At 38.4% G+C, this 288358-nt stretch overlaps 8 protein-coding genes and 1 long non-coding RNA gene across 14 annotated transcripts; 4 read left to right on the forward strand and 5 right to left on the reverse strand.

The window, feature by feature from the left end:
• Positions 1–1026: 1026 nt before the first annotated feature.
• On the reverse strand, positions 1027–27822 carry IGSF5 (immunoglobulin superfamily member 5). 4 transcript variants are annotated; one of them, XM_063305339.1, is made up of 9 exons: positions 27604–27822; positions 26227–26306; positions 22970–23293; positions 21697–22005; positions 15416–15541; positions 14204–14228; positions 5057–5151; positions 3288–3364; positions 1027–1963 (listed from the first exon to the last, which is right to left on the reverse strand). In XM_063305339.1, exons 2-9 carry the CDS (start codon positions 26282–26284, stop codon positions 1868–1870), a joined length of 1110 nt encoding a protein of 369 aa, XP_063161409.1. In that variant the 5' UTR covers positions 26285–26306; positions 27604–27822; the 3' UTR covers positions 1027–1867. The 4 variants fall into 4 exon arrangements, with proteins under 4 accessions (XP_063161409.1, XP_063161410.1, XP_063161412.1 ...); XM_063305340.1 differs by lacking the exon at positions 27604–27822 and adding an exon at positions 26914–26997; XM_063305342.1 differs by lacking the exon at positions 21697–22005.
• A 4504-nt stretch (positions 27823–32326) lies between these two features.
• LOC134498329 (beta-1,3-galactosyltransferase 5-like) lies at positions 32327–36840 on the reverse strand. The gene is made up of 2 exons (XM_063304406.1): positions 36756–36840; positions 32327–34154 (listed from the first exon to the last, which is right to left on the reverse strand). The coding sequence occupies exons 1-2, from the start codon at positions 36798–36800 to the stop codon at positions 33225–33227; spliced, it is 975 nt and encodes a 324-aa protein (XP_063160476.1). The 5' UTR covers positions 36801–36840; the 3' UTR covers positions 32327–33224.
• Positions 36841–52981: 16141 nt separating this feature from the next.
• LOC134498330 (beta-1,3-galactosyltransferase 5-like) lies at positions 52982–55718 on the reverse strand. Its single transcript, XM_063304407.1, has 2 exons — positions 55529–55718; positions 52982–55151 (listed from the first exon to the last, which is right to left on the reverse strand). The coding sequence occupies exon 2, from the start codon at positions 55149–55151 to the stop codon at positions 54195–54197; it is 957 nt and encodes a 318-aa protein (XP_063160477.1). The 5' UTR covers positions 55529–55718; the 3' UTR covers positions 52982–54194.
• A 31652-nt stretch (positions 55719–87370) lies between these two features.
• Positions 87371–114133, reverse strand: SH3BGR (SH3 domain binding glutamate rich protein). Of its 3 annotated transcripts, XM_063305346.1 has the most exons (8): positions 113831–114133; positions 101060–101245; positions 98030–98110; positions 95415–95489; positions 94406–94492; positions 92169–92198; positions 90433–90541; positions 87371–89688 (listed from the first exon to the last, which is right to left on the reverse strand). In XM_063305346.1, the coding sequence occupies exons 1-7, from the start codon at positions 113873–113875 to the stop codon at positions 90473–90475; spliced, it is 573 nt and encodes a 190-aa protein (XP_063161416.1). In that variant the 5' UTR covers positions 113876–114133; the 3' UTR covers positions 87371–89688; positions 90433–90472. The 3 variants fall into 3 exon arrangements, with proteins under 3 accessions (XP_063161416.1, XP_063161414.1, XP_063161415.1); XM_063305344.1 differs by lacking the exon at positions 95415–95489; XM_063305345.1 differs by lacking the exons at positions 92169–92198; positions 95415–95489 and having other exon boundaries at positions 113831–114130.
• A 6938-nt stretch (positions 114134–121071) lies between these two features.
• On the forward strand, positions 121072–131894 carry LCA5L (lebercilin LCA5 like). Its single transcript, XM_063304408.1, is given in 7 exon segments — positions 121072–121495; positions 122717–123261; positions 124890–125027; positions 127150–127243; positions 129147–129241; positions 130686–130806; positions 131111–131894. Coding segments are annotated over 7 exon segments (2187 nt in total). The 3' UTR covers positions 131881–131894.
• Positions 131895–134723: 2829 nt separating this feature from the next.
• On the reverse strand, positions 134724–141873 carry GET1 (guided entry of tail-anchored proteins factor 1). Its single transcript, XM_063305343.1, has 5 exons — positions 141509–141873; positions 137719–137884; positions 136909–136976; positions 136201–136315; positions 134724–135403 (listed from the first exon to the last, which is right to left on the reverse strand). Exons 1-5 carry the CDS (start codon positions 141629–141631, stop codon positions 135330–135332), a joined length of 546 nt encoding a protein of 181 aa, XP_063161413.1. The 5' UTR covers positions 141632–141873; the 3' UTR covers positions 134724–135329.
• A 200-nt stretch (positions 141874–142073) lies between these two features.
• On the forward strand, positions 142074–148339 carry HMGN1 (high mobility group nucleosome binding domain 1). Its single transcript, XM_063305348.1, has 6 exons — positions 142074–142314; positions 142812–142832; positions 142949–142978; positions 143062–143112; positions 146271–146402; positions 147332–148339. Exons 1-6 carry the CDS (start codon positions 142300–142302, stop codon positions 147377–147379), a joined length of 297 nt encoding a protein of 98 aa, XP_063161418.1. The 5' UTR covers positions 142074–142299; the 3' UTR covers positions 147380–148339.
• A 328-nt stretch (positions 148340–148667) lies between these two features.
• Positions 148668–149635, forward strand: LOC134498932 (uncharacterized). The gene is made up of 2 exons (XR_010068075.1): positions 148668–148999; positions 149330–149635. It is a non-coding gene; the product is annotated as an uncharacterized LOC134498932 (long non-coding RNA).
• Positions 149636–151854: 2219 nt separating this feature from the next.
• On the forward strand, positions 151855–229068 carry BRWD1 (bromodomain and WD repeat domain containing 1). Its single transcript, XM_063305349.1, has 42 exons — positions 151855–152171; positions 152398–152456; positions 152581–152610; positions 152793–152852; positions 157869–158019; positions 163823–163921; positions 164651–164811; positions 167022–167243; positions 168617–168717; positions 169008–169078; positions 172222–172322; positions 173916–173956; positions 175012–175110; positions 175844–175994; positions 176762–176896; positions 177964–178092; positions 178923–179148; positions 183955–184140; positions 185943–186126; positions 186562–186655; positions 187063–187203; positions 192187–192272; positions 192994–193183; positions 194496–194594; positions 195107–195214; positions 197933–198057; positions 198144–198226; positions 198878–198989; positions 199943–200004; positions 201793–201948; positions 202161–202281; positions 204532–204657; positions 208615–208687; positions 208883–208918; positions 209063–209209; positions 210508–210660; positions 212818–212990; positions 214137–214369; positions 218647–218814; positions 220914–221813; positions 222967–223830; positions 226372–229068. Exons 1-42 carry the CDS (start codon positions 152018–152020, stop codon positions 227397–227399), a joined length of 7638 nt encoding a protein of 2545 aa, XP_063161419.1. The 5' UTR covers positions 151855–152017; the 3' UTR covers positions 227400–229068.
• The last annotated feature ends 59290 nt before the right edge of the window (positions 229069–288358 follow it).

Below are 288358 nucleotides of genomic sequence, written 5' to 3' on the forward strand. Positions count from 1 at the left end.
CATAATTTCTGGTTATTTGACAAAAAACGAAAGCTAAGAATTTTACAAAGTTTAAGCAGGGGGCTCTATAGAAATTACTTTTATGAAAAAAGTAAATATTTGGCTCTTCATATTTATAGACTGAAAGAAGAACGAGATTTCAATGAGCAAAACAAAGAAGTTTGCTAAGCATAAAATAGCCAATTACATTATTCTAGCAGAGTAACTATTTTAATCCCTTGCAGAAGAAACAATTTTGTGTATGCTCAAAGAGCAGGAAAGTTATTGTTGTCTTAAAATAGATCAAATGGCTAAGCATAGTCAGATCTATTTAGTACTCAGATGGTATACTATCATGAAATAGAAAAGTTGTAGATTAGACTGGGAAACTTTTGAAAAAAAGATTTGAAAAAAACAATTTTGAACAAAATGATACAAGAAGAAAAAAGTGATTTGAGACACTCAACTTATTGAAGGAGACAAGCTTAATAAATTTTAATAACTCCTACTTCCAACCATGATCTTAAATGACAGGTGTATAACACAGAGAAAACCAGCATTACTGTATGTAAACTAAATAATAAAAATATATACTCAAATGGACAATATACCTCAGAGAAATGGTAAGTGAAACCTGAGAGAGTTAAGTTGCTTGGCACAGTAATACCTGAAATATTAATTAATTAATTAATTTTATCCCGCCTTTATTATCTTTATAAATAACTCAAGGCAGCGAACATGCCTAACGCTCCTTCCTCCTCCTATTTTCCCCACAACAACAACCCTGTGAGGTGAGTTGGGCTGAGAGAGAGGGACTGGCCCAAGGTCACCCAGCTGGCCTTCATGCCTCAGGTGGGACTAGAATTCACAGTCTCCTGGTTTCTAGCCCAGCATCTTAACCACTAGACCAGACTGGCTCTAATAGCAAACATTTAAGTTGACAATTTATCATTTTCCTTTTGTAGAAATGTAAGTTATTTAAAAATCATAAACTCTTGAGTTCCTAATTATACTACCTGTCTACCAGTCTGATTATTATTGCAAATGTTCAGTTCAATATTAAAGTTTTATTTTACTACCCACATTAAGAGAAGATTCCAGAGTTTCAATGGATGTTTAACAAAATAGTCATTAAGCACATCTGTTCTGATTTGTCACTTACAATTTTACTTAACATGCAGCTTCTATATGCAATTTGCCCTAATAAATATAGTTTATAGTTTATATGTGTAACAAAGCTTTCCCAAAATATATTGGAAATATATATATTTTCCTGCATAAGCATTTTAATTTAATTTTTTAGATGTAATCTCTTTTAAAAATTACCCAAATAGATAACCCTTTAAAATGCAAATTTCAGATATTTACACTATTTTACATACGTATTTTACAAACAAATGGTGCAGTGCGTGTACTTTTTGACTGTAGAAAGATCAATACTATTAAAACTATTCAGTGCCATGTCACCATGGATTCCATTTTATTTAAGCTTTCATACCTGCTCCCATAGAAATGCATGTTGGATTTATTTTAAATCTGAATTGTACATATCCTTGCATGTGTTCCTATTGCCATGTCGGCACTATCTGATGTGTGCAACCAGAAATACAGTATATTTGCTTCATTAATATAAAACAATATTATTAATCTTGGATCATAAGTGCTTGCATTTTAAAAATAAAGTTTTTAAGTTTTACAGTAGTCAGAAAATAAATATACAAAGAGAAATTCATTTTGTTTTTATTCTAAATTGCCTTTGTGGAGAGGGGGTGGGAAGCAGTGGCTTCTTCACTAAAGTTCCTCAGAAATTATTACTTACTGATCCTGATTCTCAGATAAAACAAATGAAGAAATTGTAAGAAACGATATTGGTGTTGTGAGTGCTTTTCTATATTAGTGTCACATTTCTGATTTTGTGTGGATTAACTGGGTAAACAGTAGTTCTTGAAGGAAATTCTCCAGTTTGAAGTCCATTGTTAGATACCTAGTAGATTAAATAGATCACAATGTATTAACAAGGTATTTCTAAATATTGTCTATTCACTGTAAATGGCAGTTTTAAAAATCAGAAGCTTGAGCAGGTAAATTTATACAAACCTTGGCTAAGAATGTAATAGCTTGGTCCATAAAATACTTGTTTTTGGCTTAATTTGAAGTTTGAACCCATATATTTTAGCTTAATATTGCGTATGAGCCAGGCCAATAAATCTAACAAATTCAGAGGAATTACCCCCAGAATCTACACACTTAGGTCTCACTGCACTTAAGTCTTATTGGAAGCTAAACAAAAAGTCTTTGGTGACTAACATAGCCATGACTAATTGTACCAAGTCCAATAAATTAAGTGACCAAATGTCTTTCTGTCAGAAATATGACTCCTGAAAGGCGGTAATAGAGTTATTATTCTTCAATTGATTTGTTTGCCACATAAAATGATTGTTCTATATTCATGAGCTGGCATTTAACATGGGATCAAGTATTTATCTCTTGTCAAATAAGTTTCAAAAGTAGGTACTATATGTTCAGTAATAATAAGGGGTTCATGTCAGAGAGAAGTGCACTCTTTTGCATGCAGAATTTTAGGGTTCTATGTTATTGCTACTAGAAAAAGTATTAAATAAACTACCAATGGAAATTAAGATCAGTGCTTGGAAAATGACCAAAAATCACAGTTGAAAGTTTAGTAAGAACGGTATTTTCTGTCATCCTATCTTGAAACTATTTCTGCATCACTCTAATTTCTTCATATACATTATATTAATCAGCTGATAGTGGATTTGATTCATTGCATTGTGGTGCAACATTTTTATTTAATACATTTATATTCCATCTGTATATGAATCCACATGCTTCCTAAATGGATTCACATTTTGGTGATCTGAAAATTTTCTCAAGAAGCCCCTCGTAGTTGTCTATTTTGGTATGCTTTGCTATATACTTAATACACAACATGATTTATTAACAAAAAACACATATGCTCTCTATATTTGACCTCTTTTCACCAACACACAGCAGAGGCCAGGATGCAAGACACTGGGACAACTGAGGCAGTTGGTGAGCTATCAGGAAGATCAGCAGGAAGATAAGGGAAAGCAGCTTCTAGAAGGCAGTATGACACTTTAGGCTGAGATTGTAGGAAATATCTTGAGAGGTTATAGCCTTTTTTGCATGTAGTTATCTGGCTTCTAAGGTAAATAGGTATGAAATGCCAATTTATTCTTTTACTTGCAAGTCTCAGAATTTTGGCCAAGAAGAAAAAGTCATCTCTATGAACTATGTTACAATCTCAAAAACATTATTCCAGTTACCTCTGATGGAGAGTTCACGTTCAGATCTTGCTCTGAATTATAAAAGTCTTGTTTAACTGGGAAGGAAGTGTGATCTCCTGCAAAACAGAAGATAACATACAAAATAATGGGGCTACTGAGTATCCAAAATGGCAGGAACTATACATTGTTCAGAAGGCAAAAAACATGAGAATTTCCTGAAAAAGAGCAGATAGCTTGTCATGAAACAAAATAATCTATACATAGATTCAGCTGATATTTTCTAAAAATGCTAGGAAGAAACTGAAAAAAAATGTTTAAATGACTCATGCCTGTCAATATCAAAATGCTTTCTGTGAATCAATAAAGGTGACAACATTTTGTATTTTATTATGCTTAGGGAAGAAAAGATTAAAAAGTGGTTAACCTATCTGGAAGCCACAATTCATCTGTTTTCTGTGCAGGAAGCAACTGGGCGTAAAGAGATCACTATTATTGGAGAAAATTAGAAGCTGTGGAAAAAGCAGTTCAGCTTAAGGAATAGTATATTTTTCAGCTACTCTTCTCTTTCATCTCCATGGAATGACAAAATGCCTACGTAGAACCCCAAACCAAACAAGAATAAGACAAGATTCCAAATTTAGACATAAATCACAGTTAAAAAATAACTCAGGATTCATATACTAAATTCTAGTTAAAGTTTCAAATGGCGGTTTCTTGCTTCAGTGATTTTTTCCATTCAAATAGTTCAGCTGTTAAAACAAATCTGGCAAAACGAATCTTGGCTTGGTGTTATGTGACAGAAGAAACTGCTAGAACTAAGCAATTAAAACTACTCAGCTTGCATCCAACTCCCATTGCATATACAGCAAAATATATAAAATGAAACCTGTATAGGTATGTCTGCAGACTTTTTGATCATACAACCCAGCATCCACTCCTTTTTCAAGATACTAGCATGTACTATGGGTTCATCAGTCCAGATTATAGTCTAGATTGGGAAGCAGATAGAAACTTGAAGCTGGCTTCTGTGCTTCTCTCTGCATAAAACTTGGATCCTTGGGCCATGTGCTGATTGATATACATTCTCAATTAGTTTCCTCTGCACAAATTTGGCTGGAAATATCCTTTTAAAGAGAACATTACAGTAATTGTCAGTTATAACCAGTCCAGATCATGCCTTTAAATGAAATTTCTTCGGGAAGTAATTCAGCTAGCTCACCGTTTTGCTACTCATTAAAATATACTGTAAAAACAGGACCCATATCTTCATTTTATTTTAACTGCTGAAGTCATTCAATTAAATATTTTACCATTCCAGGGCTATTATCTCTGCGCTGTAAAAATCCACACTCGCTAGATGGCAGGAAGTACATATATCAAAATGGCAGACACAGCTGAGCAATTGAAGCTTCAGCCCTTTCTATGTGTGGTGAGATGAGGCTACAATTGCCTGCATGCCTGCAATCTTGACATCATTTGCGCATGTGTGCGCGCAAAGACACGGACACCCCTGATGGCAGCAAAGCTAGCAGCTGTCTCTTTTTTTGCAACCCAGGTTTTTTAGCCTATATTAACCAAGCTCATTTCTACTTGGCTTCCAAGCCCAGGTAAAATAGACCAGGTGCTGTATCTCTTTGCTACCATCTAATGGTTGTCAGAATTTTTTCAGGCCAGAAATGGTAAACCAGTACTATTTTAAGGAAAGCTAATATTTGGCTACTTTCTGGCCATTAAAGGGCTGAATTTAAAATGCATATATGAAGTAAGTGCTATATAGAACATTTTTTTTCCATTTAAAGGTTACTTACGTGTCATTTGCTCTGCACTGTAGCCATAGTTTTCCTTTCCACTGTGACTCACAGTCTCCAAATCTCTATCTTTTTCTTTCCTCCCTGAAATCTTTCTAGAAAATAAAAATGGCTGACATTGGCATCCAAATCATTTAAGACACATGTATGAATAGAAGATACTCTCCTCAGGCTTGAACCTCACTGCTTATAGAAAATTTTATCAGATACACGGTTAAGCCAACCAACACCACTGCTTGGTTGCTGTTCCCAGTAATCGGGTGGGTGTGCACTATCTTTAGCCAGTGAATGACCACATGGGTGCTGGGTACTTAAAGGACCATTGTCACGTTCACTGATTCAATGTAGTTTATACATCGTAACGTTTCACATGCCATGGCACTGACGCACGTTTCTGTTTGGGAGGGAGCTGCTGTGAGACCTTGTACCAAGCTCTGTATGTGAAATCAGTACAATGGAATGTGTTTGGGTTATTTTCTCTGCTCAAGGACTTTTCCCGCAGACCATCAGAAACCTTTAGGAGCACCTGGGATTGTGGACTTGATAAGATTCTACGGGGGGGAGGGATTTCATTTGCATCGAGGGTTTTTACTTTGAATTTGGTGCGCTTTCATCATTCTCAGATTTCTCTGTGATCCTGCATATTGTTCTTTAATAAATCAGATATCTTTGAATTCCTACTCATGAGTCTGATGGTGTTTTAGAATAGGCAACCATTACAACCATCTTCTCCATCCATCCTACCGGTATGTGTACACCCAGCAGAACCTTTTCATGATCTCCTGGTCTTGTGCAGGGAGCAGGGACTCATGGACAGGGTGGCCCCTGTGCTTTTCCACCGCCTCTTCCTAGAAATCAGGATAGCTTCCTCCAGAAAAGAATTGTTCCAGCAGGCATCTGGGGATTCAGGAGTGTCTGCCATCTATCTTTCTATGTCATTTTAGTTCTTTTTTGTATTTTAATGTTTTATTTATTTATTTATTTATTTATCAAATTTGTCACCGCCCATCTCCTCCGACCGGAGGGACTCTGGGCGGTTTACAACACAGAATAAATATACAATAAAAACTCAAATAAATACACGGTAAAATTCCAATAAAATCCCATTAAAACCAAAACAATTTCTTAACTTAATGTTATATATGGGTGTTAGACTTTATTTGGTTTGAATATATTTTATAAGTTTAAATTTGATGGGTGTAAACTGCCAGGAGTCCATGCAGATTTCTGTAGTGTACAAATACAGCAAACAAACAAACAAACAAGTCATGAGGGACAAAGTGCCATTTATAATCCTCCCACACAGTGGTATCCATGGGAACTTGACACTTCTGTGAGATTGATGTAAACCCTTTTGGAGCATGTGTGTGATATTATGACACACATGGAAAAAGGGCAACACTTGTGTAGCAATGCTGCAATATTGCTGACATCTTTCTGATTACCCCCCACCCTTGCCCCTGCCCACAGATGCCATTACTCCCATAATTCCTTCCACCCTTTTCTTACCACACGAAATCCATTAGGAATGGAAAGATGGAAGATTTGTGCAATGTCTTTTGATTGGTGGTCTATCTGGAACCACCTGAATACCTCCATTTGGTCTGAGCTGATTGTTAGCTTAATTTCCCATCTACTTCCCTGAAATCTCTGAGTTAATCTGCTTTCAGTTTGAGTCTAACTTGTAAAAGTAATTTATCAGGATCTTTTGGCAACGTTTATTTGCAGCACCAGACTTTTCAGCAAAAACTTATTAATAAGCTAAGGAACAGTCTGATCCATCACTCTTACACTAATGTATTAGGATTAAAGCTGCTTTGCAGGAACACTTCATAGATCAGCTACTATAGCAAAAGCATTATCAGGAGTCTAGCAAGCAGAAGTTAATTGTTGCACCTCCTCTCCTGAATATTTACTGTGAGAAAAGGCATTCTGAGCCGTCGGATGTCTTTATTCTGCTGTAACAGAGAACTGTTTGAAATTCTTCCCTCCCAGGAAAAAACACAGCAATGTATTTGTCCTAATAACCAGTCACAGGTGCTTCTGTGAAACAAACCATCTACTTCAGATGCCAGCATTATCGGAGGTAAAAAGAATGGTTGGTTCTACAGTAAGGACTACCCCCTGCCAATTTCTGGAATGCTCAACTAAAGCCTTTAGACTTAAGCAATTGTTTAAATTTGGAAGAAAACCCTTCTGATTTAATGATTCTCTGTTCTTGAGGTTTAGGTTTGAACAAAGCAAATATTGGGCAATATCAGACCTGCCACACAGATCTAGCTTTGTTAAATAAAAGGTAGCAAAACCTTTTTTTTTTCCTTTTCTGGAAAAGACTAGCTTTATTGAAGCCTAAGGAAACAACCAGTGAATCTGCTAGAATGGGAGATGTATCTCTTTGTCAGAATGTGTATCACGAAAGAAGTTGGCAGAGATTTAAGGAAAGGCTTAGCTGAATTTGAGTTGTATAACTTTAGGGAGGTCACTGTGTCCCTATGTCTATAAATCTGGTGGAGAATCAATTCACTCTGAAACATTGGTTGAAGTTACTACTGTGAACTTCCACCTAATTTTAATTGTATAACTTTAGGGAGGTTACTGTGTCCTTCCTCTAGAAATATGATGGGGAGTTTGACACATTGGTTAGATTTATTACTATGAACTTTTACCTAATGTCCAATGTTCATATTTGTAAATAAATGCAAATGTTACAAATAAGAACCACAAGTACATGCTGGAATCTCAGAAATCCTGCCATCTGGAAAACTATGGTGCATATCATAACATTTGTATTTTGCCAGAACTATAAATAAGGCACTTAAATAGTATCCACATCCAGCGCCTGCAGCCAATCAACTGCTGTTTTTGCTAGAGTAGAAAAATCTTTGCAAAACTAGATCTAGCCCAATGGTACCAGTATTTAGCAACTGATGATGCTACAGCAAATGTCCAGACTGTCATCACCCATTATAGGTATTCTGAACTGAGTGTCTCCAGTTTGGATTTGCTGTAACCCCAGTAATATCCCAATACTTCATAAAGACTCTACTTTCTGGAATCCTGGGTAATCTGCCACATTCTGATGATGCCCTGATTATGGGATCAACAGTGCAAGAAGTTTAGTTGCTACTAAACTTCAGGAGTTTCTGCACCATTTTGACAAATCTGGTTTTAAAACCAATCAAGAGACATTCTTCAGATTGAGTTGTCAGCCAGAATCATCCTTTTCAAATGTAGCCTGCTACGTTTACTGAAGAATTACTAGAGCTAATTGGAGATGACACTGATCATTGTTCTTGGCCTTGAATGTCTACCAGTTCAAACTAAAAGCCATTCCATGGAAGGGTTACCCCTAACCAGATGGACTAAGGGAGGAGGGATGTTATGTATACTAGGTGCAGGTTAGGCTTACTGCAACTCATCTAGTTATGAAAAAGCTTTAGATGTTAGATAGGGTTTTATCAGCAGTCTTAGCAGTTCATCCATGAAGTATAGTTGTGTTGGGGTCTGTGTGTGTTACTTAACTTCTTCCATTACAATACTTTATAAACTCACAGGGGTTTGGATTTTTTTTCTTTGTTAGTTTTTTAAAATTTTGTATTTTCAAGTTTTTTTTTCAGTAAAAAAACTAATGAAAAAGAAAGAAATTGTACCATAATCCTGAGCTAAGCTTTCTTCTTTCCTTTGAGAAAAAAAGAAAGGTTTCAATGCACATGCCTTTAAAAGTGAACAAAACCCGAAGCCCTTGGGAATCTTCCACAAAGATGTGCTAAACATTCAGGATTCTTAATTGTAGTATCTTAATTAATAACAGTGAAAATCTCTTTCATTTTTAAATTTGGAAAGCCCAGAGTATTCTAATATAACATTTCACTTGCATCTCTGCAAGTGATTAAAGCTCATTTTGCTAATTTGGAAAGAATTTGTTATGAAGCATTGCCTTTCAAGAGGTTGCTTTCAAAGTTCTTAGAACAGCAGAGGATGTAACCTAATTTGCTTGGCAGGTGCACTCAGTGAACCACCTCAACCTGTCTCAGTTACAGATCTCTTTCTGTAGCAGATATTCTATATTAAAAGCCTGTGGAACAGAAGCACCAGTGCAGTGAGCTATTTTGGTGCACAGTGACCTCCTGTGGTATATGTTTCAAGTACTAAATATGAAGGCTTTAAAAAGAAAGGTTGGCTACAAAACAGGTATTTTCTGAAGCCCTGCACTGAAATTTTCATTTGGAGCATTTCTGGCCTGACCATTATGTTCCTTTTCACCTTTTTTGAAGAGTGCAAAGCCTTGTCTAAACTCAGATTATGTAAGAAACCTTAGCTATCATCAAAAGTTTTATAATCAGCCAAATGAGGAGTGGCAATCTTTCAGTGATCAGAGGTATTTATATTTTGGGTTGGGGATGCGAACTGCAAGATGCATACCATTTTGTGAATTGTCTCATTAAAAGAGCTACCTGCTTCATGGGGTCCCTGAAACCATTTTAGGTGGTCTCAGCATCTGCTCTGAGGTTGGAAACACATAGAAATTGTAATACAAGACTCCATCATCATACAAAATAGTAGAATAAAACAGAATGGTTTGGAGATTTGGGAATGAAGAAAATGACTCTTGTAGAACCAAGAATCTGTATTTAGTTCAACCAGGAAAAATAGGAGGAGTAGGCGGCAAACCCACAAATTAGTTTATAGTGTGTGCCAACATTACCCAAAACCATATAAAACTCCTGTTTAAAAATTGTTTGATATCTGTTACTGATTTAAACATGGTACCTGGATTAAAGATTAGCCTTTTTTTTCCCATGTACCTCTCTTCTACCATTTCTCCTTTTTTCTCCTTTATTCCCCATCCTCTTTGCCTATGATGAATTCTTAAGAACTCAAAAGCTTACTCACTACTGAGTAACTTTTAACTGGACTAATAATACTGCCCTAACGTGGCTTATGGAATCTTTCTTCTAGTCAACATGATTTCCCTTGCTCTGCTTGTTAGCCATATTTCCTGTTCAGTAAGAACCTATGTCTGACAAAGCCTTGAACATTCTAACCTGGAACCATTTTGGGCTGAAGTGACTACACAAAAGACTTTGCTTACAATACAACTGGTACGATAGTGTTATTTGCAGCTAAGGAAACCACCCAGTTCTGCTCTGTTTTCCTATCAGCTCTGTCCCACATACTATGTTGTTTGCCAGCTTGAGTGTATTTCTTTTGGGGGCAGCTTCTGTAACTCTTGGTGTACCCAGTACAGGAGGTTGTAGACAAATTTGTTCCCCTCTTAATTCCTTCCTTATCCTGAACCAAAAAAAAAAAAGTCCTTACATCACATAGCATCTGAACTGCTATATACCCAAATGCCAGTAAAACTGTGCTGGTAGTACTGTATATTTTTTTACTTACAAGTCAAAAGATCCTGGGAAAAGGGGCACATGTGCATTGACATGATAGCCTTGCATCCAGTCAGAAAGATACTCTGCAGCATGGCATAACATTAGATAATTGTTTTTTTCACAAGAAGCATAAAGTACAGTAGCTCTTTTTTCTGTTGGAGGTCCAAATCCAGTGGTACTAACTCTTCAACTGCTCATGGCCTGCTGACTACCGGGGGCAGTGGGGTATACTGTAGCTAGAGAGTTAAGAATTTATTTTGTGTCCCCTTTTTGTCTATCACTCTGCTTTTTATCAAAGAGAGTACTAATCTGAGGTCACTTCTTTCTGCCTCTTTTTCCTAGGCACACATGCACAGAACACATGCTTTTTCGATCTCTTCCTTGTAGGATGTAGCCAAGTAGGTGCTAGGTTTTGCCTATCCTCATAACGTACTTCCTGCAAATCAATTTCCTTTCTGTTACAGTTACAAAACCTGCTTCACTAATCTTTGCTCAGGTCAGATTCCTACTTTCAGAAACACTTATGTGCACATACAAAAAGCTTCAACCCCAACAGTTTCAATAATGTGCAGATGATGATCTAAGAATGTAATCTGACACTGGCCATGGTGCTCATTATCAGAAACACACACCATATCTTAACATTGGTCATGCATAAGAGATTCAAGGGTAATTTAAGCTTCAATCATAAAAGTGCCCCATCTTATCAACCTTGCTGTTAGGAATCATAAAAATGCTCACTAAATAGGTTGTACTATTTCTATGACTGAATCGTATATCATTCAATGTTATTTCCTTTGGGATTAAGCAGCATTCTGCAAAGCAGAATATTATATGATAATGAATGTATTTATTAATTTAAAAACACTGTCCTTAATCCTTAATTCTAAACTCAATAGTGTTATGCAAGTGTACCATTTCAAGCAATGAGAAGTTTCAGGGCTCTAGCAGCTACCCTGAGTTTTGTTTCCTTGGAAGAGCATTTCCAGACACTATAGGTAGTCTTTACTTAATGACCACAGTTGAGCCCAGAGTTTCAGTTGTAAGTCATAACAGTTGTTAAGTAAGTCCAGACTCGATTTTATGACCGTTTTTTACTGCTGTTGTTAAGTGAGTCACAGCGGTCATTAAGTGATTCAAGATTGGGGCTTGTGGTTTCCTTCAGTTGTTAAGTGAACAGCGCAGTTGTTAAGTGAACCAGGAGTTACTTTGCAGTACTGTGGGGGGCGGAGTGTGATAGTCATATGTTTTCCACCAAAACATGACTATGGAAATGCCTATGTGGCTACAGTAGTATTATTTTAAGTTAATATTACTGTTATTTTCAACTAATAGTATTGGGTGATTGTTAAAAACTTTCACTGTAAGGTCTTCATTGGAATCTTTGTTCTACAGTACGGTACTGAACAGGTTTAAAGGTACTGTACTGCACTGTAACTTTTTTTCCTGCTGTAGTAAATTTTGCAGCTTTTGTTACTGTACAGTACTGTATATAAAACAGCTGTTTTAAAAACAGTAAACAAGCATTCAGTATTGTTAAATATAATTAAAAATTAAACAGGCAGAGAATGGAACATGCATGCCACCATACAAATCTCTACTTAAGTTAAACGAAAACTGGGAAAAAATTAAAGGCAAGCATACAGTATCTATTACTATTCTAATTTGCTTAGAACACCTGCACATCTATAGTTTTATAGAATAAATAAGAAGTGGGAGTACTTTGTTTTATAAATAATATAAAACTTTTTTTTCTAAAAGGGAGGAGGGAGCTGATGGATACTTCTGATAATAGAGAATTCTAATATTTGTGAATATTTTTAAATGGGTTATTAAGAAAAATGGGCAGGTTGTGAAATCAAATTCATAATATCAGTTCATAAATATAGGATTAGGTAAAGTTCCTTATTTGGGCAGAAGTTGTGTGTTTTTAAAAATACAAGTTTTATAGCTAATTCCAGGAATCATCTCATTCTTAAAGGAAGCAGAATGACTTTTAAATAAATTATATATTTAATCTAAAATGAAAAACAAAGTAACTTTAAGAGCCAGTTTAAGAGCCAGTTTGGTCTAGTGGTTAAGGTGCTGGGCTAGACACCAGGAGACTGATTTCTAGTCCCGCCTTAGGCATGAAAGCCGGCTGGGTGACCTTGGGTCAGTCCCTCTCTCTCAGCCCAGCTCACCCCACAGGGTTGCTGTTGTGGGGAAAACAGGAGGAGGAAGGAGTATTAGGTATGTTCACCGCCTTGAGTTATTTATAAAAATAATAAAGACAGGATAGAAAATAAATAAATAAATAAATAAAATACAGTACTGTATGGGAAAAGTACTTATTTTTCCTGTACAGTAATGAAGGCTCCCTCTTCTGGCTGCTAAATCATAGGAAGTAGTGCGACCACGTGACCGGGCCTGCTGCCTCAGAAATCCAGTGTCATAAGCCTGGAGGACTTCCTGGTACCAAAGGGTGGTCATGTGACCCAAAACAGCCTCTGCTTCAGGGATGGCCAATTCTGGGTCACATGATCATGGAGGCTTTGCGAGGGTCGTAATTTCGGGCTCCAGTCGGAAATCTACTTTTGGGGTACCATCGTAACTTCAAACAGTCTTTAAGCAGCCAGTCGTTAATGAAGACTACCTGTAGCTGCCTTTTTTTAATTATTTATATACACAAACTAAGCATAAGATTCATAGCATTAAATTCCTGAGTCCCATCTGGTTTCTTGAAATTTTATGGAAAGCCTTCCTTTCTCATCTCCAAAACAATGATTATGTTTACTCCAACCATTTATATTATAACATGCTGAGTGATTCCACTCCATGCTATTACTTTATTAGATAAACCATGATTTGGTTAACAAAGTCAAGGTGGGTCTGATCTGTGTCTCTTTGAATGGCTGCTTAACTCCTCAGTACTACGCATGCGTTTTCCCCCCTGGATAGGGGCCCCCTCCTGCTCACCATCAGTACTCATGACATCGATAGTGTACAGGACATGCTAAAGATAGAGATTTCTCTACCTCCCATCAAACATCATGAGCTGGTGGAAAATATCCACCAACCGTTTCCCTTAACACAGGCTGGGACTGAGCCTGCTCAGCTGTATTTGGCTCACCATGCACCAGCCAGGGATTGGCTCAGCACCTGATCTCCAAGCTCAATTTGAAATAACTGCATTAACCTGCTACCCAGACCAGAATGGCTGAAGAGTGGTGCCCGGAAACTGGAGGGGAGGCTGCATCAGCCTAAAGAGGCTGACAGAAGCTGGTCTATTCTCAGCCTTACTCAGCCTAGACTCAGCGTTAGGAGTCACCTGACTACATCAGCAATAGAACGATCACTGAAGTATGCAAGCTTATATACATGGCAAAATTTGTGCCAGGATAAAAGGCAAAACACTATTTTAAAACTGGAACAGCTAAGGACAACTTAAGTCTGTCTCAGTCTGGATGGCAGTCAGATGAAGGCACATCATGAGAACATGAAAACAGAACAGAAAGCTTGAAAAGGGTTGCTGGGGCATGTTTGTGCTGTGGTGGGAAAAGGTTCACAGACTCTAAAGATGGAGGGCCATATGAGAGATCATACAGATTTCATCACATTACAATTTGTTTTAGATTGTTTTTAGATTTTTTTAAATCCTGGCATCACTTTTCTATGTTTGCCTTTTTTGTTTGTTTGTATTAATGTCACTTGTGATCTTAAGCAAATACAATATATGTTTTAGCATCAATAAAGAAACTAAAAGTGATAATCACCTTACCTTAGCTCATTGTGATAGTTGGACTCTGGAAAAAGTAAAAGGACAGATTTTAGAATATAGCAAAAAAGCATGGCAACTTACTAGCAAATAATTTTTTATAATGCTGATCTGTTTTAAAAGAGAAGGTTGATCTAGCATCCAATGAAACGTTCTGCAGGCACAAGCATTCTTAATCATTTGCACAGAAATAGGTGGGGGGGGGGTTGTGACCTACACCCTCACTGAAATTGAACTGTGTTACTGTGAGGAACCTAGAATTTTCTATTCATAAATCATGCATCTAGCACCAAATTATGTATTATGTGCATTATTGACGAAAAATCTCCTCTCTAATGAATTACAAACATGAGCTGCAATCTGATTCCCTCTGCACATGGAGTGCCAGATTTGGAGGACTCAGTACCCTACTATCTCTACTTCCTCCCATATACCTACTCCAATTATTGCTGTGGATGCCAGACTGTGGCACAAGCTGACTCTTGACTTCAAGTCCAGCGCCTCAACTTTGGCTTTCTGGAAGCTCACTCTTCCTTGCTGGCAAGCCTTAATGATGCCCTTAGCAGAATTAGGAGAGCCACAAAGTATGAGAATGTGTGAAAGGACAGATCCCTAACAACCTCACATTCATCACTGAAGGAGAACCTCTGCTTCAAATGAATACAGTGGCCACATTGCAGGATACTTAATATTGGGGGGAGGGGGGGTTCTTCATATTTTATTCCTACGTCAGTGCAATATACTGGCTAGAAGCTGCACTAGGACTGAGAAGAAGATTTAGTTTCCTTTCTATCTTCAGTTCTGGAAGCTTCGTATCTCTTAACCCATTTCACAGGGATGTTACTTTAAAGAAAAATTGAAGGAGAGAATATTATTGAGATTGCATTGAACTGCTAGAGGAATGGTAGGCTTTATATCAAATGAACAAGCAAAGAAATAACGAATCTGAAATAACTAATTCCAAATTATTGAAGGTTTGACATGTAAACAATTACAGTGCACTTTAAAGAGGCAAAGTATATTGTTTTGTGAATGCTAGTGTCTTTTTTTTCCTTACAAGTTATTCATAGCCAAATTTTATCCTGCAGAGAAACAATGTTTAATAAATACAAGCTGGGAAACTGTTTCTGGCACAAAACTAACAGATTTAGATTTGTCTACTATATTTAAAATTAAGGTTTAAGATGCAAAGCCACTTCCTGAAGGCCCACATACCTTTCCTTCTTTTGCAGCAACATATAATAAGGATAATAATAAGGATCAGAAGGAGGAACAGAACAACTGACAACACAACCGCTAAAATTATAGTTCGGATTCGCCAATCTTCATTAGCACATCCTACTAAATAAAAATTAATAAATGTTAAACAGTACAATTAATTAGCATGAACATTTTAAAATGTTCCTAAGGGTTTTGATGAGTTCCTATAAACTAATTCTTATTTATAATCAATTTTAATTAGTAATGTTTCCTAGTGGAGATTTCTGGAAATCCCAGATTATTCACCGATTTATTTTCTCTTTTATTACTCTTATTTTTCTTGTACCAGTATCCAATTATGATTTGTAGTGAACAAATTAATCATGAATAATTTCTAGTTTGAACATCCTGAGAAACTGAACTGCATAATGTAACAAAGGTCAATGGGGCTGGAGGAAGCACATGGATGCACTCTGATTTTACAGTGTGTGTTTGCAGCTTGTCCTTATGCCTGATTTCTCAGACTTACAGTAAGTACCACTGAATTCACTGAGGCTTCCCCCTTGAAAATGCCTGCAAGATGGCTACTGAATCATTAAATCCACCCTTACCCAAACTGCATAAAAGAACTGCAAAATACAATGTAACACAATATACAAGATCCATAAAAGAATCCATTGGCACTATTGGACATAATACACTGTAAATGTTTACACAGCAAATCCTCAACTTTTCCAGGCTTCTTCCTCCTTCCCCTACTTTTATTTGAAGGGAGAGAAGTGATCTAGACTTTATTCCATTTCTGCCATGGTTTAAATTATATATATGGCCTCAAATATTTTATTTTTATTTGAAATACTTATACAAACTCTTTCAAGCAATGCATATCCAGTTTGTACCTGCATATCCAGAATATTTAATTCCAGGTAAAAGTAAAGCTGCTGTTCATGTAGTATTTATTTATTTTCTATCCCACCTTTATTATTTTTATAAATAACTCAAGGCGGCGAACTGCCTATTACTCCTTCCTCCTCCTATTTTCCCCACAACAACAACCCTGTGAGGTGAGTTGGGCTGAGAGAGAGGGACTGGCCCAAGATCACCCAGCTGGCTTTCACGCCTAAGGTGGGACTGGAACTCACAGACTCCTGGTTTCTAGCCCATTGTCTTAATCACTAGACCAAACTGGCTCTTTATTGTTATTTTTTATAATAATATATTATTATAATATTAATAATACATTATTTATTATTATTTATTATTAATATTATTTAGGACAATTGGTCATATTTTTAAGCTAATGATCTATGGGAAATGCTTTTGAACATTTCTCAAAAATTCAGTTGTTTGTACTGATTAAGTTCTTAGTGGATTGTGCAGGCTTCAGGGTTTGATATGCAACTTCAGATTCAGTTTTCAGTAAATAGATGTAAATAGACTAAGGACTAAGTTCTAGAGTCAGATCCAAAGGGATATATTCAAGACTGAAAGCAATAACATGGATCTGAACTTTTCTTCCTCGAGTCCTGTTTATGGAAAAGCTGGCAAATCTGCTGGCAAAAATGAAGCTAAGACACTTTCATCCATTTCTTATCTTCTCCTTCTGAACTGTCATCACTACAGAGCTGATGTGGGGTCAGGGATATGGTGCTTTCAAGTCAGTGTTGACTCCAAGCAACTGCCTGGACAAGTCCCTGCAGTTTTCTTGGCAAGATTTTTAGAAGTCGTTTGCTACTGCCTCCTTCCTAGGGATGAGAGACTGTGACGGTCCCAAGGTCATCCAGCTGGCTTGATGCCTAAGGCAGGACTAGAACTCACAGTCTCCCAAGTTCTAGCCTAGCACCTTAACCACTACACTACACTGGCTTTCCTTCTTTCCGTCTCCTTTCCTTCAGGGAAGCTGGAGTTGAAGAAGGTAGAAAGAACAAAGACACTTCCATTCTTCCATTTGTGGTGATATTCCATGAGTGTTATTGTACTTAGAAGAACCTCCATTAACAATGAAAAATTCTGCAGTCTATTTCAATCAGCTTAGGCAGGACATTTGAAAGTAAGATTCATAGAAGATGCAGAAGTTGAAAGCAATTACAGATCGTTCTCTGTCTTGCCAGTCTACTATAAATCCTGGGGTTGTCTATTTGCAATTTAACCCAAACATTCTGAAATCATGGCCTGGATCCAGGAATGAATCTAGTACAAACATTACATACCCCACAAGCCAACACATGATTATACTTCTTGGGATTTTGATTTATCAGAGCCAAGTTCAACATTTTGGAAAAAATGGAGATGCAAAGGATGCTTACTTGGTGTCTACTCCAGTGTAATTTTAGCAGCAGGTCGATGACTATCTTTCCATTTTCTAAGATATTTAAAGCAATTATGTGTTTTAATTTAAATCTGAACTATCTCCATTAAGTGATGCTATGTTGCTGATACCTTTTATTGCTGTTTTATTATTTCAACAGTGTTAACTGCCTCGGAAGTATATGGAAATGTGGGATCAAGGTAGATTTGATAAACATATAATTTTGCAAAATGTAGATTGCAGAAGCAAACAAAGAAAGAAGGCAAATTATAATAACAAATACTTTTTAACTGCTTTTATTTCCTTCCCCTATCATTTTTTTTCAGGGGCTTCTAAGCTGTGGATCTTGCCTTTCTTAAAACAAAAATCCCTTTCTTCCTGAATAAAATTAAGTTAGACTAATATGGGCCAATTCCACTCACTAATGGATGTATTGACCAAGCTCAAGTAGGCAAAGTGGTAGTCCCTTATGTCAGGCTGCCTGCTTCCACCTCAATTTTTTTTAGATATTCATATTTTTTATAAATCAAATGGAAGACTGACATGCTACAATTCATGGGTGTTGGCAGATGGGTGGCGGGGGAAGCAAGTGACAAAACTTATTTTGCAATATTGTGTGGCAAACTCCACCCTTTTGTTCTTGCAACACAACATTGCATGTAAATATATAAGAGGCAATGTTTTTGTTGTGACATCACAATTCATGTAATTTGGGCATCACTGTAACTAGCTGCAGATAACTCTTCTTGATTTACTCAGTTTTGGCTTAATGTGATTTGAAAACTTACGTATTATTAACTAGTTTATGTATACATCAGAACATCATACATTTTGAGCAATCTCTGGTTTTGAAAATGTTGGCTTAAAAATGTATATTTACAGTCATTAGCAAGGTTTGAATATATCCTATCTCTTGGAACTGACTACATTTTATACTATCCATTGTGGTATCCTTCTGCATAAGTTTTCTGAGCTAGGTGCTTGGTGATTATTCTACTTAGACTTTGAAGGACAATTAAAATTTTGCTTGTTGCTTGACCCTACGGCAACTGTGCTTTGGCTCTCACAATATTCTATTCTTATCTGTTTAAAACATGTCTATACCATTTCCCAGTTTTTTATCTTTTTATGCTATTCCATGATCATGGCAGGTTTAAAGCACTGGTCTTAACCAATACAGCTCTAAGTGTGATATCAGGTTGTGTCATAGATTGCAACTTTTTTTTTTTTTAAGGAAACTGTAAGATCTTATTTGAAGGGCCTGTTCTATGTAAATAAGATAAGCTGGGTGGTTACCATCTGATGGTCTGTTAATGGTAACCTATGGAACGGCCTGCCTATAATGTTTGTTTGAAATCTTTTTATGTTTTTTACAGTGGTAACTTTTTATCATGCATAAAAAGTTATGTCTAAACTTTGGGCTTTTGTCCTTCTTAATACCCATTGTTTTCATGTGAACTAATTTATCTTTATTTAAAAAAATATGCTGCATCTACATTGTTTCTGGGTTTACTTACTGTACATGATTGTTTCAGTGTTTTATTTGCTTTGCTTGGGCTAGGCAAATCACCCAGAAAATATGTTGATAGCAGCCATATCAATTTGATAAATAAATACTGACAGCACATGAATTTTCTACATTGGAGCTGACATGCTTCCATTTCAGCTTAATCATTAGAAAGACTGTATATTCTCCAGCCCTCACTCTATATGTGTCTTTGGAACAAAATTGGGCTGTCATTGAAAAATGAATGATCTTTCTCCATGATCAGTTAAGAACGCCATTATTACGCTTAATGGCATTTGCTTTTCTTCCGTTCTGAGCTGAAGGATCCAAAGTGTGGAGTCAAAAAAGTCAGGATGGCAGCTGCAGCTCCACAGTCAAAGCCCTGTACCTTATTTTACATGTGTCATGCATGTTGTTTGGTATATTGTTTTCTGCTACAGATTAAGGTTACTGTGGTAACAAATGATTTTGGCCAGGTGAGGAGGCTGAATTTAATTCTTAATTTCTTTTCAGGTGTTAATAGTTGTTAATAGCCTGAAGCAAGGGCAGTTAGCTTGGTTTTCAGTGTTCCTTCTCTCTTAGGCATGTAGAGAGTAAGCAGCTCTCTGAGAGCCTGTGAGAATGCAGAAGCCTGTAAATATGTTTTTGTGCTTTCTGTAAATAAATTTATTTTTATAGAAATGCCTGGTGTGTGACTTTTCTGATCTCTCCTGGGCCAAATGCGTTCTAGCACTCTGCCAACGCATGCGACTTGTGTAAAAAAGGGGTGGAGCTTCAGTTGTATTAACCATCTTGACTTTTTGGCACGTGTGCTCACACACACACACACACATCTAGTGGTCACTTCTGATTCTGAGTTGTGTCATGTAACTATGGCAAATTGAAAAATATACTTATGTAAGATAATATATTAATCCCCACAAAACCACTAATAATGATAAATATGGTTTATTTAGTAAACATGTCACTTTATTTTTTAAATCACATGTGAGGGAAAAATAATATTCTACCTGTTCCTTATGGTTTCTGAAGTGTATATTAAACAGGGCAGAGAAACTGAAACAGCTTGATGACTATGGAGCGGAAGGAGACAGATTACAGAAACCAGATTGTTGCCTTTTCCCTGGTAGGAAAAAGAGATCCTATATGGGTACCATAAAGGACTTTGTTTATGTTAAATGGTGCTAGTATCAGTAGAAGTGGTAGAAGTAGAAGTAGAAGTGCAACTAAGTTTGTGTCAACAGCTATACCAAATCAGTACAAATAGCTGGAGAAGAAGTTGAAGTACTACTAGAATTAATTTTCATCAGTTTAAACATTCATGGGAATGGTAATCCTAATCATGAAACAGAGAGATTTCTGCTACTTGGGAGAAAAGACTGCCAGATTCAAACAAAATATTAATGCGTAGAGACAACATCACATCAACAAAGGTATATTTTGTATAGATAACGTTATCAAGAACATGGTTTTCCCAGCTGTAACATGACTGTGAAAGCTGGACAATCAGAAAAGCTGAATGAAGAAAAATTGATGCCTATGAATTTTAGGCCTGGAAAAAATTGCTGAGAATGCTGTGGACTATGAGAAGAATTAATTATTTGAGGAAATAAAACCAGACTGCTCAATGGAAACACTAATAATGAAGCTAAAGCTTGGACATGTAATGCAAGGGCAAAAGTCCTGAGAAGAGACCACATTGCTTAGAAAAAAGGAAGGCAGTCGGAAAAGAGTCTGAAAGAAAACAAGTCATGAGATGCTGTCACTAATGACAAGCATGAAGAACGCAATGAAGCAAATAATCCTAGCAAATGGCAGATAATCCTGGCAAAGTGTTGTCTGCCGGACCATGAAGAATCAGAATTTATTGAATGGTAGCAACAATAACCGCATATCTCTGTATAATATGGCACTGCAAGCCCATTTTCCCTCAGATAGCTCCTTGAATGATATAACAAAAGTTGCCTAAAACAATTACTTTTCATGAGAACATTTCCCCATGACAGATAAAAATGAGTTAGTTCTACTTCCAGTTAGAATAGTGTAAGAATCTTTCCTATACCTCATTCAAAGGATGCCCCTGCACTGTGAGCAAAGATGAAGATGGAGGCTGCCACAGACAACCCCATGCAAATAGTTTTCTGTCCCCTTATCCTTTTTACTATTAAACTTTCCTTTGTATGATGGCATTTTATTACTTTGATCCAAACCTGTTATAAGTATATATTGCCAAAATGGTAATGGGAGCATCTTCAAGAACAGTCTTTATTGAATTGGAATCCACCAACCTGACAGCACTGAGTAAACCAAATTCTGTATCTTTTATTGGTACATATACCAATAGAATATATTGGTATATGTACCAATATACATATTGTATATGTACATATACAATGCATTAAAAATGCATTGTATTTTTGAGTGCATTAAAAAAAAATAAGTTCAACAAACATGAACTACACTGATAAGATGTTCACTTACTTGGGGAAGGTTCATACACAGTCACAGTTATAGTTGCAGACTGAGGTTTAGAAAGTGCATCTATGGTAGCTAAGCAAGTCACTGTGCTAGTGGTCAGTGGGGTCAGAGTTAAGATGCTCTCTTCATTGTATAAGCCATTAGATATTTGACTGTAGTTGGAAACATACATGGAATGATCTAATAGATGATTATTTTTCATCCAGGAAATGCGTGGAGCAGGAGACCATCCAAAGGCTTCACAGACTATTTCAATTGTCTGGTTCTTTTTCACTATGAAGTTGGTATCTTTGATATTCAAAAATCCATTAACTGTTCAGGGAAAAGAATGATTTTGTTCTTTACCATTTTATGGTCCCAGATTTAAGATAAGAAAAAGCATTTTTTTAAAAAAAAAAAAGTAGTTTAATTTAATTCAATATTGGAAAAAGTAACCATAGACTATCATTGCTTTCTGATGCTTTAAGATGAAGATGCTATTTCCCATACTATTGTAATGATAATTATTGACAATTTCTTGTCTTACAGATACATCCTTCCAGTCTATAGAACTAAGAAGTACAGGATAAGGATTTTCTTTTTTTAGCAGTTTTAAATAATTACCTTTTAAATTTATCAAAAATCTTATTAAGATGGAAACATATTTTCTTTGGGGTGAATAGATGAGGTTTTCATATCTGAGATGCATTCCCTAATTATGGATGGACAACTTGAAACCCATAGTGACTTTTCAAAGTCCCTTGTGAGTTAACCACATATATCCCCTATTTCTCCTCCACACTGCTTCATCATTCCGAGCAGCCTACCAATCGGCTCCTTGTCTAGCAGGATACCAGTCTTTTGTTTTTCCCTCATATGATTTTGAACAGCAAATAATTTACATATACTGTATATGCTAAAAAGAGAATATATGTTACAAATATGTGCTTCCATCCATTAGCCCTCCTATAGTAACAAGTCTCAGTTTTCCTAGACTTCATGACATTTTGGCTCCCTGTTTTGATTTTTTTTTCTTTCTATATCTATGTGTGTATTATATGTGCTAACTGTGAACAAGATTCTATATCCACCAGAGTCAGTGTAGTTCACAGAAGCTTATGCCACCTCCCAAAGTGTTGCAGTTAAAAATGCCCCCAAATCTTTACAGTTTTTACAGAAGCAAATACCGAAAAAATAGAAAATGTCCAGTGTGAAATGATTAATGAACAATTTTTGCAGTAAGCCTAATTTTTTAAAACAAAAAGCTTTACGAATAATCAGGGAAATGCATACTTACTTTGTACAGAAAGAAATGCATATGCATTGTCATCATTATTCTGGAGGCTACATCTGATTTGTCCAGAATCTTTCAGCTGAACATTATGGATCATCAGCTCTGAAGTAAACCTGTTATCACTTTGGTTATAACCTTTCTGAGTGTATCGGTAATCTGTTTCAATAGTTCCTCCAGAGCTCAGTACAGACAGCTTAGGATTTCCATTGAAAAGCCATATCAAAATTTTCCACCCATCTGATGCTGTGCAGTTAAATCGGGCCACCGAACCCACAACAACTGTTAAATTTTGGGGGCCTTCTATGATGGCATAGCCAAAGCCAGGATCTGTAAAGCAAACCAAACAGGAATTAAAACTATACAAACACCAATATCAGTAAAAGTGTCTCTAGCTTATATTGCATATAGGACTCGATAACAGTTATGAAATCAAGGTATAATAGACTAAAGTGTGTATGAAATCTGAAGCATAGTTACAGTTCTGTATGAACAAAGAAGATGAAAGAGCCATTGACTTGGTAATACATTGGTGATACAAACTGAAGCTGGATAATGTACATGAAATCTGAAGGGCTTTCTTGTCCATGTTAGTAACAAAAACAAGCAATCATTTTGCATTATATGTTTGCCCTGTGCTCCAAGATAATAAAAATCTTGTTGCAGTATGATTAACTAAGGCTGAACATTTATAGGGCAAAGTACATATTGCATAGTAAAATGAACTATAGTGCCCTGATGTCACTTGCATAAAAAAGGCAAAGTTATTTTGGTTTTAAAACTCTGGTGTTATTTCTTTACACACACACAAACATATATATATACTTTTGGAACAGTTTAACTTTAAGGAAAAGTATTATTGGTAAAGTGTTTGTTTGTTTATTTATTCAAATTTTGCTACCGCCCATCTCCCCCAAAAGGGGGACTCTGGGTGGTTTACAATAAAATTAAAACTATAATAATAACAATTAAAATCTATAAAAACAATTACAAATATAAAATGCAATATAAAGAAGTATACAATCCAAGAGGCATACTTCAAAGTGTGCTGTTTTATCTGCTAAGATTTTCGCATCTTGAAAGCATTTTGCTGGCTGCTGCCAGGATATTTAGTTTTATGTCTTCATATTCTTAATTTATTAAATACAAGGTTGGATGCTCCCTACCCATTTTCTTGTTTGGTCCCATCTACAAACTGAGTTGCAATGACCTTGATCCTCCCTGCTGGCTATCAGCAGGAGAAGGTAGCAGGGTCATACACGTCCCCTCTGCTTTCATTCTTATGTGGCTGGGATGAAATCAGATTTTCTTCTGCTTTTAGATGCATCAAAGCTGCTTCTTAATTCCAGGGAACTCATTTGTTTATTAATGGATTATAAACAAGCCACAATTATCTCTGAATACTCATTCAATAAAAACATTATCAAAGCAAACATGGGATGGTACCACTTTGTAGTTAAATAAGTTAGAAGCCTCCAAAGGAGGGAACTCCTCTAAAGGGTCACTGTAGGGTAGTCATGCCATGTCCATAAGTAGTTAAGTAATTTAACACTAAGGATCCATGTTTGTTCCCCTACGTTGCTCAGGTTGATTCTGAGATGGAACATAAAACCAGGGAGACATCTATAGGAGAAAGTATTTTAATAATAAGTACTGTAAATACTTTCAATCGACTGGAGAAATGTGTGCCTTATAAAGAGATAAAAATAGATATGACCACATATTAGCATGGTGCTAACTGAGGGTACTTCCACACCATCTTTCTACTCCCCAATCTCTCTCAAAATACACTGAAGCCACTCGGTGATCATCTTAGCTTTAGGTGACTTCAAACCACTGAGAACACCCAGTGAACTCTGGAGCCAGTCAGTGCTGACCCTCCAGCTAAAGAACGTCATCCAGTCAGTGGCCTAATCTGATATAAGCTACTGAAGACTCTGGAACAATGAAAATTCATTGTTCCAGAATGAAAGAAAAATTAAATAAATTCCTAGTATTCCCTCACACACTTCCCCCAATGTTTAAAGCTCTTGTTTATCTTTACAGAAGCCAAGGTACCATAATATGAAAGGCTTCTCTTGAACAAAATCAAGATCCTCTTTCAAGTCAGTGATCAGTTACCATAAAACATAACTGCTAATGTGAGTTTCTGAATGAAGAGTTGACAAATAAGAGATCTGCATGTGTTATCATAACCTGTGAACATGAGATAATGATCCACCATTGGCTCAAATTCAACATTTTAAAAAATGCTTAATTATTTGAATGTTTAAAATTGTATATTTAAATTTTAAAATGTATATTTTAAATTTTCCTATTTACTTTTGGTGTCTATGACATCACACAAAATCACCCAGTAGTTGTCAGCCCTTCAAGGCAGACCAGACAAGGAAACCAATACCATGTAGGTCAGTACTACTTTTATTGTAAAGCTATATAACAAAGTCTTGCAAGTCTGGGTGCGCTTCCCTACTCCCTCCCTTTCTCTTTGTGTGAATTAGGGAGGGGCTTGTCTGAGATATTTACTCACATTACTTTCTTTTATCTAACTCTTCCTCCTTTTGTTCAAGGCCATTCCCTCAGCCCTCTACAGTAATGTCCATTGTCCACTATTTGAAGGGGTTTTTGATCCATGCCAGTTTTAACAATATCTTAATCATTCTTCTCACTTTGAACGTTTGGAGGGCATGGAGGAAGCTGAACTGTTATTTGAAACTCAAGGCACATCATAAAATTGTACCTTTAATGTGTCTCTTAGCATCTGTCATGCTGGTATTTCAATGTGCTGTGGAATTACAGCAAATAATCAGGCCCAAATCAAAGATGTATTATGACAGGTATTGTGAGAGGCCTTATTTTTTCAGCCAATCAGGAGAGACATACTCTGGGTCATGTTTGCTAAGGAGTGTCAGCTGATGGGGCCCAGGAGGAGAGCCTTTTCTGCCGTGGCACCCTCCCTCTGGAATATCATCCCTCTAGAGATTAGATTGGCCCATCCCTGTTGGCCTTCCATAAGGCCTTGAAGACTTGGCTCTGTGCTTGAGATGCCAAGTATCTGATAGAGCCCGTTTCTGGGTTGTATTGAGTGATTGACTGATGTTTTCATAATTTTTACCAGCTGCTACATGTTTTATGTTTTGTGTGTGTGTGTGTGTGTGTGTGTGTGTGTGTTTATCATTTTTAATATTGTTAGCTGCCCAGAGTCATGTATTTGAGATGGGCAGCCATATAAATCTAATAAATAAATACACAAAGGATCATACCTGTTAGGTAGACCATAAGACTGATAATCAGCCCAATCCATCCCTGAAGTCTATCCATTGAGCAAGCTGTTCCCCTGAATCTGAAAAATGACAGCCATACAACACTATATATTATAAATTATATTTTAGTAATCCCTTGAAGCTAACACATTAAAAAGCAAAAGAAACAAAACAATGACCCTTCAAACATTCTAAACAAGAAAGTGATGCATATTAGTAGAAAAATAATAAGCACAGTATAAAGCAAATTACAGTAATTAGATGATGTACTTCATTTCTCTCCAGAATAACATGAGAAACTGAGGAAAAAAATTGCATGCCTGGTCTCCTGTGTGAGATCAGTCCAAATGCCTAAGAGGTCCTGTGGCTTTCTACATTCACAGAGGAAAATTATAAATAGGACATGAGCTTAATCATATCCGCACATGACACAATAAAGGACAGAATTGCTGTGTCAGTCTGTTCAGGAGAATCAACCCATAAAGTCTTTGATATTGTTGATAAATTAGAGAATCTGGATTTTTTCAGAGGTTATAGGAGTCATTATAAAAATGACAGCTCTTCTTGTTAAAAAAATTAATCAGACAGCTATTTGCGATATGGGTTTTTTGAAGTCTTAAATTTCATAAAATATTTTAAAGGATTGGATATCTGTACAAGAAGCAGACAATATAATCTATTACATACCTGTTTATCTGGAAGTCTCTTTAGTTCTATCAGAAATACCCATCACCTTAATGCTGTTTTCAGGCTGTAATTCTAAACAGCTGTTACAGCCTGAAAATGGCATTCAGATTATTAGTATTTTTTACAATTTTGTAAAGAGATGAATAGCAAAACAGTTGAGTGTGGTGCTTGGAAGATCTCCTAAGATCTTTAAACCCTACTTAGATAACAACTGGCAACCAATAATCATGTACAGGTGTATACACAACTGCATATGAGAAACAGTGTTCTGGTCTACTCTATGTCTGGTACTTCTGTGTATAGAAATACTATTTTCTTTGTCCCTTTCCAAGCAAACTAGGAAAACCTGTTGTAGGTGAACAACTTGTCAGAGTGTGTATTTACAGAACTATTCTATGGGCCAACAGAATAATCCTAGTACAATTACTCTAAATAATTTTGTTCATTAAATTAGGAGTCAATAGAGTCAACCCGACAGAATACAAAGAGATTTTCTTGGAGCAAGCATGCATAAAATTGTGGTGTGCAGATGGCTTGCAAAAAAAAATGAACATAATAGCACTAGATTTCTTGCTTTTTAAAAATTTTTGATAGTTTAATTTCTATGGACTGAATGTATAATTGGTAATCGTATATCTTTTCCCCAGGAAATACATTTTGAGGCTGTATCACTACAAAGAATTATCTTACCTTTTTTAGTTGAAGATCATTGTTTAGTTGAAGATCATTGTTTAGAAATGTCTCTATAGGAAAAAGAACACCATGTTTGAAATCCTTTCCATAGAAACAGCTGCTCCAGCAGACACAGAATCAATCATTCTCAACAACTCCCAGTTTCTCTCCGTAGTTTAACAGGAGGTTCCTGCCAAAATATGTCAGCTTCTGGTTCCTGGTTGTGTCCTGTGTGACTGCTACAGTCACTTTTTATCTCATTGTAAGGTAAGGCCTAGACCTGCAACCAATGTGTGTCTCTTGGTTTGTAATGATTAACAAGTATTGCCAAAGCTAAAATGCAGCAATGAAACTATTTGTATTGAGATCTCTCAAGCAGTTAAAGCAACAATAACACCTGTTGTCATAACTAAGTAATATTCTGCTCCTGTTAGTAAGTAAAAGACTGAAACAGAATGATTGAGCTTCACTGTCTGGCATTTTCATGATTGCCATAAGATGTAGAACATTTCTTTTATAGTATTTCTACTTAAAAATATGCTCCAACTGCTGAATTATTGGGTACTCTAGAGAATAGAAGAATCCCTGGTAGGAACAAGGAAGCAGCAATTTTAGTGGAAGACTGCAGCTTTCTTCAGTTTTGCTTTCCACAGCTTTGGAATCCTTCTATATTATATGATGCAAATGAGCAACAATTTAGTATAAGTCTAAAATTATATTTGTGCACTCAAGGGCCCCCAGCTCTGAGTCTCTAAAATCCAGGTGATCACAAGGTGGCAGGAAAACGTTTCATTTTTCGATCTCTCTTTGCTGCCACCCAGTGGTCATCAGGAGTTTTGCAGCATAACTCTAGGAGCCGTAATATATTTAAAACATTTACCATCAAATGATTCAGTAATATATTCTAGGATGGGTTTAAGTCTTCTTTTGCTTCATGCTTCCTATACTCTTAGGGTTATTTTACAATAATATGTTCTCCTTGACTCCTTGTAGGCATACTTTAGGCCAATCTCATTGCTTAGCCCTATTCTGCCTTAGCAACAAGGACGAACACTGGTATAGTCCTCACAGATTTAACACAGGCAACTTCATTATAGCAATTCGTCGATTCTTCTGTACCATATACGGGTGAGAAAACTATCACCAATTAATCTCCCAAAGACAGGAGGCAGGTTTTCACAAATGGCCAGAACAGCTGTCAAAACCGTTCCTGAGCAGGAAATCCCTGTCTGTCTGTCTGTCTGTCTGTCTGTCTGTCTATCATCTTTTTGTGCATTTTCCAAAATCCATCTGCCAGTCCCAAAAGAGAAAGAAAAAATCTAGTTTTTAATAAACAAATGAGGATATAAATGTATTGGCTATTTGTTGTTAACTGTACAGCTCCCTTTTCATAAATGAAACTCTGGTGGACCATACCTTACAGATTCTATTTCTATCTTGTCTTTTTCAATACTGCATGCAGAAGGAGCCCCCATGCCCTTAACACTCTTCCTTGCAGAATTGGTTCAGGTGGGCTTGTGTTGTGTCCTTTTCAGTTGCATATTTCCCTGCATCTTGCCTCAGGCTATGGCAGTTGCCAGCATCACAATAAAAGATGGACTTAAAATTGTCAGTAGGTCTGGCACCTACATGGTCCAACCTTCCCCGTTGGTAGCTTCAGCATGCAAATTTCACACTGGTACTGCGGTTGGTAACACATTGGCTTGGTATGAATTTTGCAAGTGTAACTGAATATGTAAACTCCAAAGGATTATCCTCTGTGACAGGTTATAAATCTTGTGGTTTTTAAAAAATATGTTCTACTGTAATCTGCTTGTCTGGAGTATCAGCTCTTTTTTTTCTCACAGAAATTACTACTTAAGACACATTTTTTATTTTCCTCTTGATAAACTGTTTTTCTTCCTACAATAGCATTAAGATCTTTAATGGGAACTAGCTAGCCATAATGAAGTCTCAAAGTTTAGATGATGCATACAGGATTAACAGTGCAGTTCAGTGTGCAGCTGAAAACAAACGGCAATGCATGTTTGCATTAAGAGGAAAATAGTATTCTATAGTGCATATACAGTGCAAATTTAATGGTATTTAAATATTTTAATCCCTGCTTTGGGATTGTTTTTCATGGTAAAGAAGGATAGACATTTTATAAATAAACTAATCATTGCATTGTAAAATTAATGCATTATTCAATTTCTAAAATAAGCAAAGCACTGCAGGTGATGATCATTCATCTGTGGCCTAATCCTACTGTAGAATTTTTTTATGCTATTAATTGGCTGATCTTGAAAAGCTAAACAAGATGGATCTGGTTAGCATTTGGATGGGAGACCAGCAAAAAAATACCACAGTTGTATGCAAGACTGGGAAGTTGAAAAAAACATCCCAGAAGAAGACAGTGGCAAACCACTTCCATATTGTTGTCAAGAAAACAGTACTGGCATATCTGTAATATCACTAGGAGCTGATTTTTACTCAAAAAAGATTTTGGTTTTTGAACATGTCCTCTGTGTATGTTTATATGTGCACATTTACATATAGAATCACCATACTTATTTAATATGCAGCTTGTGAGTTCAACAAACACATAACTAAATAAACAGGATAAGCCTGCCTATACCTGGAAGGGAAAGTGTGAGTAAATTAGACAACTTTAAAGACAGATTATAGAGAAATTCTTCTGGAATGACATTCATTAGAAGTTAAGACATATTAAAATGCTTAAGTTAATAATATGCTGGTAGGTAAAGATCTAGAAGAAAAGTTAACAGTCTGACATTTGGACAGCATCACACAGCATAAATGAAGATGTGCATCCTATTAAGGGGAGCTTTGTTGGGTTTGGGGGGAGAGAAATTTTGGGAAAACTGATTTGGTTTTGGCATTCCTGAGGATGCAGACTATGTATTGATTGTTAATTGACTGAAAAAAAAAGGAACCATCACATACAACTTTTTTGGGGTGAGGGAGCTGTTCATTTATTTTTCTCCCATATCATACAGGAAGCAGTAGTATCAAATGAATCTGGGTAGGAACTTGGGAGTAGTAGTTGTGGGAGGTTATGCACAGCAGGTGAATTCAGGCTTACATTCCTTAAATTCTTTTGCTAGATAATACCCCTGTTCTTGCTATGCTACAAAGCTCTACTTGACCAATGAAGCCACGTCAAAAGCACAAACCTTTCTTTTGTCTCAGAAGCATAAGGACCCACATTCCATTTGCCCTGTTCCCATATCTTTCAGATTTTGCAGCTGAGCTGATACAAAATGCTGAAGAAGTTAATATAAGATGCTGATGCATATGAAGAAGTTGGGAAAAGAGGACAAGGTCATCCCATTTACAGAAAAGTAAAGAATCAATGGGAGGGATGAGCCAGTAGGCTGTTGGAGAAAGCAGATCCTGCACTCACCTAGGTCAGGCTATCCTGGTGCTTTCTGCTTTCCTCAGCACCCTTCTTTTACCTGATGAAGTATTAAAGAATTCTACAATGGATGGTATGACAAGCTTAAATACAATTGAAAGATTTTAAAAAGACTTCCTTCCCTTCCCCTTTCCCCTTTTTCCCATTTCCCCTTCTCCTTTCCTTAGATTGTAATAGCTTGTCAAACCTTTGATGTTTAACCCTCCAATCTCTTATCAGACTTTATACTTCAGTTCCGTAAACAATTCTAAGCCACAAGAACAAGAAACAAGATCTGATTTTGTTTGTTTTACAAATCATCCTCCAACATTATAGTACTATAAACAGCAAACCTTGTTTTTCCTTCATGCCATAGGATGCAGTGACAAATGCTTACCATGCCTAACATCCCACAGGATTAAAAAGGACCAGGTCAACAGCTTGCAGAATTTAGAGGAGCGCCGCTTGAATGTTGTGGCTTGGCCATGTCAAATTGAGTGAAGTATATGGATATGAAAGAGATGGTTTTAAGATACCTTGGGGCAAAATTTTAGTAAAGGTAGTCTGGGAATCTTTGGGGGTGAATAAAGATAATTCTGTTAAAGTCAATTTAGGTATCTTGAAGTAAAATCTGGTAGAGAGATTTCTATGACACCTTGGAGCTGGATTTGATAGAGATATTCTGAATTAGTTAAACAAATACTAATTTGTTATACTAGCTAAAATACTAACAAATACTGGAGGAGTTTCTGGGATGCTTGGGAGCCATACCTGATAGAGATATTCTTAAGATACTTTAGGTCAAAGTCCTAATCATATCTTAGGTTTGCTGGAGACATCACTGAAGGGTGGGCCAGCTGATAGGCTTAGGCTGTCAAAAGCAGGAAACTCAGAAGAGTGTTCCTGGGTGCTGGGTTAATTGCTAGACCTCACAAAGTGAGGACACAAAGTGAGGTCTGTGAGAGAAAAAGGAAGTGTGCTGACACACCCCTTGCTTGAGCAAACACTCTTATGGCTTAAGTGTTAATATCAGTATAGAACTGTTTTCTCCCAAAGGGCATAAGGAAACTATATGCAAAAGCTTTACTCACAGTGAATGGAAGGTAAAGGTTTGTTTTTTAACATATTAATGTTTTTTTCTTGCAGAACAGGAGACCTCAATCTAGTGAACATCTGCTACCCAAGACCTCTAATTTTGACAAACAAATAAATGAACAGCTGTTAATTTTAATTTTGAAGGAAGGTAAGTTAGTAGCTCCAAAAATAAAGAGCACAACCATATCATATGAAAAAAGCGACACATTTTGATATACAAAGCAAATATTTACTTATAAGTTCTGCAGGAGCATATTTTAATAAAACAAAAATGTAACTTTTAAAATTTATTTTACACAAAAATGTAGATCTTGACAAATATGTGACAGCAATGCTTCTACGAAATCCTGCTTATGATCTTTCGAGCAACATTTCTTGGCCACTGCTAAGCCAAAATTCTGGAATAGATGGTGGTTTGATGCAAAATACTAATTTTCGTTTTCTGGATCACCTTCTGCATCAATTTGCTTTGCGCTAAAATTTGGTAACCTCTACATTTGCTGATCCACTCGAATGAACAATACCTATCATATTGACATTTTTCTTCAAAAGCTTCGATAAAAACAAACTTTAAAGTATCTTTTCACTGGAAAATTTCAAAATACTTAAAGAAAACTTTTATGTATACACATGATAGTGCTATTTAAATAAATAAATAATGCAGTTTATAATCGTTGTAGTAAATGAAACTATGTAACATGCAGAAAAATTGCAAAACTATAGACATTTAAGCAGGTGGAGGTCCAAATGAACTCAGTGGGATTGATTTCTAAACAAACACCAACAGAACTGTGTTGCAAGTCAATTACAGTATGCTTCTAATCAAGTTTGCCCAAGTTTACCTGCCAATGTAGCCCCATATTCTACTCAGAAATCGGTTCCACTAAGTTCAATAGAGCTAATACATAAATAAGTGGGCACAGGTCTGCAACAGTAGATTCATGAATTCTCTAATAATGATGGTTAGAATGTTTGTAGCTGAGTATTTTTAGGACAGACACTTTAGAAAGTTAAGGTTTTTTAAAAAAATAAGGTAACTTTCAAAAACATGTATATATTGTGCTTTTCTCTCATTGTATCTATATTTTAATTTCATTGCTTGAATAAATGCTGAGAAATTTACCGTTTACAATAATATAAGTTTGGTCTAAATTTGTAAACCTTTTTGATCATTTGGACATTTTTCATCCATAAATCTTTCCAGTGCATTCCAATAAATAAGGATTTGGTTAGGAGTCGTAAAATGGCTTGTAACAATTTTCCTGTAGTTGCAAGGAGAAAAAAGAACTTTGCTTGGAAAAAAGACAGGTTCTGAATGAAGTTTTTCAGGCTGGATTTTGAGTTTTGCAACACAGATACCTACGAACACATCTTCCAGCTTAAAAATAGTGATCTGTTTTGAAACTATATAAACTTGACTAGCAACACCGGAGGAGAGAACATAACCAGTTCCTGAACAAAAGGGAGGGTAAAATTTCTCTGGATATTCATCTTCACTTATGTACCATTTTAGGTCCGGATCCCTTATTGGTTTTTCATCCAGTTTTACAAAACCTGTATATAACCCAGTAGTTTTCTTTCGTTTCCAGAGAAGTTCTGTCAGATAATAGACATTCACAAACATATCAGAATCAGTTTTCATCACAAAAGTAGCTTGTGGACAGAATTTATGTATCCATTCAAAGCCCATTAAAGTCTTTAAAGTTAAATTATTGTATGAATCCATAAAGTTCTTTTGGATGATATCTTTATAATGTAAGCTTTCCATAGTCACATTAAATTGTTTATATGGCCAGAAATGATTTCCCAAAAGAAAAAATGTCACAATGAGTTTGTCAGCTATTACTCTTTCCTTTCCCCACGTTTTACGAATTATCATCCGGGTCTTTCTTTCATTAAGTTCTGATGATACCAATATTACTAGGAATGGAGGATTCTTATGGCAATCTATATCAGGCAATTCCAAAAAACTTTTCCCCATAATACGTGTAACAACACAATCCAAGAGGATCATTGTGATCAAACAAGTCAGGACCAATAAAAGAAGATAAATAAGGAACTGTCTCTTGAAAGAAATCTGAAAAAGAAGAAAATTAATACACACACACACATGCACATATTCTGGTCTGATGTTATTAATTAAAACCATTTTAATTGTCACTCTTCAAAACCATTTCCCTAGGCTGGCTTATAGCACTAAAACCACAGTTAAATTTTAAAAATATGAAATGGTGAATAAAATGCAAATATAAACAATAAAAACATGGACTGTCGATACAGTTTGGTTAAAAACCTCTATTGCAATATGGAAATTTGAATTATAAACATAGCAATATATTAGCAGGATTATGAGAATAAAAATATTTATTTATTTATCAAATTTGTCACCGCTCATCTCCCCCCACCAGAGGAACTAGTGGGCAAAAAAAAATGTGACAAAATATGATGCTAGACACACGTTACTGGAGAAATTTAAGAGAATAGAATGGGGCGGGGATGGGGGACAGAGAAAGCCCACTCCTGGGTAGCATGGGAAAGTACCTGGAAAAGGGCTTCTATTAACAATTTTAGGGTACAGGGTACATATGTGAAAATATAAAGTCTTACATGTGGAAGATGTTAGAATGCATATATGAAAGATACTGAGGTGCTTTTACATTTGTACCACAAATATAATGTGATAGGCTGGCTTTCAAAAAATTTAGGGAAAAAAAATAATCAAAGCGAACATTTGTAGCTCAGGGTTGAACTGTGGAGTCCTTGGTGCTCTCTGAGCCTTTTTTCTTACAGATATTTCATTGCCAGATTAGGCAACATCTTCATAGTCTGGCAATGAACCATCTGCAAGAAAACAACAAGGCTCAGAGAGCACCATGGACTCCAAAGAAAAAATAAGAACCGAGAGGCTCAGAAATGCAATGAATGAGAATGAGAAGAAATGGGAGAACGGAAGAGGTAACAGAATTGGTGGCTGATTTTTAAAAAATTGTTTAACAAAAATAATAAATAGAAAGCTGCTGGCATTCTACAAAAGAAAAGGCCGTATTTCACACAAGCATGATATTTTGCAGCAATGACTCTGGACCACCCAGACTATAAAAGTATCCAAGGCCATCTGGAAGCTTTAACGGGTCCAGAATACAGCTGATCATATAGTGATGGGAGTTCCAAAGTTCTACTTCAAGAACTACACTAGTTATTACTCAGCTTCCAAGTGCAATTCAAGGTGCTGGGTGTCATCTTTAAACCCCTATATGGTTCAGGACCTAGAGATCTTTGGGATCATCCAGTCCCGGTAGCTTCTGCCCATCATATAAAATCAAACAGAATAGGCTCACTCCAGGTCCCTTCCCTTAGAACAGGGTTTCTCAACCAGGGTTCCGTGGAATCCTGGGGTTCCATGAGAGATCACTAGGGGTTCCCTGGAAGATCACAATTTATTTTAAAAAGTATTTCAAATTCTGGCAACTTCACACAAAAAGGTAAGTTTCTTTATTTTTAGTTTAAAAACACTGTTAATGCATATATGCAGGCCTACACATGAAATAAATATAATTTTGTAACCTCTGCCCTATATTTGAGCCTGAATGTGCAAGGTTTCCCAAACACCTGAAAAATATTTCAAGGGTTCCTCCAGGGTCAAAAGGTTGAGAAAGGCTGCCTTAGAGACTGCCATCTACAGGGCCCAAGGAATGGAACCTTTTCTATTGCAGCCCTTCTTTGGAATCCACCTTGCTGTGTTTTAGGAGACTTGTTAAAACCTGGCTTTTTAAGAAAGCCCTAAAAGGTGTTCTAATATAATCCAGGTTGTGCTTGAATGCTTTTGTTCTCAATGGCATTAGTTTTTTTCTTATCGGTGTTTATTGTTTTTACTTTGTACCACAGTTTGTTATTTTATTATACCATGTTTGTATTTTAACATTCTTACTGTAAGAAGGAAATGTAAGCTAGTCTTGAGTCCTCCTAGATTCAAGCATCACATAAGTGTAATAAATAAATCAATACATTCCATATGTTTCATTGACCTCAAAAAGTTGCTTATTCCAATAGTCAGAGACTTGATTCCTGTCAAGTTTAGAATAAGCTAATTGAAATGAAAGGGCTTTTAAGCTGGGACTGTATATAAATATGTGTACTCTGGTTATGTTTATATACAACTGTATGACCTGAGATTATCTACTCACAGCTATTATCACATTTAGAGGAAGAATATTTTTCTTACCTACTTAACTACAAGAGAGGAAAACACATAACTACAAGAATCCCTATTAATGTCACCCTTCCCACCCTGAAACTTTCTGCATATTTAAAACTTGCACCTTAAATGCAAATATGAATTTCTCATCAACCTCTTTAATGAGTAACTCTAAAAATGCACTGAAGAAACTGAAGGTTCAGTTATAGTACAGTTTTCAGTTGTATCTTTATCTGTATCTGGTAGGCAAAGTACAAAGCCCTCCTGCCTTCGCTTGTGGTTGTCTGCAGAGAAATCCCAAGTGAAATTCTCCAAGGAGATCAGCTCCATAAGAAATCTCTTCCATCAGGCCTAGTTACAGCAGGCCCCACCTCTGACACCCACCAAGCCCTTTACCTCCATCCCTGGCCCACCCTTCCTTCTCACAACCCGTCCTACATTTTAATGCTTTGCTTGCTGCCTTTCAAACAGTGAAAGACCCACTTGCTCCATAGCCGCTTGACGCCTCCTCAGGGCAGGGGCAGCCATCTTCCTTCTCACCCAGGAAGAGCCTCCCAATGGGAAACTTGGGCCCGGCAGCCTAAAGGGGGTGGTAGAAGCTTGTGTCAGTACAAAACTGTAACAATTTCCCCAAAGTCAGCATAGTAATATTCTTGTTTTTTTTAAGAGTGTTAACAGAATAAGAAGGAAAAAAGGGGGTCAAATATCGTGAGTGGGCAAAAATGTTCTTATTGGATGGCAAAGAAAAATAAATCTTTATACAGTATCTCAGCTGTTCATAGATCTGTTTAAAATATGGCCAACTTATACTATGTAGGCCTTGCAGAGCACCTAATTTCAGACAATGTTAACAAACCCTTTGGCTTATAGTAATACAAAAATATTTAGGAGTTAAAAGAGTGCTGAATACTTAAAAATAAAAAACACTTTTGGACCACATTAAATTAATATCTTCTCTAACCTACTACCTACAATCCTAGCCAGCGGTTACAGGCTTTTCCACTATTATTTCCCCAAAAGTGACAGTTTACACCAGAATATTATACACATTTACTCAAAAATAAATGCTGTATGTTTCAGAGAGGCTTACTTTCAGATAACTGTGAACAGGATTGGAAGGGGATCAAAAAAAGTCAAGATTGAACCCTGACTGCACAATCAAAGCCCCTCCTGTTTTTTTGTATGTGTCACATGGAGCACATGTAAAAAAAGGGCTCAGCTTCCAGCACAAAGTCATGGCTGACATCTTGAATTTTTTCATCCCCCCTCCCTCATGGAAGCCCCTAAATAGGTTTATAGCCTGAATATCATAATAAGGTTCATAGACACGAACACTTTATATTTGATCCATTAACATACAGTAAAGACTCCCTTGACCTGAACTCAGTTTCTGATTAACTTCATGGATACATACATGTAGGTTTTTGGGGATTTTTTGTAATAGTAGTTTGCCATTGTCTTCTAAGATGTTTCTTCAATTTCCCTAATCTACTGATCTGGTAATTTTGTGGTATTCTCCCCTTCAGGTAATTTCCAAGTCTGATCCTGCTGAATATCACCTTACAGGTAGTCCTCTGTTAACAATAGTATTTGGGACCAGAATTTCCATCGCTAAGTGATGCTGTTGTAAAGCACAACATTACGTAACCACATCACTTAGTGACAGCAGTCCCAGCAGTCCCCATTGCCATTATTAAGCAAGAATCGTGGGTTGTTAAGTGAGGACCTCCTTGCAACTTCCTGCTGGCTTCCAACAAGCAAAGTCAGCGGGGAAGCCAGCAGGAAGTTGCAAGTCCCAGGTGGCTCACAACCAGGCCGGCAGGCAGGTAAGTGGCTCCTGCTGGGTGGGGGAGGGTGCACGAGAGTGTGCGGGTGGCTGGTGAAGTGCAGGGCGAGTGCAGTGGGGCTGGGGGAGAGTGCGTAAGCGTGTGTGGGTGGCTGGTGAGATGCGACGCAAGTGCAGCAGGGCTGTTCAGTGCTTCACCAAGAGTTCCTATTTTCTATGTTTATCCCCCCAAAATTTGCAGAATACCTGAGTAGATCAATTGTTTCAGATTTAGAACCATTATGCAAGTACGTATTTTTTAAAATTAGTTGTTCTACAAATTTCATCCTGTACTAGAGATGCACAGATTTTATTAACAAACTTGGAAAAATAGATTCCATGGTACACAATGCTAACAATCGAAGCGAATATTTGTAGCTCAGGGTTGAACTGTGGAGTCCTTGGTGCTCTCTGAGCCTTGCTGCTTTCTTGTAGACGTCTGCAAGAAAACAACAAGGTTCAGAGAGCTCCAAGGACTCCACATAATGCTAACTTAACTATTATATCTTTATATACTAACATTTGTTTAGCTAAGCCCGTAGTTTTATAGAGAATATCTTAAACTTTGGAAGGTCTACAGTCTTCCTATTCATTTCATTCTAGACTCAGCAGAAATTGCTTTATTTTTTTTATTAAGGATAAAATACATATGTTATTTCTGGTAGCTCTTAATAGACTTTTGCTAATTAGGATTGTATAATGATTTTTTTAATTTGATTATTGAGAAGGGATTAGATATGGGAAGAAGAGATCAAGTTTTTTTCCTTTTTTATACTAGAGAAGGTGTTAAGTTACTGAAATCGTTTATATTGTTCAGAGGGAGGGGGGTCATCTTTTATATATCTTCCTTTTCTTTTCTTTTTTTCTATCTCTTTGTACTTCTTTTTCTTTACTCTTTATATTTTATTTAGTTTGTGTTAGTCTTTTATCTTTGTATTTGTAAACTCTAATAACATTATTTAAAAAAGATCTTTTTCCTTGAAACACAATAGAATGGAGATTAGTAATAAAACATAATTACTTTCTTTTAATTAAAAAAAATTGAAAAATAAAATTAGATTGAGGGATGTGCTGTCACTCCCTGCCCTCAGCACAATATTTAGGACCCAGATGCATCATTAGCAGTTTTCAAGAATTTTATAATGAGGCTGTGAAAGCTATAAAATAATAGCACTAATACAAATGGTTGGATGTCAAAAGGAATGTGAAATGCAAAGCATTAACTGAATGCTCAAGGAAAAAAAAATAGCAGTCCAAAGCAACAGTAGAAAAACGCATTTTATTTAATATAATAAGTAATGTAGTAATAATAATGGTTATTTGGTCAATGACAAGCAACATGAAATTAATAAAGATAGCAAATAAAATCAAAATAAGTCAAATGAGTACAATTATAAATTTAATATAATATTTAAACATTATAGCTTCTATTTTTATATAATGGAATGAATGTTTCTCATAAACAATGTGATACAGGCTTCTGATATGAATATTTGCAAACGATGTTTTTACATTTATATATACATTACAAATATAGCCTTTCTACTCAAATTGTTTGTTAATTCATTAATTAACTTTATTTATTTATTTATCTAATTTATCCCCACCCATCTCCTCCCATCGGAGGACTCTGGGCGTTTACAACGATCTATTAAAACCATCACAATAATACAAAAAGTAAAATACAGTAAAAAAAATAATAGAAATAAAAATAAAAATCTAAGTGGTGAAGCATCTAAAACAGTCCAAGTGTAGGAGGAGTGGTCTATAACAACCATCCCATGTAGCTCAATTCAATTCAATTGATTTTATTACGGTCACTGACCAGTACAAGATACAATTCTATAAAAATATGCACATTAGCCATTAGCCATAAAATATGAGCCATCTAAATTAAAATAATTTTAAATATGAGTTTACAAGTTCCAATTAGGTGTTAAAATACGTTTGGATCACAATGTAAGTGAGCCCCTTAATCAAGTTTAAAAACAATCTTATTAATTTGCATTATCATGACTAATATTCTATCAAGTATAAGTGTCTATAAAATATATATAAAATATTAAAAGGAGTGATAAAAAGAGTAAAATATCATGTATAAAATGTGTTATATAGACCACAAAGTTATTACAAGGGATACATTACTACATTTTTCCAATCAAAATCTGACGTATCTTCATAGCAGCTGCGCAGAATCTGGCTACTTGCGCCGTGACAGTTGGATATTCATCTATAAGTAACATTTGCATACAATCTATATCTTTCCATCTAGGGCATTTACTAATCAAAGGTAATATTAGTTTACTCCTGAGCTCTTTATAAAAAGGACAACGGAGAAGCACATGGTCTGTAGTTTCTATCTCTCCATTGTTACAAGGGCACTGCCTTGCAGCTATTGGGATTTTTTTGTATCTGCCTTCCAAGACTGCAGAAGGGAGTGCATGGCTTCGAGCTAGGGAGAAAGCTTTCCGCTGGCTAGGAATTCAAGTTGAGAAAGGTAATTAGCGGTATTGACAATATATTTATTATGCTCTGAAGATAGGAAATGAGGGGCCTTCTGTAAGTCCATTTGTCTCTCTATATCCTTTATCCTTTGCTTCAGGGTCAATTTTGCCTGTTCGTAATCCATCCTAAGAATTGAATCTGTAGAAAATCCTAGCTTTGTGAGGCTAAATTCAATGTCCTTTAACCAAGAGGATTGGAAGTAATCTTGAAAAATGAGTGGTGCTAAACCTTGGGGATAATGCTTGAGTTTTAGCCAAAGGTTCAGGGAGGCTAGACGCACTCTTGCCTCGACTTTTATCATGCCGACTTCCAATCGAAGTTGAGCATTTGTCACACACTTGGGCATTTGGAGTACTGCTCTAATAAATTTGGACTGCACTCTTTCCAGAGGTGTAATGCTTGAAGTCAGAGCACCAACGCAGGACCCGTAAGGAGCTGGGCTAATGACTTCACCTGGAAGAGCTTAACAGCTGCTGGAATATAGTGCCCGTCTTTGCTTCAGAAAAACTTTAGAATGGCATTGGCTGATTTTTGTCCAGAATCAGCTGCATACTCAAAGTGAGGTTTCCTAGATCCAGTGGCATGCACAACTACCCCTAGGTATTTGAAGCTCGTCACTTGCTCTATTCGGTGCCCATTTATATGCCAGGAGCGAAGTTTCGGCCTTTTAGCGAAGGTCATTATCTTTGTTTTCTGATAATTTATTTCTAACTGATTCTTAATACAATATTGGGCCAAGGATGTCAAAGCTCTCTTGAGACCTATAGGAGTCCTGGAGAGTATGACCACATTGTCTGCATACAGCAGCAGGGCAATACTTCGGTCCCCTAATTTAGGAGGATGAAAGTCTGGGTGACTTAGGCATCTTACCATATCATTAATGTAAAAGTTAAAAAGAAGGGGAGCCAAAATGCAACCGTTTCACCCCCTTTTGTACTTTAATCGGCTTGGACAGTGACCCAGATCTATTGCACCCGACCTTCAAGGCCGTATCTGAGTGTAGGGCAGGTATTAGGTAGAGAAGCCTGCTATCTATTGAGGCGGCTTCCATCTTCTTCCACAGCTTAGGCCTAGATATAGAATCAAAAGCTGCCTTTAAGTCTATGTAAGCAGCATACAATGATGTTATCTTGTTGGAACAATATTTTTCAATCAAGTGTTGAAGAATCAGGCATTGTTCAATAGTTCCTCTGCCCTCTCTAAAGCCAGCCTGTTCGTCCACTATAAGATTTCTCTGGTCCAGCCAGTCTTTGAGTTTTCCTTGCAAATGTCTAGCATATAACTTACTAATTATATTCAGTAGACTAATAGGTCAGTAATTAGCAGGATCATTTGTCTTCCCTTTTGTAAAAATCGGGACTATAATAGCCAGGCCCCAATCCTCTGGGATTCTCCCCGAATTATCAATATAGGTAAAAAGTGATGCTAAAATTGGGGACCACCATTCAACATTATTCTTTAATACTTCCGCTGAAATAAAATCCATTCCCAGAGCCTTCCCTTTTCTAAGTTGTCCAATAAGAAATTTGATTTCAGCCACCGAGACTGGGGGCCACTCGGTTAGACCTTTGTTCATTTGTGTCAACATCGTATTGTTAGGATCCTCATACATTTTCTGGAAATGGTATTCCCACACCTCTGGTGAAATGTGAGAGTCTAGAATAGTAGATGATCTGACAGTCTGATTGGATAATAGTTGCCAAAAAAGAGAGGTGTTCTTCAGTTTGGCAGCTTCAATAAGACGTGTCCACATGGTTTTCATATCCTGCTTCTTCTTATCAGCCACCAATCTCTTATACTGTTTTTTTGCTAGCAAGGAGGTATTCAAGAGATTTTATATTTGCGTTGTTAATAGACTCTGTCTCAGATTTATATAAGTGATAAGCTGCAGTGAGGGCTTTCTTAGCTTCAACACATTCTTTGTCGAACCATGTCTTAGAGAAAGTCACAACCCTTTTGCTGTCAGGGTTAGTAATGTGAGTCAATACCGGTTGTAATTTTTGTATTAAATTTTTATACAAAATCAATGGGTCTTGTACTGGGAGACATAAACGATGATCGAATTGTTTGTAAATCATCCTCTGCCAATGTCTTCCTCACCCTTTGATCAAGCTGTAAGGTCCATCTGGCACGACAACTTACTTGTCCTGCTGGTACAATGACAGGGGTAAAATATGTCTCCGGCCGCAGCTGACTAGTAGGTATCTTCAAATGTAGACATAAGGGAAGATGGCCATTTTCTAGATGCGGAAGCACCTTAAAGGACTCCACTGAATGTAATGAATTAATAAAGACTAGCATATAATCAATAGTACTTTTCCTCATTCCAGCCATAAATGTATATTCTCCTGGGTGATCACTTTTCATGGAGCCAATTAGTATATGTAGATTAAACTTGTTTGCAAACTTGGCCAGACAAATCCCAGCATAGTTAGATCTTTTATCTTTGAAGAGGCGTACAAGAGCGGCATCAGGTAAATTAGGAGCATGGGTTGGCGGGTACTGTTGAAACTTGGAGAACAGTGTTTGGTCATCAGGACCTAGCCTGGCGTTGAAATCCCCCCCGAGTAGTACCGAGGCACTAGGATATTCCAAAAGGAGGTTATCCATGTACTGCTCTAGATCTGACCACATTGCCTCTATTTCAGCTCTTCTTTGTATTGCCGGGAGATACACATTAATAATTAATAAGGAAATATTTCCCAGATCGAAGAGTACAGCCATAGTTATTTGATTAAGTGGCTGAATGGATTTATGGCCTACTCTCAGAGTGGTAGAAATAAGAATTCCCAGCCCACCTTCCATCCGCCCTGGCCCTCTGCCAGCGGTTGCCTCCAACTTGTACGAATAATAGCCATTGAATACAAGATCATCGGCTGTCCAAGTTTCCTGAAGCAAAAGAATATCCGTATCTAACAAATGATCTAAATGGTTAAGGCCTTTGTTACGATACCATCCGGCTATATTCCATGAAATAATTTTCAGGGGATTTATCTTACACTGGTCTGCGTACCGTCAGGCCATATGCGTTAATATCCTTGATCTAGACAAACCCTCTTTGTGATCCAAATGGGTCCCATCCATATCCCCATCTTCTAAAGAGCCAAGGTCGGAAATTTCTAAGGGTTGCTCGTGAACTTGGGCCATTGTAACAATTTTTGCTTTAGTTGTTTCCACTTGCTTCTGTGTGATGTTAATACTTGTAGTGAGAGCAAAAGTCTCCTCTATCTCAGATATTACATCTGGATTTTGTAGATCATGGTTCTCATTGACAGCTTTCTGAGTACAGCTAGTTTGCTCTCTCTTTTCAGTGCATTCATATTGTTGCCCCAAGTGAGGATTTTCTTCTTGCATTGTTTGAGGTGTTAAATTTAATAGAGGGTTTGCTGTGTGGCAAGTTGCCATTAAAGCTCCTTTTAAGTCATTTAATTTCTTGAGTGGAGCACTGGATAAGTTAATTAAGTTCCATTCTAAAGGAACAGGAGGCAACTGAGTTGTTATCGGTGGAGAGAATGTTTACTATTATTGTTCCTTGGCATAGTCTCCATTAATGAGGTGTTCTTGGATTTATCTGCAGGAGTATTTCTACTATGAGTTAAATTTCTAACACTCTCTTGACTATGCTGAATTATAAGGGGACTAACTTCCTCTGAATGAAGAACTTGAATTGGGAATATTGAGAAAGTATTCAAAAAAGTTTTCATTTTTAGAAGCATACTTGGTATCACAGAAAGACCGAAAGTCAAGAGAATCCGTCAAAAGCTGCCTCTGGCTGGTAGCCAGTCTATCTTTTGTAAATCCACAAATCATTTCTCACATCGTAGTAACTGACTTAATGATTCCAGTATAGCTCTTTTTGACTCCCATTTGCCTCCATTAATTCTATTAGTTTGTATTTGAAGGGCTATCTTATTGGGTTGTAAGTAACATTTACCTAATACAGGTTTTTTACCCTTTTCATCCCTTTCTATACAGATGTTTGTCATTTTCTTATCTTCCCTTTTAGCTCCTAATATAGGGTTAACTTCAGAGGCTGAAACTTCCTTTCCTCCGCAGCCTGACTGAGAGGAGTGGTGCAGGTGCAAGCTCTTAGCTTTATCAGAGGCCTCAGTTTGATTTGCAAGACTCATGCCAAATTCAACCAGGGAGTCTCTTAAAGAATCAACTTGAGTTTTCATCGTAGTCAGTAAATCAAAGATTGAGAGAACTGTCTGTGCTGTCAATAGACTGTGTCTGGTTATAAATTCCAATGAGTTCTGGACTTCCAAGCTTTTATGATCAAGGAGTCCTTCCTTATTTAATTGTTCAGCAGCTGTGCAGACAGCAACAGCCTCTGGGGAAGAAGCATTTTCTATCAATGATGAAGAAAACTCCAACAATTGCTGACTTCTATCTCAGCCTGTAAGTCCACTCCAAAGAATCCTTTCTATTCAATAAATAAGTTGGGGAATCATAATTTACTAATGAGGTTCGCTTACTTGTAACAAATCTGTCCACCTTCTGTTATTTCAGCGGTTTAGAAGAGGGTTGGGTTGCCGAGGGAGTCCTTTGTCTCTTCCTCCTTTTCCCCATATCAAGAGATAGGTGGTATAAGTCAAATATAAATAAGCAAGGGAGGCTCCGTAGTAGGATAAAAAAACTATCTGAAGTTGGATGGTGAGTTTAAAATGTGAAAAAATAGAAATAAAAGGAACTTGTTAGAGGAGCTCATTACAAGACGTTGCAAGTGGGCCCCCCATGTATCTCTATTCCCCTCTCCACCCCAAGCGAGGCGGCGGGAGCTACTGTGGAGAAGGCCCGCTTCCTGGACCCTGCCAGATGAAATTCTCTTACAGACGGGGTCCGTAGCATGCCCTCTCTGCACGATCAGGTGGGATGTAATGGGGAAGAGGCGGTCCCTCAGGTAACCTGGCCCCATGACATGTAGGGCTTTAAAGGTGATAACCAACACCTTGAATTGGACCCGGAAGCAAACTGGTACCCAATGCAGCTCACGCAGCAGTGGTATTACATCTGCCCTTCTGGGGGCACCAAAAACAGCTCGCGCAGCTGCATTCTGGACCAGCTGAAGCTTCCGGATACTTTTCAAGGGTAGCCCCATGTAGAGCGCATTGCAATAGTCTATCTGAGAGATAACAAGGGCATGAGTGACTGTTTGAAGGGCCTCATGGTCCAGGAAGGGGCGTAACTGGTGCATAGCACGTAGCTGCACAAAGGCTCTCCTGGCCACGGCTGCCACCTGCTCTTTGAGCAGGAGCCGTGAGTCCAGAAGGACCCCCAAGTTACGCACAGGGTCTGTCCTAGGCAGTGCAACCCCATCCAGAACCAGAGATGTTAATGTCCCGGATACAGAAGAACCATTAACCCACAGCCACTTGGTCTTACCAGGGTTCAGTTGAAGCCTGTTGTTCCCCATCCAGGCCCCCACAGCCCCCAGACACTCAGAGAGGGTGGTCACGGCATCACTTACTTCACCCAGGATGGAGATATACAATTGAGTATCATCAGCATACTGATGATACCTCATCCCATGGTGACAGATGATCTCACCGAGCGGTTTCATGTAGATGTTAAAAAGGAGAGGGGAGAATACTGATCCCTGTGGCACCCCACAAAGAAGGGGCCGCGAGGCCGATCTCTCCTCCCGTATCAACACCGACTGGGATCGGCCCTGGAGGAAGGAGGTGAACCAGCGTAAGACTACACTGCCCACCCCCAACTCCCTGAGCCACCCCAAAAGGATACCATGGTCGATGGTATCAAAGGCTGCTGAGAGATCAAGGAAAGCAAGGATGGATGCACTGCCTCCATCCTGCTCCCGCCAGAGATCATCCATAAGTGCGACCAATGCCGTTTCCATCCCATAACCAGACCTGAAACCTGACTGAAAGGGGTCTAGATAATCCGTTTCCTCCAGGACCCTCTGGAGCTGCAAAGCCACCACTTTCTCAACCACCTTCCCCAGAAAGGGAAGGTGGGAGACTGGATGAAAATTGTCCAGAACAGTAGGGTCCAGCGATGGCTTCTTGAGGAGATGGTGTACCAATGCCTCTTTAAAGGCCGCCTGAAACACCCCCTCTCTCAAGGATGTATTAACCATTGCATGGACCCAACCACATGTGACCTCCTGGCCTGCTTTTACTAGCCAGGAGGGACATGGGTCTAGATGGCATGTGGTGGCATTTACTGTCTGTAGGATCCTGTCCACTTCCTCAGGTCCAACAGGATCAAACTGCTCCCAGATAACCAGGTAAGCCTGTTCCCCTGGTATCTCTCCAGACCATGCCTCACGCCTGGAGTCCAACTTGGAGTGAGGGATTTTGTCCTGCAGATGCTCAGCAAATTCCTCTGCACGGCCCTGTAGGTGGGTCACTGAACCCACCTTCCCCAAAAGGGATCAAGTGATCTTAAACAGGGCCGTCGGGTGGCATTCTGCAGACGCAATAAGAGCGGAGAAATATTGACGTTTCGCCGCTTTTATCGCCACAAGGTAGGCCTCAATGGCTGCTTTTATCTGTGTTTGGTCGAATTCAGTCTTTGTCTTCCTCCAGCAGTGCTCTAGGCATCTCTTAACCCTCTTCAGAACCCTCAGCTCCTCCGTAAACCATGGGGAGTGCCGGGTTCGATGAGACAAGAGAGGCCGCACAGGCGCAATCCTGTCCAAGGCCCCGGCCACCTCCCTATTCCAGGCTGCAGCTAGGACCTCCACTGGACCATGCAGCAGATCACTGGGTATAACCCCCAGCTCCCTCTGAAACCCTACCGGGTCCATCAGTCACCGGGGGTGGACCAATCGAATGGGTCCTACTTCCCTGTGGAGGGGGGTAGCATAAGAGAATCTCAGGGCCACCAGGATATGGTTGGACCATGACAATGGGGACAGATCTAATTCTCCCCTCAGATCACATTGCCACTGCTCTGACAAGAAAACCAAGTCTGGGGTGTGACCACTGTCTCGAGTTGGGTCCAGAATTATCTGGAACAGGCCCATGGCTGCCATGGTAGCCGTGAACTCCTGAGCTGCCTCTAAGGCACGCCCCAGGGATGGCAGGTTGAAGTCCCCCAGAACCATGAGCCTGGGGAACTCCACCGCCAGCCCCGAGTCGGCCTCAAGCAGCTCAGGCAGGGAGGTTGCCACGCAGCAGGGAGGTTGGTACAGCAGCAACACTCCCAACTGTTCTCGGGAACCCAACTTGAAGAACAGGGTCTCACAGCCAGCCACTTGTGGAGCAGGGCCCCTGAAGGTCACAAGAGACTCTTGGATGACAACAGCCACCCCTCCTCCCCTGCCCTGGGATCTCAGCTGGTGCCATACTGTAAACCCAGCTGGGCACATTTGCGAAAGGGGCACCGCCCTTCAGCGCCCAGCCAGGTCTCGGTAATACATGCCGGGTCTGCCCCCTCCTCAGTGATCAAGTCACATATGAGGGGGGCCTTGTTATTAACTGAACTGGCATTAAAAAGCAGCAGCCAGAAACCAGGGCCCCTATGGATCTGCTGACCAGAGCCTGGGTCTGAGCGCAGAGGGCCAGAACGCACCACCGGTAACAAACACCAGGGGCGTCTTCCCCAGAGATGGCCCGCCCTCCGGCTCCCGCCATAATGTCCCCTACCCATCACCACCTCAATAATGAGCTCCTGGACCTCGGGAGTCTCTGGTTCTAAGTAGGGCTCCCTCCATCCATTCATACATCCTTATTTACAATCAATCTCCCACAGGGTGAAGGTAGGCCCTCTGGCGCATTTTTTATGGCTAGTCAATCCTTGTGCTCTTAGAATATAGTTACTTATTGTTAAAATTAAAATTTCTTCTTCATGAGTTCTTAGAAATATGACCTACATGCCTGCAAATAGGCATGGTCGAGAACCACATTAAACCTTTTAAAATTTAAAGGTTTAAAGGTTTAAAATTAATATATACAGGTAGTCCTCAACTTACGACCACAATAAGGCATGGGAAATTCATTGTTAAGCAGTACAGTCATTAAGTAAGGCATCATGTGACCACACCCAATTTTACAACATTTTTGCAGTGGTCACTAAGGAATTATGCGGTTCCCCATTGATTTTGCTTGTCAGAAGCTGGCTGGGAAGGTCATAAATGGCAATCACATGACCCTGGGATGCTGCAACTATTGTAAATACATGCTGGTTGCCAAGCACCTGAATTTTGATCACATGACTGTGGGGATGCAGCAAAGGTCAGATGTGCAAGGACTGGTCATAAATCACTTTTTTCAGTGCTGTCATAACTTTCAACGGTCACTAAATAAATGGTCATAAGTTGAGGACTACCTGTAGCTACTTGCTTCCAGGTGAAGTGTTATGATCAGTTAAACATTTCTGCGAGTGGCTTTGCAAGCAGAGATAGCACAGTGGTAGAATCGCCATCCAGGAGACAGTTCTGGCTGACTCAAAAATTTCTCCAGAGGAAGGAGAAATCGGGGGATGTGACTTTAACTTTTAAAAGGAAAAATGAATATTTAGGTGGAGATTGAATGAGATGTTATTACAAAAATAAATGGTGGAGGATTGTAAAAAGAAGTCAAAGGAATATTTTGAGAATAATCTTAATAAAAGCACAGAAGTAAGGATGGTTTGGGATGCAAGTAAAGCTTTTGTAATAGGATATTTTATACAATGCAATATTGAATTTAAAAAGAGAAGGAAAGAGAAAATACAAATGATTTTGGATGAGATTAAAAAAAAAGGAAGATGAATTAAAACAAATCTCCAGGAATGACAACTATTACTCAACAAATAAAGCTTTTTACAGAGGCAATTATCTATGTTAACAGTGAGAGGGATGGAAATAAAGATGAACTATGCAAAACAAAGAAATTTTGAATTTGCAAATAAACCAGGGAGAAGGTTGGCATACAAGCTGCAAAAAGGAAAAGGAAAAGAAAGTGATATTGAGTTATAAGAAGAAAATATTGTAATAACAGGTAATGTAAATACACAAAAAGTGTTTTATCAGTATTACACTACTTTATACAAAGGTCAAGAAATTTCCTTGGAAAACATGGATGAATACTTGCACAAACAGAATTTACCAAAGATTACAGACAATCATAGACAAATTTTGAATGGATCTATAACAATAACGGAGCTGTGTGAAGCTGTTAAAAAGACTAAAACAGGAAAGGTACCTGGTCCAGATGGGTTTCTGGCCTCTTACTATAAATGTTTTGAAGATGAGCTTTTACAACCTTTATAACAAATGATGAATAGTATTCTACAGAATGGAAAGATTCCTGATAGTAGAAAAGAGGCTAATCTAATATTAATACCTAAAAAGGGACAAGATTTGACTTTAACAAGAAGCTATCAAATATCAACCGATATATTGAACAATGATTTTGGCCGAAAGGCTGGAAATAATTTTAGAGGATTTTATTCATGAAGATTAATGCAGATTTTTTACCTAAAAGACAGCTACAAGGTAATAATAGAAATGTTTTGAATATTCTGGAATACTTGGAGCAACATAATGAAAAACAAGCTGCATTGATATCCTTAGATGCAGAGGCAGCCTTTGACAATTTGGATTGGATTTCTTTTATTTCTAGTTCTGGAACATATGAACCTTGGAGATAATTTTATTAAATGGGTAAGATCAATTTATACTCTTCAGAAAGCACAAATAATTGTTAATGCAGAATTAACAAAACCTTGTGAGATTCAAAAAGGTACAAGACAAGATTGTCCACTGTCTCCACTTTTGTCCATTTTGATGTATTGAACAGAGACACAAAACAGGATCAGAGAATTATGAGAGTTAAGATTAAAAAAGAAACTTATAAATTAAGGGCATTTGCAGATGATTTGTTAATTTTAGAAGATCCACTAGAGGGAATAGAAGTATTAATGGGAAAATCAAAGGACTTTGGTATATTAGCAGTTTTCAGGATTAATAATCAGAAAACAAAGATGTTAACAAAAATATAAGGTTAGATGATCAAATAGAATTGATGGAGAAAACTGGTTTTAAAATTGAGAAAAAAGTGAAATACTTGGGTGTTACTATGACAAATATGAGCTGTATGTTATTTCAAAATAATTATGTTAAGACATGGACTGAAATTAAATGGATGTTAAGATGGGAGAAATTAAAATTCTCACTGTTGGGGAGAATTTCTTTGATAAAAATGAATGTTTTGCCAAGAACGATGTTTTGTTTCAGACAATACCTTTTTGACAACGGATGTACCATTTAAACAATGGCAAAAAGATATATCTAAATTTATATAGCAAGGGAAAAAACTATCAGTTAAATATAAAGTGTTACAAGATACAAAGCAAAGAAGAAGATTGTGTTTACCAGATTTGAAACTGTATTTTGCTGCTTGTTGTTTGGTCTGGATGAAGGAATGGATGTTACTGAGAAACAAGAGACTTTTACAGTTAAAAGATCACAATCTGAAGTTTGGATGGCATGGGTATTTATGGTACAATAAACCTAAAATTAATGTGGACTTTAAAAATCATTTTATTAGATGTTCCATATTGAGAATATAGAATAGATATAAACCCAGGTTATGCCTGAAAATGCCTTTATGGATCTCAGCTCAAGAAGCATATTTTAGAAGAGAACTGGCAGACAAAGATAAATGGTTGATGTGCCGTGATTTATTGGAAAACTATCAAGGGGAATTTAAAATTAAATCAAGAGAGCAATTAATAGCAGAGGGATATAGTTGTCCCATTTACAGTTATCTGAAAGATTTAAAATGGATAAAAAGACTTATGGTATGGAGCAAAGAAAGACAGAATTTGAAATACAGATGTGTACAGATGATGAACATGTAATTGCTAAAATGTATAAATCTTTGTTGAAATTTGGAACTGAAGGCTAAGAATTTTGGTTATAATATACAGATGGATCAATGGGAAAATAGTGTATGTGGTTAAAAGGGTTAAATTTATATTGTGTGATCTCAAAGAGAATTTTTATAAAAATGATGTATCATTGGTACATAATGCCAGAGAAATTATCTAGAATGTATAAAGGCAGTTCAAACGTATGTTGGAAATGTGAACAACATGACGGCACATTTTATCATGCTTGGTGGACATGTAAAAAAGCTGAAAAATGTTGGATTCAAATACATACTTTGATACAGAGGATTTTAAAGATCAATATTCAATTGAAACCAGAACTTTTCATTTTAGAATTAATGGATAAACAGTTAGAAAAGAACATGGAAAATTATTTCAATATATGATTACTGCAGTGAGATTACTATATGCACAGAGATAGAAAGATTCAACACTACCCACTATGGAGCAATGGTTGGTGAAATTCACAGATTTTGCTGAAATGGATAAATTGACTTCTTTGATTAGAGAAAAGACATCTGCATTTATTGATGACTGGAAGCCTCTTATGGACTTTTTGCATAAAAATTTAAAAAATGAACTTCTAACTTATGGTTTTGATGATTAGATAGGATAGATTATAGAAAGAAGAGTAATAATGATGTAACTTGGAGACAGAGGTTAAAATATATTTGTACCTATAACTTCTGTGAACAATATCCAGAACCACTTCTTTATATCTATTTTCTTTTTTTTTATTTTTCTTCAACTTTTTTCTTTTCTTGCATTTTTGTTTTTTTGTTTTTTTATTTTTCCCTCCTTACTTTATATTAGTTTGTATTAGTATTTATCTTCTTGTTTAAAAGTTTCAATAAAAATATATAAAAATATTAAATATATAGCTTCTTAAAATATTTATTACATTTTCCGACAGCATGGAGGCTTTGGACTTTAGTTCCTGTAAATCAGTATTGACTCCGGATGGCACCAGACTGGGGAAAGCTTTGTTACTGCCTTGGACATTTCAACTCAAATCAGCTTGAAAGCCAATGTTGAAACATGTTAATAGCAACTACTTACATGTTTGAGAATGTCCAAGGACAGAGATTTTCCTGTTCCACATAAACTTCCTTCTTTGTTTCAGTAAACAGACTTGCCAATTTAAACAAAGAAATATTTTGTACATCGGATTTCTTTGCAGATATATGCACATCTAATTCTCTCCAAGGGCCAGCTTGGAAGTAAGTTTGGTGGAAATTACAAGAATTTAATTTTCATCCATGTGTTTTGTTTTGTTTTAACAAAATAGACATTACAGTACTTCATTGGATGAAAATTGAAAAGAAATTGAATGTTTGCCAGTTAACGATGTAATTTATTTAGTATCTCATTGGAATCAACAAAATCATTTAATTATGTGCAATGATTAAAGAACTTTAGCATCTGAATTCTAAATGCACTGCTTCAATTGTCCCAGGTGTCAGCAGGAAAAACCTCCCAAAAGAATTCCAATCCACAAGGTTCGATGATTCAGAGAAAAGGATTTATTTACGCGTTTGCAAAGGCGGGTTCCTCCGTGCAAGAAGGAACCCTGAACGAAGTTAACACAAAACTTTTATACCCTATCTATCCTCCCCCTCTCCGGGGGCTCAGCTCACAATTTTTCTATCTATTCCAAAACATTTTATGACCTAATTGCCATATTCATATGTTAGCAGGATGTTCCTGCAACTCTTATCACCTACTTGTTTCAGGGTCTCATCCTACTCAAGCATATCTTTGCTGGCGCCAGCTATTTTACACCATTAATGATTAATTCTTAACCTAAATAACTTTATCTGACACCCATATCCTCCACCCCACGAGTTCAGGGTCCAGTGGCATATTTCCCTTTTTCATGAGTTTGAGGCACATACAGGGGTTTTTCTTTACCTTGCCCCTCTGTTTTAGGCACATTACCTTGCCCCATCACCAATTTTACAATAGATAAGCTGTCACTTCCTTGTTCCCTTTTGATGCATATGCAAAATGTTTTAAAGGTCAAATTTTTCATCCTTGTTCCTCATGAAATCGAGACACTTTTTATTTTACTTTTAACCCCCAGCTCACACAGGTGACTGGGACATTTTTAAAAAAAATTAAAATTCTTTTTGCTTTTACCTGTGTTTCTACATATTCATTTATTTATTCAAAAGATTTATATGGTCATCCATCTCATGAAATACAGCTTTGGGTGACTCACAATAACAATAATAATAATTTTTAAAAAACAGTGAAACCAAAAAGTTTGTTCTCTAGTGCTTCATAAAAACAACAACCAAATGACAAAGGATAATGTTATGAGATGAAATTAGATTTTCAAATTGTAACCTTAAGGACACATTATTTAAGGTAATAATGTTATGCAATTTAATTAGGAAGTAAGCCCATTAATACAACAGGACTTACTTCTTAGCCAACATGCAGAGGAGTGGTGTATTGCCAGAACCCCTTTACCTAAATCAGTGTTTCCCAATTTTGACAACTGTAAGGTGTGTGGACTTCAATTCTCAGAATTCCCCAGCCAGCATAGCCATTGCTAAGCATTCTAGGAATTACACATTCTACATTTGCAGAGACTGGAAAACACTGAGCTAAATGAATTGTGAAACCTTTTTCACAATTCAAGGAAACATTTGAGCATTTAAGGTTTTTGCCTTTTGCTGGCCTAATTGAAGATTATTTTGACACAGTTCCCCACCAACATCACCTGCCTCCAATTCAGTAGGGTTTCAGTCACCAGGGCATTTTTCATCCATGGATCTCTCCAGTGCATTCCAATAGATCAGCAGCTTATGAGGTCTCACAAAATGGCTTGCCACAATTTTCTTAAAGTGGCAAAGGGAAAATTCAAGCTCCGTAGGGAAGAAGCTTTGCTTGGAATGGAGGTTTACCAGTGTGATATTGAGTTCAGCAAGGCACAAGCCTATGAACACATCCTCCAGCTTAACAAAGGGGATATTGTCAGAAATTCTATACACCAGACTAGCAACATCAGTTGAGAAAACATAGCCAATCCCTGAACAAAAAGGAGGGTATGTATTCCTTGGATATTCATTTTCACTCACATACCATTTACTGGACTTATCCCGTATTGGATACTCATTTAGTTTTAAAAAGCCAGTGAAGAATCTGGTATTCTGGATTCTTTTTAGAAGGAGTTCAGTCAGGTAGTAAGGATTAACAAACACATCTGAGTCTGTTTTCATTACAAAGCTAGACTGTGGGCAGAACATGTGAATCCATTCAATGCCCATCATAGTCTTTAAAGTTAAATTAGAATAGGTGTCTATAAAATTCTTCTGGATAATGTCTCCATACTTCAGACTCTCATTAATCACAGCAACCTGGGCTTCAGGATTCAAGGTAGTTCCCAAAAGAAAATAGGTTACAATCAGTTTGTTTGCTATTACTTGTTTTTTGCCCCAGGTCTCGCGGATTATTACCCGAATTTTTAATTGTGTAGGAGGAGAAGTTACAAGAATTACCAGAAATGGAGTGTTCCGACTACAATCCGAATGAGGTAGCAACAAAAAATTTCCACTCTCTTGTTTTAAAAATATGTTTTCAGTTTTGGTATGATGGAACATGCATATTCCAGCTGAAGTCCACTTGATCAAAAAACACAACCCAGCAAAGGCCAGTGCTATTGTCAAAAAACCCAGATTTCTGAGTCTCTTGGAAGCCATCTAGGAAAAAAAGAAAAGAAAAATAAAGGCTAAATGGAAAAGATTAGTTCCCTGTACTGACATAAAAGAAGGATGACTAGCTGGCTTACAGAGCTGTTCTATGGGACAACAGAATAATCCTAGTACAATTACGCTAAATAATATTGTTCATTAGAGTCAACCCCACTGAACATACAGAGATTTTCTTTCAGCAAACATGCATAAAGTTGTGGTGTGCAGATGACTTGCAAAAAAAAAATCAATCTAATAGAACTAGATTTTTTTTAAAAAAATGTTGATGTTTTAATTTCTATGGGCTGAATGTGTAATTGGTAATCGTATATCTTTTTTCCAGGAAATACATTTTGAGGCTGTATCACTACAAAGAATTATCTTACCTTTTTTAGTTGAAGATCATTGTTTAGTTGAAGATCATTGTTTAGAAATGTCTCTACAGGAAAAAGAACACCATGTTTGAAATCCTTTCCATAGAAACAGCTGCTCCAGCAGACACAGAATCAATCATTCTCAACAACTCCCATTTTCTCTCCGTAGCTTAACAGGAGGTTCCTACCAAAATATGTCAGCTTCTGGTTCCTGGTTGTGTCCTGTGTGACTGCTACAGTCACTTTTTATCTCATTGTAAGGTAAGGCCTAGACCTGCAACCAATGTGTGTCTCTTGGTTTGTAATGATTGACAGTATTGCCAAAGCTAAAATGCAGCAATGAAACTATTTGTATTGAGATCTCTCAAGCAGTTAAAGCAACAATAACACCTGTTGTCATAACTAAGTAATATTCTGCTCCTGTTAGTAAGTAAAAGACTGAAACAGAATGATTGAGTTTCACTGTCTGGCATTTTCATGATTGCCATAAGATGTAGAACATTTCTTTTATAGTATTTCTACTTAAAAACATGCTCCAACTGCTGAATTATTGGGTACTCTAGAGAATAGAAGAATCCCTGGTAGGAACAAGGAAGCAGCAATTTTATTGGAAGACTGCAGCTTTCTTCAGTTTTGCTTTCCACAGCTTTGGAATCCTTCTATATTATATGATGCAAATGAGCAACAATTTAGTATAAGTCTAAAATTATATTTGTGCACTCAAGGGCCCCCAGCTCTGAGTCTCTAAAATCCAGGTGATCACAAGGTGGCAGGAAAACGTTTCATTTTTCGATCTCTCTTTGCTGCCACCCAGTGGTCATCAGGAGTTTTGCAGCATAACTCTAAGAGCTGTAATATATTTAAAACATTTACCATCAAATGATTCAGTAATATATTCTAGGATGGGTTTAAGTCTTCTTTTGCTTCATGCTTCCTATACTCTTAGGGTTATTTTACAATAATATGTTCTCCTTGACTCCTTGTAGGCATACTTTAGGCCAATCTCATTGCTTAGCCCTATTCTGCCTTAGCAACAAGGACGAACACTGGTATAGTCCTCACAGATTTAACACAGGCAACTTCATTATAGCAATCCGTCGATTCTTGTCATGCACTGCCTACCGCAGAGTAAAACACAGACGCTGATTCCAAGGAGAGCAGGTTCCGGTTTATTTCGTACGTAGTGTCAGTTGCGAAAAAAGCTGAGAGTGAGGGGAGCGCGCCGGTGCGGGGTTTAAATACCCCGCGCCGGTCAGCGCCCCCTCACCCCGGGTTACGTCATCCCCCCTTTGTCCCACATGCTGTCTTGCCGGTAGGTGAAGGGTTGCGAGGCCCCAGCTGGTGCCCCGGGATCGCCCATCATCGGTTTCCTCATTCAGCCGGTGATTGCTGTCAGCTGAGCGATCTCCGTTGCGCTTGCGCTAACAGCTTGGGTGTGCCTCGCGATCCGCCTAGCCTTTGTCTTTCCTTCTTTCTCTTTTGTGTTCTGATGGCTGCATCCTCCAGCTAGGGTCTGTGGCTGTTGTTGTGCGTGCTAAGCTTATCTTGAGCCCCTTCCTCTGTTTCCTCGTTATTGTCATGTGTGCCGTTGTCCTGATGTCTTCAGCTCAACGGCACTCGTGACATACTGCCCCCTGTCCAAATAGTGCCCCCCTCCGGCCTTCCGGTTTTTTACCAGGAGAGCTGTCAAAATGGTTTTTGTTTTTTTTTTAAATTTCCCGCCGGAGTGTTTTCGCCCCTCCCTTTGTTCCGCCTTCTACCTCGTGTCCATCTAGGGTGTGTTCCCAGTGCGCATGCCCCGACCACACCCTGGGCGTGCGCATGCTCCGGCCACACCCTGCTTGTTTGGCTCAGTTCGGCGAGGAAAGAGGCGTGGCTGGTCGGGTGCTTTTCAGCTCCAGGTAGGGCCCTTATCTTTCTTTTCAAGTGCGTCGTCATTGTTATGTGTGCATCCTGGACGTTGCCCCCAGGCATGCACAGGTGACCAATGTCACTCCCTCGTGGGCCCGGGGCGGGGGGAGGGTAAGTCCCGGGGGGGGAGGTCTACCCAAGTCGCGGGCTTGGGGGGCCCTTTCCCTTGGGGGCGCGGCTGGTGGGGGGGACCCGTGGGGAAAAGGGTGTTCAGGGGCCGGTTCGGCTTGTCACCCCTTTGGCTTGTCGGGGTACGTCCGGTGGAATGCCCGGGTCAGATCTGGCACCTTGACGTGTTGCGCCGCCACCCATTCCGGGTGGGGGAAGTGTTTCCACCTTACTAAATAGTGTAATATTCCCCGTTGACGGCGAGAGTCGAGTATGTCTCTTACTTCGAAATGTTGTTGGCCGTCGATCAACACTGGGGAGGGCAGTGGCGTGCTCGGGTGCCATCGAGAGGTGGTTGCAGGTTTCAGGAGGCTGGTGTGAAATACCGGGTGGAGTCTCCGTAGATTGTGCGGCAGGTCCAGGCGTATTGCCACCGGGTTCACTATCTGGGTTACTCGAAGCGGCCCGATATACTTAGGCCCCAGTTTTTTCGAGGGTTGAGGTGACTTCAGGAATTTGGTGGATAGGTAGACCATATCCCCTGCCTGGAACGTCGGTTGCTGGCGCCGGTGCTTGTCGGCCTGCTCTTTGTAGGCCGCCTGTGCTTCCTTCAGCGCTGCCGTGATTATGGGCCACGATTCCGCAATCTTCCGCCCCCAGTCACTAGCATCCACTTGGGGTCCCGGGGGTTGCAGTAGCTCCGGTATGGGGACGAAGTCGCGCCCCGAGACTACCTCGAACGGGGTTTTCCCCGTGCTCGTGTGGACGGCGTTATTATATGCGACTTCCGCAAACGGGAGCAGTTCGACCCAGTCGTCTTGGTGGTAGTTTGTGTATGAGCGTATGAATTGTTCTAGGGTGGCATTGAGGACCTCTGTGGCTCCGTCCGTCTGGGGGTGCCAGGCAGTGGATAGGGCTTGTTGGGTCCCCGTCAGCTTTAGGAAGGCCCGCCAGACTTTCGAAGTGAATTGTGTGCCCCTGTCGGTCACCATGCGTGCAGGACATCTGTGTAACCTGTACACGTGTATCAGGAAGAGTTTGGCTAGTTGTTGGGCGGACGGGACCGATGAGCAGGGGATGAAGTGGGCTTGTTTCGAAAAGTAGTCTTTCACCACCCAAATGGCCGTTTTCTTCTGGCTGGGTGGGAGATCTACTATGAAATCCATGGAGATTTCCTCCCATGGGCGGGAGGGCTCCGCCACCTTTTGTAAAAGTCCCGGGGGCTTACCTGGTGCCCGTTTGGCCCTGGCGCATGTCGGGCAGGACGCTACATAGGCTTTCACGTCCCGTCTCAGCGCGGGCCACCAGAATTGGTGTCGTGTGAGGTGCAGGGTCTTCAGGAACCCGAAGTGTCCCGCTTGCTTGGCGTCGTGGGATCTGCGCAAGATCGCCTGGCGTTGCAAGTCTGGGACATATATTCTGCCTTCCCCCCATGCCAGGTCCTGTGCCATCGTCACCTTGTCGGGGTTTGCTAGGAGCCAAGGGTCGGTTTTGAGGGCGGCAGTGAGGTCTGCGCATATCCCCCCTGGCAGTTGCGGTTGGCGCCGTCTGGTTACTGGTTGCCCCACCGTTGGTTGTGCCGTGGGGTTGGGCTGCCTCCAAGCGCCGCTCTGGGTGGTCACCGCCATCCCCAGCTGGGAAGCGGATAGGACCGTCCCGATCATGTCTGGGGCGGGCTCCTCGTCTTGGGGCAGTTGGGAGAGGGCGTCAGCTAGGAAGTTCTTTTTGCCCGGCATGAACTTCAGCTGAAAGTTGAAGCGGCTGAAGAATTGGGCCCATCTGACCTGTTTTGGGCTGAGGCGTCTGGGCGTTCGGAGGGCCTCGAGGTTCCGGTGGTCTGTCCAGACCTCGAATGGTTGGGTGGCTCCTTCCAGTAGGTGCCTCCATGTTTCCAACGCCAATTTCACTGCGAAGGCTTCCTTCTCCCAGACGTGCCAGCGCCTTTCTGTCTCAGAGAATTTCCTCGACAGGTAGGCGCATGGTTTCAGGACTCCTGTGGGGTCTTTTTGGAGTAGGATGGCCCCCAGGGAGAAGTCTGAGGCGTCGGCTTGGACCACGAATGGCCGTTCTGGGTCCGGGTGCGCGAGGATTGGCTCTGTGGTGAACAGCGCTTTCAGCCTGTTGAATGCGGTTTGGCACGCGGGAGTCCAATTGAGTACTGTGCCCGGGTTCTTGGCGCATCGTGTGTCCCCCACCCCTTTAGTCTTGAGGAGGTCTGTTAGGGGGAGGGCTATCTCCGCGAACCCCGGTGCGAATGACCTGTAAAAATTCGCGAACCCGAGGAAGCTCTGGAGTTGGCGCCTGTTACAGGGGCGTTCCCAGTTCACCACCGCCTCGACTTTTGCGGGGTCCATCTCTATGCCTTCCCCAGAGATTCGGTACCCCAGGTAGTCTAGGCGTGCTTTATGGAATTCGCACTTTGAGGGTTTGGCATAGAGTTTCGCCCGTTTTAGCTTGTCGAGGACTTGTCTGACTAGGGTCACGTGTTCCTCGTGCGTTTTGGAGTAGATAAGGACGTTGTCTATGTAGACCAGGACCCCTTTGAACAGGTGCTCATGCAGAACCTCATTGATGAGCTGCATGAATACCCCCGGGGCCCCTGCTAGTCCGAATGGCAGCACTTTGTACTGAAAGGTGCCTACGGGGCAGTTGAACGCCGTTTTCCATTTGTCCCCCTCCCTGATTCGGATTCGGTAGTATGCCTCGCGAAGGTCCAGCTTGGAGAATACTCTGCCCGTGGACAGGTGGGCGAGCATGTCTTTCACGAGGGGTAAGGGGTATTTATTGGATAGGGAAGCTGCATTGAGGCCCCGGTAGTCGGTGCAGAGCCGTAGGGTGCCGTCCTTTTTCTCTCGAAATAAGACGGGCGCTCCGACCGGTGAGCATGCCGGCTCTATGAATCCCCTCTCTAGGTTTTTGTCGATGAACTCCCGGAGGGTTGCCATCTCCTTCGGGGTCATCGAGTAAATCTTCGGCCTGGGTAAGGGGACATTGGGCAGCAGGTCAATCCTGCAGTCCGTCTTGTGGTGGGGGGGTAGTTGATCAGCTTCCGCCTCTCCGAAGACCTCTGAGAAGTCAGCGTATTGCTCCGGTAGGTCTTCTGGGGTAGTTGTGTTGTCCTGGGTCCCTCTGCTCATCCCACCGTGGGGTTGGTCCTGCCCACCGGAACTGGCGCCCGGTACTCGCCGTCGTCGAATCGGAAGGTGCAGGTTGCCCAGTCGATGCGCGGGTTGTTTGTTGTGAGCCATGGTATCCCCAAGACTACGATGGGCCATCCTATGTGGGTTACTACGAACGATGTTCGTTCGGTGTGAGTACCCATTTGTAGGGTAACCGGCTCGGTCTGCATCGTGGCTGGTGTCCCTCCCGCTGTTGAGCCGTCCAGCTGGTGAAATGCCAGCGGCGTGGGGAGGGGGAGGCAGCGTAGGGCGAGTTTTGCGACTATGTTGGGGTGGATCAGGTTTTTCGAGCACCCCGAGTCCACTAGTGCCGCGGCCATGGTGACTCCGTTGCCCCCAGAGAGCTTGATTGCCGCCATTATTACGGAGCTTTCACCACTCTGTCGAAGTGATCCACGCCTCTGTCCCACCACCTGCCTCGCGGCGCGTTTTAAGGCAGGCGGGGAGCGTTTCCCGCCAGCTGGTCTGGGTCTACGGCGTCCTCTCCCCCCCAGTAAGCGTCCCAGCCTTCGTCCGGTGTCGCTGTGGCTCCGGTCATTCGGCGGTGGGGGGGTGGCGGCGGGTTAGTTGGTTTGAGGTTAGGTTTCAGTGCGGGTTTAGGAGCGCTCGCTGGGGTTCGGTTGGCGAAGCAATCTGCCGTTTTGTGCCCCATTTTCCCACACCTCCCGCAGGGCCCGCGAGTGAATTTCTTCCTTGGATATGTGGGACCGGCCGTCCCCACGTGTGGCGCGGGTACCTTTGGGTAGGTGTTGGTTTTGTCTTCCGTCGTTGCCATTAGGAAGGTGCGGTGCGCATGTTCTGCTTTCCCCGCGAGGTGGATCCAGCCGTGCAGAGTCTCCGGATCGTCCCGGTAGAGAGCCCATTGAAGGACTTCGCGGTTGAGCCCCCTCTTAAACATTTCTAGCAGGGTGGTCTCGGACCAGTCGTTGATCTTCCCTGCTAGGGCTTTAAATTCGAGGGCATAGTCCAGGACAGTGTGTGCGCCCTGTTTGAGGCTTTGGAGTGCGCTTTTAGCCCTCTCTTTGGCTAGTGGGTCCTCAAAGTAGCGCTTCATCTCGGTAATGAAAGCATGGAAGTCAGAGAGGGCGGGGGAGTTGGACTCGTACATTTGGACGTACCAGTCCGCCGCCCGGTCTTGTAGTTTGATCGCCACGGCTGCGATCTTGTCCGCTTCAGAGTTAAAGGAGTGTCCGTGCCGCCCCATGAACTCCCTGGCGTTCGTAATGAAGAACGACAGTTTCGCGGGGTGCCCGTCGAAGAAAATGGGGAAGTCCTTTGGGGCCCGGGCGTTTTGTGAGTCCCCTCCTCTCGCTTCCCAACTCCTGGCTTCGTCCGCTTGGGCCGCTTGTTGATTAGTATTTGGCCCATGGGGGTGCGACGACCCGCTCGGGGTGTGGTCCTGCACAGGAACGTCGTTGGGCGGCACCGGGGACATCAGCGATTGCAGCATGGTCCTGAGGTCCTGTAGCTGGGCCTCCATGGCTGCGAGTCTGGCTTGAGTTTCCCCGTCCGAAATCCGCGGCGCAGCTGGGGTCGGGTCTATCGGTGTGTCCGCCGGGTTGAGCCGCTGGTGGGGTTCAGGCAGTCCCGTCCGCTGGTCCACTTCCTCCGTTTGGGAGTGCGTCGGCTGGGTTGCCTCTCCGTCCTCCACCATGCTTGCCGCAGTTGGGCTGACGCTCCACGCCCGTGGCTGGGGTGCGACGTGGGGTGGGGGGGTCTCCGCTGGTCTCGGGAGGTATGTTGCTCCCTCCTGTGGCCGGGTCGCCTCCGCCGCCATCTCCCTCTGGGGTTGGAGCTGAGGCTCGGGGTGGGCCGGGCGGGTGTCCGTGGCTCCTGGGGTCCGCGGTGCCTCTGGCCTCGATCGGTTCTCCTCCGCTTCTTGCTGTGCAGTTCGCCCGCTTTGGCCACGATGCGTCGGCCTCATCGCTCGTGGTCTTCTCGCCGTCTATTCCTCCCGCGGCTCGTTGTCCGGTGGGGCTCGGCGAGGCTGAGTTTGTGACTCTCAGCTTTATGTCATGCACTGCCTACCGCAGAGTAAAACACAGACGCTGATTCCAAGGAGAGCAGGTTCCAGTTTATTTCGTACGTAGTGTCAGTTGCGGGAAAAAAGCTGAGAGTGAGGGGAGCGCGCCGGTGCGGGGTTTAAATACCCCGCGCCGGTCAGCGCCCCCTCACCCCGGGTTACGTCATCCCCCCTTTGTCCCGCATGCTGTCTTGCCGGTAGGTGAAGGGTTGCGAGGCCCCAGCTGGTGCCCCGGGATCGCCCATCATCGGTTTCCTCATTCAGCCGGTGATTGCTGTCAGCTGAGCGATCTCCGTTGCGCTTGCGCTAACAGCTTGGGTGTGCCTCGCGATCCGCCTAGCCTTTGTCTTTCCTTCTTTCTCTTTTGTGTTCTGATGGCTGCATCCTCCGGCTAGGGTCTGTGGCTGTTGTTGTGCGTGCTAAGCTTATCTTGAGCTCCTTCCTCTGTTTCCTCGTTATTGTCATGTGTGCCGTTGTGCTGATGTCTTCAGCTCAACCGCACTCATGACAATTCTTCTGTACCATATACGGGTGAGAAAACTATCACCAATTAATCTCCCAAAGACAGGAGGCAGGTTTTCACAAATGGCCAGAACAGCTGTCAAAACCGTTCCTGAGCAGGAAATCCCTGTCTGTCTGTCTGTCTGTCTGTCTATCATCTTTTTGTGCATTTTCCAAAATCCATCTGCCAGTCCCAAAAGAGAAAGAAAAAATCTAGTTTTTAATAAACAAATGAGGATATAAATGTATTGGCTATTTGTTGTTAACTGTACAGCTCCCTTTTCATAAATGAAACTCTGGTGGACCATACCTTACAGATTCTATTTCTATCTTGTCTTTTTCAATACTGCATGCAGAAGGAGCCCCCATGCCCTTAACACTCTTCCGTGCAGAATTGGTTCAGGTGGGCTTGTGTTGTGTCCTTTTCAGTTGCATATTTCCCTGCATCTTGCCTCAGGCTATGGCAGTTGCCAGCATCACAATAAAAGATGGACTTAAAATTGGCAGTAGGTCTGGCACCTACATGGTCCAACCTTCCCCGTTGGTAGCTTCAGCATGCAAATTTCACACTGGTACTGCGGTTGGTAACACATTGGCTTGGTATGAATTTTGCAAGTGTAACTGAATATGTAAACTCCAAAGGATTATCCTCTGTGACAGGTTATAAATCTTGTGGTTTTTTAAAAATATGTTCTACTGTAATCTGCTTGTCTGGAGTATCAGCTCTTTTTTTTCTCACAGAAATTACTACTTAAGACACATTTTTTATTTTCCTCTTGATAAACTGTTTTTCTTCCTACAATAGCATTAAGATCTTTAATGGGAACTAGCTAGCCATAATGAAGTCTCAAAGTTTAGATGATGCATACAGGATTAACAGTGCAGTTCAGTGTGCAGCTGAAAACAAACGGCAATGCATGTTTGCATTAAGAGGAAAATAGTATTCTATAGTGCATATACAGTGCAAATTTAATGGTATTTAAATATTTTAATCCCTGCTTTGGGATTGTTTTTCATGGTAAAGAAGGATAGACATTTTATATATAAACTAATAATTTATGCACAGCAGGTGAATTCAGGCTTACATTCCTTAAATTCTTTTGCTAGATAATACCCATTCTTGCTAGGCTACAAAGCTCTACTAGACTAATGAAGCTACGTCAAAAGCACAAACTTTTCTTTTGTCTCAGAAGCATAAGGGTTTAAAGGACTGGACTTAGTAGACAGGGTCCCAGAAGAACTATGGACAGAAGTTCGCAACATTGTTCAGGAGGCAGCAACAAAATACATCCCAAAGAAAGAGAAAACCAAGAAGGCAAAATGGCTGTCTGCTGAGACACTAGAAGTAGCCCAAGAAAGAAGGAAAGCAAGAGTGATAGGGGGAGATATGCCCAATTAAATGCAAAATTCCAAAGGTAAGCCAGAAGAGATAAGGAATTATTTTTAAACAAGCAATGCGCGGAAGTGGAAGAAGACAATAGAATAGGAAGGACAAGAGACCTCTTCCAGAAAATTAGAAACATCGGAGGTAAATTCCAGGGAAAAATGGGCATGATCAAAAACAAAGATGGCAAGGACCTAACAGAAGAAGAAGAGATCAAGAAAAGGTGGCAAGAATATACAGAAGACCTGTATAGGAAGGATAACAATATCGGGGATAGCTTTGACAGTGTGGTCGGTGAGCTAGAGCCAGACATCCTGAAGAGTGAGGTTGAATGGGCCTTAAGAAGCATTGCTAATAACAAGGCAGCAGGAGACGACGGCATCCCAGCTGAACTGTTCAAAATCTTGCAAGATGATGCTGTCAAGGTAATGCATGCTATATGCCAGCAAATTTGGAAAACACAAGAATGGCCATCAGACTGGAAAAAATCAACTTATATCCCCATACCAAAAAAGGGAAACACTAAAGAATGTTCAAACTATCGAACAGTGGCACTCATTTCACATGCCAGTAAGGTAATGCTCAAGATCCTGCAAGGTAGACTTCAGCAATTCATGGAGCGAGAATTGCCAGATGTACAAGCTGGGTTTAGAAAAGGCAGAGGAACTAGAGACCAAATTGCCAATATCCGCTGGATACTGGAAAAAGCCAGGGAGTTTCAGAAAAACATCTATTTCTGTTTTCTTGACTATTCTAAAGCCTTTGACTGTGTGGACCATAACAAATTGTGGCAAGTTCTTAGTGGTATGGGGATACCAAGTCATCTTGTCTGCCTCCTGAGGAATCTGTATAACGACCAAGTAGCAACGGTAAGAACAGACCACGGAACAACGGACTGGTGTAAGATTGGGAAAGGAGTACGGCAGGGCTGTATACTCTCACCCTACCTATTCAACTTGTACGCAGAACACATCATGCGACATGCTGGGCTTGAGGAATCCAAGGCTGGAGTTAAAATCACTGGAAGAAACATTAGCAATCTCAGATATGCAGATGATACCACTTTGATGGCTGAAAGCGAAGAGGAACCGAGGAGCCTTATGATGAAGGTGAAAGAAGAAAGTGCAAAAGCTGGCTTGCAGCTAAACCTCAAAAAAACCATGGTTATGGCAACCAGCTTGTCATGTTCCCCGTTTCAATGTCCTGATAACACCGTAACGTTTCACATGTCAAACCATTTCTCCGTGTATACTCAGCTTGCTCTTTGCTGGTATTTTCCATTCATACTCTCTTCCTTGTTTTGCAACATTGGAATGTATGTTTGGGTTTGCACTCCTCTTCAAGGTTACTTTCCCAGGCGCGTGTAACGGTTCCTAGCACCTGGGAGGGGGTGCGTGCTGATGGGTGCTTGGGGCGGGACTGGATTGAAGGCAAGGCTTTTAAGTTTGTATTTGGCGCGCTTTTGCTCATTCTCAGCTTTCTCTGTATTTGCGTACTATTCCTTTAATAAATCAGTTATCTTTAAGCCCGAGCTTGTGAGACTGAGTATTTGGGATTAGGCAACCATTACATAAAGCTGAGAATCGTTTATATCATTTCCGCTAGCCCCATCCAACGTTTGGGTAAAGAGGAGCGCTAGCGATGATCGAACCTCCGCTTCGTGAGAGTGAAGGGAGCGAAGAAGAGCCGGACTCGACGAAGACTCTGATAGCTCCAACTTCAAGAGCGCAAAGGGCAGCACGTCGGGAGAGGCGGGATGTCCAATTGGATGATCTATTGTTGGCAGTGCAGGGCGCCACAGGGGGTGAACCCCAACCCGAAGTGGAAGCAGCAGCGGGGAGGGGATCTCCACAGCCATCCTGGGAACCCGAAATTCCCTTATCGCCGAGGGTGGTGGTGACTAATAGACCCCTAGAAGAGCCTGTCACCCCTGCCCGCATGAAAGCAATAGAGGACAAAATGGCTATGATAGTAACTCTCTTAAAAGATGTCACTAGGGATCCAGGGTCCCTACAGGAAGATTGGGAAGAGGACCCCTCTCAGCTGGTTCTCCCAAGACCGAGGTCCCTACCACTCAGGGGAAGAAGTAAGACTCGGGCTCCCCGACAATCGGGAGGAAGGGAGTCGAGGGCATCCAGAGATCGGCCACCACTGGCGGCTCGACGCACGTTGTTGTTTGCAGAGCCACCACAGCCGGTGGAGTCGGTAAGGACCTTCCCACCCTTTGGGGTGAAGTTTGATGGGGACCCTACCACGCTCTCCTTCTTCATCACAAATGCTAAACATTATATGGAAGATTGGGGTCAAAGTTTTCGTTCGGAACAGGGCAAAATCAATTTTATTGCCAACAAGCTGAAGGGGAGGGCAGCTGATTGGTACGTACAACTATGCCAAGCAGAGGCAACGGAGTTAGAGGACTTTGATGAGTTTCTGTGGTCGCTTAAACAACACTTTGAAGACCCATTGGCTCAAGAGAGAGCGAAAAGCGCCCTGAGAAAACTTTATCAGGGAACCCTCTCTGTCGCCGACTACGCTCTTGAATTTAAAGCCCTGTTGGGAAAAGTGGAGGATTGGTCCCAGTCGACTTTAGTGGAAATGTTCAAGCCAGGGCTGGAGCCAGAAATCCTCCATTGGGCTTTGGGAAGGGACGATCCTAAAACGTTATACGGATGGATTCAGTTGGCGGGCAGCGCAGAAAACACTCTACAAATGTATGCCCATAGCAAGGAACTGAGGCAAACCCGAGTCGCTAAGGGGGCTCGTGCTACTGGATTTCCAAGCCGCCCTAAACCAAAAAATTGGGAGGAAGAAAGAGAACGACGCTTTGCGAAAGGTCAGTGCCTGAGATGCGGAAAGGACGGACATCGTGCCACTTCGTGCCCAAGACGCCGACCAGAGGAACGGCCAGTGAAAGCATCAGGAAAATCGCCCTCCCTGCCGCGCAAGATGAAGGCTGCCTGCGCTGAACTCGACCCTCCAGACCTTCCATTTGGGGAAGAGGAGGAGGAATTACAGTTCGACCAGCTGGCGGGAAAAGGCTACCACCTGCCCTGCAACCATTACACAGCTTGATTGATAACTGGCAAATAGAGGGAGAAAATATAGAGGCAGGGAAAGATTTTGTATTTCTAGGTGTGAAGATTACTGCAGATGCTGACTGCAGTCAGGAAATCAGAAGACGCTTAATCCTTGGGAGAAGAGCAATGACAAATCTTGATAAAATAGTTAAGAGCAGAGACATCACACTGACAACAAAGGTCCGCATAGTTAAAGCAATGGTATTCCCAGTACTAACATACGGCTGCGAGAGCTGGACCATAAGGAAGGCTGAGAGAAGGAAGATCGATGCTTTTGAACTGTGGTGTTGGACGAAAATTCTGAGAGTGCCTTGGACTGCAAGAAGATCAAACCAGTCCATCCTCCAGGAAATAAAGCCAGACTGCTCATTTGAGGGAATGATATTAAAGGCAAAACTGAAATACTTTGGCCACATAATGAAAAGACAGGACACCCTGGAGAATATGATGATGAGAGTGGAAGGCAAAAGGAAGAGGGGCCGACCAAGGGTAAGATGGATGGATGATATTCTAGAGGTGACGGACTCATACCTGGGGGAGCTGGGGGTGTTGACAACTGACAGGAAGCTCTGGTGTGGGCTGGTCCATGAAGTCACGAAGAGTCGGAAGCGACTGAATGAATAAACAACAAAAACAGAAGCATAAGGACCCACATTCCATTTTCCCCATGCTCATATCTTTCAGATTTTGCAGGAAATCTGCATTCTCAAAAAACAGTAACTATGATTTTGCCTGCCAAAGCTTGGTTTTGATTTTTTTTTTTTTTTTTGCTATGAAGCTTTGTGATTATACTCCATCGACTGATGCTTCATTTCTGGGTCATACTGATAGCCCATGTTTCATTGGCTGTCATGATACTGTGAAGAAATTCCTCACCTTCATTCATACCCCACCAGTTGATGGGGTAGGAAGACTGGAGAAGTCTACTTTGTGGTGCACCTCGGGGACCTCTCCTTTCCACACATCTTTTCAACATCACATAAAATTGCTGGGAGAAATAATTTGTTGGCATGGGGTTCATCATCAATATGCTAATGATAACCAGCTATACTTCTCAGCCCAGGGCCAAACAAGCAATGCCCACTCACAAACAGTTTGGTTCTCTTAGCCTTACAGCTCCTGCTTGAAGAGCAGGTGGCAGATGTAGCTAGGAGGGTTTTGCACAATTACATGTGGTGTGCCATTGAAACTATTTTTGGATTGGATAGGGAGGCCTTACTCATGCCCTGGTTGGATTACTGTAATGTGCTCTACGTGGAGTTGCCCTTGAAGATGATCCAGAAGCTACAGCTGATATAGAATGTCATGGCCCATGCAGGAATAGGTGTGTCCCACTATACTTGAGTCATCCATCTGGTTTGGTAGGTGCCAGATGGTAGGTGCCAGATACTCTATCTATATTTGGTAGGTGCCAGATACTCTATCCTGAGGATAGAGTAAGATGGCAAATCCAACTGTGCAATTGCATCTAGGGTGGCTTGTAAGATGTGAGGCTTGAATGTCATGGTGCTATATCCCAGTGTGAACCCTGGCTGCTAAGAGTCAAAATAATCCACTTCCTCTAGGGCTGTCTGCACCTATAGAGCCACCACTTTCTTCATAACTCTTCCTTTAAAAAAAAGAATGTTGGAGACAGGTCTAAAATTGCCTAGGTTTGTTGGATCAAGCAGAGTCAGGGGGAGATGGGCGGTAGTACAAATTTGAGAGATAAATAAAAGTCTTATTGAGCAAGGGATATACCACAGCCTCCTTCAATAGAGACAAAATCCCCCCTCACTCAAAGAAGCGAAGACAATGGTTAAATCTACCATCTCGTCACCTCACAGGGGGCCACGACTAGCAGTAAGTGGCAGAGCTAGCATTGCAGAGGACCCTACCCACTTTCTCAGGACTCAGATACTCAAAATGATCCCAAAATGATCATAAGACAAACCCCAATCATCTCTATGGCTACTGTCCAGCTGGAGTCCAACTCCTTTGAATCTGAATGGTGTTGTTTGCTAAATGCCACAAAAAGTCTCCATAGCAGTTCCTGGAGGATCAGCTATTCCTGGAGGATCAGCTATTCTGTGCATGATGCAGTTTGTAATTCAGAAAGCACATACAATAATAATAAATAATAAAGCCAGTTTGGTCTAGTGGTTAAGGCTCCAGGCTAGAAACCAGAAGACTAGTTCTAGTCTTGCCTTAGGCATGAGAGCCGGCTGGGTGACCTTGGGCCAGTCTCTCTCTCTCAGTCCAACCCACCTCACAGGGTTGTTGTTGTGGGGAAAATAGGAGGAGGAAGGAGTGTTAGGTATGTTCGCCCTCTTGAGTTATTTATAAAAATAATAAAGGTGGGATAAAAAATCTAAAAAATATATGTTAGGAAAAACTGCATACAAAAATATCTTACTATAATAAAATGCCTACATAAGAAGTATAGCAGGAAAAATATATTTATTACAAGAAAGTGTCTGCTAAAATGTTGTATTAGAAGAAATAAACACAAATTGTTTTTGGTGCAGATCTTTTTAAATATCAGACTGGTAAAGAAATAGCCCAATACCAAACAATTAAAAAAAAATAGAAGCTTAGCAAAATTGGTACTGATACTAATTGATACTCATTCCTATTTGAGGAACAAAGAAGTAATTAAACCTCTACAGATTAAATTGCACTCTAAATTACAGCTTAAAACTTTGCCCAAAGCCAAATAAGACACATTTTTTCCTATGTAAAAAGTAATCCAGAAAGCCTGAGGAAGCTTGGGACAGTGGAACTTTGGGGGCTTTTTTTGGAGATTTTTTTTCTCTTTTGTCCTGATATGGAAGAATCAAATCTTGAAAGCTCCTATTTGCGATTTAAGAGAAGATCCCTTTGGTGTAGCTTCAGAAAGCAATTTCCATAAATATAATAGCAAAAAGAAAAATAATTAAATATTCTGCCTATCTTGGTTGCTCAGAATTGTCTGATTTTTTTAAATGTGCCTCTTAATTAAATTCATCTCATTAATACTGTGCCTTTTTGTTCCACTCTGTGGTATACCAGGCCTGCCAGATTTGTGATTCATCAAACCAAATCCAACCCCTAGCCATGAAGTGTGTTCTTGCTAGATGTTTGACAACTGGCCAATCTAGTTGTCACTTAGAAAACAAAAATCAAATGCACAGATATAACACAGAGATACCTGTCTTTGTAATACTATTTGGGGAAGCCTCTTGAATAATTTAATACACTCTATGCTACATTAGTTAGCCCCATCACACTTTAAGAAAGATTCAGGGAAACTGGGTCAGGTTCAGAGAAGGGCAAGACCTGTGAACAAAGATTGAAGAAGGAGGATTGAAGAAGGAGAATAGGTTTAGCCTTCAGAAGGGAAGACTGAATGGGTACGATAGCCTTTTTCACATACCTGAAGCTGAAAGAATGGCACACAGAATGTTAAGACCTGTTCCCAATTGTTCCATACTGCAGGAAATAGAATAATCAACTGAAGTTTTAGGAAGGCAGATTCCAACTGAATGTTAAGGGGAAAAATCCTAATTTTAAAGAGCAGTTTAATAGTGGAACTAATTACCTATGTATGTATGTATGTATGCATGTATCAGATTTATATGACCATCCATCATACTACAAGGTGACTCTGGGCAGCGTATGTGTTCAAGCAGATATTAGCTATCAGTCAGGCATTCTTTATTTTGGATTCCTACACTGAATATAAATTGAACATGATGACACAAATGACAGCTTCCAACTTTATGATTCTAAGAATATTAAATGTGGGAGACCACTAGGTCATATGAAATCCCCACAAGTTGATATAAAATACATGGAAAATATTGACTGCACTCCTGTATTTGAGATTCAGCAACATTCTGGAATCACAGCACTTGCAGCCTACACATTTCTAGTTCATAAACCATGGGAGGACTTCTCCAGAGGTCCCAGTTATATGCCAATTCCACTTATTAATACCAGTTCAAGGACTCTGACTTCAATTTGGCAAGAAAAATGGCCAAAGTTTCATCCATCCTTTGACTCACAGAAAGTGAATTTCATAAGTCATTCAGAGAGATAGGGAGGGGTAGTTATTCTTGCATTTCTAATTCCTTCTTGACTTTTTATTATTTATTAACATGTATACTGAATGAAACGTGGGACACGCTGATTTGTACCCTGGAGGCTATGCCTGAAGCAGACCTCACCCCATCGTATGTTACACAGCACTTACTCGCTGAATGGGAGAAGAGAGAGGAAAGATCCCCCCCATCTCTTCTGGAAAGCTGCAATACCAGAAAACAAGGAAAAAGAAGGGAAAGGAAGCTGACGCCACAGCGCTAGCCAGCCAGTGATGCTTCACCTGTAGTTCAGCTGGACATTTGCAGAAAGACTGTGCCTTGAGACCCAAGAGTAGAAAGACAGAGAAGAAGAACACAAGGGCAACACAGAAGAAGGCTCTTCAGACAACCCAAATTGCACAGGTTGCTGAGAAGGGTAATTCTGATGTATGGATGTTAGATTCTGGGGCCAATTGTCATTTATATAATTGTAAAAGCTCTTTTGTGTCACTGTCTAAAACTGAAAGACAAAGTGTATGTTTGGCTGGTGGGTCTGTGACCAAAATTATGGGACAAGGTGACTTGTATTTATCCTGCTTGGGAAAAAGTGTAAAAGGTGTGTTGTATGTGCCAGATTTACAATCAAACCTTTTATCTGTAGCACAATTGGCTGCAACAGGGTATGTCATAACATTTAAGAAAAATGGTTGTGAGATACGTAAAAATGGGAAATTGTGTGCTACTGGTATGTTAAAAGATTCCTTGTACATTGTGCAAAATGCAAGGAAGCCAAGCTGCAAGGCTGCAGTTGGCAACACTCTATATCATGACCAATGTGTACACCTGATGCACAGGAGATTTGGTCATGCTAATTTCAAGTATATAGCACAAATGCCACAGCTGTGTGCTGACCTAAAGATAAAACCCTGTGACAGTTACTTAGATTGTGTAGTTTGCAAAGAATGCAAAACACTAAAAGCTCCTGTGAGTAAGCACAGTGACAGAGTTACAACTAGACCTTTGGAAATTGTACACTCTGACATTATTGGTCCTTTTGCTCCAAGTCTTGGACAAGCAAGGTATGCAATGACCATCATTGATGATTTCTCAAGATACACATTCATCTACATCTTAAAACATAAAGATGAGGCATTTGAGAAATTTAAAGGTTTTGTGACATGGGCAAATGGAAAATTCCCTAGGCCTGTATCTGCACTCCAATGTGATAGAGGAGGAGAGTACCTTTCTCACAAATTCAAAAGGTTCCTAGCAGAAAAGGGGATAGAATAAATTCTTTCTAACCCTTACACCCCTCAGCAAAATGGTGTTGCTGAAAGAAAGGGCAGAACCTTGCAAAATGCGATGGAATGCATGATTAAAGATTCACATTTATCGTTTAAGTATTGGGGAGAGGCCATATCTACTGCCTCTTATGTACAAAACAGATTGTATAACTCTGTGATTCAGGACACTCCATTCCATTTGTTTTATGGTGTGAAACCAAAGGTAAACCATCTTAGAGTGTTTGGTAGCACTGCATGGGTTCACATTCCAAAACAGCAGAGAAGGAAAGGAGGCCCCACAACAAAGAAAGCCATCTTTGTTGGCTATGAACAAAGTCAAAGGAGCTACAGGTTCATAATGGGAGAGAAATTAATAATTAGCAAAAGCGCTTCTTTTGCTGAACAAAACTGGGGGATATTAAACTCTAGCTCTCCAGTTGATCTGACCACCACAAGAGAACAGCAAGGACTTGCTGATGGTGATCTTTTGCCTGATGAGGACATTAAACCAGAAAAGCAAACTGAAGATCTGTCTGATGAGACAGATGCTTCTCAGGAAAGTGATAGGAGTCAAAATTTAAGCCCTGTATTACCTCGCAGATCTCAGAGGAGTAATAAAGGCGTTCCTCCATCACGTTTTCAGGCTGAAACAGTAAAGCCCTTTCACATATTCACAGAACATGAGTCTTTAGAACAAGTGAATGCTTTACCACCTGAGATTGCACAAAATTGGCATTCTGCCATGCAAAAGGAGTTAGCATCCTTAAAATAAAATAAAACATGGAAACTGGTAAATCTACCTCCCAATGAACGCTGTCTGGGTTGTAGGTGGGTTTTCAAACTGAAAAGGGATGCTGATGGCAAAATCCAAAAATATAAAGCAAGGTTAGTTGCAAAAGGGTTCACTCAAAGGAAAGATTTAGACTTTGACAAGACTTTTGCACCAGTTACTAAAGGTGAATCAATTAGATTACTGTTAAAAGTTGCTGCACTGAAAGGAATGTCAGTTCACCACTATGACATTCAAACTGCATTTCTCTATGGTGATTTAGACCACAAATTATACATGCAGCAACCCCCTGGCTATGAAAAAGGGGAGAATCTAGTCTGTGAACTGCAGAAGTCAATCTATGGGTTAAAACAAGCTGCTAGATCCTGGAACCAAAAATTAGATGAAAAACTGCAGAATTTTGGTTTTGAAAAAAGAAAGGCAGATCCATGTGTATATATGAAGAAAGACAGACAAGGCTGTATGTATCTGTGCATTTATGTTGCTGATTTGCTGCTGTTCACATCAACAGAAAAACAAAGGCTTGATTTTGAAGCCTGCATGAAATGCCATTTCATATTAAAAAGCCTTGGAGTTGTGACAAATAACCTAGGTTTGGAAGTACACAGGGAGAAGGATGGTAGCTTTCTGTTAAACCAACGTAGTAAAATTCAAAAGCTCCTAGAGGATTTTAATATGCAAGACTCTAAACCAGTCTCTACTCCGATGATAATAGATTTTCAGAAAGATATAGGAGAAACGCAATTAACTGAGGCAGAGAAGTATAGATCTGCAATTGGAAGTTTACTGTACATTGAAAATCATTCTCGCCCAGATATCTCAAATTTTGTGGCCATTTTAAGTAGACAGGTAGAGAAGCCTACATCTACTGGCAAAGCAGCATTGAAGAGGTTACTGAGGTATTTGCAAGGAACAAAGAATTATTGCCTGAAACTAAATGCCTCTGGAACCGAGAAATTGCAGGCTTTTGCTGATTCTGACTGGGGAACAGATGTCAGTGACAGGAAATCCACTTCTGGGATTTTAATTCAATTTGCTGGATCTAGCTTAGGCTGCTTCAGCAAAGGATCGTTACCTTGTCGTGGTGCTGGAGCTTGAGCACCTCAATGATGCCATGAGCTAAACCGTGAAGGGCCACCCAAGACGGGAAGGTCATGACAGAGAGGTCAGACTAAATGCGATCCCTGGGGAAGGTAATGGCAACCCACCTCAGTATTCTTGCCGTGAAAACTAAATGGATCAGTACAACCAGAGATATGTCGGTATACCATCGGAAGATGAGACCCCCAGGTCGGAAGATGGTCAAAATGCTACTGGGGAGGAACAGAGGATGAGCTCAACTAGCCCCAGACGTGATGACGCAGCTAGCTCAAAGCCGAAAGGACGGCTAGCGGCCGACGGTGCTGGTGGTGAACGGCGAATCCGATGTTCTAAGGATCAACACACCATTGGAACCTGGAATGTAAGATCTATGAGCCAGGGCAAATTGGATGTGGTTATTGGTGAGATGTCAAGATTAAAGATAGACATTCTGGGTGTCAGTGAACTGAAATGGACTGGAATGGGCCACTTCACATCAAATGACCACCAGATCTACTACTGCGGACAAGAGGACCACAGAAGAAATGGAGTAGCCTTCATAATTAATAGTAAAGTGGCTAAAGCAGTGCTTGGATACAACCCAAAAAATGACAGAATGATCTCAATTCGAATTCAGGGCAAGCCATCTAACATCACAGTGATCGAAATATACGCCCCAACCACAAATGCTGAAGAAGCTGAAGTAGAGCAGTTCTATGAGGATCTGCAGCAACTACTGGACAACACGCCTAAAAGAGATGTTATTTTCATCACAGGAGACTGGAATGCTAAGGTGGGCAGTCAAATGACACCTCGAATTACAGGTAAGTATGGCCTGGGAGAACAAAACGAAGCAGGACACAGGCTGATAGAATTTTGCCAAGACAATTCACTCTGCATAACAAACACTCTCTTCCAACAACCTAAGAGACGGCTTTATACATGGACTTCACCAGATGGACAACACCGAAATCAGATTGATTACATCCTTTGCAGCCAAAGGTGGCGGACATCTGTACAGTCGGTAAAAACAAAGCCTGGAGCTGACTGTAGTTCAGATCACGAACTTCTTCTTGCACAATTTAGGATCAGACTAAAGAGATTAGGGAAGACCCACAGATCAGCTAGATATGAGCTCACTAATATTCCTAAGGAATATGCAGTGGAGGTGAAGAATCGATTTAAGGGACTGGACTTAGTAGATAGGGTCCCGGAAGAACTCTGGACAGAAGTTGGCAGCATTGTTCAGGAGGCGGCAACAAAATACATCCCAAAGAAAGAGAAAACCAAGAAGGCAAAATGGCTGTCTGCTGAGACACTAGAAGTAGCCCAAGAAAGAAGGAAAGCAAAAGGCAACACTGATAGGGGGAGATATGCCCAATTAAATGCAAAATTCCAGAGGTTAGCCAGAAGAGATAAGGAATTATTTTTAAACAAGCAATGCGCGGAAGTGGAAGAAGACAATAGAATAGGAAGGACAAGAGACCTCTTCCAGAAAATTAGAAACATTGGAGGTAAATTCCAGGCCAAAATGGGTATGATCAAAAACAAAGATGGCAAGGACCTAACAGAAGAAGAAGAGATCAAGAAAAGGTGGCAAGAATATACAGAAGACCTGTATAGGAAGGATAACAATATCGGGGATAGCTTTGACGGTGTGGTCGGTGAGCTAGAGCCAGACATCCTGAAGAGTGAGGTTGAGTGGGCCTTAAGAAGCATTGCTAATAACAAGGCAACAGGAGACGACGGCATCCCAGCTGAACTGTTCAAAATCTTGCAAGATGATGCTGTCAAGGTAATGCATGCTATATGCCAGCAAATTTGGAAAACACAAGAATGGCCATCAGACTGGAAAAAATCAACTTATATCCCCATACCAAAAAAGGGAAACACTAAAGAATGTTCAAACTATCGAACAGTGGCACTCATTTCACATGCCAGTAAGGTAATGCTCAAGATCCTGCAAGGTAGACTTCAGCAATTCATGGAGCGAGAATTGCCAGATGTACAAGCTGGGTTTAGAAAAGGCAGAGGAACTAGAGACCAAATTGCCAATATCCGCTGGATAATGGAAAAAGCCAGGGAGTTTCAGAAAAACATCTATTTCTGTTTTATTGACTATTCTAAAGCCTTTGACTGTGTGGACCATAACAAATTGTGGCAAGTTCTTAGTGGTATGGGGATACCAAGTCATCTTGTCTGCCTCCTGAAGAATCTGTATAAGGACCAAGTAGCAACAGTAAGAACAGACCATGGAACAAGGGACTGGTTTAAGATTGGGAAAGGAGTACGGCAGGGCTGTATACTCTCACCCTACCTATTCAACTTGTATGCAGAACACATCATGCGACAAGCTGGCCTTGAGGAATCCAAGGCTGGAGTTAAAATCTCTGGAAGAAACATTAACAATCTCAGATATGCAGATGATACCACTTTGATGGCTGAAAGTGAAGAGGAACTGAGGAGCCTTATGATGAAGGTGAAAGAAGAAAGTGCAAAAGCTGGCTTGCAGCTAAACCTCAAAAAAACCAAGATTATGGCAACCAGCTTGATTGATAACTGGCAAATAGAGGGAGAAAATGTAGAAGCAGTGAAAGACTTTGTATTCCTAGGTGCAAAGATTACTGCAGATGCTGACTGCAGTCAGGAAATCAGAAGACGCTTAATCCTTGGAAGAAGAGCAATGACAAATCTCGATAAAATAGTGAAGAGCAGAGACATCACACTGACAACAAAGGCCCGCATAGTTAAAGCAATGGTGTTCCCTGTAGTAACATATGGCTGCGAGAGCTGGACCATAAGGAAGGCTGAGCGAAGGAAGATCGATGCTTTTGAACTGTGGTGTTGGAGGAAAATTCTGAGAGTGCCTTGGACTGCAAGAAGATCAAACCAGTCCATCCTCCAGGAAATAAAGCCAGACTGCTCACTTGAGGGAATGATATTAAAGGCAAAACTGAAATACTTTGGCCACATAATGAGAAGACAGGACACCCTGGAGAAGATGCTGATGCTAGGGAGAGTGGAGGGCAAAAGGAAGAGGGGCCGACCAAGGGCAAGATGGATGGATGATATTCTAGAGGTGACGGACTCGTCCCTGGGGGAGCTGGGGGTGTTGACGACCGACAGGAAGCTCTGGCGTGGGCTGGTCCATGAAGTCACGAAGAGTCGGAAGCGACTAAACGAATAAACAACAACAAGCTTAGGCTGGCATTCTAGAAAACAAACACTTGTTGCTCTTTCCACTGCAGGAGCAGAGTTTTATTCTCTAACACAAACCTATAATGAGGTTATATGGTTTAAACATTTGTTAAAAGACATAGGCATGGAAGTGAACCAGCCTATAACTGTTTATGTGGATAATCAAGCTTGCATTGCTATGGCAAAATCTGAAGCCTGCAAAAATAGAACAAAACATATAGATATTAGATATCAATATATCAACGATATGATAAGCAAAGGAGAAATAATGTTAAAATATTGTGAATCAAAAGACATGATTGCTGATATTTTAACCAAACCTCTTCCTGTACCAAGACACAAAGAGTTGACAAAGCAAATTGGTTTGCATCTTAATCTGTAGTATAAAAAGGGGAGTGTTCATGTTTCCTACTACAGATTAAGGTTGCTATGGTAACTAATCATTTTGGCCAGGTGAAGAGGTTGAATTTAATTGTCTCCTTTTCACGTGTTAAATGGTTGCATCACCTGGGGGGAAGGAACTTCCTTGGACTTCTTTCTGTTTCTGTTCCTCTCTGTGCAGACATGTAGAGAGTCAAGCAGCTCTCATTGAGAGCCCAAGACTTTTAAATATGTTTTGCTTTCGTTTTGCTTTCTGTAAATAATTTTTTTTTATAGAAATGCCTGGTGTGTGTGACTTTTCTGATCTGTCCTGGGCCAAAGGCTTTCCCAGCAATCTGCCAACAGTTTTTACCGACTGTATAGATGTCTGCCACCTTTGGCTGCAAAGGATGTAGTCAATCTGATTTCGGTGTTGTCCATCTGGTGAAGTCCATGTATAAAGCCATCTCTTAGGTTGTTGGAAGGGAGTGTTTTGTTATGCAGAGTGAGTTGTCTTGGCAAAATTCTATCAGCCTACATCCTGCTTCGTTTTGTTCTCCCAGGCCATGCTTACCTGTAATTCCAGGTGTCATCTGACTGCCCACCTTAGCATTCCAGTCTCCTGTGATGGAAATAACATCTCTTTTAGGCGTGTTGTCCAGTAGGTGCTGCAGTTCCTCATAGAACTGCTCTACTTCAGCTTCTTCAGCATCTGTGGTTGGGGCGTATATTTGGATCACTGTGATGTTAGATGGCTTGCCCTGAATTCGAATTGAGATCATTCTATCATTGTTTGGATTGTATCCAAGCACTGCTTTAGCCACTTTACTATTAATTATGAAGGCTCCTCCATTTCTTCTGTGGTTCTCTTGTCCACAGTAGTAGATCTGGTGGTCATCTGATGTGAAGTGGCCCATTCCAGTCCACTTCAGTTCACTGACGCCCAAAATGTCTATCTTTAATCTTGACATCTCACCAATAACCACATCCAATTTGCCCTGGCTCATAGATCTTACATTCCAGGTTCCAATGGTGTGTTGATCCTTAGAACATCAGATTCGCCTTTCACCACCAGCACCGTCAGCCGCTAGCCATCCTTTCGGCTTTGAGCTAGCTGCGTCATCATGTCTGGGGCTAGTTGAACTCATCCGCTGTTCCTCCCCAGTAGCATTTTGACCATCTTCTGACCTGGGGATCTCATCTTCCGATGGTATACCGACATATCTCTGTTGTAATGATCCATTTAGTTTTCACAGCAAGAATACTGGGTTGGGTTGCCATTACCTTCCCCAGGGATTGCATTTAGTCTGACCTCTCTGTCATGACCTTCCCGTCTTGGGTGGCCCTTCACGGTTTAGCTCATGGCATCATTGAGGTGCTCAAGCTCCAGCATCACGACAAGGTAACGATCCTTTGCTGAAGAATAAATAGGTTTAGGCCTAGCCAAACAGATTTCATTGTTAGGATGCAAAGTTAGCTGAAATAGCACAGAATAGACAAACAAAAGATCGTGGATGCAAAGGGCAGTTCGGGTGTGGTGGAACATGCTGCAAAACATGTTGTAGATAATGGGACAAACCCTACAGTAGATTACTATAGAAATCTTGCAGAGTGCTGGAAAGCATTTGGCCCAGAGAGATCAGAAAAATCACACACCAGGCATTTCTATAAAAATAAATTTATTTACAGAAAGCACAAAAACATATTTACAGACTTGTGCATTCACACGCGCTCTCAGAGAAGACAGGGAGGAAGGCAGGTAGAAAAGGAAACTGAAACTAACAAGCCCAGGCAAGCTGCCTTCCAGGCAATTTCCTTATTTGGTCATTCTTTTCACCCCCAAATTGAGGATACTTAAGTTTGACCTTCTCACCCTGCCAGAGTAATTTGTTACCATATAACCTTAATTTCTGTAGCAGAAAACAATATACCAATAAGAAATGCCACTATTATGGTATAGATGGGCAAAGGTAAACTTTTGGGAGATTTCCACCTGCCAAGTATGGATTAGCCAATGTGACTTCACAGTTCAAATCCGTCCTGTGAAACTGACTATATAAGCTTGCTTGTATGTATATTCAGGATCGTTCGCTTGAGAACATTAACATATCCTTGCAAGTCTGACCAAGACTCTGCAGACTATTAATCAAGTCTTGGAGACTTTTAATCTATGTACTGACAGCAGAGGAATGGACCTGAAGCTCACCACCCAGGGAGAAGGGCACTGTGGGTTTTCTAGGGTTATTTCTCCAACACATCCTAATGTAGAATAAAAGCATGGGGCTGATTGTTTACCAAAAAACATAAAAGAAAGTCTTATGATGTTTGCTATTATTTTAGTCCACTTTGTTTTGTTTCTGCTTTGGTAAATAGACGAGCTAGATTCCAAAGTACTAAATATATTAAGGGCATGCTCTTTGCAGCATGTCAGAATTCCTATATAATTCATTTTTACTTCAAATTGTAAACCAAATTAAAGGCAATTGAAATAGGGGTCCTTGGGGATGCTAAGAAAAATGTCAACAGGCATACCAATGCCTTTGGATACAAGGTTGCCCATGTCTAACAGAGAACGTACATAGCTACGAGAGAACAAATGAATCTGACCTAGGAACCTGACCTCAGGTTTGAGCCTATACTGTAGTGCTAAGTGAGGTACTTGTATTCTACCTGTATTGCATTGATGGACTGTCCAGTGGTAAAGTTTAGGGTGACCTGCTTTCAGTTGGGGTGATGTGGGTGGAAGGTCTGCCCTCAGGCCTCTATGGCCTTTTGGCCCATAAAGTCATGTTCTCTGAAGTCTTAACTCTTCAGGGATGGAGTCCAAAATGGTGACTGGAACAATGTCTTGCAATATTATATGGGACTCCTTTCAGCCTGTGGACTCCAATGAAGTGGAGAAGCCACTTTTTCACATCAGTGCCTAGAAAGCAACACTGCCTAAAGCATGGCTTGAACTGATGGAAGATCCACAAGAATGGGTGGAAAAATAAACAGTCAATGGCTGGTTAATACTTATTTGATGACAATCCTGCTAGACAATTAAAGTTCAAGATCACTGAATAATTGTAGAGGTTTATGGTACATCATAAACTGAAATCATATACAAATTACAATAGAGTTTAGAAACAAAGAATCAGATTTTTTCCTTTGGTGATTCTATACATTTAGGACTTAGTGCTTTAAAATAATACAGTTGAAAAGCCATAAATAGGATGGTGGAAAAATGGAAAGTTTACTGGGTTGACTTAAGCTGATAAGGGAAGGACTTAGCTGATATGGGAAATGCATCCATGACATGAAAAAAGGGCCAGGCTTGGTCTTCTCCTGGTAGGACTAAAAAAAGACTCTCATGTAGAACTTTAAATTTCTTGCCAGAATTTAAGAATTTAAAAATTACTTACAGAAGGTCCCTCATTTCCTATCTTCAGAGCATAAAAAATATATTGTCAATACCGCTAACTACCTTTCTCAACTTGAAATTCCTAGCCAGCGGAAAGCTTTCTCCCTAGCTCGAAGCTATGCACTCCCTTCTGCAGTCTTGGAAGGCAGATACAAAAAAATCCCAATAGCTACAAGGCGGTGGCCTTGTAACAATGGAGAGATAGAAACTACAGACCACGTGCTTCTCTGATGTCCTTTTTATAAAGAGCTCAGGAGTAAACTAATATTACCTTTGATTAGTAAATGCCCTAGATGGAAAGATATAGATTGTATGCAAATGTTACTTATAGATGAATATCCAATTGTCACGGTGCAAGTAGCCAGATTCCGCGCAGCTGCTATGAAGATACGTCAGATTACGGTTGGAAAAATGTAGTAATGTATCCCTTGTAATAACTTTGTGGTCTACATAACACATTTTATATATGATATTTTACTCTTTTTATCACTCCTTTTAATATTTTATATATATTTTTATAGACACTTATACCTGATAGAATATTAGTCATGATAATGCAAATTAATAAGATTGTTTTTAAACTTGATTAAGGGGCTCACTTACATTGTGATCCAAACGTATTTTAACACCTAATTGGAACTTGTAAACTCATATTTAAAATTATTTTAATTTAGATGGCTCATATTTTATGGCTAATGGCTAATGTGCATATTTTTATAGAATTGTATCTTGTACTGGTCAGTGACTGTAATAAAATCAATTGACTGATTGAATTTAAAAATGTAAGAATTTAAAATTCTTACCAGGTTGCCCACATTAGTGGACAAAATGTTGAGCTAAATGGGCCAATGGGCTGAGTTGGTGAAAGGCTGTATGATATCTTGTTTTTGGAAGGTGGCTTTGTTACTATCTCAGATGGTTTTCTCTATTTTAGATTCACCTTACAGTGAAAAATAATGGAGTCAGTCCATCATCTGTAAACAGGTACCTTCGACAAATCAAATTTGAATATCTCTGAAAAACATTTTCTGAAATTTCTAAGGACTGGAATCAGTACCTGTGCATACAATTAACCAATCAACCTCCATTTGCCTACTACAGTGAACTATAATTTAACCACACTCCCTAGGTTTGTACTATGCCACAAACCAGGCAACCATATTTTAGCCTACTGTATTATAAGTATTCATCTACTGCAAGGCAGAACATTTGATGGCTGGAGACAATGAAAGGAGGTAATGGAAGTGTGACAAGTAACCAGCAGTAGAAAAGGAAGAAATAATGAAGGATTTTGTTTGTATTCTGTATTGCTTGGCCATTGTCCAACACAGAATGCTGGACTATATGATCCGTCAGACTCATCCAGCAGGGCTTTTCTTGCTTCCTTCATAGTAGGGAGGTTCATTTAGTATGCTAGACTAGGCAAAAATTAATCTGCAAATCTTATAGATTAATGTACTATGTGAGTCCAGGTTACCACTTTTTAAGATCTCCTGTTTACCATCTTGAAAATGTTGGATTAGTTCATTGCTGACCAGATTATCATATATGACAACATGGTATCCATTACTAGAGTTTGAGTAATAATGTCCTTTTATTTAGCCATATTTTATGGTTTTATAAATGGAGACCAATTTTTAATTCTGGGGGAAAAAATCTGAAAAACATGTTTTTAGAACAGACAATGTTCTCAGAGGACACTTCGTAATCTCTGTTATCTGAAACTTAGGATGCATGGTAAGTTTGGTCATGAATTTTCTATACTTCATCAAAATTTTCTATTTTATATTGACAATTCTGAGTTTTAGAAGTTGTGGTTTTCTGCCTTGTTCCAAATTCTAGTACTTTATTTCCTATCTGTTTTATACTAGCATGTTTATTTAGCATTTCTGTAATGTTTGGTTCCAGAGATTTTAACGGTTCAGCCCATTTCCTTTCATAATAATTATTTAATTTTGTTTGCAATCTCTTGTATCACTGCCAGAACTTCTTTTGTGTTTATCAGAGGTGTTTTTTGAGAGAATTATTAGGCTTTTGTTCTCCTCTATTAAGCATAACTTTCTAGATCTGTTGTTTGTGTCCAAAATATCATATTAAGCTTCAGTTTTGGGATAGGCATATCTTTGTCAATACTTTCTTGTTTGTCTTATTTCCCCTTGGAAATTGTTTATATGTCACAATTTTTAATACAGTAGCATGCAGATATAGGTTTTTGGTCATTCAGGTACCACTATTGGCAAGGACTTACTCTGCAGAAGGAATCCTGAGTTCAAATCCAACTTCAAATCCTGAATAAATAAAACTGATAACAGCATAACCACCAGAGGTATCATGAAAGATCCTGCATAGAAAATAAGATAAAATCTCCTTTGAATCAGGCTCAACTCTTGGTCACTTCATGGGCATATTCATGTACTTTTCTTGGCAACAATATAGAAGTGATAAAAGTGATTTGGCACAGGCTTTTTCCATGACTTTGGAATGCATTCTGGCACTCGATATCATAGCGACATTGAAGAAGGATCTCTTTTGCTACTTTCCCCTCTAAACTGTGTAGTTGAGATGGGCAGAGTCCTATTGCCATGGTCTTTTTGTTTACAGTTGATAGCCAAGAGTTAGGAAAGAGTTCATCTAAAGTGCAAAGGTCCATGAGTTCAATTCCCAGTGGATGGTTTGAACCCCATAAAATAACATCTAGTGCCCATGTCTGAGGATGAAACTGGTCAAGTGGTGCTTTCTGGTGTTTCATTACTTTGGAGGTAAGTAGGTAACTGTGATGACCCAAAACAGAGGCAACAGTGCCAGGACAGGAGTCCAAAATGTGGATAGCAGATTTTAAGTTGGTATAGTTTCCTGCTGATTCAAGGATGGGTAGATAGTATTTCAACTCAGGAGTGGGGAAAAGCCTTCTGAGGAGTTCACGAGCAACATATCCACCACCAAATTGTTTTGGAAGTGTTTTGAGATACAAAAAAAATCTGTGTGTCATGAACAAGAGCAACAGAATAATAAGTAATTTCAGTGACTCTTACCTAGATTAAATAATGCATGTTTTTGTTCATAACAAAGATACACCATTTATTGATATCCTGATTATGTCTTAGAATGATTGATCGGGGGCCAACCTCAGGGGAGGTGACCTCGACCTATATCTACATGGAACCCATAATTTGGAAGGTGGAATTGTTGCTGAACTGATTGGAAACAGTGACAATTCTTCTATTCAATTCAAGTAAACTTTTTACTTTTCACAAGTAAAACATTCCAAAAAGCTTTGATTCAATCACATTGGACTTCAGAACTGTGAAAGTTGAGATTGTCACCAAAGACGTCTGATCAAATACAGTAGTTATGGGAGAGGTGTTACTATGAATTACTAATTGATTAAAGAAATCAATTATATGGAAATGCATATAAATGGACAGGTTTTGCAATGGAGATATGTTAAAAGTAGGATTCCACCAAGGATATACAGCAAGATATGTTTTTAAATGTTTTCCTGAGTTAGGATGAGTAACAAGGTAGGATTTATTGTAATTAAAAGAAGACAGCAAAAAACTCCAATCAAATCTCTGCAAACAGGCAAAATTGGCATTAAATAGCAAATGAGGTTCATTGTAAATAAGTATAAAATAATGTACACTGGATTTTTGCTCTAAAGAACCATGTTTAAACTGGAACATTTTACTAGGAAAAATATTTTGGGATTATGACAGGCAACATAGTGAATGTGTTAATTCAGTGTGTGTAATAATTGCAAATAGTGGACTTGATGTGACAAATACAGTAATAGGAAAGCAATTGGAACATAAAACTGCCAATATTGGTGCAGCTGTGTTTAAATGCCATGTACCAACATCTCAAGAAGGGAGAAAAGGTGTTTAAAGGTTCGATCAAAATGACCTAAAAAGTTAAAATCAATGCAGTTTGATTTAGATCAGACAGCAAGAATCAAAACTCTTAAGCAACTGAATCTAAGCTTCCTTGGCTCTTTGGTAAAGAATCATCCAGGGATGTAGAGAATGCATTGTCTTCACAAATTTCAAACAGATTTTCTTCAGGGGCATTCTTAAAGACAACCAATTTCAGTTTTGAAACTGCTTGGAGAGGGAGAAAATGGTTCTGCGTAAGGTCAGCCCTAAGAATCATCTCAGTAACATGCTGGGGTAAATAAAATACTCCCATGAGAATTGAAATTTCTATTTCTGTTCCCCACCTCCCTGTGCAACTGATTTATTCCAGCTTTTTATTTCATTCTTTAGGTCTTTTCCAAAACAAATTACATAAATCTGATTTCCTCCAAGATCGTCATATCTTCATTTGCATCAGAATAAGACTTCAGGGATTTTCATTCAGCCTACAAAGTTTGTGCTTGCTTCTAATTTTGTGCATGTCTGCACACTTAACACCGTTTAGATTTCTTAAGTTAGATTTCAGGGCGCAAATACCGCATAACTGGAAAAATAATGCACCTTAAGTAGGGTTCAGATTTGTCTAGTGCAATTGCATAAATGTCACAGCTCCTTACTGAATTGTTCTTGTGATGATGGTTTAGCTCCTACTCCTCTGTACTCACCACTGCCTTTAAATGAATAAAGTTGTATTTTGAAGACTGTGTAATCCAGACACTATATCATATCAAAATGTATGATCCCGTATGGAATCATTTTTAAAAGAAGGGGCAAAACAATAGCAAGGATACTTTCGGAACCACAGTGGCTTCAGTGTGCAGTTTTTGGAGCTACATTGGTGAATGCTCCTGTTCAAGGGGGATTCTAAGAAATGCCACCCAACATGACCAAAGTAGTTCTTTAGATCCTGTCCATGTATGAAGATTACTTAATATATTTGAACACTATGCATTTCCCTTTCTCCAGTGCTACTCCATGCATCAAGCAGCATGGCTTTAATCATTCTAATAGCAAGCAGGCTAACAGTAACTTCACAGCAAGGTTATTTTGCTCTTCCTTCATTTATTATGTCATGATAAACTTATTTCACTGAAGTTACAGAACGCTGATGAATGTGGGGATAAAGGAGCCTGGATATAAATCAATAGATTTAAAAAAAAAAGAGGGAGGTGGGAGTGGATTGTTATTATTATACTATTGAGATAACTCTATTTCTAAAACAGTCTTCCCCCAACCTGGTGCTCTCCTCACTTCTTGGGACTAGAATTCCAGAATTTCTTTAGCTGGGAATTTTAGGAACTTCATTCCCAACATTTCAAGATCACAAGGGTGATGAAGAATGTTCACATACTGTATATATTTGCTTTCCTCTGTTGTATGCTCCAGCAACGTGGACATTCTATTATTTTTAAAACCCCACATAGCTTACAAAAGGCATGGCACTGAAGTAACAACAGAATATTTTAGCTTACTATAGTTTTCAAATAGTTACATTTTTAAACTTCCTTGAAGCATGAATAAATGTACTGCCTCCCTTAATATTTCTCTTCCATAATATCTTAGTATTCTTTCCTTGTCATATGAAATAAACAGAAACACAGACAGATGGATAGAAAAGTTCTTTTTTTAAGTACACTGAGATTTCTAGCAGCTTTTACACAATACAAAGGCACTGGAGGGGATAAATAAATAACACGAGGTGCAGGCATTACAGGTAATGGGGTTGCTGATTAAACCTTCACTAAAAAACAGGCTAATGCACATCCCTCCAAAAAAAGACTAGTCTAGAAGCTGGTGGGTGGGTGGGTGATAGATTTCAAGTTTAATAAGTAAAATCCTAGCACTGTGTCTCTAGCAGAGATGGAAACCTATAGGTCTCCAGATGGTGATGAACTACAACTCCCAGCAGCCCCAGCCAGCATGGCTAGTGGCAACTGTAGTTCAACAACATCAGGGTAGCCACAGTTCCTGCACCGTTAATTTATATAAGCAATCCTACAGCAATTTCAATGTTCCTTCATATCTTCAACGATTTATGTAGCTAATTATAGGGAGTGTACAGAAGTTAGAACCGTTGTGCTGATCCATCACCTGCTATAAACAGCAGCAGTTCTGATTGTTTTCACCCAAATAGGATTCTTCTGCTTGGGAAGTTTTACACTGTGGGTGCGTCCTGAGGACTACAATGACTCCCAATGGCTAAAAGAGAAACTACATGTAGAGTTAATTATAGTATGTTGTTGCTGTACTTCTTTTCACTTATTCTCAACTCAGCAAGCAAGATCAAGGTAAGTACCGCAGCACACAGGTCAGGGAGGGTTATATCTTCCTTTTTCACTGCTTCATTTTCAACTTCTTCTCTCCCATATCACTTTCAAATTACAAAGGCTGAGTTTGGATAGAATCACGATATGGGAAATAAGATTTCTAATCCTTTTCTCTTCCAATTAACCTTCACCTGAAGAAGCACCCCAAGTACTTAACACAATAACCTTGTGAGAAAATCCTAGCTGGAGAGATAGGCTAGACAGGAACTCAAACCTGAGTCTTCCTGGTCTAATTCCAACACTTTCACCACTACCCTGCCAGAGCAAGTAACAGTACCTAGATGACCTTGGCTGAACTTAGAAGGCAAGGGGGGGTTGGTCCTAGCTAGCACCTGAGCAACTACAGAAGGGGATTTCGGAGGATAGGGTAGACTGGAAAGTTGAAAAGCCATCCCAGAAGAAAGCAGTGGCAAAGGACTTCCATGACACTGTCAAAAAAACTATGAGTGCAGTCAGCAGGAGACAAGCTCAGCTTAAAAGCCTCTTTAGCCATGACCCTAGGCTGATTAATAGCATATTACTAAAACTGACAGGAGTCTATGGATCTCCAGCATACTTTCTAGTCTGATCCTCCCTGTGCCCCATCTGCTGTGACTAAAGTCATTAAATTGCAAAAATCAAATGAGATATTTGATTGCTTTTCCTATGTATAACCTTATTGTAATCACATCATGCTTTTGGGGGGGGGGGGATAGTCACAGTTAATTTCTTTATGGTGATTTAATTAGTTTATTTGCCAATGAGTAATAGTTTTCCATTAACCTCCACAGCTTCCCACAAAGCACAACAGGGTTTGCAAGAGAATGGGTTATAAGATTTTGCCCTCCATCAATTTTCTTCAGATAGTTTCAGCCTTCTGTAATATTTTATTAGCAGAAGGGAAACCTAACATTCCAACTTATTCACTTACACTGATACAGTGATTAGTATCTTTTGAAAAGGCCTGCCTCTATTAAAAATGGAATTATGACAAGAAAATGTAAATTAGTGTAAAACTGGCACAAAAATAGAGGGGGGAAGGGGAGATCACCACACAGAACTTTTTCTAAGGGAAGAAATAATGAATGATTTTTAGTTTTCTAATTGTATCACTTACATTGACAAATTAATGCTTGTACGGCACAAGCAGGCAGTTGGCATGAAAAGTGTTTATTTCAATTGCTGTACATTATAAGACTACTTTAGGGACAAGCAAGTTGTGGCACATACATGGAGAGCTTCCTTGGGAGTTTCCAGTTCAGAATGGTCTGGCCATCAATTCTGAGCATTGCTAGCGTGTACCTGTCAGGATACCAATATGGAGACCGAACCAATCCCTGCCCAGAGGAGCTGCATATCATAACATCAGTCTCATAATGCTTGTTGATCATCAAGATCTGAAGCCCCACTGGACACAAAGGCAGAATAGCACAAACAGCTGTACACACACAACACAATAACAATATTTATATAGAAAGTTCACATGTGGAGCTGCTTATTGTCTCAGATTATATCTGTGCTGATATCTGGAGTTGCATAGAAATGCAGTAATATTTTCGTGGAGGGAAAGTGATTGTTTTCCACTTCACTCTGCAGTGATGCCATCAACTCCCAGTTCCTGTAGTGAAAATATATTCAAAAGGTTACACATAACAACACGGTTTGTAGATATTATTATATAGAATTTGTTTTGCCTAATTGTTGCTCCTTTGCCCTTTTCAATGTATGATTCCAGTTTAAGCAACAAACTATGTTTTTGTCAGCAACAAGCTCCAACTGGAAGCCGTAGTTTGACGATGTGAATTCTGACCTTTTAAACTGTTATTTGTTATCCTAGTTTATCTTTGGTTTCTTTTTGTGCTATATCTAAGCTTGCTAGCAATCCATAAAGATGCAAAGAAATAGTTGTGAAAAGGCTGTTCTTAAGCTGAATTGAACTCTCCTGCTTTTTCCACAAACTCCCAGTTTTCCTTTTCAGTAGTATTTTTCTCAATAGTACTTTCAATAGTATTTGAACAAACCATGTTTTCTAATACATTTATGATCTGTTTTGATATATATCTAAATTGTAATACATGATTTAAAAATCACAGTAACTGGGTTCATACACATTAAGCCAAAATCAAGCATAGCACCATTTGTGAATTAAACGTTATGTATGACTTAATTATTAAAAATCAAATGCCAAGAAATATCCCCCATTTTTAATTTGGAAACAAGTTTTCTTTAAATGGTTTTATTAGAACAAAATGATGGCAATTATTCAGATTTTACATGCATTTTTTTTGCTTTTTTAAATTAAGAAAATTGAGGTAATTAGGGTATCACAGAAACAGAAATCAGTTGCTATCAGCATATTTACCTGAAATATCTTTTGAAGAAAAAAATATCAAACAAATGTACTAAGATTCCTTCTCTTCTTCCTCTTCTTTTCCTACCTCTTCCTCTTCTTCCTGTGCTTCTTTTACTTCCTTTTTTAACACAAAATAATGGAATAACAGTCAAACTAAAAGAAGCAGCTGTTAAATCAGATGTGCATATTTCCTCACGGAAGAAGAAAAAAGGCTTATGCTGCAATGCAAAATTCATATTGATTTAAAAAATAATCATGTCATTCTTCTTGACATTCCTGATATAAATTGGCCTCTAATTCTGACATAAATTGTGTCTTTTCATTTGAGGATAGCATATACCATCTGCAATTATAATGCACTGCTAGCAAATTTCATTTTGCTAAATAAAAATGTAAACTTTAATAAAAATGCTTTGTGCATTTTTGTGAATGTTAAGTTTCTTTACATAAACATATATAGACATAACTAATCACTTCTGATTAAATGAGAACACAAAGATTTCGTATTAGTACAAAAAGTCAACCAAGTTAATACTTAATAGTAGTCTATACACACATATGTACACTTAAGTACAGTTGTTTATAATAAGCTCTTTGACTTGCACTATTTAACCAAGTGATCATTGTATCATAAGAAATCTCACGAGAATACAGTTATACTTACCTTGTTGGTATGGTGGTGAAGCACCTCATTATATTTCAGATAATGTGTTTTTAGATTAGGGGTTACTGATTATATAGTTTCCAAGCAGTACATGTTCATAATCTGTCTGCCTTCATTCCTAATCCCTTCTATTGTTACTTCAGACAGACTGCTTTTCCATTAGTCTGTTCTATGAGTTGGGTTAGCACATGATAGACCCCCAAGTCAACTGCAATGCTGGAAACTGGAACCCTTAAGTCAAATATTCATGCATAGGAATGCCCCTATCATTATTTTCATTTGCAACATCAGGAAAGTTATAGGAATATTCTCTTAGGGAGTCTCTCTTAGACAGCCACAGAGATCACAATGGACCATAGAAGTCTCATTTTCACATGTACCCTTGTGCTGCCAGACTCAAAGCACTGCGATATGAAGCCTGTCCCTGTAGCTTTTCTACCCTTGAGGCACAGTGAGATCCTCAGATACAACACCCTTCAAGAGTAATTTATAAAGCAAAGGGCTCCGTGCATCTCAGGGCTTCCTTCCTAGTGAAAGCAAAACAAAGTTGGGAGTTGAATGAAAAATGACCAGGAGGTACGAGAGGATGTCCATTCTTCAGAAAATAAAAGGATGCTGAATAGAGTTATTTGGACCAAGATGGATATAAGTACTCAGCTGAGCTCCAGAACACATTGGAACAAGTAACCTGCATATAACTATAACTGAAACTGTACTTTCAGCTTAATATTGGTTGCCTAATCACTCACAGATATTCACTACCCTGTGGACTCCTTACCTCTGACCAGGATAGGTCCCTGTGTTTGGGTACACCCCTAAGTTCAACATGCTTATTAATGTGTAGCTCATAGCTTAAGAGCAAATAATTTTACTAGGACAGTTGTAGGAGAATTAATTCTTTGTGGTGAAGGATGACGAGATTTGAATGCAAATGTTGCTTGTTAGGTTTCAGTCCTAACAGTTACATTCACAAAGTTAACTTAGAAGAAAAAAAAGTTGTCAAGGCATATTTTAAATATATAAGCAATGAACACAGTGGAAAAATGCATGCAAAATAAGGCATTCAAACTTGTTACTGTACTTCTGTTGCTGGCTGTTCTTCATCTTGTTCCTGCAACAGAGCATTAAGGACTATTCTTAAAAAGAGATTTAAAAGGAAAGCCAAAAAACGACAAGAACACTACCATTGAGATAAATCAATGTTATTCCTATTACCACAGTGAAAATCATTAGCATTGCCTGTATTTATTGATTCTCAGCTGCATAGCATGGGATGTGCTGCTGGCTACAGAATTCAGCATTCTGTGAACATTTGATTTCTTTAAAAAAAACAAAAACAAAGTTTGTTGAAAAGACAGGTTTGGAAATCAACCATCTAGTAGAGTGGAAATTAGAAGGCTATGAGGACATGTTGAGAAGGATTTCTCCACTGCTAGTTGGAAGACACTAATATATGAAAGAAGTTTAAATATTGGTTCCATCTGCAGGTAGAGGTTACAGAATTTGGCTTATCTTGGCACAGCTTTGGTTAGCCTGGTCAGGGCCGCAACTAGGGTCTGTGTCACCCGGGGCAAACATGGATTCCATGTCCATTTTGGCGCCCCCCAGTGCTCATTTTGGCACCCCCCAGCGCTCATTTCGGCACCCTCCCGTGCTCATTTTGGCGCCCCCCCAGCGCGGTGCCTGGGGCACGCGCCCCGCTTGCCCCCCCCCCAGTTGTGGCCCTGAGCCTGGTGCCAAATATTGCCCTTCTGGCCCTTCTCTTTCTTCTTGCCTTGCTTTGCTTCTAAGCTGGATCCCATTACTACTCCTGGGGAAGGGGCTCAAGGGCAGCAAGTCTTCTGTTGTTTACTTACTTGCCCAGGTTTCCATACTGGTTTAGAGAGGTTGGAGGTGGGTTGGTAAGGGATTAGCATGAGGAAGAGGCAAGAAGAACAGCAACAGTGTTGGCATTTGCAGTGCAACTCTGCCAAGCCAATTCTTGACAACAGTCCTGCTAAATGTCATGTAATGCTTAATTCTGGTTAAAGCTAGAAATGAATTTAAACATAAGGAAAGAAGGGACAGATGCATAATTCATTTTAAAAATGTTATGCCTGCAGCAGTGCTGGGAACACTATTGTTTTTGTTTTGACATCTTCTTTGCACTGCAACCAATTCCAATTTCGAATTGCAGATAAAAGGGCTTATTTTTGTTCTTCCAGAAAGAACAATTACTCATCAGCCCTTATCAGTTATTTGTCTGGACATATGAGGCTTAAAACTATGTAGGGAATGGGACTGCATGCACTGCTTTCATTCTTTATTCTTCCCAACCTTCATATATTCAACTGCAAGGTCTGAAGAAGAGGTGTACAAGTGTTTGCATGACCACCAGTACAAGTCTCTGCACAATTCATGATCATCCTTATTTGGATCCCCAGTAGTGTGGAGAGCTGTACATGTACTGAAGGCAAGGCAGGTACAGTTTCATATTGTATCTCCCAGCTGCATGCATGGAGCTTGTGAACAGAAGAGTCCAGGGCTACTCTTGATGTTTTGGGGGCCCCTGAGGGATACTAAGTGAATGGGACCCCATCACAACTGTGGATGAAGTAAGTTTTTTTAAATAATGGTATACCTATTTTAAGGCTTACACTTCAAAACTGCAGGACATTGTGCTGTCAGTTTTCAGCAAATACGTTCAAAGAAGATTCCAAGGGTCACAAAAAAGTGAGTTTGGTGCACATACAACCTTGGGGTGGTCTCAAATTTTCATGCATTCAGGTGACTCCAAACAAGGCTATCTATCTGTGGCTTGGTAGGAATGAAAACTGGGCAAAATTGTAAGTGTTCTTCCATTTTCTGAGGTATTTAGAAATAAGATATGATATTACCTCTGGCCATGAACTGATCTCTTTTTCTAAATGTATCATTCCTTCTAATTCCAGTGTTTGGACTCTTTGTATAATAGCTAATGCAGTCAAAGTAACACCACCCCTGCAGAACAGCCAGGTATCAGCAGGTCTAGGGGAAACCCAACATTTGGAGAGTATCTATTTAGAAAAAAAGGGAGCTGAACTACCAAAAGCAGTCTCTGGTCCATGAGTATGGAATGCTGAGTAGCTTCAAGGGCAGGGAAAGGAGAGAGGGGGGCAAACCAGTAGGGAGAGGATATGGAAGGGGACAGACTGAATTCTGCAGCAGCAACATTGTTGCAGGTAGCATTTGTAAATAAGACATTTCCTCATTCAAAAACTCCATTCTTGTACAAAATGTAGAGGAGTAAAGTTGAATGAGGAAAATTTTGAATAAAACTGGCAAGAGAAAGAAAATAACCTGTTCTTTAGTAGCCTCAGCCTTGGCCTCAGTGTCATCTTCTGCTTGTATCTCATTTTCTTCAGTAACTGAAGATTTTTCAGTCTCCTGGCAACAACATGAATAACATTAGAAACAGAAAGAGGTTAAATAAGCAATTTCAAGGAATTGCTCAATTGTTAATCGTATCTAACAAGTCTTATGGAACTGGGCTTATCACATGACTCAACGATGATGATTTAAATAATCTGATTTGGTTGCCTGCATTTTTAAGGGCATAGTTGAGTGATACCTACCTTTACCTTCTGAGATTGCATACTCTTTTGGGTTATATTGGTTAGATACACACAATCATACATTAACATGGCTATTTTTGTGATTCAATCAGGCATGCTATTTCAGGTTTAAAATGGTTAGACCTGCAAAGTTATGTTTTTTCTCTTCACAGAATGGGAGCATTCAAGCAGCATTCTGACTCACCCTGAAGAGCTGTCATGCTCAAACAGAAGCCTTACGCATATCTTACTCATGGATAAGCCACATGCATATACTGTAGATCTGGGAGCATGCTCGTGACCCACCCTTGATATTGCATTCATGAGCTAGCTGTGTCTTTTGATCTCCCATACTGAGCATGAAAGACTGAGTAGGAAATTCTACTTTTGAGTTGGATCTCCACACAATCTGGACATCCAGTTGGAGGTATCTGGCCTGCCTAGAATGGCCCATAAGTAGAACTTCTTATTCAAAGCTCTGTGCTTAATCTGAGAAGTTTAGCACACCACCCCACTTCTGCAATACACATAAGAATCCTATACCCCTGCGTGCGCAATAGGAGAGTTTCATTGGCAACCCAGTTTCTTTTGCATCTTTGCGACCACTGTTGCCTTTTGTAGATAACAGGCAGATAAAACCTATTATTTAAGGGCTCTGATTTTTATCTTGAAATTAAACTCAACACAGACGTGTGCATGCACACACACATAGATTTAAATGATTCTTGCTATATAGAAAAGAAATGTTGCATTGCCTCTGCAATTTTGTGCTCTTCTCCAGAAATATCCCCATTTGGCACAGTTGGTACCTCCTCTGTAATCCTCCCTTCCTGTGCAAAGGGATACAAATAATATTTGAAATCTTCTCAAAACTATGTACAAGCAAGTGAGCCAGGCAGTTTCATGGCCTGAAACACTGCAGGGATAGACTCAGCATACACAGTTGTATTCTTAGGCCTTAAAAAAATGCAGCAGGAACCAGGGCAGTCACTGCTTCTCTCACCCACTCCTTTCCTGTTTATTGTCTGACTCCCTGGAATACGCAGCTGTCAGACTAGGCTGAAACTGCCATTATCTAAAGATGGAGCAGGCAGGTAGGCAGAGGACAAAAGCCAGGAAACCTGTCTAAAAGATCCCTTCAGGGAAGTAGGTAAGAAGGAAGCAAGTTGTTAAGGAAACAAAGGAAAAATGTCACCTGAACCAGACGAAGGAAGTTGGGCCAGAGCACATGGAGAACCCCCACCCCAATCCCATCTACAGCTACCAAACTTGTGAACCAACAAAGAAAGGACTTTTGGGGATAAAAGGGGTCCCAAAGCCCGCCCACTCCTTGAGTCATCTTTGGACCCAGACTTGGCGGCTTCCATCCCTCTATCTAGTGCCTGGCAGCGTAGTTGGACATGGGTAAGTGTGGATGAGCGTGTGGATGAGCGTGTGTGTGTGTGCGCATGCGCACACATGTGCGTGTGTGCATGTGAGAAAGAGCAATGTACCTTGCAACCAGTAAAGTTTTGCTGTTACTTTAAATTCACTGGGTCTCCGTGTATTTCAAAGAACCTGTTGTGCCTCAGTGTTTGGTTGAAAGTTATTTGTGTGTGTCCCTAATTATTTCCCGGTGGTTGACCAGGGCTGTGTGTCTTGTCTGCTCAAGCCGCACCTATCTGGAAAACCCAGGTAGAAAGCCAGGGGGGCTGACAAGACTCAAGGCTGTGAGTCTGTGAGTGATGGACCATAAGCCGAACCTGGGAGCTTGTGTGTGCAGCACAGCACCCAAAGGAACCGAAGGCATAGAATAACTTAAAGAAAGCACTGAAGCATTATCTCATCCTTCACTGATAGGTAATGTGCTTTTTTGGTTATGATAACCCTTGTATAGGCTGCATTGGACAGAATGAGGCTATTGTCTCAGACAACAGATACTAAAGACAGAGTGGCTGGATTCATACATTGCATTAAGCTATGAATAATGGTTAACAAACCACAGTGGTTAGGTTTACAGATCACCCTAATCCAAACCCAAACAGGCTACATTATTGTTTAGTGCAATATGTGAACCCAGCCAGTCCATGGATGTTTTTTTGGGGGGGTGGGGGTCAAGACCAGTCCCTCATCTCTTCCCATCTTTTGAAAAATAGAACTGTATGTTGCAGCCTACCTGCACCCCTTAAACTAAACTGTTCTCAGTGGATTATCTGTCCCATGAGTAGTGTTGAAATATACGGTAATGATGTATTTTGCTTACTTATGCAGAATGTACATTCGTATAGAGAAAATGTCATCATAACCCTGCTGGTAAAACATCTTGAGCTGGCATATCATTTTAAAAATAAAATGTATTGCAATACGGTATCTCCACTTGTGACCAGGCAGAGAAATTCCAAGTCCAGATTAGTGCAGAAATGCTACACTCGTTAGGATTAAGAGGGAATGTAAGTTAGCATTAATCAGACTGAATACTGGTACCTGATACTGACTTTTGAGAGGCAAGCTGCATTTTTACATGAAAAATACTTTCTTTTTGAAAAGTACAGGAGTAATATGTCCTGTGCAGAATTTAAGTATTTGTTATAACTACATGGCTATTTATTAAAAAATGACCAATCTATTTTCAATGGTAAGGACTTATACATTGTTCTTATGATTCCTGCTCCTTTTGATTTAAAAGAAAAGTAATCTTGTTTTCCCTTTATTTATCCCCTTATTATGACATAGAAGTGTAGAATTGCATCTGTGTGCATTAATAGTCCTTAAGAAAGGATCCTGACACCAGAAATGTCAATCTATCCTTGCAGGACACCCAGCTGTTCCATATAATCCCTGTGTTTCAAATTACATAATTGCATTATAAGGGCAGAGAGGAAATTCTCAGGAAGACATTGCTTTTTAAGTTAGCACACCAGTGTGGTGATGTAAGATTAGTACATTCCAACCTCCTCTCCTCTCCTCTCCCCTCTCCTCTCCTTTCATACATCCTACAACATGTGTCAATGCTATTTTCCTTTAAAGTATTGGGAGAGAGGGGGCAGTCTGTTACGGAAAGGGACAATTATTTGGATTTTCATAAATTTCTTTATATTTTTCTAGCTTCTTGATCTTATTTTGCACTCACAGTCTTCACACCTGTTGATCTTCAATTTAGGGTTCAACAATATCTGAAGGACTTATAGGTTGCCTGCCCTGATACATTTTAAAAGAGAGAAACCTGGGTGATGTAGGGCTCACTGGGCTATGCAGTGGTTCTCACGGGGCCATCAGCTGCCTCAGACTGTAGCTTCAATTTTTTGAAAACAGCACAGTTTTCAAATCAAATCAAAGAAGACAAATCAAGACAAATCAAAAGAAAAGTACAATCTGTAAGACAAATTCATACCATTGAGCCTGGTGGAGGAGCAATTCCTAGGAATGAATAAATGTAATTTTCTTCTTTTGCACAGAAAAATGAATCAAAATCCTAAAAAGGAAACAAGAACTCATAAACATGTTTTTAGCTTTTCAAATTAAGTCAATCCAATAAAGAAAAATAACTATGAAGCAGGATTGTGGAGTATCACCTGTTGGTTATCCATCTGACTGACATATTAGCATTCAGTACTATAAGTCTGCCCATGCTTTTTGGGGAACAGTTTTACTTCCTTCAGGAAGTGGTGGGCACTCCTCATCCACAGTTGTTGTTTTTTTTAACACCCTTGGATCTAATTGCTACAAAATTGTGGCAGGATTTTCCCCGAACTCAATTACGAAAGATATATTTTTATATATAAATATATATACATGTACACACACACACACACCTACCTCTTAACATTAATCCCTCTCCCCAAACTGGGAAAATTCCAGCCCTACCCTCACTGGAGACATGTATAGATAGCATCACTGCTAACTTCACTGAAGGCCACCAAAAGTATAATCATTTTTAAAAGCCCTCTAGGTTAGTTATTTTTGAGCCAAGATTCTGGAGAAGCTGAAAAGGCAGAGAGGCTAATGGCTGGTTACCTCTCTAAAAGCTCACCACACCATCCCAATCCTAGAGTACCAGTTTTCCTGCTATCACAGAAAACGAATGTCTCACAGAAATGGAACTGAGAATACAAAAGAGAAGATAATTTAGAAGAGACCTATTTCTAGTCTGAGAATAGGCCTCTGTGAGAAAGGAGGAGAACCTCTTACTGAGCAATTTGAACATTATAGATAGTTGTATCTGTTATAGTAGTTTCTATGCACCATCATCTGATGCTCTGGTATTAGGCTAAAAAGAGCCTAAAAAACCCTGGAAGAATTGGAACCAGTTGACAAGGAAAGTTTGGCTTGTTACATGAGGGTTAATTATTTTCTTTTAACTCCTGCTCGCTCAACTGTGTATCTGCTCCAATTCTCTCTCTCTCCGCTTGCTCAGTCTGCTTACAGATTGCTGAATTCTGTCTTGAGAATGCAGATCTCAGCCTCATGTAAATGGTTGCAATTAAACAAGTCTCTCAAATCTTTCCTTTGTTGTTCATGTTAAAATAAGAATCCTTCTTTTCCTCATTACTCCAGGACAAGTAGTCCTTGTTTAGCAACTGCCTTGTTTAGTGAACATTTGCAGTTTTGATGATGATGAAAAAGTAACTTTGTGACCAATCCTTGCATCTACGACCTTTGCAGGTCTATAAAGCAAAGGAAAGCAGAAGTAAGATCACAAGCACAGTTGCAGCTTCACTTAGCAACCGCTTCACTTAACAGCCAAGTTGCTGGTCCCAATTGTGGTTGCTAGACAATGGCTATTTGTATTGGGTTTCTCATCTATCACCATGTGCTCCAAAACTGTTTGGGCCTAGGAGCTCTGGGAAAAAGCCATTTATTTAAAACCTTCTTTCTGGGGAAGGAGATTTTCTGTTTTAGCCTATCTAGATTTCAGATGAGGAGGCATCTCCCTAATTGAGAACAGCAGGTGGCAGCATTAGTTAATTGCACAGGTGGAGCTGTTTGTACCTGGGGTAATAGCCCTAACCTGACACCTTGGATCATAGGGAGAGGGTAGAAATCCCAGGATCGCTGCAGGCTTTTGTACGAACAATACTGTACTATTTATTTCTGGATTATCTCTTCTACTGACAGACCACTGTCTTGTCTAGCTTAAGTTTGTTAGTCTGCAAAACAAGTCCATAACCATGTCTCAACAATGCTCAAAACCTTCACAGTCTGCCTGCAATTAGTTGGAAAGGAAAAGAGGGAGAGCCATGGGTCTTATTAGCAGATGGGTAGCACTCAACCTCAAATCCCTCAGTCATTTTTCCAAATAATTTAGAAAAGGGTTATAGTCACATAAAGCAGCAATAGGCAACTTTATACCTGTGGACACCACTGTGCCTATGGACTCCACTCTTGCCAGGCATCCCAATTTAACTTTCTGATTATTTTAAAGTTTTAAAAATGGGAAGCTAACAAAGCAAAGCATCGCTCCTAGCACAACTTTATTATACAATTATCTCAAAGTGTCATGTGAATTCTTAAAAAATAAAAATGGTGGGAGGCTGCAGTAAAATGCTCTATTTGGAAATATGCCCATACGCCCTGAAAGAACAACAAGTGTCAAGAATATCCTGTGAGATTAAAGAGTATGACAGGTTCAGCAGTGACCACAATGGAAGGTTAAAAAGTGACAATGATTATTGTGACTGCGCAATTGAAACCCCATCCTTCTGTACGTGTGAGGTGGGGCTTCGACCATGCAGTCCCAACTTCTATTTTCACTTTTTTGAACCTACCCTCCACGGATGCCTCTGGATGGGTAGCAACCTCACTTGTTACTTTTGGTAAATCGGTGTTTTGTGATTGCCCACACTGTAGAGGAGTATGGAGATGGCCTTGAAGAAGGTATTCAACAGTTGTTGTGCAAACACCAGCTTGGCCCTGATAGGGAGGAGTGAGCGGAAAGAAATTTAAGACTGCCCTGCCTTGACTGCTTTTGTATGAAGGTGGGGAGAGAGAATCTCTGTCAGTTTTTCAAGATTCTGTTATTACACCCTGCCACAATAAAGTAAGAGTTCTAGTAGTCCTTGTGGAGCCTGTTTCCCAGTCTGGCTTACGCTGAATGGCTGACACTAGCATGGTAACCATTTTACAAACAGACAAGCCCCCTCTAGGACAGCTGTTTCATGAGAGCACCACGCACCTTCTGGTCAAAAAATGGACCTCTCCAGTTTCCTATGTACATACACGGTCCATTCTCTAGCAGCTGATTCTCAAAACTACCTTTTTTTTGTAGGGTCTTTCCCTTTTAGTGTTCTCCTGCTTTGTAGTGGTGGTGGGGGCTTAAATTAACTTGGACCAAGAAACCTCTTTTTCACAAACTTTATGAAGCACACATGTACATTTTGTAAAACACATTATCCCTTAACCACTAAACATTTTTTTTTCTTACCCCACAATACTGTTCCTCGTTGAATATCTGGGGAGGGAGAGGGATCCCGTTTTGTGGCTTCTTTTCACCCGGAACGTTTTCTCTCATCCATTTCCGGTTGTCTTCATCACAGGCTATGTCCATTTCCTTAAAATCAATTTTGTTGGCCTCTAAAAAGCCTACTACTTCTTGCTGTTTTTTTTTAATCTAGTCAGATAAGAGAGAGAAAATGAATTGGTTATTTTTGTGTTTCAATTTAATGGAGACATAATACACACAATCCTTTATTGAAACTATAGCTGCAGTTGAGTATTTCAAGTAAGAGTGACTGTTAATAATGGATACTTGTGCAAAGCAAGCACAAGCATGATTAAATATAATTAAGTCTCCCTGAGTTCAACTTACTGCCAATTTCTGTTTAGAATTGTACTATTTCTTGGTAAGTCTACAGCAGGTGGCATCATCTAGCCAACCTTGGCCGATCTCAGAAAAACTAACTAAGCAACGTTAGACATGGTAAGTACTTATGGAGGAGACTGCCAGGATGAAGCGATGTTCTGACTGAGTCCTGACTAAGCTGGTACTACCATACTGACAGTTTATTTTTTTCCTAATGGTCTCCAACATGGAATTTGCCTTTCAAAGTAGCTACACATTGGGCCAATGTTTTAGCTGGCTTCCCACAATAACTGGATCTCAAGATTTAAATACGTATCTGTGAGACAAGAAAAGAAGATCTTCATTTAAGTATTTTAGTCTCAAATCATTAAGTTGTTTGTATGTAGCCACAGCTGGACATAGAACTGAACATGAATCTTTTTTTTTTAACACAATATCCCAAAACAGTGATGGTTAACTAAACATTGCAGTCATTAGATAACAAGCCCAAAATTGGCAGGAAGCAGTGCCCAAGGTCTTTAAGATTACACAAAGAAAATAGAGGCACAGATAGCTGCAGTTGCTGGATGTGGAAGAGACAGGGATGACAGCTGACAGATGGACTGGCTAGCAGGAATATGAGGCATGCTCAGGATTTCAGCCATATAACTCTTCAGGCAGCACCCATTTCTCAGAAAACTGTATAGGATATTAAGTGCATTAACTAAACAAATCTACATGTTTTTGGTAGGAAACCAGAAAGATGTTTATGATAGTAGTAAAAACATTTTTTAAATTTTTTTTGTTGTTTGCCTGGCGTTGGTCTGACAGAAATCTAATCTCTTCAGCGTGTCATTCAAGGTTTTTCTGTAAGCGTCTTGTTTTTTATTGTAAAATTAAAGATATGATCTGCAGCCTCCTTGGCATCCCACCTGTCCCAGGTTCTCCTGGTGGAAAAAGGGATTTTTGTGAATCTGCCTAGAAAAGGGCTTGCACATTCCTTTGATAAACTGATGGCAGTCATTGGCATTGTGCAAATATATGATGGAGCTATACTTTAAACATACATACACAAATTATGACTAGCAACAAGTTCTTCATTCCAAAACTGTGTCTTATTGCCAACTCTACAGTAACATAAATGGTATGATCAATTGTTGTGTTGAATAATATCTCAAAGATAGTTGTAACTTGGGACTCCATTGTGTGAAATAATAATTGTTCTCCTGCTGAAATGATCTGTGAAACAGAAAATCCATGATAGGTGGAACTAAATACAAAGTTGCTTCCCAACATATTAATTTTTATGTTATTGCTATTCTTCAGTGAATCTTATCACTAAGATTCACTATTATTAATCAACATTACTGTCATTTTTATTGGGAATCTCTGGTGAGTTTCAAAGAAAATTGAATGTTCTCCATAGCAGATTTTGAAATCCATTGTTCTGTAAGAAAGAAGACCACAAAGTGGAGTAAAGCTACCTCCTCAGGAGGCAGATATTGATGGAAAACCTAGTAACTCCAGCTGTTCCATATGATCTCCAACAACATTGTTCTCTCTTAGAGATCAAATTGTATGTGCCTTAGAATGGATGGGTTTGGAAATGACCAGAATAGAGGCAACTTTAGATTTAAACTGAACTGGTGACTGTAATTTGGTGCAAGATATAAGCATTACAGAACCAACAGAAAAAGGAATCACAGTGGTCTTACATTTAGTGCATATGTAAGTGGGAAATTACCAGCAGGGTCTAACACAGTCACATTTAATTAGAAGAGGGAAAACTTCTGAAATATGAGGAGCTAATAAAAAAGACAATGAAAGGAAAAGTCAAAAAGGCTAAATATTTCCATAATACTTGAGATTATTTAAAACCACAATAACTGAGCATTAGCTGGAATATATTCCACAATATAAAAAAGAGTCAGCCAAATGCAGGAAGAGGCCAGCATGGCTGTCTAGTAATGTCCAGGAAGCTGCACATACATTGGCAGGAAAAGTGTTAAGGTGATAATAAGGAATGCAAAAAACAAACAACATAACAACATAAAGAGAATTTGAGGAATCTAGGATAAAAAAATTAAGGAGAACAATAAAAACTTCTTTGAATATAGTTGAAGCAGAAAACCATCGAGGGAAGCACTTGGGCTATTAGGTGACAAAGGAGTGAGATGCTGAAGAATATGAAGATATAGAGAAGATATAGGACCTGAGCCTACACTGACTTTCTCAAGGAGGATGTCAGAACAAGTAAAGCAAATTGAGGTAATAAGAGAAGATATTCTAGGACTTCTTGAGAAACTGCACAGTTAACAGTCACTGGATCCCAATGGTGACCACACAAGACTCCTTGAAAAACTCAAATGTGAAATTGCTGACATTTTGGGGAAAATATGTAACTTGTCACTCAAATCAGGCTCATTAGCATAACCAATGTGACACCAGTTTTTAAAAAGGAGTCCAGTGGAGCTCCAGGATATTATAGACTGGTCGGCTTAATGCAAATTGCAGAAACTGTAATCAAATAAAAAATAGCTAAGCACATAGAGGTACAAGCCTTGCTGAAAAAAATCAGCATGGAATCTGCAAAGGTAAATCATGCCTCACAGAACTTCTAGAGTTTTTTAAGTGCCAACAGGCACGTGGAGGGAGGTAAGCCTGTTGACATTGTTTATTACATTTTGTATATTATTAGAATGTATAATACATTCTGCCCCTTCGCTCCTGGCCTTCAGGAAGAATTTGAAGACCTGGCTCTGCTGCCTCGCCTGGGATGGGAAGGGCAATAGTCCTTCCTGGGGGGGCTGGCACTGTAGAGCCCTCCCCACTGAACCAGATTTCATTGCTACTCGGATTTTATACTTATTTTATTTCTATTTCTATTTGTACTGTACTGTTTGCACTGTATTTCATATGTTTTGTGGTTTTAATTGTTAATTTTATTGTAAACTGCCCAGAGTACCCCTTTTGGGGGAGATGGGCGGTGATAAAAATTTGAAAAATAAATAAATAAATATTAGACTGTCAAAAAGTCTTTGACAATGTTTACCATCAGATGTTCCAGCACATACATAGCAGTCATAGAATAAGATATATGGCAGCTGTGAAAAAAGCAAATCCCATGCGAGGGATCAGAAGGAGAAGGACTGAAAATAAAAGTGCCAAGATTATAATGCCCTCATACAAATTTATGGTAAGTCCTGATCTGAAATACTATATATATAGTTCTGGCCACTATGTTTGACAAAGGATATAACAGAGTTGAAAAAGCATTGAAAAGGGTAACCAAAATGATCAGAGGACTTGAACATCTCCTTGTAAGAAAACAGTAGAATGTTTGGGACTCTTTTGTTCTGAAAAAAAGGGCGATCAGGAGGACATGAACAAGGTGCCTAAAATCATGCATGGCATGACAAAATTGGCCAGAAAGAAGTTTGCTCCCTTTCTCAAAACACCAGTGATCATCCAATGAAGCTGATCCGAAGATTTAAAACAGGCTAAATAAATAAACTAACTTCTTTCACATAACATATAACATGTGCAATTTATTATCACAAGATATGGTGATGGCCACTGCTTGGATGCCAGCACTGAAGTAAAGTTCAACTTTTAGTCCAAATGATTTCTAGGATTACTAGAATATAAAATGTTTTGCACGCCACTTCCTGCAAGTTGATCGTACTTGATTATGTGGGATGTGGCCAGGATATGCAGCTGACCTAACAATATCAGGTAAGAGAAAAGAACAGAGAGAAAATGTCTCTATATTGTTGTTCCTGTGGAAGACAAGGTCATGGATTCTTGGAATAGATCTGTGTAATTCTCCCCTCACAGAACACTTTGTTGGCACAACAGCCACAGTTTTTAGCCACCCTGGTCAGCACCCACTTAGCAATGTTCATTTATAAGGAGATGGAGGAATGTCCCACATTTACAGGGCTTAAAGATGTATTAGTTTGGCAGTAACTTTTCCTGATGACTTCCAAGAGCAAAGCACACATCAGGAATGAGGATCAGTGGGCATCCATCATAGCCTGCACATTTGCAAAGGGTCCACTATTAACCCTAGAGATGAAGCAGTGACCTCTGCTTGTTTGGTGCTGTCTTCTTCAGTGGTTTTGTATATTTGGACTCAGTGGGAGTGAGCAACCAAATTGGAATAAGTAAGAAAGAGGTGAGTCTCCTGAGAAAGGAGATCAATTCAGGGTACCTTTCCCCTGTTCTCTAACCCCAAAACTGGCACTGGTATTGGATGCAAGCAGTTTTGAAGTAGCAACTGGAAATGATAAGTAACAATGAATAAAACACCAGGAGGGAAATAAAACAACAACCTTAGCCTATGAACAAACTCCAAATGAAAATGCTCAGATAAACAAAAACTTAATATACCTGCAGTATTGTATTTGTAGTGCGAGCTTATCAATGTCTACTTAAAAGTTAATCCCAATAAATTCAATGTGTCATACTTCCAGGTATTTACAAATGCAACCTGAAAGAAACATATGCACTTAACCACAAGACAAGATTCAAATCCAGTCCTTAATCCTAATCAAGCCTTCTATATATTTCTTATGTCTTCCTTTTATAAATCTAGCTCAGAAGCTGTCCTGAGTATCAGGTAAATTTTAAATCAGCATGAAATGCTGAGAGTACATCCAACAGAAAAAAAAATCAACAAACCCAAATCCTAAGAAATGAAGTAGCATTCACTTGTTGTAAATTAATTTGAAGATTCAGCACCGAGATTTATCAGTAATCAAGGTCTCTAGGGGCATGGCTGAGCCTATTGGATGAAAGATTGGAGATCTCAAACCTCCTTTTCCCCTGGCACCCTCCCCCTAACTCCAGGGCTTCACATCCCGTGTTACTTTCTAGCAATTTCAAAGGATGAAAAAGAGAGAGAACATGAAATAAATTCTATTGGGCCATCTTGTAGCCTTGTGGTCCTGAGGAGTGTAACTAGAGAAATCCATCCCCTCACCCCTTTCTTCTTCCTTTGTGGAGAGATAGACCAATCTCATTGGAGATAAACATAATAAAACTGAATTAAAAGAAAAAAAGTGTACAAATTTATTTCTAGCTTTATTTATTTATTTATTTATTGTCATATTTCTCCCCGCCCAACTCGTACTCGCTTTAAGTAGTTACACATAAAGCAAAGGAGTTAACAATACAAAGATGTTCAAAATACAACAGTATTTTTAAAAAGTTACCAACAGAAAACTGTATTGGACAATACAAGGTTCTGAGTTTATCTGTTACTAATATAGAATCAACTTCAATGTAAAGAGGTGCCAATTTCCATAAAGCAAACAAGGATAGAACTTGTATAAGACATTAATCACTGGTGACAATAAATTAGAATACCTTCTATCGAGGTAAAAGTAATCTTACAATTTTATTGTAAACCGCCCAGAGTCCCCCTCTTTGGGGAGAGACGGGCGGTAATATAAATTTGAATAATAAATAAATAAAATCTTATGCAATATTTCTAGGTTAACATTTTTTACCTATTCATTCAAAAGCTGCTGTTTTTCCTGAAACTGATTTCCCTCTGTCTTAGTTCTTCCTGAACTCCCTTCCAGATCCTTGAGGATTCCAGTCAGTTAATCCTGAGGCTGCTGGGAGTGGACGGTCCTCCATTTCCCTTCTCAGCCAAGGTTACCAAATTCTGCCTTTGTTTTAAAAAGATAAACTGTTTTATTCCTCAGCAGAAAGGGAGCAGGCTGGTTAAACTGACGTTGTATACCACTCAGGACATGCAACTGTCCCTCGTGCAGTTGGAGATTCCACACCTGAGATGAGTGAATGTTGACTGAAAATCAGACATGTCTGGTTGCCAATGAATGATGGGTGGTCACGTTCCTAAAGCACGTCCCTGAAAGGTCACCTTCCTAAAGCAAGTACTTTTCCAGTGAAAAGGACTGACAGCAGGCGAGAAGCCTGAAATGCATTAAAAAAACTGTCATTGAAACTGGAAACAAAGGCCAGAAAAGCTCTTTGCATTAGCTATTCTTCAGGACAGTCTGTATGTATGAGGTGGAGGTGTTGCCAATTTGAGGTACAATGGCAGCCCTACACTTGTGAATTTGGAGTAGTGTGGCAGCCATTTGAGTGCATGAATGGTGAATGGGTGGAAATGTTAAGACAGCCAAAGAGAGATTGGGAGAATGCTAAATGCAAAAGCTACAGGTGTGAAGAACAATAGCAAGAAGAATCAAAGGGGATGGCTATTTCTTAACCGCACTTTTCAGGGGAGGGGTCAGTGAGCACAAGCAGGTACATTCCTTAATCAGTTAAGCTTATGGTTTACCATAGCTTTCCTACCACAGTGATTGTGTGTGTGTGTGTGTGTTGGGTATGCCTTCTGCAGGAAAGGAGATGTGTATATCTCTTCCCACCCCAGTCATAGTTGCAGGGACACAGAGAGCTGCCTTACACCAAGTCAGATCTTTGGTCCATCTAGTCCAGATTTATTAATATTCAGAGGCAGTTGCTGTCCATTTTCCAAGAAGCATTTCTTGCTTCAATTTTTGTGCATGTGTATTTTTATTTTCTTTCTATTCTTATCCCAAAACATTCTGTAAGGGAAAGGATCTGTTATTTTAAACCTATAATTCCTTTTCAAGTTACGCAAAACTGAGAACACACTAATGCTGAGAAGAAAGAAGCATTAGTGTGTTACAGCTATCAATACATTAAGTTTGAGCATGGCAATTCAGGCAAACATCCCTGTTCAGATATGAATTTTACTTGATGAGCCCAATAATTTAATCTAAATTGAAGATTAGATCTTTAATTGCCTAAAAAGACTGCTGGCTTAAGTGCTTCCTGAAAGTGACATGGCAAGATGCAAATGAATGAATTTGAATCCAGTTGTCATCCATCAACCAGAATGGGAACAATACTTAGCAGATATTTCTCTAGCCTTTCGTAAATACACCCCACATACAAAACAATCTTCCATAAATATTTTTGAATAACAACAAATGCTTGTTCCTATTACAAAGAAGATTGGTAGAAATAAATTATTTGCCCAGCAGCCACTGATTTATAGAGTTAGCAACATTAGTGCAGAGTAAGCACTAAGATTTAGGACTATAAATAGAAATAATTGCATCATTCTCAGCATAACAAGTTATCCACCCTATAAATTAAAATGTAATATTGTAACTTTAAAACTCTACACATCTTAAAGCAGGTATACATAATAAAATGGATAATTTCTGAACTGATTTTATACAGTATGTTCTGATTTTTTAAAAATTCAAATAAAATGGATTATTAATGTAAGAAATATGCTTCCTGCATGGACTAGTCTACAAGCTAGTACTCTGACATTTTACACACTGGCTTTATTCCCAGAACACACTTAACTGGGTAATTAGGGGATTAGTGTGCCATTGGAAAATAAACAGTGGTCAACTGAACCAGTCAACATATGCTCAAAGGGGTTAGATTTAGCTCAAACAAACCCAAACTTGTATAGGTTTATCTAATTCCACCTAATCAGCAAGATTGTGGAATATCGAAACCCGGTAAATTAATCCATTATGCCTATCAAGTCATCCAAGAAAAAGAGTGTAAAGGAAAAAGAGTCTGAGAAAAGCAAAGCTCTCCAGTAGAGAACATGCTATCAATGTCTCCCAAGCCATAAGTATGGCAGTGGCCAAGCCATAATTAGTGTTCCTTACATGGTCAGTAGAGTAAGGGACTAGTGATCTAGTAAAATCTTGTCAGTACTCTCTTGATGCAAGAGCTCAAGAGATACCTCACACTACCTGAGAAAGTGGGCAGTAACCTCTGTATTCCCAAAATGGTATCTTCTGACTCGGTGTGATTTTGTGCTGCAAAAACTACCGGTAAGGAGATTGAAAGTGTTACATGTTACAGTAAGCAATGGCATGTTTTAACAATGATTTATTAAAGAATCCATATGTCTTAGACATAAGCACTAAACAATAGTTTATAGACCACTGTGGTTCACAAACCAATTAAGCCCAAACCAAGCAAACCACATGACTGGTTTGTGTGATGTGTGAACCGAATCCAGCAAAAGTTTGACTTTACAATGTAACTACTTTGTTACTTTGTTACTGTTGTAGGCAATTATGGTTCCTCTGGGTAGTGTAAGATACAAAATGAGACCATACATTTGAGAAGGCTTTAGTTTAACCAGAACACAGATGAAGGGTGTAGCTCAATTTATCTGCCATGGCAATGTGCCAGACATTTTGGTACCAGAGCTTAAACGAAATAGTTTTATATTTCCAGGATTTAGCTATGGATATTCTAGCAGCAGTCAACAAAAATACCACTAATTCTTTAGAGCAAATATTTGCATTAGATAAAATATATTCATCAAAGCAAGTTGTGGACACATATTAATTCTTTGATTTATAACTTTACCAATCTCCAAAAACACTTTAGACCAGAAGGAAAAACATGGAAACATGACCAACACAAGGGCAAACATGTTGTCTTTCCCTGCAACCATTCCAACAAAAAGAGCTATTTTATAAGGAGTCTCATACTGTGTATGTATGTGTGTGTATATGTATATATGTATATATATGTGTGTGTGTGTGTATAGTTTAAGAATTTTTTCCTTAATTGGACTGAGGATGAAGAAACTGGTTTCCATTTCCATTTATTCCACTTCTGATTCTAATCTCTTCTTGGAAATCCCAAGCCATTTTCAAACCAATTAGAGGCTGGTATGTTTGTTTTGTGATAATGCCCAAATTTTAAATTAGCACTCCAAGAAGCATTGTCATCAGCTTTAAACATTTTAACAATGACTGGTGGGAGTAAGGAGTTTTTAATGTTCCAGAGATATTTTCCAACCTTATGATTCTATGAATCCAAGATTTGTAAATCAATATTAGCAGGCTGGGTCTGTAGTTGTATAACTCAGCTGAAAGATATACTGACTGACAATCTGGAGATCTGCCATCTCAATGTACCTGGAAGACTCCAGGTTAAATCAGGGTTAGCATATGCTCAGATTTTTATTACCCATATTAACAGAATTTATTTCAAGACATTATTATAAGTGATGCTTAGAGGTGCCACCCCTATTTAGATCAGTTAATATATTCAGCTTGCATACATTTGTATATGAGAAAAAGCAAGAGTTCTAAAGAGGAAAAAAAAACCTTTCTTCCTAATTAGATGACACCCATCAATTCAAAATCAAGCATCTTTAAAAAAATATTCCTTACATACAACAGAATGCCTCTTTAAAAGGCACTGCATCCCTGCTGTTTCAATAAGACCTTACATACGTTCTCCATAATTACAATGTGCCAACTGATTAATCAGGGTATCTTCTGAATAGCTACAAGTCATTTAAGGTAATTTGTTAATCAGCTAAACAGTGCAATCCTGCTGAGACTTTTTGTACGTGTGTGTGTGTGCGCCTCTTAATCAGTGTTCACTTCTAGCAGCTGCCTGGACTAGTCCCTGAAGTTTTCTTGGCAAGATTTTCAGAAGTGGTTTGCCCTTGCCTGCTTCGCAGGACGGAGAGTGACTGGCCCAAGGTCACTCAGCTGGCTTTGGGCCTAAGGCAGGACTAGAACTCGTCGTCTCCTGGTTTCTAGCCTGATGCCTTAACCACTACACCAAACTGCTATTGAGATTATAGCTTTGGTATAATTGTAGGAAAGCAAATTTATGAGGTAAAACAGTTTTAAGTCATTTTTACATGATTATAGCATTAGTTACCCCAACTTTAATCTGGGCCATCTTTTTAATCTATTAAAAAGTATCCTGTTCAGTCTTATGCATGTTTATTCAGAAGCAAATCCTATTGAATTTAATGGGCTGTAATTTCAGATCAGCAGGTATAGGAATGTACCTTAGATTCTGCTGCAGTGATAATTACTATCAGAGTTAGGGGAGTAAGGCAATGGAGTCTACCTTTTATGGGGTAATCACATTAAGGGGAATAAGAACCCAACTTTATCTTTTTAAAAAATATTTTATTTTTATTAGATTTTATTAAAAACATAATTGAGAAAGAAAAATAGAAAATACTACTAACTACTACTACTAATAATAATGCAATAGTAAATAGAAATCTGCAAGCATTGTAAAATTGAATTAAAATTTCAGGAAAATGTTAATTTTGTTCTAGATATTTCAGTTTCTTGTATTTTAGTTTATAATCTAAACTTTAGATAAATAAAATCATGTTAGTGCAATTATGAAGAAAAGAAATCAGTCTGATATGAATCGAAATAAAGGTTACAGTAATCTCTGTCTCAATTTAAAAAATCTACCCTTCTTTAGCAAATCAAATAAAGACCTGTGTATTAAGCTCTTACATTAGAACAAAGTTCAGGTGTAGTATGAAGTCGAAATGTGGAGTTACAATCCAAAAATGGTTTCCATATTGAGCTGAACTCTGTATTGGATTTTTTTTTTTCAAATACGAAGTTATTTTGGATATTGAAGCATACTCCCACAAATTAATTTGCCATTTTTGTACAGAGGGAATTATATGTGACTTTCAACAGGAAGCACAAAGTGTCCTCCCTATTTATTTATATATTTATTCAATTTATATTGCCGCCCATCTCAAACTAACGACTCTGGGCGGCTAACAACAATAAAAACCATCATGATATAAACAATAAAAACAAAAATTAAAAATATAAATACAGGCGAGCGATCTAAAAACCATGGCGTTAACATAACCATGAAACGGGGCCCTTCCCACACTTGGGGTCCCAGACCTGGACACAAGCCAGGTTTTCAAGGTCTTCCAGAAAGCCAACAGGGTCGGGGCTGTCCTAATATCAGGAGGGAGGATGTTCCAGAGGGCAGGCGCCACAGCAGAAAAGGCACACTTCCTGGCCCCTGCCAGCCGACATTCCCTGGCTGACGGGACCCGGAGCATGCCCATCCTGCTAGACCGGATTGGATGGGCAGAACTAACTGGGAGAAGACAGCCCCTCACGTAAGCCGGTCCCAAGACATGAAGGGCTTTAAAGGTGACAACCAGACCTTGAATTGCACCTGGAAACCCATCGGCAACCAATGCAGCTCCTGAAGCAGAGGTGTTACATGTGCTGAGTAGCCAACACTATTTACAACCTGAGCAGCTACCATATATGAGGCTAATTTGGTATACTTTGTAGGAATATGTGGTTGAATAATATTTAAAATAGTAGGCTGGAAGGAGAATTCAACTTTTAGAATTTGGTTCATTCTGTTATAAATCATTATCCAGAATTGTTGGGCTTTACAACAATGTATGGAATTTTTTTCCCTTTTTTCCATATATGGAAAAATGATCTGACTGGATCAGTGCATTTCCAATCATTTTTAGAGAACTAGTTGCCTCTTTTTGCAATCAATAGTAGAGTGACATACCATCGTTAAAACTTTTTACACTGGTTTCTCTGAGTGTAATGTTCAATGTATATGTAATATTTTACTTCCATTGAAACTCCCTTCGTTCCGTATCAATTCTCCTGTTAAAATTCTGCATCTCTAACATACCATGAAATACAGATGACTTTCTCACAGACCACTGGTGCTATTTGCTGGACTTGAGGCTAGAGACAACCACCAGCCAAACTTCTTTGATCTAGTCCTTGCCTGCCATTCTCCTCTGGAAGCTTCTTGAGGTTGTGCTCATGACAGCCAGCATGCAATGAAATCACAGAGTTATGTGCGAGCTGCAGTCAGTTTGTTTAGAGGTGTCACTGTGACTGATTGCTCAGCCAAGACTGTAATTTGAGCTCATGTGGGAACTGGATATAAAAGGAAACAGTTCATTCCCAGTTGCCACCTTCTCTTTGCCTACCCTTTCCTCACTTCAGCAAACATAATGGTTCTGATCACTGAGAACAGATACAGAATATTAAGAGAGGAAGGCTTAAAATAACCTTTAAAGAAATCAAAGATACTATGTATTTAATTGGAGAAGGGAACCCCCATATGTCCACTGCATATTTTTCATAAGAGGAAGAGGGTGCTTTCTCCAATACTATAATCAAGCTAGATTGTTATTCTCCTCTAGTCATGTAATTGGCATACTTTAAACAGCCTTTACAAAGGTTGCTAAAAATAAAGCACTAATACATTTTTCATCTGTGTGAAATAAATACTTTAGTATTTTCTCTACAAGCTGAATCCACTAATTTGTGGCACAAGGATTGGCGAGAGAGAAAGAAAACACTTCTCTGATGCTTTGGGCATTAACCTCGGTTTCAACAGCGGACGAACAAGGCTGTACCCTTGGGGAATTTCAAAGTGCATATGCATTCATGGGGCACGTCTTTTGTCGGGGGCTCAGAGTGCGGAGCAGCATCACGCCCCTTTCTTAAACAGTAAGCAAGCAAGCAACTAGCTTCCGAAGTCTCTTCTGCGAGGAAGCATAAATCACATGCATATACTTACCGCCGTCGACCCCGAGGACGTTGCCACAAACACTTTGATCACCATTTTGACAACAGCACCAGAGGCACTTGAGGCCGGAACCAGCGCGGCTGGCGAGTCCAGTGCGCGCAAAAAAAGCTAAGGGTTACCGGCCCTGCAGCAGCTTGGCAAGCAGAGAGAATCCCCAGGGCATATCCACTTCTCCTAAGTTCAGCTGGTCCCTCGTCCTTCCCCCCGCTCCCGTTCATTGGCTCTCGGGTATTTCGAGAACAGATGAACGGAGACACGATTGGTTTGTGAGAGTATCAGTTGCGAGGGGCTTCACCTGCTTGTCACTTTAGATTGACCGGTTGGCAGCCCTTAAAAGGCCAGGGACTTGTAATGCACCAATCACTGCAGGTTGCCGGCATGGGGGTAGGGGTGCGGGTGGGGGGAGAAAGGGCGTCTGAGGGGAGGAGGGGGAATATGTTTCTTCAAGGGTTTGTAAGACAAGAAACTGGTCTTGACAGCTTTTTCTTAAATCAGCGAGGGCATTCATGGATCTTCCATGGATTCTTCTAGTCGGAATAAAATGCTCCAGGCTGTAAAATCCTGAAAGACAAGTTCTATGTTGCCTTAAAGAAAATTAAAGGAAAATACAATTTTCAAGTCCTTCACTCCAAATTCCCTTTGTTTTTTAAATGGCTTGTGAAGAAGATAGATGCCTTCAAATTCTACAGAGGACTCATACTTCTTAGAATCCATGGTACTTTTAGTAATCAATCACTCCAAGACCAAAGAAAGGATGACTTCTTTTTCTTTGCTTGGTACAGTTGAAATAGTAGAAGAAAAGGAATACAGAAGAAAAAGTGGATGGATGAGATCAAAGACCTTATTGGCATTCTTGGAGATGTAACTTTAGTCATTAAGGTCAGGACAGCAAGCATTGCCCATACTGCCACTAAGAGTCAAACCCCACTTGATGGCACCTAATTAACTAATTATGGCCATCTTGATGCAAGGACACTGCAGCAAATCTTCCTTAAGCATGTGCCCACCTGCTCTCACCTGTGTCTTGAAGTCAGCCAGAGGTTAAGGCAGTCCAAGTATGGGCTTAGGTGTTTTGCCAGTGAAATGTTTTTATGGTTGCCTGATCACATATTGAGTTACTCCATGCAGACAAAGTAGGTTGCATTGCAAGTGGGGGACGCACCTGCAATAATGTATTCTGAGTCAGCAATCTAGCGGCTCCTACTGGATTTGCCGATATGGTCCTGGCCTGCCCCCTTCTCTGGTCCCTGACCACTGCCCTTGTTGCTCATTCTTGTTTTGCCAGTGTGGGAAACTGAACCATGGTGTCGTTTTCCTTTTTTTTTTTTTTTACAGTGATATTTTGGATGAGCAGTTGATGGATTGACCACTTGACTTCTATGGGTAGTATGGCCAACAGAATGTTCAGAAAGAACTACAAAAGAATTCTAAAAAGCAGTCAGCATACCATTTGGTGATAGTCTTGTGTGAGGTGGCTGATGTTAGCCAGACTTGGAATCCGAACTGCCAAACCCATTCCTTACAGGTAGTCCTTGGTTAATGACAGCAATTAGACCAGAATTTACATTGCTAAGCAATGCAGTTGTAAAGCACAATGTCACATGACTGTGTTGCTTAGCAATGGTAGTTCCTGTTGCTGTCATTAAGTGAATCCAGCACTGTCATTAAGTGAGATGTCACATGGTCACCATTTGCAACCTCCTGTCAGCTTCCCCATTGACTTTGCTTGTTGGAAGCTGGCAGTGAAGGTGATCACATGATCAAATGGTGATCACATGACTGCGGCACACTGCAACATTGTAAGTGCAAGCCAGTTGCCAAGTACCTGGATCGTGGTCATGTGACCATGGAGATGCTGTGATGGCTGCAACTACAAGGACTGGTCGTAAGTATCATTCGTTCAGTGCCATCGTAGGTTTGGTCACTAAACTAATGGTCATTAAGAGAGGACCACCTGTATTCTGATACACACTCTAGCTGTATAATCAACAGTACATATACTTGCTCCAGGCATGTGACATAGTGTGCACAGTAGGGACAGCCAAATTTAGGATGGGGTTTTGCTAGCTCTGGCACAGGATGACAGCAGGGTTATCTGACTGTGTGGATTTGGTCTATACTGGGAAACAAAATTGGAACATGGTAAAACAAATGAGAATGGCCACTGAGATACATTGACTCCTTTCAAATAGCTACAGGAATATAATATTTAAGAATGATCATGGAAATTCATTACATTGAGCATTATGAACTGCACACACTCTGCCTTTTATGGACTGCCCACAAGTGGCCAAACAAAAGAATTGCCTTTTGATAGCCGTTGGAATGCAAGGAGTTGGGATTCATTCTGCACTCTGCTCAACTACACTCTGAATAAAAAGCATATTAACAAACTTTTTCAGGAAGGCCATTTGATGCACAGAGTTGGAATGGATTTGCATCTTTTGAATGGCCACACACTACTTTCCCTTTTTCTAAAAACAAAATGTGAGTAGCAGCTCTTACTAGAAGAAAAGAAAACATATACCTGCTCAGATTGTAGAGATGTCAGTGAGGAAAAAAATGCAAAGACTAACCACTAACATTGCTTCTTGGCAACAATGAGTAGACTTAAAGGTTAGGCTGCTGTGTATAGTTCTCATCAAACTGAGAGGAGATCTGTGTAATTTGGAGTCCTAGATGCAAAGGGAGGGAAAAGGAATGCAGCAAAGAGAAAAGGAGTCATCTTGCTTTTCTTGAGTTCAGCAGCCAAATAAAATTGCTTTCTAATAAATATTCATTGTGTTTTAATTATGATGAAATGTCACATTCCTCCAGCTACAACTAGGTAAAGCAGCAAATTCAGCTTCATTTTTTGCTAGTAACATATTACCATATTTTAAAATAATGTTCATCCAACATCATTCACATAAAAACCCTTCAGTTTCTCTGTTTTCTGTTCACTGAGGTTGTGTTTTCTTAAAAACAGGATGGAAATGGGAGATTTTCCTCTTGCTTGCTTATTTTACCCTGTCTGGAAGCATCTTAGTGCAATTTAAAGCTATATCACCTTCCACCAACTTTCCATTTGAAGTCTGTAACTAAATGCAAGTTTAAAGCTTAAAAATTAGCCAGTGCCTTCCTAAGAGTATTGACCCTTTGGGTGTTGGAGAAGACTCTTGAAAATACCCTGGTCAGCCAAGAAAACAAATCAACCCTGAGTTCTCAGTCGAGGCACCAATGATCAGGCTCAAATTATCCTACTTTGGACACATTATGCAAAGACCAAGCTCTCTGGAGAAGGTTCTAATGCTGGGAAAGGTGGAAGAAAGGAGAAGAAGAGGACGGCCAGCAGCAAGTGGATGGACTCAGTTACAGTGGCGATGAGTGCACCGTTGGAAGACCTGATGGACCAGGTTAGGGACAGATCATCATGGAGATAATCTATATATATGGTTAAGAATCGATAATGACTTGATGGCTTGTAATCAATCAAAAATCCTTTCTTCCTCTAGTTTATCACCTTGCCAAATGAACAATTCTGAAAAACATGAAGGCTGGCGCACTATTTTGTGATCCTGGATTGGCCAATTAAAGGTGTTGCCTTAACGTACGTTTTAAAATTCTTTCTAGCCGGCAGCCTTATGGCTCCAATCCACACATTTACCCCAGAGCAAATTTCATTGTACTCAGTGGAACTTACACCAGAGTAGGCATGCATATCATTATATATTTCTTTGGCTTCCTGATAGGATAGGCATTTACCCTGTGTGAGATGTAATCTTTTTTAAAGTACTCTAAAAATTGGGGGTTTAATTCTGTTCGCTTGTTTTGATTGAATCAGGAAAAACAGCTTGGCTTCTTTGCATAGCTCCGGAGTAAGGAGCATTATGCTCAGTAGAAAATCATAGTTTATTGAATGACTACGGTGAGGAGCGTGAAGGAAATTGGGAATGATGGAATTATGAAAACGTCTCCTTAACTTCTGTCCTTTTCGTTCTATTCAGCATTGTCCTACAAGTCCCATGATGCTCAGAGAAGAAGTTCTCCAGTTGCCATGGTAGCAAAGCTCTGAAAACAACTTCTTCCGCCAATGCAGCTCACGGAACCAGGTAACATGAATACACGACCACGGGTAGAAACCTCTGCCTGGGCATCGGGGAAAGGGAAGTTTAACCCTGGGCGCTTAGCGGGCGCTTGGATTCTGTGCTCTAGGGAATCGAGGACTCCTTGGTTCTGGTTGTGGGGAAGCAAAGATAATACAAGTTAAGGGCAAGCGAAAACACGTGGAAGATAAAGGCATGGTAGAAGAGCTCCTCCTAGGGACAGGGAAAATGGAGTAGCCTGCCTTTCCTTTCTAAGCTGAATTATTTTGTCAACTTCTGTTAAATCCCACTGCCAGTCAGAAAAGTAGCCATTCGTGCCACTGTAGCATTACATATGGACATAATGGCATGGCTCGCTGCAACCGTGGGATTGTAATAATACATTTTCCTATGTCACATATATTCAATTAAATAACTAACTAACTGAAATCAGAAATACCCCAAAATGTTTATGTTTATAAATACTGTACATCAGCTGGAGTACAACAAAGGGAAAGTTAGAAACTAATATTTATAATGTTTTTCTTCCTTCCTCCTCCTCCTCCTTTTTGGTGTGTGTATTTTTAAATAACAAACAGTGGAGATTTTGGCACTTAGCTCAGAGACTCAGATCTTTCCCTATATTGTTAAAATAATTTAATGTACTTTGATTTTTATGGTTAATTTCTCATCAACAATATCCTGAGCACTAACTGAACAATCTCTGCATCATTTTTTTTTGTTTTTCCTTTTCTCCTTTTGCTTGTTTGTTCATTCTCTTTTTAAAACTTCTTTTAAAATACACACACACACACACACAGAGTATATAAAGGATGTTGGGTTCAAGACCTTCTTTCCAACTGCTTTATTCATTTATCTTTCTCATAATTTCCTTAATGATATTTTTTATTTGCAAGTGAGTTTATTTCAGTAATGGGGACTGCTCTGTCCGTCTGTTTCATTTCCCCCCCGACACACTATTTTTTTTTCATTTTTAAAACTTTCTCTGATATATTTGTACCTGCCTTTTGTTCCTGCTTTTGATATCCAATGTCACTTTTCAATACTTTTCTCTCTTCTGCCACTATCTTGCCTAAAGCTGGCTGTATATGTATATATGATACATAAGTATCATGCAACTTTTCTCCCCTTAACTTCTACTGAGAATTGAGTTTGATGGCTTATTCCAGGTAAATGGTTAACTGGATGGGGAAATTAATCTCTGTGAACTCAATGGTGCTTATTTTGAAAAGAAGAATAGGACTGTGAATGCTCCACTCAAATTCTGACAGTTAAGACTGCTAAACCAAGGTACCCACTGAACCTGGAAGTTTTTCAAAATCATGAAACATACATTGTGACATCATAATGCAAGCTCTACTTCTTATATATGCCCATGTGCAATGCGACGATGCAGATAGAAACAATGCAGATATAAAAGGGGCAGAATTTGCATTGTAACACATGTTTAATCATTTGCCGTCCTGCACATACACTCCGCTGATACTCATGCTGCCAAACCTTACTTTCATTGCTTCCAGATAGAGCAGGATGCAAAAAATATGATCTTGGGCTGTATGTAGCCTCCCAGAATCTTTTTTGCACTTCTGCAACACTGCCCCCTCCCCAGTGGATGGAGTAAGAAATATAGGGTCTTTGTTTTTTTGTTGGAGTGGGGGTTAGGGGACAAAAGCAAGTGACAAAAGAGTCACTTGCTGAGATGGGCAGCTATAGAAATCAAATAAATAAAATAAAATAAAAAATGGGTGCTTATAAGCCTTGTAGGTGCTTAAGGAACTATCCTTTAAATTGAAGTTCCTCTGAAAAATAGGCCCTGCCCATTTTTGGAGTGCTGCTTTTGTTTGTTTGTTCAGTATAGCCATATGCGAAGCCTGGTTCAGCTCTCAAATCAAAAGAAGTCAAACACACCTGAAATAAGAGGTTCCAAGTTGGTGGTGTTATTGTTGTTAGTGGCCATCGAGTCATTTACAACTCATGGCGACCCTATGTATAACAGAACAAAATGCTGTTCCGTCTTGCGCCATATGCTTGACTGTTCCAATCAAGTAGGTAGGGCTTACCAAAAGGCATTGTGCACCTATTTTAAGTCTTTCTTCCTTAACACATTTTCTGTAGTTAAAAAAAAAAACAGGAAAGAAAAAGAGAAACAGGATAGGTTACAAATGGAAGATAACCCCATCCACTGTAATCCACTGATGAGGCAAGATAATTGTACAATAAAATGGTACAATAAAACTGTATTTTAAAAGATGTAGAAGCTCATATTCAAAATTAACTGTACTGAAAGGTAAGCATGTTTTAGGAACACTTTATACTAAAGCAAACCATTGCTCCACTCATCCCAGTATTTTCAACCTTGATTGGTTTGTACATTGTGCTAAGTATTAACCATAGGTTGCTGACCAAGCCACAATTGGAGTTAACACAGTATGCTAAACCATAAATCATGGTTTACAAATTGCAGTGGCTGGATTCACATGTTATATTAATTCACAACCCAACAAACCATATTATGCTGAATTGTTCAATGTTTGACCCCAATTAACAGGCTTTCCAAGATTTCAGTCTTTCTTAGAGGTGATGGAAATTCAGTATGGGGTATTGTTTACATGTAAAATATAAATGGTACCACTGAGTTCAGTTTGTTTTTAAAATGTGTAGAAATAAGGGCAGTTCTGAATCTTGGAGGATTTCTGAACTAGCAAGGAGCAACTTGCCAATTTTTGACCTTTATTTACCCAGAAAAATATTTTTTTTATATAATTTTTTCCATAAGTAGCTGGGTGGGAGAAATAATGTTCCATGTCAGTTCAAGCATTCTGTGAAATGTAATACTATTATTTTAGTCTTTTTAGATCCTTGAACGAACTTGGATCTCTGGAGGCACTGCAACCTGTGAAGAGAATGCTAAGAAAATAATATATTAATTGACACATCAGCTCTTCAGGAAGTGAATAATATAATGCAAGAGGCAGAAGTTTGGTGAACTTTTTTGGTGCGGAATCAGAACGAACAACTTTTAAAGCTATAGGATGAAGCCTTAAATAAGTGGTGACATAACACATTGTTCCTATATCTGACTACAGTGCCATTTTCTTTGGGTAATTTAAAATATAATTGACAGTCTTCCTGCCATTGGTGGGAATGATGGCTTCCGATGACATATTCCTTCATTATACAGTCCAAGAGGATAATACATGTGGACAGTGTAGAAAAAGTAGAAGCCCAAGTGATTCTCCTAGTAGGATTAGTAAGAGCACCAAAACCAGTAAAGTTAATAACTGTAGCAAATGTTCCAGCCACTGTGGAAGTGTTCAGCTTAACTATTCCAATGACTTTCATGATAATGCTTCAAGAAGGGCTGTCAGTGGCAGCAGCAACAGCATTTGTTCAGAACAGAACAACTGTGCAAGTTCTCAGAACTACTATTACGAAGATTTTCACACAGATTCCTCTGAAACCTCCACAAGCAATAGTGGTAGCAGCTGCATCATCCCATTGCAACAGCAGCCAGAAACTAAAGGGCAGAACTTACCAGAGAAGAAAAAGGAAAATGATCTCCAAGCAAAAGGTAAGAAGACAATTTGTCATACAAATCACTACTGCATTAATTGTGGTTGGCAGATTACAACTGAAATAATTACAGCTAAGCCTTTGCTCAAAACCCAGCAGTTGTGCTATTACTGTAGTATACAAAAAATACTATATTTTTGAAGCCACATGAATGTTGCTAAAAATATTTAAACTGTGCATGGTTCATTGATCTCGAGATATATTAATGTACTGCTTTCAACACCCTCAGTCAATAGTTCCTCCCTCTAGATTATGGGAGTTCTAGTGCAACTGATCTAGAGGAAGTAGCCTGTGAAAAATGGGTGTAGTTCACCAGTTATCTTCATGAATACTGGACAGTCTTCAGTGCAACTCTGAGTTAACACTTCAACATAATTCTGAGAAATTAACATGATGGTCCTTGCTCCCTTCACTGTATTCTGGCAGCTCCCATTTTAATTTCTCACAGTGCTCTCATTGTTATATAGGGGTGTTGTGAGAAACTAGATGCCATCCCCCAGGATCAAAGTGACAATACTACTATATACCCTGGCAAGAGAAGGCCATTGTTGAAGGTGATCTGTCATCACTTACACTGCTGCAAGCTTCCTCAAACCAGTTAGCAGCTGTGGCTTTCCATTCTTGTGGATAAGAAAATACGTAAATATACATTTAGATAACTTGTATGTATGAATGTATGAGAATAATACATTCATACATTAATGAAGAGGAAAGATTGTCTTACTAAATATGTATCTTATTCTAAAGAATCTATACCTCATGAATTCTTTATATCTTACATAATTCTGTATTGTCTATGAATACAATGCCTATGAATTAAGAAACTTTCTGATAATCTCCACTTCTGTTGAAAAAATTGTAACATACTACACACTCATATATAAAAGTTTTAATATTTCACCCCAAACATACATCCCAAGGCTGGTTGTCATGTCACACTAGGTTAAAGTGGAGTTAGTTTGTAGTTTGGTGTGTTCTGGAAACCTAGCCATTGTCTTAACATGTTATGTGAATATAGCAGTTATGTTTTACTAACTTGGGTTTAAAGTTAGTATCTCAAGAGCTCAGGTATGATATTCACAATAGGTGGATCAACAAATAGCTGCATCAGAGATGGATTCCAGAAAATAGGCTAAAGGAAGTATACCTATGCAGTGAATACATTTGAGCATTTGCCTCTGAGGTTTATGTAAAATTATGTGATTCTTACTTTGTCCAGTCTTATATGCCATCTAGATTTATTTTGTTTATGTAGGAGGTAAAACTTTGCCTAAAAAGAAACATCAGCAGAAGACCACATTTGCTACTGACCGTATTATCAATTCTCAGAAGAACAATAACATAGCTCGGCGTTTATTGTCAGCGAGAGCCCATAAAGTTAAAGAGCTGAAAAATGAAGTGGCCGTTCTGCAGAATAAATTGGAAGCATCTAATATGGAAAATCAAATCTTGAAGCGTCTTCAGTATCGACATTTGAAAGCAATCAGTAAATATGAAAATTCAGAGACCAACCTGCCTGATCTTTTGGCCAAGCAGTGTGGCGAAGTACGGACTCTGAGAGCACTTCTCAGGCGATCTCAAGAACAAGAGCGTAATGCATCCAGGAAGCTGAGAGAAGTTGAGACACAACTGTTAAAAACAAAGGACACCTTGCAGGCACTGCAAAAACTTTCTGAAGACAAGAATCTTGCAGAGAGAGGAGAACTTAAGCGTAGATTAACATCACTTGCTCAAAGAATGGAGGCTGGTGATAAGAGAATCCAGGTAACATGTAGTGTACATTGCTTAGAACTATATAGCAGGGCTCTGCTAGATCTCTGAAAAGAAATGCTTTAAGCATTGCCAGTTGTGTTAGGGGACTTGTTCCATATTAAAACCTAGGACTTTGTCACATAGTCAAAACCAACAGTTTCTTAGATGAAACGGAGAGATAAATTGGACACATTTCACTCTGAACAAGTTCCATATGGCATCATGCTGAATGTGATGAATATACAGGTAGTCCTTGCTTAGCAACCACAATTGGGACCAGCAACTTCCTCACAAAGTGACATGGTCGCTAAGGAAAACATTATGTGACTGTGTGGACTAAGTTTGTCACTTCCCATTCAGTCATTATATGAGTCACCACAGGTCATTAAACGAGACACATGGCTGTGACATGCGATTTTACTGCTGGCTTAACCATTGACTTTGCTTTTCGGAAACTGTGAAGTGCACAAATGGCGATCATGTGACTATGGGACACTGCAACAGTTGTAAACGCCTGCTGGTTGTGAGGTGCCTGAATAACAACCACATGACCGTGGGGATGCTGCAATGATCATAAGTGTGAGGACTGGTCATAAAGTTACTTTTTCAGTGCCATTGTAACTTAAAATGGTCGCGACACAAGGCAGTTGTTAAGCAAGGTCTACGTGTATATACACACAAACAAAGACATGAATACACACACACACACACACAGAATACACACAGAGAATACCATTGTCTCCCAGGTTTATGTGCATCCCTCAAAACCCCTTTTTCTGTCTCTTAGAGCCCTTTTAAACTGTACTACTGCATTTTAGTTTCCCACTGTATTAAGGTAGAAACACATGAAGTGTAAGGATAATCTGAAATAGCATTAATGCAGATACAAAAAGGGAAAAAAAAGTCATCCTTCCAAAAAACACAAGCAGAAATCTTGGACCTGCTCGTTTGCATCCTCAACTGCTCACTGTGGCCTTCCCCTCATACATCATTTAAATGCAATCCCAACCATTAAAACGGTGCCCAGCCATGCAAAAGAAAGATAATGTATTCTTTGAAAATTGAAACAAAGCTGAGCAAAATTTCACTCTTGCCCTCTCCTCCCCCACATCCCTTTATGTCAGCAATATGTTTATCGTCTGTAAGGTATAACTTGGAATGCTGGTATATGAAATAAATGATACTGTTTTGCTTTACTGTTATGATGAATAGAATCTAATATTCTTTTACTTATATTTCTGTACTATACTGACCTTGATTTAGCAACAGGAGGGCATTAAAGGATTGGGGGAAGTATTATTTCCATCAATAAATATAATTTAAAAATTTATTGTATATTGTAACTGGACCCCTACCTATTTCTTTTCTCTTTAATCTGCGTAACAGATTGTGAGCATCATATGACATTATTTTTGATTACACAGATTATTTTCTACATTTTTCTTCCACAAGATTGCGGACTCCCATTTCAAAAATTCTGAGTATTGTAACTGAGATTGAGGAGTTTCATCTTTTCAGAAACATTTACTAAAATTTCAGTTGCCTACTATGGCACCTTTGATTTCTAATTTAATATTGGATGGTTGTAAATGTTCAGTAACCTAGAGATAAACTGGTTGGTTTATTTCTAATATGTTTAGGGTCTAGAAAAGCAGCTGTTGTTGAATAATACTTCCTTTAGTCATCAATTAGCAGTTGAGAAGAAAAAGACAATTGAAGCTCGGTCGATCACCACAAATTTGCAAATGGAAATCAAGTTGCTGAACCAAAAAATTAAGGTATTTAAGCTTAAACTGAATTTCTCTTACTAGAGAAGGCATCCAAGGTGCTATTCAATATATGCTCATTTGAGTTAGCTTGTTTTGTTCCAGCCAGGTAACTATATATAGGATTGCAGAAATGTATTAATTTATGTAGGCCATTTGCACATTACAATTTGTAGGAAAAGTTGCTACATGAAAAGTGTTCCAGTGTGAAAATAATATGCTTTTTAAGCATGTTAATTAAGGCCTGAAACTGATAACAAATTGAAAAGCAGTTTATAGTAATATTGTAATTATGGTATATATTTAATATGAAATTACATAACTATACTGTAACTATTTTGTATCAAGATATTTCGGAAGGACCTTCAGTGTCAGATTTAGTTACTGGTTTATGAATTGTAAAAATAAAACACCTGCTCAATCCAAACTTTTCTCCTAGAGAACTATTCATTCATCTGCAATTCTATACTATAAATCAGTTGCCGTTAGACTTATGGCATAGAATGAAACTCATACAAGTTGAAATTCAAAATTTGGATTTTTAAATATGAAATTTAGCCTTCATGCTCAAACTCTGAAAGCTTTTGATTATTTGGGGAAGATTTTTGGCACTCTGAGTTTTTTTTAAGCTGACAAGTATTACATAGAACAAGGTGCCAATTTAATTTAATTTAATTTAATTTAATTTAATTTAATTTAATTTAATTTAATTTAATTTAATTTAATTTAATTTAATTTAATTTAATTTAATTTAATTTAATTTAATTTATAATTAGTTTATAATTAGTTTATAATTAGTTTATAAATATCAATTATATTGGCTGTTTCAGCCATTGGCCTTCATAATATAGGTAGTTTAAAGCATACCGCTATCATAAAACATAATACAGTTGCAAGAAAATCAACACTTTTTAGAATTCAAGAAGTTTGTGAAAAATGGTAATTTGTTTACTCATCTTCTTGAAATGTTGAATGGAATTGGGCTAGTATATGGGAACATAGGAAGCCATGGATTCATTTAGAATAATTTTATTGGCACTGACTGTCAGAGGCTCTCCAGGGTTTGGGGAAAGACCTTTTTCATGCCAGACTGAATTGGAAACCCTCTGCATGGAAAGTCCTGAGTGAAGTCCTCTTCCTTGGAAGAGATTTCACAATATGGATATGACCACAAATAATTGCAAATAATTATAATCAAAATGAAAAATCTAGTAAATAATCTGGTAAACCTAGGTTATCAAAGCCTAGTAAATAAAGTGATAAACCTAGATCAAGGTTTCTTAACCAGGGTTCCGGGGAACCCTAGGGTTCTGTGAGAGGTCACTAGGGGTTCCCTGGGAGGTCATGATTTAAAAAATTATTTCAGGTTCAGGCAACTTCACATTAAAGAAGTAAGTTTCACTCTTTATTTTTAGTTTAAGAACACTGTTAATGCATGCATGCATGCATATATATATATATATATATAGGCCTACATGTGAAATGAATATAATAGTTTTGTAACTTCTGGCCTATATTTGAGCCTGGATGTGCAGGGGTTCCCTGAGGCCTGAAAAATATTTCAAGGGTTCCTCTGGGGTCAAAAGGTTGAGAAAGGCTGACCTAGATTATTAAATAGACCTACTAAGTAACCTAGTAAAACTAAGTTATCAAATAACCCAGTAAATCAAACATTAAATACATGTATAGCATTATATTTCAAGTACTATGGATTAGCTAAATGTTCATCAACTTCTGCTTTGGAAGTTAAATTTCTGATAATATCGAATATTTCATCCAAAATTTCTGAAAGTCATCAGTCTTGTCAAAGCTGTTTTGTTGGGAGCTCCTTTGAAACCATGGAATTTTAGGTAAGCTGTGGAAAGATTTGCTTCAGAGCTTGCTGAAAATGATTTCTCAGCTGAAACCCCCCCCAGAACTTCACAGCTGCAGCAAAAAAAGGGCCATTTATCCTTCAGAATCTTTAGAAAAGGAAGTATTTGGCCAAATTATGCATAGCAAATATTCAAAATACAGATAAATAAAATGAGATACTGGGGAAGTCAAATAGTTCAGTTATGTATGATCTCTGCAGAACTGAAGTTAATACAATAAATTGTAGTATCAACAGAAATTTAATAATGCATTTCTTTAGGAAAAAGAACGAGAACTGGGCATAAGAAATATTTATGCAAACCGGATGCTTAAAGGTCAGCCAGAGAAAGGTGATTCACATTCTTCCCCAAAAGGTAGCATAGTTTGTCTGATACTTTAATGTGAAATAAGAAATATGATAATTCTTTAACTTGTCAAGAAAATATTACGAATTTATTTAATTTATTTATCTTCTATCCTGCCTTTATTATTTTTATAAATAACTCAAGGTGGCAAACATACCTAATACTCCTTCCTCCTCCTATTTTCCCCACAATAGCAACCCTGTGAGGTGAGTTGGGCTCAGAGAGAGTGACTGGCCCAAGGTCACCCAGCCGGCTCTCATGCCTAAGGCGGGTCTAGAACTCTCAGTCTCCTGGTTTCTAGCCCAGCACCTTAACCACTAGATCAAACACTTGCTCTATTTTCTTTTTTTAAATGACAGTACTGTCTTTTGGGAGCTCATTATTTAATAGTCTGCTGTGTTGATTGAACAAGATAATCTTCAGTTTGACTCTCTTGGAAGTGAGAGAAGAAGGGGAAAAGAGGTTAGTTTTTTGCATATTTACTGAGAAGTCCCACTAAATTCAAAAGTCCTTTGATACAGGATTTTAGTGTTGGTGTGTATGCGTGTGTGGTATATAGGTATATAGATTATAGTGCAATCAAACCTAGGTATAATCTGACTTGTATTTTGATGATTTCTAGATCCTTTTAATTTGGAATATAAGTCTGGCTGTGGAACTGAAACTGCTTTGTTCCCCCATGCCATTGTACAAATAAGTTAAATTATGTACTTTGAAGCAAAGTGTGTAATATGAAGCAAATTATATAATTGGTTTCATTTCCATTATGATGTCATGTTCTGTATAATGACATTTGTTCCCCTTCCCCTTGCCAAGAATGTGCATGTATGTAACATAGCCTTGACCCGCATTGTGGCCTCTGTTCATCCACAAAGGATTATGTACAGCTTGCAGCCATCAAAAAGTTTCCTACCTCTGTCTTACAGGATGAACTTCAGTGTAAACATGAAGCTTAAGTATATTCCGATGTGTAGACTTGACTCTGCCTATTTTCCAGCGTGCTACCCTCAGTAGGGCAAAGCGTGGCCTATAGATAGAAAAGGATGGTTCACTCATGCTTCACTGCATTTTCAGCTATTAGGGCAATGTTTCTCAACATTGGCAACTTTAAGATGTCTGGACTTCAACTCCTAGGATTCTCCAGCCAGTATTGCTGTTTCTTCCTCCAAATTTAAAACTACTAAAACTCCTTTTCGGGAGAGATGGGCAGTGATAGAAATTTGAAAAATAAATAAAAAAATAAAATACACTCATTTTTTTCCAGTCCAGCCTCCCTCAGATACATTCAGCATATAGGTTGAATAAATAAGGAGAGTGAATACAGCCTTGTCTCACTCCTTTGCTGATTTCTGTATTTTCTGGAGAAATACAGGAGTGGTTTACCATTGCCTTGTCCCATGCAGTATGAAATGATGCCTTCGCCATTGCCTCTGAAGGGATTGTCCATCTCCAACATCTGCCTACAATGCTGTTGCTGCCTGATATAGGGCCCTGCTTGCTTTAGCTGGGCAGCTGGGATGATCTTCATGCCTTAGGTGACCTTACTGGAAGTATATACTCTTGGTGTTTTTATTTATTTGTTTATTTATTTATTAAAATTAAAAATCACTCATCCCTCCCAGGAATAGCCCTCCCACTACCACATGCCTTCTTCCTAGGCTAGATAGAGAGTGACTAGCCCAAAGTCACCCAGTTTGCTTCTGTGCCAAAGGCAGGGCTAAAACTCCTAGTCTGATGCCTTATTCACTAGACCAGACTGACTCTCCATTTTCATTAATAACCAATTAATTGCAATAAAAGCTATATGACAGAATAAGAATTAAATCATGTAAGACAGGTAAGTAAAATATCACTTGCCTATCACTAATCTCAGTCATGAATATATCATGTTCATTTTTCTGTCTTTTCATAGATGTTAATGTCAGCAAATCAATACAAGTAAACCTTAGTGTCGAAACCTCGACTCTTCAGAAGCCTGAACCTGAAAGTGCAGTGACCTTCCAAGAGGTATGGGGCAGCTGAGTAATACCTTTATAGTCTTAACTTCTGCTTGTTTGTAAGTTTTGTTTCTGCTGATACTGCTTTCTTCTTATAACATGCACCTTATAATAAGATATTTTGGGGGTTTTTTTTCCAGTCAGTTTATAACTATGTTGTAAACATAACACTATTACTGAAAAGGTTTTGTTTCATAAACCTGGAGGCTAAGGATGCAACTTTAAGTTCACTTACTGTATCAGGAAGAAAACCTAGAGATAGTTACAAAAATGCTCTAATAAGAACTGGTCAAGACATGAGGTGATGTACTGGCTGTGATAACATTTTATACCGATCCATGATTTATTTTAACTATGGCTTATTGAAGAAATAATGGCTGGTTCACCCAACATGCTTAGACAAAGCCAACCATAAAAAAGTTGGAGTGCACACACTCCCACGTCTAAGCAATTCTCCAAGCAATGCTGTTTCTGATCTGCTTGCATGCCCAGTGGAGAAGATCAGGGAAGGTTATGGTGCAGCTGCCTTGAGGGGATGGGGGTGGGCATGTAGTCCTGGATCGCCCTTTAGAACATTCCTCCCCAAGGTGAGATTGCCCCGACTCTGTTAACTTCTGGAAAGCTCTTAAAACTCGGTGTTGTCAGCAGGCTTAGGGATCCTATAGAAATAGGGAGCTAGGGAATAGTTATACTGTATGTAGGATTTTGAATGAACTCTACCATAGTTTTGATTATATTTATAGTTTCTAATTGTTTTAATAGTTTTTAATGGTTTTGTTTGAATTCTGTGCACTGCCCAGGGTCACATACGTGAGATGGGCAGCTATTTAAAAGTGTCAAACAAACAAACAAGCACTGCAGTATTCTTTCTGTCCCTCCTGGCTTGTCTTAGGTCCATATAGGGCTTGTTGTGTTAGGAATGGTTATCTTCTTCACAGTTGCTTTTTTCTCTCTACAGTGTTGTTTTTCTTTTGAACAAGGTCTTTAGGACTCTGTTTATGAAGGCAGCCATAGTGATATATTAAAATATATTGTTAGAATGCTGAATAGGACAAGGGAGTTCTAGCTTCAAGTCCACCTTCACTCACAGGACCTTGGGCAACTTTGTGTTAGTGACTATCGATCAAATAACATGGTGTTTCTATTGTAAAAAAAATTGGAGGGACTGTCGAAGTCTTGGAGGAAAAGTGAGATATAAATCTAATATCCCTTATTTATTTGTGTTTTCCTAACTTTGATTATAATTTAAATCTATGTTAATACAATATTGGGAAAGTTTAGATAGATACTTTATTTGGTTGAGTAAAACTGAATTGAGGATGACACCTACAAATAAATCTGCAATTGATATGGGAGTGAAGCTATTAATGGAAAATTTAATGAGCCGTTGCCACTTAGACATGTAAAAGGTAAAATGCACTTATAGGTATATGTTTTTTTCTGTGACTTTTTAGGAATTGAGAACCAATATAGGTGTAGAAGACTTATGTGAAGTACATAAAAAGACTGAACAGGAAACAGTTCTTCTGGCTGAAAATTTACCAGTGCAAGAAATTTCAGATAGGACATGCACAGGTAAAAACCATAAATATTGAACCAATAAAGTCACAGGACATACCTTCGGCTTAAGCATTCAAACCTAGTGGCATGCTGTATGATGCTTTATTCCCTAACTGCTCTATGTTACTGTATGTAATGTCTGTTCTCCTTCTGAATAGAGAAATTGGCATATTTCCTGGACAGTTTATTTAAATCGAGGGTGCCAGTTTAAGTAATTTGTAACACTAGATAGAATAATGTGCTTTTGTTGCTGCTGTTTTGTCTAACAAATATGTACATATTCCTAAAATAGTTACTGTTGAAATAACATGTTTTGCAGAATTACAAAGGGAAGAGATCGGCCCAAGGGTAGAAAAAAATATCCAATATGAAAATGTAGAAAGACAGAAGAATAGGAGAGAAAGGCAAGGGCTAGACTTATTGAAAGAAGAGTTTGAGAAATTAAGGACAGAACCATCATTTCTTTCTATGCGTCACGTTCAGCCAAAAGAAATCAATTTGGAAGAATCTGCAGTTGAAAGGCAGGAAAATGAAGGGAACAAAGAGTCAAAAGAAGCTGTTTGTGACAAATTAACAACAGTAATCCCAAGATATAGAACACCATCTAAATTTAAAAAACAGTATGTATTTACAGAGGCCATTGAAAATCTGCATCAGGGATACCCCTCAACAGGTCCATTATTCAACACAAATGTAACATGCAGTAGCAGGCAGAAGAACCAGCATCAGAGTGAAATAGCTGAGTTTAAGACAGGAGATTCAATCAGTACTTATGAGCCATCATTTGGCAAGGTTCCCAAGGCAAGACAAAAGGACAACCGCTCAGCTCATGGTGAAGACTACATTCCTAACATAGCTATGGAAAAGAAAAACACTCTGATGGAAGAACTCTTTGGTCCAAGCTGCATCTTAAATAACAGTCATCCAAGCTCTAATTTAAACACAGAGGGTAAGGAAAAAAAAACTTTGCAGAGTAAAAAACCCTATGATGAGATTTCATACACAAATGATGGCTTGCAGTGTGGTGATTCCAATCAAGCCCATATAAATGTTTTTCAGAAAATTGCCTTCTTGGACAATCTTAATTAATTGTTTTACTTTTTTCACCCCATACACAGTATTTTTAACAATTGAAAAAAATTATTATAGAAGCTACGTTCCTCATTAAGTATATTCATTTATTGATTCTAACAAAGTTTAAATTTCGCATATTTCTGTCTAGCTAGAACACAATATATATTTTAATATTCTGCTGCATGAAATGTGTGATATCACATTATACCTAGTAATGAAACATGCTTAATAGGGATTGGAGAAAAGCTTATTTGCAATGTAAAGTAAGACTTGATGTAGTTTCTCTTCCTCCATTTCAGAAAGCCTCTTAAAATAATTAATATATGTGTCTAGTTAAAGTCAGGAAAATGATTTATAATATTTGGATGATGTTGCTCCTGATACATGGAAGAGGTGGGGTTTTGGTGTGGTTTTTTGGTAATCTAGTATGGATTTATTTAAAGACCACAGAAATTATTTTTGAAGCCATATTTTAAAATAGCTACAGCTTATAGTTGAAAGCATGGGTGTAGGTATTAGAGCTCCCATTCACCCCCAAAGTTAGCAAACTGCACTGGCAACTTCATCTAGCCTACGTGCATGGTAATTTCTATAGTTCATTGTAATTTGCATATTATTCCTAATGTAACTGAATCCCAAATTCTATAGGGAACACTCAAAATAGTACCTTAGCACTCTTCTCCTAAAGGCAACTCAAACATTAAATAGTCAACTACCAACAACTTTGTTCTCATTATTTCCCATCATAGAGCAGTGCAAAATGCAGCATCTAGTACGAAGAGGAATCAAGACAAAAAAGTCAAGCAAAATTTTTAAAAACTGCAATATAATGTTAATATTCCTAAGCACATCTAAAGCTTGCGGACAGCAATAAGAAATTATAAATTTTCTGCTTGAATAGAAGCCACGAAAGCAACAGAACCGTAATTTGCCCACAATGGAGGTAGCTGAGCAGACTGTTGGCAAACTGAATCTGCCATTTAATTGCTCTGCTCTAATGCCTTTTTTTCTCTGGGAAGACTTGCTATATATAGCACTTTCTTGATTCCTTGAAGTAGTCCTTTAAAACTAGGACACTGTTTTCAATCTTTCTCTAAGGCACAGGATAGAAAGGCAGAGTTAATTATTCTGTAGCTTGGCTATGGGCCTAACTTACTATAGCTCAGCATTCCTCAGCCAGGGCCCTTCATCATTCCCAGCCAGTGTGAGAGTGATTGAATGGTAAGAGTCAGATGCATCTGGAGAATGCTATGCTGTAGACTGCTGTTCTAGCTGCATGGTGAACAGAAATACTGGTTTGCTCAGACCATTAAGGAAAATAGCACAAGCATTCCTTAAAGCTGCTTCCAAGTGAAGAGAAGAAAGTATAGGCTGGTAGAAGCAAGCAGAGCAAGTACCTCTTTCAAATTTAAGAATCCACATTCAAAACTTGTAAAGTGTTGGTATGGTGTTCAGAACTCCATTTAATGAACTTTTTACACATTCTATATCTACATGCATATTAAGAATTTTTGAAAAAAATCATATTCTCTGACTTATGCTTATCAATTTCTACCTCTAAATGAGATTTCCCTGAAGCCTTTCTTTCCCACCAAGTGTGAACTGCCCAAACTATGATTCATAAGTGATTAGGCAGAACATTCTAATTCAACATATTTTAAGCCATACCGACAGATCTTCTGTCTCTCACCCTTTATTTCTTATGTGCTATTTTTGTACTTCAACTGAAGTCCCTTTATTTTTTAAAAAATTAGTTTTTTTCTGTTGCTCTTCCTCCCCAAGGAACAGGTGAAAATTCAGAAAATAAAGATTGTAAGCCTCTACAGCCCAGGGTTTTGTGTTTGTCCAGGAAAAAAAGGCAAAAAATAAACTGGGGTAGTAGACAGCATCCTAATAGGTGGCAAAGATTAACCTCACCGATTTACACAGTGGATCACAATCACTGTGGCATTCATGTTGTGAATGGATATCCCCCATGGTTTTAAATATAAAAGTTGCCCATTGAGACAAAGTATTAACTTCCACCATGCATCAACAGTCCTTCTGAAAGAATACTGAGAGCAAAAGGAAGGTGAAAAAAATAATGATCTCCTTAACCATTACTGTCCATACTTGCTCCTTATGGCAACATGCCATCATCTTCCCTTCTATCAATAGTTTGTTTTTAAACATGTTGATGTTACCTTAAACCATCTTGGACATAAGCAGGCTATAAATAACAGTAATAAATAAATGACCGAGGTGGGAATTGCGACTGTGTCATTATTTGTTAATTACAGTATGAAACCATTGTTTGATCCTTGTTTCAGATGTTGGTCTAATTTAATAGGGAAATGTAGCCAAACAAATCAGAGTGGAAGAACAAAAGCCAGCAAAGGGAACTTATATGGGCCTGATGTTATTCAGTTTAGTCACAACTGAATAAAATAGAAGAATTATGTACAAATTATTTATCATTATATATGTTAACAGAAAACAGCCAGCATTCACACATTTAAACCTCCCTCAGACTAAGTACAGTATCTGTTGACTACATGGACATCCATATTTTTCTTAGCCACAATATGGAAGTGGTTTGTCACTGCCTTCTTCCAGGACATTTTTTTGGACATCCCAGGCTTGCCTACAATCTTGGGATTTGTTGGTGGCATTATTTAATAACTATCAATGACTGACCCTGTTCAGCTTGAGATCAGCCAGTCAGCTGGGGGCTGCCACGTGTTTGTGTGAAAGGTCCCCTGTGCAAGCATCGAGTCATGTCTGACCCTTTGGGGGGATGCCTCTTTCGCCAACGTGTTCTTGGCAGACTATAGTGGGGTGGTTTGCCATTGCCTTCCCCAGTTGTCACATGTTTAGTGATGCGCAAAATGCAAAATGAAAAAAAGTGCAGATAAGATAATGTACCAAAGAATATACATTATAAACTTAAAATTCTTGAAGTAAGCCTTTTATATTCTAAGTGGAAAAAATTCTTCAAAATGTTTTTCATTTTTATATTTATTATTTTTAAGTACTGTTGTTTTCCTGAAATGATTTTGACTATTTTTCTTTTTCTTTTGCAAACTGTGCTCTGAGAGGAAGAACAGATGAGAATATTAATAAAAAAATATAAAGTCAAGCACAATAACATTTCATATTCAATATATATCCTACACATCATCTAACAATGGAAGGAAATTACTGTATTATAACAAGCACAACTCGTTGATTGTAACAGAAGTTATATTTAAATAATCGAATATTCAGCCTATAAAGTGAACAAGAATTAAGGAGTTGCACATTCACAAATACTGTTCATTCCATAAAAGTGAAGACAATATTTTTAAATATTTGTTTTATTATTTTATCTTAAAAGCTGCACCCTTGTAGTCTTTCACACTGATATTTATCTCCTGTCATAGCAGCATACTGGGGGAAAAAAACGACGGAGTTCAAAATTGCTGAAAGTGAGACTTGTTTCTTTTTCAGCTGAATGGGTGAAGCATAATAGCGACAACTTTGTTGCAAACCACCAACCAACATGTAATTCCAACACCACCTAAAAAGATAAAGAGGCATGCTGTAAATCATTAGTAGCTCAATCATATGTATTTAATATGTATAAGAAAAGTGTTTCCATTGCAAAACTGAGTAAGTAGTTCAAAATTAAAGAAGAAATCTGCCCTTGGGAGTTTAGGAAAAAGTAATTATTGACTCAGATGATTATATGGAACAAGTAAAATGTAAAATCTGGAGATTTTATGCACATTGGACATAACCCAGAATTACCTTCTTTACTGCAATTTTCATAAAGTGAGTGGGAATTGCTCAAACTGCTTTTAGTATATCAACTTTTCATTTTAAAGGGATATATAACTTCTCCCCAGTGAGAAGTATTCAAGGTGCATTAAGGAACAAACCAAATACATTATGATTAATAGGTGAAATACATTCCAAATGTTAAATATTTAGCCAGTCATGACTCCTTAATATGCAGTTTCCCTTGTAATACTTGAACTATGGTACCTCTAACTTGTGGGCATGCTTTCAGACACAGAAAACTGTCCTAGAATCAGAACACTGATTTATTTAGCCCCATATTTACAGTGACAGGCAGAAGATCATTAGGATTTGGAACTTTTCCAGCTCTATGAAAAATTAATTAATCCTGAAAAGTTAACCTGAATGCTTCTGCCTGTTAAGTATATGTTTATAGGATATAGATACAGGGATATAGAGTATAGGCCAAAGTTTTGAAGGGAACATTCTTAGAGTAATGTATCTAAAATCAAGAAAGAAAGATGTTATTAGAGCCCTACAGAAGACCAGAAAGTATTTTATATGCAATAGCCTTACCTGCCACTCCTGTCGGAAAAGCTACTAAACGTTCTAAAGGGGCTAGCCATTTGCTTGGGAGCACAGTAACTGGTTCAGAGTAATATTTCCAAATTAGTGAGATCATTAAGGCAGCCTGAAATAAAAGATTACTCAAATATGCATGGAAAGTGCAAACAAAGACTACTGCATTTTTATTACAGTAACTATATTTCTGAAGCTTACTTCATTCTACATAATATAACTTATTGATATCACTTTGTGAAAAATACATTTCCATGAATCCCCTTGCCTTACATGAGATAACTTTTCCTTCAAGAAACATCAGAAGTGCTATTATTCCCTGCCTCATTCTAGATCTTGCCCTGCATTTCAAGAAAAGGGACCAAGGCATTATTTGCCAGCCTCATCAGGGTACACAGCACTGAACCCAACATTATATGATTAGCTGTTCAAAAGAGAGGCAGGAGAAAGGAAAAATCCTATGGCTTAATTCACAAATCTGTCTTCATATTGTAAATTGCAACTATTTCAAACAAATGTTTCTTTGTATGAAACAGCACTGTTCATATAGAAAACCAACCCCATCAAGGAGATAGAATTCTGGGGGAAAGTTCTAATCTTACTTTCTATGTACAGTTATTATTATTACTAACTAATAGTTTTAAACCACTGCATAAGGTATTTATTTTTATAAGATGTATCTTTATATGATTCAAGTTTACTTACTTGCAAAATGTAGAACACAATATTTATTACCCACTTTATTTTGGCTAGTTGAGCAGTTCGTGTTTTCACTGTTAATAGAAAACAATAATAATCTGTGTGATTTATATAAACAGAAGGGATACTTTTATGGCAAATTTTATTACTCATTCCAATTTACTCAAAGGATTTTATTCAATAGAAATATCTTTAGCATTGATTTTATCTATTTTTCTTTACTTTTTTGTCTTTTTTCAAACAAACAAAATGAAAACACGAATCCCAAAAAGAACACAGAATACTATATATATGAAAGCCAAACCTGAATATTGTTATTAGAACATATTTCCACAAATTCAACAACTATAGAAATATCACACCAAAATCAGATCCTTTCAAAAATCTGTGCTGAATTTTGATAAGCTGTACTGAAGAGTATGACATGTGAAATAAATTGAATCTTGGTGTGTGTGTGTGTGTGTGTGTGTGTATATCTACCTACACACACACACACAAATACTGTACTTGTGAGAAAAACCTCTAAGCTATTCCAATTAATTGAATGGAAAGTTGCTGCTGGCTTTTTAAAAATAAAGTCTATAGTTAATTTCAATAAATTAAAAGTGCAATATAAATTTTACTTCCTTTAAAAAGCTGAAGTATTCACATAAGAAAAGTATTGATGAACCAGCATACAGCTTAATCCACAGGCAAAATGCACTTTGATATAGCCACATTTTGCTTTTTAGCTAAGAATTTATAAGAGTGGCAACTTCTTTGGAAAAAGCTGGCAAAAAAATTATTATATGCAAATATAATTAAAAAAATCTGTACCATGAGTCTTAAGCTTATCAGTCATTTTATTAATTTTCCTTTCTAGTCGAGCATATCTGGCAAATTCATCCATCATACTAATTGTAGAAAGTTCTTGCTTCATGTTCTGAATTTCAGATCGCATTTCTGATTCCTGCTCAGCATCCTTTTGTAGCAACCTAGATATCTGATAAAGAGAAGAGGAAGTCTAAAAGGCTATTCACATTTCACGTTTCACCATTTTAAATGATTGTCTACAGTTATTACCTAAAATAACCCCACAACATTAATAAATGAACCTTTTCATTATTTTCCTAAATAATCTAAACTATATGGGTACGGGCAATGAAGCATGTTTCAAAGCAAAAGCCTTTTAACATTCAAAGCAAATTTCCCTAGAAAGATCATTACTAGCATGACTAACCTGTTGTCAAGTCTTCCCACCTGTATTGTCATGTTCCCCGTTGCAAGGCATAAGTGCATCACAACGGGGAACACGCACATCAGGAAAGAGGAAGAGAGAACCATAATCCCTTAAACACACACATCATCCCTTAAGCACACAAACCCACAAGTAAATCACCAGGACAATAGAAGGGCACCTCAGACCGGACCTGGAGACCATCAGCAGATCGGAGGAACTCCCACCCATTACCCCGGGGGGATGCACCTGCACCGGACGAAGGCAAGAAGACAAAGAGGATCATCGGAGATCGCCCGAATCACCCATCACCGAACCCATTACCACGCTAATCCCCCATCCGGACCTGGTTTGGGGGGACAATAGGGGGTGGAGGGGGACAAGGTCCGCCGCCGGGGTATAAACAGGATGCCCTGCCACCCTTCACGCATTCCCGTCTTTTTCTCTGCATGCATTCCATTTCAATAAAGCCGGAAATCCTTAGTGAGTCGTGTTTTATTCGAGGCGAGGCTGCCCTGACATGTATTGTCAGACTGATAAGTCTTTGCCTCAACCAACAATGTAAAACAGTAAAGGATATAATACAACCAGACTTTCATTGAGTAAAATATAAAGTAGATTACTTCTTCCCTGGTAATCAACCCATCTGCCTTCCAAAGCAGGAGATAAAATAAGGGCAAATAAATAATTGAATCCCAGGCCAGACTAGGTCACATGGGTACAACTCCAGATGCACTTGATACCACTCTTATTTGACAACTACATCCTTACAAAATTCTTTGCAAACATGTTTGTCATATTCATACATTATCTTTCCAGATACTGTATATATCTTTTCAAAGATGACTGTGACTGGCAACCTTATTATAGAGTACCTTCATTACTGTAAATTATAATCCCCAGTTCTCTTTGGTACACTTCATACTCTCTGCTTTGGTATCAGTGCAAATGTATTCACCGCTGGTACATAATAACTCAGAATATACATACATTCCATCTCCTTTTAAATCTTTGCATGAACCTTCCAAGCAATCACTGAAAGACCTTAATTATTTTTCATTCAAAGTCTAAAACCTCATGTGTAGACTTTCAATTTTTTAAATGCCCTAAACAGTAAAAATAAAAAGATCCATTTGCTATCATTCCAAAGGGCAGAGCATAGAACAACAGATTATCTAGACCAGGAGTTCCTAAACTGCTTGCCATCACACACCCCTTTAGTGTAATCACAACATACACACCTCCCTTAAAAATCCAAACACCAAAATGAACACAAATGAATAATGAAAATACAATGAAACTTTGGGAAAGGTGGATTTACTGTAACAATGTAACTAAAAAGTTCTTCACACCTCCTCTGGACTCTGTCTGCACCTCCCCAAGGGAGATACATCTCAGAGTTTGGGAAACCCTGTTCTAGACCCTTTTTAGTCAGGGTTCAGGCCTGGATATGGGGCTAAAATCCCACTGGTTGCTCTTGTCAGTTACCTTTGGTGGGACCGGGATAGGGAGAATATGATTCTTCCGGTTCTGCTGACCTGTCAAAGGATCTTCAGTAGCATTAATTGTGGTATTCTTCTGGACTGGTGGCAGAAGTTGAGAGAACTCCCCTAAGTCCATCCCATAGCAATGCTGAGTGACTCTCACTGCTGCAGTTAAGCCAAGGTGTTTGGAGTTTTACGGTGTCTAAATTTATTATTTTGGGTGCACTCAGCTTTTTACTGTGCGCACATGCACACCTTAGAGGGAACAGAGATTGTAGAAAGAAGACTATTTGGAAACATCATCTGGTTCAGTGTGCAGTGGCTGTTAGCCCCGTGAAGTAGTCCAGGCAAGAAGCACAACTAGGAGTACTAGCTGTTTTTATTGTAAGGTTACAGTATCAGAATGTTGCAAGTCTGAAAGTACCCCTCCCTTCCTTCACTTCTACTCTCCCAAAAACTAGGGAGGGTCCCTCCTGAGATGCTTTTGTCACCTCTCCTCCTTCAGACTCAAATTTTATCAGACCTTTGTCTAGGCTGTGGCTCTTCCTCCTGTCTCCCAAGGTCATTCTCACAGATCATTACATTGGCCCAGGTACTTATGGGCATATTGAGGTTCACCCATGTAACACCTCTACTGCAGGAGCTGCACTGGCTGCCAGATGGTATCTGGGTGTAATTCAAGGTGCTGATTACCATCTTTAAAGCTAGCATGCATTAGTATCAAACCTATTTCAGCAGTTTATAATTTAGAAAGTAAGATTTTCAAGATTCTGAGGAGACAGATTTATTGCTATGAGCATAGGGTTAGGTACAGAATCTTGAAAATTGGCTATGTGTTTCTTGACCCTCATTTATCATATGAGAATATTAACATAGGGCTTCCCATTTGCTTCTAATCTTTTTTTCTTATGGAGTCTTAGTTTAATGGAAATGCTAATAACTTATTTAATATCACAAAAATATCCTTCCATTCTCGGATTGCAATACTTGGAAACATTTGTTTTTATTTCCAGAGTTAGAATTTCATCACACTCAACTATCTGTAAGACTACCTCCTCCAAGCTGAATCAGCCCATCTGGTAAAATCTGGAAGAGAATGCTTGCTGAGGGACCACTTCTACTTATTACATTTTCGAGGAGTTGTTTACATGCTTCTTTAGGAGAGCACTCAAGAATAACAGAAAACATGCTATCCCCAAATGTTTAGTACATCAGGTTGCTTTTCTATCAGTTTTAATCCTGTTGTTTAATCCTATCCTGTAAGTCAGTCAGAGCCTTTGGAAAGTTGCATACAAACTGATATAACAATAAATAAAAGTTACAGGAAGGCAGATTCCAAGTAAATGTTAGGAAAACAACTCCTTAACACTAAGAGAAAGTCACCTGTGGAACTAGTTATCTAGAAGTCATGGACTCCCTTGCCTTTTTTCTTGTCAAAAGCAGAGGCTAGATAAGCTAGCTTTGGGGAATGCTTTGATTCATAGAGGAGGATGGACTCCACAGCAAAACTGATTTCTTCAAACTACTGTATAACATTTAAAAGTACTTGAAATAATTGCTCTGCATTAACATCAGGATCCAATGGATATTTCCTTGTGAATTGTACACAAAATCAGTCTATTTTCTGATGCTCTCTGCATCAATCCCAACTACACCTGTGCTGGGACTACAACTCCCTGTGGCAGTGCAAGCTGGCAATTCTTGGACTTGCAGCAGGATACTAGGTTGGGAAGTGCTGCCACATTAAATGTAAGGCTGAGTAAAACTGGGGAGGGATATGTTCTGTCTCGTGCATCTCCTCCGCAGGGGACAACTCAATAATTTCCCTTTCCTGAGAAATAAAAGAAGATCGAAGAGTGTATCGGAGGCGGTCGCCATGGAAACCCGGTGCAGCGATGTCACTTACAATGGAAGAGCAGGAGGGCAGGAGGATTTTGAGGAGGTTGCATAAGAACACGGAGCTCAGTACGAGGAGCCATGCGCCTCCATCCGTCGTCGAATGTTTCGCCTCTACACGTAGTTCAGTCATGTCTCGGGTTACAGATGTGCGGAGAAAGAGAAACGCTGCAATAATTACGTGATCGAGAGATCAATTGAGGCTGGCATCCACCCGCCAAAAATGCGCAAGCGCGCATCTTCGCCGCGCGGCGACGTCTCACTCCTATTGTTGTAAACCTACTAACGTCTTACGCACGGAAAACGTCCAGGGACACTGCGCAGATGCCGTAGCCATTTGTCACACTTCTGCTGTGACGTCTGCAAATGGGCGGAGCCCCAGTTAGATCCGCCCAGGGGGGGATCCGCATCTCCGAGGTAGACCGGATTCAAAGGGGCAAATCTGGCCTTGCAGATGGGGCCGACTGTTGAGGTTTAAAAGCTGTCCTACGAGTCAGGCGGCCAATAGGAATGAGCACACCCAGTCGATGGAGGGCGGCGCTGAGAAGAGCGCGCACATACCCACCCACCCTTCAATCCGGCTGGATCCTGTTGCAGTGCCGCTGGCGCTGCTGGGATGGGGCGGGGGGTGTCAGGCAGGCAACAGAGAGTCTGTGCGCAGCAGTGAGAGTCCGGCTCCCGTAGGCTGGAGTGAGAACTGGCAGTCGTCACCGCTGGGGCTGTAAGAACAAGCGCCCGCGCTGCCTGACGCTAAGGGCAAAACATAAAGCACAAGGAAAGCCGAGGGCAGCTTACTCAGCTATGCCGAAGAGAAAGGTTGGCGACGGGCGCGCGCACACGTTAACGTGCGTCAAGGACGCAGTCTCTTCTCTTTCTCATTCCGTTACCTAATCCTTCCGTTTCTTTATGATCGATATATATTATTTTAAAAAATAAGGCCAGCGGGTTCTCTTTTTAAATTGGGATTGTTTTCTGTGGAGACTTCGGCGCGAGGCCCAGTATTTCTGTGGTCATGGAGAGAGCCAAGAGGGGGTGGGGGACCTGGAGATTATTACTGGCCGCGAGTTCGCCCCCCTTTGAAGTGGTTCGGAAGCTCCGATACCGTTCCGAGAAGCTCGCGCACGATCCCGCCTCAAATTTTGTGTGGCCGTTGGTACGAGTCGGCCTCCGCTTAAAGATCCCGACGCGGTGGTGGAAAAGGGGGCGTGCACCCTGTGACGTCACCGCTCCTCCTGGAATGGGTTCAGTCTGTTCTTACGCGCATGCGATATCACCCCCCGCGTTTTTTAATACGATTAACTGTTTCATTGCAGGTGAACCCTGCTGAAGAAGAGGTGAGTGTTGTCTGTTGCTTGGCTGGGGTAGTAATAGAACAGGAGGGAAGGAGGTTATGTAGGCGGTACTGAGCAGGCTATTAACTTCAGGTTTCTGTGGTTCTGTTTTGCACCAGCCAAAGAGGCGATCAGCACGACTATCGGCTGTGAGTAGAAATTTCAGTTGACTTACTACTGTAAATTTTAGACAGAGGGAGGCATAATAAGCACGTAGTCTTTTTTCTTTCAGAAACCTGCCATTGCCAAAGTTGAATCAAAGCCAAAAAAGCCCACTTCAAAGGTAAGGATTTATTTTTTGTGGTGAGAAGTAAGCTTATTAAGTTATTTGAGATCTGCTTTAGAACCTGGCTAATGATTTAAAAATATGCACTTTAGCTATCACCATCACAATCTGAGGGTGATTCAGCTTTGTAGAACTTTTCAAATTATAAAACTATGTTCAACAGAAATTGTCTTAGTAATGCTATAGTACAGGTAAGTAACTTATACACCACCCAATGGTTTAGAATTAGGGTTATCAATCGGTGGTTGATAGTTACCTTTGTAAATTTTTGTAACAATCCTGTCATCACAGCAAGAATATTATACCAATTGATTACACCCACTGCAGGCAAAAACTTTTCAGGCATTAAATTTTAACACTAGTGATGGGCAAAAAAGGAACAAGAGCTCTTAATTAAAATTGAATCCTAAAATTCAGACTCTACATTTCTGACTTTTTAACACTGAATCATTCCCCATCTATAAAAATGCATTGATCATAGGCTTTTAGACCTTAAGATCTAGCCTAATGATAAACATGTTACAGGCCTGGGATCAAATGTCTGAGAAGCATGATACTGCATGGACTCCTAGCATGTTGAGAAAAAAAAATTAACTTAGCTGCAGGCATATACCTATGATAAGGTAGTGAAGAAAGTTTTGATTTTATTACATTATTACTGTAGTAATGTACAGGTTGTCCTTGACTTAAGATGGCAATTGGGACTGGAATTTCCATCACTAAACAATGCTGTCCTAAAGTGCAACCGCACTGTGGTTATGACAGCAGTTCGGACAGGAATTTCTATTGCTAAGCAATGCTGTCATAAAGTGCAACCTCATTCCTTAGCAACGGCAATCCCTGCAGTCGCAGTTCCCATTGTTAACTGAATCCATGGTCGTTAGGCAAGGCATCTTCCTGCTGGCTTCCCACAACCAAGTCAGGTGCAGGAGGGTGCGCAAGTGGCCGGCACAGTGTGAACACAGAGGGGCTGGGTGAGCAGGTGGGAGAGACTTACCCCAGCTGTCATGAGTACTGATGGTGAGCAGGAGGGGGCCCCTATCCAGGGGGGAAAACGCATGCGTAGTACTGAGGAGTTAAGCAGCCATTCAAAGAGACACAGATCAGACCCACCTTAACTTTTGGGGTTTATCTGTCTGGGTTTTTCTCACGCTTCTTCAGTTTGTTAGGATTTTCTGTCTAATGTAGCAGTAATAAAACACTAGAGACCTATTCCTTGTCTCAGCGTGGTTCCTGACTGTTAGGACACCAGCAACTTGTGACCTTTCTCATCATCTTTCCCACTGACTTTCTCGGGAAGCCGGCAGGGAAGGTTGCAAATGGCGACCACATGATCACGGGGCACTGCACATAGTTGTAAATCTGAGCTGGTTGCCAAGTGCCCAGATGGTGATCTCTTGACCATGGGGGTGCTGGGACAGCCAGAACTCTGAGGACCGGTTGTAACCACCATTCATTCAGTGCCGTTGTAGCTTTGAACGGTTGCGGAACGAATGGTTGTAAGTCGAAGACTACCTGTAATGCAAGATTTTACAAAAGATTTCTTCCTAAATTCTGAGAGATAAAATATAAATGTTACAGTACATGACAGATATTTTGTTTCTCTTTCAATGAAAGGAGCAGAATTTGCTGTACAATAAAATTAGTTGAAAGACTCATCAGTATGGTAAACTTGAGATTTATTTGGAAAAATACAAATTTTAAATATGCCTATGTATTGCAAATCTATACTTGGAATGAATAGAAATATATAGTTTATTTATTTATTTAATTTGTCTCCACCCATCTCCTCCCATCAGGGGACTCTTGGCGATATGAAGTACTATTTCTATTAACTTTTTACAATTAGTATTGGTATAACTGATGCTATTTCCTGTGGGAGGCTTCTTAAGAAACACAAATAAACATCTACAAAGTGTTTATAAAGCTTTATAAAGCCCATAAAACTGATAATCAGTTAAATTCTCATTTCACATAAATGTAGATAATAAAATAAATGCCAAATGGTATTTTTGAAAATCTGGTAAATTAAAACCTCCTTCAAGAGAGAGTCTCAACTTAGCTGATGGAAATCCTTACTGGTATATTTTGCCATATAAATTTCCTTAGAAGTCTTTCAATCTGAATAACAAACTTAGCTGCAGTTCTAAAACCTATTTAGAATTAACATCAAAATTCCTCTTAAAATACACGTCAAATTAGGAGTAATACATATTTTAATACTGTAACAGTAATATCACCTCACCAACTTAACATATTTTTAATCCAACTATTAATATCCAGAGAATTATTTTCAATGATATTTGATGTATTATTTTTACAACTTTGGAAATATTTATAAACATTTAATGTATTCTGATCATATGACAAAACCCAATATGTTACATTGATCTATTGATATATCAGATTCCAAAGGAGGCAAATTAGATTTCTCATAATTAATCTTATAACCTGAATATTTTCCAAATTGTTGAACCACCTCTATCAAGTTAGGCAATGATATAACTTGCTTTAGAAAATTAATCTGAACCATGTTAAAGGCTTTTTCAGCATTCAAAGAGATTAAATTCTGCTGCAATTAATATATCTTGAGCTATATCCAAAATACCTTTTTTTAAAATCAGTTCAATTGTGTCTGATTCTGAGACTGCTTGGACAAGTCCCTGCAGTTTTCTTGGCAAGGTTTTACAGAAGTGGTTTGCCATTGTCTCCTTCCCAGGGCTGAGAGAGAGACTGGCCCAAGGTTACCCAGCTGGCTTTGTGCTTAAGACAGGACTAGAACTCACAGTCTCCCAGTTTCTAGCCTTATGCCTTAACCACTACACCAAACTGGCTCTCTCAAAAAAATACCTAATACCTATTAAAAATGTAAATTATCCAATTCTTGTCTATTTTAAGGAAAAGTATTGATGCTTTTACCTAACTAACTTGCAATATCAACTAATGAGCTAGAATTGCCAAAACAATTTTGCTGGAAATGTTCAGGGATTAGATGTATACAAACTTGTACAAGATCTCAACTGCTATTATTTCTTTTTAAGTTATTTGTAATTTTTTTTTCAAATGTTTAATATAGTGGAAATAAAAATCTACCTAGTCTGAGAAATCAATTATTTAAAGCCTAGTTGCTGATTATGTACTCTGAATTACTAAAGGATAAGTCTGGGGAAAAGAAAGGTTCAGCAAAAGGGAAAAAGGGACTGAAAGAGAAACAGACTGAAGATATTAACAAAGAAGAAATAAAGGACAACTTGCCTGCAGAAAATGGAGAAGCAAAAAGTGAGGAGGTAATTGTGACAAGCATTGATAGATATTCTCTGTTCTTTCTTTTAGTTCATTTGTAGTTCGATTTTTAAAAAAAGATATGTTCATTTCACCTCCAAAAAGAATGGTACATAGATGCATCCTACATTATCCTTGCAGTCTGCTGTATGGATCTATGTGAGGACACTTCAAAAATTTATAGTGTCATAATATTTGCTTACTGGGGGAAAGGAGCAGCAGGAAAGAGGAAGAAGGGGGTTCAAAAGTTGGAGATGGCACAAACTTCTACTCTGGATTCAAAAAGTGGGGACTTACTCTAGGGTTTGGTAAATTTGTCCTCTTTTTGCTGTCTCCTTTCCATCATATGCCTTTGATGGAAAAAAAACTAGATTTGACTTATGTCCACTATTAATATTCCTAGTTAAGAGCATAGGGAACTAGACAGTTTTCAGCCTGGATATTCAGGCCATATAGATCAATTCCTCAAAAAATCAACCACGTATCATTTTTATACTACATTTAATTTGAATATAATGAAATGTTAATTCTCTAGTTTATTCTTCACTAATTGATAGGTTTTCTTGATAGTAGAAAAGAGTTGCAGAAAACTGGAAGTGTGTTACTACTCGGACTGTAGCTCTAAGTTATGGAACAGCATAATAATGTATAAATCTTCTAAATTCAAGGATGCATGCTCATTGTTCATGTTTATTGTTTGTGTTTCATAGTTTATAACATATTTTTCTCATGAGGATTGAACATGTTAATCTATAATGGCTGCATCAAAACAGAAATTTTAAGTGAGTTATTAAAATGAGTTAATACATCTTAGCCATGGTATAAAAGTTCTGTTGGGCCTGTATATCAAATTTGGCACACATTTTAAGTGCTTTTAATTTTGAACTTGGAAATAAAATAAGTACTACTACTACTAAGTTTTCTCTTTTTTCAGGACCCAGTATCTGATACAGCAGGGGAAAAAGAAGAAAAATCTGAGTAACATCTTTATACAGAGTCTTTAATCAGTGGTTCTCTTACCACTGTCTTGTACAATCCAGAGGAATATTTTTATCAACTATTTTTAAATGCAATTTTTTTTAGTAGTTTTAGCAAACACATTTTTTAAAATAGGATGTCTTCCCCCATACCTCTTTTAACATAATGGAGTGTAAATGCCTTGTTTAAATGAAATAAAAATCATGTACTGGTTATCTGTTCTCTATACAACCAGTAATTTAATGGAATGTTACATGAAGGAGTATTTTCAAATCTATTACTTTACAGTGCAATCTTGTGGACGTCTATTTAGAGGCATGTCCCACTTAATTCAATAAGTATACATAGGATTGTAGGTTTAACATTCCACAAGCCCAGGGTGGGCAACTCAAAATTTATCTTCTATGTAGGATTTCAGTTTTAATGAATACAGGATTGTTTCTTTAAATTTCTAGCTCTTAATTGAAAACAATGTTTAAGTCTATGCCAGTAGAAAATAAGTTGCTTATTTGTTCTGTAGACTAAGGGATAGTTTGATAAAGTATAAGAGAAGCATTGGGACAAGTAAAATGTTGACATTATGACAAGTAGGAAAAAAAATTCACAAGCCCCAGTTCATTAGCCATAGAATGATTCCCTGATGCTTGATCTCGCTTTCAAGTTTATCTATGACAAGAGTTATTTTTCGTAGTACAGTTGTAGTTTATTTTTTCAACAGTTTTGTAATATGTTGTGAAAGATTGAAGATCTCGGTATGTAGTGCGTGCTGTATAAATTTTCTGATTAATTAGATATAACTTCACATGGCAGTATTTGAGACACTGGTACTTTTCTAATTGAATGGTTTATCAAAGAAATTGTGATAACTTGTGGTTTACATTCAATTATTGAAAGAAAAATTTGTATGCATAGTTAATGTCTGTGGTTCATCCTATGATCTAATAAAATATTGGTATTAATATTTTTAGAGTTTCAACTTGACTCTAAATCAGCTTGTATGTAATAATTATTGAAAAGAGTTATTTTTTCCCCAAGTCAGTTAATTGCTACCATTAAAGTTTACTTCTGCTAATGTGAGGTCATAAATGCTTGCTGCTACTACTTTTAGTAGTCTCCATAGGGAATCATCATACTGATGATTTTGACTTCTGCAATCTAGCAAGAGGAGTGGTGGTGAAAGATATAAGTTATAGGAATAGAGTCACCAGAAAAGCTTTAACTCCTATGAGAAGGCCGGGCAAAGATCTCTGCCCTGGAAGGAGAACTCATCAGTCTGCCTTGGTTCTGCCTTGACAATTAAAAAACAAAAAACAGGTGGTATTGGTATTCCATTTTTCTTTACCTGTCCCCACAATCGTCGCCTTTAGATACAGTAGTTGTAGACGTGTTCTGTTTGACTGTGATTAGCTTACCAAAATAATCCACTTGAAATATATATGATTATTTTTATCAGTCTCATCGGCTATTCATGACGAATTGGTATAATCATAGTTCCCTAAGGCATAAATCTTTCAGTGATGAAAAATCTCCTAGGATATAAAGTAAGTGGAGTGTCAAAGGATCAACACATTCATCTTACAGTGAGATATAGATTATTGAATCAGTATCTTATAAAATATATTAGGTAAAGGTAAAGGTTTCCCTTGACGTAAAGTCCAGTCGAATCCGACTCTAGGGGGCGGTGCTCATCTCCGTTTCTAAGCCTTGGAGCCGGTGTTGTCATAGACACTTCCGGGTCATGTGGCCAGCATGACTCGGAACGCCGTTACCTTCCCGCCGAAGCGGTACCTATTGATCTACTCACATTTGCATGTTTTCGAACTGCTAGGTGAGCAGGAGCTGGGATTAACAACGGGAGCTCACCCCGCCGCGCGGTTTCGAACCGCCGACCTTCCGATCGACAGCTCAGCGGCTTAACCTGCAGCGCCACCGCGTCCCTCATAAAATATATTAGTTACTTGTTAATCCACCTGGTTTATGTTGATAGAACAATTAAAACACAAAAGGGATGAAGGCATTTTACAACCCATTATATGTTATTTAAAAGTTAATTCAATTCCTTATTTAACTGTTTAAAAAGAAATCAAATTAGCTTATAAAGAACATAAGGGGTTGTAAAGTGGTTTCCTTAATATTACAGTTCAGGTTTCCTTTGCTAAAGTATGTTCTTTGCTTATATTACAAGATGACTCCTTGTACCTTGGATTTTTCAGTAGGCTGTCAGTATTTGCCTCTGCTGGAATTAAATATAAATTCATAATCTTGTCACTCTGATAGGTGGAGATTTTCCTATGTTCACATTTGAAGTTTTCCTCAGACCTGTCCTTCCATCTATTCTTCCCAAATCCCTCTCTTCTCAGGTTTCCCTTTTATCTGGAATATAACATGGGAGGAGGTGCCCTGCATTACCATGCTTTGAGTGATGATCTAATGCCACTCAATGATCTTTGAGTGATGATCATTGCAAGACTATTTTGGAATAGCATCAGTGATAGTAAGAAAAGGTAGAATTTTAATCTTAGTGCCTAAATGCACTTTGGTAAAATAGCTTTTCATAGCTTTGTCAATTTCACTGGAAAGCAGAAGGCATGAAAAATATCTGTACAAATTTAAAATATGAAATCTCCCAGATCAATATAGTTTTATGAAAAGGTAGGGAAGTGCAAGATGTGCTTTGTTTAGAATAAATTTGTTCACGGCTAAAAATAAAATTAAATGTGAATTTAATTTTACTTGACTTAAATTTGTAATATGTGACCAAGTCATAAAATGTGGAACTAGATATTCTTCAGGAAAATAGCTTTTATGTGTCCTTAATTGCATTCTTCTGCTTCTGTCTGGAGAAAATATTTTGTCCTGTTGGATAAATCTCCATTTTGACCCTGTGAATTGCCCGGCTTTTACTAAGAGACGCAATTTGTAATGAGTCACTTTATTATGCATGAGTTTTGGATCCTGAAGACTCCAATGTCAGTCACTCATCTTGTTAGTAATGCTGCAATGCAGGTAGTCACATCTGTAAGTATCCACCTGGTGCTATTTTATGCATCTTACCAAAATAAAACGTGAATATTTTAAGGCTGCTACATGTTTTACAGTTGGACAATTGTTGCCACATGAAGCTTGTTCCTGTTACAGTACAGTCACAGAGCATGCCACCCTTATCCGGTTTAATGTTTTATGGCAGAGGGTAGAGAGCAAGGAAACAGACTAATGAAATATAGTTAACATTGCTCAATGGTAACTCTGTAAAAGTGCAGATTTCACCAGCTCAGCAGAATCCAGTCCATCTAAGATGAAAGGATCCCTGGATGAAATTATTCTTGCACCCATCAGGATTTAAAAGCTGTATTTTATGATTCTTTCCTTTATCAAGTTCTGTAATCCAGAAAAAATATTGTGGGAGTCAGGCTTAGAGAGTTATGAGCTCTGAAAAAAATGGGGTCTAAAACTCTTGATCTGATGTGGGCAGATTTTGCTTCTTAAATAGTTCTAGGTAAATATTATACTAGGTTTACTAGTAGCAAAATCCTCGTTCACTTCTTTGAACCCCTTTGCTCTTCCAAATTGATTGTTCTCAGATCAGCTCTGCAGAACTTTGAATTTAAAGTGTTTTAAATTGTAATCTTGAAAAAATAGTATATGGTGCAATAACAGGATTCTGTTTGAGAGTATGCCCCTGAATTTGAGTAAACCCAGACTGATTTGGCTTCAAATAATTCTCAAGCACCATTTTAAACTCAAAATTGTTCTTTATCTGAGACTGTTTAAAGTGACCATAATGGCCTTTTCTTATAATCAATCATAAAGGGATTAATGGTAACAAGTTGCACTTCTTATATCGATCCATATTAAATTCTCTAACAGAGTCTCACAATCTTGGGTAACAGGAGGCTGTAATCTATGGCAGGTTTTCTTGGGATTATACTGCTGAATATTCAGTGCAACCCATTTTGGTAAAACCGGTTTATTAGAAATGAGAAGAGACAACTCGAATGAGCGTCGCACTTTTGAGGGTGATACTTCAAAGCAGTTCCCACACCGCTGGAAATAAAGCCTCCAGTAGCAAATCTTGCTTCCAAATAAATACATATTTAAAAACAATGAAATGCATTTTAAAACCACTGTCGCTTCCCTGAGCCACAATAAAAGCTTCAGCTCCGGTACATTTTACGACTCGTTTTGCTCTCTCCTCCCTCTCTGAAGTGGTTTACATTAGACGAACTAATTGCATCTCCTTCCGCGTTTAGCCCACACACGGTTTTTTGATTCTCACTTTGCCCCTTGTGAAAGGTGCCTCATCCCACTACACAGTGTAAGCAAAGAAAAGCCAATCAACCTCGGGTAGGATTGTGTCTTTCTAGGCAACCTTTTCATTTGTTACAGAAGAGATGGACTACTTTTCTCTGCTCCCCCCTGCTATTCCCGTCCGCCTTCTCCGGCTCTCCTTGGCCCGCTGACGTCAGAGTCGTGTGAGGTTTCTCGGCAGCAATGGCAGCAGCGGGGCTGGAAGAGATGAATCTGAAACGCAGCGGCTAGGGTGGCGCGCACAAAAAAGCGCGCGCGCGCCCGCCGGATCGCTGTCCCTCCTCAGATATACATACACATAAGAGCGGAGGGGGAGGGGAACGCTGGCAGGATTATGTCGAGCCAGGCCTGGGCCGCCGCGCCAGACAGAGCCCTGAATCCTAATCTCGTTCTGGCAACGGCGGCCGCTACGGAAATGGCCGAGCTCTCGAAGGCCTCCAATTCTGCCTTGGCCGCTGGCGGTCTCTCTCTGTCGCTGATTGAATCAGGTAAAACTAAAAGTGAGCGCCGCCGCGAAAGGGGACGAGGAATCTGCGAGGTGGACGAGACCAACCTCTCAGCTCCCTGCGCCTCCGACGCCGCCATCTTACTCGTGATCCTGATTATGAATTACAGTCACCTAAGGGGATCTCCCACCCCCTCCCCTCTTTCACCCTCCCCCAACTGAGCTCAGCTCTGGATTCATCTCTCTTTCTCTCTCTCTCTCGCTCGCAGAATTGTATTTCCTCATAGCTCGCTTCTTGAGCGCTGGGCCTTGTAGAAAAGCAGCAGAGGTGAGTTCTGAATTAGTACCCTACTTTTCCGCTAACCCCAGTAAGTCTTCAGAGTGCCCCCCTCACTTAGGCCAGCAGCGGCGCTTTTTGATTTTAAAATATGTGGTTCTTCCTTCCCCTGCAGGTGCTGGTGCGAGAACTGGAACAGTACCAGGTCTGCTTGACTTATTTTAAAATTTTACTTTTCTTTTGTGACACTCAGTTTTACTCATAATTCTTGATTTTATTTAGAGACACGTCTTTTTCAAGAGTGAAGTGGTAGGTCATCAGTGCAAGCATCGATAATAGTTTTAACATGTCTTTTCTTTCTCCCCCTTCTTTCCCCTTCAACTGTAGTTGCTTCCTAAACGGTTGGATTGGGAAGGAAAGGAGCATTGCAGAAGTTATGAAGACCTGGTGAGATACAGCTAGTTTAGAAAACTATTAAAAGTCCATTTATTAAGTTAATCATATTTACTTTATTAATCATCCTACTTACTGTGAAGTGTTAATTATTTTGCTAGACAACAAAAAACAAATGGGACTGCAAACAGAGGATGTTGTCATCACAAAGGAGGTGGGGTTTGTGAGAGAGTGTCACACACAGGATGAGTTGTGAAAATGTATCAGCAGTGATGCTTTTGCTTCCCTGTCTTTCAGAACGAGGAAAAGAGGCTTTTCTTTCTGATTTGTTCAGAAATTTCTTAAATAATTTTAGTTTAACAAGGATTTTTATTGTTTGTGGTTACCTTAGACTTCTAAGCTTTTGAAGATAAGGGTTTTATTTTCACTCGAAGCCTGGATCATTCAGTATTTTGTTTGTACTGAAGAAGTTGAGGATTCAGGATGTCTTAAGAGATCCTTTGTTTTAAAGGTGTGCTGTTTAGCAGTCTTGCTGAATATCTCTGCATGGATTTTAAGGCTTTGAGAGGGAGAAAGGGATGCCTAGTGAGTTGATTGGAGGCTAAGGCCCAATCACTCTAGTGTTCTCTATCTTTCCATTTCTCTCCTCCAAATGATACACAGTTTAAATATTAAATATTTAATATTTCTACTACATGGTGTATTTTCTCTTATGAAATGCATGTTTTAAGCAAATGCCACTGATGTACTAAGCATTCATTTATTACATTGAAGCTTGTATAGCTATTGTGTGCTGGGGTTTGGCACTGGTTTCATTTATTTTTTGAATTTATGAGCATTTTTTTTAAATAATGAGACCTTAATTAAAAATATTAAGAAATTAAAGATTCTTTGCCTTTATAGGATTTCCGATATAAAATACAGTACATAAAATTGAACTGCTAGGCTGTAGTAGTTTATGCTTAGAAATATGTATCTCTGACATTTGTGAGGTTTACCATTTGGCTCCATGCATTTGTCCTCAGAAATAAATAATTGTACTAAATTAAAGTAATGTAGTAGATTCTTAATCCTGAACTTTCTTGTTGTCTCTCCCTCTGACTATTATAGTACATTAAAGTTGCAGGAATAGTAAATGTAATAGTTTGTTTTATCAGACAGAAAATTCTCAGGAGACTGGGTATTTCCCACTTAAGTAAATTGATCTGGTTCTGAAGCAATTTTAACTGTTCATTTTGATATGAAAAGCAAATAAAGGTTCATACCCTTAAGGTGTCACGTTGAAGCACTGATATTTAAATAGTAGGGCCAGATAGGAAAACATGTTCATATGAAGTAAATTGAAAAGTTTTAGAAAATAAAATAGTTTTGGTCAGAAAGGTATTAAAGTAAGCAGTGGCAGAGGTTTAATAGAGTGCTACAGCAAAGAAAGTCTTCTGACCTGCTGATAAGTGCCCTTGAAGGGGTATCCTCTGGGATGTCTTCAGAGTTAGCGCAAGTGTTCTGTGTATGATTGTCAGGGGTATGATTGGTCTTGATTTTATGTAGGTATGGTAGTGAAAAGCAGTGACTATTGGCTTCTGGTATTACATTACCATTGTGTATTCTGAGTATTTCTGATAGAAGGCAACTAGCCATGTAATTAATTTGAAGTTGTTCTGTTTAATTATAGCCAGACTGATTTGAAATACCTTTTGGGGGGTTTTGTGAAATAATTAGACAACCCATGACCTTTTGGCTCATTGTTTCAGTTGGGTCATTGTTTCAGAGATACTTACTTACCTAAACAGATCAACAGAATTATGACAGGCAAAAAAGCAGTGGGTGCGGGAGCAATTTCCAACTTCCTGCTGGCTTCCCCGCTGACTTTGCTTGTGGGAAGCTTGCAGGGAGAAGGTCAATGGGGAAGCTGGCAGGGAAGGTCGCAGGTTGCTCGGGTAAGTCTCCCCCACCCACGAAGCCTCCCCAGTCCCTCTGCACTTGCGCTGGCCACTCGCACATCCCCACACACTCTCCCCGACCCACACTACATCCTTGCACACGTGTCCTGCACTGCACCCCTGTGCACCCTCACTGCCCCTCACCCTCCCTGACCTGTGCTGCACTCTCATGTACCTTCCCTGACCCATGCCGCGCCCCTTGTGTACCCCGTCGCTCCCTCTCCCACCTGGTAGCAGCTACTTACCTGCTTGCTGACCTTAGACTTGCAGCTTCCTGCCAGCTTCCCCAATGCCTTTGCTTGTGGGAAACTGGCAGGGAGCATCGGCAGTCATGATTGAGTTTAGACTTCCTGCTGGCTTCCCCACTGGCTTGTGGGAAGCTGTCAGGGAGTGTTGGAAATGACAGTCACCTGACCGCAGCTGACCACTGTGGCACTTAAGTGGCCACAACTTTGCTGAATTTCAATCCCATGGGAGTAATGGGTCCCTGATTTTGGATGCATTCTGTAAGGTAGCCCATTTGAGGTACCTTGATTCAAGAATTGTTGCTCTATGATGCTCCATTTTGCCCAATTGAAGGTTAGAAACAGTTTCAGTTCAGAAGGAACTGGGGGTTATATCTGGTGATCTGCACGGTCCAGCAGAAGCCCTAGCTGCGGCCTGGAATAGGGAGGTGGCTGGGGCCTTGGACAGGATTGCGCCTGTGTGGCCTCTCTTGCCCCATCGAACCCGGCACTCCCTGTGGTTTACGGAGGAGTTGAGGGTTCTGAAGAGGATTAAGAGACACCTAGAGTGCCGCTGGAGGAAGACAAAGACTGAATTCGACTGAACACAGGTTAGAGCTGCTATTAAGGCCTACTTTGTGGCGATAAAAGCGGCAAAGTGTCAATACCTCTCCGCTCTTATTGCATCTGCAGAATGCCGCCCGACGGCCCTATTTAAGATCACTCGATCCCTTTTGGGGAAGGTGGGTTCGGTGACCCACCTACAGGGCCGTGCAGAGGAATTTGCTGAGCATCTGCAGGACAAAATCGCTTGGATCTGCTCCGAGTTAGACTCCAGGTGTGAGGCTTGGTCCTTGATCTCTCAGTGGCTTTCGATACCATCGACCATGGTATCCTTTTGGGGCGGCTCAGGGAGTTGGGGGTGGGCGGCGTGGTCTTGCGCTGGTTCACCTCCTTCCTCCAGGGCTGGTCCAAGTCGGTGGTGATAGGGAACGAGAGGTTCGACCCTTGGCCCGTTCTTTGTGGGGTGCCGCAGGGTTCGGTACTCTCTCCGCTCCTTTTCAACATCTACATGAAACTGCTGGGTGAGATCATCCGTCACCACGGGGTGAGGTATCATTAATATGCTGATGATACTCAGTTGTACATCTCCATCCCGGGTGAGGTAAGTGATGCTGTGACTGCCTTCTCACAGTGTCTGGGGGCTGTAGGGGTCTGGATGGGGAACAACAGGCTTCAACTGAACCCTGGTAAGTGTAAGGAATGCCTAAGACTAAATAAAAGACTCAGACTCTAAATCAAGTTTAAGCTCTGGCTTTTATTTAGAATAGAATGCACACCAGTAAAAAGCTGAGAGTGAGGGAAGTGCGCCAAAAGTTGAATTAAATAGTCTCGCGCCAAACAGCGCTCCACCCCCACACTCCCCGGGTGTGCCCCACGAGTTCTACGGAGTGACAGGTCATCCAGACTTGATAGGTGAGAGGTCGTCCAGCCCCATTCGCCCCGGGCATCGCTCCGTTTATCTTCCTGCGAGGTAATGGTCCATTACCGGGCGATTAGACTTCGATATTCCTCGAAAGCCGGCCGTGCCCTTCCGAACCTCGCCCTGATTATTTCTTTGACAATGGTGTCAATGGTCGATTACCGGGTGGTGAGACCTTGTTGTTCAATAGATCTCCCAAACCCATTACCTTCTTTGTCCGGTTTATCGCCCACACCTCTCCAGTCATTGACACGCATCTGCGCTTTGTCATGCGAGCCGTTACGATGTCGCAAACATCGCAACGGCGATCATGACAGTAAGACGGAGTGGCTTTGGGTTAATGGTTCTTCCGTATCTGGGACATTATCATCTCTGGTTCTGGATGGGATCACACTGCCCCAGACAGACCCCGTGCGTAATCTGGGGGTCCTCCTGGACTCACGGATCCTGCTCAAAGAGCAGGTGGCAGCTGTGGCCAGGAGAGCCTTTGCGCAGCTACGTGCTGTGCACCAGTTACACCTTTCCTAGTTCGGGAGGCCTTTGGAACAGTCACTCACACCCTATCTCTCATATAGACTATTGCAATGCACTCTACATCTGGAAGTATCTGGAAGCTTCAGCTGGTCCAGAATGCAGCCACACGAGCTGTTTTTGGTGCCCCCAGAAGGGCACATGTAACACCGCTGCTGCGCGAGCTGCATTGGGTACCAGTTTGCTTCCGGGTCCAATTCAAGGTGTTGGTTATCACCTTTAAAGCCCTACATGGCATAGGGCCAGGTTACCTGAGGGACCGCCTCTTCCCCGTCCCACCCGATTGTGCAGAGAGGGCATGCTGCAGACCCCGTCTCTAAGACAACTTCGTTTGGCGGGGTCCAAGAAGCAGGCCTTCTCTGCGGTGGTGCCTGCCCTATGGAAGATGATGCCTCCGGAGGTGAGATTGGCCCCATCGCTCCTGGCCTTTCGGAGGAGTCTGAAGACCTGGTTCTGCTGCCTTGCTTGGGGCGGAGAGGGGAATAGATCTACATGGGGATGGCTGCTATAGATCACTCCTCCCACACTTGGCCTGCTTTAGATTCTTGTGCCACTTGACCTTTTTTATTTTTTACTTGTATTTATATTATTGATTATTGTAATTTTATATTGTGTTTTTTATAATTGTTGTTTTAATTGATTACTGTAAACCGCCCAGAGTCCCCGAAGGGAGGAGATGGGCGAGGACAAATCGGATAAATATATAAACAAATAAACAAATAAATAAAGATGTAAATAGCGGTGAAGTGGTGCTCTCTTAACAGGATAAAATGTGCAATATCAAGTGTGTCTAATAAGGAATAAATATTATGTTTTTAAAATATTTAGATCATGTAAACAATATCTTACTAAGTTATATTAACTTTAAGTTTTAATCTTATTTTCATGTTAGGTATTATCTAACAAACATGTGGCTCCAGATCATTTGTTGCAAATTTGCAAGCGAATTGGCCCTATACTGGATAAGGAGATTCCACCCAGCATTCCGAGAGTGAATTCATTGTTGGGTGCTGGGAAACAGTCCCTGCTGCGTACAGCAAAAGGTATATCCAGTTTTTTTTTTATATTGCATGCTTCATTAAATTCTAGTCAAATATGTCTGAGCTTAGTATATGCAAAAGTGCACATCTCAGTTTTCCAAATTAGGAAATGTCCTTATCTATTTAATGAAAACTGTCAGGACTACTCAGCTTGAGTATACTCTGTTCTTCTGTAGACACAGTACATTTCATTATATTGCTTTGTGACATTTTCTAGTGTTGAAGCATAGAAACAGTGACAGAAACTTTATACAAACATGTATACACACAGAGTTCTCTAAATTGTTGTGATAGTTACTTGTTATAGTGATTTTTGGTAAATAATTTGTGCTTACTATATACAGTGCCCTTAGCTAAACAAACTGTAAAGACTTTCCATATAGAGTTTTTCATAGTTTCCCTTCCTTACTAATTCACACAGGTGTTCCTTATCCCGACTTTGACAACCTCACTCCTTTAGACAGCTTCAGTACTTTGTCTTTTTAGGCTTGCTTTTAGCCTATAGAAAAGAATGGAAAGAGGGTAAAATAATTTTTTTTCAGAGCTTCTTGGAATTCTAGCACCTTTATCAAGCTGTCTTTGCTGACATCTGGTCTGCCTTTCCAAATGCTGTGGTATTTTCCACCAGTCACTCCACTCTTCATCTGTCTTTTAGATCCTCTTTGCTTCTTCTTGGTCCTTAGCTGCAGTATGTCCAGTCTACACAGCCCAGGCACAACGGTAGAAATGTCCAATGTGCACCAGTAATCTCTTCCATTGGCTAATACTTCTATCCTTTTATGTATTTTCATCAAAGGCAGATGCATCTGCTCTCGGATGTCTGAATTAGGGAGGAAGCCTGTAGATATCTATATGGCAGTATCCTAGTCCTGACAAGAAGGAAAACAACAACAATCTTTAACCTTGAGACCATTTTGCAACATCTAATTCTGCCATACTAGGACTTCTTCATAAAACTTTACGTTCCTAATTACATGTTCCTCTTGATTTATGTACCATGAAAGAAATCGGTAATAGTAGTTGAATCACTTTAGTTCAGTATAAAAGATGTGTAAAATACGTTATTTTGCTTTCTTGTGAATTATTACCAAATACCTTTTAAGGCCCAGTGAAGTGTGACTTTTAACCATGGTTAGATTGAAAACAAGCACCATATTCATGTGAAAACATTTTCTATAAGGAACTCTTGCTGCCTGGCTTGGTTAGATCTCAACTAACTTTAACTTAATCACTGGAATGTCTCCTTATCCAGAATTAAAAGCTATTCATGAGAAGAACCAGCAGAAAGAATTTACAGAAGTAGTATTATGTATGCCTCAAACTTACAAGAAAATTGAACATATTAATATAGTGGCTGTTTCTTCAGTTTCTCTGTCTTGAATTTCTTATCCAAAAGTTGTCCTGTTTCCTCATTTGTATCAGATTACATTTGAATCAGTGTATTTAAATCAATCATTTAAAACTTCTGAGAGGAAAAAAAAATCAGTTTTAAATCAAATTAATTGTATATGATGATGTATTTTTATGCCTCCTAATGGATAACTATAGTCACTAATCCAAGTTAATTTATAGCTAAACAAAAACTTGGTGGTTTTTTTATAAGATAATGGTTTTTTACATTGTTGTTGCTGTTCCTATTGCAAAAATCCTGTCTTTCCTCAGCCTCTTTTACCCAGAAAGGCAATGTAGCTTTCAGTCCCCAAAGTTTTCTTTCAGCTCATTTCCACATGCATATTTGTCTTCTTAGATGCAGTTAAGGGCCGACAGAGTTGTTTTCATACAATGGAAAATGCTTATGTTTAGCAGAGTAAATATAATTTAAAAATCGAGGAGACAGAGCATTGAAAGACATGATGAGATTATTATAGTGGATCTTAGTAGTAAACACGATAGCGTATCCTGGAATTGAGTTAAATCTTGTAAAGATCTGCAATCCCACCATAAGCTCTTGACAGATTTATGAGGCATAATCTTAATGGTTACTGTAAAAATATTTTTCCTGACACAAACAAGTAGTCTAAAAGTGGTTGCCAAGTAGAAACAAATCCAGAAACAGTATTTTCTCTTATCAACGCTGTTAACTTGGCCATTTGGGCCAGCTCCATCAGTTTGATAATCCAGTCCTCCAGTGTAGGTATTTGTGGGTCTTTCCATCTCTGTGCGTATAAAAGTCTTGCTGCTGTAATCATGTATAAAAGCAAAGTCCCATGTTGTTTCTCGAGCTGCTTCTCCATGAAACCTAAAAGAAACAGTTCTGGTTTTTTTTATTGGTACGTCCACTTTAAGAATCTTCTGAATATTAGCACATATTTGATCCCAATTTTTTTTAGCCTTTTCACAAGTCCACCAAAGATGATAAAAAGTTCCTTCACCAAAAGAGCATTTCCAACAAACATTCGTTATTCTCTTACACATTTTTTTACAACTTATCGGGAGTTAAATACCAATGATACATCATTTTATAAAAATTCTCTTTTAAGTTATAATTCAGAGTAATTTTCAAACCTTTGTTCCACATGTTCTACCATTGCTCCAGCATAAATTTTTATGAGATTTTAACGTTTATGGTTGTAGTTTGATTTTATTGTAAACCGCCAAGAGTCCCTCTTTTGGGGGAAATGGGTGGTAATTAAATTTGAATAATAATAATAATAATAAAAAATCCAAAATTCTTAGCCCATTTAATCATACATTCTTTAACTTGTTCATCTTGTAAATTCATCTGTAACAACATTTTATATATCTTTGTAATAACATGTTCATCATTTATGCAGAGTTCCATTTCAAATTGAGTTGTTTCATTAACAAATCTAAAATTCTTTTTATCCACTTCAAAATGTTCCGACAATTATAAATATGTAAAGCAATGACATGTAAAACCTTCCAACTCTAACAGTTCCCTTGTTCTAAGTTCCCTCTTCAAAATTTAACAGATCTTTATAAGTTAACCAGCTTGTTCCCCCCACATTTCTCTTTTAACAAATGCTTCATGAAGTGACTACCACAATGTTACATTAGGAAACAATCTTGCTTTATATTTATTCCAAACCCTCATTATAGCACTCCTAACAAAATGATTTTTAGCTTTATCATACCACAAGTAGGAGTGCCACCCAAATCTCAATTCATGCTCTTCAAGTTGCAATAGCTTCCTGTTCTTCAGAGTTTGCCATTGCTTCATCCAAAGCAAATAGCAAGCATCAAAATACAATTTAAAACAGGGAAACCCAAACCTCCTCGTTCTTTGGCATCTTGTAACTATTTATATTTAATTCTTTGTTTCTTGCCTTGCCAAATGAACTTAGAGGTATCCTTCTGCCATTGTTTAAATGGTAAGTCTGAAAAAGAAACAACACCCTAGGCAAAACATTCATCTTAATCACAGGTATTCTCCCCATAAAAGACAGTTGTAATTTTTCCCATCTTAACAAATCTTTTTTCACATCATTCCAAATTTTAACATAGTTATTCTGAAACAACATACTATTCTTGGTTGATAAAACCACCCCCAAATATCTAACCTTTTTTTCAAACTTAAACCCAGTCTTACCCATCAGCAATTCTTGACTGGACAAAGTCATATTTTTGGTCAGCATTTTTCTTTTTTGTTTATTTACTTTAAGTCCTGCCAATGACCCAAATTCTTTCAGTTTCTTCATCAGATGTTCCACAGTATCCAGAGGTTCTTGTATCAAAGTTAAATTGTCAGTGAAAGCCCTCAGTTTAAAGATGTCTTTTTTAATCTTTAATTCTTTTATTTGTTCATCTCTTCTAATATCTCTATTAAAAACTTCCAACACCAAAATAAAGAGCAAAGGCGACAAAGGATATCCTTGTCTTGTCCCTTTTTGTATATGGTTCGGTTAACTCATCATTCACAATGATGCCTGCCTTTTGAGGTGTGTAAATTGACTTAATTCCCTGAATAAAATACTCTCCAAAGTCCATATTTTCCAAGACTTTAAACAAAAAACTCCAGTTCAAATTACTGAAAGCTTCCTCTGCATCTAGGAAAATAAGAGCCGCTTGACACTCATTATGATATTATAGATATTCTATAATGTCCAAGATAATTCTTACGTTATTTTTTAACTGCCGTTCTTACCCGAACCCACATTGATCATGGTGAATAAATTCCTGTAAAATTTTCTTCATTCTTTCAGCCAATATTGAGGCAAATATTTTATAGTCATTATTCAGCAGTGAAATTAGTCTGTAATTGCCATGAGTACTGATGGTGAGCAGGAGGGGGCCTCTATCCAGGGGGGAAAACGCATGCGTAGTACTGAGGAGTTAAGCAGCCATTCAAAGAGACAAAGATCAGACCCGCCTTAACCTTTGGGGTTTATCTGTCTGGGTTTTTCCCATGCTGCTTCAGTTTGTTAGGATTTTCTGTCTAACGTAGCAGTAATAAAGCACTAGAGACCTATTCCTTGTCTCAGCGTGGTTCCTGGCTGTTAGGATAGTAATTCTTAATTGAAGGGTCTTGTCCTTCCTTTGGTAAAAGTGCAATATTAGCATCTTCCCACGAATCTGTCATTGTGGAGCCTAACAAAATAGAGTTCATCAATCTGATGAAGAATCTGATCTTCAAAACATCTATAATATAATACAGGTAAATCATCAGGGCCTGGTGCTTTTCCCAATTTAGTTCTTTTTATGGCTTCCACTATTTCAAAAGTAGTTATAGGATTATTCAGTATTGTTTTCTGTGTCAACGAAAGTTTTGCTAAATCTTGGATTATTCAAATATTCGTCTGTCTTCTCCAGTGAGACTTCTTGCTTTTTATACAAGTTAGAGGAAAAACTATAAAATGCTTTCTTTTAATATTCTCATTGTCCAATAATTCCACATTTCTTTCTTGAATATTTAATAACATTTTCTTCTATCTTTATTTTCTCAATTTATATTCTAGCCATCTTCCTGGTTTATTAGCAAATTCAAAATGTCTCTGTTTAGCATATTTCAACTTTATTTCTATTTCTTTCACAGTCAACACTGACAATTGCTTATATAGTACCTTAAGTTGGTATACAATATTGTTGTCTGTTGGTTTTTTCTGTAACTCAGTTTCTTTCAGCTTAATCTGACCCAAAATCGTTTGTAACTTTTGTTGAGATTTCTTCTTAAGACTACTGTTATGGTAGATAAAATGCCCCCTCAAAACTGCTTTACTAGTATCCCAAGCAGTTTTTAGGTCTATTTCATTGTCCAAGTTAATATCAAAAAAACATTTAATTTCTTCTTAAAATCCTCCACAACCTTTTCTTTTTGTAAAATTAATTCATTCAATCTCCATCTATATGCTCTGAATGTTTTCTTTATTGTCATACTTACAGGATTATAATCAGAAAAAGTCTTTGGTAAAATACCCACTTTAAAAACTGTATTCGCCAATATTTTTATTTTTATTTGTAAAAATATTTTTCCCATGACTCTAGCAATCTTTTAGTCATTGTGGTTCTGATAGAGGCTGTCAATTCAAGTGTGAAAATACTGTGTTAAGTATGCTATTTTTAAAGGAACATTGAGTTTGAAATACATTTTAAATTTAGTTTGTGTGTTACATTTTTAAATTCACAAAATCCTAATATGACATAAAAAGGTATACTGCTGCAAAGCACTGAAGATATTCTTGAGCTAAGTTATCTCTTTGATGACTGCACTTGAACAGTTTTCTTAGCAGGATAAGTAAATGTTTGACATTACCTTCTTTCAGGATATTTTTATATATCCTAGTTCAGCATAGGTTCCTGCTATTTCCCCTAGTGTTACACTGTGTATAACTAAAGTACACTTTTGCAGATTGCAAACATGCAAATTGGAAAGGCTCATGTATTGCTGCCCTTCACAGAGGAAGACCACCTGAAATACCTGTTAACTGTGGCAGACAACCAAGTCTAGGTAAGTGGATTTTTTGGTTAATATCATACAATGCTCATTCTGTTTATTTCATTCAAATGTATTACTAAATTATGCAATTATAATGATTGGATACCAAAATATTAGACACATATACAGACACATAACACAAGACTCGTAAGTCTTAAGTTAAAAATTACTGGAAATTCTTACAGAAAGATGCATGTTGTGTACTCCCGTGTTTTTTTGTTAACTTCACATTTACTCCTTGCTCCGAAACCTGAACCCAGCACTAGCAAAATTTTGTACTTCACTTTGCTCACACAATTAATCCCCCCACCTTTAAAAAACAAACACTCTTCTAGAGGTAGTATAGCCATCTAGGAAGGAGAGAAAGTAGCTGCCAAACTTTCAAGAATTGCCTTTGCCCAATTTATTTGACTGGATTTTGGCCTAAGCAGCTTTTTGAGGGAAAGGCCATTGCTCAATGGCTGTCATGAGTAAGGACAATGGCTGTGCATATGCTTTGTATGCAGGAGATCTGTTCATGCAGTTCAAGTTAAAATGAGACCTAATGCCAATCAGAATAAACAATTTCCAGCTAGATAGATGAAGATGTAACCTGCTACAAGACAACTTCCTTTTTTCAGTATTAGTTCTTGCAGTATAAATAACCACTGATTATTAATCCTAGACATAACATCATAATCAGTGATTATCTTTTTCTTTTTTAAAAAAGTTACATACCCTTAACTTTTTTTCCTATTTTAGTGGAATTAAATTATGCAAAACTGTTGACCGGATGTATACGATACAGTTGTTCATTCCCAGGAAATATGTACCAGCATATTAAGATGCATAGACGGATTCTTGGTCATCTTTCTGCAGTTTATTGTGTGGCATTTGATAGGACTGGACATAGGATATTCACTGTGAGTTTATTTATTTATTTGATAGATTTATATGATTGCCTGAGTGATACGCAATTCTGGATGACTAACGATAAATACAATAAAATAATGATTAAAACCAATCAAAAACATGCATATGTGTATGGAGAAAAATTAACAATCACCACAACAAAATGAGCTCACCTAATATCTGGACCCCTATACTTGGTGGAAAAGCTGGGTCTTTAATGCTTTATGGAAGGCCAGCAAAGTCAGTACCATCCAAATCCTGGGGGTGGGTGGGTATGGTTTTCTATAGAGAAAACACACTTCCTGGATTCCATTAGATGGCACTGTTCAGTAGAGTGGACCTAGAGCATTCCCACCCTATCAGACCTCACTGGACAAGCAGAGATAATTGGAAACAGGTGGAGATAAGTTTATTGTTGAAGTTGTATGTTCTGGAATTTAATAGAATATAAGGGAAAATGAACTATAGTAACTCATATTAATATTAACACTTAGTAATTGCTATTATTCAGATTCTTCTCTAAATGGGATTTGGTATTTAATTTAGTACAGACTGGTGAAACTTAACTTTCCTGGTAAAGTGACTTAAGAAAATATGTCTAGAAAAGTCTAGAAGGCTTCAGTGAAACAGGAAATATGCCAGGTATAATCAGAGTTTGTATTGGAGTTGGGAGTTCCAAGGCACTGGATACTGGGATAGGAAGAAAGCATCCATAATCATCTTGATTGAAATCCAGATCTGCCAAATCCTTTTAGAGTAGGGCCACTCGTTTTCATTAATACAGTCAAATCTTGATTTAAATGTGTTTCCATTTAATGGTCTTCGGGTATAAGGGACCAAATTTGAATTTAGGCTTCATCTCTGAAATGGTGGATAACTCCATTATTTTTGAAGTCTGTCCAGACAATTGATGTAATTTGCATCAGTGAATGTAATTTGTTTGTGTAATAGATGCATTTATGTCAGTATGCATAATTTCTGTAATTTTGTTAATACAAATTACAAAAATATCAGTTTTGTAATTTTGTTAATTACATCAATTATGCAATTTCAGATTTAATTGACATTCAGCCTTAATGGAAACCTTTTCCTGAAATGATCAGGAAACAGAGGTTTAACTGTATACATTGTACCTGGAATAAAAGTAAATAACATTGCATGTATGTTCTCAGAACCTAAGCTATTTGACAGGCATAAGACCCAAAACATAATCGTTAATTTCACCAATTCCTATTTAAAACACAATTTGCTATATTCATTTTATAGCCCATTATGAAATTGTTTATTAGTTTTTGGGTTTTATGGCTGTAAAACAGAAGTAGATGTGTACGTGAAGAGAACATTCTGTTGTTGCAGAAGCAAGCTTCTGTTCTTTTAGAAAATGCTTTTGCTTTTACATTAAATTCTCTAAGAAATTAAGATAAGGCAGGGCTAAGGAAAGAATAGCACTAAGAATAATTGTAAAAAATGAAAAATATATTAAGAAATATATTAGTCTGTAGTAAATTAAACACCAATTGATAACAATATATTGATCCATTAGTTACCCCTTTTGTCTATTTGTTTGGTATATCAGCCTAGTAAACATAAATTGTAATCAGGGTAACTGTCAGTTAAGTTTACATTTTGAGCTATGCCATGAAAAATCTATAACCTTATTTACATAAGGCTAAACCTTAACCTGTGATGTACAAACCACAGTGGTGTATTCACAAACATACTGAACTGAAATTCAAGAGACCACTTCATGTGTGTGCCAAATCAGTAGGTGTTCCCTTGTATCTGTTACTCAAATGTGTTTTCTTATTTCAAGACAGTCCTATGTAGAATATTGCAAATCATTATATTAAACTGCATTTGAGAATAAATCTATGTATGTGTCCTAACAGCCAGGAACCATGCTGAGACAAGGAATAGGTCTCTAGTGTTTTATTACTGCTACATAACAGAAAATCCCAACAAACTGAAGAAGCGTGGGAAAAACCCAGACATATAAACCCCAAAGGCTAAGGCGGGCCCAATCTGTGTCTCTTTGAATGGATACCTAATTCCTCAGTACTACGCATGCACTTTACAGCCTGGATGGGAGCCCCCTGCTCGCCATCCTTACTCATGACAGTATGCCCCTTTATGTTTATTTTTAAATTATTTTTAAACCACAGTGACATATTTAAATTGAAAGAATGATTAGATGCTACATAATTGTTTTCTTTTTATTCAGGGATCAGATGACTGCTTGGTAAAAATTTGGTCCACACACAATGGTCGGTTATTAGCTACCCTGAGAGGCCATTCAGCAGAGATCTCTGATATGGCTGTGAACTTTGAGAACACAATGATTGCTGCTGGTAGTTGTGATAAAATTATCAGAGTTTGGTGTCTCAGAACATGTGCCCCAATTGCTGTTCTGCAAGGACACACTGGATCAATTACATCTTTGCAAGTAAATTCTTGATTTTGTTATATATGATTGCTAATGCATGTTGAAAAACTATTTTTAAAACTGCTTTTTAAAGTACATTTTGGGATCTTTATGTAAGTTTCTGAATCTGAAATTACCAAGAAGTTCCAGTTGTGTAATTAATGGTGACTGTGAAAATGATGTGAGTTTTTCCTGTTGCTTGTTTAATTTGATATCATTGTTTGCAAATTTGTAAAATTATTTATTACATTTATAGACCACCAAATCCATTAAAACAAATGCCAGTTTGGATCATCTGAATAGAACTATTGGGTGACATTTGTGCTGAACATTACTTTTTTGTATAACCTACTCAGAATAAAGATTAATCTGCTTATTGAAAATACAAATGATGAAATTCATCATTGGGTAAAAGGCTTTCTATCCTCCTCCTGCATCTCTGCTGTACCTTGTGATTCCTCAGATCTGCTCCAGAATATTCAGTTCTCTTGAATAGATTTTGAGAGTCTTCATAGGGTGAGAGGAAAACCATTGTTAGTACACCCTGCTAGGTTGATAGAAACCATTGTATCATTAGAAAGTAAGCATTGATTTCACCCTTGGACAAGAACATGTTGCATAGTTATTGGACAGATGAAGCAGCTATGTACAGGCTGTCTTAAGCTAGAACTCTAAATTTGTGGGTTCAGTAGTAGTAGTGCTATTTTTTTTCCCTGTGCAGTGTATGTAACTGGTGTGGTCACAGTTGCAGCTTTGTATGTTTGCAGTAGAAATAGCATACTTCCAGTTCTCTGCAGCGTGGTTAATACAGTGCTGTCCATTGTGAAGCTTCTACTGTGCTACTAGAATTTGGTATTCTCTGAATGATGAGTATCAACATCCTGGTTTTTTAGGAAAAATACTTAGTTATTGTCTTATAATAGTGTAGTCAGTTTCATTCAATCACACTGTATAGAATGATATTTCATAGTATATAGGTTTAGTGGTTGGATTCATACAATATGTTAAGCTGTGATTTGTTGAACAAGAGAGTCTGCATATCAAAATGCTAAACCGTAACTTATGATTCATAAACCTTAATGGCTGGGTTAATATATTAAACCAAAATCAGCCGTATTATGACAGTTGCATAGTGTATGAGCCTAGACAATTGTATGCATTCATAGTGAGTGTATGTAAATGTGACTGTACATCATGTCTGCTGCAGTGTGTTAATAAATTATCACTTGGTGCTATTTTTTATTTTTACCTTTGAATGTTTTTAATGATGGAGCATGTAAACTAAATTTAATTAAACAATTAAAAATGAAAACTTGTACACTAACAGAAATGCTGGAATTTGCTGTCCTGTTTGTTCAAAACACACATTATGGTTCTGTGCTTTTAATTTACAGTTCAGTCCATTAGTGAAAGGTCCAATGCGATATATGGCATCCACAGGTGTAGATGGAACAGTGTGTTTTTGGCAGTGGGATACAACATCTATGAAATTCAAGTATGTATCTTTCTATATTACTAGTTAATTTCTGTGATGTACAGCATTTTTGGTTTGTCAGGTTTTTAATAAGAAAATGAATACTATACAATTTTCATTAGAGTTTATAAAAAGCAGATAGAGAACCTTACTGTTGCAAAAGGAAGCAGAGAAAAACTAACTTCTTTGTAATATATAGATGTCTGAATACATTGGAAATAGGCATTTATATTTATGAGCTGTTTAAATTTAAGATTTCCATAGAATTCATATTGCTACATATATATAAGTAACTTTTGTTGTCTTTGAAGTAACAGGCCATTGAAATTCATAGAAAAACCTAGACCCGGAGTTCAAATGCTTTGTTCTTCCTTTAGTGTTGGTAAGTACATGAACCACTGAAGCAAAATGTGTTTGTACTAGTCATTCTTCTACTTCTTCTACTTCTTATTTCTACTTATTCAGCCTCACAAAATTCTGTTAAAAAAATAATTATTTTCTGGGTTCAGTTCATGTGCTTTTTCTAGTGGTGTAATTAAATCCTTTGAACTCAGTAGATCTTCTGTGTAGGTATATGCAAAATTGTACTGGGTCTTGGACAAGATCGCAACTGTGCAACCTCTCTTGTCCTGTTGAACCCATCACTTACCGTGGTTTACGGAGGAGCTGAGGGTTCTGAAGAGGATTAAGAGATGTCTAGAGTGCCACTGAAGGAAGACAGAGACTGAACCTGACCGAACACAAGCTAGAGCAGCTATTTAGGCCTATCTTGTGGTGTTAAGAGCCGCAAAACACCAATATTTCTCCGTTCTTATATAATCTGCAGAATGCCGCCCAGCTGCCCTGTTAAAAATCACACGATCCCTTTGGGAAAGGTGGGCCCAGTGACCCACCTGCAGGGCCATGCAGAGGAGTTTTCTGGGCATCTGGAGGATAAAATTGCTCAGATTTGTTCCACGTTGGATTCCAGGCATGTGGTATGGCTTGTGGAGATGCCTGGGAAACTTACTTACCTGGTTATCTAGGACCAGTTTGAGCCTGTTGGGCCCAAGGAAATGGACAGGGTCTTCCGGACTGTAAATGCCACCGCTTGTCAATTAGATCCATGCCCCTCCTGGCTGATGAAGGCAGTTCAGGAGGTGACGTGTAAGTGGGTCCAAGCGATAGTGAATTCATCCTTGAGGGAGGGAGCATTCCAAGTTGCCTTTAAAGAGGCGCTGGTGCACCCCCTCCTCAGGAAATCATCGCTGGATCCTATTGTACTGGCCAATTTTTGTCCAGTCTCCCTTCTTCCCTTTTTAGGGAAGGTGGTTGAGAAAGTGGTGGTGATGCAACTCCAGAGGATCCTGAATGAAATGGATTATCTGGACCCTTTTCAGTCAGGTTTCAGGCCCAGATATGGGGTGGAAACAGCATTGGTTGCACTTCTGGATGATCTTTGGTGGGAGCAGGATGGGGGCAGTGCATCCATCCTTGCTCTTCTTGACCTCTCAGCGGCTTTCGATACCATCAACCGTGGTATCCTTTTGGGTCAGTTTAGGGGATTGGTGGTGGGTGGTGCAGTTTTGCGCTGGTTCACCTCCTTCCTCCAGGGCTGGTCCCAATCAGTGTGGATAGGGAGCAAGAGATCCGGCCTGCGGCCCCTCCTTTGTGGGGTGCCGCAGGGTGTGATACTCTCACTGCTCCTTTTTAACATCTACATGAAACCGCTGGGTGAGATCATCTGCCACCTTCGGATGAGGTATCATCAATATGCAGATGATACTCAACTATACATCTCTGTCCCAGGTGATTCAAGCAAAGCTGTGACCACCCTTTCTTGGTGCCTGGAGGCTGTAGGGGTCTGGATAGGGAACCATAGGCTTCAGCTGAACCCTGGTAAGACAGAGCGGCTGTGGATTAGGGGCTCCTCGGCATCCAGGAACTTACCATCTTTGGTTCTGGATGGGGTTGCACTGCCCCAGACAGACCCGTGCAGAATCTGGGGGTCCTCCTGGACTGAGAACAACTGCTTGAAGAGCAGGTGGCAGTCGTGGCCAGGAGGGCCTTTGCTCAACTTCGTGTTGTGCACCAGGTACTCCCCTTCCTGGATCGGGAAGCCCTCCGGTCAGTCACTCATGCCCTAGTCATCTCCCGTACAGACTATTGCAATGCCCTTTACATGGGGCTACCCTTGAAGGGTATCTGGAAGCTACAGCTGGTTCAAACTGTGGCCGTATGAGCAATTTTGGGTGTCCCAAGAATGGTACATGAAACACCTTTGCGCCAAGAGCTGCATTGGGTACCACTCTGCTTCCAGGTCTAATTCAAGGTGTTGGTTATTTCCTTTAAAACCCTACATGGCATGGGTCCAGGTTTCCTGAGGGACTGTCTTATCCCCATTATGTTGATCTGTCCTACCTTGGGGATGCAGTGAGGGCATGTTGCAGGTCCTGTCTTCGAAAGAATGTCGACAGGCAGGTCCCAGGAAGAGAGCCTTCTCTGCTGTTGCCCCCGCCCTCTGGAATAGTCTTCCTCCAGAGGTGAGGCAAGCCCCCACTCTCCTGGCCTTCCAGAAAGGAATGAAGACATAGCTCTGCCATCTCGTGTGGGATGTAAGGGGGGTAACCAACCCTGGGGGTGGTTAGCCCCCTGAAAATGCTCCTTGGAAATTAAGAATTTTTTACCATCTACTTCTTGGAACATATTATTTATTAAGAGGGTTGTTTTTATTGTTTTATTGTTTTATTGTATTTTAACTAATATTTTATTCCTGTTTTATGTAAACCGCCCATAGTCGCTCTGAGTGAGATGGGCAGTGACTAAATTTGATATATAAGAATAAATAAATAAATAAATAGTCCAGATCATCTTAGACTAATGGACAGTTTTTCACTGAAGAATTTAAAAAACATTTGCAGATATGCAGAAATGGATTAGATACAGTTCAAAATAGCTTAAGAGGATCTATTAGAATCAGTACAGATAGTTCTCACTTAATGACCACAATAGGGACCAGAAAACTGGTTGCTAAGCAGTATGGTCATTAAGTGAGTCACCACACGACTGGACCCAATTACAGACATTTTTATGATGGCCATTAAGCAAATCACTGCAATCATTAAGTGGATTGCAGGTTGTTAAGTGAATCACTGTGGTGGTTAAGTGATTCCAATGAATATTTTTTGCCAGAAACTGGCAAAAAAGGTCACAAATCATGATCATGTGACCGCAGGATGCTGCAGCTGGTTGTAAATGTGAGCCAACTGCCAAGTGCCCAAATTGTGATCACATGACTGCGGGGGTGGTGTGATGTTTTGCGATAGTCATAACTGTGAGTACAGGTTGTAAAGCACTTTTTCCTAGGCTGTTGTAACTTCGTACCCTCGTTAGGTGAGGCTACTTGTAGGACAGATTGGTTAATGAACCCATCAATTTCTGTGAGAAATAAATACAATAAATAAATAAACAGAAATTTATTCTGTTTCCAGTCCATAATTCACATTTGATTCCTTTCATTGTTTTAAGCAATTATTTATTTTTTAGGTGGAATGTTTTTAGCAACTGGGAGTACTGATCATGTTATCAGAATATATTATTTTGGTTCTGAAACCCCTGAAAAAATTGCAGAACTGGAGAGCCATGCTGTAAGTAATGTAATACTAAATTTTGCCATAAATTCACATTTTAATATAAAGGAAAGATTTACTACTGTTTAAAGTCTAATTGAGGAAAACATTTTACCTCACAATCTAGGTTGAAGTAGTTAGTATAATTAGTTAAAGAACAAGTTATTTCTTGTAAAGAAATTTGTAATCATGCAGCCATGATCGTAATGTACTTAATTTGAAAATAGCCTGTGGTTAATTGGACTTGCCTTCAGCAAGACAAGGGAATGGGAGGTAGAGGAGATCTCAAGCGCTAAAGAGCTCATTTGCTTACCTTGTGAGTTTGGAGTTCAATTACTGTCAAGGACAACTGAGCTACTTATTTTTTTTAAAAAAACCCAAAGTTGCATTTTGTATTGTTTGAAGCTGGAAGGCAACTTTGTTTTTATAGAAAAATTAAGAGTAACTTGTGATAGGATGCATTAATGCACTGAATACTAGATAATACTAGAGTCCACTGAAGTTGGGTGGCCAATAAATTTGAATAATAATAAAAATAATAATATTGATCTTTTATGCATCTTCACAGTTTTGTTCCTAGTTGATTTTGCTCCTGGTGCCTCTTTTTCCTTTGCACTGGCATAGGAGTATGTCTTTTAAAAATGGTTTCTTAAAGCAAGGGTAGGGAACCTCTGGCCCCCAGGACTAATTTATTTGCCAGATCAGATCAATTTACCCATAGGGGCCTAAAGCCTTTTACCTCATTATTATTGCACATGCCACACTTCAGCTACCCGATATTCTCCCCCTCACCCACTGGAAAGGAACGGTATGAGGTATCTAAAAGCTGAATAATTATTCAGAAGGACATTTTGTGAAAAAATCAGAACAGCTTCACTTACAACAACAACAACAACAATTATTGAATGTGTATGCTGCCTGACTCTCAGTGGCTCTTAAAGAGATTCTGAATGCTCTTGAAGTTTCAAAAGTCTTCTTATAAACAGAAGATATTTTTGTTGAGATTGCTGCTGAAGCAAAACTTAAATGTCTTTGTGTTCTGTGGAGAGGCCCTTGAAACAGATGTCATAATGAAGTGGGATTTTGGTTTAACCCTTTGCCTCTGGCCAGATGGAAAGCAGCTGTGTCAAAATCTGGCTGTAGGACCCAGTTTTTTCTTCAACATCTGATTTAAAGTAATCAGCAGATAAAGATACAGTAGACAGCTACAGATTGGCCATTGCAGGGGAAAGGAAGTTAGTTTGCAGTCTAACCAGGGAAGTCAAGGTGACAGTGGAAGTGGCCACTGCAACCTAAAATTCCTGCTCTTCAGTGCCAGATCAATTGTTGGTGATTTCATGCAACATTTGAGGACTTCCAGAGCACATCTGGTTCCCTGTGGTGAAGCTCACAGGATGCTGAACTGTATCTTTTTCTATCAAAAGACTACCCTTAGGTTCATAACACCTGGGCACTAACTCAGTTTTTTCCTATGTATGGACAATCCTCTGTTGTCATCACCATAATCTTTAGAATGTCTTTTCTTTGTTTTCATTAAATAAAAGTAAGACTATTTACAATTTTTAACACATGCCACTTGCGTTTTATTTTAACATGTATTTCCTGTTTCAGGACAAAGTTGACAGTATTCAGTTTTCAAATAGAGATGATAGGTATGTTTAGAAAGAAACGTTTTTATCCTAATGTTTTGTTAAACAAACTATGTCAAAGTAAACTAGTGTTGTTTTAACATTCACAGAAGATAAATGTTCTCTATGGATTTCTTTTGGAACAGAAAGTAGCATGTAGATGAAATCCCATGATGAGTACAGGTATTAGTCCAGAAAAATGCTAGATGTGCATATCTAAATGTCTCATAATTGAATTATCAGTATTTATTGAATATCATGATGGAATAATTTGTGGCTTGGGAAGCTCAACCTACATGGAAGTCAGAAGATTATTTATTTGTGGTAGTAAGATCTCATATCAAAGAAACCTATCATTATTTAAAGTAGATTGTTTGATGCAGTAGTATATATTTTATAGTTACAAAGCCATACAAGTGAATGTGTATGGTTAGGAAGATAGACGAAAAAATGGGCAGAATAAGCCCTAGTACATACACTACAATTTGTACTCGTGAGTATCAAACATGTGTGGACTGTGTGTGTGCTCCTCCACAATGTCAGTCATAGGACATAGCCTAGCTTAGAAGATACTTTAATACAGAAGAAGGTACAGGAGTGAGATGCCCATGTACTTGGGTCTCAGATAGCAAGTTTATTGTACTTTAATGTTTGTTTGTGTATGTATGGCAGGGAGAGGTATTTTTTTGTCCATATATTACTTCAGAGTTATAGCTGTCAACTTGTGAACAGGATGGAGATAAAGACGTTGAGAGAGAAACAATGGCTCGGGAGAATATCTACTCTGTTCTGATGCAGGAATATGTAGATGGGGGTTGAGAGCATTTGTTATAATAAATATTGTTGGCAGGCCTCTGCTGTAGGGGTTGGTAGACTGCAAATGATTATATCACAAAAGATTATGCTCAAAGGAAACATTTAAATATCACTGGAGGCCAGTTTTTGTGGGATATATTGCTCTAGTTATATTTTATATATGCAATATATAAAATTCAGCATTTCTGAAAGATGTTATTTAAAATTTGAGCCGTTGATTTCTATTTTGTACATCAAATAGTATCTTTTAAACTTATGTCAAGGTTCATAAGTGGCAGCAGAGATGGAACAGCCCGAATCTGGCGATTTCATCAAGCAGAGTGGAAAAGCATTTTGTTGGATATGGCCGACAAATTACCAAGGTAAGCATACCTTATTTGTGAATAATATTAGCATTAAATGACTTTGAAAATGGCTGTATTCTTGTAATTTGGAGGAACCTTCTAAATACTTGGGAGAAATTAAGAATTCTTTTTTTAAAAAAGACGTGTGTAGTTTGGTAGAAGGGTTAAGGCCATTTTATTTAAAATAGTTCTGGATTTATATAGTTAGGTATTTCTAGAAAAGTTTGGTTTGCCCTTTTCTGTAAAGTTATTCCCAATATAGACTGACTTCTGTACTAGCATTTTAAAATTTATTCATCACATGTATAGCCCATTACAATTGTACAACATAAAAATAAAACATTTTTTATAAAATAAAACCAGCAATCAAAATAGACAAACCTAGTTTGTCAGCTCTCAAATGCCCTCCAGAAAAGCTCCAATTTAACAAAATTCCAGAAGGTGACTACAGTTGGGACCAACTACAGTTCTAGAATGGTGGGAGGCCATTCTAGAGGGCTAGGCCAACAACAGAAAAACAGTGCTTCTGGGCCTTGGTCCCCCTGACCTGAGAATGGGAGGCAAGTAACTGCTTCTCCCAGCATGAATGAAATGGCAAATTGAAGTAAATGTACAATACTATATTTAAATGTTTACTTGGATTATTTTTTTTTCATATTCATTGTTCTAAGTTTAACCTTGATTAGATCAATGGATTAGATTGTTTTGTTCTATTTCATAGTATTAAAATGAATCAATTCATTCAATGTAGTGATTTGTGTTCAGAGGAGGATAAATTTATGAAACCCAAAGTGACCATGATAGCTTGGAGTCAAAATGATAATGTAGTGGTTACTGCTGTGAACAATCATCTGCTCAAAGTGTGGAATTCTTATTCTGGGGAGCTTCTACATGATCTTACAGTAAGTAAAAATTGCTATTTTCAATAATATTCAAAATAAATATTACTAGAAATGTTTTCTTAAAATATGTTCATAAGACACTGAGTGTTAATAGTTTGTTGAATAAAATATGTTTATAATAACGGATCTTTTATATTTTCAGTATTTAAGCATTTTTTTAAAAAACTGAAAGAAACATGAATGTGGTGAAGTGGTTAGTAACCTGTTAATGGCACCAAAGATGATAGTACCAAATGGAAGTTAGACAGTACCCTTTCTTTAAAGAAAAACAGCAAAAAAAGCAACAACAAGGATATGGCTCTAATGAACAAAGTAACACAATTATTACTTGAGGATAGACAAAGCCAACATTTGGACAACTTTGGAGTCTTTTATTAATTACCTTACACTATAATATATAATGGAGCAAAATCTCAATGTAATCATTAATACTTATGTTGCAGAAAGATAGGGTTTTTTAGAATGTTTTTGTGTATTAAATTTGGATAAATAATACAGACAAATACAACATTTTTTAATTCACTGTGATTTGGTTATTAAAAGAAGATAGGTATATAAATGTCTAATGTCTACAATAACAATTTGTTATTATGTCAGATGTTAGGATTTCTAGCCTATGTTCACTTTGTACTTTGTAAAATTAAAAATCCAGTGGATTAGTGAAAATTAGAAAATATTAATATATTAGATATCTATTAGCAGTTTAACCACTAATAATAAAAGTCCAGTTTTCTCCATGACTAATACATTAATTTCTATTCAAAAAGGGGCATGCAGATGAAGTGTTTGTTTTGGAGCCCCATCCATTTGATTCCAGGATTATGTTGTCTGCAGGCCATGATGGCAGTATCTTTATCTGGGATATAGAAAAAGGCATTCAAATGAAACATTATTTTAATATGGTAAATATTATTTCTAAAGGTACTGTTTTAGCAATGCATGTATTTTTTACTTTTACCTTCAGCTTTATTCCCTCTTAAATAAATATGTATTAGAACCACCACATAGCTAATCTAATCTAGAAAGGAGGATTTTTTAAAAGACTATAGTGTCCATAATTTCAATAGAAAATTTAAAATTTTCTGTTAAAAAAATTGAATCTTACAGTTTACTTTGGCTGTCCAATCTTCCAGTAATATTTCTAAGTGCATATCAAATTTAAAGTATTAAGGTCTCCATAAAATCACAATTTTGTAGATTTGCAATGAATAATTATTAAGAAAGTCAAGTTTTGTCATTCTAGACTGAGGAGCTATTACCTGCTAAAAGCTATTTTCTCTTGGAGTCAATTTGTTAAGGGTATATGCCAGTATAGATTGAGGTTAGAATTCACATTTCCTCCTCTTCTTTATCAGAGGGTTGCTGTAAGAGAGAAACTACTGTTCTTGCTAGTGGTATGATCACATTTAAAAGGTTTTTGAAATTAGGCTGAGGTGAAATTTAAGCCTAAGGCAACAGGTGTCTTAGCTCTGCTTTAATGGAACACCATGTTTGAAGAAGGGTACTGGCTCTGTTGTGCAACACACTGTTTTGTAAAAGAATGGTATGTTCAGATAACATCCGTTTACATTGGTTGTTTTTCAATTTAATAGCTCAAGTGTTGAGTAGGAAGGAGGGTTCTCTTTATACAGCTGAAAATAGTGGTTCAGAGACCTCCTAGCTTCTTGGCACTTATAGTTGAACCATGCATAACATGCAATTACGTTGTCTGGCTACAGTGGATTGTGGCACAATTAGCAAAGCTGAAATAGCCTAATTAAACAATTATAATAGCCAATTTGGTATCATCAGACTTGCCATCCACTATTGCTAAATAAAGTGACTTGACTGATTCCTTTTTACTAATCTTAGCTGCTAGCTGAGATGTACATTTTGCACAAATGGGGAGAGGTTATCAGTTACAGATGGGAAAGACCTCATCTGAAGCTATAAGCAGTTATGGAAAGGTTTTGTTTTTATTTTGATTTAGATTGAAGGACAAGGACATGGTGCTGTGTTTGACTGCAAGTTTTCATCAGACGGACAGCATTTTACCTGTACAGATTCTCATGGACATCTCTTGATATTTGGGTTTGGTTGTAACAAACCATATGAAAAGGTATTCTTTCAGCTTTAGTTGTTTATAGCTGTTAAAAATGTATGGTGTTCTAATCTCACCAATCTTGTGATGTCTTCTTTTATTTCGTGTGCATAATGTAGTTGGATTGGAACTATAACTCTCTCTGAACCAGGTCTCATTCAGCAAAACCTTTAATTGGTAATTTAGTGAAGATAGAGCTCAGTCCATAGAGGGATTGAGAATTGAAAATCATATTGTCTTTCTTTAAAAAAAAATGGCTACATTGCTGTAAGTAGTTACCTTCTCCAGTCTCAAAAGATGGGCTTTCTTTTGTTGCTAGATTATAGAAATTGTATGTGACTGTTGCTAAACTACTAATCCTTGTGTTACTATTTAAATTTAAAAATTTAATTTATAAAAAGTAGCAACTTCACCAGTTATATTTCAGTTAAACACTGATTAAACATTTCTTAATCCTACATGCCCAGTCTATTGTTTTGCAAAACAAAATGTTTACCTTGAAAGTCTCAACTATTGTCCTGAAGAGTAAAGAAAAACTTAAATTAGAATTTTGTTTGTAGTAAAATATTGCTCTTCTTGGAGACCAATTTAAGAGAAAGTAGAGAACCATTCTCTGCAAAAGGAGTAATTAAAAAAAATGGTTGTATGAATGATTGTGCTAGTTCAAAATAAGATTTGTGACAAGAATTTGCCTCTTAGGAAACCAGTATTTGAAATTCGTTAAATAATCCTTATAAGATAAATTATAGCTTTCCTGAAGTTTACCTTTTTGTTATCACTGTAACATTTATATCTAACTTATTTCTTCAAAGTTAATTATATATAAGCTTCATTGTTTTGTTTTCTAGATTCCTGATCAGATGTTCTTCCACACTGACTATCGACCACTGATTCGAGATTCTAACAGTTATGTCCTAGATGAGCAGACACAACAGGCACCCCACCTCATGCCCCCTCCATTCTTGGTAGATGTAGATGGAAATCCCCACCCAACAAAATACCAGCGATTGGTACCAGGAAGAGAGAATTGTGCAGATGAGCATCTGATTCCTCAGCTGGGATATATAGCAACAAGTATGAAAGGAAATTTTAAAATCTATGGCAAAAATATTATTTTTGAGATTAATAAAACCTGATCAAAAAGATCATGTAAATACCTAGTTTTGACATTGTACTTGCATTAGATTTAAGTTGTAGTTGTATAGTCAAGCTTTAAAATATTAATGCTTTCACTGGATTAGGGCCAGTTAATGTAATCATTGGATTGGATCCAGGATTAATCTTTACACATGCTGTGAGAGCATAAAAGAAGACACTTTATTAGTTTGTGTAAGCCATAGTCTTCAAATGCACAGGGATTAACAAAGTGATCATGCTTTTGCACTTGTGTTTGGCTACTTCAAGTAGGAAAACCTCTACATTCTCTTTTGCCTTATCCAGCTCTGCAAATCTGCCTTAGTTCTCCCCATCACCACTACAGGTTTTGGAAAGGAAAGCTCCCTTTTTGAATCCTTCATCTCTTTCCAAGTTGGAATCTATACTTGATTTCTAAAGTACTTACAAAGGTATCTTCAAACTTCTGTGGACAATATCATTCCATTTACCTGGAATGTTTTTCCTGTGATGCTTATGTCAGCAAGGATGATTTCAGTATTCTTTTAGTGAGACAGTGTTGGGATTTTCAACAAAGATGCTATTGTTCCACATCCTGATCTATATTTTATATCCTCAAAATGAACTTAGTGTTCCCCAGAATTCAGAGCTCCTTCTTACATCCAGGAGTGTGCAAAATCTTTTTAAGTTTCAGTTGTGAAGCTGAAATGTGCCATTTTAATTGGCCAGGCTGCTATTTGAAGATTTCCAATGGTGCTCCGAGCTTGAAACTGAGTATGCAGAACAGCCAATGAAGCTGTGAGATGGGACATTCTACAAAAGAAATTTGTGCAAATTAAAACATTTTGCACACCCTACATCCATCATTCTGTCTCTTTTGCTGGAGGTGTAGCTGAGGCTTTAAAAACTTGCATTAGAAAATTTATTTATTTATTTATATCTTCTATCCCGCCTTTATTATTTTTATAAATAACTCAAGGCAGCGAACATACCTAATACTCCTCCCTCCTCCTTTTTTCCCCACAACAACCACCCTGTGAGGTGAGTTGGGCTGAGAGAGTGTGACTGGTCCAAGGTCACCCAGCCGGCTTTCATGCCTAAGGTGAGACTAGAACTCTCAGTCTCCTGGTTTCTAGCCCAGCACCTTAACCACTAGGCCAAACTGGCTCTTAAAAGAACATCCCAAAAGAACGTTCAGTTCTTGCTTTCTCTCATTCCAATTTCATTCAAATTTGTTGAATGGAAATTTGATCTGACTGTCCAGTTAAAAACCGACAGTCCCGTTCTCCCATACCTGAGTCATTGGAAGAAGGGTCTTAGAACAGTGTTTTTACCTTTCTAGGTATCACCATCTGCCTTTGTAGTAAGATTTGCTTGGTTACGTCTTAACAAAAATGAAGAATGTTAAATATTCTTCTTAAAGGATCTTCGTTTAAACAAGGGGGCAATTTAATCATTTTGCTTTGTAGCAAAATGGCTGTTTTACGACCCTCCATATTCCCCATAGTAGCTGCTTTTTGAGAACACTAATTGCAAAGAGTCAAGATTCTAGATATATCTATAGGCAACAAAAGGTTTTTAACTCCTGGCCTACCTTCTGGTGCGCTTTTTCAGTGGATACTTTTTGCCTAATTCTTGAAGTGGATATTTTTCTAAGTTTGCTGAATATATAGCTTTCTTATGGAAAGAAGAATGGAGAAGCCTCTAAAGTTTTATACATTGAAGAGTGGTCATGTGATTTCTGATTTTCTTGGGGGTAGGAGAAAGAAAAATTGAGTGATCATCTCCTATCAGCAGGCAAGAAGAACTTTCAGAATAAATACCTGAATGAAGAGATAGGAGAGTTGTAGCTCAAAGATACTTCTAAAGTACAGCTGTCAAGATCCATTAAAATTAGTTGTACTGGCTGAGGCTACAGGGGATTGTATACTTTCAGATATTATTATATTATCATCCTAATCTAATAATTTAATTTCTGATAGTTTTGCAAGACTTCACTAGCACGTGCTTATGCACACATACTCCGTCTTTTCTTAAATTCATATACTTACTTAAACTGCTTTTTTGAAGTTAGATTTTAAAAGCAGTGGGGGTTTTATAAAAATGCCTTTTTGGAAGACAGAGAGAAAAAGTTATGAGGTGCTTGTTACAAGATTTTTGCATCCTGGCCATGGCTGCTAACTTCCTTCCCTTGTTCATCTCTGTTTGGTTTACATGCTAGCAAGAGTGTAGTTCTTGGCAGGGTCTCCTTGCTAGTAAAGTCAAAAGGAGAGGGGTAAAGCTAAGAGGGTAAGGGCAGGCACAAGGAAAGCCAAACCACCTAATGAAAGTAACCCCAAAATTAAATTAAATTAATATTTAAATTAATATTTAAATTAAATTAATATTTAAATTAAATTAATATTTAAATTAAATTAATATTTAAGTTAAATTAATAATGTTAATAATAATAGAAGAATATTAAATTCTTCTATATTTAATAAAGTAAATATAGAAGAAAGCAAACTACTTTTTACTGAGCCAAAAAGAAAGAACTTTTGTAACTGGTATATTTAAGACAAATTTGCAAGAAGAGTCCCCCTTTTGGGGGAGATGGGCGGTAGCAAAATTTGAATAATAAAGAAGTGTTAAATGTAACAAGAACCAAATATAATGCTACTAACAGGTAGTTTTACTAAAAATTGGAGAAATGGAAGAATCTAGAATCATGGAAGATTTTGGATTGGGTAAATATAATAATTCAGGAGATAAACATTATTAGATTTATCTAGTTAGCCTAATTAGCATAGTTTTTCATAGTGAAGGAATACCTGCTGGTCTGACAGAATTGCTGTCCATTTCCTTTGAGAAATTTGGGAAAATGAGTGAAATGCCAGATGACTGGAAGGTAATAAATGCTTTCCCTGTCTTTACAAAATAGAAGAAGGAGGATCTGGGAAATTTGAAACTAGTCAGTCTGACATCAATACCTAGGATGTTTTTACAGTAGATCATAATTGTAAGAGCTGAATCTGACTCTGAGGCTGAGGAAGAGGAAAACGAAACCTATGCTAGGCAAAACGGGGGAAATGTAACCTGTGCTAGGCAAATGGGGAATTCAAAACTCCCAAGTGACTCAGCAGAGTGGGAAAGTCTTGAGCAGCTGATTGGGCGGAATCAGGAACCAAATTCAAAGCTGCCAATCAGTGCAAGAGAGCGAAAAGTGCATCCAGCAAAAGGAAGCCCAATTGGCTCAGGAGGAGAAACAGCGCGAAGGAAACAGCTTAAAAAGGAGCCAGTGCAAGTACCAGGTAACCAGAGACAAACGTTGCACTGAGCCAATAACTTCTTCAGGAGATGAAAAGCTGGAACTGTTCTTGGAGCCTTGTCTTGTAGCCATTACGGAACCAGAGCCTTCCCAGCCCTCTGAGCCTTGCCTTTCCATCCTGCCACGAAGCCCAGCCGAGTCGAGCCCCACCACCTTGCCTCTAAGCCCAGTTGAGTCTTGCCTTGCCGCCCCGCCACGAAGTCAAGCCAAGTTGAGTCCCACCGTCTTACCTTGAAGCTCTGCCGAGTCTTGCCTTGCCACCTTGCCATGAGGTCCAGTCTTCTTGCCTTGCCACGGAGCCCAGTCGAGCTTAGCCTTGTTGCCTCGTTACGATTCATAGCCAAGTTTTGCCTTGCAGTCTTGCCGTGTTCTCCAGCCAAGGCTGATTCAGTCGCCTTGTCGCCAATTCCTGCTGAACCCTGTCCTGCTTCTCTGTCACGGTCTTCAGTTGAGTCCTGCCTAGCCACCTTGCCACGAATCCCAGTCGAGTCCAGTCCAGCCGCAGCGTCGTGCTCTCCAGCTGAACCTGGCTTTGTTACCTTGCCAAGCACTCTGCCCTTGCTCAATTGGACTTGAATTGAACTGAACTATTATTTAAGAGACAATTGCTAATTGTACATAGTTGCATTGTAAATAAAGAATTCCTTTTTACTTGTCTGGTCACCTCACAGTCTAAACAGAACAATAATAAACCTATGTGGTGATTATTAAATGTTAGTGTTTGTCAAAAACAGGTCTTCTCATGCTAATGTTACTTCAGTTTTAATTGGGTAATGTCCTAACAAGCAGGAACCACACCAAGATGAGGAATAGGTCTCTAGTGTTTTATTACTGCTACATTAGACAGAAAATCCTAACAAACTGAAGAAGCGTGAGAAAAACCCATACAGATAAACTCCAAAAGTCAAGGCGGGTCTGTTCTGTGTCTCTTTGAACGATAGCTCAACTCCTCGCTACTACGCATGCATTTCCCCCCCCTGGATAGGGGCCCCCTCCTGCTCATCATCAGTGCTCATGACAGGTTATTTCCTAATAGATTATGGGAATGCTGTGGATGAAATATATGATGTGTTCATGTAGCAGCTGGACAGACATTTGGAATGTTTCAATTTTAATTTTTATATTGAGTAGGAGATTAGGCTTCACAGTTCTGTGAAAAAGAATTCACCTTTCAGATTTTTTGAATTTTTGCATACCTCTGCATCTGAATATTATTAGCATTTTGTGTGGTTCTAATATATAAGGGGAGTGGAATGTGAGTGTGAGTGAACAAACATTATCAAAATTTGGTGCTTATTCAGAAAATCCAAAAGGGGTGAATACTTTTCCCAGAAGTATAAATGATCCCTTTCAGCTACATGGGTCAGTGATGCTGTTGTCAGGTTTTATTGAGAATGGGACCAACATTCAAATATTCGTTCTTCGTACTGAAATAAATACTTGCTTCTTAATTTTGCAAGGTGATGGAGAGGTTGTAGAGCAAGTAATAGGACAACAGACTGCTGAACAGGATGAACAGAGTCTGGAGCCCAGCATACTTGATGGCATGATTAGACAGTTACAGCAATTGCAAGATCGAAGAACTGGCATAGACCAGGATACTGTTTCAGCTAGTTCACAGTATGGACAAGAAACACCTAGAAGAGGTTGGTACTTTGTTGAAGGTTAAAATATTAACGTCTGCCATTTACTAGTATCTTGAATGTTTATTTCTGTTGTTAACCACCAATCTTTTGTATGCTGCAGTAATCTTGAGAGATTTCTGGTGGTTAACAATAGAAATAGGGGCACAGTATGCATGGTGATGAACCTAAGGCTTTTAGAATGTTGCAGATCCTGAGAAATACAAGATCTAGACAACCCGTGACCCTTGGGTCATCGTTTCAGAGATATTTCCTTACCAGATTCCTCAATGCCTTCAACAGTGGCAGAGCTTCTAATGTACTGCCTTTACTGGAAAAATTATTTAAAATTCAGGGAGATACTCAGAGATGTATCTGGCTTGAAAATAGCCCATGACGTTCATATTGAACTGTAAAGTTCAGTTAAACATCAGGAGTTGACCACAGGAAATGTTTTATGACATTTTGTGTTAGGTCATAAAATGTTTTATGATAATTTTTATATCATAAAATGTTTTATAAAATTTGCCAAATTTCAATTCCACGGAAGTCATGGGTCCTGGATTTTGGACACATTCTGTAAGTTAGCCCATTTGAGGTACGTTGGTTCAAAAATTGTCCTACGATGCACCATTTTGCTCAGTTAAAGATTACACACAGACAAACAAGAGAGTTTTAGTAGTATATAGATAATTTACATAGTTTCCTAAATATTTTTTTATGTTTATGAGGGAAAACTTCCAAGCATAAATCTCAGATCTAGACAGAAATATTAATGCCGATATATTTAGAGGAGGTATATTACATTTGACTGGAGACATTCCACAATTTCTTACAGTTCCTCTTCGCTTCTCTGGGATCAGATTTGTTGGGTTCACTATACAGGGTATTTCTCTGCCTTCTGATCTTTGGGTTTTTTATTTTAAACATTTTCTAATAATTTTTATCCTAAATTTTTAAGATTAATTTTCTGTTAAATTTTCTTCAGTGGACTGATTTTTACAAACTGTTCTCTTGAGACCTTATTATTTCCTAATCAAAATAATTAGATTACATACTAACTCATGCTATATTTTGTCATATCATTTATAAAATTTATGTTTGTAACTGTTGCAGTAGTTAATAATCTTTTATATGATATTTTGCAGTGTTCTTTTAATCACTGGTTGTATTTCGTATTTTGCTTTTGTGCTGTTCTTTAGATGTTTTATTTACAAGCTCTTTATGAATTAATTTTTTGATGTATTTGTTATTTACATGCTAAATTCATTATTTAAATGTATTTTACTTCCAACTAAGTTCTTGGTATATCCACTGAACTCTCCACAACTAAAAAATACATTTCAAACAATGCTTTACACTTGGAAATTTTCTTAATTTCTTAATTTTTTTCTTGAATCCTTTTCCTTGAACTGTTTAAGCTCTGGCTATATTCCAAGCTGAGTCTATATTCCAAAGACTCAGCCCAAAGCTAAGCTAATTATAATATGGGGGAAAGATGTACTGCAAGTTAAAAAGCCATCCATATGAAAAAGGTATCTTTTGGACTTGAGTTCACAGTTCTTAATTATCTCCAAATGTTCAGGTACTATTACTTGCTCAGTTGGAAAAACTGAGGCAATCTGTGTGGCAATCCTAACTAATACCATATAAAATGTAATCCATATTGCCTTGCTTAGATTAGGCACTGCATAGTCCGGAGGGTTGGGTTAGGTTAGCCAGAACAGTTGCTGGTATATTATAATAGATATTTTATTCAGCAGAAGATACTAAAGTTTTTGTTCCAAGAATGTGTGTTCACTTACACCTCATGAATCTTTTTAAAGATTTCCACAGGCTAAGTTCAGATATTCAGTCACCTCCTAATATTGGTCTGAGACGTAGTGGTCAAGTTGAGGGCGTACGTCAGATGCACCAGAATGCCCCAAGAAGTCAAATTGCTACAGAGAGAGATCTTCAAGCTTGGAGACGGAGAGTAGTTGTTCCAGAAATAACACCCAGTATATTTAGGTGAGCAGACCTATTAAGCTAAAAACCTGTTGAAACTAACTATGAGTATTCGCTCATTTATTTCATTTTAAGCAGGCACAACAATATTGTTTAACTCTTTAGGCTTTATATATCTCTCAGGTTGATTTAGATAACATTTCATAAATACTTTTTTGTATTATCATAAGGACATACTTTCTGGTCTTTGCTATCAGTTGGTTCTTTTTGAATTAAAAAAAACAGCTTTTCTGGTGTTCTAAGATTGAAAATTTGTGGAGTTGGAATCTGGCTAAGATAAGCATTAATTGAAAAACCATTATTTTTGTATAAGGTGAAACTCATTTGTAGTTGTTAGTCCTCTTACAGATACATGTTAGTGATAAATAAGTAGTAGTAACTACTTTCTTTCATATTTGAGGGGGTTTTTTCTGACCAACTTTCAAAATAATGTGTTAGAAATCAGGAAGAATATAGGATTGCAAAAGGAGAAGAAGAAAAATGGCTGTATACAATAGAGCAGAAAAGGAAGTTGTTTCAGTCCTCAGAAAAGGTAAGAAATGCCTGACTTTTTAAATGCACAATTACACACGGATGTAATTTAAAAAGCCTAGCTTGTTGAGTGTGGAAAGTATGGCAGTTAAAAATCCAGAGAAATCCATCTCTTGTGTATTTGCTTGGCTTCTTTAATGTTAAATGATGTAGAGCTGCAGCTAAGAATAAATAGGTTTAAATAAACGTATATTGAATGCAAGAACACATGCCCCAGGCAATACTTTACTGAACCAGCTTAAACCATAAAGACAGCAAATGGCTTTTCCAGCAGTTAAGTCCATTGTTACACTAATTTTTAAAGACAAGTGTCCAAAGGATGTCTCCTTTCTGACTGAATTGAATCCATTATTTCAGTGATGTTTATTTCATTTGCTGATTTTGTTTTTCAAAATGTCATTAATTCAGAGTGACTCTGAAGATTCATTGATGCAGTCTAAGAGAAGGCTTTATAGACGTAAATATGCATCATATCAATCATGGAACAACATTGAACAATCTGATTCTTCCAGTGAAGATGTGGGTGATCGTTTTGGATTAGTTGAACATGTGAGTATTTTTAGTTTACCTTAATAATTCATGCTACCAAAAATTTTGACTTCAGTTTCTGAAAGTCCAGGCTATTACCTTTAAAAATAGGATAGACTGTTCAACCATGCATTTTGCTGTGTTGAACTATGTAACCACTTCATAATAGTACATTATCGTTATTATATATCCATTTATATAAACTGATAAATTTGTAGGAGATGTACTCCAGTTGAAAACTAATTTTAGATGTGCTAAATTCAAATAGGCTGAAAGCTGTAGACTAGTAGAGGCATACTTGAGTGTGATGCTATTTTATAATACTATCTCCTTTATACTTGGTGCATTTCAGCAGCCATTGGACTTAACTTAAAGTGCCATTCTTGTAACCAGACAGTGGACCCAACAGGAAAGGGTTAAGTCCCCCTCTTTCAGTCAGAAGGCAAAACTAAGACCTCTGCATCCTATTGCCTATTGACTTCAGTTAGAATAGCCATTTTTAAAGTTTTTATCATCTGTCCAATAACATTTAAGCATGGTATAGAGGATGAATTAATATCATACATCTGCATCCCATATATAATAATACAATTCTGCACCCTCTAGAAATTCCCTGGATGGGACCTATCAGGTCTACCTTCTGGTGAATGGAAATGGCCAGACACAATAAGTGCAACTGTTGTTCTTGATCACCAAAAATAAAGCCAATAGGGAAGTGATATATTTATTATAATGTCCTGGTGGGCCAGCATTTTATAACATCCTCTGCAACATCATGTGCTCAAAAGCAGCCTCTGCAGAAGTGAATGTTAATCAGTTTTTTAATGCTCGATGAAGGCATATGCTTCAGACCAAGTTGCTGCTCTGCAGATTTTCTTTTAGAGCAAATCTTGCTGCTGAGTGAGCTATGATATTTGTAGGTACTTGTAAATATCTGCAAAATATACAGCTTACTCTAAATCCTTTCTCTAAGTTGATTTGGATTTGAGCAGAAATTAGGTAAAAGTATATCCTGAGTCCTGTGATACCTAGAATTAACTTTTGGGAGAAAACAAAGGTCAGGTTTCCACCCACCCTATCTGAATGAAAAATACACTGATGCTTTCTAATTTATACAAGTTCCTAGTTCCCTTACTCTTCTGGCTGATGTAATGGCCACTAGAAAGGCAGTCTTAACGTTAAATACAAATCCCAACAAGAACAACAATGAATAACAGGAGGGGAAATTATTTTAGCCTCTCTAAGAAAATGTTTGACATAAGGGTTTGCTGAGGCTGGATTCTCTTTCTAATCCTCAAGTATGTCTTCCAGAGCAGCTCCTGTCTTTGCAGCATGTTGGTCTTCAGACCCCTTTACAGGGATACGTGAAGAAAGGCTAGGAGCTGAGAAATTCTTTCCTTCCTTTAACATAATTTCTTTCTCCTGCACCAATGAAGAGAAGCACTCCACTTCAACTGATATGTACAAATCATCCTTGGAGGCCTAAGATGGTCTCTTCTACAGCACTCTGGCTGCTCCCATTCCAGGCACAGAGATGAAGCCATATGGTTTGGATGCAGGATGAGTCTCTGGCTCAAGATTTGGCCATACTGGAAGATGCTGTGGTTCTTGTCAGCCCCACCAGGTAGACCAGAGCAAGAAATCAATTCCACAGGATAGCTAAAACTGCTTATATTGAGGTTGGCTCTAATAACAGAATCTTGCAATTCTGATTGTGTTGTACCTTTGCTTCCTTATAGTTCAGTGAATTAGGGAGGTGTCTGTCTGAGCCATTTCTGAATGTTATCTGGATGTTCTGGACTTAAAACATGCTTTAGCATCTTTAGCCTAGGTAGTGGAGCCTGCATATCTCTGACAAGGTCATCTTCCTTACTCTCTACTTCTATACTAATGTTAATTAGAAATTTCTGGGCCAAAATGGAGGAGTGATCAACATTACTTTGTGGCTAGCATTCTCATCTTGCACATCATCCTTGCTAAAATTGAGACCCTGTGGTCATGAGGACATCCGAGCATTGGTGAAACTGAGAGAAGAACCTAGTCACTCTCCTGTTCTCCCTCATTGCAAGGTCTTCTCACCTATTCATGATTTTCTGAAACATCCCTAGATTCAGCATTCATCTGCTTGAGAAATTTATCTACATAACCAGTCTGCAGACACAATCTGTGTCCACTTCATATATTGCACCAATAAGGAGGAAAGGTGCCTCTAATTGGAGCTCTTTGACTCCCCTCTCCCTCTCCCCATCCCCTTGACTGTTCAGGTACACTTTTGTGGAAACATTGTATGGACCAAAAAGTGGTGTTGCATTAGGGACAGAAAGACTTCAAATGACAGTCACACTTCCCTCATCTCCAGCTGGTTGATGGGAAGCCATGATTTCTCTTTGGACCATGTCCTCTAACCCAAGATTAGTGTCCAAGGATCTGAGTTCCCCATTCCATAAGGCTGATATCTGTGGTGATTTGGTCCTTGTAGACTTTTCTTAAGAGCATTTCCTTGAGACAGATTGGTTGACACCGACCACTGTCATAGGCAGCTGACCATAATGTTCAGGTCTATTAGTACCAAACCCACCTTTAAGGCAAGCTGCTCCTGAAAATGCAACAGAAACCAGTAGCATGGAGTCTTGAGCTGCCATGATCATGCCTTGCAGTTTTGCCAAGATTATGTGGAACCACTTCCTTGATGCCTGGATTTTCTGAATTGCAGTCTGTATCTCTACACTGAGTTCTTGAGACAGAAGTATCTTTTATTTTTGAGTGTCTGTTACTTCCCCAAAATGCAACATCTGCCTGATTTACAATGAATCTGTGTTTGGGTAAGTACTGGAGAGGTTGATCCTGTTGTCTATGTTTGTAAATACAAGGCTGTTCTGTGTTTCTGTTTGCTGTCTGCAGAAAAGAAGTAAGTATGTATCTGATGAGGACAACCAATACCTTTGGGGAAACTGTTGGGGCTGAGGCAAGGCCACATGGGAGAACCCTGAAGTGAAATAGTTTATTACCATAAATAAACATGAGAAACTTGCAGTGTTATGATGAAGATTTGTATCATCAGACAGGCGTATTGATGCCAGGAAATTGTTGGAAAGAACAGTCTCTGCTATAGATGCCAGTATCTCCATTTATAATGTCCAACGTCTGATGAATTTGTTCAGTACTTTGAAGTTCAAAACAGCCTGGTTATTTTTGGGTGGTGGTGGTATGAATAACACCAAGAACAGACCAGTAAATGTTTCTTGTTAAGGTTGCTCAAATGCTGAGTAGATGATAGATAGTCTCCCATATCCTATGATGTACTTCCAATTTCCTCCACATCAGCAATGGAAGAAACCTGTCCATAAGAGTACACCTGAACTTCAGTGTATATCCTCTTTGATTGAGTTGAAAGGGGAGCAAAAAGTTTTCTCAAGTCGACTGCCATCTTGATTACTATCAAGCCTGTTCGTTTATAATTTCAGTTTCTTAGGCCACCCATTCATGAATCTTCAATGCTTAGAGCAACTGTGCTCTCTCATCATGGTGCCCTTTCTCTTACATTCCCTTCCTTAATGAAATCTCAAGTAATCCAAAAACATGGAATTAAGAGAAAGTAAAAAGCTGTTTGTACCTTGAATTCCTACAGCAGCAAAAAAAATAAAATAACTATAGCTCCACCCTATTCATCAGTACCAAGCTTTGTGCTTCCCAGAGAAGCCAGACCCTGATATCCAGAAGTCTTTGTCTCATTAGCCTTGTGTCTCTGTCTTACGTATGGGTGACAGGATATCAATGTCATCTCTAAGGGATCCCACCACTGAAATGTATGCCTGCAGTGGTGAGTGTAGAATGCCTCTCATAGTCTTTTTTTTTAAATAAAAGAACAAGAGTCCAAATAAATGCCATCTATTATCCATTACAGAGCACTAGGAAGTTAACCAAACAGGCTTCCATAGTTGGTCTTAGTTGAGTCTTGACCTACCCCCATCTTAGCTGAGCAGCACATGACTCCCAAGGGATACTTAATAGTGTTTCCACAGGATGATCCTGTTGTCCATGTCTATAAAAACAAAGCTTTTCTCATGACTATCCTGTCACCCAGTTGACTACCACAATCCTGAATAGGATATGTGGTGGTAGCCACCTACTCCAAGGAGCAGAGTGGTGAGAGAAACAGAGACAGCCTGGTGGAGGTGGGGGAAGCAAGGAAGGAAGATCACCAGCTCCTAATAAGCCACCTGAAGCTGTTCCTGCTTCCCCCTTTGATGTTAGGTTTGTTGTCTCCTCTTTCCTATTCACAATTTTTTGCTAGATAGATAGATTATTGCTTCTCAGCTCAGATTCAGCTGGAGGGATAGAGAAGCTATAGAAGGCAGAGCTAAGAGTTCCTTGGATGGAACTGCCTCCATGGGATAAGAAGTTTTAATCCTGCCTTCTGATTTGAAGAGGTGAAGTTAACTCTTTTCTGTTAGCTCCATCCTCAATGACCAAAAATATAGTTTTATGTTACCTATACTTTTGCTTCTGATCTTAAGACAAATTCTGATTAACTAAGCAAACAGTTCCTAACCCTAAGAGCAGTTTGACACTGAAATCAATTATTTAAGGAGATGGTAGTCTCCCTTTCATTAAGTATATTCGACTGGAACTTTAATTTGAATTCCTGCATTGAGCAGGGTTTAATTTGAGGGCCTAAAAGGTCACTTCCAATTTTTTCAGGGATTCTAATTAGGCCTAAGACTTATTTAAGAACAGACATACTGTACATATTCTATTTGAAACACATACAGAATAGAAATATTTTTGTGTTATGACTTGTATACTGTACATGTTGTATTTTTCAGTAAGCCTAATACATGAAGTGTTCAGCAAGGCAAGAGATTCTAGCAAAAGGATTGATAAGTCATACTTTGCTTTCATTAGTGAATGATAAATAGCGGTGATGAATAAGAGCAGTGTAATGAAGAATGTTACCTTTAATTGGGATATAGTTTAGGACTCATAAACTGTTTGTTAATCTAGGAAGCAGAAGAAAGTGATGGATTGAGTTTGTCTTCCCATGAGGAAGAATGGAAGAGTGATGAGAAAATCAACAGTAATAGTTCCAGGTAAAATCAGTGTCAAGCATATATATGTCATATGTTTGAACCTTGGCAATGTTGCATTTTAATTTCTGTAGTGACCTTTTGAAAAAGGATAATTTTGAATTTAGATAGATGATGTGTTTTATCAGCTCCGTCACTACCAAAGATGCTGCTGACATCTGGAATGTTAGATTAGGGTAAGCAGTCTTGTGTCCTCTGAATGCTTTGTCTACAGCTCAATCCTATCTGAGTCTTTGGAATGGTAGTCTAAAAAATTTTGAAGCGTACTAGTTCCTATCCTTTTCATTCATGTGTGTATGTGTGTGTATAAATAATTATTAACTTGCAAGAACATAAATGAAATCACCTAGATAGCTGCAAACTGATTTGTTTCTGTAGTGCCATAATGGAAAATACAAGGTGTCCTTCTTAGCCTTCAGTATGCAAACTATATCTAAAATGCATTGCAAAGCTGTGTTATTAATGTCACCTTTAGAAAATTCAGCATTGTGGCTTGCTCACTACTAATTCCATATATGTAACTATACAGAGTATCAGTAGGACAACATATATTATAACATCTTTCTGTTTAAAAAGTCTTAGAATTTAGGCTTAGCTTGAAACAACTAATCTTTGAATGGCAAACAACAGAATTTAAACTATTAGTCTGATTACAGATCATTTTAAACTACAGTAGAAATATTTTGGTTTTCAACTTGCACTGTATAATGTTGTTCCCTAACAGTGATTCTTCAAGTCAGTATTCTGACTGGATTGCAGATGCAGGAATTAACCTACAACCTCCCATAAGAATGTCTCGACGTAAAACTATTAGATATTGTAGTTCTTCTGAAGATGAAGTATCGATAGAAAAAATTTCTCCACCCAAAAGGAGGAGGAAAAGACGGAAAAAATATAAACCAAAAAAACATGAGGTATTGAATTTTTTTTTTTGGTCTAATTTTAGGGATACAGTTAATTGGGATATAACTTTTTTCAGTATTTAGTCAACTCTTAATATCTTAAATTGTTCTAAGTTTAACTAGTGAATAAATAAAAACTATGCAGAAAGTGTATTTATTGCAACTAATATGAAGGTATTAATCCATACAAACAGTATACATCTGCAAATGAAATGCCTTTAAAAAATTAACTCAGGGAATTTAAATAACTAGTAATGGTATAATATCTTCACGTGTTCAAAATATTCCAGTCATATTATCTAAGTTTAATTTTTATAGGACCTGCAAGTAGTCCTCACTTATTGACCGTAATTGGGACTGGCAACTCTGTTGCTAAGTGATGCATTTGTAAAGTGAAATGTTGTGTGACTGTGCCTGACTTATGATATCAGTTCCGGTTGTTAAGTGAATCATTGTAGGTTGTTAAGTGCGACATCACATGGCCATCACATGACTTGCGACTTCCTGCCAGCTTCCCCATTGATTTTGCTTATCAGAAGCTGGCTGTGAAGGCTGTAACTTTGAGGACTGGTTGTAAGTCTCTTTCTTCATCAGTGTTGTAACTTTGAACAATTGCTGAATGGGTGGTCAGTAAGCAAGGACTACTGTACATAAGATAAATCAGTATTAGTTTCAATATTATAGATGGGGAGGCTGAAGCTAAGAAGGGGCTTCCCTAAACCTGTGCAGTCTCATTATAGTTCATGACAGAAGTAACATTTCAGCCAGAGATTGACTCAACCTATTCTGTTACACCAGTGCTGTGAATTTTGTATTTGAAATACACACAAACCCACACCACACCACACCCTGGTGTTGCTAAACTTACATTAGAGATTGCATCTGGTAGTTAATGTTTCAGCTTGAATTCCTTTATATTTCTTTTTCCATATTAACCAAAATATTCTTATCACAGGCCAATATGTGCAAATGTGCATATTTTGCATAAATTATTTACAGAGTGTGCGTTGTTTTAAGGAAGAACGCAATGTGTAAAAACGTATCTCATGTTATAAATATTGTTGCTAAATTTGCACACATTCTTAAAATTTGTAGGTGCAATTCATAGGAGCATTAATTGTGTTAAGTGTCCTTTTGTGTAGTAGAACATAGTTTTCTTGAGATAGGCTAGATGAAACATCATTTGACTGAATTGGTCATTGTAACCTTTGGAAAATTAACTGTTTTCTGCTATAAATCTGCTGTAAATCATTGGCTTATATGCAATCATGATACTCTTTTGAGTAATTTTTATAACAATGCACAACTAAATGCTTCCCAACAGTCAGTAGACCAAGCATGGTCGTCTGATTTCCATCCTCCTGACTGGATAACGAACATCAGACTCCGAAGATCTCCTTTTGTCCCACAAATGGGTGATGAGGTGAGAAATTGTTTTACCTGATACGTTTCTACTAAAGTACGTTAGTTGAACTTGGCTCTGTAACTTGAGTTTGTCCATAAGTGACAAGCTATACTGTAGTAGTGTATTTTTGTTACCTTATAGAATTTTAGAAAATTAATTTTCCTTTGGTGTGACACAGTGATCCTGACCCAACTGCTAATCAGTGAGTGCCTTACTTGTCATTGTCAAGAACCTTAAATACACTTTTACTTGTGTTTGTGGTAGGCCAAATTATAGGAGGGATTCCTCTGTCCTCTTTGTTGTAATGGATTTCTCCGGTTTAAGTCCAATAGCTCAAACTCTGCAGACAAAGAGGCCATATAATCCCTTTCCCTGGACAATAAGGGAAAATTACCTATTGCAGAATGCCTATCTCACATTAGCTGAAAAGGGACCTTCTTATAAGTGTTCAGAGTTCATCCTGATATTTCAGTTAAACTAAATACACAGTTGTCTTTCATTCTCTTGACTTAAATTCTTCTTTACATTAGGTGATATATTTTCGACAAGGCCATGAAGCTTATATTGAAGCAGTAAGAAAGAACAATATTTATGAATTGAATCCTCACAAAGAACCTTGGAGAAAAATGACCCTTAGGGTAAGACTAGTTTAGCACTGGTGGTTCAGTGTTTCTATCAAACACTTCTTTATTTTTTAATATATTTCTTTAATAGAAGTATAGAAGAAGAATAAAGCATGGGAATATAAGTAAAAAAACAGGGATATTTGAACCAAACAGAATAAACTAGACAGATGAAAAAAAGTAAAATCCAATAATTATGGCTATGTGAAAATTACTACTGTCATTTTTTAAACAGCAAATTAAGCCTTGACCAAATGGAATTATGCCAATAAAGAGCAATTTCAAAGGCTGAAAGTTGAGACATTATCTCAAATAAACCTTTAGTCCTGGTACACAAGAATCTTTCCAGAAATTCATGACAATCTGTTTAGCAACAGTCTAAGCACAGTAGATCTACATAGATAGATTCCAAATTTTTTGAATATAGTTTAGGAATACATTAACATCTTTATATATTAACTTATTTTCAAGAACCTGGTTCACCATAATAAGATTATTCAACCAAAAAATGGCAATGAAAGGGCAAGCTGATGAATATTGACTAACATATCTTCAAATTTATTGCATCCCCAACATAAGGTATGCAGCTACCCTTTTTTGAACATCCATTGAAGGGTCCAATTAACCTGATTTTTTAAAATTTTACAATAATAAGAAACTTACTTAACATTTTTAAAAATAGGAAGCTCCAATTCTTTAATCCAATTTTCATGAAAATTATATTAGTGATGTCTTAATTTTTTCATTAGAATTGAATGGTTGGTTTAGCTTCTAAAAAAACATAGTATAGCATGTTTAAAATTGTAGAGCTTTTCAACGCAGTTGGTGCATCTTTTCCGAGCAGAAAACATAACAAATCTTTTATATGAATGCAGTCATTCTGCTGTTTTTGACAAATTATATTTTTTTTGTAATTTTTCAGAAGTTTTTAAAGTAACATTAACAACTGATCAAAAGTAACAATTCCATTTCAGCCCATACTTTCCAGAAAAAAAATTGCTTGTGATGTTTAAATAAAGATTATTCCAAAATATCATTTTGTCTTGGAATAGGCTAAACTTATTTCATGTTTAACTTAGGAAATTCTCTTGATAGATTTTGGAAATGCTGTGGTCATCCCTGAAGGAGTACATTTTTAGAACTCCAATTACATTGTGAAAATGGATTTGTAACATTTTCTGGTATAAGAAAATTATTGTGACTAAAATGTCAGCAGTCCATACTCCAAATGTCAGCAGTGCATACTGTGAATTGATTGTACAGTAAATTAGTACATAAGTGTTGAAGGATGAGAGCGTAAATCAGGAGCCATTGCTTTCAAAACCAGAGAGATGGTTAAGATGCTGTATTTAAGATTCCCTATGTAGTAGCTTCAAAATTGGAAAGTGAAAATGTGGGTTTATGTTAAATCTTAAGAAGACAAAGGTAATGTTGACCTGCATGTTTAGTGAGCTTACAGTTGACAGTGAATAAATTAAAGAGGTATATAGCTTTGATCAAGAATAGATAAAGATGGTGTGTGTGTTGGAGAATAAAGAGGTGGTTATAATGCAAACATAGAATATGTAATCAGCTATATCTGAGACCAGATTCATCAATTAACCATAACAAGAACAGGTGTTAGCCACTCCTGCCAAAAAGCAGGAGACTCTCAGCTTATTTTGCAGCACAGATACAAGGAAGAGGTACAAGTATTGAAACTTGCTTCTGCAATAAATATGGTTTGCATTTCACATTTGGTAATTGCCGTACTTCTTTAGCAGCTTTCTTAGTTCTTGCGATAAATATACCTTACCATAGAACTTGGCCTTAAATCACTCCCTGCAAGACTTTTAGTTCAAATATCAACAATAGAAGCCTGACAGACTTGATCAGGATTCATAAGGACAATTCTGTGACAACAGAGATCAGAATAATTAAAATAGTTGTCTTTCCAGTGGTAGTGTTGCTATGAAAGCTGGACATTGAGAAAGAGCAAGAGAAAAAAAGATAAAAGTCTTTGAATTACAGAACTGAAAAGAATTCTGAAGAGTGCCAAAGGCTCAAAAAGAACCATTCAGACAGTCCTGAACCAAAGAAAGACTGACTGTTCCATTGAGGTTATAATCACCAAGCAGATGTGCTTTGCACATATGATAAAAGCAGATTATGGATTAGGAAAAACAACTATGTTTAGCAAGGTTAAAGAAAAAGAAAGGAGAGGAAGACAACAAATAAGGTGGATGGATGGGATCAAAGTGATTACTGAAATGTTTTTGGAAGAGTTACGAGTTGTTATTAATGACGGTTCAGGATGGTTTCTGTTTATCCATGCAGTCACCAAAAGTTGATCTAGGCCAAAGTTTTACTCTCAATTCCATTCCATGGTATTCTTTTAAGTTTGCAGACTTCTCAAGTAGGACTTAAGAAACAATATCTCCCCTTTTATCAACAAGAGATTTTCTTTAAATGGTTTGCTATGACAAGGAAAAGGAGCTTGATAGTAAAAACATAGGTCAAGAGAATGATAAAGGCTTCATAGGCTACACCTTAGATTTTGGGTTTGATACAAGGAGATGTGTCTAGCTCAAATGTTGCTGAACTACAACTAGCATCCTTTGAGTTTCCTCCCCAGGCATGCTGAGAGTGTAGTTCAGGATGAATTGGAATGCCATAGGCTGCCTACCAGATAAAGAACTATAAGTAATTTAGCTAATTGTTACACTAACAAAAATCTATATGTGCATTTGTTAGGAACAAGAATTGGTAAAAATTGTTGGGATACGTTATGAAGTTGGACCTCCTACACTATGCTGTCTTAAACTTACTCTCATGGATCATGTTACAGGGCAGCTTCAAGACAAATCATTTTCTCTCAAGTATGTATCTTTTTCTATATGTTATTTTTAAAGTTGTATCCAGAGTTTTGGCCATTGCCCATTTAAACAAAGTTTAATCTTTCTAGATACCATGATATGCCAGATGTTATTGACTTCCTGGTGTTACGTCAGTTCTATGATGAAGCACGACAAAGGAACTGGCAACCTTGTAAGTTATTGTCATACTATGGAATTAATCACCTTGAAAATCCTATTTAGTTAAGTACAATTGCAAATAGCTTCATTATAAATTAATTTTAAGTATTAAACTGAAAGTTTCATTCTAATCTGCCTTTAAACATTACTGCTAACCATACAGAGATGCAGTGGGGCATTAAGAGTGAATTATTAACTGAATCAAACAACTGGAGCTTCTGTTTGAGGATTCTCTCACTTTATAAAATGTAGGAAACCTAAATACCCGAACCTAACAGAATTATTTTCTCTAAATAGAAAGTAATAAAGTTTCTCAGGCTTTCACTTTCTCACATGAATAGGTACAGCATCCATAATTTGCAGCTTTAAACCTATCCAGTTTTCTTATGCTTATGCCTGATTAAGGATTATGTACCACCCAGAGTCCCTCTTTTGAGGGAGATGGGCGGTAATAAATTTTGAATAATAAATAAATAAATAAATCAAATTTGAATAATAAATAAATAAATAGTGTCCCAAAACATCTAGGAACCTAATAATAGGGTCTTTCTTGGCATGGTGTTTTCAGATGTTCTAGAATGACTACAGAAACCTAGATTGTTAGAGAATGGATTGGATAACATTTAATAAAATATATTTGTGGGGCTTTTTTTTTTCTTCACAGATGATCGATTTCGTTCAATTATTGATGATGCTTGGTGGTTTGGAACTGTTCTGAGCCAAGAGCCATATCAGCCACAATATCCAGATAGCCCTTTTCAGTGTTACAGCGTTAAGTATGTGCATGTTTGCTTCCGGGTGATCAGATTAATGATAGCTTTAAAAACAAGCATTTGTGTCTCTTTTAACTGCAAATTGTGACCTTATGAAAGCATATCAGTTTTTATAATGAAGAACTGGGAGGGGTTTGGTGGTGCCTTCAAATCAGTGTTGACTCCTGGCAACTGCCTGGATAAGTCCATGCATTTTTCTTGGCAAGATTTATTTTTGAAGTGGTTTGCCATTGAGAGAGTGACTGGCCTGAGGTCATCTAGCTGGCATTGTGTCCTAAGGTGGGACTAGAACTTAGAGTCTCCTGGTTTCTAGCCTGGTGCCTTAACCACTACAGCGTACTGGCTCTCTTGGAGCTTTTTTGTCTTTCACATATAGCATAAATACTCATATACCATAACAATTTTTAGGTTTTGAATATATTAAAAAAAAAAATGGCCAGATAAGATACACATAGGAATTCTGGTTTCTGTGGATGGATTAGGCAGACATTTGTAACCTTAGCTTTAATCCTAAACACTTAAGAGAAGTGAGATTTATGATTTCTTCTGACATAGTGCGGTTTGCTTCTGACTACACATGTGTAGACTGAGATCCTAATGGCCATTGTATCTCTAAAGAAACTCCTTGGCTTAGGTCTCCAAAATGTGATGCTGAAAAAGGTTAAATACATAGTAGAAGTCAATGGAAAAATGCAACCTTTGCTAGACCCAAACCAAAGTCACGGACATTGGGGTTGGGGAGCACTGATGAATATGGGTTCTGTGGGAATGGGGTAGAATTTATGCTTATATTAATGTAAATACCTGTAACTCCTTTCTAGAATTCTATTCCCACAAGAAAATATCCTAACCGGTACATACAAGATGTGTAACAAAAGTGTGATTTCACATCTAGAATGTATTGGGCTGTTTTCTACATAGAAGTATCTTCATTTTTCTTCTGGTTTGTTCAACAGATGGGACAATGGTGAAACTGAACGACTTAGCCCATGGGACATGGAACCAATTCCAGAGAATGGTATGTTAAACTAATTTGTTCACATTTTTTCTTAGTTGTCACTTTATTCAGTTAATACTAGTAAAGAATGCTAGTAGTACTTAAGTAGTAGTTAGCTACTAAGGAGCTGCATTGGCATTGTTTAGCTTCCAGGTGCAATTCAGAGTGCTGCTTGTTACCTTTAAAACCCTACATGGTACGGGTCCTAATATCTGTGTCAGCCTTCTCAAAGTTGAATCTGTCTGTCCAGTAAGATCTGGGCAAGAGGGCTTGTAGAGGCTCTCACCACTGAGAGAATGCCATCTTCAAGGACCCTGGGCTTCAACCTTCTTGGTGATTCCACACTCTCCCCCCACCCCTTGATAATATAAGCTGCACAGAATCTCTGGCAGTGGGGTAGCATATAAATGGTAATAATATGCAAACATCAGTGTGTCTTTCTAAAGTTGATGCTTGCCGTCTATTTTTTTAAAGAATAAATTAGCATATTGGTAATATTTTTCACATTATTAGCTGCCTTACAGGAATAACTAATTTTGTGACATTGATTGATAAATCCCATTACAGGTCTTCACTGTTTGTTCTTAGAAATGTAAATAATATAGCTTTGGCAGTAGCAATAGCACAACACATGTATGCCTTTTGCTATTTCCTGAATAATGTCTTGCTGAGATACACACTACTCTCTTGATCATAAGTGATGCACTGAAAAAAATGAAACATAATTTGCACACTGAAAAAAATTAACCTATATGTAGGTTGTTGAATGTATTATAGATAGCTGAGTTCATAAAACATACTAAATCACAGACCGTGGTATAATGGGACAAACAAAAACAACTCCACAATGACTGAATTGAAATATGTTGAATGTGGCTTGCTCGGTTTTTGCTTCATGCTCTGTGTGTTTCAAAATGTTGTTCTGGCACGATGAAGATATGTCAGCAGGTATACTCAAAATCATTCGCCTGGTTTTCTTTGGATAGGGAAAGTAAATGGGCACTTAAAGCTTGTTTTGTCTAGGAGGACAAAAGCAGCTTGTGCAAAAAAATTGAAGTGAAAAAGAATTCCATTGCAGCTGTTGGAGCTGTTATATTTTTAACAAAGAACATACTTAACTTGGTAAATACTTCCATTCCTAATCCTGAAGAAACTAATGTGGAAAATTCTAAATAGAAATATGTCAGGGTAGCCTTACTCCCAATAAAACACAGACTCACTTAGAGGGTCTAAGGATTTCCTGTTTATTGGAAGCAGATTGCATACGGAGAAAAAGACGGGAATGCGGGCGTGGTAGCGGGGTACCCCGTTTATACCCGCGCGGCGGACCTTGTCCCCCTCCACCCTTCATTGTCCCATAAGCTGGATCCGGATGGGCAATCTGCAGCGATATGGGTTCGTCGAGGGGCGATTTAGGCGATCTCCGCTGGTCTCCTTTGTCTCTTCACTCTGGTCCGGTGCAGGTGCGTCCCCCAGGGTAATGGGTGGAAGTTCCCCCGATCTGTTAATGGGTCTTAGGTCCGGACAGAGGTGTGCCTCTATTGTGCTGGTGATTGTTTTAGGCGTTTGTGTGCTTAAAGGATAATGGTTATCCCTTCCTCCTTCCTGATGGGCATGTTCCCCGTTGTGATGCACGTATGCCTTGCAACGGGGAACATGACAAATATTTAGAAAGCAAAAAATGGAAATGATTTTGTTGCTACAATGCCACTTCACTTCTGATATAAGAGCTTGACATAAAAATGAATGTTACTAATCTTGCTACATTTTGTTTTTGTTCTCTTTTCCACCTGTATTTTTTTTAATTAGTTGATCAGCCTAAAGAACTGGGAGCGAGTGTTTCTGTTACTGCTGAAGAGATGGCAAAACTACTGTATAGACCTCAAAAGGGAGAATGGCAGGGAAAATTGCAGGGTGAAGAGTGTGAGCGAATTATTTGTGGAATTGATCAGCTTTTGAGACTTGGTAAGGTTTTAAACATTTGATAGCTATGTTTTTATAAATGTAAAAGTTTATATGATGTTTTAACATTAAGAATTCAGTAGCTTGGATCTTGTAAGCAGTACTCTATCCAGATTTTGTACAATAAACAGTTAATTTGCTATTTATTGTATGCTGTATTATTTGTTGACAGTGTGTTTAGTTGTTTCAACCAACTAAGACTATTATTTTGACAGATATTTCAGCAGCTTTTGCTGGTCCAGTTGATCTGAATACATATCCAAAGTACAGTACAGTAGTAGCTTATCCAACAGATCTTTGGACTATCCGGCTGAGACTAGTCAATCATTTCTACAGGTTAGTCTGATTTGGTACTAGAAACCAGTTAATAGAACTAGCTTATAAAATTGATCTTTAGTTAAACCATAGTTGATAATCTTTGTGGGAGATGAGCACATATGGGATTTTCAGAGCTTCAGTACTTTAAAATATGGTTGCTATAAGATAGAAACTTGCGTATTCATAAAATGGTGAATATGGCCGGTATCATAATACCAGAAGGCAAACTGGTGAAGTTGTTCCCTTTATCTCCTCGGGTTGCATTCTATTATATTTGTATCTTTTTTATTAATTAATTAATCAGTTAAATTTGTATGGCCACCCATCTCAAACAAGTGACTCTGGGCAGCTAACAATCATAAAATCATTAAAACCAAATTACAATCACAGTGCAAAAAAGTAAATTAAATATATACAGCAGCCAAGAAAAATTATAATCCGTAGATGATAACCAGGAAACGGGCCCTTCTCACAATCGGGACCCCAGCTACATGCAACTCAGGCCTGTGTACAAGGTAAAAACAAATAATAACAATAACATCAAAAATAAAAACCACTAAGAAACAAACAAAAAAACACATACTGCACATAAGGCAATTTCATACAACCCAAAACAACCAATATAATCAAGATGGGCACAACACTTCCTAACCCAATGCCTGGGGGAAGAGCTACGTCTTATGAGCCATCTGAAAGGCAGGCAGACTCAGGGCCACCCAAGTCTTGGGGGGATTTGCTTACATGATGCTTTAGTATTGCTTTTCCTGTCATCCTAAAGATTCAGAGATAAATAAGGGAACTGGAGACCTTGCATTGGAAGAACTGTGGAGGGCTATAATGGGGAAATCACTTATTGGGGCAGACAAGAATCCAATATCATTGATTTCTGTTTGCTCTCGGAAGTGTCTCACAATTAAGTGTTAAGCTACCCAGATAGCAATCATTTCTTACTAATTACAAAGTTACTAAGAACTGCCTCTACATAAAAGGAGAAAATTCAGGTACCTGGTCAGGCAGGATAGCAGATGATTTCGCATACAGGTAGTCCTCGCTTAACAACCATTCATTCAGCAACTGTTCAAAGTTACAACAGTGCTGAACGAATGCTACTTATGCCTGGTCCTCAAAATTACAACTGTTGGCACACCCCTGTGAACACATCTACGACCAAGGGGTGCACTTCAACAACCCCCCACCTGTCTGTCTGCCCCCATCTTTGCCTTTTGGGCCCCTGCACTCCGTGGCTCCTGCTGCCCTGTCCTCTACCGCCCCCAGCTGACCTTTGCCGCCGCCTTGTTCCTGCTGCTGCTGAAGTGTGTCTGGCCTGGCCCTTTGCGAGGCCTTTTTCCTGAGGTTGCACATGGCAGTTTCCTCACAAGACTTCAGGAAGAAGGCCTCACATGGCCAGCAGCTGCCTCACAAAGGGCTACAGCAGAGACAGGGCATCCAGGCTTTGAAAGAAAACAAGGAAATATATATTGGAGCCCCCACCAGTAAATGCAACTAGATATAGGTATAACAAAACTCATTTATTCCTACCTTTCTCAAGTTTTATTTATTTGAGGTCTCTTTCTGGCTTGCCTTTCCAAAACTGGGAAAGGAGTTCTGTCCTCCTACAAGAAGCAGTATCAGGTTTTGTTCTAGCCTCTGGAATGACCAGAAGGGGATATCCACTCTAGAATCTTTTGGCTCAACTATTTCTTTTTTTTTTTTTAAAGGACTTTAACAGTTAGTCTGATGTACTGTTCTCTGCAGTAAACTATACATGAGGAATTTCCTGTTTACTGGGAATTCTGGGAGTTGTGGTCCTTGTATATTTGGAGAGCACCAGGTTGGGGAAGATTGGTATATAAAATGACATCTATGCTGCTCTTATAATAAGAGCAATTAAAAGAATTAAATTCTGCATTGTAAAAGTAAGTTTAGAATAGATAAGAGATTAAATGAGAAATAACATCTATAATTGCTTAAGAAAAGATACTGATACATTTTTGCATGAAACAGTAATTAAACCTTTAGGAAGTACAAACTCTGTCAATGACGAATTTTTTGCATTAGGTAAAAGAGTATGCTATTTTGCTAAAATATGGTCTTAAAGGATTTTTTGTTTGTTTCTATTTATTTATTTAACAGTATTTATATACTGTCCAGTTGTTATGTTTTTGGTGGTGTACAGTATAAATAAGAATAAATAGTTAATATTTTTTGCTTAACGATTTCCAGTTTTAGAGACTGCAAGTTTAACTGTTCATTTGCTAAAAAATGTAGGAGACTTTCTGCATTAATTTGGGAAGTAAGATGTATCGAAAGCAATGCCCGAACCTTCAATGAACCCAATAGCACTATTGCTGGGACTGCTCGGAAAATCACAGATCAGCTCTTAGAATTTATTAGGTAAGCAATATATCAATAGAACAGTAAAATGTGGGCTTGTTGTTTATAATGATACCAGATTTATTTGCCATCTGGGTCCTTGTATGTATGAAATCCAATTAAACCTAGTTTACAGTAATACCATTTACTGTACCTCTCCATGCTTTTCTGGGTTTACAGACCAAATTTGCTTCCACCTTGTCCATACACTAATACATACATTGCCTTTTGTTCCCTCTCTTTTTGAGGGTCTTACCATCTCTATCTAAGTACAAATTTCTTTTTCTTCCCCTTCCTCTCAACACATTCACTCTTCTTCATATACTGATTGACTGATTGAATTTATGTTCCACTGCAATCTCATGACTCTCAGCAGTGTACAAGATATGGAAAGAAAAAAACTAAAACATCCGCACTAAGATTGAAACACAAACATAAAGAATAAAAAAGAAAAAAGAAATTGACAATCACATATACCGTAACAATAAAAATCAAAAGTAAAAGATGATGCAGTATGTGAAAATCACTGGAATGCTCTCCAGAAAAGCCAGTTTTTAATAATCTTCTGAAAGTTATCAAGGATCAGGTTGGCCTGATCTCTGTAAAGAAACCATTCCACAACACCAGTGCTGCCACTGACAAGCTGCACTTTCTAGCCTCAACTTCCCTCCCATTCCAGTAGCATTGGTTCATAAGAACTTTCATTCTTGATGTTCTAGTAGCTGAGACCAATATAGTTGGAAGAAGCAGTTCTGCTGGTATCAAGGTGCCAGTACACAAATAGCTTTGTAGGTTGAAACCAGCATTTAAAATTTTACCAGGAACAGAATTGGTAACCAATTCAGGACCCGTAATATTGATGTTAAATGTTCTCAGTGTCAAGAGCCCGTTAACATAAGGGCCACTGTATTATGGACTGTAATTTCTGAATAGTCTTTAAAGGCAGCCCCGTGTAAAGCACACTGTGGCATTAGCCTATCTAGGTGGAGGGCATGAGTTACTGTAACCAGGTCCTCTTGCATCAGATAAGGGGTGCATCAACTGCAGCTGGACCAAGGTCTCTTTAGCCACAGCCTCCAGAAGAACCTCTGAATAGTGAAGCTGCTCATCCAGAGACAACACTGGTGTCAGTGAAGAACTTGATGTACAGACAGCAGCTCTGTCCTGCTTGGGTTCAACTTCAGCCTATTCTATCCCATCCCATCCCATCCAGACACTTGTAGCCTCCAGGAATCGAGATAGAATATTGACAGCATGTCCCTTACAGCCTGTGGTAATGATTAACAATTGGGTATCATTAGCATAATGATGATACTGTGTTGTACTCCATACTGTTGGATTATCTTTTCCACTAGTTTCATATAGATGTTATAAAGCAGGAGAGAGTGGATGAACCCTTGCAGCACGCTGTAAATCAGCCGACCTCTTATGCCCCACTATAACAGATTGGAACCATCCACTGAGGAAGTAGTGGAGTCACCATTAAGACACTGTCTCCTGTCCCAAACCCATGGTACCCAAAGCTGCCAAGAGGTCTGAAAGGATCAGGAGAGGCACATTTCCCCTGTTCAGGTCCCAACAAAGGTCATCCAAGAGAGTGACCATAGGTGTCTCAGTCCCATAGCTAGGGCAGGACCCATTCATTCTTTCACCATGCACACTTCTTAATTAATCCTATCCCAACTTACTTACTACCATATAATAAGTTAGCAGAAGCATGATTTTAAACACAGTCATTATCACATTTTTAGTATTTGTTTACACTTCACAACAGACTGTAGACTGCCTCTTACATTTCTACCTCTTGCTCTTAAATTTTCCCCATCTATATGATAATCTCTAGAAACATTCTGCTAAGGTACAGTTGCTTTAACTTTTCACTATTTATGTATAACTTGCAATCATTCACTCTGTTTTCACTATCAAACACAACTGCTTTATCTTTGATACATTAAATTTCATTGTGTGGGGTGCCAGCAGTTAACATGACTACCAATTGTATCCATACTTCTATGCCCTAACATAAATGAACATTTTGGTTAGTTACCAAATAGTTTGAGACAGAAGGAAAAAATTGCCGTCCATCTCTGTAATCCCTTCCTTAACTCTACAATTAGGACATTGGTAGGGTTAAAAAATAAAGTAGTGCCCACATACATTAAACTTGTATCATAACCTGCACATTTGCTTTACACTGAAGTTGGAGTTGAGAGAAAAAATGTATTGTGCATTTTAAAGGCAAATAGTTTTTCTGTCTTACCAACCACAGCTGAAAAGGAGGGAGAAGTAATTCACAATGTTACGCAGTGCAATTACCTATGCTTAAGGCTCGGAAACCAAAAGTGTTTTGCTGTTCTCTTGAATTTCTTTTATCAGTAGTGTGAATAAACTGAAAAACTTTGGAATACTGTTTTTTACTGAATTTCAGGCAAATTGCCAGAACTTGTACACTTCCCATGGCTCAACATAGCTAACATTTTCTACAAATGATTCAACCAACAACATGGCATTGTCTATATAGAAAAATACACAGACATTCACCTCCTCATGAAAAACACTTCTAACACCACTACAAGAAGTCCTTATACATTTATCATACAAACTTTACTTTATGAGATACTGCATCTTGCCAGATTCAGCAACCAATCTTCATACTTATGTGAAACATTCCATAATTTAAGTGTATTTATTCTATCATATCCTTTTTCTAAATCAACAAATGTACAATAAACATTCATTTTCACATGCATGAAACAAGTTACCTAATCACTCAAGAAGCAAATCATGTTCCTATTATATTGCTTCCCAAATAACAGTATTTCTATCTGGCACCTTTACCATTTTTCAACATTCTCACATTTATTGCTTCTTTTTCATCAGTCTTCTTCCTTGGATAATAACATTTATGGCGTTCATTTGTGTCCCACTTTTTGGCATATATCTGTCATCCCTAGGCTGACCATACGTCCTATTTTGAATGGGACAGTCCCATTTTTTTTAACATTTCCAGATTGTCCTGTTGTTTTAATACAAATGTCCATTTTGTCTCGTTTTCTTAAAAACTTTACTTAAAAATTTGAAAGTTCCTGCGAACCTGTCAGAATGCAGTCTGACTTTGAGTGGAAGGAGGGGGAGCTCAGCAGAAACGGCAGGAAAAAAGCCGCAGAGCTCAACCGGGCAGGAAACCTAAAAAGAAAAAAACAGGATCAGCTGATAGGCGGTGAGCAAAGGGCAAGCTGATTGGCTCCTGCCTTGAAACAGCAGGAAGAAAAGAACGTAAAAGCACAGCCAGAGGAGGAATGGCTTGTTGGGGACAACTGTTCACTAGACTCTCCAGGCCAGCCTTGCCTCTTGCAAACGAAGGAATCCGAAGATTCCCAGCCTGAGAAAACAAGAGAAGTTCCTACCTGCTGATCCAGCCCGTCACCCAGCCCTGCCCCATTTTGCCATCCCAATGTCCCGTTTTTGTCTCAAGGAAATAAGGTCAGCCTAGTCATCCCCATACAAATCTCTTAGTATTCCCTCACTTCACTTCATCCCAGATTATTTCATTAGCTTTTAATTTGATTCACTATAGGATCCTTTTTATCCCTCCTCAATTACTTTCAAGACCATTTTTTAATTTCCATCAAAATCACACAGCATTTTCTCATATTTAACCTCATGCGTTCCTTGCGCTCACTACCTGTCTTTGTACCTACCTTTTTCTCTTTGTTATCATTTTATGTAACACTCTTTATATTCTTTTTTCCTCTGTAGGAATCATTTTATTATTCCACCAGGCATTCATATTCCTCATTAGCTTGACTCCATATTCCACACATTTCTATTGTACTTTGAAACATAATTCTATGAATTTTTTATTTATTTCTAAAAGCCACCTGAAATGTTAACGTTCAGTAAAATTGATCTCAAACTTACGTTAGATAAAGTCAACAGTCATACTTTTATGTCTAAAAGAACACTTTTATTTTTCAGGGATCCAAATTGTACAAACATTTTTGAGTTGTGTACTGCAACAAATGAAGACAGCATTGCTGCTACTGAGTTGGTAATAAAGCTAGATTCGTATATATTATGCAGTTAACTATTAATATTTCTGTTTCATTGCTATTTTATTAAGCCATATTCTTCCTCATTTGTAATACTAATTTGGATTCAGTATAGTAAACTCATTGAGCAAAACGATATTAAGTAGCTTAATTCAAAATAAATTTATGTTCAATATGTCTGATTGGTTACCTAGGATGATGAATATGAGCCAAGGACATCTTCTAGGAAAGTAAGTCAGTTTTCTTTATCCATGAGTACTAGTTTTGTATTATTTTTAAGTAGCTGGATATTGAATGTAGTTCATTTGTTATAACTGCATTTTTAAATGTCATCAAATATTTATGGATATTATATATATATATATATTTTTAAGAGACAATCCTTGAAGGGAAAAAACATTGCAAAACCAAGCTATGATGAAAACAGATGGAAGAAACAATGTATGGAACTTGTTAATTTAATTTTCCAGTGTGAGGATTCTGAGCCATTTAGACAGCCTGTTGATCTGGAGCAGTACCCTGTAAGTAATTATCCTTTGATCAGTTACAGTAACATCAATCATGCCACATTTTAAAGCATTCTGTTATCCATTGTATTTTCTTATTCAGAACAAGCTTACAGTTGTTCTGATGATAAGTGACTCCCTGATTTAAATAGGGCTGCTGAACCTTGAGTCGAGTATTTCCTATCTGTCTTCCCCACAGAGCCATGAAATAAGCACAAAAAGGATATTTTACCCTTTTGCCATGCAGCAACACTACCCTTTCCATGTTGTGAGCTTCAAAGCTATGTTTTGGAAATGGAGATGGACGCTCTGAATATCTGCATTTCAACATTTGTACTGAGTACAGCCCTAATAAAAATAAACTCCATAGGCATCAGAATAAAATATGCTGAAAATTGACAGCTTCCAGCAAGTTAAAATAATCTTAATATCTGAAACATGAATTCCCAAAAACTCTTCTGGAGAAGGAAAGCTTTAACACTTCAGTTGAAGGCCATTGGAGATGAGACAAGATAAGCCTTGGTTGGAAGGGAGCTGAAGAATCTGAGTGCAGCTGTCAGCTGCCCCTTCATAAGTTAAATGCACTTATGGTGCTAGTGGACATAAACAGGTCCTCTGAAAGGATCTCATTAGGCAAGCAGATTTGTATATGTAAAGGCTATATGAATTTTATATTAATGAACAACATTCTAACCCATTTGAAATTAAAATGCTTGGAAATCTTTGTAAATATGTGCAAAATGCTTCCCCCTCTCTCCGTCTGTCTCTCGTCTCACTTTCTGTTCTGGCCTTTGAATCTTCAGAAAGAAATATAACTGCTGTAGTTTTTGTCCCCTTTTTATCATCGCAGCCGAGAGAAGAACTACACTTTTGGAAAATTGGATATTTAAAGGCTAAGGAAGTGTGTTACTTTAGCTTGGCATTTATGAAATAGCCTTGCAAAGGAATAGTAATAAAAATGTAAATAGGAAAAAAAAATTACACTGGAGTAGCAAAATCCTCCAGGATTTTAGAGTTTAATAAACAAGAATTTGTAATATATTCTTTATATTTTAGGATACCACTTCTTCAAATGCTATTTGAAATAAACATACTAATTTCAGTCTCAAACTTCATTCCAAGCTGCATATTCATATCGCTATATCAGTTGTGCTTCTTTTTAGTGCTTAGCAAAATGTGTATTAGAATTACTTAGTCTGCATACTTCCTCTCTGTGTCTGTCTTGTCTATCTGTCTACAGGCTTTCACATCTGTATATGAGAAACTCCACCCCAGCCTTTTAATAATGGAGCCATTTGGTTATCTTTATTTAGGACTACAGAGAAATTATAAACACACCAATGGACTTAGGCACAGTAAAGGAAACTCTAGAAGCTGGAAACTATGATACTCCAATGGAGCTGTGCAAAGATGTCAGACTAATATTTAGCAATGCTAAAGCATATACCCCAAACAAAAGGTCCAAGGTAACATTTCTATACTGTTTACTACACTAACCAAATCAGTATCATTACCAGTTAGGCAAAGGTTAGAGGGACAGGAAACGAAAATACCAGTTGGAAGATAATTGAAAGTGTGAAATCATTGAAAACCCTCTTATGAGATCTTAAGGAGCAATTGGTAAAAAGACTTTAGAGTTTTACTTCAGAAGCATATTTGGTTTAAAGGAGAATAGGTACAAGTACTTTAGACAGTCCTTAATGCATGGTTTGAATGCGTAAGCAGCTTCTTTCAACTATGTAGCTAAATACGTTTTAATTAAAATGTCCTGAATAAGATTTTCATCTTACTGTGTTCACCTTTCTGCACTTATTAGGCAACATTAATTTGCTATGTTTAAATTGGTGCAAATGTTAATTATAACCACTCTGAGAAATAGAATGCCAAAAATACATAAATAGTTTACCAGAGAAGCACTGTATATACTTGCAGATAAGCTGAAAAATTTACATGCCAAAACATCCCCCAAATTGGATTCAACTTACCCATGAGTATATACAGTAATACTTTTTTAAAGTACCCATATATCCCATATATACTTGTGGATAAGCCCATTTGCGGATAAGCTGACTCTTGAATTTTTAACCAAAATACAGTGAAAAGTGCTCTACCAGCAGATAAACCACTTGTGAAAATTAAAACATACAATAATTTTTGAGAGTTGGCGTATCGTGGGTAGAACGATTTTTCATAGTAATTTGGTTAAAAATGTGAGGGTCGGCTTTAAATTATTATTATTATTATCCGCAGATAGGTGTTTGTGTGTGTATGTATGACTATATATGGTATGTACTCAAAATAGTAACCAGTGCAACCATATGCATATTTCCTCTAAAATATGTCCTGCAATTGAATGGGTCGTACTTTTAGGTAAGTTGCATAGGATCATAGTTTCCATCATTATAGATGGGGGAGTGGGGAGGGTGAGAAATAATGTGTCTGGATTTTAATAACTGATACATATATTACTGCAATTAGTATAAGTTAGCAGAGAATGCTGCATGTGGCAAGGGTGTGACTAAGCCTGGTAAGCTTATCTACATTTTATCTATATCACTGATAGATAAAATCCTCGGTTGACTAAGCCATGATGGGTAACAGGGCAATATCTGTGGGTCCATCTAGCGATAACAGTAGCATATGGAAGAGCAGTATACGGTAAAGAGCATTAATTAATAAGTGAAATAAAAAGATATATGTGAAACTAAGAGAAAGAATGTAATAGACCTGAATGAAAGTGAACTGATTTTGGGGTATATAATGGGTGCATATGAAAATATGGATCCATCATAGGTAGATGATGATTCCAGAAAATGGATTAAAAAAAAAAAGTTGAGTTTGGGGGAAAACCTTGTAATGTTCTGGGTGTGATTTAGAGGAAAATACTAGCTGACATGAATGGATTGTCAGAATAGGATAAGAGAGTACAGGAAAAAGTGACAGGGTTATTTGGAGACTCAGAACGGTAACTGATGTGTATCTTCCTAGAAGAAGGTCTGTTTGTTTCAAATATGTGATTTAAATATTAACCTTTTCATATGCACACATGGTAAAGGAATAAATACAAATTTAAATACATTTAATTTATTTTAATTTAATGATTGTGATGAAAAGTAAGAGAATTAATAATAGATATAATGCTGACAAGAGAGTGTAGAGGATCTTGGGGGAAAAAGGACATGGAAGAAAAGGAAAGAAGTGAAACAAACTAGAATGAAAATTGACTGCAGGAAGAAAAAGTACAAATCCTATATAAAAACTATTAGAAAATAGGTTACTATTCCAACAGGATGAATAGCAAGTGGGTATGAGGGAAGAAGATGTGAAACTGTTTGTAACAGACTGAAAAGAATTCTATTACATTCTACAGAAATTTGTGAAGTTACGCTAATGCAGGATATAAAAAGGATGCTTGGTGGAAAGTAGAAGTGAAAGGGGCCCTATGGGTGACTTTGGTTTACTCTTTTTATTCCTTTTTTTTTTTTTTGGTCTGCTATTGTTGCTTAGCTGAAAGGTAATAGTGTGATAGGTTTGTATATTCATACTTTTTAGAAGGAAATTATTAATTTGACAGTTGCATTAACTTTATAGTATATTAATTCAGTCTGCATTTCCTAATCTAGATATATAGTATGACACTGAGGTTATCTGCACTATTTGAGGAAAAAATTAGAAGAATTCTCTCTGACATTAGAACTGGGCAAAAGCACAATGAAAGAATATGGAGAAGTGAGAAATACACTAGGAAGCTGCAAAGTCAGAATAAATCTCCACAGCACTCTGCCAAAACACTGAGGTAAATTCTTCAATCTATAGTTTTTAGTCTGAGGATTTTCTTCATTAATGGGATGAATAATAAAATAGTATAAAAATATTTATGCTAGCTAAAGCTGCAATCCTAAATATACTCTCAGCTGGGAGTGAGTCCAGCTGAACTTATGAGGGCTATACAACATGAATAGATTTCCTGTAAAGAATTGTTGGTTGATTGAAGCAGCATTGTTTTCTTCTCTTGTTTAGCTTCAGTATGATTTTAGCTCTATATTACTTTTAGGATCATATTGGTACTAGACAATTTGGTCCTTATTTAAGCAGTATTTATTAACTGCAGTAACCAGCTGGGGTAAATTCTCATGTTCAGTTAGTTTTGTTTGCTTTTCATATTGATTGTACTTCATCATATGCTGTCTTCTGCATAAACATTTGGTGAGAAAATTACATCCGTGGATGCATTAGTAAGATTTCTGTGGATGCTAGAACGGCATAAAGGAAAACCAGTTGTGTCCAGTCTTCGATATTTGTTAATTGTTGCTATTTTTTGTTTTCCATAGTAAATATAAGCATCCAGTAGTTAGAATCATAAGAGTTGGAAGGGACCCCTGAAGTAATTCAGTCCAATCCCCTGCCCATTTCAAAATTTGCTAAAATTAATTAAACTATGCTTCTTCTTTACCATTTTTCCCACAGAAATCTTATTAATTTGTTATTGACCTCCAAACAAGTTCCTTAACTAATAACTAATTTTCCTTATGTATGTGTTAGTGTTTCAGCTCTTAATATTTATAGTACAAATAATGAAACTTCTTTTAAGAGTATTTTGTATTATGCTGTATCTTAGAAATATTTTAATAACTTTCATTGAGGCATTTTATTTTTATTTATTACATGTATATCCTACCTTTTGTCCAGGAGTTTAAGGCAACATAATAGCGTTCCCCTTCTAAATTTCCCCCAAACAACAATCCTTTGATGTTGGTTGGGCTGAGAGATCATGAGTAGCTCAAAATCACCTAGTAAATTGCATGGGTGAGTGAGGATATATACTTGGGTATCTCCGTTCTTAGCCCAACATCTTAACCACTACAGCATAATTAATTACAAAGGTATTTAGAAAATAAATTGCAATAATCAAATGCTTATTGTTTTCATTCTGTATGTCAAGAAATGCAAAACAGAAGCAATGTAAATCTCAAACAAAAAATCAGTCTGAGACAGAAGACTCTTCTAATCAAAATATCTCAGGCAGAAAATCCTGTGTTACAAGCCATAAAGTGGTTACTAGTGGTACTCGTAGCATTGCTGGAATATCTTCTGACTCCACCTCTGCATCATATTTTGGATCAAGCATACGGACCAGAAACACAGCAGTAGTACGCAGTTGCACATTGTCATCAGGTAAGTGATCTGAATCAAAACTTGCTTTTAAAAAAAACTAACTTTTGTTATTAAAATTGCTTCCTGCTCTGCCTTGTTTTATAAAGAGAGTAAGGAATTGGTGGGACTCTTTCACAGAGTTTTTAAAAAAACCCATTGACACTCAGAAAAAATGATTACAAATGCATTTACACTTTTAAAAGTTTTTTGTTGGTTCCTGGCAACTGCCTGGACTAGTCCCTGCAGTTTTCTTGGCAAAGTTTTCAGAAGTGGGTTTTCCATTGCCTGTTCACACCGGTGTCTGTTCACACTGGTGAAAGAAGGATGGAAGATGCTTCAATAAGGGGTTCTGTGAACCTTTGATCGGAGACTCTGACAGCCTGCTTCCTAGGGCTGAGAAGGAATGACCTGCCCAAAGTCACCCAGCTGGCTTTGTGCCTGAGGCAGGACTAGAACTCATGGTCTCCCAGTTTCTAGCCTGGTGCCTTAACCACTATACCAAATTGACTCTCTTTTTAAAGGATTAGTATGGATGTTTTCCATGGGTCTTCTCCAGTAGAGATGTTTTCAGGGAAAAGTAAATCTGGAGCAGCAATTTCCTGTTCTTCCTGCCTCTCCCTTCCCTTACTGGGACACTGGATGTATTTCAGGCCAAATTGGGGGTACTGAGTGAACTCATTGTTATCCATGGACATTGGTTTCCAAATGTGGTCATTCTGTTTATACATTCTTTAAAGTGTCCCTTATTTTCAGAGTTCTTTATGCTTTTAAATTTTCCCTTTGAAATCATACTGGTCATGAAACATCAGTCAATATAGCAACAGTGTTCTGTTTTTAAACAAATGGAGCTCTGTCTCAGATTCATTTTTCTTTGACCATCAGTCTTTGGGAATATCAGTCCTTCAGAACATTTCCCTCATGGCACTTTACTTTGCTGGTTCAAATAAAAGTGAATCCGTAACTTCTTTCCCTTGTATATTCTCTATTGCAGAGTCATTCATAGTCCTTCATCTTTGGGGCTGATCTACATTATATGTTCTTATTTGTTTTTACTTGCGTGGCAGATGAGAAATGTCCGGAGTTTTACACAAGGGCAGCTGTCCGCAGAGGTTCACTAGGGGATAATTTCACCCATTTGTGTATTGAGCCTCTTAATTTCACTTGCCCTCCAGTACCACTGATCACTAATATTCTCAGCCATGCATCCTAGTTACCCGTTGGTGGCCAAGGTCCCTTTGGCTTTCTGTGCATATTTAACTATATTGATGGGATTTTCTTTTCCTTCCAGAGAGGCCAGAATTCATATAGGACAACAAAAAGTATTCCATTTGTGGATAGGCACTCTGTATTTAGAGTCCAGAGTAACTTTCATGCTGGCATTCCTGTAGAAGTTTGCAGATGCAACAGAAGCAGTGCAAAAACCCTTTATAGGAAAATCTTATGCCCTCAAGTGGCATTTTTTTTTCAGCCTTCACATTTGCAATAGGCAAAAATGTGCCTGCTCTACATTATTTTTTAATTATTTTTCTCTATTTTTCCTTCTGGGGAGTATTTAACAGTTCTCTTCTCCAAGCATGCCCTTATAAATAGTTCCTTAGTTGTTTATATTTGGACACAAAATGGTTTCTTAAAGGCCACCTAGTAATCCCCCCCCCAAGGTTACTGCTTCTACTTTTGAATCTGTTACTCTTACTACTTTTACAACCAGCCCATTCAGACCTTTGGCTACAATGGACATGAGGTACCTCACTTAAAATAGCTTTTGGTAGTAATACTTGGGCACTTTGCATGAGGATGCTGTATTTCCACCATGCCATTCTTTCCTTTCTTACCTTCCATAGAGTTAAGGTCACATAACAGCTGTTACTTCACTTTTACCCAAGAATATGTTGGACATTCAAATGGTATGGTATAGCTTCCATACTATTTTTTCACTGGAGCAGACTTTTCACTCCCTTTATATTAGCATAGTATATTGATAAAACAGCTTTGTTGCATTGATCACTGTCATTCAGAATACAGGAAAACTTGCCAGCATCTTTGCAGCTATTTGTGAAATTGACAACATGCATTTCAACTTGTATCATACCCAGTGGCAAATTTAAAATCTCATTCTACAAGGATACTGCTATGTGCTTAGAAAATTCTCTCAGGGACTACATTTCCCAGATGTTTATAAAGTTGGAATGTAATGTCAATCTTCCATATTTGTCAACCTGCACAATGTATAATCAGACCCAGTAGGATGCTTTCTTTGGACAAACAGTACTGTTTTGTCTTCTTCATTAATTATGGCAGTAACCACTGTGATGAGGTAAACTTACTACTATTGAAGATATATGGACATAGAAGAACATATTAATTACCTGTGATCGGTCATCTGATTGATCATCTAATCATTTATATAACTTTCCCTTTTTTAGAATAGTTTTTTATTAAAAGATTTTACATATATAATAAGTACATTCAAAGAAAAAGATATAGTAAGCATGAAAGAAAAAAAAAGAAAGGAAAAAGAGACAAAGGAAAAAAAAGATAGAAAAAAGAAAAGAACAGAAAACATGAAAAGAAATATAAAGAAATGGCTTCCGATCTTCCTCTCGGCAGTTATATATGCAATTCTAATCAAACCGCTCTCTCTAAGATAACATCAAAAATCCCTTCTTTCTTAACCTATTCTTTCTAATCATCAAAACCATAAGTCAAAAAATCATTTTCTTCTTTATGCAAAAAGTCCATAAGAGTTTTCCAGTCATTAATAAATGTCAATAATGACCTTTCTCTAATCAAAGAAGTCAGTTTGGCCATCTCAGCAAGTTCTGTCAATTTCATCAGCTATTCCTCCATGGTGGGTAGTGCCGAATATTTCCATCTTTGTGCATATAATAATCTCACTGCAGTAATGATAACACTGAAATAATCTTCCATGACTCTCTTCTAACTGTGTATTCATCAGTCCTAAAAGGAAAAGGTTGGCTTCGATTAATTATTCATCTTTAAAATCCGCTGTATCAATGAGTGTATTTGAATCCAATTTTTTTTAGCTTTTTTACATGTCCACCAGGCATATTGTTTACATTTCCAACAGACATTTGGAATACATTTATACATTCTAGATAATTTATCTGGTATCATGTACCAACAGTATATCATTTTATACAAATTCTGTGGAGTCCTTGGTGCTCTCTGAGCCTTGTTGTTTTCTTGCAGACATTTCATTGCCAGACTAGGCAAGATCTTCAGTGCGGAGAGAGAGTGGGCCTTGCTCTCAGTTTACATACTGTGGCTTGCCCTGCTTATGTTGGTAGGGGTGTTGTTCTCTCCTTGGGAGTTCTTTGATTGGGCTGTTGTTTGCTGCTTGGTTGATTGCCTGAGTTAATCGTTCCTTGATTAGGGTGTATTGTGCTGTTTGATGGTTCATCTGGTGTTACAATGCCAGGGAGTCTACAATGTAAACACTCTAGATGTTCTGGCGCCGATAGTTGCTAGTTCTTTGTTGCACTGGTGCACCACCCTAACCTTAACCCTAGCCCTAACCCTAGCTTTTCTCCATCTCTCTGTTTATAACTTACTTTTCAAAACTTCTACTTTGTCATTACTTTGTTTTACATCTATAGCCAATTGTCCTACAGATTCTTCAATCTTAACTTTTTCTTTCATATCCTTTTTTATCCCTGTAAATCCTTCTTCCATTTCCTTTTTAAATGTTAATCAACATGCTCTTATTCTGCTAAAGGTGATAGAATCATGACCTGTGTATTTAATTGAAATATTTCTATTCTGAGTCCTAATTTTTCGGGAAAATGATCCTGTGTTTCATATATAAGTAACTAAAAAGCAAATAAGTTCCAAGTATTTCTATAATGTTTTTTGAGGAAGTCGGGATCTACTTAACTTAAAATCTATGGTTAACATTAATTATTTAAGTTTCACAGATGTTAACCTTAGATTTTATAAAGCTCAGTTATGCAGCAATCCTTGTTCTTAAACATTTGGATTTTTGTGTGTGTGCAGGATTTGATGTCTTTTTTTCTTCTTCTTCTGTATTGTTCTAAATCTTTTCTGCAAAAGATTTCTAAATCTTCTGTTTCTAAATCTTTACATGTATCCTCCAAATCTTTACATGCAGAGAGTAGAGTACTGATGGCTGCTGTATTGCCAGAATACATTCAGTACAATCCAGCACACTTTAAAATACAAAACTGTTCAAACACTGACTGCCACTTCTTATTGTGTTAAAGTAAAGGGGAGAAATACTTAAAAAGTCTGATTAGCTTTGTATTATTTAACTCTTCCAGAAAGTGAGCTGGAACATTCAACAACTGCTTCATCTTCAAGTAGTTCAGAGGAGAGCAAAGAGAGTTCAACAGCTCTGTCATCTCCAGTATTACATGATGGAACATCTGGGGAAAAACGAAGTAACTTCAGGATTACTAGAAGTAGAGTATATCAGCAAAAACAAATTGGTAAGTATATATTTATGTATTTTAAAATGTATGTCATGTCTGTAAGTCCAGAGCAGCTTAAAGACAACCAAAATTATTAGAAGTATGATAAACCCAACATGCAAACATTATTACAAGATTTTATTTATTTGATTTATAAGGCTACCAACTCATAAAAGCGAATTTTGGTGGCTTAGAAATTGCTAACACAACCACCATCCAAAACAGAATAAACAAGGCCAACCACAACATACTCTATTCAAGCCTTTTCCATTCTGGATGGGCTCATCCCATGCTCTGGCCCATTGCCTAGGGGAAAAGCAGGTTTTCAGGGCATTTGGAAGGTCAGCAGGGTCAGGGCCACCTGAACCTTGCGGGCAGTGTTGTTCCATAAGGAAGTGGCTGAAACAGAGAGGCCATGTCTCTTAGGTCCCCCCAGGTGACATTGTTTCATAGAAGAAGCCTGAAGCACGCTTGCTGTGCTAGATCTCATGGGAGGAAAAGAGCTAATTGGAAATAAGCAGCCCCACAAATAGCCTGGCCTGGTGCAATAAAGGACTTAATAGGTGATTACTAGCACCTTGAAGTGCATCCAGAATTCAAGGCGCTAGTGATTATAGGGAGCCAGTGTGGCTCACGAAGTAGTGGTGTTTCATGTGTGCATTATGGTCCATCCATAACTACTTGCAGTGCTGCATTCTGGACCAGGTGCAGCTTCCAGGTGGTTTTCAAGGGCAGCCCTATGTAGAACATACTGCAGTGGTCTAAATGGGAGGCGGGCAACTAAAATAATTTCCAAAATGGTAAAAAATATTACATTAAATAATGCAGAGGCCATAGCACAAAATAATGGAATTCCCTAATTCCCACTCCAACGGCCTTCTGAAATATTGAGTGTTATATACGGTTTTTTTTAATTGCCTCAATCTAGGGTGGAATGGGGCAATTATAGGAAAGTATATCTTAATTAATGCAGACTTGTACTTGTGGGCATCAAGTCATTTTGAACAACGTTTTATTGGATGCCCACGTAATATGAGGTAGGTCTTATTAAAGGAGAGTTCCTGGTGCTAAGTTGGACCTCAGACAGATTTAGAGCTAATAAGGCCAATACTTTAAATTGGCACCTGAAAACTAAATATAGGCCTATTAATAAAACATGTTTGTGCATATATACATACATACCAATCACACTTCTCCCTTTTAGAGTAAGGAGCATTATACAAAATACAAAAGAAGAGTATGTAATAGTAAGCAAAATAAATTAAAGGCAGGAAATTAGTGAAAAGACAAGCTCTGCAGGCTGTTCCTTCCTTCCTTGGGTTGGGTCTTTAGGATGGTTCTGTATAGTTCCTTCCTCCAGTCTGTTGTTCTTCAGCCCACCAATGGTCCTTTTTAAGGTATCAATCAGCTGGTATGTAGTTGCCAAAAATTGCTTTCATATGCTACTTTTCTTCTCCCCCCCTCCCCCTCCTTCTTCTGGATGACAGAACTTAAGACTGAAGGGAGGGACTTTCCTCCATAAGACAGGTAGAAGTCTTAAGCCCTGCATTCTAGCTAGAAGTAGAATTTAGCCTTCTTGCTGGTAACCAGAAGCTTCATAGTAAGTCCAACTGCTGATCTAGCTTACATTATTCACTGTATTACTCATGTATTATTACATTATTCACTGTATTATTACAGTATTCCCTGTAACTCTCCACATCTTTCTAGCTTTGCAAGCCATGCTTACTTTCACCATATCGGTGCATCGCATTCATTTTTACCCTTTAGTCTTTAAAGCTTGTCACCTGTTTTTGAGAACTTCATCAACTGCCTCTAATGACAACTTTCTCAGTCTTCCTTTTTCTCTCAGCCCATTCACCCTTCATTTATTTATTTTGCAAAGTAATTAAATGCAGATTTGAAATCTTTATCTGCATGTATTCAGTCAATAAAATGTATCTATGGCTAAGTATTACTCCAAATGGATTATGGAACATTACAGAACAAATATCTACATTTACTAAAAGAGGGCCAGAATCCCAAAGCTTTGCATGGCTTAGAGTTTAGGAATAGGCAAAATTATTTTTAAAATGTTTCTTATAAGTGTGTGTGTGTGTGTTTGTTTATATGTCCAGCTTCGCAAGAGGATGCAGATAGCCAAAGGATTACTAGGAAAAGGATGTGGGAGAGAAAAACTGATAATTCAAATGTGCTTTATGAAACTTTGAGCAATAGATTGATCAATAGTAGGCACAGAAAAACTCCACGTAGAAGTGCTACTGTGGCAGCTAATAAATTAAGAATGATGAGTGATGTAGAAGAAGAGCTCTTCAGCTCAGACAGTGGTGGCACCAGAAGCAAGAACAGAAAGCTACCTCATCGCAATGCTTCTGCTGCAGCCAGAAAGTTGTTATTAAATGATTCTGAGGAACAAAGTTCCACGCACTCTGAATGTGACAAAGAATTGGAAGAACAATCTGACAGAAGAAAAGCTTCTGAAACTGAATCTGCTGCTGTTAAAAAAAGGCATATTAGTGAATCTGAAAGTGGAAATTCAAATTCTGAGAGTGGGATGCAAAAAACACCAAAGAGGTATCCTGTTAAAGATTGCAAAAAGCTATTGAGAACTGCTTGCCATGTATCTCCCAAAAGGAAGCATAGCCCAGAGTGTTCAGAAGATGACTCCAAAAGCCGTATGTCAGATGATGAGGGCATTCAGAAAGCTGTTTATCCGTTGTCGTCTTCGTACAAAAATGCCAGGAGCAGTTCTGAGACAGATTCTGAGCAAGAAGAACGTCATGGTTTACCAAAACAGACTTTTACAAAGGCATCAATTCGCTTCAGGAAAGCTAAAATATTGAGTGACTCAGAAGAAGGAGTGGAGTCAGGGAGGGATGATGGGACTCCTTCTTTTTCAAAGATCAGAGTCTTTTCTAAGGCTTCAGAACTTGCGCAAAATAGTTCATCTAATTTAGAATCTGGAACTGATAGCAGTCATGCAACAAAAAGACGGAAAAGGAAAGGCATCAGGAAAGGTGATGTATTTTAAAATATATGAAGTATTAGGACAAAAAGTTGTAATTTTATGCATGCTCCATACTTTTCTTCTGGTGTCATTTAGTACAACAAACTATTCTAGATCCAGTGATTCATCTCAGGAATACACCTTAGTTAGTTGCACCAAACAATCATATGTAATATATTGACCTAGATGTTGTGCGCATTTTTTAAAAATAATGTTAAGCAGGAGACAGTTACTGGTGTAGGGTTAGGGTTAGCCTAATTCTGACTTTATTTCTCAGTTCTTCACCTCATAAAAGGAAGGAAGAGATTAACCCAGTCGCCACTGTCTAATTTGAAGGGAGGTTTGAGCATAACAGCTGGAAAATCAGATGTGTGCTAAGCATCACCTGTGGGAAAGTCTGTGTAACTCAGTGTAGTACAAGAAGTAATTGAGGGGATTGGGTTGGAAGCAAGTTACTGGAGTACAGTAGGAAAGCCAACAAATTGGACTAAAGTAGCAATTGACAATTGTTAGAAGGTGTATCTGTAATATATACTAGATACATGTTATGTATATGTTAAAAGGGATTATGTGTGTCTGAGAAAGAACATCACTGAATTAACTTGGAAAAATGATTCTGAAAGAAAAAGTAATTGGTGTCAGTAGAACTTACTTAAAAGAAATATGCAGTGAAAAAGTTGAGGAAGAATCTTAACTGAGAGGGAACATACAGTGTCTTAGAAGTGACAGGAGTAGGCTCAAACTCCACCTCCCTTATATCCATTACTTTTTTTAAAGCTTCAACAGTTTTTCTTCCTGTGAATCTCTTTGGCAGCCATTTTGTGATGCTACCAGTGAGACTTTCTTCAAATTGCAATGCCCAAAGTCTCAACCTTGATTAATTATCCTCAGTCAAGGATAAATATCTAGTACTCAGTGCTTTGAGATATTGAAATGATATCTTGTTAGCTCTTGAAGTCAGGTCATGAAACTTTCTGAGTTGGATAATAATGATGAGTGTATTCTGCCTTAGCTGCAAGGATGTCACCTTAATTATCTTCAACCTGAATTATTTAGTTGTTGTTAGATCTATAGATGTGTATATTTCAACAGAATTAGTGTTTGTTAGTTTTTAATGCTTTTATATTGTGTATTTTTTAACATAATTCTGTATGCCTTTATAGACTCTGTTGTCGAAGAAAATGGGTTTAAGAAATCTACCAGAAAACGACCATATGAAAGTGATAGTCATATAGAAGATCGTAAGACACGATACATCTATCGAAAATTGCCCCATAGAAGTGCTACTGTGACTGTTAATAAATTAAGTCTTACGAGTGATGAGGAAGACTTCGCCAATTCAGAAACTACTAGAGCCTACAGTAACAAAAATAGAAAACTGAACTATCACAGTGTTGTTTCTGCAACTAGAAAGAAATTAAATAGTTCAGCAGATGGAAGCCCACAGTCTGGTGAAGAAAAAGGGAAGCAATACAGTAGGAGAAAGTGTACTCGGTCTTCCTCAGCTGCCAGGATATATGGTAGTGACTCTGAAAACAGTTCAGATTCTGAAAGTGCTGCAAGAAAAAAATGCCATATTAAAAAAGCCCCTACACACAAGGCTAGAACGGCATATGATAAAAGTATAAACCCCATTCTAGGGAAAAATCTGAAAAGCCAACTGTCAAAGGATAGAAGTCTTGATAAACATCCTCTACTTGCACATAATACTATATCCAGTTCTGACTCTGAAGCAGATTCTGAATTAGATCAGTATTGTGGCAATATTAAAAAGCAGCACATCTTTCAGAAGACTGTGGACTCTTCCAGAAAATCAAAAAACGAATCTGAGATACAGCATAAAGGAAATGGAACAGATACTCTGCCAGATAGTAAGGAATCTTCAAAAAACCTAAAATCGAAAGCCACAGTGGACTTTAGTTGCCCTTCTGATTTGGAAATTGAAACTTATTCCAATGCTAGCAACTACAGTGATATCACAGCACAACATAAGAAAAAGAAAGAAAAAACAGATGACATTAGGAAAGGTAATTTTTCTAATACTGATGTACTTTTCTCTGATAGTGTCCAAAGGAATACTATATTTATATATGAAATATAATATTCCTGATGTTAAGTATTGAATTCAAGAGACATATAATTTATCTGTTTTTGAAAAGGCAATTTTATCTACAAATTAAAAAATGATGCAGTGTGTTCCTGTTTGGCATACATTTCATGATATTTTAAACTAACAGAACATCCTCCTCTTTAATCTAGAAATTTTAAAATATTGTTTAATATTTAACTGATATGCTATAAGTTTAGTTTGCTAACATTTTTTAGTTTTTTACCTTCTCTTCAGTTTGTTGTTGCTTTTGTATGTTGGGGTTTGTGCTTCTTTTAATTTTTGTTTTTGTTAAAATTATTAACATTATTATTTAAATTGATTGGCCGCCCAACTCCAGTGGACTTATTTATTTAAAATAAATAAACAATTGCAAAAAATAATAGTATTAACCAAAAAAGTTAGTGATTAATAAGTTTTGTACAATACAAAATGCACATAAGATTTTCACATACAAAGTTATGAACTGGGGAGAGCAAAGAACTGCAAAGTAAGCTGAAGAAAATTTTAAGAAAGTGTCTGTTGTATTAAGGTAATCGATGAGTACTTGTAGTCCCAAAAGAAAATTAGTATCAAAAATATGGAGTCCTTGGTGCTCTCTGAGCCTTGTTGTTTTCTTGCAGATGTTTCATTGCCAGACTAGGCAACATCTTCAGTGCAAAGAGGGAGTGGGCCTTGTTCTCAGTTTATATACTGTGGCTTGCCCTGCTTGTGTTGGTAGGGGTGTTGTTCTCTCCTTGAGAGTTCTTTGATTGGGCTGTTGTTTGCTGCTTGGTTGATTGCCTGAGTTAATAGTTCCTTGATTAGGGTGTATTGTGCTGTTTGATGGTTCATCTGGTGTTAATCCTAGTGTTGATTTTTGCATATCTGGGTGTTGATTGCTGGCAAGGGAGTGTACTGGTCTTTTTGCTTTTCTATTGTCTCTTTTGAATGGTATGTAAATGTTGTTTACCTCTGTGTGTCTGTTGATGGCTGCTTTGTCTGAGTGCCAGGCTTCCAGGAATTCTCTGGCGTTTTTGGGTTTCGCTTGGTCTAGGATGCTCACCGTTTCCCAGTTGAAACTATGGTTGAGTTTGTCCATGTGTTGTAAGATTGAGGAGTTCTCATCGTGTCTTTTGACTGCTAGTTGGTGTTTGTGGATGCGCTCTGCTAGTCTTCTGCCTGTCTGTCCTACATAGTGGCTGTTACAGTCTTTGCATTGTATGTTGTAAATAACTCCTGTTTTTCTGTCTTGGGCTATTGGGTCTTTTGGGTCGCTTAATATGTTTTGAAGAGTTTTATGTGCTACGGTGATGCCATGTGGTTGTAACAGTCTGTTGGTGGTTTCTGATGTATGGCAGTGTTATCCTTTTCATAGTTTCCATTGGTTGGGTTGTAGTGGGTTGGGTGGTGAGGCACTTTTTGATAGAGTTGAGCAGGTATCCATTTTGTTGGAAGATGCTGTGCGGATGTTCTTTTTCTTTTTTCTGGTGTTCTGGGTTGCTGCAGTGTGTAAGTGCTCATCTGAATAATGTTCTTACACAGCTTCTCTTGTGGGAGGTTGGATTGTTACTTTGGTAGTGGACCACTTGGTTGGTGTGGGTAGCTCTCCTGTAGACTTGTGACTCTAACTTACCATCATTTCCTCTATTGATGAGGATGTCCAGGAATGGTAGTGAGTTGTTGTTTTCTTCCTCCCTTGTGAATTTTATTCCATTAAAGATGTTACTGATGGTTTTGTGGGTTTCTTCCAGTTGTTTCTTTTGTATTATGACAAAAGTGTCATCTACATACCGGATCCATACTTTGGGTTGTATGTGTAGGAGTGCTATCCTTTCCAGATGCTGCATTACGATCTCTGCTATAAGTCCTGAAATTGGTGATCCCATGGGTGTTCCTTTGCTCTGTTGGTATATTTCTCCATCAAACTGAAAGTAGGTTTTAAGGCAGAGGTTGATGAGATCCATTATCCTGCGTATTTCTATTTTGGTGTATTTGGCTAGGTCTGGTGTGTTGCGCAGAACTGCAGCCATAGATTCTTTCACTAGTGCCGGGTCTATGGATGTGAAGAGAGCTGTAATGTCGAATGATACCATGATCTCATCTTCTATTTTTATGTTTTTGATTTTCTGGAGGCACTGTAGTGGGGAGTTGATCGAATGTTCACTCTCTTCTGTGAGGTATCTGAGTTTCTTTGTAAGCTCTTTAGCTATGTTATATGTGGGAGTCCCTGGTAATGATACAATGGGCCGAAGTTAATTTCATGGTGGTTGAATTTCATAACTTCACTGTAGTTTTCAGTATAGTATAGCTGGTCTTCACAGTGATGGGAAGAGCCAAGCCAAACTATTAGGCAGAGTGTTTGTGAACAGTAAATCAAAATTTATAGTAATTTGGGCTGATTATAATTAAATTACTGTATCATTTGTCTTAATTTTCTTTGTAAATACAGTATTTAATCTATGAATTCTTTATTCTACAGAATCAGCTTCTCAAGAGATGAACCAAAGTCCAATAGTGCTCAGAAACAGAAAAACTTACAGAAGTTGTGCAGAGTTGACTAGAGTGGCAGTGAATCTTGAAACTCTTAATGGAAAGAAAATTCCACGTCAAAGTGCTGCTGTGGCTGCAAGCAAAATAAAACTTATAAGTGATGCAAGGGAAGAACTCTCAAGCTCAGAAGTTGGATACTGTAGAAGAAAGAACAGAATACTTCCACTCCGCAGTGCCTCTGCTGCAGCTCGAAAAGTTCTAGATGATTCACCTTCACTCTCAGATAGTGGAACAGAACTGAAGGAATGTGAGATAAAGGAGAAAAACAGTCAGACCTGTTCTTATTCAACCAGGCAATCTAGTCAAGAACTAAAAGCAAAATATTTAGGTGCAGAAAAAGAAAGCGTATTAAAACAAAAGAGCAGTCACAGCAGTAGCTCAAGACAAGATTCTATAAAACCTGTATGTAAAGTATATCCTAAAAGAAAAAAAATTGCAGTAAAACGTTTTGATGAAGAATCTTCCAGCAGTGTTACATCTGAGGAACAAAAAAGTTCAAGTCAGGATAATGAAACAAGCAACTCTGCTGCAGACTCTGAACTGGAAAAGGAATATAATTTTGAAAGTGTGAGGAACACCAGACACAATATAGAAAGAGAGAAGAGGAGACGAAGTAGTACTTTGTCAAAGAGTAGACAATCTGATGGAAGTTGCCATTTTTCTTCTGATTCAGACACTCAAACAGAGTCCAAAACCACCAATAATAATGGAAGCATAAAAACAGATAAAAGGAAGAGGAAAGCCACTCCGACAAATAAAAAGTTAAACAGTGGCTTTTCTGAATCTTCCAGAATACCTCAGAGAAGGAAACGGCCAAAAGTGAATGAAGAGAATGATTCTGATGAATTGCATTATACAAAATACAAGGCAGTTAATCGACGTTCCAAAATCAGAACTAGAAATAGGGGCAGGCAGACTGTAAGGTATGCCGATGATGAAGATGATTGTGAAACATGAAGATCTAGCCCACTTTCCTTTTATTAGTGATACTAGAGTTATAGACATTTGTTGGAACTTCTCTTCCTCTAATTCAGGGAATATATTTATATTTTTCTATGAAAAAGTTAAATGTGGAGGCTCTCTTTTGATAATGACTTGCACTTGTCTGTCTGTGCACATATGCCAAAATGTGCCTCATTATGAAGGCAGAACCTTTGTCTTTAATGATACTTTGTTTGTTAGTGTAGTAAGTGACAAGAGGGGATTAACATTAGATAACAGCTTTAATGCTGTTTGTTTCAATAGCATGGTGCTGCAGACTGAAACTACCTATGTCATACTATATTAGTGTGTTCAGAACCAGATGAATCTGACTGATTGCAGTGTTTAATATTTCATTGATCAGTAATGAACAGAATTAACTAGTATATATTGTAAACAACTCTCACGTAGTTACTAATTTTAAAGAACAAAAATGTGATAAACGGCTACCAAACATTATAGCAGCTTGTAAAAATGAGCAGTGCTATTGATTTGGGGGAAAAACAGCTTGAACTGATTGGTAATAAAGAAAATGCTTATTGATTTTATAAATATGTGGATTAAAAATGCTGTCATATATACCTTTTAATATATGGCACCCATGCTGTAAGTCTGAAGACCATTAGGATACAGGTGATCACTTTCTTCTTGTGAAAATTTGTGCTTTGTGCTTTTTCTTTAAAATGATTAAAGCTTCTGTGCTTTAGAGTACTAATATTTAAGGTGTTATTGGTAAAGATCAATGCCTGCTAAAGTTCCTCAAATTTAATTATTTATAATTCAGACTGTTGGTGCACTTAAACCACTCCACCTCTTCATTTAACAAAATAAAGCACCTTCATGTTGGTGGTGTTTAAGTTGACACTGTTGAAATAATAAAATAATTTCATTTCATTGTAGCATATCAAAAATGAGAAATACCTGATGCTATGGAACTGTATACATAACGAGATGTAAGCGACTTCCTTTGCAAAAGTACCTTTATATCTTGGCTTTCCTTCTGTAGAAGAGTATGGTCTTTAAGCCACCTCTTTCTGGGGATGTTCTGTTGTTAGACATGTTCGTTCATAGAACGAACATGTTTTATTTTCCTCTTCAGGCCTCCTGAAATTTTATTTTGAGAACTATTTATTCAGGGTTATGTGTGTGATATTTTTTATGAAACAAAACCCTGAATGTTGGTTTTGTCTTCCACTGTTTTGATTTCTCAAAATAAAATTATCCTGATAATATGGTTTGTCTATTAATACAAATTCTAGTAATCAGAGTTCTTTATTTTTGTATGTTAAGTTTAAAATGTGCTTTAGAGAAAAATTGCACATTTCTGAATTTAAAGTGAAGATGAATGTAGTAGATTTGTTTATTTAGGAACTTTTGAAAGTGTAATTTTGTTTCTGAAGTAAAAAATAATGAAATGATAAAGGGAAATCCCAAAGTCCAATAATTTATCTGAAGTGCACTGCTCATAAAATGCACTTGTATTTGCAATTTTGGAATCATGAATTTTAACTGCTTGTGTTCTGTATATATTATAGCAAACTAATACAACGTTAAATAGTTTCACACAAAAATATTTAAGGTATTAGAATGGATACTGAATTTGCCCAATGACATACAATAAATGGAATGTTCTCAAATTACATCATTATTGTAGTACTGGCTGCAAATTACCTTGAAAAATCAGAGGAGCAGGAGTTCTTTTTTTGTCAGCTGCTCTTTATGAACATTAGAAAACTAGTCCATGTTGCAATCACTTTAGTTGAATAGGAGGTTTGGTTGAATACTTTACTTTCACTTCCTTTTTCACAGCAGCTGATATATTACCACTATCTAGCAGTTAAGGAAGAAAATGATAATTACTTTTCATGTTCAGTTTTTAAATTTTTTTAATACGATCCATAGTTTATCTAGATGATGCTCAAAAAATGTATGGTTGAAAGAAGGCAATTATTTAAGCCTTAGATTAAAAGGTGACCTTTGGTTGGGAATTCTTGAGTTGCAGTTAGTATAACTGGAGGGCATAAGATTGCAGACAGATATAATGCAGAAAATAACACTTGTAATAGTTATTTTTAGTTGCACTGCCACTGTTTTCTCCCCCTTCTTGATTTAGTGTAATTTAGAGAAAGAAAAATGGGGAAAGAGAAGGAAAAAAATTAGCAGATGGTTATGTGTGCAAGTACGTTGGGGTAGAAGCTTGGTGCTGCAACCATCTGGCTTTGAGGAGGAGGGGGGAATCACCTGATATCCACAATAAATCTGAATTGGTATGAGAGGGAGGCTCTACACGACCTGTGCTGTGCCCCTGCTGATTAGAATGTCAAAAAGCAACCCCCCACCCCAATTATAATGTATATATGCAATCCTCTGGCTGTATAGCATAAAGGCATGGAGTGCAGAGGATTTAGCCTTTCCTGCCCTTCTTGGGGGAGAGAGCAGTTGAGATTAAGAAAAATCAAACTTTATTTAAAAAAAAAAGTTAAAATGTAAACTTCCCTTTTAATGTTGGATATTAAAGTGCAAACATTAATTACAGGAGAATATAAACTACAGAGATGCCCAAATCATGGCAATTTAATTAAAGGCCCCCCCCAAAAAAAAAGCCATTGCTCTCATCTGTGGGTCTGCTATAAGGAAAAAAATTATCTGAGAATCTTCAGATACATACTGGAGAGAATGAGTTTAGAATATTACATATCACAAGTAGATTCTAAAGAAAAAAAGTGCATTTGAACTCATCCTGAAATAATGATTGTGGAATTGGACACCAAGTTCCTAAGTTATACAGAAAAATAAGACAGGAAATGTGTAGCACAACAAAAACCAAAATCTTAACAGATTATTGGCTAAATTATTTACCAGTTTGTACAGTAATAGAATTTCCAAAGCAAAAATTCCTCTACTTCATTTACTTGAACTTCCCCCAGATTCCTGAACATTTCAAATTTAATCAAAGGCTGTGGGGAATGATGGTAGTCCTGTGCTGTTCGAACCTCGGAACACATTTATTTACCTTCCTACTTAATTTGTACACTGCTTGACTTCAAGCAACTCTGGGCGGTTCACAAACTAAAAACACAGAAATAGAACAAAACAAAAAGATCAAAATAAAACAAAGACAAAAAATAAAGACAAAAGAAACAAAAGATGGCAACACTGGGCAACAAAAAGAGACCTACCCATATGACTCAGAAGAGGCTTCAGTCGCACCAGCCAAAGACCTAGGTGAAGAGCCAGGACTTCAGCTGGGTTTGTCCAGGTTCTGCTCTCATGTTTCAAAGGGCCAGCCCTTTTCTACTTCCAGCAGAGGCAGGACTGAGATACATGGCTGGATATATGTATTGTGATTGGACTGCAGTCCAAGAAGCACTGGCAAGCAAACTACATTGAAAAAGCACACAGCTTTTTGAAAAGGACAGTAAAGAATGAGAGCTGGATTCAGACTGCCGTGTTTTCTGGGAGTACCTGTAAGGTTTACAAGCATGTTACGATAATACTACTTAATTTATACACAGAACATGCAAACAAAATTGGTCTTGTTCTTCCAGGTTTGATCTGATGGATACTACTGCATTTGGGCACAAACATCTAGTAGTAGCTGGCTAGCTCCAAGAACAATTGAATCTTTCATAGGCTTGCAAAGTGAAATAGTCCCAAGGCCCAGGCAATGTCCCATACAGACTACCTGATAAGGCCAATTTTGCATTTCTTGGCTTAATGTATCTGTGTCCCTGTAAACTGCTGACTAGCCCATTTACCAAGCTTTGGAAGATTCCTGAAGCACTCTGAAGACAAATGGGAACACATTAAATTGAAATAACCTATTGTGCATAATACATTTCTTTATCTTGTTTTGCCATGAGCACATGGAATTAGCCTTTAGTTACTTCCAGTCTGGAAATGCCCTTGACTAGCTGTTCCAGCATGCTAGAAAACTATGTTTTCTTACTTAGTCCTCTCTGTTCTACACAAATGGATTTCATCCTCTGCTGGTATCCCTTTTTACACACAAAATCCATTCTATGTAGATGCCTAATGAGTGGAAGCCATAACTATCCTATTTTAAAAAGGGAGACAAAATCCAGCAAATTTATCACCCAATCAAATATAATAGTAAATTATATGCCAGGCATCTCTGTGTGAAACTAATGGATTGGATGAATCAAGAAAATCACAGTAGTAGATCAAGGTGGCTTCAGGCCAGGATTCCCAATTTCTGACCAGGGCATCACATTCTAACATCTAGCCCAAAAGTAACACCCCTGTAGAATTCTCTGTACTTGATTCTTTGAAAGTCACTTGATTCAATCCCCTGTGACCCACTATAGCTATAATCGCTATCAATGGGTATTTATTAAGACTAATTATACTATTTAATTAGGACATCTCCATGTAAGTCAAATGTTCACTAAAAAGGTGGAATTGGAGACCAGAACAATTGGAGAGGCCCAAATACTCTTAGAGGGTTCATTTATTTATTTATTCTTCAAACTTATCCCCAATGCCTGCATCTTCTTGATCTCTGATTTGACAAATAATACTTTCGATATGCTGGCTTATTCTCCATAGTGTGAGTGGCCTGGTTAGAAGTTCCTGCCTGTACTGTGCATTGTTCATAATCTGGCATAACCACCCAGCACTCTCCTGTCTGTCATGGTAGCAGCCTATAGAACATTTTCTACTCTGCTGTGATAACATCCCCAAATAAATATTAGCAACTCCCATGCTCTCTAGCAGATCCCCAGTGATATTAAACACCACTGACTCCCTGAAGCAATAGGGCTTGCGGGTGTTCACATGGTACAATCCAAGTTTGAAGTGGGTTCCCAGAAATTCTGACACTTCAGCTGGTCCATCTTCCTAATGCTGTAAGAAACTTTCCAGGCTGCTTGAGACTTGGTGCTCCCCTGTCTGAGGATCTGATTTCTCAGCTTGAAGGTGTGTCCCCTGGCACACAAATCATACCTGTTTGGTATCTTTCAAGCTTGCGTCTCAGATTTTGTTGGGCAAGGGACCAAGTCTCAGGATATTCTGTACCTGCTTTACAAGGTCCAAGATACTTGCTCCAAAAGACTTTCCCCTCCCTCCTGCTAACCAGCTCCAGTGGCCCTCTGACATCTCTCCTGTGTACAAGTTTGAAAAGGAAAATCACATAGTAGGGAGTAGCACAATCTTGTATGCAGATAAGACCTGTAGCAATATCAAGTCCTAACTGCTGACATGTTCTTTAATAAACATTCTAATCATGACATCCATGTTCCACTGAATTTCTTCACTGAGCCATTTGTTTGGCTTACCTGACTTGTTCCATACCATGAGCAGCCCTTTTTCCATCACGCTGACAGGAAAATAGGCACTGCATTTGTTAGGATCTTAAGCCTGGCCAAAAATTTTTTAAAGCCTGACTTACCCCTTGTATCAGTTCAGGTTAGAGGTATTGCCTCAGGCCACATCATGGCATAGTCCACAAGGTTGAATATATATTAATATATATTCCCACCCACTCACCCGACTTGGTATCATGGGTTGGGTTAGATAGGCCCTGGGAGGTATATTGTCTTGAATGGTGTTTCCAGGACAGGCAAGGGCTTTAATGGTTCCTTCACTTTGCCCTTGCTGTTCCCTACCTTCTGACAATTATCACTGGATTTTGCATACTCAGTGTCATGAGTGCCGTTGAGCTGAAGACATCAGCGCAATGGCACACATGACAATAACAAGGAAACGGGAAGGGGCTCAAGATAAGTAGCCATCAACTTACAAAGACTGAAGGACAAGAGACAATGGCTAAACGGATCGCGAGGCACACCCAAGCTGTTAGCGCTAACGCAACGGAGATCGCCCAGCTGACAGCAATCACCGGAGGAATAGGGAAACCGATGATGGGCGATCCCAGAACGCCAGCGGGGCCTCGCAACCCCTCACCTACCGGCAGGACAGCGTGCTGGACAAAGGGGGGGTGACGTAACCACGAGTGAGGGGGCGCTGACCGGCGCGGGGTATTTAAACCCCGCACCGGCGCGCTCCTGTCACTCTCAGCTTTTTTTCCTATACTGTACCTACACTGCGAATAAATCAGAGCCTGTTTCACAGAATCAGCGTCTGAGTATTACTCGGAGGTAGGCAGCGCATGACACTCAGTCCCACTGCAGTAAAAATTTTGCCTTACCTTTCTTTGGTTCAATCCGCAGCCTTGTGTCCACTGGAGTGGTCATGTGTCAAAGTAAGATGTGCCTGTAAGAGTTGATGGACATAGCTTTGCATCCTTCCTTGTATCTTTGTGGGATATACTCCTGACACAATAGTCCTTACCTCTGATAAACCTGAGAGTCTTATAGGAGGGGTGGTTGTAGTGCTTTACCTTCTCTTAGATCCAGGCTCTGGATGAAACCTGGAGTGTGTCCACTGCACAGGATTTAGTGGGCTGGTCAGAAATAAATGGAGAAAAGTGATCCTGCAAATAATCTGGCCCCATGCCATGAAAGGCTTTATAGGTAGTAATCAGCACCTTGAATTGCACCTGAGAGCCAGTGCAGCTCATGGAACAGTAGTGTAACATGGGCATACTGAGATGCATCTATAACTGCCTGCACCAGCAGGCAGTTCTCTGTGCTGAACAAATTTCATTAACAAGAATGAGGGAAAACTATTTACAATGTTACTCAATATGTGTTTGCTTAGGATCACTTGAACCAGCTCACTAGCTGCTTAAATAGGTGAGCAATGGTATCATACATCTTTTAGATAGTAACTAGAGTACTATAAAATTATATATTTTTAATATGAAATGCTATTAAGAATGTTCCACATTATTTCATTTCAAAAGAGAAAATGCTTAAATGCATATAGTTAAAAGGAAGCACCCATGGTGTTTAAATGTAATTTAATACAACTGTAATAGACTCTGATCAAATGTTTACCCAACTTAGAAAAATTGCAGACAAGCCCAGCAGGATACTGGCATAGTTAACAAGCAAGATCAAAGAACTCATAAAACATAAGTCCTTGGAACAACAATGACTTAAAAATAATTTGACTTGGCTTTTTGTGAAAGAGAGGGCATGATAAAGGATGAAAATGGGAAGGCCAAAACTGGTGGTTATATTGCTAAACTGCGGCTAAGAATACAGATCTCCTTAAACAATTATATGCAGGAAATTGGACTGGGAATTGGGCTGTGACATAATGAATATGTCATTAGTCAACTGAAGGAACATGCAAGGATAACAAGAAATGAGATAGCTGAGGAACATGGACAGTCACCCACCACTGATTGTTGTGCTTTCTCACAAAAATTAGGTCAATAGATTTAAGGTTATCAATTTCATTTCAAACAAAATACACTAACTTCGAGGAGAAAGTAGGTATAAATAATAATGATGGTGGCAGGTCAAACACTGATATTTTTCCCTAGAAAGTAGGAAATAGGCAGTATAATATTAATTTTAATTATCAGTGGGTCAGTGGGAAAGCTGGAAATGTACACACACTTTTGTTCATAACCCTGTCACTGATCAATTAATAGGAATCATTCCCAAACATTATTATTAAAATAAAAACTATTGTTCAGGGAAAAAAGCATAGTTTCTACAAAAATAATGACCTCCTTAAGCTCTTGGCAAAAGGGACGCGGTGGCGCTGCGGGTTAAACCGCTGAGCTGTCGATCGGAAGGTCGGCGGTTCGAAACCGCGCGGCGGGGTGAGCTCCCGTTGTTAATCCCAGCTCCTGCTCACCTAGCAGTTCGAAAACATGCAAATGTGAGTAGATCAATAGGTACCGCTTCGGCGGGAAGGTAACGGCGTTCTGAGTCGTCATGCTGGCCACATGACCCGGAAGTGTCTATGACAACGCCGGCTCCAAGCCTTAGAAACGGAGATGAGCACCGCTCCCTAGAGTCGGATTCGACTGGACTTTACATCAAGGGAAACCTTTACCTTTACCTAAGCTCTTGGCGTGCATTGTTAAAAGTTCATAAATTTAGCAGAGTTAATGTAGTACTTGCATAGAACTTACGAACATTTTTAACAAAGCACATCACCAAAGGCAATTTAGATGAGTGAACATAAAAGTATGATCCTCTTGTCAAACGAGAATTAGCTGAAGAACAAATATCAGGGAGTAGGAAAAAATGTTCAGAGTTTATGATTGAGAGGAACTGAGAATTCCTTCAAAGATTTGCATTTGCACTGTGGTTAAGTAGATTTGACTTTAACAAGAAACTATAGGCCAATATAATTATTGAATAATGACTACAAGTTGTTCAAAATGATTCTAGCTGATAGACTGAAAATAATTTTACAAGAATTTATTCATGAGGATCAGTGTGGGTTTTTACCTAAAAGACATAAAGGACAATGTTAGAAATGCGTTGGACATGTGTTGGAATATTTGGAGCAACATAATGAAAAACAAGCCTCATTGATTTTCTTAGATGCAGAGAAGGCCTTTGACAATTTGAAATGGACTTTCTTATTCAAGCTTTTAGAAGATATGAATTTTGGAGAGAACTTTGTAAAATGGGTAAGATTGATTTACACTTCACAGAAAGCACAAATAATTGTTAATGGAGATCTAAAAAGCCTTGTGAGATACAAAAAGGAACAAGACAGGTACACCCACTGTCTCCTTTCTTGTTAATTTTGGTTCTTGAAAATACTGAATAGAGATATAAGACAAGATGAGAGGATTGTGAGTAAAGATTTAAAAAGAAGCTTATACATTAAGGGCTATTGCAGATGACTTGGTATTGGTTCTTGAAGATCCTTTAAAGGGAATTGAAATATTAATGGGCAAATTAAAAGAATTGGTTGCATTAATAGGTTTCAAAATTAATAAACAGAAGAGATGTTAACAAAAAATATGAAAACAAGATCAAACAGAATTGAGAAATAAAACGGGTTTTAAGATTGAGAAGGTAAAATATCTGGGTATCACTATAACAAATATGAACTACATGTTATTTCAAAATAACTATGTTAAGACATGGAATGAAGTTAAAAAAGATATGTTAAGATGGGAGAAACTACAACTGTCATTGCTGGGGAGAATTTCTGTGATAAGAATGAATGTCTTTGTTTTTGTTTCAGACAACACCTGTTTTGATAACTGATGCACCATTTAAACAAAGGCAGGAGGATATATCTAAATTTGTGTGGCAGGGGAAAAAAACATGACTTATAAGGTGTTACAAGATGCAAAGGAAAGAGGAGGACTGGATTTACCCGATTTGAAATTGTAATTTTCAGCTTGCTGTTTGGTTTGGATGAAAGAGTGGGTGTTTCTGAGAAATAGAAGGCTCTTGGAGTTAGAAGGACATAACCTGAGATTTGGGTGGCATGGATATTTGTGGTACAATAAAGTCAATTTAAAATGTGGATTTTAATGTGGATTTTACATTAGACATGTCATATTGAGAATATGGAATAGATACAAATGCAGGTTGTGCCCAAAAACACCTTTGTGGTTCTCAGCACAAGAAACATTTTATAGATGAGAAATAATAGGTAAACAGAAATAGCTAAATTATCATGAGATACTAGAATTTTGCCAAGGGGAATGTAAAATAAAATCAAGAGAACTGGTGGCAGAGGGATATAATTGTCAGTGGTTCTCTTAATTACAATTATTAGAAAGTTTTAAAGTAGACAAAAGAATGTATGGTTTTAAACATTTATGATAAGACAGAGTTTGAAATAGAATTGTGTACAAATGATGAAGAGGTAATTGCTAAAATGTATAAATTTTTACTGAAATTCAAAATGAAGAACAAGTGAAAGAATGTATGATAAAGTAGGCTACAAATTTTGGTTATAATATACAGATGGAACAATGGGAAAATATGTGGTTGAAAGGACTGAAATTTACGCTATGTTATAATCTTAAAGAGAATTTTTATAAAATGATGTACCGTTATTATATGTCACCAGAGAAATTGTCTAGAATGTATAAAGGCATTTCAAATTTATGTTGGGAATGTGGACAATAAGAAGGGATATTTTATCATGTCTGGTGGATGTGTAAAAAAGCTAGAAAATTCTGGATTCAAATCCATACACTGATTCAGAGGATCTTAAAGATTAATGTACAATTGAAACCAAAGGTTTTCTGGGGGACAAACAGTTGGAAAAAAGTTATGGAACCTTGATTTTGTACATGATAACTACAGCGAGGTTATTGTAAAGATGGAAAGATTCAGCACTACCCACAATGGAGGAATGGTTGGTGAAGATGATGGAACTTGCTGAGGTGCCATATTGACTTCCTTGATAGAGAAAAGACGGTATGTATGTTTATTGCTGACTGGAAATCCCTTATAGACTTTTTTGTGTGAAACAGAAAAAAATACACTTCAAAGCAAATATTTGTAGCTCAGGGTTGAACTGTGGAGTCCTTGGTGCTCTCTGAGCCTTGTTGTTTTCTTGCAGATGTTTCATTGCCAGACTGGGCAACATCCTCAGCGCGAAGAGGGAGTGGGCCTTGCTCTCAGTTTATATACAGTGGCTTGCCCCGCTTGTGCTGGTGGGGGTGTTGCTGCTTGGTTGATTGACTGAGTTAATAGTTCCTTGAAAATACACTTATGATTTATGGTTTTGATGATTAGACAGGATAGATTATAGAAAGAAGAGAGTTATGTTATAACCATAGAGTAAGAGATAAATTTATAATTGTACTACTAACTGCTGTAAAGAAGATCAGAAGCTACTTCTTTGTATCTTTTTTCCTTCTTTTTTATTTTTCTTTTACTTTTCCCCCCCTTTCCTGTACATTTACCTTTCCCTTTGATTTCTTTCTTTTTCTTTTCTTTTTCTTACTTTATATTAGTTTGAATTAATTTTTAATCTTCCTTTTTAAAAAAAATCATAAAAATTGTATTTTAAAAACATGCAGAATGTTAAAGCAAATTGTAAAGCATCTCAAAAGGATCTCTGCATGCCATATGAACAGATCAAGCTAATAAATGAGATTTAGTATAAATATATTAATGCAATTTGTTTTTTAAAAAACCTGAATTTCATACATGTACTAATCAAATCTGAGCTGTTATCATTCAAGGCAAAGGTCTTGATGAAATAATCAATATTTTGCAGTAGCAGGGTGTTTTTTAAAAAAATTACAGGTCATTGAAAATGGAAGAAAACACTACATTTACTGTATATACTGTAAGATGTATATAAAGATTAATGATCTATGAGTCCAAGCTACATGCAAGCCCGAGGCTTCTCTCCCTTTTTGCAGCTTTTGGAGCCCACTCCAAAATTATACTGTGAGATTATTAAAAGTCACCAGCAACATTTCCCAGAACAGTGAGAAACAAATAGAAAACATCCCTAAAATAGCCTGTAAGTAAAGACTCTTTTGAATCTAGTTCGACTCCGGCTGATTTGAAGGCTAATACGGAAGTGATCTGCCATCACTTTTGGGGATCTTTTTTTCAAGTCTGACCTACAGCCCTGGGACTTGCAGGTGGTCCCTCATCCAAGTTCTAACCAAGTCCAAGCCAGACTTGATTTTCTAAGTCAGTGTTTCTCAACCTTTGCAACTTTAAGATGTCTAGACTTCAACTTCCAGAATTTCTCAGCATGGCTGGCTGGGGAATTTTGGGAGTTGAAGTCCAGACATGTGAAAGTTGCCAAGGCTGAGAAACACTGGTCTAAGTCCTCCTACATTCTTGGCAAAGTAGGCTTTACAATAGTTAAAAATAAAAAATAAAAATCCTCTTAGCTCCCCGCAAATGAGAAAAGTACACAAGATTTTCTACTGCAAATATTGGAAGGGACTGTGACAACTTTTGGACAACAAACACAAGAGGGCAATGTTGCTTAAGATAAGTGTTTTTGCTTAAGCTATTAAGAGTGTTTTTGCTCAATATGTTGCTTAAGATACGTGTTTTTTTTTTCATGACTAGCTGCTAAGAAAGCCACTCAACAGTGCATTTGTACTTTTATTCTTATTTGGTAATTTCTTTCAGGCAGCAGCAACAGTAAATTTGAGTATGCACCTGCAAATAATTTATAAATTGTTCTAACCATATGGACAAAATTTTAAAAAATTGTCTGCTTTTTTGTTTCATTTTGAAGAGCATCTGGGAACTAAGTTATAAAGATGTCCCACTGAACTCATTTAATGTTGTGAGGTCTTTATCACTCCATCAAGTATAAAACTTGGTCAAAGGGGCACACACATTTTGAAATTTTATTAACAAATTTGTTTATTTGCACACTGTTTTTAAATATGAAAAGACAGGATATAATTTTGATTAATAAATATTTTTATCCTGCTTTTCTAGCATTAGCTAACAAGATAATTAAAAGCAGAAATAACCAGCCTGATTCTTGATTGTGCCAGGTGTGCTTCTGTCAATTTGCACATTCTTTTTCATATACTTTTTGGAAAATTATATAGTCCATTGGGTCTGCTAAAACAGAAATCAGTGTTTTCTGCACCTTATTTTTCTGGTACACTATGGATTAGTCTTCCCTGATCTGAGAATCCTTCAGCTGCATGGACTTCAACTCTTAGACTTCAATTTTTGCTAAAAACTTCCCACGGACTTCTTCCTTTTGTTCCTCCCTGTGTAATTTATAGACCCTGGGTGGGTGGCACATACATTTGGGGACAATATTCACAAATAATTATGCCAGTCCCTTCACAACTACTGCTTCACCAGATAATGAAGACTTGACATTTTCTACCATCTTTCCAGACTGTCTTCTCTTGATGTCAGTATTACTAGGATAAAATTGTTTCGCCAGTTACAATTACCAGAGAACTTTTTAACAGTGATGGCGGGTATGAGCAAAAGGCACAGGTGCATTACATTCTTGGAACACTTCTTGTGGCAGCATTCTGGGCATCATATAATGCTTAAAGACTAAAGAAAGGGAAATCAGGAATATTTTCCTTCCTTTTCCAGAGGTCCTCCCTACTGGTATTGCATGCTGATTATTTGCTGCTAGTACTGAGCCTACGTGGGTCATGCAATTGCCCATGAACATGGATTGGGAAACAACGGAAATAGTTAACTTTGAGCATGTCACTTTATGTTCTTCAGGGGCCTCATATGGAAACAGTGCAATGTTTGCTCTCTTTCTGTAGCTTTGGATAAAGATGCTTTCAGACATGATAGCTAAATTGAAATGATATACAGTAACACATGCCCTTCTCTTTATGGATTGCCAGGTTCAATTCTAAAGCATTCAATTATAACATTGGGTGAGATGGATCAATTTTCTGTGTCAGTGTAAGGCAGCTCCTTCCTCCCACTCCCTCCCCCCAGTCAATAAAAGGGAGATGCATTGACTGGAGTACATGTGAAGTGAACAGGTGGTTTGCCAGCTTCCAAGACCATCTTTGTTAATACTGAGTGGTTACCTGCTTTTGCTGGGTTCAGTACATTGCTTTGATGCTATTTTACTATGTACCTGTTTTCAGGTTAACTGTTTCAATTCTTCATCAGTGCTGCTGATCCATCATTATGCTCTTGACCTGCCCCAGGTTTAGAAAACTGCAATATCTCTGTTTTCTATGTACTTGTATCTACTGTACCATTTTTCAAGACAGTGACTGAGTTCCCCATATGGCTTCCAGATGGAAACATATTGGTTTTGTTAGCCACCTTCGAAGCAGCCTGTCAGCCAGGTCCCTTCTCAGAAGCAAATAAATTGTCTAGTGTCTACTGCATTTCCTTTCAGGCTGCACTCTCCACTTTAAACTTGGCTGTGTTTCAGAGCAATCAAAATCCAATCAGCCATTGTGCTAACTCCATATGTTATATTTCCAGACTACACTATGCAAAGGAAGCTGAAAAAAAATTAATCTTAAACTGTATTCAGGGTGATGTGCTGAAGATCCCTTTGCATGTTTTCCATCTGAGCAGAAGCCATTGATCAGGTCGTGGGTTTTGTGGCATAAAAGTTGTGAGCCAAATATTGCAAGTATGTCATGAGAAGTAAGGCACACTCTAAAGAGAATTGAGTCAAATATAAATTGCAGCTTACTTGGCATGGCAAAAAAGACAATTCCCAGGGATGAACATCGGTAAGTGGAATTCATCTTACTATTAAAAAGTTATTAGGATCAAAATCCTCCTCCAGCCAAAACCATTTAACTGGCATCTTCCTGATTTGTTCGGCTCACCTGCTGTCACTGGGAGATTGAGTGAACTGGTAACTCATTAATAAATTATTGTATTTCATCCCTTCTAATTTACAGTTCACTGTAAACTTCACCTATGGAAGTGAGCCACATCTTAATATTAATTGACTTCCTTAGATATATGAATGGCTGCAGTAAGGTGGTAATTACTGAACAGACTTGAAGGCTCTAGAGTTAATTGGCTCCATGTCTACTTCAAAATATATTGGTCAGGCAAGATTTTTTGTGTCTCTTAATTCCTAAACTATACCATTAGTTTCAATAACTTTGTTTTTCCTGTGTAAAGCCTTTAAAAACCCATGTATCTGACTATTTTTATGACCCTGCAATTGGAAGATGCTGAAGAAGAATACAGCACAGTCTTCACTAAATAAAGTTTACATGGATATACCTCTGCTTTGGTCAGATGGCAAAAGAGTGCTCAACTTCAAATAATTTTTTAAAAAAACGTTAACTAAAATATTTTCTGAAAATTATCTTAGCAGTAAGAAAAGCTTTACCCCCCACCACACCCCCAGTAAGGGTCTGTGACCTTACTAAACTATATTTCACATGCTGTAGTTTATAATATCACCACTGATTACATTCAAATAGGCTTGTAACATACAACATATTCTGTAACATATTAGGGCCAATAAAAATAATATGATCATAAATGTAGTTATGTTTCAGCAGAATGTGAATCATACACCCAAAATTGCTATATTCTGTTCCCTGGTTGCCTAGGAACTTAAAGATTCAGCATTGTTTGTTTGTAGCTTGATACTATCTATTGTTTTACATTCAGGATAAACACCCATCCGTATGAAAACTTACCTCTGCCTTAAAACAGCTTGGGCTACATTGGAACTTACCTCAGCGTTTCTAAGCAGTATTCTGTATGGTCACAGCAGCATTGTGGAAAGTAAATTACTGGGGAAAACAGAGCTGTTAGAATAGACTGCATATGAAACAAGACTTCGCCTTTCATTGCCTTACAAAATAAAGTAAAATAAAATGCAAAACAATAAACAAGAAAGTGAACTCTGGATAAATAATTATTATTATAGTAATTGATGTTAGCAATCTATTCCATCTCGGCACCTAAAATAAAAACCTCAGTTGTTTTTGTGATTCTTTTACATATACTGGGCATATTTATACATTTTGCAATACGTATGCAAAAAGATAACCTCTGTTTAATCAGTTGCCTCTCAGAAGGACATATTTGGTCTGCCTTTATTCAGCAGTGATCGGAATTTGTCCCTCATTCCCCTAACTCCCACTGTTCTGGTCACAGTCCAGAAGATACAACAGCTCTGCCTGCCATGCAGGACAATTGATCTTTCCCTCCCAAACACCAACCTGCTGCCCCCACACGGTATGGAAAACAGTCATTGAAATGAAGACTGATGTATTAGAAGTTTTGTGGACAAGTCTTGGATGGCATCAAAAGTAACTCACTAGATTGATCTGATGTGGAAGCATGCCTCATTGTCAATGTGGAAGTAATTTTGATGAAATAAAATTGTTCCTTAAACCATAAAATAGCAACAACAGAAAATAAAAATAAGTAAAAAATGTCAGACCTCATCCCAAATAATTGAAAATCCTACCTCTACCCATTTACATTATGCAGGTCACATCATGTCATCAATTCATTTTCTTCACTTTATTATACTACCTGCTATAGAGCTACCTCATTCAACTAAAAGGTCTAGTGTAATTATCAGCCATGAGAAGGTGTCCACCTCTGTTTAAAATCATATGTGATCTCACAAATTAAAAAAAGTATTCAATGTCTAAACCTGATTGTAGATTTTATTACTTTAGATGATTTTCCCACCAGTATTACCAATTTCCTTTCTTTTTGGCAGTTTCTTGAGGTGCAGAATCACCATAAAGTGAAGTTAGTCCATCTATTTAGATCTTAAATTGGTCTGACTGATTATTCCTGTTTGGCTAGGATCAATCTAGGGTCCATCATTCTGTCTCAGTGTCATGTTCACTGTTTCAATGTGCACTGTACATCGTAATGTTTCACATGCCATGGTGCTGGCACGCGTTTCTGTTGGGAGGGAGCTGCTGTGAAACCTTGTGCCAAGCTCTGTATCTATGTTCATTTCAATGGAATGTGTTTGGGTTATGTGCTCTGCTCAAGGACTTTTCCCGTGGACCATCAGAAGCCGTTAGGAGCACCTGGGATTGTGAGCTTGGGAAGATTCTACGGGGGGAGGGATCTGATTCGTACCGAGGGTTTTTAGTTTGCATTTGGCGTGCTTTTTTCATTCTCAGCTTTCTTTGTGATCCTGCATACTATCCTTTAATAAATCAGATACCTTTGTGATCCTGCTCATGAGTCTGATGGTGTTTTAGAATAGGCATTCCTTACATTCAGTAGCAGTTTGTCACCAAAGGCATGAGGATGAAGCCAGATGTGACTGGATCACATCCTGACACTATGAGATTCATTACATGATCCCAGATTGGTTGAGTCAGTTCACAGAAGAGAATAAAGCTGTAGCCAAGGAGAAATATGTTTCTATAGCAGAAGTGGATTGGAAAAAACAATGGCAACAACAAACAGAGAAGTAGCCAGCATATCAATGCTAGGGCTTGGGAGAGGTACATGTTCCCCCCCAAAATACTAACGGTGCTTTAGAAATAGACAGAAACCAAATTTCTGTTTCTTGATGAATAAAGTTGCCTCAAGAAAAATTATCAGCTGTTCAAGGTCCCCTTGATGGATTTAGTTCATCGAAGGGTAGCCTGGATGTCTATGTCAATGTCAACACTCAAATGATGGACCTATCCACCAAGGCTGCCTTTTAGAAAACATGCCTGTTCACATACACATTTCTTGGGTAACAACTACAAATTGCATGACCAGACTGTCTTTTAGAGTACTTTGAAAAAGGAACTTTATTACTTGCATTTTTATTATATCATTCAGGATTGGTGACAATAAGTTGATTGTTTTATTATTTTTACTAAATATTGTTATTTTGTACACTGTGTAGATGCCTTTGGGAGAAGCATCTTCATTAATAATAACAGGGCATCCTCATATTTAGGTTTTATCCTAACCCAGAAGTGGAAAAGGTCAATGCTGTACTTGCCAGGGATCACTGAAACCCCCCTGGAGGAAACAGCCACCAGTAGAAATGGACTTATGAGAAATTATTTGTTTATTTTTGTGAGTATGTGTAGTTGAAGTGCCTTGTTACACCAGCAGGTCTTCCAGCTAGCAATTCATTTCCAAAATAAAATATGTTTTTTAGCATCTACCAGTGAATGCAATATGAAAGTTGCACATGGAATAGAAAAGGTATAATAAGATGTGAAGCAACAGAATGGCAGTATACGTTAGCTCACCATACATAATTGGGCTAAATGGAGAGAAACATTAAAGCTCATCTGAAATAACTATATTTCTTTATTTCTTACAGTAGCTGATAGTATTAAACCCATTCTTTTAAAAAAATGATATGGGTTTAATACTATCACCTACTGTACTGTATATCTTAGAAACTAGAGACGTTACATCATGGTACATTGGCTTGGTCAATAGCTGTAAATCCAGCAGAGGACCCCAAAGAAATAGCATTGGTTGACAGGAGCCTGGCAGTCTTAACACTGGCAATAAATAAGTTGGCAAGAGGTGTTGGGGTGGCTTTGCCAATTGTCCTGGCTGTGTGTAGTTCAGTTCAAGCCAAATCCTGCTCTGCATGACAGGGAAAAGGATCAATGGATCCTTCACTCTGCTGTGTGCTGAGGAAAATGCTGATGTGATGTCTACAAAGTATAAAGCATGCAGTTTATCCCAATAAACCACACCATTCATACGCCCAGATTAATCAGCATGACAGTCTCTGTACAAGGTCTGGATTTCCAAACATGTGCTTGGATTGCTGTATCCTAATCTGACCAGTCTTATTTGGTGTGGCCTAAATATACAGCAGTTTGCTCCAACCCGATGCTCTTCAGATGTGTTGGACTACAGCTCCCAGAATTCCCAGCCAGTTTCTTTGAGACTGTCTGAATGTTCTGTACTGAATGTTGCAAATTCTTTTTGAGTGGAAAGTTAACATGTCAGAAAAATTTGGGCTAGAATATCTGACATACGGTATTTATTTTCTAAAAGCAGGAAACATTTTATTTATTTATTTATTTATCACATTTGTCACCGCCCATCTCGGCAAGCTACAGTGTATTAGACAACATTCATTTATACAAACCACTACTTCCACTATCAAACAAACAAACATTGGAAGAGGCTCTCAAACACTGGTCAAGAGATCTAAATTCAGCTGTTTCTTGCTCTCCCCCCCACCCCCCGATTCTGTCCCTTGAAAGTTGTAGGGACATTAGTTACTTCATATCAAATGTCACCAGGGACCTACCAAGCATACCATTAATACAGTAGATGAAATAATTTGTGCAGTGTACTGAAATGCGAATACACCCTCAGTAACAGTGGGAGTGACTTTATTGTTGAAATGTAAAAATACAAGCTGAGAAGGTGCCAACGAGCACCTCTATTGCTCACCTGCTCCTGGAGCAGCATTTGCAAGCTAAGGATCTGAGTGTGTATATTATTGTCAGATTTATTTTGTATTATGTAGCAGAATTTTAATATCCTCACTGAGTATGAATATCATTCTGTAACTTATCTGTCTGAATGTTAAAACAGAAATCTAAAATTTGAATATTTAAATATTTCAAGAAAAACAAAAATCCAGGGTTTTCCAAACAGTGAGTGAGTGAATTTGGGATAGGCAGGTGGATGGAATTTGAGGTATATGATGATACATACCTCAAGAATTTTCCAAGTATTACCTTATAGGTAATACAGTTACCTACAGTTTTCATACTCGAAAGTACATCGCTAATAGTAACTGGGTTACTGCAGCCCAGCCTTGCATTAACACATTTTCAACTCTGCATACAATAGCAATGCATTCCAAATTATGGGATATCCTATGCAAGCGATATCCTCTTTTCTCCTCTCTGTTGCCTGGCTTCTTAGGTACTAGCCTTGAAAGCAGAGATCAATACAAATCAAAACAGAACAATTTCCCAAGCAGTATTGACAGATTGGTAACTGCCTGGTAACTTAGGAATTTAGGGCACCATGCTTTATTTTTGCAGATAAAGTGGTATTTTTACTGTCCACCATACACACAGATAAAGTCAGCTAATTATTGCTTATAGATGAATATTGTTTCATGTTTCATATCAATGGTCAGCCCTCTGAAGACGATAGGAATTGAAATCCGATACATTGAGACAGTGGCATATATCACAATAAAAGGCGTGTTTGTAATGTGGTCTTTCCTTCCTCTATTAAGAACCTTGGTCCTTAATGATGAAATGCCTAAACACTTGGCAGGAAAGAGGCATGGAAAGTAGGCAGCCTGATTATTTGTCATATACAATTTCTGTTTACCGAAGAGAGTTAAAATTATACCTCTAGTGCCTTTGGAGCAGTTTCCATCAAGAGGAGTGAAAAACAACAGTTGAAACAGGCGACTGGAAACAATCAGCATGCTTGCAACCCAGATGGGCAGTAGCAGAAAAGAATACCCTGTGTTCATGACAGTTTTAGCTTAGCTACATTGTCTTCTAAACTTGGCCTAGAAAATGTTTCCCTAGACATGCTTAATATACTTTACTATTGTTGTTTGACTATCCTTATGTCCTCTTAGGGAGAACATAGCAGAGTAGATCCATTAAATTCACACTAGAGCAAATGTTTCTGAAAATATCTGATATTTTAGGAGGAGGCAAGGAGTTGTTAAGCTTTTCCCCTAGGATGCATTTTCTAGTTATGCTTTGTTCATAAGAATAGGGGCAAGGTCTTCCAAGCAACTGAAGCTTGGTAGGTTATATGTACCTTTAATGCTTTATACGTAAAAAGTAGGATATAAATTGAAATAATAATAATAATAATAATTCTTAAACAATAATTTAACTTAAGAATAAAGATGAGCATGGAATGTGGATATGGATATTGATAATCAAATGCTGTTGACATCAGAAAAATGTAGAGATATATCCAAGTCCCTCCTTACTACTGTATGTCATCAGCCTTTCACGAGATCAATAATTAACAGATGAAAATTGACCTTTTTGCGATGGTAGACATTTGGTGTGATATAAATAATGTCATATATCATAATATCATGTGATTTAATAACATCAGTGAAGAATAAGATCCTGGAAAGACAGTTTTTCCCAAATGATTTTGCAATCCTGGATGTCATTTGTATTTTGATGACAAGAGAAATTGCTAAACAGCTTCAGTAAAATATATTTGGGTGGGATACTAGGGAAGAATTAAGAAACCTCTGTGCTAAATCTTTTGCAGATGGTAGACAGCTTAATTATTGTGGTAAACCTCTCTCACGTGTTTGGAAAACTTTGGGTGCAATAATAAACATTACTGAAATTGACAAAAACAGGCTTCAAGTTATACAATGTCACATGGACTTTGCAGAGCTGCTTGGACTTCAAGGGTTTAATATGAATACTTTTCTCTTCCCATTCCATTTTGTTGCCCTTACTTGACATTTTTGAATAGCACAATGATTTGGCATATATTATTTATAGTAGAAAGTGACAGAAGCATGAAATAAAGCAAGATAATTAAAATAAGTAAATAAGCCTATAATACACTGAATTTCTCCTTGGAAAATGTGACATTAGTCACAGCTGCACAAAGTAACTAGAGAAAACACTTTGGGGTCAGTGTAGCCAAATATAAAACTTACTAGGAGGAGCAAGGCACACAGAAGATCTCTCATAATGTCATCTTTGTATACTGAATCATGCTGTAAAGTTGTGGTCACCACAAAGTATTCCTCTGTATTATTAATATATTTTAATGAATGGCTGAACATACAAAACATTTAAAAACCTAAACTTACTGCCCTCTCATAAGAAACCCAGTATAATAAGAAGGATGTCAATGAATCTCCGGTTACTTCGTAAGAAGGTTTCAGAATATTTCAGGAAGTCATGGAACTGTGGGAAGGTAGAATCATAAATTTGGAAGGAGACATTTGGATCATGAAGTTCAATCCCCTGCACAGTGCAGGAATCCAGTTAAAATCATCCCTTACCCTTTGCTTGAATACATCCAGGGATGGTGTGCCACCCTGGCCTTGACTCTTTCTCTGAATTTGCCTAATGAAAACTATCCCTGGAGAAATTCTTGTTGCTCCACCAAGGAAATACAGTGGCCCCTATCTATGGTATTTTCCATGTGGTCTCATGAATCAATCCTTTGCCATTGGAATTCTTTTTGGTAGATCTCTTAAATCACATATGGTTTGCCAGGAAGCAGACTGGGAAACTGGACTGTGGTTTTGTAAGAAGAGACATCTGAAGTTCTTCTTTGAGTTACTTCTTTTATTTTGGAGAGTTTCCCCTCTATGCACATTATTAAACTATCTGGGTTACTTTTATTCTTCTCTTGCAAAAAAAGCTATGAAGAGTCCTTTGATGGCAACTTAAGGACTAATAGATTTATTGTGGCACTTCTGGCTAAGACAGACTTCTCCAACCTTGTTCTCTGCAGCTGTCAAAGCATAATTCAAATTCCATAGCAGGTTTAGTATTACAGTATTTCTAGAAATAAATGATAGCTCTTGGTCATGAGATTCATCTAAGTAAAATCAAGTACTGTTCTATATAAGTAGGTCTAAAGCCTGGGTTGTGTCAATGTAATTACAGCAGCTACTTTCTTAAGCTAATCTATCCTACTATGCTGTCTGTCCATTATAATTGGGTTAGAAAAAAATCCTAGAGTGAATAGAAATAATAATATTCTTGCATTTAGCTTAATTGTCAACATGGTATGATTGTCAGAGCTAATCTTCTGCAATTTTAGGTATTTAAAGACCAAGCAGCATTATTTCCAATTTTATAATACCATTTCATCCATTAGTTTAGTTGTACTGCATAACTCATCCCAGTCCAAAGGCTAGAGACATAGAAGAGTATAAAAAGCTCCATTAGAGTATTCCCTTAAAATAGAATAACATGCAGCTAGACTAAATTATAATATGTCAGCCCCAACTCTGCTACTGACTTAACTAAACCCCCAAATGGAAATGGAAAAAATCTTGCAACCTTTCCAGAAGATTCAGGTGTCTTCAAGCCTGTAATGAACTATGAAAAATGGTCTTTGCCTAGCCCTGAAGTACCAATGGGGGTGCCAAGGAGGGTGCTCTTGGATGGAAAATGCTGTGGGCTTTTTGGATGGAGATCTATGCTTCTGCATGTTAGAACTAAACCATGTTTGGGATTTCTAGATTTGAATATAGATGAGTCATCCAAGGGTACTTCCACAGTCTAATATTTCCACTTCCCAGTCCCTTAGAAAGCAGTTCTGACTGGCCTGCAATCTTCTTCATTTCTTTAAGCCTCAAACCACTGAGAAGAGCCAGAAACTTGCATCCAGCTGATCAATAGAATAAAAGAATATCATTCAGTCAATACCATGCCCTGGGCCACTGCTGATGCTGGAGCAAAAAACAAACACAAAAACAAAACCCAAACATACAAACAAAAATCCCCACCTACTTAAAACAGACAAAAAAATAAACTGCTAGTACAATCACCCATATTTTCATTACATGTTTTGAGCATGTGTCTGGTAATTAGCATTCACATATACAACTGAGTAGTTACTTTAAAGGGAAGCTTTCTGGCTGCAAAATGCTATCTGTCCTGCATTAAAAGCTTTTTGCAAACTCTTATGATGACAGCATATCAATATTTTGCAAGTAAGTACTTTTCCCACATTGCTGCCATGGTTCGAGTGGAAGAAAGGGTCAGCTGCCCTCAAAATAACAACTACAGACAGATACCAGGAAATGGATTCAGAAGCTCTATTGAGGATGGTAGAGGAGATAATGGTTACCCTGAGTTCAGGTGGTAGCATGAGACAATAAATACAAAAGTGTTTCATTACTGCAAAAGGAAAAATCAACTTTACAATTTCAAATAAAACAGAAATAAGCTAACTCAGCACCTGAAACATGTCCTGAAATTAGGCAGATCCCAAACTGCTTCTGGACTGCTGGAAAACCTTTCTTCATGCCACTAGCATTTCATCTGAGCTTCATTCTTAAGGATCTTTCATTCACTGTAGCATCTTGTATGTTCTGGATACCATCATCATCACATAGCTGTAGTTTAGTTGAGCCGCTTTTCAGCTTTAGGCTCAATGCAACTGATGTTCTGTAGTACCACTAGATGGTGGTTGTACTCTGTATTACTGAATGTATTACATTCTGACTAAATTTGTTTCAACTTTTCATTCTATACCATGTATCTCAGCACTAAATAAACAAATATACTATGTATTTTTCAAAAAAATATATATACAGACATTAAAGTAGTGTCTAGTACTAAAACTATTATATTGATGTATATGGCTGCAAGATTTACTGTGCATTCAGGAATGACAGTAAGCTACAATTCCTATGACAACTGTCTAGCATGGATGTGGAATGAAAGATGTGACATAGCACCACTTTATTTTCATAGAAATCCTTGTAGTGGACGTTCTGCCCAATGGACACATTTCCTAGCAACAAGTACATGCACACATGGGTCAATGTACACACACCCTGATTTTCTCTTCCTCTTTGTAAATTTTTTAATGCAAATTTTACTTCTGCTGCCTCATGCTTTATTACAAATGAAAGAAATAAATTTCTCTAAAATGTTATTAAAGAAACATGGTAATGTCATGAGTTTATGCCTAATTGTTTTCACTGTAATACAATGTTCACTGAACAACATCCCTACTGGGAGTGCTGACTAAGTGGCACACCCACGGTGAAGATAACAGTCCTACTTATTGATCAGGGACACTGAAGTAGCAATAGTTTTGCTCAAAACTACAAGTACATGGAAGGATAGACAGACAGACAGGCAAGCAGACAGACAGACAGATTCTATTATGATCAGAAACACTCAAAACTATATGTGTTTTTAAAATACTATAGTAATTATTAGCATATAGCAAATATATATTCATATACATGTCTTTTTGACTTACTACATAGATGGGCAGACGATGGTTATGATGCCCATGGACCAAGTGGCCCCTTGCCCTTATTAAGTAACCCCCAGATCCCTTGAAAATTTGCCAGTAAAGTTCAGAGGCAACCCACTGAATTATACAAATGCAATTTTCCATTTTTTAAAACTGATAACTGTTTAAAATTGTATCAGTCCTGTACAATCCTGTTTGAACTGTATGTTTCAATGAATCCCTAAGTGAGGGTTTCTCACCAGGGCTCCTTGGAATGCTAGGGTACCATGAGAGGTCACTAGGAGTTCCCTGGGAGATCACAATTTATTTAAAAAAATATTTTTAGTTTAAGAACACTGTTAATGTATATATACAGGCCTACACATGAAAGAAATATAATAATTTTGTAACTTCTGGCCTATATTTGAGCCTGAATGTGCAGGGGTTCCCCAAGGCCTGAAAAACATTTCAAGGGTTCCTCCAGGGTCAAAAGGTTGAGAAAGGCTGCCTTAAGAGAAATATACTCCTCCTCTACAATGTACAAAATTAAATGCAACTTTCTGGAAATCGGAATGTACAGTATATTTCAGCAAGACAATGATCTAAAACATACCTCCAAACCAACCATCAAATATTTATAGAAACAAAGATAAAGATTTTGAAATGGCCTTCACAGTCCCCAAATCTGAATATTGTTAAAAATCTGAGGGAAGATCATAAAAATGCTGTTTCATGCAAGGAGGCCTGAGAATATTTCTAAGTAAGGTTCTATAAAGAATGGGGGGAAAGTTCCAAAAGAAGAGAAATACTCCTAACTGACTACAAGAAACATTTGGAAACTGTTATTTCTGCCAATGGAGGTTTTACAAAGTACTGACTAAAAGAGTGTCCAAACTTTAGCACCTGTCAAAGTTATTAATTTTTGAATGGATAATCAACCACACATAAATAGCAAATACATATTCAGATTTGCGGAAAGATGTGTTTAACTTTGTACCATGTGAAATTTACGTCTGCTTCTGTTCACGTAGGGATTCAATGTATAATTTGACTAGGAGTAACTGAACATTTGCATGTAACTGCCCACAAGCAATGAAAATCTATGTTGCCTTCAATAAGCCTAACAAATCTATTTTACTACAGAAAAGACCTCGAATCCAATTTTTTTTTAAAGGGAGAAAACCTGGTTGTGCCCCTCTAGTCACTGCCATGCCTTCTATGATCATTGGTGGCCACTTGTTGGAAAAATACTATCTATTTCTTTGTTACTGCATAGGTATCACTATGGAGAGGGCTGGTCCATGAAGTCACGAAGAGTCGGAAGCAACTGAACGAATAAACAAAAATCACTATTTCTTAATAAGCTCAGTGCTTATAAAATGAAAAGCTGTAAAAATTAGTGATCTTATAAAATACTCCTGTACATTAAAGAAAATAAATTATTGATTAAAATGCTGAATTACGTGCATAAAACTTTGATTACATTCTAGAGTTTATTATTGGTTTATTTATGAAAGAAAATTCTACTTCAGAAGGGATGCTTGTGAACTGCAAGTGATCTCTTTCACTTTCACTTCTAGTTCCACAGTAATAAATATAAAATTATAGCTGTCTCATCCTCAGTGCTGTTAATGCCTTTATATGGCACTGAATTTTGTGGCTTCTTTGAGATTTGCTCTGATCTCTAGAACTGTAGTCAAAGTTGTATAGTATATGTGACACACATAGAAATGACATGAATAATTCCATAATCTGTAATCCTGGAAACTCCCTTTGCTCAGTCTCTGAGACATTTCTTGTCATTGGAAACATTCTTTTGCCAAGGCATAATCAAAATACTGTAGAGCATGTAAACACTGTTGATCCGACACAGATGCAACACGCTAAAGCCATGTGTCCTTTGAAAAACTAATTTAAGGCCTTTTGGAATATTTGACTTTAGTACACAAATGTGAAATTGCTGTAGGAGACATTCATTTATGTATTTATTTGAAAGTTTAATACCTTTTCATTTAGGGCATATTGTTCTCATAAGACATAATTATGCATATATTAATCTAAAATTAGCAGTAGCTAAAAAGCTTTTAGCACAATAGGCCAACTAGCCAAACATACTGATTGGAATAAGCATAACATTAGAATGTCCTTAAGAACACAGCAGTGACCAAGTCTTATTTGGCTACTGAGGGAGCCCCAGCCCTGGGCCATTTCTAATACAATAGTGCTTCCCAAGGAGTCCTTCCATTGGAGGGAAAGGATCTCCTTCTAACTCTCAAATTGCAAAAAGCTGTCAGGAGAAAAGGTGACAGCAGCCATTCCCTTGCTTCATGCGCTATGATTTCATGAGGGTCACTAACACCTTTTAGACACTTTCTATGATATGACAAATAATGAATGACACAACAGTCTTCCATGATTGCAAGTAGTGGTCTTCTTTGTAATTTTTTTAAAATTTCCTAATCAACTGATTAAAATACACTTTCAGCTCTCTTTTAAAATATCCTTCATCTAAACTTTTCAAAAATGACAGCATCATCAATGACCAAAGCTAGGTCTTCTGCCCTAAAAAAAAGCCCACAGCTTTTGCTTATATAAACTTTGGATAAATAATTTGAAGCTATGGTACTGAAATGTACACTTCCTCTGAACATTAAAAAAATACCCCTTTAGTTGTATGATTTCCCTTTTTTAATACCTGGATAAAGAACTGTTTATCCTGATTGGACAAAGAACTGTTCAAACCTCTTTGGGAATCACTGCCCTAATCCATACGGCTTGAGGAAGGATGGTACCACATTTTAGGGAAAATTGTGATTGCATAGTGATTTCAGAGGATCATCTGGATCTTAGAAAGCAAATGGAGCTCATCTGAAAGCTTTCTTATGAAAAAGTCGCTGAATTTCAGTTGAGTCCAGTGAATCGTCTTTAACTATTAAAATTGCTTATCTATAATGGAACCCTTTTGGAAATATGTGCCTGTATTACTGTAGTGCTCTCATCTCATACCAGTACACTACTGTTCTTTTGGTGAGAATTTAGGTCAGTAGTGCCACAAGATGTGAAGGATTAGTAGCCTGTGGCTGGTTAGGCTTAGGGTTTCTCTTCTTAAACAATTGTGAAATGAAAACTGATCACAAAATTCAAAGGATAATTATGACATGTTAATCTGGAGAATCTGAATTATTTCTTTATTTAATTTTCTATCCCACCTTTATTGTTTTTATAAATAACTCAAGGCGGCGGACATACCTAATACTCCTCCCTCCTCCTTTTTTCCCCACAACGACAACCCTGTGAGGTGAGGTGGGCTGAGAGAGAGGGACTGGCCCAAGGTCACCCACCTGGCTTTCATGCAGGACTAGAACTCACAGGCTCCTGGTTTCTAGCCTGTTGCCTTAACCACTAGACGAAGAAATGTGAGCCAAACAAAATTCTCTCCATCCCTTTGTAAGAGTGAGATGAGTGAACGATGCAAGTGAGCAACATATATGCAAACATGAAAACTCTTGTTACTGAGTTACTACAATTTATGAGAAAACTTAAAAAACTGAACAAATCTCAAAAGACTGAGTCCCCTAGTAGCTAGGCTGAGGCAGTGCAACCCACAAAGCACTTACAGTACTTCAAATTCTTCTTAACTAACTGTTTTTTATCTTCAGTGGTATGAGTTTAGCTCATTAACATGATGATTTAAATAATCAGGCATTAATGATTGTTAATTTGCACATGACTTTTCTGACTATGACAAGAAACATCTAGTTCCTCCTATATGCCCCTGTCTTTCTCCCTTGCTTAATATCTACTCTGAAGAACAGCATTAAGAAGCATAAAAGCTTGCTCCTGACTTTATTGTCCTTTAGTTAGGCAACCTACTAAAGGTATTTTCCTATTATTATTTGTGAAGTTTTCTTCTAATTGCAAACCCATATTTTTTGTTTTTTATTTGCATTGTTAATCAGTGCAAATGCTGATGTAAAGCACTATACATAATTACCAGGCAAATACTCCTTTATTTCTTCCCTACCACTTCTTACTCACTTTGAATATATATATATATATACACACATACACACACACACACACACACACACGCTTTAGACATTCTTTCACAGCAAAAGAGAATTTCAGAGGAATTCTCAGGGGGGGGACTGTGGTTCTCGCACAATTTCATTACAAGATGACCACTGAGGAGGCTGTGTGAAGGCCCGTCTTTCTTTGAACCAACATCTCTTTCTACCGGCCTGCGGCCTGCCTGGCTTCCCAGACTTCAACTAAATCCCAAGAGCAGATATCATGAGGGAACTCCCCACCCCCACAGCCCACACACCCACTTTGCTTTTTCGAGAGTGGTGCTGCTCTCATTGCTCTGGTGGGGACCTCCTCTTGAGATGTGTACTGGAGAATTTCTTTCAAAATCTTTGGAGAAATCATACACCCAACAATTGTTTGGTCCAGAAATGCAGTGGAAAATTTTGAAAGGCTGTTTATACTCAGCTCTTCTGTATGTAGCATGAGCACTGCTTTAACCAAGTGTTTTCAAGAAGCAGAGATGTCTGGAGGGAAACCACTCCAGGATGAACACCTCCCCACCCCCTGAAAGTAACATTTATATGCTTAAGAACATTGCTTTACAATTACCTGCTCATAATATTGTCAGTACATTGTTTAGTATCCAGGCTGAAGCTTTCCATGTTCCATTCAGGCCAAAGGTTGGATGGTGCTTCTTGAAAGTCTGACCAAAATCACCCCAGTTTATTTTTTATTTTTAGTCACATGGGTAGCCTTAAGGGAATGCTCAATTTAAAGACTGGTATTCATATATCCAAATCATACCCTTCTTGGCTCATTACTCAAAGGTCACTGAAGTATGGAGGAAAGCTGGAATAAAACTGATTTTGTAGCATCTAAAGCCATAATCCTGGAACACAGTTAAAATGGGCTTCTCTGCATGTATTTTTAAAACAAACAAACAAAAAAAACAATTGCGACAACTTTAATTTGTATTTTGTTGGATACCCTACAGAAGTAATCCATGCAAGGGTGGCCTAGCTCATCTCCATATGAAGACAGGATGTATTTACATGTGTGAGTCATGCTACTCTTTGTAAATGTTGAAAGAAGGCTGAAGGAATGCTTTCATATTGGCTTTACACAGCAGGGAAGCTTATTCAGCCAGTAAAGAGATATATATTTAGGTTGCAATTTTGTAGAAATTTACTTGGAAGTAAGTCCCCTTGCATAAAGTTTTCCTGAAATTTTGTATTATTTAAAGAAAGTGTAACTTGTCTTTTTATTGAAGAAAGTGCTCCATGTGGTTTGCCATTATTCAAAAATTACAATAACAGCACAGTAAAATTAAAATGCAGAATACAACTCTAGCAGGTATAAAAGCCAATAATTTTAAAAGGCCTGGATATAATTTAGGTCTAACCTAGCATTCCTGAACCTGGTGGTTTTCTGTGTTGGAATGGCAACTCCCTAAATACCCAGTGGTCAAGGCCAAGGCCATGCGGACTAAACATTCTGAGGGTTTGACATCCCAACACATCCAGAGAGCACCAGGGTGGGGATGGCTATGCCACAAGTACTGAACCAACTGAGCAGGCATAAAAAGGTGCATCACATATGCATCACATACGGAACTCTCCCTATATTTGGTGCTCAGAGGTGTAGTGAAAGAGTACTGTATGTTATCCCTCCCTAATGAAAGCAAAACTCTCTAACGTTTTTGTTAAAGTTCATAGCAATACATGTACATCCAAACAATGGGACTACTCAGAATGGACTCTTTCAAGACAGGTTTGTTTCTCAGTTTGTGCTAAGAATCTTGAAATTGCAGTTCTCAGGTGTTGAACGTGCACATGTGGCTATTCTCAAGGAACATTGGTGAAATAATTCACTATCCATAGAGCTTGCTGTAAAGAGGAATTGAAAATCAAGAACACCTTTCCAGCTCCTTTTGACAAGATGACCAATCCAAATCACATATGAGAACATTTAAGGGATATGCCAAATTTACAAGTCCAGTAAAGAACTGAGAAGTAGCAGATTTGGAACAGTAAAATTGGAAGGTTTTTTTTTTTTTTAAAAAGGTAACGATAGGCCATTTCTTACTTCAGAGGACTCTTTGGCCTTGATGGTATTTTCAAATACCTCCTAGAATTTCTGTGGAGTAATTTATTATAGCCTAGCCCCGAAAACATTCTTTCTTGCTTTATCTCTGGCCTAGAATGACTGAGTATATAACTTTCTTGAGGTCAACATGTGCGTTCATCCTTTGCACAGTGTGCACTCCAGCATGGGTGGGACCAAGACAATAAATGGGGCCAGTACAATTTTTAAAAAAAAGTTAATTTAATTCAATGAATTCAACTGAAATCAAGTTAATATGGTTATGCAGGATAACTCCTTATGTATTTAATTATTTGCCTTGTGTAATATTAAGAAGTTACTTCAATGGTAATTTTGGAGTGATTTGGGGGGCTACACTCTAGACTTTGAGTGCCTTAGCATTATGTATTTATTTATTTGATTTATGTATTCTATAAATAATATAGAACTGTGATCTTAGCATGTGCAGAGTGCATTTTCTTGCTCACTCTAGCCCAACCCCAAAGGGTTCCCCTGGATGCATCCTAATGCTCAGACATGGAGAACTGCAGGATGAAAATCAACACAAAAAGATTTCTATGCATGTAGATTCTCCCAGAAGCTGAAACTTACATGGTCAGACTTGTAGAATATATGATGGAATCATGAAGAAAGTGACCAAATCAGAATGGGAAGATTTGGATTTCAGCTTGAGAGCAGACACGACATCCTGGAGGTTTAAGCTTTAGACACCTCTACTAGATCTCATAGATTTATATTTTTCATACATCTGACTGGCTGACGATGGGCTTGTGCTTGCAATGTTCTGTGATTTGGAGATACTCTCCTACAGAAGCCTTGTTTAGTCACTTTCACACAGTAAGAGTCTCCTGGGAAAGGGAAAATACTACACCCCCCCGCAAAAAAGTGGAGTCGCCAGTTTTCAGGTAATATATAGCCATTGTATGATTTCATTTAGAACAAAACTTCAGGATGACTGCCTCTGATTTAAAGCAGAGAGATGTATTACTTTGTGTATTTAAAAAGTCAGTTGCATAATTCAATCATACAAACTGACTATTGGAAAACGAGTATTATATAATAGAAGTATTATTTCTGGAGGGCAGCTATTAATATTAAATATTAAATGATACCTGAATGTCTATTTTTTGTAAATGCACTCTCTGAAAACACAATTGAACATGATATATGCACATTTAAAACCTAATGTTATTACTGGCTTTTGTACAGCTGGTTGGCCCTAGATAAAGCAGTACTGTGTATATTAGAAATGGGAAGTCCTGCTTTGTAATCTGAACTTAATGCATTCATGAAGTGACTTGAACAAGGCGTTTCTTCATGGCTGGAACCATTAATGGCTTTCTCAAAACAAGCCATGAAAGTCAGTTGTGTTGTGTTTATTCACTGATGTTTTATTTTTTTTTTAACTACATATTTTGTTCCATAAAAGGGTTATTCAAAGCTCACCTTTATTTTTAATTAGTTGCAGACCCTTTGGAAAGCTGGCCTTGTGGGTGCTGGAGACATTCCAGCCTGGTTTCCATTTAGCCGTTGGATGAAGCTAAGCATACTGTGATATCCTGCCAGCACAGAGCTATATATGAGTTCATATTGGTAATGCTCATAACAGAATTACAGTTACTAATATAAGGGTGTTTTAAAAATATTGTTAGTAATCGCCAGCAAGGAACTACAGGGTATTTACATTCCCCTATTTGTGATTTGGTAATCTCAAATAGATTAATGCTTTCTAAAAAATGTATGTGAAATTGGGGAAAGACACATACAACATTTGCAGAGAAAAATTTTCCATTTAAAATGCAATTGCTATTTTTTCCCCCAGACTTTGGGCATGAACACACTTGGTATGTTTTTATGGTTTTTTAAGCTATGCATTACAACAAATTTGCATAGTGTGAAGGCACAATGCCAGGACTAGCCCAACCAATGTGATCAGAGAGAAACTGCTATTGACATTTTTGGGAGGACTGGGGTGGGGGGCAGCTGAAGCAAGGAAGCATGGCTTTTTCATGGAGCACCTCCTGGTTGACATCAGGCTAGAATGTTGCTTGCTAACATTTCAGAAACTTTTAAAGAAAAAGGTGTTCTGGAGACTCTTCTCTTTTTATCAATCTATCTGTATTTTCCATTTTTATCGCTTGCAGTTTTTGTTGCAGTAGGGTTATTTTATTGTTCTATAATTGTATTGATGTTTTATTTGGTTCTATACCTTAAGTAAGTGTGCCAAGAGTCTCTGGATTGTAGCAGGGTAGAAATCTGGACAATAAATAACTAAAATAAATAAATTGAAAATTGAAAAATGTTCCAGTTGCATGATCTAGGCTGCTAAAATAATGAAATTCTACAAGCTCTCTAGCTTCTAGAATTTCTAGATCTCTCTTCTCTGCTAATCAAGGTGCTTTGGAATAATAATTCATAATTATTAAACCATTCTTTTTATACATGAAAATATATGATCTAATCATACCATTATCAATACATGTTGTTGCATATGCAGTCCTGCCCTAGCTGGCCAAACTGTGAAGCTGACTTGTCTATTCAATTTATGGCTAGTTCTTCTAATAGGGCTTGCAAGGAGAAGTGCTGGAGAAATGGTGATTTGCAGAGAACAAGAATGAGGAAATGGTGGGATTTCCCCCCGCTGGCCCATCAGTGCCATCCCCACCAGAGAAATGCTCGTAGTAAGCAAGCAATCCCCGCACTGAACAGGGGACTGGACTAAATGACTTCTGAGATGCCTATTAACTGTATGATTCTTTGCCTGCATGAAGGCACACACAGATGGAAACCAAGTGTTCTCAGAGACATATCCATGGAAAGGAAAACAATTGGAGCTGGCATTGGGGTATGTGGGTAAAGAAGGAGAATCTGGCAACTGGGGGACATGGTAACCACCATCCTGATAGACCATCAGGCCAGCATCATTGCCAAAGCTTGAAATCCAGACAGCAATTTCTTAAGCTGGCTTCATTTCCAGATAGTATCAACATGATAGATAGTAGATAGATAGATAGTAAAGCCAGTTTGGTCTAGTGGTTAAGGTTCTGGGCTAGAAACCAGGAGTCTGTGAGTTCTAGCCCCACCTTAGGCATGAAAGCCGGCTGGGTGAACTTGGGCCAGTCACTCTCTCTTAGCCCAACTCACTTCACAGGGTTGTTGTGGGGAAAATAGGAGGAGGAAGGAGTATTAGGTTTGTTTGCCGCCTTGAGTTATTTATAAAAAAATAATAAAGGTGGGATAAAAATAAATAAAATAAACATGATATTGCTGTTGACAATTGCCCTAAATCTAGTTTATATTCACTACCTCTCACTACACCTTTCTATATTAGCAAACCATCCTTGCTTCTACTACTTACACATAAATTCATATACTGCCTTTTGTTCTTTAAACTTCTCACCTGTCTTTTTTCCAAGGATTTCAATTCCATCCACTGCATCTTCCTTGCTCTCCCTCCTCTTCTCAGTTCATTCACTCTTTTTTCATGTGTCTGTTTTGACATTCACTCGTAATCCATTTTCTCCATGTGACCAAACCACGCCAATATACTTTTTTCATAATGATGACTCACTTTGTATTCATTCATCACCCATTCATTCATTTTTGACACATCCATCTCTTTTTGTTTTAACACAGACATTTAAGTGCCTCACTGCATTCACATACCCAACTCTCGTTTCCTTATAAGAAATTGGTTAGAAGCATGCTGATATACATTTTCCCTTCTTTTGAGGGGAAATGTATATCAGCATACTTTACAAAGGGGAGGCAGTTTGATGTAGTGGTTAAAGGCATCAGGCCAGAAACCAAGAGACTGTGAGTTCTAATCCCACAATACTGACTTGAAAGTACAAACAAATAAATACTTTACAAAGATCAGATTCTAACCACTACTTCTCTACCATTACTTTGAACATATTTTCTAATCTTCAGTAAACATTCTACCATGGTCTACAAATTCATCTAATTGCTCTGTCTTTTCCCACATACTGTATGTATAACTTGCAATTGCTCACTCAATTTTTCCTGTTAAACACAACTACCTTGGTCTTCAGTACATTAATTTTAAGATAATAGTTACTCATTGCATCATATAATCTATCTGACATTTGCTGCAAATCATTTAGGTTCTCAGTCAACATGATAGCAGCTACATACAAAAGTACACACATCCCATCCCTGATCAACATATCTCTAACATCTCCATAGGCATTCCTTATGCATTTGTCCATAACTACAATTACAATAAACAACCAAGGAGACATCACACAACCTTGTCTTATTTTCTGCTCCACGATGAACCATTAGCTATTCAATTTATTTTATTGCATGCTTTACTTCCATCATATACCACTATTATTACATTCAGCAACTAAACTTCAACTCTATATTTGCAGAGACCATTCCATTATTCAATCTTATTTCCTTTATTGCACTCTTCCTCTAAATCTACACAGTTCTATGGCCATGTGTAATATAATTCCTTTTACTTTCTTCTAGGTAGTTTCCACATCTGCCCTCTTCACATCTACTTTCTATTTATTGTGTTGGGAGATTAATTTATCTTCTAACATTTTTCATGGAGGACTCTTACTTCTCCCTACTGTCAGATTACTTTACTCTAATTGTTTTACTTCTTTCTTTTTCTTCCATGTTGATTTTTTCCAAGATTCACTTTTGCACTACCAAAAAATGAGCTGTCCCTCACTTGGAACCTCTCATCACTCAAGCCTCTTTTAGTACTTATCTCACTCCATCATAAACAATCCAATAATGCTTTTAGGTTTATATCAGCGACATTCCCTGCTGATGGAAAGCATGGTGCTGTCATTTGGGGCACATTTTGGCCTGTCTGCCGTAAGTACAGCCAAAGCCCAATTTTACTCCAAATATGCTCATGCTATTCTATGTAAGCTAGGATACTTAATCTGAAGATTATTTTGAAAGCTACAGTCCTGTTGCCCACTTCCCACCAGCTAGGAAGTACATGCAGTAGGCTGACACTCTCAGGATACTAGAAGAATTAGATAGCTTATCGAGGAGGGATTGGAAAGGCAGAGATTTATAGTCAAAAGGTTGATTATGAAATGAAAGAACATCCAGTACACTGTTGGAAAAATCTGGAAATTGCTCATGTTTTTATGGTACTCATATGATTTTCACATTTTGAAATTTTAAAATATAGACATGATCAGTTTTAAATATGAGTCAACCATGACTTGTTTGTATGTTGTTTAATAGCTTTATCTTATAAAATACTATGATGAGGAAAGGCTTCCATGTGTGACCATGGGAGGCTTATGAACACTGTCTCTATTTTAGTATCTTATGCTAGCCCAGCCCACCTGAAAGCTAAATGGATCACTGCCCCCCAAATTCCTGCATATTTCCATTTATGTGAAATATGAAGCTTTTTGGTCAGTGAGAATGATCATTGATTATCTAAGTTTGGGTAAATGTCTGATCCCCTGCAGCAATATTTAAGTGTCTTTGCCTTAGCCTGGTAATGTTGAAATCATATATTACATAGGTGTTCTTTAAAAGTAAGTCATAGAATATTTTTAGCAAGTAGGACAACCTTCCTCATTCTGGTCCCCTGAAGTTGTTCAATTACAGCTTCCATCATCCACAACCAGCTGTTAAGGGGCAGTAAAGATCACAGCCCAGTACATTTGGAAGGCACCAGATTGGGAGGTTCAGGATATGTCTTCTCTGTTTACCTTCAAATGTCTATGCTGCTGCTTCATCCTCAAGGGTTTAAGGGTAATACTGTATATGTAAAAGTCTTTTAAACAGAACATAACAACAACTTTTTAAAGAAGATAAGACATACATACAAACATACCCAACACATTCTTCCATTCTGGGCAGAAACACTGAAAAGGAATATGAAAGAGTAAGCCAAAGAAATTGAAGGCTTTTTATTAGGGAAAAATATTGAAACAGCTCAAATTAGTTTACACCAACACCATTCATTCTGTTTCTGCTGACTTATTAACTCCTTCTTTCATATAATGAAGTGGGTAGAAGCAGGCTCATAAGCACAGCCTTTAAAACTCTTTTGACAAGATTCAGACATGTTACTTCCTAACTTTCTGCCAGGATTTGCACATGTTCAGATTTCTCCATCATTTTCTCCATCTTTCAACCAGAGTGCACAAAGTAACCTACCTGCTCTAGTTTTTGCCCTTTTATAAATCCAAATCCAAAATAGCAATATCTGTTACTCTAGAATTCATTCAGATTCAAGTTATGTTTTTCTAATATTAAAAACCTTGAATATCTAGTACCAACCATATGAGCCCTGAAATGAGACCCACGGAGCCTCCCTTGGTGTCTGCTAGATTCTCTGTCCCTTCTCAATTGTTAAATTATCTTTTAATTAAAAAAAAGAGAAAGCAAGTATGATGCAAATCAGAGCACCAAAATAGCTTTAATTCCAAGAATACTTATGGGCTCCAAATGGCCCCATAAGCTTTCTTAGAAAATGAAAATGTTGGGCAGTTCCACCCTGGAGCTTTAGTTGGAAGTGTGCCCACTTTTCCTGTAAAATAACAAAGAAAAGTAGGGGGTTTGCAGTGTGTGTGTGTGTGTGTGTGTGTAGCAGAGTAGAGTGGGTGGCAGGTAGATTAAATAGCACTTTGTAACTGTTTATGTCCTTTATGGCAGCTATTCTGTGACTCAGCAAGGCATTTTGTGAGAGTGCCCTACAACAGGTTCTCAAAATTCCAATGTGCCCAGCTACTGAAAATGGTTAGGCTCCTGCCATTGGTACTCCTTTCTAGAGTCGTGTGAGTATAATACTAATTCTCACATTCAGCACATACTTGGAAAACATATGGAGTAGGGACCTAGATTGTAGTAACAAGCATTATTCCAAAAGATGGAAACCATCCAGCCAATTAATGAATTAACCATTAACTCCCTGTGCCTTCGTTCAAACTTTGCTCCCCTCCTCTTTGATCACCAGGAATGTTTTCCTCTTCTTCAACTCAAACTGTTTGGAGGTCAGTAACAAATAAAAGTGGGCAGCTTCATAATGCATATTACCTACCATTTAGCTCTTAGAATGGAGCTAGGAGTACAAGCAAGATTTCCCAACCTGGACTACAACTCCCCATAATTTCCACTCAGCAAGGCAAGCTGTGTCCTTGCTATGAATAGCAGTTGTTGGTCCTTGATCCTCTAAGAGATGGATAAGGTCAGAAGGTGCAAATCTCCAAGCTCTCTAATCCCAGGGCAACTATCAGTAGAAGACCCTTCTCTGGCACGGAGAATGAAACAGACTCCCTGCAGGCTTCTCTGGCTGATGTGAACCTTACTTCTCTTATCAGATGCAAATATTACTCAGTGATCTGAACAGCAAAGGGAAACTCTTTCTGGCAGCTGACAGGTGGCCTGGTTTTGTACCACTGCGGGCTGCAGGGACACCGTGGGACACAGTAATGTAACTGGACGGTTATGAAGAGTTTACTTAAAAGAGGTGCCTTAAAGATACCAAACGTTCAACACAGTCATATTAAGCCTTATTTTGTTCCTTAAAAACTCAGAACTGCTGTCATAACTCGTCCATATTCTGCTGGATTTTAGCGGCCCTAGTTGATTCTGAGGGCAACAGTGATGGAACTGGGTTGCCTTTTCTAGTCTAGGGGAAACCTGTGCCTCCCACTCAGTTTATGTGATTGCTTTAAGAATAAATGAAACAGGCGCTGTAATTCTTTTCAGAAATAACAACACCAACAGTAACAAAAACCTGGTGAATAATGGTGAATTATACACCCAAAGTAGCTGTATAATGCAGATCTCTTGAGCAGAATAAGTTGTGTATACACAGGTGCATACACACACAGAGAGACATATACAAGTCTGTAACACTGTTCTAAATATTACTTTATTTAACCACAAGCAAAGGAAAGCTGGAGCCAAGAGAAATTCCTCATTAGCAAAAAAAAAATAAAAAAATCCAACTTGCTGTCTTTGGGAAAATCATTTCCTCCAAAAGCGAATGAATCACTGAAGACAATCTGCAGCTGTACGTAAGAGGCACTTGTGTGAAATCAGCTTCACATGACATGCAAAGTTTCTCTGAATTTGTTTTCCAGTCATTGCTGATGAAATCGTACACTGTCTTCGAATGTTGGCTCCATGCTTTGTTAATAGCTCCTTTCCTCCTGCCTGACGTGGAGTTGGCGGTTCCAGCTGCCTTTGTGGTAATCAGGGCCAATGTCACATAAACCTATGGCTGTGCAACCACTGACCCAAGCAGACCCCTTCCCTATCCAATGTTTCAGAAGCAGTCAGTGCTGATGAACAAAGTGGATAGAAGACAATGACCACACACTTTTAAGGCCGATTCTCTCCATCTCAAGCAGTGTCAGAGTAACCGGCCCCTTGACCAAAAAGGATTATACCAATTCAAGGGCTATTTTCTCAACTGTATGAGACCTTCAGGTTTACTGGCAATAACTCACTCAGGGCAGTACTGAAATCTTAATGGAGCCCCTTCTCTGCCTCTCAAGACATGGCAAGAAAAATGAAGTTTTAGCTACCCACCCCAACTGCCTGATTTTTCCATTCCAGGTGTTTCTGGCTGACCAGAAGCAGAAATAATTTAAATCAGCAGTAAGGAAAATTCTCCACATGCCAAAGTGCCTGTACTCTTTGTCTCGTGTAGAATATAGTATGCAGTACATGAAGGGTTGGTATCATTCTGTTGTGTGACAGAAAGCTGGGAGCTGATGGGTTCAGCTTCTGCCAGCGTGTCTGGGAAGGAAAGTGCACACCAAATGAAGCACTTTGTGCTCTCTCAACCTGGATGGCTCCCTATCTCCTCAGGCCTGGAAAAAAAAATAACTTAAAAGAATGAGGCTTTAAAAAGAGCTGACATTTCTGCTACGCTCTGCCTCTTGACATTGAATCAGGCTTTTCAGCATAAAAGGTTGTTCCAATTTCATTGTTAAGACCCATTACTGACCAATACTATTGATTTATAAGATCTGTTTTCCAGCTTGATTACAGATGCTATTTTTAATCTGGTGTGAGGAAAAAGAATGAAGCATAGTCAGATTCTAAAATGCCTGCTGTTAAGATGAAAATGAGCAACACCAACAAAAAAAACTATTAATTGCCAAGAATAAATTATTTAGAAGGGTGAAGCCTGTTATTGTTTTATTGTTTTATTATTGTTTGTAGAGATATGTATTGTGGTTTTGTATTCTGTTAGATTTTGTTGGGGTTTTTTTTGCCACCCAGAGTCATCTCGGTTGAGTTGGGCAGCCATATAAATGTAACTGTTTTAAATAAAAATTAATAAAATAAAATAAAATAAAATGGATTAATTACACATCAGTCAGTGTAATGAAAAAAAATGGAAACAGTTAAAATTGTAAGTTCCAAGTCAGATTATACAAAATAGAAAATGGATTGTGCTGCGCATGAAGACAGGGTTGATCTGGAGATCACTTTTTAGTGTAAATCAACCAATTTCCGATCCTGCTGCACAAGTCAGATGGGAGAATATACAGACTGGAAGCATGGCTCAGAGGCAGCTCTGGTTTTGGCCTCAAGATGTTACCCCCACTTTTGAGTCTACCATCTCTCTGTCTCTCTCTTCTTCAGAGAGAGACAGAGGCACTGGGAGTGGCCCTGCTGGTCTCAACCTCTTGGGAAAGCCTCTTTTGCAACAAAGCTACTATGATGCAAAAGTATTGCCTGTCTTGAAGCAGAGCTGCAGAAATACCTTCTTCTGCCTCAGTTGTGGGGCCATCAATCTCTGTTCAGGAGCAGCAAAGGGATTATGCTACCAGATGCAGAACCGGCCACAATGGCAGTTTTTTAGGGAGTGGGTGAGGAGAATTTCAGGGTATCTAAACTCCAAATGTATCTTTTGGAGGGAGTGCAATCCCCCCGTCCAGATTTGGAAATATAGGATCAGACAGAAGGGGGAAGTACAATCCTATCATGTTCCTGATCTCATTTCCTTTCTAAATTATTTTTCTATACACGTGAATGCAACCAAGGAAAAGGGATTGGGAAAAAAATAGAAATGGAATAGCCTCACACCTACTCTTTTAGAGACCCTCCCCATATGTAGGAAAGGCTGGAGCCACAAGCAGCACTGGGTATTCCCCAGCCAGTAAAATGCCTTGAGCCAGTCCTGATCCGGTAAATTCAAGCCATGTACTTACAGTTGCACATGTTCCATTTCAACCCGCATCCACTAAACAGTATACTATAAAATGATTGGATAAATCCGCAGTGTGACACTACCAGTAATTTGCTGAATCAACTTACTTCCCAAAATAAAAACTTTGCACTGCTTTTGGGCAAATTTAGGAGAATTCTGGCAAGCAGGTAAAACATTCCTACATGATAAATATGTGTAACAACTTGCTTGGGATGTTTCTTTGACTCTGGGGCAGGGTTGAGTTTTTCTTGTGTTTTGTTTGTTAAACAGGAAAAAAAAAGGAAGTGCTTGGTCATAACTTGCTCAATTTGAGATAGGGAAAGCTAAACAGGTTTGGAAACTGGATAACATCTAAATTGTTTGAATTTAAAAGGAATTAAAGAGTATCCTTACATAAACCAACAGAACTCTTATAAAGATAAATGGCAATAAACTAGTAAAGTATAGAGAGATTCCCCAATATGGAGATCTGTGCTCTGCTATAGAGAACCATCTATTATTTACATTGGCATTAGGGATGTGTGCATATCTGAATGAGGAAGGAGGGAGGAAGGAGCACTGGACAAGATTGCTCAATCTAATGTTATAAGAAAGTTAACTGGAAATGGGAATTTGTTTTTGTGCCACTTTGATTAAGGGATCCTTGGAGAGAACAACTTCCTCATTCCAGCCCCCACCTCCCTTATGCAACTACATAGTGTACAAACCAGTCCTCATTTAGCCATCTGAAAAATGTTTCCTTTTGAAGTCTTCCTCTATTCAGACATGGTTGCTTTTAGCCTTTATGTGAACAGAGAAAGGCAGCCTCAGCTAAACTGGTATCACCTATTTATTTAGTTTACTAGGCTCATATTTTTTACTTGTTATCAGTGGTGTGTGTGTGTACACAGACCATCCCCAAACCTAAATATACATGTATATACCTAAATGGAGAGCCAGTTTGGCATAGTTGTTAAGGCATCAGGCTAGAAACCGGGAGACCATGAGTTCTAGTCCTACCTTAGGCATGAAGCCATCTGGGTGACCTTGGGCCAGTCATTCTCTCTCAGCCCTGAGAAGGAGGCAATAGCAAACCGCTTCTGAAACCTTGCCAAGAAAACTGCAGGGACTAGTCCAGGCAGTCACCAAGAGTCAACACTGACTCGAAGGCTCTCTATCTTGTCATACACAGCTAAATAAGAATAAATCTACATTAATATTAAACAAGGATAGTAAAAAAACTGTTCCTTATGCTCTCATTTTTGCTAATAATAATAAACTGAGCTTCAGCTTTAGGAGAAACGTGAAATGGTAGCGTTGGACAGAATTTGAGTCTTCATGCCCTTGCATCATACAATATGGTAGAGAGGAAAGACTTGTCATCAGAACAAACATAATGGTATTCACTGATGGAAAACAAATAACGTAATTATAAAACAAACCAAGGCTTTTAAATAGCTGGGATTAACTTTTCAATCCTCTGTTGCCTGGAGCCTTTAATATTCTTTCAGTGCAATATTTGATTTCATTTCGGAGGTGAAACTACATGTCGTCAACATTTATCTTCACAGTGCCTGGAACACAGACACTACTATGGGGGTGCTCGGGAAAGAAGCCTTTGAAAAGCCTTTGAAAACCTTTTTCTCCAAGCCTTGGGTTAGGATGGATGCCAAGCCCCCATAGAACTTTATTTGATCAAGTATCTTTTGGGGGGTGGGGTATCACTATTCTATTGTTTACTTTTTTAATGCTGCAAGTCAACCTGAGTCTTATGGAGTTGGGCGGCCTCTAAATCTATAAATAAATAAATCTATAAATAAATAAATCAGATCATTCACTCCAGACAATCGCATAATTAACATTTTACGTGTGCCATACCAGCTAGTCTTCTCCCTGGTAATACTTTGCTATCTATGTAAATACAAGAGAAATACAACAACATCCCATCAAACATTGATTATATCCCTGCCAGCTGGGAAATGCTGAGTCTGTTACCCATGTTTTTATTGCACTGCCATTTTATATGGCTCGGCTCTCAGACTAAATTATTCTGGCTGTTCTGAAGTTTAGGAACCTTGTCTCCTTTTGGTTGATGTATCTGCAAAAACAGCTAGTAAGATACCCAAGGTTTGTGCAGTTGCCATTGCTATTAGGAGACTAAAGATTTATACTGCCTATTAAGTATTAAATAATGATACATGTTTATCTCTTCCATTCTATGGATAAGATTAAACTTTTTATATCCTTGTGAACTTTTAATTGTTTTCACTCGTTGCATCATTTCTTTCTTTGGTACATGTATTCTTCTGTGATGGCTGGTCTGGGGGGAGTTTGATCCGGTTGCACCTGAGGAAGTGGACAGGGCCCTCGCAGCTACTAGTTCAGCCACTTCTGTATTAGATCCGTGCCCTTCCTGGTTGGTCAAGGCTGCCCGGGAGGAGGCTCGTGATTGGGTCTGGGTGGTGGTTAATTCCTCTTTGAGAGAGAGGGTGCTCCTGCCAGCTCTTAAGGAGGCGGTGGTGCATCCTCTCCTCAAGGGCCATCACTCGACCCAACCAGCCTGGATAGTTTTTGTCCAGTCTCCAACCTCCCCTTTTTTGGGGGAGGTTGTGGAGAGAGTGGTCATGTGGAAGCTGCAGAGGACCCTGGATGAAGCGGATTATCTGAACCCTTTTCAGTCAGGGTTCAGGCTGGGTTATGGGACTGAGATGGCATTGATCACACTCTTAGATGACCTCTGGTGGGAGCGGGATGGGGGCAGTGCGACCATCCTTGCTCTTTTTGACCTCTCAGTGGCCTTTCGATACCAACGATCATGGCATCCTTCTGGACTGGCTTCGGGAGTTGGGGGTGGGCAGCACAGTATTATGGTGGTTCTCCTCCTTCCTCTGGGGTCAGTTCCAGTCGGTGTTGATAGTGGGGGAAAGGTCCAGCCCACGTCCCCTACTCTGTGGGGTGCCTCAGGGCTTGGTTCTCTCCCCTCTCCTATTTAACATCTACATGAGACCGTTGGGGGAGGTGATCCAACGGTTTGGGGTAAGATACCATCAATATGCTGATGATACTCAGCTTTATATCTCTACTCCAGACCGCCTGAGTGATACCATGGATGTCCTGACCCAGTGCCTGGAGCCTGTAAGGGCCTGGATGGGGTGCAATGGGCTTCCACTCAACCCAAGCAAGACTGAGTGGCTTGGGTTTGTGGGCCCCCGGTGCTAAGGTTTTTCCACCTTTGGCCTTGGATGGAGTTGCACTGCCCAAGCAGACACAGTGCGCAATCTGGGGGTCCTCATAGACTCATGGCTCCTGCTCAAAGAGCAGGTAGCAGCCATGGCTAGGAGGGCCTTTGCACACCTTCGGGTCGTGCACCAGCTGCACCCATTCCTAGACCAAGAGGCTTTGCTCACAGTCACTCATGCCCTCGTGACCTCCTGTCTGGATTACTGCAATGGGCTCTACATGGGGCTGCCCTTGAAGAGCATTCGGAAGCTTCAACTGATGCAGAATGCAGCTGCACAGATAGTAAATAGTGTTGGCTCCTCGGCACATGTAACACCACTGCTACGTGAGCTGCATTGGTTGCTAGTGTGCTTCCGGGTGCAATTCAAGGTGCTGGTTGTCACCTTTAAAGCCCTTCATGGCTTGGGGCCGAGTTACCTAAGGGACTGTCTTCTCCCAGTTGTTTCTGCCCGCCCAATTCGATCTAGTAGGTTGGGTATGCTGTGGGTCCCGTCAGCCAGGGAGTGTCGGTTGGCGGGAACTAGAAAGTGTGCCTTCTCTTCCGTAGCGCCTGCCCTCTGGAATATCCTCCCTCCAGAAATTAGGATGTCCCTGACCCTGTTGGCCTTTTGTAAGGCCGTGAAGACCTGGCTTTGTGCCTGGGCCTGGGGCCTCGAGCGTGTGGATGGTCCCGTCTCTTGGCTATATTAACATCCATACATTGCTCACTTGGCAGCCATGTATATTTATTTTGTATTTATTTTATATTTTAACTGTTTTAATTGTAATTGTTTTAATTGTTTTATAGTTTATTGTTGTAAGCCGCCTAGAGTTACTCGCTGAGATGGGGGGCTATAGAAATCAATCAAACAAACAAACAAACTAAAACTAAAACTAAACTTGAAAGCCCCACAGTCTGGATAAAGAGGCCTGTAAGGTAGATTCAGTCTGCAGATGTCAGCCCTGTGAGGTAGTCCAGACAAGAAGCACACCCGGGAGTGCTAGATCTATCTTTATTGTAAGGTTACATTAACAGAAACTTGCAAGACTGAAAGTATTTCTCCCTCCTTTCCTTTTACTCTCAAGAAAACTAAGGAGGGTCCCTTCTGAAACACTTCCCATGCCCCCCTCCCTCTGCTGCTGAGATACCTTTTACATGCTGGTTGTCCAGTTTGTGGGTCTCCCTTGTCTCCCAAGGTCATTCCCACAGACCATGACAGCAGACCAAAGATACTCTACTTCTGCCTAAAAAATAGACCCCTCTGTTAGGACATCCATAACCTTTTGTGCACGAGTTACTTATTTTTTTACCATGTGCATGAAAGCTAATCTTCATTTGACAAAGTCACATCATGAAAATAATTACAAACAATTGGGACAAATTGCCATAAAATATAAAACCAGTTCCAGAAATACAGTTATAACCCAATGCAGCAAAAATGATAAAAATGAATGAATTTATTATGACACAATTAAGTGCACAAAGTTAAATAATATATATATATATATATATGATATCTTGCTCTCTGTAATGTGTGCGCACACAAACACACACACACATTACAGAGAGCAAGTATGTAAAGTATTTTTTTCATGGATTCAGATCATAATACAACCAAATGACGGTACTTGGGACCAGAATTTCTGTCACTAAGCAATGCAGTTGTAAAGCACAATGTCATGTGACCACATCACTTAGCGATGGCAATCCCAGCAGTCCCAGTTGCTGTCGTAAGTGGGAAGTGGTGGAGTCTGAGGCAAGGAGGGGGGGGTGCAGAGATGCCGTGGGGTGGGGAGTTGGCAGGGGCCACGGGTGGGTACTGCAGACTACGAGATCTTTGGGACACTGAGGGACACAGGTGAGCTGTGGACACCCTTCGAATAATAGAATTTGTCCATGTTTGCTTTTTTGCAGACCTGAAAGTGAAATGTCTTCAACAACATAAATTCAAAGACAGTCTGAAATTGCTGATTACAATTTATCAGCAAGATTATTCTATTTGAGAAACACAAAACATATTTTCTCTAACACAAAAGCTGTGAAATTGGCATAACTAAACAGGAAGATTGCTTTATCACTTATTACATCTGTTGTGGATACTGATCTTGTATATATTTTTCTTTTGCAAACCAAATGTCACTTACATTTCATGTTATTTCATTGATTGATTGATTGACTGCCTAGTCAGTAAGGCATTACAAAACTGTGAGTGTATGATTACTGTAATAAAGTAATGTGGTTCCTGATAATGCTGATTTCTTAAATTCTTGAAATATTCTTTAACAATTCAAAATGAAAAGTCTAAAACAGGGATTCATGCTGCCTTATAAAGCCACTCTTTCTTTGCCATAAATACTGCTTTCTTGGAAAAAGCAAGAAGGAAGTTATGCCATCATCAAGTCTGTTACTTCAGATGGTTAACACACTGGAATACTGTACTCCACGTGAAGAGGGGGAGGGAATCCCAGCTGCTGTCCTCACCCCCAGTTGCGTGTGCACAGAACTTGCAGATGCATAAAAACGGTCTGCTTCTGGGCTTTCTTTAAGCAATCAGGCTCCATTCATTCTTAGGGAAGTGGATTAGGTGTACAGAGCCTATACATACACCATCTGTATACACATAGACTTTGTGCACACAAGGCTAATCTAAATGTAGAGGACAGAAGCAAGAAGAATGGGCCCAATCCAACTCCTGTATTTGAATATCCTTAAACTTGATCCATCTGAAAAGGATTAGCGTTAAGCCTTTTGATTTCTGTCTAGTTGATTTCTGTGATAACTTACTTGTAGCTTGATCTTATGAATACCTAACCATGGGGCTCATTTTGTTCTGAACAGTTTGTTTTAGTGGATGTAGTTGTTTTTAAAGATGCACCTTGACTATTGCTCAAGTCCAGCAAAGGACCTGTGATAGATTAAAATTAATTTCTCCTACTTCCACTTGATGAGAGAAAGAGGAAGACTATTTTTTTCTTCCTTGCTTTCCTTTAGCTGAAGATAAAAACATTTTTGGGGGGACATTAGAAGCATTTTAATCTTCCTTTTATATGCAGGGACAAATAAAGACCTTTCTCCAATATTATAAACAGATGGGTCACATACAAGGAAACCAAGGTAATAAATCAGTATGCATGCCAGGACATTCTAGGATGGGGAAGTGACCAGTCAGCATTTTAAAAGACCATGTAGGGAACAAAGTTCCATTGTGTGTGCAAAAATGTAAAGTCTATAAGGCAAAAACATACATTAAACCAATACAACATGGACATATTGTGCTATGCATGTTTATAAGTACTGTAACCATCCTGATGCTGATATCTACTCCTGTGGAACAGATCCAACAGTGATCATTGCTCAATAAATTTGCTGTTTACCTGTTGGCTGCATCTAGTCATTGGGGGCAGAATCTTTATTCCACAATATATAGAGTAACATCCAATCCAGCTATAAGGATACATTCAATGGACTAACAATTCTAATTCAATTTTGAAATAAATCCTATTCTAAGACCCAGGTTTTTAACAAATTCAGAGAAGATATGTTATTCTAAGATAATGTGGTAAATATAGATAATTGTGTAGGAAGTACCAGATTTTATTTCAAAAGGATGGGAACATATTCCTAAAACATTCAGCCAGATGGTTGACTTCTGTTTACCACTGAGAGGAAGAAGATAGGATTCCAGTCCCACTGAATACTATAGTACTAAAGGTGTTTTAACCCTATTTTGAAAAGGTCCCTAATTTAACCTGGCACCAAGTAAAAAGTGTTGCATCCCTTTTCTTCTGCTAGCCATTGAGCCTGTTGCTGTAGCATTGTCGTCAAAGGAGAATTCTAACTCCAGAGAAAAACATTGCTGCCTACTGGCTTAGGGCTTTTTTCAACAATAGGCATCTTTTAGCCCACCTTAAGTGTAATCAATCAAGCTTCATTGATTTGACAGGGATTAATTTAAGCAACTGCAACTATAAGCACTTGTTTCATTAAGTACTTCAGGTGGCACAACAGGAAAATTAGGATGCTAATCAGTGTGCAAGACTCCTTAAAAATGACTGATTGCAGTTAAAGTCCAATTCATTCAGAAGTCAGAAGAAAAGTGATCATGTTCTTTTATTTCACATTATATGCATCAAGAGAATAAATAAAGGAAGCCACAATTTGTTATAACTATTTACAGTATTCAGCAGATTGATCAATGTGATGGTAAAGCCAATATTTTTGCTTCTTTGGCAAGTAGGTTTTTTACAAGATTGTGCAAAACATATGCAAAAGAAATGACAATGTCAGAAAATTGTGGAAGATTTATTCCTGATGTTAAATTTGCATAAAGGACAAAAGCAAGATGTCTGCAATTTTAAGCTCTTCTAATGTCTCAGAGTTGATTTGTAAGCACCATTCTCTCTCTCTCTCTTTCTCTCTCACACACACAGTACATGTTGAAACTGTGATGGAACATTTAACTTTGACTTAGTATCTTATTTTCTTGTAGGAAGAAAATATTTGTAGCTTTGTACTTATGTGCAACTCTACTCTTAAAATACATTGTGAGAGCAACCGGCATCAAATATTTTTAAAAATCCATAAGTTACAAATATATTAAAATAAGCATTAAGAACTTAAGTTCTACAAAACAGCATCTAAATACAACGGATTAACTAAAATTAAACATCAAAAATTCCAGGAGAAAACTCCTTTGACAGTTGAAGGCCTCAGTCTGAATAATAGAATGGTTCTTACTACTTTGGGCTACAGGAAAGGATTATTTATTCATACTTTGTAATGAAATTCCTGTGAATTTGAAAACTAACGAAAGCCTTTTAGTTGTATGCCTTGTTTAAAACTACAGAGATAATTAAAATTCTCCCTTTATTTTAGAATGTATTGTCTATCCTTCCATTGCAGTTTTACCATATAATTGTCCTTGATGTGTAGATTAGATCTAAGTTGCAGTGGCTATAAATTCCGTATATCTATTTATCCAAAAGCAGACATGTTTACAAGTAAACTAACATAAGGTACTTCCAGATCTACTCAGGTAGCAAATTGAGTTCTTAGCTGAAAAGCAAGCAAGAAAAGAGACTACTAGAAAAAAGCATACCAAGATATTTCTTGCAGTTTGCTTTCAGTAGATATTTTGGAGTGGGAAGTGATGTCTAAGTCAGAACAATCTACTTGAGCTTTTTTCTTGTTCACATTATTGCCATTGAATCCGGCAGGTATCCTGCCTATCCTATGGCATACTTACCTAAACTCAAGTTACCCAACCATCGGAGGGCCTTTACGCTGGCACGATGTCACACCCTCCCTTCAGCTGTCCTTGAAGGCCAATACAGGAAGATTCCTTACCCAGAGACACAAGGCCCCTGTGATGCTGGTCACATAGAAACAACAGAGCATGTGCTCCTTCAGTGCCTGTATTATAGAGACATTCATATTCATATGACCCTCATTTTACCATTATTGTATAAATACCCAGGGTGCTCAGGACTATTTTATACCTCCCTGCTGCTGTCAGATACCAACCCTGCTACAACGTACAATGTGGCCAGATTCTGTGTAGCAGTACTTAAAATTCGCCAGATGATAAACTAGCATTTATTTTAATATACTGTATTTACAGATATACTAACCATTATGCTCTCCCACACCCATCTAACGCTCCTACCCCTCCCTCTAGATCTTCTTTTTTTTTCCTTTTTCCCTTTCCCCCTAGATTTCTGTGTTTTAGCTTCTTATATTAGATTTTAATGTATTTTTTATTTCTCTGTTTTAGCTTTTTATATCAAATTTTTATGTAGTTTTGTGTTTTAGCTTCTTATATTAGACTTTAATGTACCTTCTATGCTTTCAACTGACTATACTATACCCTCCTTATGCTGGTCTTTGACCATAATAAAGATTTGTTTGTTTGTTTGTCACTGCACAACAAACACAAGCAGAACTCTTGTTCACATATGAAACTAGAAAATAGATAACACAATGTATCTGAAATTCTGTATAGAACTTCACTGTGTTCAGTACAAATTCATTGTGACTCTTGACAATTTATATTACAATATTTGGTTTCCCCATCTTTAAAATGGGAAAATTCTATTGGAGTTCTTTGTTATCCAGGAAATAAATGTAAAAATCAATGCAATAAAAATTGCAAAAGCACTTATATTTTTAAAATGTTGTATTAATGTTCATTAATAATTTGATTACTTGCCAAGAGCTGTACATCTGCTTTTGAGGGTCTGTATGCATTGTGACCACAAAATATGTTTAAGACTCCAACAATTCATAAATGAAACTTGGTGGAACTGATAATCAGTAACAGAGAGATTGCAAGCAGAATATTATGTAAAAATTCATTATCCAAACATTATTTCAAATGCTCCAGAATAGGCAGGACACTGTTGGTGAAAGATGGCATAGAACAAAACAGTGCAAAGTTAAGTGCTGCTGTCTGTATTTCCTTCACTACTCCAACCCAAACCTCCTCTATCTTCTGTAAGTAAGTCCCCCTCAACCCCCAAAAGGCCATTTAAATTGAAGCATGACCTTACAATATTTGCAAAAGATTTTGTGATGCATTTTCATTTCATCTGGTGTGATGCCAAGTTGTGGATGCAAAGACAGAGCGTAGGCTCACACATTTCACTAAGCCATAATAGGTTGGTTTTGGTTTTGGCTTCATGTTATGTGAACTCAGCCATTAAACATTTAACCTTATGTATAAACTCAAGGAAAGTGTTGTTTATTCTAAGAATAATAGCTAAATCAGCCATAGCTTAGTCCAAGGTGACTGTTAAATTATCACAAAGCTGGTTTATGCCAGGAGTAGAGACATGGGAGCTGGAGTGGGGGGAGAGGGGTGCCAAAAATGTTAAATTGGTGGCTTTGACTATGTGATTGAAGCCCCTCCCCTGTGTTGCCTGCATGACACATGTAAAAAATGGGGCAGGGCTTCAATTGTGTAGATGATTACCTTTTAACACCTCACCCCACCCCCTGCAGACACTCCTGAAAAGCTAAATCAGTCCTCCCCAGTCTCCAGAGGGGACAATATAATCATTTAGGGTACCAGAAGAGGAGAAAGCTGAACTAACCCAGAAGAAAGCAATAACAAAGATGCTGCTTTAAATATACTAGTTCTGAATATTTATATTAAGCATTAAATAAAACAGGATTGGTAACATGACAAGTTTTGAGTATTGAGCCAAGGAGGTGTAGTGACTGAATTGCCGTACTATGACTGGGGAAGGCCAGGAGCAGCCCTCTGTGAGTCATGAAGGTTTACTGCGTGACTTTGGCATTCTCTCAGCCATTCTCTCTCAGCTCAGCCTACTAACAGGGTTTTTGTGTGAAAAAAGCCTACAAGACAGTGTTATATGTACTTCCTTGAGCTCCTAGTGGAAAAGTGAGAAAAAACCTAAATCAATAAGAAAATGCATACATTATTTGATTAGTGAAGAGCTTATGGTATCCTTGCCTTAAAGGTAAAGGTAAAGGTTTCCCTTGACATTAAGTCCAGTCGTGTCCGACTCTAGGGGGCGGTGCTCATCTCCATTTCAAAGCCGAAGAGCCGGCGCTTGTCCATAGACACTTCCGTGGTCATGTGGCCGGCATGACTACACGGAACGCCGTTACCTGCCCGCCAAAGCGGTACCTATTAATCTACTCACAGTGGCATGTTTTCGAATTGCTAGGTCGGCAGGAGCTGGGACTAGCAACGGGACCTCACCCCGTCACGCGGATTTGAACTGCCGACCTTCCGATCAGCAAGCTCAGCAGCTCAGCGGTTTAACCCGCAGCGCCGCGCAGAAATAATTGTTTTATGGATCTGGAAATCGCAATGGTTCATTTCAATGGGATCTGAATGCATGTAACTTTTTCTGCTTTGTAGCACATCTCCTCACTCTAGAACTTTGTTCTGAAGCTGGAAACCCCTTCATACCCTGGGATCTTGCAGGAGCTTGATGGATCTTTTAAATACCCATGAAGCTGCTGGTTTGGACGGTATGCCTATGATCCAGTTCACAGTGACATATGTGCTGGTATCCTATTCCAGTCAATGTGACATATCCTGCACATGCAGTGTGACGAACTGACATCCATGTTCCTTGATTCTTTTTGAATTCTTGAAGAATGCCAAAAAAGTCAGCTTCCTTATTGCATGACAAAATAAAATATTAGTAATGTAATGCAGTCAGTATAGTTTAGAAGCTGATTTAATTTCATTCAATTAATTGTTTTTTGGAAATGACCTCTCAAGCCATAGTTTCTTATATATGTTGGCCATCATTCAAAGTTAAAGTTGAAGCCAGTGAAAATGAAGTCAAATCTCTTGTCTCGAGGCTTGTTATAAACCTGGACAAGATTTATTGGGATAGAAAATTTCAAGGATTAGATAAAGCTTTTGCCTTCATAAATCTGTGAGATTGTGAAGTGCCACAAGACTGTTAATTGTGCTACAATGGACTAATACTATTAGCTCTCTGGAAGTATTTTTGTTCTTTTGTTAAGGAAGAAAACTTGAATACTAGTTTGCCTTTTAAAAGTGCTTTTCTTATAGAGAGTAAAATTAAAAATTGAATCTGAGATGAACACTTTCTAGTTAAAACTATGAGGAAATGCAACCCATATACATAGAAAGAATAAGGAATTTGTCCAGCCTAGCAATTTCCTTATCTCTTTTCTACTCCTGGCTTCCTGCAATGGCTATGGCCTTTAGGACAATGTTGGAACTATGCATGTATTAAAGTCAAATGGAATTTTGAGCCTTCTTACCCTTTCAAAGTCAGCTAAAAATAAGTTTGTTGATTTTGTCGTCTCGTTTTTGTAAATTAAACCTGCACAAGGAGATAAGAGCTTGGAAGAAGAAGAAAAGAAATAGGAAATCTTTAAAGAAACACTTCTATATGCATACACACAAAAGCTAAAACATCTTTTAAAACTGGTATATCCTAATAAGAGGAACATCCTAAGAGAAATTTACTCCACTGAGTAAATAGTAATTTCTCACTTTTTGTCATCCTCACTGATACTTTTTTTCTTCATTCTTGCAATTTCTAACCTGACCTTCAACAGGTTTCCTAAATGGCTATTATAAGACCTGATGATAGCACTGTATTTGTAGCATTACACTGAAATGGCTTTGCACATTTAGCAAACCGGGACCTATATCCTTTTCCATTTTCACACTCCCATGTAAAGTGCAAAGAGGGGATCCGTGCATTTCTCTCTGGGGGGATATGTGTACTTTTCTATTACTAGAAATCAAGTTTTCCCTTCAAGAAAGCAAAATTCTTTTGCATACACCATGATAAAATGCAACAACAGGAAGGTATCCATTGACTCGTTGTTTCCCTTTCTACAATATGTCCAAAGTGGCATTAAGCTACCAACAGAAGTGATACAAGGTAAAATTTGGTGCTAAAACTAAGGCCAGTTGCATCCTTCCAGCAGAAGAAATCAATCAGAATTATATACTGCATTGCAAGGAATGCAAATAATATACACCACCAAAAAATAAACACAATAGAGTGAGTGGGAGAATGTTAATTCTGTGCTTTTGTGTTTACACAAACGTTACAGAAACAGGGCTATAGTTATGCTATGATGTAATCAAGGCATAGCCTAATTTGTTTTAAAAGCAATGAAAAAAAAACTAACTTCATATATGAAGCAAAACCATAAAGCAAAATTACCTTGTAACATTCACTAATGCACATTGAAAGTAGAAGTGATTTAAAACTGATCTGCTTTTCCAGTGTGTGCTTAATATGTGTTCTTTTCTGCTGTCTTTTACCAATTTCACATGTGCTTCTTAAAGGACTTCTGAAGTGTTGACATGTTTGTGTGAATGATAGAAATGAGCTTTGCCAGATTTTAAAACTGATTGAAGGATGAATTCATAGTCCCCTTCCAGATTTCCTGTGGTTGCTGTTCCAGCTGCGTCTATCAGTGTTTCATCTCAAACCCATTTTCCCTTCTTCCACCTACTATCTCTCTTCCTAGAATTGCACTGATTTTTGAACAGCACTTTTAACTTTTTTTCCTCACTTCTGGAAGTGGGTTTTTTGGTTACCAAAAATAGCATGGCTGATATATAGTTTCTCCTCCTGTTCCATTTCCACAAACATTAATTTTATGTATGTATGTATGTATTTTATTTTTATCCAGCCTTTATTATTTTTGTAAATAACTCAAGGTGGTGAACATACCTAATACTCCTTCCTCCTCCTATTTGCCCCAGAACAACAACCCTGTGAGGTGAGTTGGGCTAAGAGAGGGGGACTGGCCCAAGGTCACCCAGCCGGCTCTCATGCCTAAGGCAAGACTAGATCTCTCAGTCTCCTGGTTTCTAGCCCATTACCTTAACCACTAGACCAAACTGCATCAATTGCACCATCATTACTTTTGCTGCCTTGGATCAGATCTGGTCAGCCTTTAGACCAATGTTGCTGGCTGGGAAATTCTCAGAGTTGAATTCCACACGTCTTAATGTTGCCAAGTTTGAAAAAAACTGCTTTAGACGTTCAGGGAAATGTTGTGAATGGGGAAGGGGCAGTAACTACTCCACTCAGTCCTTCTGAGTTACTTTGGTCTGTAAGTTTCCACAACCTTCAGTGTAAATCACAGCCCTCCAAATTGCTGGGAATAAAACAGGGTTATAAACCCAGGATGCTTTTTGAGGGCACGGCCTTTAGATCTCCAAATAACATCAGAATGCAGGTGGTTGTTTCGAGGGTGCTTATATTGCTCTACCATGCAGTAGCTGTGCATATATGCATTGTAAATAATATAACAAGATTATGTAAGAATGTAATCAACAATTAGAAGACAGGCAAAAGAGAGGTGTCTTGGCTGTTCTTTTAAAGGCAGAGAGAATGGAGCCCAGAAACCACTCCCAATGCATTCTACACCAAGGAAAGAGTCTTGTGAGTGCCAGATTAAATGGATTTCTGACAGCAGGGACATCCTATTCCTATTTTCGGGATTGCATTCTTTCTGCGAGGTCAGAATCCACATAGATGTCCTGTTTCCCATCTATACTTTAGGTGAGGAGCACACAGCTTGAGGACAAGCATTTGGCCAAAGTGGCATGCTATGAACCATGTTCCAAAAATATGGGTGGGAATAGAACAGCAAATTTAATGTAACTTTAATGAAAGTAAATGTTAATTTAGTTTCAGTACAATTGACATGATTTAATAATTTCACCCTTCTTTCACATTAAAAATGAGAGTACAGCAATGAAGTTTTGGAGTAGCTCTGGGAGCCCCCAGATTAAAAAGACTGGCTTTAATAATATCTAGACAGCCAGGCTGTATGTTATTTGTAAATCCCTGACTGGCTCTATCAACAGTTCAGTTCTTATCTGTAAACTGGCAGATGTCTATTCCACCTATTATGCATCAGTCCTGTTTTTCCTCAGTGCAGTGTCCAGAGCAGTGTTTCTCAACCTTGGCAACTTTAAGATATGTGGGCTTCAACTCCCAGAATTCCCCAGCCAGCATCTCTTCCTAGAGTTGCACTGATTTTGGAACAAGGCTGGCTGGGGAATTCTGGGAGTTGAAACCCACATATCTTAAAGTTGCCAAGGTTGAGAAACACTGGTCCAGAAAACAATGAGGAAAAACAGAACTGCTTTTTGTTGCTTGTTTGCCAGTTTTCCTGGATTTACAGGTTGAGGCATTTTCCTTCCTCCCCCTGAGATAAGAGAGGTCACTACCTAGCACCGTATCAGTTAAAGCGGTCCCATTTTACAGGACCTAGCTAATTACACAATCAAGGTAAGTTCTGCCTCTTTCCTTTCTGTGCCTCTTTCTGCATTGGTGTTTTCGCATATATTTCTTTGTTTCACATTTTTAAAACTTAGGAAATACCCAAATGGGATGTGAAAGCTAGACAAGGAAGCCTAGAAATCCTGAATTGAGACCCTCCCCATTCCTGCTGCAGTGCCATGAGTAGTGGGTGTTTGTCCCACTGGCTGGTAATATGCTGGAAGGGGATGGAGAAAGCCAACCATCTTTGTGCAGAATGACTGGCACACTCACAGATCAGCACAGCCTCATTCCAGACAGACTCAGGCAGAAGCAGTAAGCAAAATCAAGTACGGCACATGTTAAGACACAATTGTTTCATGCTGATTCAAGGATAGGTGGGTAGCCATTTAACTCAGCAGTGGGGAAACACCCTCTGAATCCTTCTTACAGATGATGGGGAAGAGAATGCATTTGGTTGTGATGAAGATCTGCAAATAGTCTTTGAGCTACAAGCACAGATCAGTGTTTCCAAAGACTCTAAACTATTCCATTTGAAAAAAACTATTTATTTGTGAAAAATCTGATCCTTATAATCTGAAAAAGTTTGGATCATTCTTTGCCAATGGATATTTTAACACAATGTAAGAAACATATTATGAAAGGTGTTTTAATAACTTTCACCCCATAATCAACCATGCATGTTCACCATCCATCGTGCCATCCTTGGCACATGCCAGCAGCTGATGATAATATGCCTGCGTCCAGTTTAAAATGTATGGGTGTAGCTTGGAACAGTAATGACCTAGTCATAAGAATAGTCCTTCCATTATGGAAGTGCTTATTCACCTGGAATTTTAAACTAGAAGAACAAGTTGACTGCTAACTTTTTCCCTTATGTAGCCAAGATAATTGACAATGTTTGTTGGGATGTGCAAGATGTCAGTCGAAGAAGCAGTTGTGCCAGAAACCTACAATGGGGTGGAGCATGATGTGCCTAAGCATCAGGATCCATATACCTGCATCATTACCTAGTCTGATTTTGCTAATTCCAATGGAACTGTTTATGTGCAGTGCTTTTTTGCTAAGAAATTGTGGCTCAATTTATTTTCAGAGTATTATTAAAAGCACAATTAGATGCTTTCTACATTCTTTTTCCTGAAGCAGGCATGGGTCGTGGGTGGCCCTCCAGATGTCTTAGAGTATAGGCTACAATAAACTCTCATTACTGATTATATGATTGTAACTGATGGGTGTTGAAATCCATAACATCTGGAGAATCACATATAGCCCACACTTTGTTCCAAGCCAGCTAAGGAAGTAACCAAGAATATGAACAAAGAGAAATGAGAGACCATTAAAAATTATCAAGCAAGAACATTGGATTGTGAAAAGACTAAGGGAACTCATGAGAAGTTGGCACAAGGACTGAGCAATCAATGATTCAATGACTATTACTTTAATAAAATTCCATTTTAATAAGAAATGCTATGACTCATTTTTTAAACTGAAAACAATCCTGACCAACTCTTACAATAAGCATGCATGATCTTCACCATATAAAGTTATCAAAAACTTATAGTAAGGCCCCAAGATGAAACCAAAACAAGGTGTGCCTGGTCCAAAGGCTCACAACCTACTGCTGAAGGACAATGTGGGTACTGTAGTGAGTCTTTGAGGGAGCACCACTATGGGAGAATTAGTTTGGGCAGTTATCTTTCCTAATTTGCAGAAAATATTTTTCTGTTTGAAGGACTGTCAGAAAGCAGCCCTTTAATTGAAAGTATTCTCTACAGTATTTGAAAGACTGCCCAATCCAAATCTGATTAAAAGCTTAAGAAACTAAAAGGGAGAGCAGGGATCCTAGATTTGTTCATCAAAAAGCATCTGGACAGTAGTCAGCAGGTCAGGCAGGGTTACAATCTTTTCCATTCAAATTAGATATATTTATTGCCCACATTTCTGCCAACAGATGGTGCTAAAACAGTTGACAAAAATAAAAACAGCAATGGAATTAAATATACAATTATAATAGAATGAAAATGATTGAAAATACAATTAAAGATAACAAAACAATTAGAACAACGCTTCTGTAATTCAACAGCCAGAACTCTTGTTTTACTTTCCAGTAAGAAAAGAAAGCTAATTTGACTGGCTTTGGAAGGGAGTCCCAAAGCCTGTGAGCAATCACCAAAAAGGTTCTCTCTTCCATTCCTGCCAACCATACCTCTGATGGTGGAGGCACTGAAGAAGTATTTCACTTAAATGATATTCATTCTCTCTACATTGCCATCTCTATCTATAAAGTGACCATACAAATGGTATGCAAATCTGTATTGTATGGTGTTGTATTTCCTCTTTTTGAGCAGTGTGTAAATAATCACCTAGTCACTTAAGTGACTAGGGTGATTATTTATTCAAGACATTCTTGAACTTCACTGAGTTAAAAGTACCATAATCTAGACAGAATTAGGTATCTTAAATTCCACTGACTTTAGTGAGACTACATTGCACTGTACTTGTGCCAGTATCTTTAAGATACATTCTGATGCAAATTATCCAATTGAGGGTCAGATCTGGATATAATAATTCTGTTTTTGACTAGGCAGATAAAAGGATGCAGGTTCCTGCTTTCATCAGCAGCATCTGCTCTGTGTCTGATTATCATTAGTTGCATCAAGGAGATAAATAATTGGCTGCAGTAAGTGGCTGAATTTTACATATCATTCTAAACATCAAAGCAAAGACGTTAAAATTGCCAGGCAGACAAGTATAACTTTTCTTATGATTCCACTGTTGCTCTTACCATGAACGCTTTTTCTTTTACTCGTTCTTGAGGGACCTGAATAGACCTATCCACTGACTCAAGAAATACAAACTAAAAGCAAAGTTTAAGAATGTTTTATGACACTTCCATAAGCTAGACATGGGACTATGCTTTTGGGGGGAAAAAGAAAGTAGACTTTTGTTATTTACTGGAATGTTTTTTTTTTTTAAAAAAAGAGTTGTTTTTATAAAATACTGCAAGTTGCTCAACTGGAGAATACAAAGGAACGTAATGAACATGGATGGAAAAAGGAATGCCGTGCTAATGGTGCTCTTCTGCAAAATCCCTGAGGGAAGCCATCCAACCATTTGCTTTGTCTTCTTCTTCCTCTGGCTCTAGCCTTCCCCAATTTGCATTCCTTCACTAAGCTGTGGAGCAAGGCTATATTGGACACTCTTGGAAAATTAAAATGGTGAACTGACATTCTATTCTAACCACAAATCCAGAATCGGAGAAAAGGAAAAAAACATATTTGCCTCTTAACTGTCTGCTTTTGACTGCCTTTCCCAACTTGGAGCTGGCTGGGAATTTGGGGAGAGGCTGCTGCCATCTATCTGGACGGCACGATATTTGGGAAGGCTGGGTCAATATTTGGAGGGAATATTTACTACTCCCATATGAGAGTAGCCTAAAATCTCATTTCTTATTATCCTCTTTCTTTGTCTCTCAATCCTCTTTTCTAGGTGTGAAAACAAATACTAGTAGAAATGACTCAGCTAAAACCTAAGAGCCAAGTCACTGCGTTACTTTTATTGTGCTTGGCTTTTTATTGAATTCAGCGTAGGCGTCGGAAGTTTCCACTCTCTTCCTAACCCATTTATAGCCAAAACACCCTGTTCAGGGCTGATCCAGTCCAGTTCTATTAAAATCCTGAGAAGGTGGTTTCAAGGTCAGTTTAAGTTGACTAGAAAGTTGAAGAACCACACCCAGAATACAATTTCTCCCGCATTTCGTTCTCCCTATATTTAGACATGGTGAGCTAGTTGAAAAGCCCAAGAGGTTTTGCTTCTATTTCTAAATGCACCATGTGGTACAGCCATAACATTATATGATACTCTGAAAACTGGAAATACCTGGCTTCAGAAAGCTTAAAATCTGTGCAGCTACAATGAGGGAAATATATGAAAGGCAGACAAATTAGGGTGCAGAAAAACAACATAGCTGCATTTTTATCTTGCTTTTCATTCAAAGAACTGATGCCAGTGTACAATTTGTCATCACAATAATCTTGAACGAGAGGTTAAGGTTTAAGCTAAGATAGCGATTGACCCAGGATCACCCAGTAAACTATGGTTGATTGAGAATTTGAATACAGGCAGTTATGATGCCAATCCAGGGATCCTCAACTTGTTTTGGCCAATGAGCATATTTAGAATTTTGTGTATTTATCATGGGCACTGTCACAAAATGGCTGCTTGTTTGTACAGTAGTGGCCAATTACAAAATACCCACTTACCAGAAGGAAAATTGGTGAAGTTTCTTGGTACTTCTCTGAGTTCTTCCCAGGATATCCCCATTACCTGAGCTTACTCTGGCCAGTCTGGGCAGGTGGACACTTCCAAACAGAGCACTGAACTGCAGTCATTACCATTTTATTTTCTAAGATTGCCTTGAGAGCAATGTTTTTCAACTAGGCAACTTTAAGATGTGTGGAATTCTGGGAGTTGAAGTCCACACACCTTAAAGTTGCCAAGTTTGAAAAAACACTGCTCTAGAGTCTATGAGGGCCCCAGATATATAACTGGAAAATGATCATGGTTAAGATTTTTTTAAAGGCATCAAGAAATATGTTAGCAAGCATAATAACACTCCTGGGTGCTACACTGGGGACCAAGGCCCTAGAGTGATGTTCTAATCTACAGTGATGTTCTAGCCTTTCAGTGCCTGGGGGCTGCACGAAGATTTTGGAGGGGAAAGGACAACATTGGGCAGGGCAATGATGCAAAGTAAGTAGAGCCGTATCACACCTGTGGACAGAGTTCTTTATCTTTTCCCTGATGTGGGAGGTTGATTGTGGATTTTGCTTGTTTGTTTTGGTTGGTTGGTAATTGTGTTAAGCTTATATAGATTCAGATCTTTCCCATCTCATCCTGGCAGGAAACCTGACCACTGATTTTTGGCAATCACACCAAATGGAATTCTGGGGAACATTAAAAGAAAGTTTGGGGATACATGCATATTTACCCAAGCTCTAAGAGGTCTGCAGGTTGTTATTAGCAACTAGGTGAAGAACAGGGGGAAAAAAGCAGGCAGAGCAAAGGATTGGCCACAAGCAAGGTAACACTGAATACCTATATAGTTATTGTTTCTTCTGTGCTTAACTGGATCAGTGGGGATTAGTATGTTGTGGGTACACCAAAAAGGAGTCAATTGACCCAGTCAACTAAACTCTACTGTTGGAAGTGCCAGTCCAATGATCCTGACTTGTTAGGACCTCATGGCCTACTAACTATAGAGAATTAGGAATGTATTCCCTGTTCTCCCTTTGTTTGCTACTCTTTGTTTAAAAGACTGCTCATCTGAGATCACTTCCTTTTGCCAGGCACACACATGCATGGAGCTTATGCTCTTAGAATGTCCTGATAGGATGTACAGTAGTTAGCTAGGTGGTAGGCTTTGCCTATCTCTAGACCAAATTTCCTGTAAATAGAACTTT

This window comes from Candoia aspera, chromosome 5 (genome assembly GCF_035149785.1).
Source record: "Candoia aspera isolate rCanAsp1 chromosome 5, rCanAsp1.hap2, whole genome shotgun sequence".
Classification (NCBI taxonomy): domain Eukaryota; kingdom Metazoa; phylum Chordata; class Lepidosauria; order Squamata; family Boidae; genus Candoia; species Candoia aspera.

Excerpts from the sequence above, each read along its gene's own strand:
- IGSF5 (XM_063305339.1), bottom strand. The coding sequence starts at position 26,284 with ATGGATAGACTTCAGGGATGGATTGGGCTGATTATCAGTCTTATGGTC. Across the intron at positions 14,229-15,415 it reads TTGCTGCAAAAGAAGGAAAG|AGTCCAACTATCACAATGAG; the intron begins GTATGTGGGCCT and ends TACTTTTTCCAG. Across the intron at positions 1,964-3,287 it reads ACGTGAACTCTCCATCAGAG|GTATCTAACAATGGACTTCA; the intron begins GTAACTGGAATA and ends TTAATCTACTAG.
- LOC134498329 (XM_063304406.1), bottom strand. The coding sequence starts at position 36,800 with ATGGCTGCCCCTGCCCTGAGGAGGCGTCAAGCGGCTATGGAGCAA. Across the intron at positions 34,155-36,755 it reads GTCAAGCGGCTATGGAGCAA|ATTTCTTTCAAGAGACAGTT; the intron begins GTGGGTCTTTCA and ends CTTCTTTTTCAG.
- LOC134498330 (XM_063304407.1), bottom strand. The coding sequence starts at position 55,151 with ATGGCTTCCAAGAGACTCAGAAATCTGGGTTTTTTGACAATAGCACTG.
- SH3BGR (XM_063305346.1), bottom strand. The coding sequence starts at position 113,875 with ATGGTGATCAAAGTGTTTGTGGCAACGTCCTCGGGGTCGACGGCG. Across the intron at positions 98,111-101,059 it reads ACGAGGAACAGTATTGTGGG|GATTTTGATTCATTTTTCTG; the intron begins GTAAGAAAAAAA and ends TTTCCTTTTTAG. Across the intron at positions 94,493-95,414 it reads AAGAGCACAAAATTGCAGAG|GAGACTGAAAAATCTTCAGT; the intron begins GCAATGCAACAT and ends TGTTGTTGCCAG.
- GET1 (XM_063305343.1), bottom strand. The coding sequence starts at position 141,631 with ATGACTGAACTACGTGTAGAGGCGAAACATTCGACGACGGATGGAGGC. Across the intron at positions 137,885-141,508 it reads TGCCCTCCTGCTCTTCCATT|ATATCTAGGTTGCTACAAAA; the intron begins GTAAGTGACATC and ends TCTCTTTATCAG. Across the intron at positions 135,404-136,200 it reads TTTTCCGACAGGAGTGGCAG|GTGGTGTTGGAATTACATGT; the intron begins GTAAGGCTATTG and ends TTATCTTTTTAG.
- HMGN1 (XM_063305348.1), top strand. Across the intron at positions 142,979-143,061 it reads GATCAGCACGACTATCGGCT|AAACCTGCCATTGCCAAAGT; the intron begins GTGAGTAGAAAT and ends TTTTTCTTTCAG. Across the intron at positions 146,403-147,331 it reads GAGAAGCAAAAAGTGAGGAG|GACCCAGTATCTGATACAGC; the intron begins GTAATTGTGACA and ends CTCTTTTTTCAG.
- BRWD1 (XM_063305349.1), top strand. The coding sequence starts at position 152,018 with ATGTCGAGCCAGGCCTGGGCCGCCGCGCCAGACAGAGCCCTGAATCCT. Across the intron at positions 163,922-164,650 it reads TGGCAGACAACCAAGTCTAG|TGGAATTAAATTATGCAAAA; the intron begins GTAAGTGGATTT and ends TTCCTATTTTAG. Across the intron at positions 204,658-208,614 it reads CAGCTCTTAGAATTTATTAG|GGATCCAAATTGTACAAACA; the intron begins GTAAGCAATATA and ends TTTATTTTTCAG.